Source organism: Larus michahellis, chromosome 21 (genome assembly GCF_964199755.1).
Source record: "Larus michahellis chromosome 21, bLarMic1.1, whole genome shotgun sequence".
In the NCBI taxonomy this organism is placed as follows: domain Eukaryota; kingdom Metazoa; phylum Chordata; class Aves; order Charadriiformes; family Laridae; genus Larus; species Larus michahellis.
Window position 1 is genome coordinate 978,685 of NC_133916.1, and position 278,794 is coordinate 1,257,478.

The following is a 278,794-nucleotide window of genomic DNA, read 5'->3' on the forward strand; positions in this document are numbered from 1 at the left end:
GCTGCTGCTGCAGTTGCATTACTGGTGTGATGAGTGCTCAGCCTGACCCACCACCAGCAAAGACACTGCGTGTGGAACAAAGCGGAGAAAAGAGCTTGACCAGGATTTGGTTCCAACAGTAAAATAATCCTGTCCTTCCCTTCCCCAGCGCCTTCTGGGGGATGGTCTATGCTGACACCTCTTCTTTCGGGCGTGAAGACAAAGGTAAACTGTTTGGGGGCCAAAATGAGTTCCTGACACAGAAAAGAGTGTAATTTCTTAGGGACAACGCATCAGTCGCTGATATTTTATGTACAGTTGGAATTTGGGTAGACAAACAGAACTGATCCGGGCAGGGGAAATACTCCCTTTAGAGCTCTGGAGTCGCGCATTTAAAAGGCACCGAGAGGGGGGGAAAAACAGAACTGAAATGTCGTCTTTGTGCGTTGTGGGACTTCAGCCATTGTTTGTCAGGCTGACCCAAGGATGGGGATGAGGGAGTGTCTAATATTGACTAAATACATATATATTCAAGTAAACAATGCAATAACAAACAGTGAATTTTACAGTGCGACACAGAAGCTGTTTTGTGTTACGGCTGATGGCTGTGTGGAGGATTGTTTAAGCATTAGTGCACTTGAGGGACACGGGAGTTACAGCGAAGGACTTCAGCTGCAGGGCAGACAAATGCTCCGGCTGCTGTATCTGCAGCAGGAGATGTGTTTGTAGGACAGGACTAGTGTCACACAGGATTTAGGAAGGGAAGGTCTCCAGAATACGCACACGGGCAGCAGCTACCTGGGAGCAACGTTAAGGAGCTGAGATGACTCTTCTGTGAGTCTAGAAATCAGTGTGCTTTTCCAAGAGAAGGGCTGAGGTACAGCCTTGAAAAATAGCTCTATCCTTTCTTCAGAAGTGAACATGCCGCATGTTGAGAGTTCTCCTCTAGGACGTAAATGTGTCAGTCTCTGGAGGCAACAGCCTCGCACCAAGAGGAGCATCAATAAAAATAAAAGCTATGTCTGGAGGAGGAGATAAAGCAGTCGCACTAGATTAATAGTACTGCAGGTTCAACACCGCTTCTATTCGAGATGGACAAAAACAGTATCAGTGTGTCCCAGTTAAAAGATCTTGGGTAGAAGGAACAAATATTTTATTTAAAAAATGCAGCCACGTGTGATGATGTGATTCGCTCGCTGCTGGCTCCAAAATTCCAAGTGCTGAGAGGAAGTTTGCTGAAAGGTGGTTGAAAAGAAATAGTGACATACCCTAAATCAAAAGAGGTGTGTCTTTAATTACAGCAGCCATGTTTTTAAAGGTACTTGGCTGATCAGTCACAATGCTGGACCAGATTTTACACGTGAGTGTTTGCTTCCTGGAATCTGTGTGGACATATAAAAATGTATAATTATTTTATAAAAAGCAGTAAAAACAGTAGCTCCCTGTCTACAGAACACGCAGTTTGCTCAAAGAGCATCTCCGTCACCCAGGGTTTGTTAAGGACAAACCAATATTTGTTGGGTGTTTGAGCTGCTTCAGTGTCTGTTGGGCTTTTGGCGTTTCATGTCCTTGTTGCTGTCTGGAGTTAAATTTTTAACCAGGTGGGAGATGGGTCAGGCAGGTACCATGTAATGCCCCCGGATAATTCGGGCTGATGCTGCATCTGTTCCTTGTGCTGTCCCTTACTTCCCTTGGAGGAGTTTTGCCGGTTACAGCAGTCCCGTGTCAGCTGCACATGGTTCTGTGGGGTCTTCTTTGGGACAGGTCCGCAGGGGAGCTCAAGGGCTGGTGTGTTGTGCGTGTGAGCTGAAACATCGCAGGAGGAAACCAGGAGTTCATCATAAAATATCTTTTCACGCGAAGAATACGATCTTTTTGTGGTGAGTGAGCTTTCTTCCCTAAAGCATGTCTAAAGAAAAGATGAATGTCAGAGACCTTTCGGCTTTGAGGCAAAATGTACAGCGCTCGAAAGGCGAGCTCTGGGCTTGCTGGCTTTGCAGAAAGCACCTATGCACAAGATGCGTGAAGAGACCATGCAATGTACCAACCAGATGGGAATTCAAACCTGAAAAAGCCTGGAAGATACAATAAATGTAATTTCTACAAATACAGAAGGACGAGTTGGAGCATTCAGAGCAGTTTTACAGTCACTTGAGCAAAAGAAAGGATCAGGGGCTGGACAAGCATGGCTCTGGGCTACCCCTCCTGTCCCTAAACTGCGTCTGCAGTTTCTGCAAAATGTTTGTAAGTGCAGAGGAAACAGCTGCGATTATTAAGAAGGGACAAAAATGATCACAAATACTTGCACAGACTTGTCTGTTCTGGTGTTAGCCAGGCAGCACAGGCGGCCAGCAGAAAGTCTGGTGTGATAGTCTGGGGCTGGTCTTGCTCGTTTTGGTGCCGTAGGAATTCACTTGTGTTTTCCACTAAACCAAAATATTAGGACAGCGCAAAGATGAGCGGATGACCCCCAGGTAGCATAAGTTACACCCTCTGTAAATTTGTATTTGTTCCTCCAGCAGAAGCAGCATTTTGGATTGGGAAGAACAAGAGAGAAAAATAATCTTTATTTACCATGTAGAGAACTGTCTCTGGCGCCAGCACTGACCGGGGCAGCCCGGAGGGGCCGGGGCTGTGCACACGCCGGCCATGCTGTTAGTGCCACGGCCCAGTCTCTGCCTCTGGGCGGGAGCAGCGTGGCTGGTCTGCTCTTCTCCCCCCAAAAACACCAGCCTGAATTGGTTGTGCCTGCGCTGCGGATTGGGAATGAGCTCTGCTGGCCCCAGCCCGCCGGCCACCCCCATGGCTTGGCAGAGGATGCAGGGAGTGCTGGGCGCGTTGCCTGAGCCCATGCCCTGGTCCTGTGCGGTTTAGGAGAAAAGACGGGGTCCATCAGTCAGACTTGCCCAACTTCTACGGAAGAAAACCTTAACTTCATGGTGGGGGGATGTTTTTATAACCGAGTGTTGTGGTGGATGGATTTCACCTGACCGCAGCTGTCTGGACAGCATCTAGCGTCAGCACAGAGGAGCTTCTGCAGAGCAGCTTGTGGCACCTCCACTGACCTTCAGAGTCTCCCTCCAAAGAGCTGTCTCTGCCCAGGCAGGGCTGGGGTGGCCACAGGAAGGGCCCCAGCCAAAGGAAGGAGCTCGCTCTCTTGCCGGGGCTGTGGATTGGTGCTGACCAAACCCGAGTTCCTCTCCGGTGAGCGGTTTGGCTATGGGAAGGGCTGGAGGGAGGCAGGCCGGCTGGAAGCGCTGGTGTGCAGCAGGACACTCGCCTCCGAGCTGTAAGGAGCTGAACCCGGTCTTGTGTTTCGGTAGTATCTCAAGTTGCTCTTCCTACTTGTGGAGAAAATCATGAGGTCGGGTTGCAAAAGTTACATGCATGATTTATAGGAGCATTTTCTTGTACTGGTCTTGACAAGAACATTTAAAAATATATTGGTGGGAGAGAATGTGACCGGACACGTTATCCCAGAGGAATGGACTCCAGCTCAGAAGAGGTTGGCAAACTGGCGTGGAATATAACAAAACACACAAAAGGAGCAATGGGTGGGTGTCTCTAGGAGGGGAACAAGACTTGTGCACAAGCGATGAGGTATGATTAATTATTAAATAGCACCAGAACAAGACTAAAAACTAAATACTCCTAGCGATAGCATGTCTATTAACAGGTAATCGCTTGATAACCTTCAAGTAGATTTCAAGCAGAAAGTGATGTGAGCAAGGAAAACAATCCCTCATGGTGACAAGAATAACAACAGGCTTTCTCTGGAAAGAGAAGTTCCCCCATGTTGGCAGGATCCCAAGTTATAAGAGACCTGTAAGGAAGGAGTTAAAGACACATAATGCAGCCAGAGGCAGCACGGGGATTCGTTAATGTGACTGCTGGCTCACCCGTGGCACGGGACTGTCTGTACGTAGGGATTGCTGTCCCGCTGCCAGGGGTGTAACTGCAGAGTAATGACCGTAGAGACGCTTGGTCCAGAAAAATCCCCGGGAGCACTACACTCCAAAGCGCCTGGGACCTACTTACTCGCACCTGCTAGTACTGCCCCTCATGTAAGAAGCTCATTTTGTATGTGTTAATACTGCTTTTTGGTACCTGTAATGATTTGTAAAATTTCTTATACTTCATAAATAAACAGTTGTAGAAAACAGCTGGAAACAGAGCAGTACTTCGCTCCCCTGCTTTGTGTTTTGTGTGGCTTTTGTTTTGCTCGCAGCTCAAGACCATCTACAGCTGCCTTGTTCCTGACTCAGAGTGACAGGAGACCACTTTCTTTCGTTTCCCCTGAGCACAGTGTACAGCACTGTTCAAACCTGAACAAGAACCTGGGGCTTAATTTACCTTCCAGCTCCGTCCTGGAGCAGAACCCCTGTAGCCTGAGCCGCCGCCTCTGCTGTCGCAGACACAGTGGCCGCCTCAGGGATGAGATCCAAGCTGCCCGCAGCCGCAGGGCCACCATGGTGCCCTGCAGAAATGCTGCCTTGAAGCAGTGCCACCACCCGTCCCCTCACCACGGCCCCACAGAAATGATGTGCAGGAAGGACTCAGAGCTCTTTGTGTGCCCCTGTCCCAATGCCTTTGCAGGGAAACCTCGCTGCAAGGGTGAACTTCCACACCATTTAAAAGCTTAATTAAGCTGGTTCAGCCCAGCTAGCTGCATGTTTCCCTTTCCCCATGCAAGTGATGAGATCTTCCAGTTCATCACCACTGTAAGGTAGATATACGCCCTGTTGTTTATTCTTAGGGTGGTGAGCCCCTGGCCCGGGTTGCCCAGAGAAGCTGTGGCTGCCCCATCCCTGGAGGGGTTCAAGGCCAGGCTGGACGGGGCTTGGAGCAACCTGGGCTGGTGGGAGGTGTCCCTGGACTAGTAGGCTTGGAATGAGATGATCTTTAAGGTCCCTTCCAACCTAAACTATTCTATGATTCTATCTGGCTGTTCAGCGCGGCCCTCCCAGGCCCCCAATGGCCTCACCCAGCTCCTCAAGGCTCCCCACGGTGGGAGCTTGCCACTGACACGGGTGGGAAAAGGCAGATTGAGGGACTTAACGCTTTTCCCGGGCTCTGCCTGTCCCCTCGGCTCCCGCCATGGCAGGAGCTCCCCGGGTCTGAGGAGACGCTCGGCTCTGAAGCCTTTCAGGCTCCTGCTCCTGGGCCCGTCGGCACCCCCCGCGGCCGAGGCCGCGCCGCCATTTTCCCTCCTCACGACGACCACCGGCCGTCCCGCCGCGCCGCGAGGGGGCGCTGTGAGCGGCGCGCGGAGCCCGCCGTTTCCGCGTAGGCGTGGCCCCGCTCGGCGTCCCCCTCTCCCTCCCTCGCGCGTGCGTGCGTGCGTGCCGTGCGTTTGGCGCGCGCGGCGGCAGCAGAGCCCTGAGGGGAAGGGGGGGGGGCGGCAATGGCGGGCGCGGCGGCGGCGGCCGGCGGAGGAGGCGGCGGCGGAGGAGGAGGCGGCGGTGGTGGTGGGCCGGGACCGGGTCCGGTGGCGCAAGGGCTGAAGGAGGCGCTGGTGGAGACGCTGACGGGGATCCTGTGCCCGGTGCAGGCGGTGCGCGCCGCCGCCGAGGAGCAGGTGAAGGTGCTGGAGGTGACGGAGGGTGAGTGAGGGCCGGGCCGCGCTGAGGAAACAGAGCGGGGGGAGGTGGTGGTGTCCGGGTGGGGAAAGGCCGCCACCACCTTCTCCCAGCGTTTCCCAGTACCGGCGCCTCGTGGCCTCGTCCAAAACTTCCATCTTCAGCGCTCGGGCCGGCGGGGAGCGGGCAGCGGCGGCTGTTTTGCTCCCGGCTGTAGGCGGGTCCCCGGTTTCCCTTGAGCAGCCCCTGCCCCGCCTCGGGAGTTCAGCTGCGGGTTCGGCGGTGGGACTTCTCTAGGGCTGGCCCCGGCCTGCAGCGGAGGTTGCCGGGCGAAGCCTCAAGGCACTGCTCGCCTCTTGAGTGGCAAGAGGGGAACGTCCATGGGGCAGTGTGGGGAGCAGCCTGGAGTTGTGTGAGAGCTGAGTGACCAAGGAGCACTCTAAGCTTGCTACTGGTAGGACGTGTAGGGGGAGGTGGGGTGGCAAAGCAGCAGGCCTGTTGCTTTGGGCACCTCTTTCCACCTGAGCCCAAGTCTCCAGGGTTGCTCCCGTGATGGTCATGGAGAGCCTTCCCTCTGTGTGGTGGTCTGCATGCCCTGTCCCACTCCCACAGTGATCCTTTCCGCATCTGGACATGTGTGCCCCTTGTGCGTGCCCATGTTATCATAGAATGGTTGCAGCTGTAAGGGACCTTGAACATCATCTAGTTCCAACCCCTCTGCCATGGGCAGGGACACCTTCCGCTGGACCAGATTGCCCAAAGCTCCATCCAGCCTGGCCTTGAACACCTCCAGCAATAGGACATCGACATCCTGCATGTCATCATCTGTATGTGGCGTGTTTTAGGTTGAGTGTGGTCAGGATGGAGATATACCCTCTTGTGTGAAGCTCCTGCACTGGGGCTTCGTTGTGTGTTTCTGAGAGCTGAGGACATGGAAGACACTGGAGCTGGACGGCAACGGGCCTATGGCTTTGATAAGGCAGAGCTTAAAAGAGCAAGCACCCCAAATTCAATCAGTGTCTCTAATTATTCCATTACTCATCTGACCTTTTTATGATAGCACTAAGCCAGCTCATGCGCTTGCTGCTTTTCCTGGGTGGAAGCTTAAAAATTTATTGATGGTAATATTTTATTTCACTTCAGCTCAAATTTTATGGCCCATCCCAAAGAACTGCAATTTGTAGGAACCACTGGAAGATTTGCAGACAGTCTGCTGTGACAGGAGCTGGGCGCTGGAGAGCTTGGCACTGCAGCCCTTGGCCCTAAGTTGTGCCTGTGGCCTGGCAGCATGATGGGCTGGTTGTTCGTGGACCCTCCTGGAAATTTTGCCTTACCTTTGCTTGATTTTGCTATTATGAAAGTGTTTTGTGCAGTGTTTTAAAGTCTTTCTGCCCCTGAACTTTAGCGCAGAAATGTTATCAAAGGAAGCTCATGGTAAAGAGAAGGAAGGTGTAAGGGCATGACTGGGTCAAGGATGGTGTTATGATTACGTTACTCTGCAAATGAGACTGGAGTGATGAAAGGAAGGCAAATTATTTGATAAAATGTTTCTTGTTGTACAGTCCCTTAACATGCGGTTGTAACGCTCAGGGTAAGTCTTCCTTGATGCATCTGTGTGTTGGTATCACAGCTATTGGAGGTTTTAAGGAGTGATTCAATGGCATTGTTACAGTGCGAGTCTGGAAGTGCTGTGAGGTTCATTGAGCCATAGAGCCTTTGCCTTGCATGTTACTCCAGTGAAGTGTGCTCTTCAGTGGCAACTTTTTTTCCCCCCAAACAGTCTGAGTCTTACCACAAGAAATGAAATCAAGTTTGTGTAATGGTTTGGTTAACAGATTTCCAGAAAAGAGTATTTTTTAAGGGCTGTAGGTGATGGATGTCCCTAAGGTCCCTTTGAGAGCCCACAAATGCAACAGGATTACATTTGGTGAATAACATTAAGGGCAAGAGGAATGGAGTCATCTGCGCTTCTGTTTTTTTACTGTTTTACAAATAACAGTAAAAGTCACCGAACACTTCTCTGCAGTTGCAGTCCCAGAGCTGCACAGGCCAATTGCAGGACCTGTACTTGTGACCTGGAGAAGGCTACAGAATGCGCTGTCACGCAGCTTGCAGGTGACACCAAACTGGAGGGGAGGCGGTTGATGTCCGTGAGGACAGGGCTGCCACCCAGAGAGCCCTGCGGGAATGGACCAAGAGGAGCCTCTTGAAATTCAGCAAGGACAGATACCAAGGTCTGCACCTGGAACAGGAGGACCCGCCACAGGGATGCAGGTCAGGCACTGCCTGGCTGGCGAGCAACTTTGTGGCAAAGGGCCTGGAAATCCTGGTGGCTGGTGAGCTGGACAGCGTGCCCTGAAGGCCACCTGCATCCCGGGCTGTATGAAGAGGATCAGAGGCAGTGATCAGCCCTCTCTAGTCAGCACTTGTTACACCACATCTAGAATACTTGTCCTGTTTTGCTCCCACCCCACCAATACAAGGAAGACAGTGACAAATGGGAATGAGTTCAGCAGAGGGCCATTGAGTTGTTGGGGGAACTGCAGCACTCACCATGTGAGGAGACGCTGGGGGAGAGGGGTTTTCCAGTATGGAGACAAGAGGGTTTTGGGGGTGGATCTGAGAGCAGGTTCTGGTAAGTTTGAGGAGGTTGTCAAGACACTGGGGGTAGGAGGGGGTGAAGGAAAACAGGCACAAATTGAGACAAGAGGTTCAGACTGGATATAAGGAGAAAGTTTTTCACTGTGAGGAGAGGGAGAGCCAAGCTTTGGAGCAGATTGTCCGTAGAAGCTATGCTGGTTCCATCCTTGAGTATTTCCAAGACCTGCCTAGAAAATGCTTTGAGCAACCTGATCTGATGCTGCTTTGATCACAGGGGTTGGACTGGGGACATCCTGAGGTCTCTTTCAGCTGAATTCTGCGCTTCTGTGATTCCTCCTCGCTTGTCCTAATGAAGCAGCATGAGAGGAATAAGCTATATTCTCCTTTCTGTGCTGTCTTTGATATGGAGAAACTTGTAAAAACCAAGAGGAGGAGCTAAAGGAATACATTGTTTGCCAACACCGTATTATTGAGGTAAAGAAACGTAAATCATGTGTATCACAAGTACTTTAAAGAAGCAAAAAATGTAGTATCATAAAGCAGCGTAAAGAAGGTGCTGAAAGTAAAAGTGACGGCAGTAGACAAGAGCGCAAATACTGGCACTTTTAATGAAAAATAAATGAAGGTAGGCAAACAAAAATTAGGAAAAAACTTGTTAAAGACATCAAAACTTATGATGCTTTCAAATGTTGGAGAAGCAGGAAGTATTTCAAATGTGTTCATAACCGCCAGGTTATGAAGTGTGCAAGGTATATTCAAGGAGTATAAGGCTTGCAGAAAGCTTGCAGAAAAGCGGAATTCCTTGTGCTGATGTTGACTTAACTTGTTGCATTGAGGGGCCTCTGCAGAAGACACGTTAGAGGGTCCACGTCGGGTTGAAGCATGAGCAGGAGCAGTTTCACTTACCAGTTTACTTTAAACAGCAAGTGCTACAGGATGTGTCTCCAAGGGTTTTAAAGGGACTGAAATATTAAATTCCTGTGTTAGGAATTGTGCTGTAAAACTTGCGACTTAAGGTCACTTAGGCACCAGACAAATACAAGTTGGTAAACACAGGACAGCTCTTAGTAAGGGCTCTAAGGTGATGGGTGGAGGGGTGAATGTTGGGTTTGTTACAGCTGAGTCGATGTGGCTTTTGCTCTGCCTGCAATACTAAAATTATGTTTAGAATTGGAACGAGGAGGGGAGGATACATGAGATTGTTGTGGCAGAGTTGATCTATGTTTAATAGAAGACTTGTCTGAAGGTGCCCTGGGACTGCCAAAAAGCTTTTAGAAAATTCCCTTACTGAAACTTTTTGAAGAAGCTAAACTGCTGCAGACAGCACTTGAATTAATAACTGATTAAAAGCTGGAAGACAAGAGACAGAAGTGACTGGTCATGTTTCACATGGCAGGGAGATAATCAGGAGTCCCATGTGAAGCTGGACTGCTCAGCACGTCTGTAAACGATGTGGAAAAGAGTGAATACTGCTGTGGCAAAGTTGCTGATAGTGCTGCTCAGTCTAGCCAGAGTGAGAATCAGTGGCAAAAATTACAGACTGATTTCACAAGTGTGACATGGGTGTGCAAGCAGTAGGTATAGGTCAGTGTTGGTCAGCAAAGTAATGCTGGGGGAGGAGGAGACAGCCCAGATGATACCTTAAAGAGTAACGCTAACTATGCTAACTATTGTCACTGGGAGAAGAGATCCCATGGCAGTGTGGAGAGTTTCCTGAAAACACCCATTCACTGCTCTGTCGTGCTTGGAAAGCCAAATGGACCGTTAAGGAGGGAGCAGAGAACAAAGCGCGACATAAATTCCTCATGGCTCTGCAGCCTGAGTGCCGCATGCATTACTGGCTTGCTGCTCTCAGGAGGGCTAAAGCAGGGCAGTAAAAATGCAGCACAGACATTCACAGAGGTGTGGAAAAGCTTCTGTTCTCAGAAGGAGCGAATACATTGACTTTTCTGACTGAAAAAGGTAGTAGAAAAAAAGGTAGGCTCTAAAAAAGGAAGAAAAAAGAAGAAAAAAGGTAGGCTCTAAAATCGTAAGTGACAGAGAAGGCGAGTGAGGAGTGACTATTTGTGACTTCTTGTAAAGCTAAGATCAGATGAAAATGAACCTTGAAACAAGCAGAAGGAAGTAGGTTGTTTCCTCCAGTGTGCAAACTATGGAACTCATTGCTGTTGGATGTTAGAGGTTAGAAAGAGTTTAAAAAGCTTAACATTCCTGGAGGAAGAAACTCATCAAGAACCATTAAACACACTGGTCGGATACAACACCTGCTTCATGGCATTTCCCAAGGCCAGGATTTCCGAGGAGGTGTGTTGGGGGAAGCATTGCTCTGCCCTCACCTCTTTTCTTAAGCTGCTTGCAGGTTGGGTTGTGTAATATGGTTAAGCCAATACAGCAGTTACCTCTCCTTGTGTGCTGTCCCGTGTTGGCGCCCGTTCTCTTCCGTGCAGGGTTTAGCCAGGTGGAGTTGGTTTGGTTTTTTGTGAGGATGCAGTTGAGTTCCCTGAAGTGGGTTGATAGCGGATCTGGCTGGTGCTTGTGCAAAGGGATGGGTAGAAATACCCAGTCGGAGGTGAGCCTCTGGAACAGGCTGAACTGTCCAAGAGGGTAGTCTCCTGTCTGACTCAGTACAGCTGTTCTGGAGGAATACAGGATGTCAGCTCTGGAGTAAGGGCATGGTGGCAGTTTCCTGCTGTGTCACCCTTTAGCAACTTCCAAACGTGTCCCTAGCAACTCGGTCTCTTCCCTGCTTCTGCATCTTCTGTCTGCTGAGAAAGTGTGGGAATAGGCACCACCTGACAGCTTGGGGATTGGAAATGCATTATTGTTGGTCTCCAGAAAGATGGAAGTTCACCTGGTGACCTTTGTTGTCTTTAGGTTTTAATGGAACATAAATAAAAGCAGTGTCTGAGACCGTTCAGGGGGAAGGCAGGAGAAGGGAGAGCTACGGGTTGTGGGAGCAGTGCTGCTGTGTGTGTGTCTAACCTTGTTCCTGGTGAAGTGGGGATAGTGTTTCCATTCCCCCTTTATCTGGTCCATCCAGGTAACGTCATACACCACCTCCAATAGTATACGTGTGCATGCTATGGCCGGCGTCTTATGAGTTGAGGATAATTCCATAATGGGTAAAAATAATCTCTTCTTCTAGGTCTTACTGTATTGGAGAACATGTATGGAGGCCAAGCCATGTCCAGGAATGTCAGAGCAGGGACAGTGTCTTTTTGAAGGAGGTGCATGTCCACCAGGAGAGATCATACTTCAACCCTACGAAGAGGAGCAGTGTCTGTAACACATTCCTCTAAATTATGCTGATAAAGAGCTTTAATGCCAACTTCTTATATGGTTGAAAAATACCGCTATCCACTTGCATGGTTAGGTAACAAGTTTGATATTTAATGGTTGAAAGTATTAAGTCTCTGAACTCTGGAAGGCTCTTGTGCTCTGGAAATGTGGTGGTGATAGATGGTGGCTCCAGGCTGTTCAATGGCTCTTTTGCCTGTCTACGTTATGGGTTTCTATTTGCCCTTTTTGCGGGTAGAAAAGGCATTTTATAAGGCTGTCTTCAGCGTGGCTTATGTTGTGACATCTTGTGTATGAAGAGGCGCCTTCAGCTCAGTTCTTTGCAAGGTCGTTTGTTGCCAGAAGCTGGGATATGCAGGTGGCTGTGAAGATGGTGCTGACCTTGGCAAATTGACTTGTGTCGCTCTGGGCACGCAGACCCTCTTCAAAGTTTCTTGTTCATCTTGTTTGAGACTAGTCCTGTGCGGGAGACAGCCAGTGCTTTGATTTGAACGTGGTCTCAGATTTGGATATTGGCTTATGGGTGTTGTAACTGTTCTTGCAGTTATCTTCTCTTCCAGAGTAGGTGGCTCAGCACATTTAGTTTGATGCTTTAAAACTCCATTGATTCTGTGATTGTATTTTCATGATAGTTTGCTATCTCGTGATACAGATTTGTATCAGGAGAATAGCTAATAGGTACAATGACAGCACGAAGCTTGTAGTATCACTTGTGCATCACCAGTTCAGCATGTTTTTGCTTATGGTCAGTTCCTTCCTGACATAGCTGTTTTAATGCATATACGGCTTTGAGAGTGATTTCTGTGTTGCATTGGGTACCTTCCTTGAATACGTGATTTTATGCCGTAAAAACTGAGTATTTTGTGGAAGGATTCTGGAGAATTTACAAACATGACCACAATATGTAGTTCAATGGTGGTCTCCTGGCTGTAATGTGAATCATAGTAAAGTCGATGATGGGCAGAAATGAGTAGAAATCCTGTGAATGGATAAATTGAGCTCATTTTTTAACAGGAGTTAACATTTTAACATTGAACTGACTTTTTAACATGAAAATTGAAACAAGAAATGGCCGCATTGGGACACATGATATCTGACTTTCAGGAAGAAAGGTTTTCACAGCAGCAAATGCCATTATGTGAAATGCTGCAGGCATGTTTAGTGTAGTGAGAAGTTGTGAAGAAGTCATTTCAAGTGAGATACCTGAAGCCATCACGGATGCTGGAGAAGACTGGCCTGAATCTTTCTGTCCTTTGCTGAGAAATGAGGAAAACACAGCTGTAGTTTTCAGAGGTGTGCTGAAAAAAAGGAGTGTTTTTGGAGTAGTTGTTGAGCATCAAGATGGATGCTGAAGAAATTCCTCAAAGGAGCACATTTGTAGAGTGTAAAAAAAAAAAAAAAAAAAAAAAAAAAAAAACCCCAAAAAAAAACCAAAAAACAACCCAAAACAACCTATATATAGCCAAGCAAGGTACCTGCTTGCTGTTTCATCCTAGTTTGTCTGCAGATGCCTTCCATGCTCTACACTGGTTTGGCCTCATGGCTCACCGTACTTTGAGCAGGAGGTTGGACAGGGTGACCTCCTGAGGTCCCTTTCAATATGAATTACTTTATGATGTTATTGAAAACCAGTCCCGTGGAAAACGTTGCTTGCGCCTGTGTAGCTGGAGACTGCGGTGCACAAGGGGTGGGTAGATGTTGGGTAAAGAGAACTGGATTTCTGATGCTGCTGTGGTCGTGAGATCTGGTCTCTGCAAATTGATTGTTGATGCCACTGACTGTCAGTGGCCATGAGGCAGTAGATTCACCTGGGTTGGCTGCAGCAGCTACCATGGCTTCTTGCCCCACCACTGCCTATCTTAGACAATTGTCTCCCTGTTCAGACAACTAAAAGGGACCTGTAGCAGCTCCTGAACCATCTCTGTAAGGACATATTGAGCTGGAGTCAGTTGGTGCTGTCCCACTTCAACAAGGCAGGATGTGAAGTGCAGTGATTCAGTACAAAGTCCCACTCGTGTATTCCTCCTTGCTTGCTTATACTATTTTTTAGTTTGGTCTGGCTTAATTTCTCCGAAAAGTTGGGGGTGAAAGAGGTTCCATAAACTGGTTATGTGGTAGATGAACCTTGGTTGTGAGGAGGAGAGTTGGATTTCACCGATATTGAGGTTAATGGAGATGAAAAGCAGAGCTGGGAGGAAATGTGTTTGCTAAATGTTCCCTGTGCCAGGCTCTTCCTTAAAAGTTTCTAATATTTTGGTTTTACCGACGTTATCTCGGGAAGAAGATTTGATGTTTCTGATATCTCAAATCCACAAAATAGAAGTGGAGGAACTACTTATCAAGAGATGCAGTTGACCTGCAGTTACCCATGATAAAGATAGAAAGTTCCTAGCCAATTGGGAAAAAAACAATAATAAACCAATTCTTTGAGAAAAGAGGAGGCAGTGAGCTGTACAATGAAAGTGTAATTTCAGTCCCTGGAAGGATTCTTGGACCAGCTCATTAAAGAGCTTGCCAGTGGTGGTTATATAATAGGATAAATAGATGCTACACATCTAATATTGTTTTGTATGATCTGTTCTCAATAAATCCATGTAATTTTTGTTTGACGGGAGAGCTGGCTAATTGCTTAAACACGGAAGCGCTGGGTATGAATGATCTGAGTTCAGTAGGATTCCTGATATGAATTTGCCACCGTAGTCATCAGTTAAGAAGAACACAGGTTTGTAATATGTTTAAGATGCACAGTGGGCTGAAAACCTGTGCATAGTCAGTGGCTAATAGTCAAACCCAAGGGGCTTTTAAGACAGAGCTTTTGGTTGCTGCAGTAGTGAGTACACCTCTGGTTTACCAACTGCAGTCTGCTTGTAGAGCAGAATTAAAAAGATGTTGAAAAATTGTAGAGATGGCCTAAAGTCATTGAAACAAAATATTGTAAATAAGTGCAGAGTACCATATGAAAAGGGCAGAAAATCAAATGCATAAATGCAAACAGATTTAAAGGTTGCAAAATACTCACAGTAGTGAATTGCAGCTGTGTGAAGCCATTGCATTTATTCTGGCTTCTTAGTTCATTTATACCCTTTAAAAATGTGTCTGAAATGCGATACCATACTCAAGTCTGGAATATTGCAGACAGCTAGGATAATAATTACTACTACAGTTAAGAAGAGTATTACGTTAAGTACTTCTCAGAATGAGGCTCCCTGCTTTTACAGCTTGGATAAGGGTTGTTTTTTTTTCCTTTTTTTAAAAATGCATGATCAGTGAAGAAAGGTTGAAGGAACTGGGCACGTTCAGTGTAAGCATGGGAAAGTGAGAGGCAATTATCTCCCAACCCAGAAAAGCCTCTTACAAGTGAGGTGGATATTAGGAGAAACTCAGATAACCACATCTGTGAAGTGCTCAAATATGCTGCTAAAGAAAGTTGCAGAACTCTTTTTTGAGAAGAATTTTCAAGACTTTTTTGTCAGGGATGCTGTCAGCATGTTTGACCTGTCCAGGGGAGCCAGGCTGTGCTGGCAGGACCTCAGGGCATACCTTCTGCTCCGCAGTTGCTAGATCTGAAACCTCACAAATGCATTTTTTTAGCAGACAAGAGAAATTAAGTGAAGTATTTAGTACAGTTATCAGCTACCTGGAACTTAAAGTTGCAATTTGAAGCAAATTTATTGAGGCATGTGGATTTACCATACAATAACAGCTGCTCTTCCTGGTGTTTATTTCCTGTGCTCAGTCATCAACAGAATTGGTACAAGCATTTTAATTTTGCCTTCGTTACAGAATTTGCTTGGCAACTGAAAGAAGCTCTTGCTTTTTTTGACAATTTTTTTGACGGAGGAGGTCCCACAGCCTGGATGATTGTACAGCAGTTCCTGGTGCCAGTGTGCTCGGGCAGGGTTTGCCTCAGGAAGGCACCTGGTGTGTTCTGAGCGGTCTTAGGGTGTGCTTTGGGACGGCTGAAGTGACATTTCCAAATCACTCTCTGGATGAACCCGAGTTGTCTGAAAAGGAGCTGCTGGCTGACAGTCTTCTGTCTTACTCCATCCTGGATCTTATCCACGCATCCCTCATGTAGGAATTTTGCTAATGATGTTACACTGTAGATAAGATTTATTTTTTTTTCCAAGTTGTAGACCATTTGCTTGTTTTTAACCTGTGTTGCAAAATTTTTTGCCCACGAGAGAAAAATAAGATGCTGAGAAAATAAATGAAGCTTGTGCAGAGAGCATAAGGGAGAATTAATGCTCATGATTCATTTGAGTAACTACGCTTTGGAATTGTCTTCTCCTTCCCACATATGAGTCATTGAATTGGTATGATGTCTTTCTCCAAAAATCTTGATGAGTTTTGCTGTGTGGGAATAAAAGTTATGATACCGACTTTTTTTTCTTGCAGAATTTGGTGTTCATTTAGCAGAACTGACTGTAGATCCCCAGGGAGCTCTGGCCATCCGTCAGGTGAGTATGCCTGGAACTGTAGAAAGAATTTTGATGGTTGTTTCCTTGTTCTTTAAAAGACTCATGTTTCCAGGTGAAAAATTGAAGGTAGCTTTCTATTACTGCTTCTCTGTTTTCTTTTACAGTTCTCTAGAGTCATTATTTTCTCTTTCAACATTATTCAGGTGTTATATACTTACCTTTTTGAAAATAGTGCTTTTTACTCAATGCATTGCATCCATTGCTCAATGGATGGCCCTCCGTTCATCTTTGTACTGCGGTAGCTTTTCTTTGTCCGTTTTGCAGAGATTTTTTGCATTTTTGGCACGCCCTGTTGCCCCTCTAGAAGCAGCATGGTGGGACGGGAGGCTGAGCAAATGGGTCAGGGGTGACACTTGCTGTGGTTGCAAGATTTTTTTACTGATTCTTGACCTCTCTTCTAATGCAGCTAGCGTCTGTCATTTTGAAACAGTATGTGGAAACTCACTGGTGTTCTCAGTCAGAAAAGTTTAGACCTCCAGAGACCACAGAAAGGGTAAGATTTGGTTTCATGTTGTCTACTTTGAGGCACTTTATCCATCAAGAATATTAATTTTGTATGTGGTTTTAAAAGTGCCAGTGCTCGTGTGTATTATGAGGATTAATAGCTTCAGTTAAGGTTTTCTGCTGTTTTCCACTTCGAAAATCTGTTTTCAGTTGCTTAAAACAACACAGGACTTGAGAAGCTTGGGCTAATTTCTGTAGGCTGAAAAGTTCAGCCATAGTAGTTCTGCAGCTCTAAGAGCAAGACTAGAAGAAAGCTGCTGTGTAAGTTTTACAAATACTGATTCTGGCAGTCCTTTTTCAGAGATCTGCTAAATCTTGTGTTTTTCAGCTTTGAACTTAAAGGCTATTTTCCCATGACAAATTTCAGTTTAAAGGTCTGATGGATTTCACTAAAAATCTGTTCAGTAGGAGTATCTAACAGCTAAAAAGGCTGGAGATTCTAGCCCTTTGCCACTTTGACTGTTGACTGGACCATCTTTCACATCTAGGGTATGATTCATCCCATCCAGAGACAGTTGCTTGAAATAGATCTTGTGAATTATGCCCCAGAAGGGCTGGCTGTTTTTTTCCCATCCCTTCGCAGTTGAGTGACTAGTTCTTGTTTACTAAAATCTTCCAAAGCAAACATAGTCCCTGACACTGGTGCTGGGATTTATCTTGTCTAATGCTGGATGTCTTCCATGTAGACATCCGCATCCTATCTAATTGCAGCTGTGAGCTCTTTATTGTATGCTTGGCCGAGTGTTCTGTGTGAGAAGAGTGCTACGTTAAAACACACTGTGCACTTTTCCATAAAAGAATTACGGGGTGTAGTGTGCAAGGTTTGTTTGTCTCATGAGTGTTCATTTTGTAAAACCAATATCGAATCAATAGCAGGATACAGTCATAGCTGTAGAAATTTTATTAAATTCTTTCATGACTGGGAATCTGTTTTGCTAAATAACGTTATTCTCTACAGGCAAAAGTTGCTATTAGGGAGCTCCTACCCAATGGGCTGAGAGAGTCGATCAGCAAAGTGCGCTCGAGCGTGGCTTATGCAGTTTCAGCTATAGCCCACTGGGACTGGCCTGAAGCCTGGCCCGAGCTCTTCAATCTCTTGATGGAGATGCTGGTTAGTGGAGATGTGAATGCAGTGCATGGAGCCATGAGAGTGCTTACAGGTATGTGTATGCGAGAGCTTTGGCAAGGCTGATGTAGGAAGTGGTTTAGGCTTTTCCTTACCTTAGTATCCTATCGCTTTTCACTCTAAATTGAAGAAATTGGAATTTCCTGCTTCTCTTCTCCTAGGCGTGATGCAAGTCGGTTGAATTGCACGATCAGTAGATGTCATGAAAGCTGAGGGGGAAGGTTCTGTGCTACAGGTGTATAGCTCAGAAGGAACTTTAATTGTAACACCCTGTTTTCCAGATACCTGCAGTTTTTAGCATGGTATTTTTCTGCTTGCCTTCAAGGATTGCCATGGCTAGGCCAGATGACAGTGGTCTAGTCAAGTACGAATCAACCTGTTTCCCGTATGCTTAATGTTTCCCAAAGATTCTGTTGTTGCTGTTGCCTACAAATTTGTTTTCTTATAAGAACTTCCCTTCTTTTTCCACTTCCTAGAATTTACCCGGGAAGTGACAGACACACAGATGCCACTTGTTGCTCCTGTTATTCTTCCAGAGATGTACAAAATTTTCACAATGGCGGAGGTATGATCTTCACTGTTAAGTTGATACTGAATGGCATTAGTGGGAATGTTTCTTGGAGCAGAGAAGCTCCAGATTTAATGATTAAGCTGTACTGTAGCATAAGTTAGACTTAAAGAATTTTCTTGATGATGTGGTACTTGATGGCAGCTATGTTTCAACAGAAATGTTGGAGCCAATGATAAAATAAGAGAATCAAGTTAAAGCCAAAAATAAATACAATTAAAAGAAAAGTAAAGGAAATAAGTATCTTGTGTTCCTGATCTATTGTTTAAACTTGTTTTTTAGGTGTATGGTATTCGCACAAGGTCGCGTGCAGTGGAGATATTTACCACGTGTGCCCATATGATCTGTAATATGGAGGAGTTGGAAAAGGCAAGAGTTTAACTTCCTGTACAACGTATATTGAATTCAAACCGAGCAGCGTTCTAAATAATCATTAATATGAAAATGAAACGTTGGAGAATTATATATTCTGTCACCTATAATTCTGGGGAAGAGGGTGTAATTTAAGACATGTAAAGTGGCTAACTCCCTCCTTTACATGCAGGCCTTGATACTGTGATTTGGTTTCCATAATTAAGTTTAACTTGCAACTTACCAACAGATGTGCCTGGAACGGCTCAGAGAAAGGCCAGTCGGCATGGGGAGGAGATAGGGATTTCCAAACAAAGGAATGATACACTGTTGTGGCTTCCAGTGTCCAGGTGAACCGTGTGTCCTGATAAACTGCCAGGCCTTGGCCATCTGGGTTACGGTGGGCATTTTTCTGGCCCTTGGGCGAGGCATTGGTTATAAGCTCCAGGAACTTCGTCGGTTGCTTTAGTGTGCATGTTAGCCTTTTGTTCCTAAAGGGGTGGTGGAAACCAAACCAAATGTTAAAAGAATAGCTGTTAAGAAAGAAACACTATGGAGTTAAGCAGCTTTATACACATGAGTCTCCTGTACAGCACTGCGCACATCTGCATCTTATATGGCCTTTGCCAAGTTGGTTTCCCAGCACTCCCCAGACTATAAATTGTTCCTTTTAACTTTTTTTGGGGTGAAGACAAGAAAGGGTGACTCTCAGTCCAGTGGCTGGTTGTTGCTGAGTGGCTATATCTGCTGTTTCCTCCCTGTTTGCACAGGGAGCAATTCAGCGCAGGCTTTTGGGAAGTCCTGATAATTACACCATATCTACTCTGCACTGACAAGGTTACTTATGCAATAATATTACGCGGCTGGTACCAGTATCCAAAAGATTGTGGTAGCTCCCCACTGCCTTATTCTGGAGGAGGGCTGAAAGTGTCCTTTACGTTGTATACAAAACTTTTTCTATTGAAATTGGCCTAAAAAAAAAACAACAACAACAACAAAAAAAAAAAAAAAAACAAACAAAAAAACCAACCAAACAAAAAGAGGCAATCGTTTTATAAATTGCTAAGGTGTTATTTCATAGTTGATTTAAACATATGACTTTGTTGTCTTAGCTATGGAGTTATGAGAAATATTCGCCACAAAATTATTTTTATCCGGTATTACTTGCTGTGACAAGTACTGCTCATGGAGTGCTTTGACATCTGGAAAAATAATTACTGCATTTTCCTGGGAAGAATAATGATGGTAATCTTCAGGCCAGTTGTTGATACTGGGCTCACAAAGAGCTTGTTTGGTTTGGGGGAGGGTGGCCCAGGAGGGAGATAAATGTCACCCGCAGCGCTCAGTCTAATTGCTGGTGTGGGATGTAGTCACCCCGGGTTTCTTTTATAGCCTGAGGAGGAGGGGGGAGGGTGGTAGGATGCAGGGCATGATTCATCTAATCAAATGAAAGTGCCTCTTTAGGAGGATGTGTGCTACTCCGGAGACTCTCCAGACTGGATCATCTGGATCTCTCTTTACAGGCTGAAGTGATTAGTTGTAGGTGTGTGTTTTGTAGCTGTCTCTGCTGCGCAGTTTTGAAGGGTGGGATTCAGCTGAGTTTAGTTCCCAGCATAAGGAGAGAGCCAAAGTGCTGTCTGAAAGAAGTATTTCATGTGACTTTGCACTGTTTTCTAGTTGCCATGAGTCTTACTTCAGTTTTGTAGCAGGAGAGCACAATTTCTATTGTTTCTAGTGCTTTACTTGTCAGATGTGAGTGTTCTGTACCTAGTATTCACTTCTGCTTGCATCGATTGTAACCAGGGTGCAGCCAAAGTCCTGATTTTTCCTGTGGTGCAGCAGTTCACAGAGGCCTTTGTTCAGGCCCTACAAATACCCGATGGACCCACATCAGACAGTGGCTTTAAGATGGAAGTCTTAAAGGTAAGTCACTTCAGACCGATTAAATAAAGAATCGAATAACAATACACTGTCAGATGTGCTGGAAAACAGAGAAACTTGAGTGCATGTCACCTCTCCTAGTATTGCTCATATTATGAATAGTGAAGGGTTTTGGCTCCCAGCACCATACATGGAAATAAATTGTTCTGCCTGTACTGAAGATACCTATGATGAGATCCATAGGGATCTGTCCATAAAATGATCCACAGGGATCGATTCATAACACCATCTGTCCTTGTCATTCACTGGTTGAAGACATCTTAGATGTATCTTGTTTGAACACCACGCTCAGTAGTTAAATACCTGTCTTTTCTAAAGATGCTGCAGAATTCTGCTGCAATGAAGTTTTAAAAGCTTATTATGTGCAGGTGCTTTTCTAGAGTTTGCCTGCTCTTTAATGCTAAATGATATCTGCAGAAGAGAGGTGGAAAGTCTTTGTATTCTCCTGGTTTCCTGGAGAAAAAAGATTGGATTGCAGAGCTCTATGTGCACGTAGCTCAGTGCGTGGGGACAAGAGTGCCAGTGTAGGTATGGAGATCCTTCAACAGCTGGGAAAGCACTGGAGTTCTGGGATGTGCTGCCTGCAACATGGGAAAGAAAAGAAAGCTCAAAAGCAGAAGTTGCAGAATCAAATCCAGATCTTTCATTTGCTTGCACACGTGCTGGGGTAAGCAAGACTTGGGTCAGAGTGTACAGGTTTCTGAAGATGGACAGCTGAGGCCCATTCAGCTGCGTTCCCTGAAGAAAACAATAAAGAAGAGTTATTGAAGACAAGCATCAAAAGTTTTTCATAATGACCAGCTTTGTACTGGAGCCATGAAAATAAATGCTGGGAGGATGCTGTTGTATTATACAAACTAGCAACTACTGAGTTCTGTGTTGTGGAACTCGTTTGCTTAGTGCTGTTAGAGGCAGCACTACCCTGGTTGTGGCATCCCGTCACTCCTCAGTAAGGGGCTGCAGGTATCGTACACTGGAAACAGCAGGAGCTTGTTTCTTATTGTGCAGCACCAAATGGAAGGGAGTTTGGGGTAGGATGTTGGCAGGTTTTGTTGAGAGAGTGTCTCCTGCTGGTTTTTGCCTTCCATTGGCTGTGCACTGGATTCCTGGGACAGTAATACATAGGAATGCTAACACGGAGGGGATGCTCTGGGATACTCTGCAGGGTGTAATCTCGATTTGCACAGGCTGCAGCTCAAGAATGGCTGAATCTGATTCCAGATACATGCATTGGGATGTTTAATGAGTAGAAGTAGTTTTCAGTCTACACGGAAAGCAGTTGTAATTGATAGTTTCTCTCTAACCATAGACCAGTTCTTCTGTTCTTGTTACATTCCTGCATTCTGTAGCCTTTTTTGTTATTTACGTAACAGCGCTTACTGGAATTGGAGCTGTTTGTACTTGTATGTCCACACTGATATACAGCAGTAGTCTCTTGAAAGATGTGACAGGCTGGGAGAGTATTTGAGGAAATGTCATCATGTTCTTGCTCTGTTCCTTAATTGTGTGTGGGCATCTGCTTTTGGCCACTCTTAGGTGGGTGCAATACAAGAAAGGATTTCGGTCTGAATACACCATTGTATGTTGGGTGGCATTGATGGCAGCAGAAAATCAGTATAGATTTAAACAGTAAATTTAGGAGATCTGCTGCTGGCAAGTGGTTTGTAGGAGGCTTTTTGTGGAGAGATGAGTTTTCTGGTTGTTGACTCAGGGCAATTCATGATTTTGTCACTTAGGGCTTCTGAGCTGATGATACCAATTTTCTAAGGGAAAAGGGATTCGGGTGAAAGACCCGTAAATTGCCTTCCCTTCCAGAAAAGTGGATTTTATAGTCATTGTAATGCAGAAGTAAGAGACCTCAAGGGATTAGTTAAGCCAGCTCTACAGATGAGATCATTACAGGAACCCCTTGAAATGCTGATGCAATGGAGGAGGGAATTGAGACTTTCTTTTGTAGTACGTTTTCAACCAGATGCGAACTCAGTCCTATGTTTTTTTCCTTAATGAAGTGCTGTGCAGCAAATGACAGGAAGATTTTTTTTTTTCCTTCCCTGTCTCTTGAGAGCTTTGCACTCCAAGGTTTGTGGAGTTCTTGGTGGAAACCAGAGGCAGCCCTGACCTAAAATGTCTTGCTTTCCATATAAGAACTTTATGCAGGACAGCGTCAAAAGCTTTAACAAATAATACTGAAGCATACGCGTCTGCCTGATCCTCTAGGACAGTTATCCTGTTTAAGAAAGTAAGTAGGTTGGATCACATCATGGCAAACCACTGATTGTTAATTTGTCCCCAATCTTTCCGAGTGTAGTTAGGAGTTCAGAAGCAATTATCAGCAGGAAAGTCAGTGCCTACAACCCGTGGAGGAGATGGCAGGTTTGGCCACAACAAAAAAACCCCATGAGGACTAGAACAAAATACCAGTAGTGCAATTCATTGTTTTGTTGTTTGATAGTTTAGCATGAATTAAATTGATATCTCTGAACGAGCTGCAACAAATGATTCTTGAATCCCAATTCCAACATTGTTGTTGAACATGCCACTATCGATTGTTTTGAGAGAAACAGAATGATTAAACATGACAGGTAACAGGGTTAAGGCAAACTTCATAACAAGGGAATACAAATACGATGTACTTAGTATGCAGTAGCTATATAAGAGCACCAATTAACCAACAGCCTAAAGCATCTTATAACCTTGCTGTAGAGCTTCTTCACTTACGCTTAAAATCTGCTCTTTTGACACCTGTATATTAGGTGGGTCAGAAAAGTTATGCTTATATTTTTTTGGTTTGGGAACAAATAATTAGTTACTAAATAATTACTCCTACTCTTTGTACTTCAATGAAAAACAAGGTGGTAACTGTGTCTTGGCATCAAATTTCCTAAGTTTATGAGCAAAGTTTATAACCTGCACCTGCTGCACTGTTACTGAACATTTAGCTTTAACATGCTCTCCTGCTGATGGCTAGCATATTTCTTAAGATTTTTATCCACAAATTTGGGGGTTTCTACTTGTGTCTTTAGACAGAGAAGGATGTGAAGCAAGAAAAGGCTTTAATACAGAGTGACTGTATAAGCAGATGCTGAGCAACTAGTGGAGATGTGGTTGGATGTTTGCTTCTGCAATAGCTGGAAGGGACTCAGGAGCTGTTGTGTCACTCCCCCAGTGGTGATTTCGGTGTGTCTGTGCGGTGACTCAGGCTGCAAGTGCGGGTACGGTTGGTTGTCACCTGGCTTGGCCATTAAATGTCCTTCTTGGGGAGCAGCTTGACTTTGCTCTGAAGAGAGATGGATAAGGATTTTCTTGGAGGATTAAATAGGTGGTGGAGCAGTATGTGGGGGTTGGCAGAGGAAGAGATCTGTAAAGCAGTTCTTCTAGCTCAAACAAGCGGTGGGATTTGTCAGAATGAAAGGCCAGGGGTTGAAATACAACACTTGACAGGAGAGAGTGCTCTTTTTTTAATGACTTGCACTGTGGGAAAGTGGTGAACTTGCAAATGCAGCCTTCTGTTGTTAGAACTGCAGAGCTATTCAACTGAAAAACTCTCGTACCGCTCCAGCAGTGCTTCCTGCAAGAGCGTCTTGGTGTGTAGCTTAGAAAAACTTGCATGGTGTTCATAAGTCGTGGCATATGGAACAAGTCCCATTAGATGCTACTGCGGCCATAGTCAGGGCATTGAGTTTGCAGCAGTCCTGCAGATCAGGTTCAGATTCTTTGCCAGCACCTGCATAAACTCTTTTTTTTCCTCCAGAGGCTGTTTTTTGTCAGCAGATTGTTTCTGTAATGCTTCTGTTGCCTCCTAGACTCGTTCTCAAACTTACGTATCTGGATTATTTCTGTCTGTCCACTCTTGACAGACACAGTGGCCACAATACAGATATTAGAATTCTGTTTAATTATTCTTTTTTTATTTCTATTAATGTACCCAATGCTGCAACCAAACAAACCGGACAAACTGTTCAGTTTAGTATTGGATAAGTCGAAGCAAACTCAGACCCGTATGTCTTGCAGAGGCTGCCAGTCGGGCAGTTTGAGGGGCTCTTCTGTACCCAATATAAAATAACTGGAGCTGTGCCCCTGTGGGGGGAGAACAGTGTCTGTTAGGTGGAGTGAGTTCTCTGACTTCTGGAGGATCCCAAAAGCTTCTTGGCAAGCATCAGTGAAAGGACTCCCCTAAATCAGGGTAATTGGCTTCATGAAACCCCAGGCACAGTGTGCTGTAGAGCTGTTGAGCTGCTCCCAAAACAGCCCCTGCGTCGGGCTGGCACAACTGCCTGTGTCTGCAGCTGAAATGGATGAGAGAATTGATCTGGGTGGGTGTTTCCATCTGCAACTATTCCCTGCATGCGCAAACAGATTGTTTGCATGTGTAGGAGTGTGGGAAATAGGCTGTGATCTGGTTTTACTTGATATTAGAGTTCATTGTCTGGGACAAGATAGCTTCCAGGTGGTAATTGTATCCAGACAGTGCTGCGCAGTGATGTGCTTCTGATCAGAGTCTATACCTTTCCATCAAATTATTGCATTGTCTTCGTTTCCAGAGTTGTACACCTCATGTTATCCCTTTGTTTCCCTGCAAAAGAGCAAATATGAAGAGGGGCCTGTTTGTCAGAGTTCATGCAAGTGAGGGGACTGCCTGGTCAGGAGGGAGAGGAGGAGACCTTAGTGGCAAGAAAACATTGGATTATCTCAATTTGTAATGAAACAGCAGACCATGATTTGAGTGTTTGATGATGGTTTTCTTGGTTTTCCTTCTGATTGATATTCTTTTTTGTTCCAGGCTGTGACAGCACTTGTGAAAAACTATCCAAAGCACATGGTTTCGTCAATGCAGCAGATCCTGCCCATTGTCTGGAATACCCTTACAGAAAGTGCCGCCTTATATCCTTTGTAGTGAATGGTTTTAACCAGAATAGAACAAGACAAACTCTGTCTCGTACACAGTAGTGACCTGAACACAGCTGAAGAGCACGGGACATGGAGTAGTCCGCCATTAACAGACAGAATATAGGCATCTATGGTGTAGGTGTGAAGACTTCAGGTAAAGGAAAATCTACAGTATCCCTTGCTACAGCAGTACTAATGGCTGGTTACACTTGCTGCTGGAGTTGATTTGCCTTTTGAATTTTATAACAGTCATTACTTCACGATCAGCCACATTAGAGGTGTTCTGTTGGTAGTTTTCCCAGTACTTGCAAACTGACAAGTCAAATATTTCCATATTGTTAACCTGAAACTTGCTTTTTTAGCCTTTTATAATAAGACAGTAATTGTAGAATACTGAGCCTTCTTGTTGCTTTTTCTGAATTTTGAGTATAAACACCAGAATTGCACACTGTGGTGTGATAATAGCATAAGGGTTGACTGAGCTTTTCCTCCCTAATTTAATAAGAATGACTGTTTTCCTAGAGATCTTAGATCTAGACCTTTTTATATCAAAGCTGCTTGCATAGTCTCGTGTTTCAGAATCCCGCTGTATATTGGGTGATAGGCTCTTGTAGAGTGAAAATGGTCAGGGAGTCCATAGAAGTAGAAGCACAGAATCATAGCCTTAGTCCTGGAGCAAGTAGAGGCTGTCTAGTTTCAAGGTCAGCTGGTTCTTTTTGCATTTTTTTAGACACCTGTTAAAATACAAGGAGCTGTTTGTTAAATTTTTGATGGTGTATTTCTCCCTCTCCTGGCCTGACTCCTGCTGCAGTCCTGCTGGCAGCTGAGCTGACAAAATAGGTTTTTGTTTGCAAAAGGAGAGAGTCTTGTCCTTCCTTCTCTTGTGTTTGCTCTGGTGTTTGTTGGACCTTCAATTAGCCATCCCCAAGCAAAGCTCCTTCCTTCCCACCCCCGGGTTAGTTTTCTGCCACTTCCCAGGGTGTGGGGCAGTGGAGAGGTCTGGCGAGGCGCAGGGCCAACCTAAGGTAGCACATGGGGTCATGGGGTGGCTCCTCACCCTTTGGCAGCAGTGAAGTATTGAATTGGCTCATTGTTCCCTGGAAGGAGTTGAGCCTGAGTGATTCCGTTCTTGTAATGTTTTAATGTAAATGAAGCTTTGGTTTACCTTGGAGGATTTGGTTTAAATGAATCAAATGACCTATATGATGTACTAAAGTGGTGTGGAAGTGGTCTGTGGAAGTGATGTTTGAAATGGGGCAATGGACAAAACCAGGAGCTCTGGGGCTTGTCTTCTCCCTGAAATACAGGACTGTGCATAAAGTCAAAGATTTTTTTTTAAGAAAGAAGACTTTCGTAGTTATCATGAAATTTAAGATAGGTACAGATTAATTCCTAAATAGATGTAGTTCTTTAGAAACATGCTTATTTACTTAACTCCATCCACTTATGTGAGAACAGAAGTAAATTACACAGAAGAGGTGGAGGACCCTGTGGATTCTGATGGTAAGAACTTGTTAAGCTGCACTTTTGCCTTCCCTTTTGAGGAGGAATGGACTTCCCTAGTATTATTGTTGTGAAGAGACTGAAACACCGTAGGAGATCGTGCTTAAAGGTACAGTTATGGTGTTAGAACAGTGTCCATCACTTCTTTGCAAGTTACGTGTGATGTTGATCAATGAAGCTGCATAATTTGAGTTTTCTAATGACTCAAGGACTGCAACAATTTTGCAGTAAAAATAATAGGACAAAAGAAAACCAAACAGGTTTTAGGTTGAGCTTGATCACTTTTAATGAGGCATGAGCGGTGAGGTGGGAAGAGAGCAGAAAGTGATGAAGTCAGACATCCTCCAGGGGTGGCTGCTGCCCTTCCTAGTCCAAGAGTAAGAATAAACATTATCTCGTCAGACAAGCTATCCGTTTGTAATTATATTTGACACCCATTTATACCTTTCTGTATGTTAGCATATTCAGTCATGTACTTTTGTTTTTTCCCCACTTCTTTGTTCAGGTGAAGTATTGGGCTTTGAAAACCTAGTGTTCAGCATATTTGAATTTGTTCATGCCTTGTTGGAAAACAATAAATTTAAAAGCACCGTGAAGAAGGCTTTGCCAGAGCTGATCTATTACATCCTCCTTTATATGCAGATCACAGAGGAGCAGGTGAGCACGTTTGTTTTGTGGAGGAAGCAAATGAGATGAGAGATTAAAACAACAAATGTCCTAGGAAGAGTTGCAGTGCATGGAAGCTGCTGTAATCTAGTAGGCTGTTCTGTCACTTTGCTGTGCCAGGAGTTAGGGCAATAGCATCCAAATGTTCCTAAATGGTGTAACGTGGGCAGCAAATCACAGAATCATAGGATAGTTTGGGTTGGAAGGGACCTTCAAAGATCATCTAGTCCAACCCCCTGCCATGAGCAGGGACATCTTTCACTAGATCAGGTTGCTCAAAGCCTCATCCAGCTTGACCTTGAACACTTTCAATGATGGGGCAGACACAGCTTGTCTGGGCAACATATTCCAGTGTCTCACCAACCTCATAGTGAAGAGTTTCTTCCATACATCTAACCTAAATCTGCCTTCTTTCAGATTAAAACCATTGCCCCTTGTTCTGTCACAACAGGGCCTGGTAAAAAGTTTCTCTCCATCTTTCTTGTAAGCTCCCTTTATACATTGAAAGGCTGCAGTAAGGTCTCCCCGGAGCCTCCTCCTCTCCAGGCTGAACAGCCCCAACACTCTGAAGCTTTCTTCCTTTGTTCCTTCATGAAGGCTTATGCTGTGAATGTGAGGATTATCATGCTGAAGGGGATAGCCAGTAGTAGTGTGAAATAATTTGTACTGAAATTCTACATGGCTTCTGGCCTCCCAAGCCTGACAGACACGATCTTTTTCTCTTGTTTAGGTAGGCATGCATAAAAACAGGCACTGTGTTAAAGATTCATCTGCTTCTCCCATTCCTCATCTGTAAATAACATTGTGTAGCATTGATTCCAGGCCAGTCATTAGTTCTGTCAAATTCTGCTCTCAAATGAGGAGCAGAAGAGCAAGATGAGCTAGAACAGAGAAGGTTGCTTCTTTTCAAAGGTTTCTCCAGTAAAATATAAGAAAAGTCAGTCGAAAACAGCAACTTCTTACGGCAGAGAAAAATTCTGCGTTTTGCAAAACTGACATTACCGGCAATAGAAAAGCTCCCTTTTAGCCTTGGTGTTCTGAATTCTTCATCCACCCTATCCTTCTCGTCTGCTTTCTGTTTCAGATAAAAGTTTGGACTGCGAATCCACAACAGTTTGTGGAGGATGAAGATGATGATACTTTTTCCTATACAGTGAGGATTGCTGCACAGGATCTGTTGCTGGTATGAAATGTGTTCCACATTAAGATGCAACCAAAATAGTAATAACAGATAATAAACCTAGCTTCTCGAAGGGCATTTGGAGAAAAGACCAGCTTTGAAAAGTCTATACAAATAAGCGTTACCGTTTCCTTCTGCACAGGCTGTGGCTGCTGATTTCCAGAACGAGAGTGCAACTGCTTTGGCTGCAGCAGCTACAAGGCATTTACAAGAAGCTGAGCAGGCTAAAAACAATGGCGCTGAACACTGGTAAGGAGATGGGGCACCAGGGAATGACGCTGATACAAATGGCAAGTTCTTTTGCAGCGTTGGGTACAGGACAATTTAATTACTTTTTTTTGTGTGACATTGCCGCTGGTGGACAAGGATGAAATTTGAGAAAGAGGAAAAAGTAGTACAGCAGTTCTGGAGCCAGATTGCAATTTTTAATGTTACTTGGGGGTAGGAGGAGAGAGCTCAACTGCAAGAGTACCTGGTTGCTGTTCCGTAACTCTTCTCTCTTGGTTTTACAGTTCATTAGTTTAGTGTTTGTGCTTATTTTGAATATTAGTGTCAGAGTAGCCACCCTCTATAGCGAGAAGCAACTGACCGTCAGAGGAATCAGACATGGAGTCCTTGTCTGCCTTAATTGTGTAAGTTTTAAAGTAGGTTATTTGCTTCACAAATAAAACCAAGGAAAAGTGGTGTTTGCCCGTAACCCTATTTTATCATAATTAACATGCGTTAATGCAAAAAAAGACATATTTAGACTTTTAATGGGCTGGGTATCACAGTGCTTCTGCACATAGAGTAATCAAGCAAGGGACAGCTGGAGATGGAAGCCTTCATAGAAAAGTCTCATTTCTTTTTTTTATTATGGGAACAAAATTGGTTCATGAAGCAACAATTATTCAACAGGTATTTTAGAAAGTAATGGAGAATGCTGCTATCCTGGGTGAGTTTCCAAGCCCCCAGCTTGCAGAGTTTTGCGAATGTTCATTTATTGCAGAGCCTTTTTCAATTCTCTGCTTTGGGATCAAGAAAATAGATAGACCAAAAAATTGTAATGGTTTCACTTCAGAGTTTTTATTTATTTATTGAGGTAATGGTGGTGGAAAAATCTAAAGGCATCTGAATTCTTTTGCAGGTGGAAAATACACGAAGCTTGTATGCTGGCCCTGGGCTCTGTGAAGTCTATTATTACAGACAGTGTGAAGAATGGTAGAATCCATTTTGATATGCATGGCTTCCTCACAAATGTTGTTCTTGCAGACCTCAACCTTTCAGGTACGTTGGGCCTTGGCATTACTCAGAGTTACTGCTGAGTGCCAGGCCTTGGAAATCTCTTACAAACAAAAGTGTCTGATGTGTCAGGTTGCTGTATGCGTGTGGTGGTGTGAAATGCAGTTGTGCCACATTGTGCATGTGAAAGGGTGTAAATCTTATCTTGTGAGTTCACGCGTGCTACCAGGTCTAATACAAGGCTTTTAAAGGTGGGACACTATGCTTTCAGTTGAAACTTAGTGTTGGCTGGGTGCTTGAGCCTGTAGGGCTTGGAGAGGGAAGGACCATTGCTTGGGGAACTTGGTGGAAAAGAGCTGCTCTGTTGTCTTGTATCTGCTTCTGGGAAAGGCACCAGCAGTGTTTAACAGGCTTCAGAATTCCTGCAGCACCGTACCATCCCGGCTTTTTTTTGCACTAAGGCTGATGCTAGTTGTAGCACGTGAGTTCAAATAATACTCTTAGCTGAGTGGAATCCTGTTATTGGGAACTCTGCAGGCTTCTGCTTACTGTGTTATCGTGCATCCCCCCTGTGCTCGGCACTGGTGAGGTCCAACCGCGAATACCGTGTTCAGTTTTGGGCCCCTCGCTACAGGAAAGACATTAAGATTCTGGAGTGAGTCCAGAGAAGGGCAGTGGAGCTGGTGAGGGTCTGGAGCACAAGTCTTACGAGGAGCATCTGAGGGAGCTGGGGTTGTTCAGTCTGGAGAAAAGAAGGCTGAGGGGAGACCTTCTCGCTCTCCACAGCTCCCTGAAAGGAGGGGATAGCCAGGTGGGAGTCTGTCTCTTCTCCCAAGGAACAGGCGATAGGACAAGAGGAAGTGGCCTCAAGTTGTTCCAGGGGAGGTTTAGACCGGATATTAGGAGGATTTTCTACACCGAAAGGGTTGTCAAGCATTGAACAGGCTGCCCACGGAAGTGGTGGAATTGCCATCCCTGGAGGTATTTAAAAGACGGGTAGACGTGGTGCTGAGGGACACGGTTTAGTGGTGGGTTTGGCAGTGTTAGGTTAACGGTTGGACTCAATGATCTGAAAGGTCCCTTCCAACCTAAACAATTCTATGATTCTATCAGTGTGCAAGAAAGTCAAAGAGTTAGTAAAAGTCAAACCTCAAAAGCTCTTGGAAATAATTAAAATTTGAGATGTTTAAGCCAATATGAGCATTGTTGATGAGTCCACATTAAGTTGTGTCAGTGCAGAAAAAAACCTGCTGGATGCTTTCGTCAAAGAAACATTTCTATTGCCTATTACAAAGAAGGGGTTTTTTTTGAGTTAATTTTGAATGAAGTAGTAGTGTGCAAAGTGCATAGTGTGCAATGCGTGTTTAAAAAAAAAAAAAAAAAAACACAAAAAGACCCCACACAAAATGAACACGCCCAACCTCAGCTATTTACATATATTTACATGCATTTACATATGTGGTATTGGGCTGTAAATGCTAATGTGCTCTAGAAAGAGCTCCTGGAGTCATTATATAGATAGTTCTCAAAGGATGTCCATTTAATGCTCAGTAATGGTAATAAGACAAAGGTATCTTGCTTTTTATGATACTTGCTAAAACACAAAGCTTGTTCTCTTGCTATACATCTTGCATGGAGTTTTTTATGTCCTCATCTTAAAATTAATACTTGCAGGAGTATAAATAATGGCAGTAAAGGTGCTGAGAGATAAAGAGCATTATCTGTTTGAGGATAGCCTAAATAGATAAGGATACTTTTAGCCTGAAAAGGCAGAAGGGTTAAGTGCCATAAAGATACCTCATACCTTGAGAAGTGTAAACAGGTGAGTAGATAACGAGTAGTCACTGTCTGTCTGGTGCGGTTGAACCTTATCTTCTGTAATTACAAGGTGATGGCTGGAAAGCAGAAAAGTAATCTGTAGAAGATCCCTGTATAGGTGCTGTTTCTCTAATTCTTCCCCCTAAGCTTCTGCTATTTGCTGCTGTTGGGGACAGACATTGAGTTAGAAGAATAGGAATTACTGAAAAAGGCTTCATTCTGTTCCTTTCCTTTTGTTCTGATGATCACTAAAGCATGTATTGCTGTATTGATGAACAAATTCAAGTGTAACTAGTTGAGGGAAGAAGTTTGTTTTAAAGGAATGAGAAAATATTTTTTGAAATACCTAAGAAAATAAACTAGATTCTGCCCATCGGTAAAAATTCCTTGTATGCCTGCATACCGATCTTACCGTTTTACTACAAGGATGACAAAATTTTGGAATAATGGATGGAAGCAGCTGTAATTTCAAACTCATAAGGCGCACTCTAAAACCCCTGGGGTTTTTTGTTTTGTTTCAGTGTCTCCTTTTCTCCTGGGTCGTGCTCTGTGGGCCGCCAGCCGTTTTACAGTGGCTATGTCTCCAGAACTAATCCAGCAGTTCTTGCAGGCTACTGTCAGTGGTCTGCATGAAACCCAACCTCCTTCTGTCCGAATCTCTGCAGTCAGAGCTATCTGGGGGTAAGTAAACCCTAAGATACTCCAAAGCTCCAGGGATGGGTGGTATAAATTACACTTATAAAACTGTCTGTATAGACTGTATAGTATTTGCTTTGAATAAAATAGATGTCAAGTTAAAAACTGTAAGCAAACAGGTTCAAAATAGATTAACTCTAATGAGGAATATGAAATTGAGGTTCAAGGTTGGCTACAATAAAGTGTTATAATTGATACAGTCCCAAAGAGAAGCAGAACTAGGTAGTGATGGAAAGCGTAAAAATGAAACCAGGATTACTCCTATTAAGTCACAAAGGTGGCTGAAGGACATAATTCCGGCTTGTGGAACAAATCACAGCAATAAGGAATGTTTTGGGGTGGGGTGGGTGGGTGTTGGCATCGTGTTTTTGTAAATAAGTTGCAAGAAGATCCTGCTGTATTGATCCTAATGTGAAATAAACACACCCACAAAAAACATGCAAAACAACTACTCTTCTCCACCCCCCGGAATCACCTTGGTCTTATGTTTGTTCTGAAATGATAATAAAGGCAGAGACTTAAACTTAGCTTTTCCTGAAATTGTTTTTTTCTTCCCTAGCTCACTTTTAGAACATGGTGATTAAAGACATTGTAAGCAGCAAGTCTCTCTCTCAGACTATTTTTTCCCTCAAGGATTATTTTATCCATCGATGGGCAGTTCTTAAGAGAGAATTCTGTCTAAAATGTGGTGGAAGCTTTTAACATCACTTGGATCAACTCTGCTTCTGCGAACCATTGTGGGTGAAATGAGGAGGAATGATAGCTGCCATCAAGGAATAATAGTAGACTGGTGGGGAGAAGTCCTAGAGGAGTGAAATTAAGGAAGAAGAATAGGTGGGGTGAAATAACCCCTTATATGTCGTCTAGTGTTAAACTTATAAATCACTTTCATATATTCGATATGTATTTTTATGTCACAAATTTCTTGTCTAGCTACTGTGACCAGCTGAAGATCTCCGAGAGCACCCACGTGTTGCAGCCTTTCCTTCCTAGCATCCTTGATGGACTGATCCACTTGGCAACTCAGTTCAGTTCGGAGGTCCTAAACCTTGTGATGGAGACGCTGTGCATTGTCTGTACGGTGGACCCAGCATTTACAGCAAGTGTGGAGAACAAAATCTGCCCCTTCACGATTGCGATATTTCTGAAGTACAGTAATGGTATGCATTCGAGTTACATTCTCAAAGTACGGTTGGTTTCGCTACTGAATGCTGCTGCTGAAAACTTAATAAATGATAACTTGAACGAACATCGATTCATTAAATGGTAAAGCTAGAAGGGAAACTTGCTGCTTTGCCTATTCAAAATCGTGGTAGCAAAAATTGAGATGTGTTTGTTAGTATGTTTTAGTAAATGGTGCTTTCTCTCTCCAGATCCAGTTGTTGCTTCTCTTGCCCAAGATATCTTTAAGGAGCTAGCTCAGATAGAAGCCTGCCAGGGTCCAATGCAGATGAGGCTAATACCAACTCTTGTCAGCATCATGCAGGCCCCTGCTGACAAGATCCCAGCAGGGCTTTGTGCAGTAAGTGCTACAGTGGTACATGGTCGTAGCTGGAGATGATTCCGTGTTCTTTAATGTATAGGACGGCTGGTCTGCAAAGAATAGAACGTTGTTTTTAAACAATGGAACAATGACTTCGATCATTGGTAGAAGTTCCTCTGTGGAGAGGAGGCAAACTGCGTGTGGGGGGCACATGCTTCCAAAGTTAAATTTAACTGCCCCTCTGGCCTTCTTCAGGCTCTGCAGTGTATCCTTAGTTGTTTTGCTTTGACATAGCAATCTTTCACCAGTAAGAGTCTCCTCTTTTTGGTGGAATATTCTCCAGCAGGGTATGTGACTAGTCCTTGCACTTTTCTCTAAGGCTTTTTCTGCTTTGTATGTCACATATGTATAAATTGCTGGAGATAAATTATACAGGTTTATCCTTTCTATAAAAAGTCAGCTTACAGAAGATTAAGCATTGACTATGTAGAATGATTGTATGGATTTAAGTCTATAAACATCTTTATCAATATGCTTATAATCTGCCTATTGATTGGTCTGACTGTAACAATCATTCATGGGTAATTAGAGTAAATTTAAATCGATATAAACAAAATGGAACAAGTCAATTAGAACAGTTCTCTGGCTGTACCGATTAGCATGCATCAGGGTATCATGAAACTGTTTGCTGTATTTAAGTGGTTGCGCTGCTTTTAATGTTTGAACTGCCCTGGGAACTTTTGCAGCACGCACCGTATGTCCGTGTCAAATACAATGATGCTGTGAGTGCGTGACTCCAGGGTTCTCCGTTTTAAAAAAATATTCTAGACTGTAAAATCAGGATGTGATCATAGTGCTGGCTCACATCCCTCCGGTTTATGCCTTTGGTGCTTGCAGTGGTGGTGGGTAATGCTGACTTAGTGTACTATGGCTGCTGCTGTAACAGTGCTGCTTTTTGTGTCCCTTTCAGACCTCTATTGATATATTGACCACAGTTGTGAGGAATACAAAACCTCCTCTGTCCCAGCTCCTGGTCTGCCAAGCATTCCCTGCAGTGGCTCAGTGCAGCCTGAACACAGATGACAATGCCACTATGCAGGTAACGCTGTGGGGAGTGGTGAGGATTGCAGGGCTACGCAAGTCCAAGAGAGGTGACCAAGTAAGATAGGTCACACAGTCTTTAAGGGAGCCCAGGCACCTCCTCAGGAGTCTCTGCCACCTCCAGTTTATCATGAAAGTACTGCTCTTCAAGGGCCTGCAATGACTTTTACTAATCATTCCTGAATTTGGAGGACTAAAGTGAGTAAAGCAGCAGGCTTGACCTTTTTTCTATTTTTGGGGCTCTGGAGCACATGAAAAAAACAACCAACCAAAACCCAAATGAAAAAACTTTTCTTCCCCCTAATAACTTTTATCACACCTAGGAATGGCAGAGACTCCTCAGGCACATTGCGCGGCCATAGGGGAGCAATAGATGTCCTGTGTAGAAGACCTCCTAGACCTCCTCCTCCTCCTAGCAGTTTTCTCCTGTACTCATTTAGGTGGGAAGGGCAAACTTTGCTGTTTTCATCTCTTGCTTGTTAGAATCTCTTGGAATTTCTCTGGGTAACAAGACTGGTACAAAACTGCAGCTACTTCGGGTTTTCTTTGTATTTAGTAGACGATCCTCTTGAGAGCTGCCTGGGCAGTGAAGAGTTTTGTACTTGATAATGAGCGGAAGTCCAAAGAAGTTATTTTTAAATTTAGGCACTCATTTTACTTCACATTAGACAGCTTGGATCTTTTCCAGATGCCACCAGTTTGCTCATTGCTTTCATCTTGGTTAAGGGTCTCTCTTGAGTGCTGACAGGAGATGTCTTCCCATGCCTCCTTCGTCCCTTACCTAGAAAGGGAAATTCTAACGTGATAATTTTCTCATTTAGAATGGTGGTGAGTGTCTGCGTGCATATGTCTCAGTGGCGCTGGAGCAAATCGCACAATGGCATGATGAGCAAGGCCACAATGGACTGTGGTATGTGATGCAGGTGGTGAGCCAGCTTCTAGATCCAAGGACCTCAGAATTCACCGCTGCCTTTGTGGGCAGGCTCGTCTCCACTTTAATTTCGAAAGCAGGAAGTGAGCTGGGAGAGAATCTGGACCAGATCCTGAGAGCTATCCTGAGCAAAATGCAACAAGCGGAGACGCTCAGTGTAATGCAGGTGAGCAGGCTGGGCACCCAGGAGAATAAGTAGAAGTGTAAGGAAAAGAAATTATTGTGTGGGTTTTGTTTTTTTTTAATTGTGTGCCTGATTATTTATGGCTAGTGCAATTGGAGGTTCTGCATATCCTCCTGAAGTAGTCAGGAGAATGCCTGCTCTGTTCATACGGAGTTGTCCGGATTACAGAGTAAGCCAGATTCTTGTGAGTAGGCTTTAATGCATCTTAAATAGTCCCTCATGACCTTATGGTGCAAGCAGTGAACCTTTAGGAGGGGACAAGAACTGCCCAAGTATGAATGTTGTGGCAAAGGCAGCACATGGTTTTGAGTGTTTTTGTGCAGTATTCGAAGGATAAATGCCTGGGAGTTGAGACAAAGTGAACTTTTGGTGGATGGGAGGTGCAGTTGGCCTGCATCAGATGAGAGGCCAGACAGGAGCATCACCATCTGTTTTAGTCTTGACCTACTTCTGGTGGCACGCTTTTATGGAACGATTTTATCCCAGTGGTCTTCGTTCTCTCTCCCGTCTGTCTTGTCACTGTCGCACTTGGCTGAGGCTCTCGCTGCTGTATCCCTTTTATCCTGTGTACTTCTCTGGTTTTTGTATGTGCATTTTTCAAGCCAGCACATGGTGAATCAAGAAGGCTGTTAGATGTCAGCATAGATTTCATCTTAAAGCCTTGATTCTGCCCCATTCCCCACGTCCCCCCCGCCCCACTGTTGATTAACTGTTCAGAATGGCTCTCACTTTGCTCACTTTTTGGATTTAAAAGATTCAGAAGGTTAAATCTCAAGCAGTCACATGAAGCCCCTCCAGCCAGGGGAAGAGAAACAAGCTTTTCACAATGCTGAATCTCTTCCCTGCGTTAGCCTGAACTATGGACTTCTGGAGATGGGCAGCTTTTCCCCAAGGAAGCCTATGGGGATGCCCTCAGACTTGGAAACTGACATTTAGACGTACACAGTGTATGAATTCTGCTCCTGGTCTTTAAAACTCAGACTGTAAAACTGCATCTTGTTAAAAAACCCAACAACCCACAACCCAAAGACAAACAAAAATCCCATACAAACACCCAGAAACAACCCTTTCTAGAACTTGCAGTTCTTTCCCTAAAAGTTGTGTTCAAAGTGCACTCGGAATTAGAAAAGTGCTGCTGAATGTGATGATGTTGGAGAAGGGCGGTCCTGTGGTGGAGGTGATGATGGGAAATTCCTGGGGTGAAAGGGGAAGAGAATATGGGTTCTGGCTCTGGACCAATGACTTCTGTTCCTGAGCTTGATAATGAGACCCGTTTCTGCTGGGTAGGCGTAGAGGTAGAGCTCGGTGTCTAGAACCATGTGTACAGCTTCTGGTCTGTCGAGGAAGCTGGGGCAGTTGCAGCATCTGAGTGTTACCATATGATATTTTTGCTAATCAAAAGTCAACTGCAACCTCTGATATTTTTTAAGTAGGTTTTTAATCTTTGCTTTAGGGAGATTTGTTAGTTTAGGGCATGGGTGTGAGTAAACTTCCTCCTCCTCTGTTTTTTTGCTGCTGTTGACTGTAGTAGTTTATTGCCTGCTTTTGTAGCACAGAGCATCTTGCAGAGGGTTATACTTTCTCTTCCTCTTGGGGTTGGTAAGCACAGTCTCAGCTCTTGCAGAAAACTCAGTTACTTGAATATTTGATAAAACATTTTCAGCTATTAAATTATGTACAGCTAACATTTCCTTTCTCCTCCTGCAGTCTTTGATTATGGTGTTTGCCCACTTGGTTCACTCACAACTGGAACCGCTCCTAGAGTTCCTGTGTAGTCTCCCCGGACCAACTGGCAAGCCTGCCTTGGAATTTGTAATGGCTGAATGGATGAGCCGGCAGCACTTGTTCTATGGGCAATATGAAGGCAAAGTCAGGTAAGGTGTTTTCATAAGCAGGATCCATGCATTAACGCTACCTGACTGATCATCCCTTTGCAATTAAATGCACTGGGTGTGAGGGAAAGGGGAGCTGGTTCAGACTTGGATTAGTGTGTGCCAGCACTGGACAGTTAACTTTTCCTGCACTGTCAGTTTGGCTCAGGAGAGCCGTGGTAATTGGAGCAATCTCTCATCTTCCTCTAAGTGCTTCTCTTGCTGCCTGGTGTTTCTGTGCTGGAACAGCGTGACCCAAGGGGGAAAGGGTGTCTCTTGCAAGCATGGGAGTGCTTTGAGATTGAACTTCTGTGAACGGGATAAGAATAGCTTCCCCATGTGAAATTGCCTTTATTACTGTAGATTTTCAGGGCATTGTAGAGGGTTTACTAAGAGAATCTGGTGATTTCTCATTGATTTAATGATCTCTTAAAAGTCAATAAAGACATCATCTGAAACAGTTTTCTCTCCCTTTTGCTGTAGGAGCACATTTGTGTTCTGGTGGAGGCTGAGTACTATTTTCCAAAGCATGAAATGCTCTGTATTAATTTAAATTTTGCCACAGCTGCTGTCTTTGATTTTTCTGGAAACGTGAAGCCTAACAGACTACTTTTGGGGGTCTCACCAGCTGTTAACTCACTTCTTAATATGTGTTGGTATGTTATTGTTATAAGGTAGTCAAATAGACTGTGAAATAAATAATAAGAAAAAGCGTGTTTAAAATGGAAGTCTGTGAATGATCATGCAGAACAAGAGGCAGTCTGATGTGGGGACCTGGTGCTGTTTTCGGTCACACTTGCTCCATTTCATCCCTAAGAGCAGAGGTTTGTCCCCATTTTGACAGGGCAGGGTTGTCTGCAGGATCCCCTGAGACTGCTTATGGCACGGGGAAAAGCCAAGGCTGATGCTGAGAGGGAGAACAAGGTTAAACTTCATTGTTCAGTGCTGTCTCCATATTGTCCAAGATGAGAGCGATTTGTGTACGGATGACTTGGCAGAGCTCCACACTATATTAAACACTTTGATTTGGGTTATTTAAGGTGATGCTTATTGTGCATTGGAAAATGCTAGGTGTTTTCTGCATGCTGAAGAAAAACAGTGCCTGCTGAGAGGACCCTCTTGTTTAGAGTTAGTAAAAGGAGGGTGAAGATAGCTGACACCTTCTGTGTTCATCAGTCCCCATCCCTGTGAGTGGCAGGTTGAAGAAATGGCTATTTGCTCGTGACTTGTGTGATGAAAGGATGGGAAAACTTTGGGTAACTCGGGGGTGGCATGTAAGATCTGGGCCCAAACCAGCAGTATGGGAACTCAGAGCCATAGTGTGGGAGAGAAAAGAGGGTTTGAAGCGAAAGCACGCAAACAGCAAGTTCCATGGAGCTTCAGTTTGTGAAGCCAGGAGAGAGGTTTAAGAGTGCCGAGTGTAAATTGTTGGCCTTAACCTGTAGTAAAAGTCATCGTCAGTGTGGCTTGAAAACAGCCTGGAACTGGAGAAGGTTTGGAAGTGTGATGTAGAAATCTGAGCAGCAGAGATGGGAAGAACACATGAAGATACTGAGGGAGCAAGCTAGAAGGTCTGAGTGTAGCTGAGCTGTGAAGGACCAGAAATGGAAAAGGAGCTCTGAGACTGGAGAACAGTAGAAGAGATATTCATAGCTGCAGATCAAACAAATCACTACTTTCTTGTCATTGCTTTCTTCTTAATTCCATCTTCATCTGCACGTGGTGCTTCAAGAGCGCGTTTAACCTCGTGGCCCTTCTGAACTGGGAAAAACCTTTAGTGTACGTATGCACTGTTTGGTATTGCTTAATCCAAAGCTTTGGCAGTTTTTGACTTGCTGTGCAGGTCAGGAGATGAGTCCAGTTTTGGGTGCTGACATAAAACAGGAGAAATAGGAAAATTCTGTAATGCTTGTTCTTGCAAAAGTGTAGAAAAAAGGGCATCTGAATGTCTGCTCTGGACAGGTGTTCCCTATGAATAGCTCACTGTGAAAGCCAGGCAGTTTGGAGACATTCTTATCTCTAGCTTTCCTGTTCCCTGCTCCCCAGCTCTGTGGCCTTGTGTAAACTCCTTCAGTATGGCATCAACACAGATGACAAGCGACTTCAGGACATCAGAGTAAAGGGAGAAGAAATATTTAATATGGATGAGGGAATACGGACACGATCAAAGTCGGCCAAAAGTAAGTAATCATTTTGCTGTTTTTAACAATTTTCTTCCCTGTTTGTAGGTGCTATGAAAGGCCATAAAATCGATCTTGCGGATCGCACAAAGCTGTGGGAGATACTTCCTACAGAAGGTGCATGTTGTTTTTTAGAGCTAATCCATACATCATGTACTTAATGTATCTGTTATTTGCTTTAATTCTGTCAAAGACTGGTTTGGAAAACTCCTGGTGTCTCTGATTTGAAGTGGTTATGGGATAGGGAGTTATTCACGGCTGGTTTGTATCACCCCGTTCCATCTAATGAGATAGAATTGATAATTTCATGATGCCTAGTAGCTTCTCTGAGAGGAAAGTGTGTTTATTGAATGCAGAGATTTTTAAAAAGTAAAAGTGGTAGTTTTTTCGATGAGACAGACTTTCAAAAATATCAGCAATGATTTCAACAAATTAGAGACCACTTAAAAAGGAAAGCTGGGCCGGTCTCCTGCATAGGAGTTCTCTTAATTGGCTTAACCCCAAATCCTTGACTGGAGGTTACTGTATAGAGATTTGTATATTAAATCAGAGCGAGCACTGGGCAGGTTTTTTTTCTGGGGACTGAGCCCCGGCGGGGAAGACACCGGGGAGCCCCTGTCCTTGGGGGGTCAGCCAAAAACAGCACAAACCAAACAAACTCGGGTATTGTCTAGTCAGACAGAAGAACAGCACTCGCTAGCATTTGAGCAGCTAAAGAGTTAAAACTAGTGCTCCCAGTTTCTTTATTCTTTCTTTATATTAAAATTAAAAACAATCACCACAAAAAAAAGGCCTACTTTTAACAACTTTTAATAAAAAGCAGTATGAATATATGTATTTTCTCTCTTACAGATCCTGAACGCTGGACAAACATTCCTTTGTTAGTAAAAATCTTAAAATTAATAATAAATGAACTCTCTAATGCGATGGAAGCAAATGCATCTAGACAGACAACAGCAGATTGGAGCCAAGGTAGAATACTGGGTTTGCTTTTCCTTTGTGTGGCTTAAAACCTACTTTGTTATCTCCTCAGAAGCATTTCTAGTAATAAGAAACTCGCAATAGTACCTAGTGTGCCTGTAATTACAGAGGCTTAAATAGTGATCCAAAGGGTAAAATCAGCCTATGTATTCTTAAACCTGAAAACTATTTTGGGCCAGTTTGAAAGATGGGATCTGACCATATGCCAGTAAAATTATCCTTTCTTGGTGTATCTGGTTTGCCTTTCTTCCTCCCCTACTTCAGGCATCCGTTCTTGGGGCTGGTTTTTGCTTAGCTCCGGTTCTTGAGTTACTCATTCCAAAGGGATGGTAGAGGCTGCGGGTGTTTCCCTTCACACACCCGCGAGAGCGGGGACATTTGCCGAAGAACTGCGCAGTCCCCTGTAGAGTGGTCGACAGACTGGACCTCTTAGATTTTATTGATTTCTAGCAATTTTTGTTTTGTAAACAGATGATTCAAATGATATGTGGGAGGATCAGGAAGAGGATGAGGACGAAGATGAAAGCTTAGCAGGACAGTTCTTATCAGATATTCTTTCCACAAACAAGTATGGTGAGTAACAGCTTTAAAGCGCTTACTCGAAGTGAAAATAGAGTAGATGACATCCCAGCCAAAGTTTTGTTTCCTTGACAGCAGCTCAGCAGAGACTGCAGGCAAGGGGAAGGAAATACTACACTGGGATTTTGAATAAGGACTTTTTTTTCCTGTAAGAGGGGGTCATGTCTTTGAGTAACACTATGGTTAAATAACTGCATTTTTCACCTGAGAGTTCAGATGCTACGTAGGCTTCACGTTGCTGTGAGGTTCATGCAGATATTTCTCCTAAAGAGAAAATTGATGCTTCAGGATGTAGCCATGACCTTGGAATGACAGTGTCGTAGCAGTGGATGAGCTTGTTTATGGAGTGACCCTGAGAAATAATAGCTGCGTAAAGATGGAGTGGGTGTAATGTCTCCTTTCCTCTGCTCTCCAGTTTGCATATAGTCTTAGAGGAGAGAACCTTACAGGCAAATACTTACATTAGCACAGAATTGGAAATGTCTCACGCCGACATAAGGTTAAGGCATAAGATAATAGCACACGTAACTAACAAACCTGTTTGTCTAGTGTCCCGTGTGTGCTCGTCTCACCTGCGTGTTCCTTGAGACTCCCACTATGACCCTTCTTGTTCTGGGTGTTGTGTTTTCTAATCATCTGAACTCAAGGAGCAAATATTCTGGATGCAATTTTTTTTTCCTAGCAGTGCTGAAACTGTTTCTTTTTGGATCCTTGGATTTAAACAATAGTCTATAGAACACTTCCTGAGGTATTTTGCTTGGTTTGATGTTAAAACCTGCTGGTTTGCCTCTGACAGATGAGGATTACTATGAAGATGATGAAGAGGATGATCCAGATGCATTAAAGGACCCTCTTTACCAAATAGATCTCCAGGTGATGCTCTAGAATGAGTTTTTTAAATCAGATTCCTGTAATTCTTTATTAACTTAATTTTTCTATGTTGTACTTTAACAAAACTGTAAACACCAGTTAATTGGTTGTTGTCCCGAAGGTATCAGTTCATTGAAATTACTTTGGAAAGCGCTGAGTATTCCAAGAGTGCCTGGAGCTATTTTTCCTTATTGGATCAATATCTGTAACTTGGAAATGTGAATGAGCAAAACTTCCTGAACAGAGGGAGATGAGGCTTTTCTACCCATGAGCTTCACAGCTATATGCTGAAGTCAGAAGTAGATTGGAGACTGAACATGACAGAATTTCATACTCCACGGGGGGATGCTCCCGTCCAGTCTCAGCCCCTGTATGACACTTTGCTCCTGCTTTTTACCTCCACTGGGCAGCCGTTTGTCAGCCCTTCCTTCTGCATCGCTTTTCTCTTCCCTGCAATCCCTGTGTCTTATTTGCTGCATGTTGAGATTTATCTTTTGCTACGTGAAAGAAAGAGAATTTCCAAAGTGAGGTGATGCTAACTGGGTCTTTCTGTCTTCCTTTCAGGCCTATCTCACTGACTTCCTCTGTCAGTTTGCACAGCAGCCCTGCTATGCAATGTTTTCAGACCATCTCAATGAGAATGAAAAGCGAGTGTTACAGGCCATTGGTATATAAACCCACTCGAGAGATCATCCCGATCATATCTGAACAATATTTTTCTGGCTTATTCCACGTTTTATGATTAAACATAAAACATTTTCCAGTGTCTACCTGCTTGTTACAGGTGGATGATGGCTTCATTGCGATGTATTGAGCCTCATCTTAACACGAATCTGCTAAGGGAAGGAATACTAAGAAAGCAGCAAGGACAGAAGTCTGTAGAGCTTTGCACATTGGTTTCACCATGGGAGCACTTTCATTTTTCACAGTACTTTACAGGAAGTTCTTAAAGAAAAAAAAAACAACTGTGTCCTTAATATTTTTTAAAGCAAACTGTCTCTACCTGTGAAGAGACACTTAACTGAGTTTCCCACAGCACAGTTGGACAGAGAAAGGAATTGGGTCACTTACAGATTGCTTGGATGTGTCTTGAGAAATTGGAAGGTTGTTCCTCCTCGCGCTCGCGTAACACGTACAGGGTAAATATCTTGATCTTACAGCGTGACTTCTTTTTATAGAACTATAGACTCTTTTATCAGTGATGCCTGAATGGTATGGAACCTGTTTACGGGAGTTTGGATGGGAAGCCGAGACAATAAAACTGAATGCATATCCTCTTTCCTGTTGTGGATGGGGCTTTGTTGCACACATCTGCTGTCTAGTCCCATGAGAGCAGTTCTTTACTAACGCTTCTGTGTGCACATGCTCAAAGGAAGCTACCACTTAAATTTCTGTTCCTGTGGCATGTGGCTACTAAAGACTTTGGTTTTATGGAACACAAAGAGCCACAGTTTTTAGGGGGGAAAAAAACCTGATTGTATTTAACATATTTGTTCCATGACAGCCACTCTGAACTACTTTGCTTCCTTCACCCTCCTGTGTGTATTTTTATAGAGTGGTAAAATAATATTTGCAATTGATTTACCCATAAGAAGAGCGCGATGTATCTCGCAACACCTCTCTGCCTTTGGTTCCCCCTTGGGGAAAATGAAAATAAAACTATTAAAGTGTATATTGGTATCCTTCTCATAAAACAGATTTAAAAGGAACTTGCACTTGTTTCCTGAAGTCACTTTTTAAAGACGTATTTCTCCTTAGGAAACTTTCTATATGTGCCACCCAGAGGACGTAAGGGTGTTTCACAGGAGTCATCTGGACAGAAAGGGGGTCCTGTAATGGACGTGTCTTCTTCTGCTTAAAAGAAAAAGGATGCCCATTATAGAGTTGCCTTTCTTAAGAAAGGTACATGCTGTTCCTTTGTGGAATAATATGCTTCAAAGTTGTATCTAAAAACCGCGAAAAAGCTGGAGTAGTTCTGTATCTTACTGGTCTAACAGAATATAGCTTTTCACTTTTTTACCAGGAGGGGATAATAAATTAACTTTTTAACAGACAAAGATGCCACAATTTGTTTAGCATGTTTGGGGAAAATGGTGGAATAACGCTGAATGCCAAAGCAGACCTCGCTCCCCTCTCCCACCCCAACCCCTCCCTTGTGCCTGAGAAGGGGCAGAACGGGGCAATCCCCACCGTTGGTTGCCGACTGATCGGACCCATCCCGAGTTCTCAGTGGTTTGGTTGAATAGTTCTGTGAGAAGCCGAATTTGAAGCCCGATTTGTGTGTGTGTCTAATAAGGCATAAGCTCTGATCAAAAGTTTCCGTGCAGCTGTGTCATGGTATCTTTCTTCCCTGTGGATTCTCTGGTGTATGAGGATATCTAATTAAACTTTGTGCCATGGCCTCTTCAGTGGGAACGCTGTGGTTCTGTCTTCTGCCTAGACTTTTTTTATTTTTTTTTAAATCTGTTAGGAATTTTGTTTTGAGGCATTTGTGTGTCTCAGCTTTCACTGAAAAGGGCCAACAAGTTAAACTAAACAGTGCGGTCTCTTGAGGAAACAAACTAGAAGTAGAGGGCTGCAGTGGTGCATCCTGATGGCTGTACAGGAAGGGTCAAGTTGAGTGTCCCCAGAGTGACCGGCCCCAGTCCTGGGAAGAGGTAGGACCGTCTGGTTTTGCCCCATGAGTTGGCAGAAAGGCTCAAAACCAGTCATCCATTCTAGAGGTAAGTGAATACCAAACACCTGGAAGCACCTGGGTATGGTTTAGGGTGTCAGTTGTAAATGAAGCATGCTCAGGTCTGCTGAGGCAGGGCTTGCGGAGAGGTGCTGGCGGGGACTGACTGGTGTGTACCTTCGTGGTGCTTTAGTTAAGTTGGATGGTGGCTTTAAACAAAAGCGTGAAAAATGAGAGCAGCCTAGTACTACTGATCCCATTCCTCATCCTGCACCGAGAGATCAAACGATTTCTTTGCATTGCAAGGTCCCAAAAGTAGATGGGCCAGTGTGTTGTAGAGTTGCTGCTCGAGCTCCTCAGCATGTTGGTTAGAAGCTGCTCTTTGCTTTGCAGGCATTGGTGGCTTTTCCAGGAGTGTAGCTGGTGAGATGGGAAGGACTGGGGGATAAGTGGCTTCTGGGGACTCTGCACTCTCCCTCCTGCAGCACCAGCTCATGTGCAGCCCCAGCGGGCCAGGCCCGGTGCTGCTGCAGAGGAGCAGGGATGAGGTGTGGAGTTTGGGACCAGCCCTGGAGACAGTGGGCACAGGAAGAGCGTGGCCGTGTAGCACGCTCTGCTGCAAGCAAACTCCTGGGGTGCAGGAGGATTTTGGGCAAGAAATACTGTGACACAGGCTTCCCCTAGAAGGAGGCCAAATAGGATGTGAGAGCGACAGGGCACAAGGGAGGTGGTTTGAAGGACCTCTGCCTGGTCCTGCTGGTGCTCGCCCTCATGTAACGCCTTTGCCCTTATGCTTTCTCACTCAAGCGTTCCTTGCTGAAACAGCTCTGGCCTGGAACAAGGTGATTGCTCAGGATGAAAAATGCTGGACTCCACGGCGATGCATCCAAAGTCTGGTTTCGAGGTGCGGAGCACTGTTGTCTGCTGTTGGGAGGAAACTAAACTAATAGTCATAAGGTTACTAACACTGTGTTAGTTTAATGGGGAGCTTGTATTTTATAAAGTAAAACTGAAGGGTGGGATGCAGGCTACTGCCCAGCCCTGGGCATGTGCCACTGCCGATGTCGGTGCCTGGCACACACATGTCCAGTGGGGAGGAAGCCATTGTGTTTCTCAGGCTGGGTGTTGTCTTGCTGAATAGCATGAAGTGCCAACAGCCACAGACTGTAATTTATCTAGTTAATAGCTTAGCCATGACTCTGGAATGAGACTTTATGCATATTCATGAGTATTGTTCTTGGTTTGGTTCTTTTTTTTTGTATTAACAAATAAACTCTTTTAACCTCTAAACCCGCCTGGTTCCCGAAGCTTTATGGAGGCAGAGTTACCCAGCTCTGGGACCGCCCCGCGGCGGGGCTCGAACCCGGGACCTTCCGTCCCGCAGCGCCGCCGGGTGCTGCGGTCGCGCCCGCCCTCTCGGAGCGGTGCACGCTGGGGGCTGTAGTCCGGGGGGGGGCTGGGCACGCCGGGAGCCCCGGTCGCGGGGCACGCCGGGAGCTGTAGTCCGGCGGGCGGCCCCGCGGCTGCCGGGCGCCGGCGGGGCGCGCGCGGGCCATGGCGGCGGCCGGGGCTCCGGCGGGCGGCGCGGGGCGCTCGAAGGTGGCGCCGAGTGTGGACTTCGACCACAGCTGCTCGGACAGCGTCGAGTACCTCACCCTCAATTTCGGGCCCTTCGAGACGGTGCACCGGTGGCGCCGCCTCCCGCCCTGCGACGAGTTCGTGGGGGCCCGGTGAGCGGAGGGCCGCGGGCGGGATGGAGTGGGGGGAGTGGGGGGTGAATGTCCCGGCGGCTCCTGACCGCCGGTCTCTGCCGCCCGCAGGCGCAGCAAGCACACCGTGGTGGCCTACCGGGACGCCATCTACGTCTTCGGCGGGGACAACGGGTAAGGCCGCGGCGGGCCTATGGGGAGAGGGGCGGGAACGGGGGGAGCGAGACCGCCCTGAGGGGAGCGGGGTTGAGGGCAGCGGTGCCGCCCTGAAAGGAGCTGGGCCGGAGGGGAGCGGGGCCGCCCTGAAAGGAGCTGGGCCGGAGGGGAGTGGGGCCGCCTCTCGCCGGCTCCGCGGCCCTGCTCAGCCGCCTCTCCCGTTCCTCCCCGCAGGAAGACGATGCTGAACGACCTGCTGCGCTTCGACGTGAAGGACTGCTCGTGGTGCAGGTGGGCTGCGCTGTGCTCCCCTGGCTCGGCCCCCTCCCTGCCTGCAGGGCTGGCAGGTGCCTCATCGTTCCTCAGCACCTGGGTGCCAGGTGTAAAAGTTGGGGGCTCTACCTGAGGGAAGCATCACCCCCCACCCAGCTGCCATCGCAGCTGCGCGCTGTGTGGCCAAGCTGTTGGGGAGGCTGTCAAGTGTCCCCCCACAGCTCCTGCCAGCCAGGGGATGCTGGGCAGCACGGCAATGGGCAGAGTGGTGGGTTGTCACTGTTTGTACAGCCTGTAAGGGTGCTGAAAGGATGTGGGGGCAGAGAAAGGCCGGCTGCTGCAGCCCCTCAGGGCAGGAGAGGTGCCAAGGGGGGCTCACAAATGTCTTTGCTTTGCTCCTTTGCTCTGGACTGTGCAGCCTCTGTTGTCTTACCTGTGCCTCACTTGCTATCTCTGCCAAACAGATTTCAGCAGCATCGCGTTTGTAACCGTTTAAGCTTATAGCACGAAGTCTGTCATAAAATCTTAGTGTGATTGAGAAACCAAAACTAGTGGAAACACCCAGGAGCAGTGAAGTAACTTCTAGTAATTGTTTCTATTTTGAATCTGCACAATAGCTTTCAGTGCCTGAAGCATGACAAGGGTGTTTGATTGTGCTGTTCTAACTGTTGTGCAGGGCTTTTACCACGGGGACCCCACCAGCACCACGGTATCACCACTCAGCTGTGGTCTATGGGAGCAGCATGTTTGTGTTTGGTAAGACAGTGGCAGATAACAGTTGTGCGTGCTTGGAATGATAAATGTGCTGGTATTGTTTTGAAAAAAGAATGAGATGTTTTTAGGAAGTGGCAAAAGATCTAATTCAGTGGCAAATCCAGTATTTTTCATGGCTGACTTCGATTTCAATTTTAGCTTGGAAATACTTTTGCTGTTTTGTCTAAAATAAAGATGACTTGAGACTGGAGAATCTCCCACCTGTGGTAGTAGTTTGTTAGCCAAATATCTTCTCTTTGTGCGATCTAAAGTTAAGTTTGCTTCTAATATAATGCCTAGAAGTGTGTATGCTCTATTGCAATTGAGTCTAACGGAGTTGTTGTTGCCCAGGTGGCTATACTGGAGACATTTATTCCAATTCCAACCTGAAGAATAAAAATGATCTCTTTGAATATAAGTTTGCAACTGGACAGTGGACAGAGTGGAAAACTGAAGGAAGGTAAGGAGCTGACATTGTTCCTCCACGCTTCAAGCAGACGTGAGTGTAGCTCAGCAGACATTTAAAATGACACAGTTAGAATTGATTACAATGCTAATATTAAGGCTGCATGGCTATTTCTGCTATACTTTCTTGCTTAAAGTTTTCTGAAATTTATCTTTTGTTCTGAGGGAGTTTTTTTGCAAGGCCTCCATTCCAGAGTGTGCTTTATTGGAAATCTGACCAAAGTCCATTCTTCATGTTTCATTTCTGTGACAAAAGCAACGGGAGCAAAGGAAATCTTTTCTTCTGAATTGTTTCTTTTTCAAGGATAGCGTGAAATTTGTTGATTCCTCATAGTTTCACTTTAGTTTTATCAGAAACCAATTTAAAGCTTATTTGTAGTTAAATCTACGCATTCTTTTCTGAATAAAGTTGTATGAGTGCTCTGAAATGCACACACCTGCATGAAGAACCTTAAAGTGATGTGTGGTCACACAAATCAATTCAGAAGCAGATGAATGAGTTGATGATGTATATTTGGATCTGTTGAACACGGGTTCCTGAGATTCAGCTTTCCAAGGCAAAATCAAAACCAGTAATACATTGCTTCTTAAAGTCTACTTTGTGCTCATTTCGGGAGGTTATCCGTGACCCAACTACGTAGAATCACAGAATCATTTAGGTTGGAAAAGACCCTTGGGATCATCAAGTCCAACCATCAGCTCCACTCTACAAAGTTCTCCCTTACACCACATCCCTTAACACCGCATCTAAACGAGTCTTAAACACACTCAGGGATGGTGACTCCACCACACGGGTGTCTTTACCACACTCGCCTATGGGACATACTGTCTTTACCCACAGTTCATTACGTATTTGAACTTTCTGAAATGCTGATTTTCGTAGCGAGAGGGAATGGGACATTTATTATTGTGATCTGTAGAACATTTATTTATTTATTATTGTCATCTGTAGAAAGGGATGAGAAGTACCCAGTCCATGCTTGAGTTACTGTTGCTCACCTCTGATGAGCGTATGTTATATGTTAAAACAAGACCACGTTAGTAATTCCTCTTTCTGGTTATTCTAGCAACTCTGAACATTTCAGAGTGTAATTCTTATTCATATTTTACAAACTCGAACGTCCTTCTCTTTCCCCACAGTCACAAGCGTGCAGACTGCACAAATGACCTCAAACAAACTAATATTGCGTCTGCTGGACGTGAGGCATCACAATTTTATTCAACACTTCTTGGCTGATCTCGTAAAAACAACAAAGGGAGGAGAAACTGTAGGATTGATCTTTTATTGTGGACACTGTGTGTCAGGAGCGCCCCACTAAACAATCTCAAATAAGCGCTGTGAGCTCTGTCTCGGGTCTCGTTTATGTGTTCCACTTTCTTAGTGCCTGGAAATATGCATGGGATTTTTATAGCACGAGTGGATTGCCACTTTGTCATAATGGTAGTGCTATTAGTTGTCCCACTAGTTGGCTACTTTCCATAAAATACTTCACAGTATTTGAGGCTTGTCAAGGAATTCATTTTTTTTTCTTTTTTTTTCTTTATATGTTAGTTTTTCTCTAATGAAGGAAGCAGAGTGTAAAGTTCAAAAACATACCCTTCAGAGGATTGCTTTGTGTTTTGACGACGTATGACAGAAGCAATTTCTTGGCTTGAAGCCATTTTGTTTAGGAGACTTTATTCTTCTTGCACGTGTGTTTTAGCTGTCATGCACAGTTCTTACAGCATCTCTGCAGGTGATTTAAGAATATTTTTTCTTAATTTTCTTAACTGCAGATTGCCAGTTGCGAGGTCAGCTCATGGCGCCACAGTGTACAGTGATAAGCTGTGGATCTTTGCAGGATACGATGGCAATGCACGGTATGTGGTGGGGTCTCTCTCTCCTTGGGTGCTTTCGTGAAATCCCAGTCTCTCACTTTTCACCTCTGTAGAGACATTTTCCTAGAATCATAGAATGTGTTGGGTTGGAAGGGACCTCTAAAGGCCATCTAGTCCAACCCCCCTGCAGTAGCAGGGACATCTTCAACTAGATCAGGTTGCTCAGAGCCTCATCCAGCCTGGCCTTGAATGTCTCCAGGGATGGGGCCTCCACCCCCTCTCTGGGCAACCTGGGCCAGTGTCTCACCACCCTCAGTGTAAAGAAGTTCTTCCTAATGTCTCATCTAAACCTGCCCAGCTCTAGTTTAAACCATTGCCCCTCGTCCTATCGCTACATGGCCTTGCAAACAGACCCTCCCCGGCTTTCCTGGAGCCCCTTTAGGGACTGGAAGGGGCTGGAAGGTCTCCCTGGAGCCTTCTCTTCTTCAGGCTGAACCCCCCCAGCTCTCTCAGCCTGTCCTCATGGCAGAGGGGCTCCAGCCCTTGGAGCATCTTTGTGGCCTCCGCTGGACCCGCTCCAACAGGTCCATGTCCTTGTGCTGAGGACTCCAGAGCTGGACACAGCACTCCAGGTGGGGTCTCACCAGAGCAGAGCAGAGGGGCAGAATCACCTCTCTGGATCTGCTGGCCGCACTTCTTTTGATGCAGCCCAGGATGCCATTGGCCGCCTGGGCTGCAAGCGCACATTGTTGGCTCATGTCCAGCCAGCTCATCCACCAGCACCCCCAAGTCCTTTCCCGCAGGGCTGCTCTCCATCACATCATCCCCCAGCCGGTATTGATAATGAGGATTGTCCCGACCCAAGTGTAGGACCTTGCACTTGGCCATGTTGAACTTCATAAGGTTTGCTTGGGCCCACCTCTTTCATATACCAAGCGTTTTAAACACATCGCTGGAGCTTTGCAAGACTCAGCCTGTTGTTGAGCATTACATTTTTGCATCTCACCAGTTCATGTTCAAATAAGTATGTGTTTAAAACCTAGAAATCTGGTGACTCAGAATGGCTATGGATGTATAATTTGACACCCTTCTTGATTGTAAAGATGCTAAATGATCTTTGGCAAATTAGCATTTCTCAAAAGATACCTGCAACATGCCTTCTGATGTCGCTGAAGACTTATGGAACAAAGCATGGATTTTCTCTGAAGTCATATGACAGAACTAAGAACAACATGTCAGTTTTTTATTTGAAAAAACGTGATACTCTTGGTGGGGTATTGCACTGAAATACCAAGATTATTTAGATTGAAGGGAGAGAAGATTTTGGATGGGAAGGGACTGGAAATGAGCAGTACTGAAAAGGTAGGGAGAGTCTGGTGCCTTGTCCCAGATGGTGGCTCTTTGTGTTGCTGTTAGTCTGTCAGGGAAGAATCAATTCTAAACACATATTTTTTTCTCTGTCTTGATGAACTTGAGAAGTATTTTATGTTGATGCACAATATTTGCATTATGAGAGCACGTAGAGATTATCACAAACCAGGAGGTGCCTCAACATGCTGGGGTGCCTCTTCTGAGGAGAATCTGCATAAAAGTTATCCGTTCCTCAAAGTCTCCAGGAGAACTGCTGGTAATTGGAAAAAAAAAGAAGGATCTTTTCTTTATTTCTGGAGGAGGAATTGGAGAAAGATGCATGACTGTGGAATTGCTCAGCTTCAGCTTAGGGAGTTCCCCAGGGACCGCGAGTAGCTGGAAGGAGGGATTGGGTGAGAGGAGCTGTCTAATTTATGTTAAATATGTCTAATCGTGTTAAAAAACGTCTTTCTGTGGAACATGAGCCTCCAGGCAGATTTGAACAAAGGAAGCATCTGTAGCTGTCTGTGAGTAACTGGTACTGGGAAAAGCACAGTCAGATATGTAGCAGTCAGTGATGTGTCAGGTTACCCACTTCATCCGTGCTGTGTTTGAGGGAGGATTCAGCCACATAAATAATTACCGTGGTCAGTCTCGGGGGTTAGCAGGGATGGGTAGAAGAAGGCAGGGTAATAAGGGGTATTTCTGTAAAAATCCTGAGGACTAAATAGCTCAAATCCTTAAGTTCCCGGCAGAGGCGTTGTGTGTAACTGTTAACTGTAGTATACTTGTAACCAGAAAGATGCTAAAGCGACCTTAGGTGGTGGTATAAAATTAGGTATAGCACAAAAAGATTCTAACGTTTTTTTCTGTTAGCGAAAGTAGGAGATTCTTCCTGTGCAGCAGAAGGAATGCTGATAAAATAGGATCTCTGTCCTTCCAAGTCCATGACCTAAAAATTTCCAAAAAAACCCCTGTTTCAAATCAAGCATTTTTTGTGTTACAACCTAGGTTAAATGATATGTGGACAATTGGCCTACAAGATAGAGAGCTAACATGCTGGGAAGAGGTAAGAAGCTTTAATTGGAACTAACACATAGAAATTATTTGGTTTTTTGGTTTTCATACACAATTATTTAAAATTTCCTATGCTGAACTGCACTGCTCTCTCTTCAGAATGTATTTGTCACACAGCTGAAAAAGAAACAGTTCAAATTTAATTTTGTTTGTATATTTGGAAAACCAAGCGTATATAGTGTGATTTTTGCTTGTGAATCTGTGAAATGGACCTAGAGTGCCCATGGTGGCTTTGCTGTGCCTTCTGTAAGAAAGAAGTGGCTGCATTTCACACTTTAACCACTGCCATGGACTGGGAGCTTTGCTGGCTGGCTGTCAAGATCAGAGTCCTGATCCTTGCAGTATCAGGGGCTTTAGAAATGTGGCCTCCCGTCCTTTTTATCCACAGTAAAATTAGTCTGTGCAGACGCGTAAGCACAGCATTAGTTGATTACCTGTAGCCAGATTTATAGGGACTTGGCTGTCTGCAGCCGTTGCCACCATGTGGTCTGTCTGCCTGCTGATGCGTTGCATGGTCCTGCAGCATGCTCAACGTGCGGAGTTGTGCGCTACAATAATAAATTTTTAATTTTGAACTTCATTATCTTTCAGATTGAACAAAGTGGTGAAATTCCTCCTTCATGCTGTAATTTTCCTGTGGCTGTTTGCAAAGACAAGATGTTTGTTTTCTCTGGCCAGAGTGGAGCAAAGATTACCAATAATCTCTTTCAGTTTGAATTCAAGGAAAAGATGTAAGTGTAGACAGTTAAGTCGCACAAAATCCACATAATCCTTGACTACTTGAGCTGAGAAATGCACAGACTTGAGATACTGAGGAAGAATACTGCATCTTATGATGGGTAGATAAGCGTAGATAAGATAAAACGTGGACTGTTTTAATGAGACTTTGTTGTTTGCTGTGTGCATCAGCTAGGTCGAACAGAAAGTTTAGTAGATTCACTTTAAACAGTAAGTATGAATCTTAGTGTATTCAGAGTGGGTTGTCATATGACTACCTGATTAAAACCGGACAGAGGTCCTGTGAAGTGCCGGTTCATAATGAAATCACTGGGGAATGTAAAGTGCATAGTATCTTTTAAAATCTTGAGCATTCAGTTTGAGATGTTCGGTGTGACTCACTCAGAGTGTTGATCATTGCTCTGAAAGCGTGGCCTGTCTGATGTGGGAAAAATGCCAAGAAGTGGGAATATAGACACACTGGGCTGTTCTGATGACCTGGTCTGTCTGGTTACTGGGTGAAATGGAACCACAACTGAAACGACAGCTAACGGCCTCCAGACCTTGACTGAAATCATGATGTTGTAGCGAATAAGCCATGCCTTACCAAAATGGGCTCTGGTATCAGCATGGTGCCCTTTACTTAGAAGGGTTATCTGTCAAAATGTGTGATGAGAGGTCACCTATTCCTTCCCAGGTTGTGGTCTTTGAGCTGCTGGGGTTTACATAAATACATCTGGGCTATAGAACCATGTTGCCTTTATCGCGTTTTCAGTTAGAAGTTTAGCAACACGGCGCTGACGTAGGTGTCTCATATCTGCAGGATTAGTCGTTGCCTGTTCTCACGCAGGTTCGATAAGTACTGTAATAGAGCTCCTCTTCTTTATTCTCACAGTCTGAGAGTTAGAAAACTTACTTTGCAGAAAATGATTGTAAAAAAAAATGTACTGTTTTATGTTTATTGTCTCAGTTGGACACGAATTCCTACCGAGCACTTACTTCGAGGCTCCCCTCCTCCTCCACAGCGAAGATACGGCCACACAATGGTTGCGTTCGACCGGCATCTCTACGTGTTCGGGGGTGCTGCAGATAACACGCTGCCCAATGAGCTTCACTGCTACGACGTGGACTCTCAGACCTGGGAAGTTATCCAGCCCAGCCCAGACAGTGAGGTAAAACGTTCAGCACTTGTTTTTTCCTTTTATACTCTGTCTTTTTTTGACCCATTTTTGCTGTCAGGCTATGGACGTGTTTTTGACAAGTACATTGACTTTTAGTTAAATAGTAATAGCTCCTTCTCACCGATGGTTCAGCAGCTGAAATACTGTGGGCAACAGTCTTTAAAAATTAGTCAGTGTGGACACATTTAAAACTTTGCTTAGTATTGTCTGAAGAAATACCATAAAACACTTGTAATTCAAGTTGTGCGTCACTCCTTACTTGACAAAGCTTTGTAATGAATTCACTGTGTGGACCAGTGGTTGTGTGGTTGGCTGTGTGATGCTGTTGAAGCTGAATTCAAACCTAGACAAGGTTTTATTGTTTCACTGTAATAATGCCTGTGTGCCTAAAATCTTATAAGTTCTGTAATTAGATGGTATAGCATTTCCCTTTCAGGTCAAGTCCAAGGTGTTTGCTACTGTAAAATAATAATAGAGATCCTAGGAGGGCTAAAAAATGGCTTTTCTGAACATATTTGCATTAATAAGATATGTAAATTTAAAAAGTTAAGTTTTTTACTCCATGTAAAAAGGCAGTGGACCACCAAAGGTCAAGTAGACACTCCAAATGAGAAAATAATAAATAAAAAAAAATGGATGGCGAACATGTTAATGTGTTTCTTTGGGGCTACTCATTACAGTGCAGTGATTGTATGATAAAACGTCAAATTTTTTTCATAGCTCACTCGTAGATACCGTGTCTGGGGTAACCTGGTATTTCAAGTTGAAGTGCTGAGGGTTCGCATGGTTTCAGGATGCTTTTCAGTTCACGTTTCAGTGGCCTCTGATCATTTCACTCCCAGAACGCACAAAAAAGTAGGTTTCTGGAAGCCTGTGCTAATATGTGTCTTTCCTGGATTTAGAATGGTTATGTTGACTGTATTTGTTAATTTTAATAGATTTTTTTCCTTAAGCCACGTTAAAATAGTGCAGCTGATGTAATAGTGGGTTTAGAGTGTGTTAGCTGATCTTTGGGGAAGAAATATTTGATGTTTGTGTGCTCTACAGAGCACTACAGAAATTAAAGTTACAGCTTAAAGAGATGAATATTACATGAATTAGGATCAAATGCAGCTTTACTGATTTTGCCGGAATTGGCGTGACAGAGGTGCTCACATCGTTGGCTGTTGCACAGTGTTTTAGTTTGTTTGCGTATAACTCAGCATTTGATGAATAGGAAAATGCCATTTACACACTGCTCTTCAATTAACAATGCACGCCGGCCTCATTTTGAAAAATTATTTGACGACAGTATTTCATGGTAGCCTGTTTTATGCTTTACAAAGCTGATTTCTTTTCCCATAAAATTATTAAAACTGCATCTCCAACTTTTTAAAGATACAGTTGCCTTCAGGAGCGTAGGTTCCGTTCTGTTCCTGCCAGCGTTACCATTTGGAAGGCTTCGCCGGTCACTGGTTTTTCGCGATGTGATTGCTTATTGCTTTTAAGAGCAGAGCTGCTCCTGACAGTGTTGTAGAACAGCATTATTGCCTGACTCATCCCCTGCTAAATTCCATTTCATATTTCAGAGCCCTTCTCTTGGGCTGTCTGTAATTCCAGGCGGGTGTCTGTCTGTCGGTTGCGTGCACTGTACTTTGAAGTTTCAGTTACTGCATCCAGAGACTGATTTTGTAGAAATGGGAAGTGAGACTGAAGCACTGTTGAAACACGTGGTAGTATATTTTCTTAAGAGACTGATTAACTCCAAGATCTGAGAGACTTTGGGTATTTTAAGTAAGTTTTAAATTATTTAGTGTGTTCTGGAGAGATAACTAGATCATTTCTCATAATTGTTTTCCTGAAGTTCCTGTGAGCTTTTGGCAAAGCCTTTTAACAGTGGCAATGAATCTCTAATACCGTACTCTTCCCGGACACTCTGAACTTGACATTTCCTTTCTTATCCATATCTGTGAACAAAATTATTCACATCAAGTTGAAACAAAATAGAAGACGATGAGTGCAATGCTGTCTCAGCACTTGAAGGATTCTGCTTGTGTGTGAAGTGATGGCGACCTCTTTACTGTGCAGCAGAATAATCTGTCTTGGCTTCTGATAGCGTTGGGGTTTTTTTTGTTTTTCTAATGGATGGATGGATTGTACAGCGTATGTCCTTCTTGTATTTTTCTGTATTGTGTTATATGATCTTAGAAATGCTGCATTACAACTTTGCTTAACGGCACAATAGCTAGGTTAACTGTCATACTTACAATCACGTGACAGATTTCCTTAATTCTTTCTTCTTTTGGACGTTTAGCATTGAGTGGGTAAAGCCTCCAGAGTCCAAAATAAGAAGGCTTTGTGCTGGTTTAGCTATTAAATCAGTAGCTTTGCAGAAGAGATTTCTTATGCTGAAGGAGAGAGACTGCTGCCATTCCAGTCTTTTCTTGTTCTCTGAACTAAGACCGAGCCAGCCCTGACACACTTTTCAGAGTGATCCAGGTAGTGATTTGGACTTTTCAGATGTACATACGCCAGTAACAGAAATAGGCTGTCAGGTAGAAATGATACTTGTCCCTGCTACCCTGTTATGGGCAACGTGGAAGGTGACAAGTGACATGAGACTGAAGAATCTCAAGATTTTTACCTGGGGAAGGTGGCACAATTTGAGCATCAGTGGCGCAGGGTGAGTTCCAGGAAGGTTGTAGAAGCAGTTCTTGAGGACAGGCAGCAGTCAAGTATCAGGTGCAAGACTGTCTTAGTCTTGCGTTTTCTGCATTTTGGGTAAACAGAACAAAAACTGGAAAGGATTCTGGCTGTGGCCCTGTTCTAGTTCTCTGCCCGGGTCTCTTGAAATTGTTGACAGTGCTTTGCTGTGGCACGGAGGGTGGGAAAATGGCTTAGTAAGTAGAAGAGGAGAAGCTAAAGTGGAACAGGTCAGTGCTTCAAAAATAAACCAGGGACTCCTATTTTATGCTTTTAGGATGTCTCCAAAATGAATATCAAGACATGCTTTCTGAACTGCACAATTGCAATCCATAGCTCTTCGTGCCTTCGTCTTCATGCTATAATATATGTACATATATATTTTATAGAGCATACAGAGCTATTCTCCATCCCTTGTGTTAGATGATCCTCACAGTTGGGGGTTCTGCTTTTCTAAGGCAGTTGGAGGAATATCACATCTGAGTCCATGCCTGCCTGCGTAACACTGCCAAAGCTTCCTGAGGCGCTGGGTTTCCTTTATACAGGGCTATCAGAGGATTGAAAAATAATTTAAATGTATTTTCCTGTTTCTTTACTGGCCTTGAGTTTTTTTCCTGTTGAACTCAAAATATCTGGCTTTCTGAAAAGGATTGGAACAGCATAAAAAATCAGCAGGCAATAAGAGGGAAAATGCCCTATCTCGCACAGTTGGTTCCCAGCAGGCAGACGGTCACATGCGGGCACCCAGCAGTCACGGCTTGTGCTGCAGCAGAGCAGTGTATTGCAGGGACCAGCAGAGGAGCTCGAGGTCCAGGAGGGACGCACGTCCGTTTGTAGACACAGTCCTGCAGAATCAAAAACGATGTGTGGAACCAGGCGGTGCCTCATAGAGGATGAGATGTCATAGGAAGAGGAAGCAAATTCTCCTTCCTCGCAATTCTTGAAGAAGGTCAGTGCGTGGGATAGTTGAACTGTCTGTAGGTCGCTCCCCTCTTACCGGGTAGGTGAATTACCATCATCTCCCAGTGACTGCAGGCACCGGCGAGCAATCTCTCTCTCCTGAAGTTACAAGAGAAATCTCTAAAACTTGGCCTGCGAAACATTTTAGTCTCACAAGTAGGCCTTTTAAAGTCAAGAGCAATAAAAATTTCTGACTTTCAAAGCTCTAAATTTTTGTTTTAATAAGCAAAACGGGAGGTTAATGTGTTAGTAACCTTCTTTGGCTTACTTTGAGGCACAGTTCTGGATTTCTTCAGATGATGTGGTTTGTGGGCAGCTAAGAAGGATTAAAAGGATTTAGTCATCCCACTGTGGATGAGTCTGCCATAGTCTCCCTGTGCAGAGATCAGTTACGCTCGTTGAGGTATCTCCAGGCAAAAGAAACACGTTATTATGAGAACAAACCCCTGAATTCCTGCAGTGAGGCCCCTGACAAGATCTGCCTTCAGATGTGGTGAGTGTAGTTGTCAGGGTATGTGTTCTGCTAGGAGAGATAAAACTTAGCATTTCACACTCTAGACAGGAGACCGATTGATTTATGTTTATAAATCATACGTAGTGTTCAGACTTGCATCCCTTTTAGAAAATATTTTTTAAAACTTTAGGATCTTCGTACCAGTGACCTTTTTAAGTTTGTGCTCCGTAAGCTGGAGAGAGACATCTTGAAAATGTTAATATTTATAAAAACCTGGTTATCAGAGTAACTGTAGTTAAGATTGTTGCACAGCTCGATTTCTGTGTGTCAGGTCTACGTTCATATCCTTTTTGAGGGATGTTTTTTACACGTTTCTACAGAATTCTCCCAGAGAAAGCGGGATGCAGGTGTATGTGGGTGATAAGCAGAAGAAATATATTTCTGTAGCTCACTTACTGGTGAGAAATTAGAGCAATACAGCGTTAACATGACTCCCATTAAATGGGTATAAAGTTGGATAACTGAAAGATAGGAAATATGGTTTCGAATGAGGAGTAGTTACTCGGCTTAGGTCCTTTAGGGACTGGTTCTTGTTGTTGCATTGCTATAAACTTTTGTCAATGACCTTGAAAGAAAACAGAAGATCACAGCTTTCCCCTAATAGTTACTAATTATCCCGAGTTTTGCCAATTGATGATTAAAATAACAGTCCACTCAGAGTGATTTGGATTTCTCCTTACGGTGGGCACAAACAATACGTATTTCAGTATGCGCGTAAGGCAGTACGTCTAAGAACAGGGCGTGTGGTCTATGCTGAATAGTTTCCCTTACAGCATCCCTGGAAACAATGACTTAAAAACTTTAGTCATTGTGGGTAGCTGAGACAAGCTCCCTGCAGTGTAAAATGGCTGGAAGTGCTGATGGTGTTCTTGGCTCCAGAAGCCGACGTAGGGTAGTATCATTTAGTCACATAAATACATTACACCCCTGTTTATTAGATAGATCTTCCAGTATGATATCTCACCACCTTGTGTTCACAAATCAAGGAGGTTGTTCAGAGAAGAAATCTGAAAATTATTAAAGGTTGGGAAACACAGTGACCAGCTGGGAAGTGTAGTCTTTTTTAGGGAAGGTTTAGAAAATTAATTCTTCACTGGCCCACCTGGGGAAGAGAGGCTTTTTAATCTGTTGATAAAAGATAAAGCACAATCCAGTGGCTTAAAGTTGAAACTAGAAATATTCAGACTAAAAAAGAAGGGAAATAAAAGTTTACAAATTGTAAAGAGTGAGGGTAATAATTCATTCAAAACATTTTATCAGAGCTTTTTGGTAGATTATTCACTACCTCTACACGAGAGTTTGGTGTTTTCCTAAAAGAAAGGCTCCATTTCAGTACTACTTCCAGGAAGTCTTGTAGGTTGTTTTATGCAGGAAGTCGGATTAAAATCCCAAAAGTACTGTTATAGTAATTCGATTTTTGAATACGCACCACGGTGCCCAAAAGAAGCGAATGGTTGGCCACTTGATTTTTGTCATCCGTTGTTAGATTTCGGTATGTGATCTTCTGAGACACATTCATTGGATTTCGCAATACTTGCACTTTAAACTGTGCCTCATCCTCTCTGATGAATTATACATTAACAGTACTTTCTAAATTTGCAACCGAAATACTAAAATTATTTTAAAGAAGAGAGAGTTTACTTTTATTACAGCTGTAAATAAGTTAAAGATTGTCTCATATTCTTACCTTTGCAGTGATAATGGCACTTACTTGAATGTCATTGTTGAAGAACTAACCTCCCTGTTTCCAGGCAGCATTCTCCAGTGAATGCCAGATGGAAAAATCTTATCTTCAGTGTGGACTGGATTATCAAATGATGTCCACTGTCCCATCCCCTATTACTTACCATAATCAGAACTGCAAAATCTCTAGAAGAGCTGATTTTGCAACAAGCTTTTGTTATTTATGACTTTGTTTTGTATCTAGTGATTTATCCTGTGTTGTAGGTTTCGTCATCGTGGTCTCCAACTTTCTATCCTCTGCCACAATCCATGACAATCCCTCTTCTGTATTAACTGCTTCCTATGAGGAAGTGGTACATGCTGAGGTGATCCTCTGCTTTACACCATTGTTAAGCTTTGATAGATGAATTTATGTTGGCAATGTAGATATGATGATCTCAATAAATACATTGCAGACAAAATATTTTTGACTTGCTAACAGTAGTGCGGTGTTGCAGATTTCATGACAAGTTTTGAGAAGTCTCTACCACTGGAAGACTTTAAGAACAGGCTACATGAACCTCTCTCAGGAATGAAATAGGTATTGTTGACCCTGGTTGGGGCAGAGGAACGGAAATAGCCTTTGATGAGGTCCTTTCCAAGTATCTGTGATAGATTTTTAATTCCCTGTTTTCTTGTATGGTACAACCAGCAAATAAGAGGGGAAAAGGAAAGGCTGAATTTCCATCTTAGACGTAACTAAATTTCCATTGTAACAAGAGCTAAGCTGGGCTTCCAGATCTAAAGTATGTTGAAGAACAGGAGGAAATCTTAGAATCACAAAGGCAGGTAGGTTGGAAGGGACCTCCAGAGGTTTCAAGTCTAACCTTGGGCTCAGAGCAGGTCTGGTTAGGACAGGTTGCTCAGCACCTTGTCCAGTCCATTTCTGTATATCTCTAAGGACAGAGATCCAACAGCCTCTCCTGGCTTTTGTTCCAGTGTTTGTCCACTACCATGATAAAAGACATCTTCCTCTCATATTGAGGGCTCTAACTTGAGTCTGTTGCCTGCTGTTTTTCCACCGGGCACCTCTCAGAAGAGTGGCACTGTCTTCTCTGCACTCCTCCTGCAAGTAGTTGCAGACAATAAGGTATTTCCTTTGCCTTTCCTTCTCTTGTGCATCATGTACTCCAACCCCTGACCATCTTGGTAGCCCTCCACTGGACTCCTTTATGTGGGTCAATGCCTTTCTTCTGCTGGGGAGCCCAAAATTGGGCAGAGTACTTCAGATGTGGTCTTAGAAATACTAAATAGAGGAGGAAAAATCCCTTCCCTCAACCTGCTGGCTGCATACCTGCTGATACAGCTGAGGATGCTGTTGACCTTATTGCAGGAGAACACTGCTGAATCCTCTTCAGCTTGTTGTCCACCAGGACTCCCAGGGTTTTTTTCTACAGAGCTGTTTTCTAGACAGCCAGTCCCCAGCCAGTATCATTGCAAGGAATTACTTTGTCCCAGGGACAGGACTTGGCAGAACTTAATGAGGTGCCCATCAGCCCATTTTTCCAATGTAGGTAAGTCCGTTTGGATAGCAGCCTCCAGCATTCCAGCCGCTCCAGACAATTTGGTATCAACCGCAGACTTGCTGAGAACACAGTGCCCTCCTCTAATCTGTGAAGCCATTCAGCATTTTGTAGGAGACTATCAGGTTAGTCAGAAAAAATTCACCCTTGGTAGGTCCTTGCTGACCATCGATGGAAGTAGCTTCCAGGAGGATTTGCTCCATAACCTTCTCAGGACGAAGGCGCAGTGGACCCAGCCGTAAGCGAGGGGAGATGAGTCCGTTGCCATAATCAGAAAGGAATAACTGTCTAAGCAGAGGCATGGTAATGCCCTTCCACATTTGCCGTCTGCTCTTTGTTAATTTGCAGAGCTGTATGTCTCGAAGTTTGCTCTGAAACGAGTCTGTTCCAATTGTGTCTGAAAAGCATATAGCTTTTCTGCATCCAGCATGTGAAAACATTTTAAATCCTTAAACCTCCTTGAACTTAACGAATATCCAAAGCTCTGTCTGCCCATCTGTTTGAGTTTTATGCTGTTGTCTGGCATGATAGTGTAGAAGTATCTCTGGACTATAAACAGCTACCAGTAGTGACATCTCCTTTGGGCTTAAGGTTTTCTTCCACTTTCAGAGGAAAAATAGGTATTTTTTTTTACCTTTTAGTTTATGTTGTTTCACCAGGTTTGTTTGTTGGTGGCTTTAGGTCTCATTATTTTCATTTGAGAGGCCCATCGTTCCTAGATTGTGAAAGAGATCTGAGCGCATCTGCACTGGCTTTGGCGTTCAGTGCAATAATCAGCTCCCTTAACACCTGCTCGCTCACAGACGAAGGTGAGGAGGGTTGAAATTTTTTCTGTAAATATAAGAAGCTTTCTGAGAAACTGAGAAAATGGGAAAGAAGAGCCTTGAAACAACTGCGGTGGGTTTGATTTTAGCTATTTCCTACTATTGCACAACACTATAGTGTTGAAATTTCAATCTGAAAAAGCGCTGAAAACATGTTAGAAATGCTTTGGAAAATGAATGAGAGAGACGAGGTAAGGACTGAAAAGAACACCAGTAGTCACAGCCCGCAATAATAGTATAGCTAATATATTCTTCACAGCGAAGAGAATGAATCTCACTACAAGAAAGTACATTTTTGTAACTGACCCAGATCTCTTGACAGAGGCACAGAAGAGTTGCATCTGGACCGTGAGCAGGGCCAGCGAAGGCCTGGCCCTTGAGGAGCCCATGGCTCTCCGGCGGAGCAGCGGTGGCTGCGTGACCTCTCTGCATGTTGCCTGTCGTCACACCACAGCGTAACCTGTCAGCCATAGAAAAGGTTTCACTGTGTCGTCTTCCAAATGTTTTAGTCAGCTTTGACATAAAGTACAGGTTGTCACTTTGTGATGATCCATCTGCACCGTTTTTATATCAAGCCAAAATGTGGGAAATCTGTCAGACTGTGGGAATAGCTGACAGCTATTGCCTCTTCGCCATCTTTGGTCCTGATCTGCATTCTTCCTGCTTGCAGTAAACAAAACCCTCAGCTTCTCATGAAGAACCATGGGAGGAAGAAGGCAGACAAAAGCAATTAATGATTAAGATTTTAATTGCTGTGTACCTCTGTCACTGCAAAAAAAAAACACAAGAAAACTACACAACTAAATTGTTAAATCGTTCCGTCACAGTGGTAGGCTCCAAACGAGACAGCGGTGCTTTTGCTGGACTGATCCTGAGTGGTTTGGATACACGGACACAATCTTTTGGAGCTCCAGCCACAGGGGGACTCCTGCTCCGTGTCCAGTCTCTCGTGCCTCCCATCTATACTTCTACGCACTGTTGTTTTTAAATCTTGTACCCAGGTGTCCCATCCAGAAGTGGCTGAGAGAGTGTCTGCCCCAGACGAAGCTCCCTCCTTGCCCTTGGAGGAATGTGGTTTAAAAAAATCTCGGGATGTATTTGGTTTAGATTTCGGCATAACAACAATTAAACAACCTCCCACAGCAGACTCAGAGGTAAATAAATAAAAACTTGGAAGTGAAAAAGACTTCAAAAATGCAAATTAAATTTATTCCAGGAGAGAGAAATAAACTCCAGCCTTGTATATGCTTTTTCTCCTCCACTCCTTTTTTCTCTCCTTGAAATTTATCTTGAGCTATTTCATCTTAAACTGTAAACTAAGAACCATTTAAGCCTTGACTCTGCACATACGAGTTCTAAATTGCTTGTAGAAAACTGGTATTGACCCCTGAGTGGAAACTGTTCATTTGATTTGATTTTACTTTTACATTGATTCAACTTAATTTATTCGGGACTTCAAGTGAAGCTGAATGTATTCCTGATGAGGTTAGAATTTAAATCAATGAGTTTATGTAGGGGTTTGCATAGGTTTAACTAAGTTTATTTTAGAGTGTGTGGAATCAGCCCCAGCGATGGTGCTCAGGGCTGTTATCTCAACTATTTGAATGATTGCTAGGTGCTCTACCACAAGGAGAAGCAACGCTAATGCACAGATTTGTAAGTCAAACCAGAACCCTGATGAGCATCCCAGGACAAACTCAATTTGTGCTGTCTAGACAGGGTACGGAATGAGTTTTGAGCACAAGAAACGCAAAAAGAAAAGTCTTCGGATATACTCGAATTTTGAAAATCATGGCTTGAATCATGCCAGCAGTGTGCAAAGGTATACTGAAAGGGAAGCAAAGGTGACTGATGAGATCTGCTTTTGAAAGCAGAGGTTCCAGCTTGAAAAGAGCCTCAGATTGTAAATCTCATTAACTTAAATAGAGAAAACACTTCAACAGATGAAACGGGGCAGTGTGTCTCAGAGAGGGGTGCCAGCCTGCATCATCAGAGGTGTCAGGAATGAACCTAAAATTCTTTTTGTCAGGCACTGCTGATAAAGTAAGGAGATCAAGTCGGCTGAGAGATAAGCATAGGATCTAGAGCTGACAAATACGTTCAGACTGGCAGCGCATCTTAGTCTGTGATTTTTAGCGTTGGATTCACACGCAACCATCTGGAGTTGCACCAGCAGAAACCTTTACTGAAACTACAGTTACTGCAAATCGAAAGTATAGTTTTTCACAGATTATCTCACCTGCCAGCCTCAAGTTACGTTTGCACAGTGCTGGTTTTAGGTAGCAGTTGTTATTCTCCCAGGAGGACTTTACCAGTAGGTGTACTGGTACACCTTTATCATGAAGCATACCTAACACAGGTCTGGCTCTTCGGTGTAATGACTCCGTTTATCACTATAATCCTGAGTGCAATTCTCACCCTGTTACCTGGAATATTTACACTAAGGTACACCGGGGAACGTTTGCCATCATCGGAAGAGGAGTTGAAGGTGTGGGCAGAAGCGTCTGGCGCACAACAGGATTGGGAAAGCTCTTGCAAAACACACGTAGCATGGGAGACAGGAGGAATTAGAAGGTCGTGCACAGTTGCAGGCTCTGCCCCTGTTGGAGACAGTGAGATTGCTCACTTGACCAGACAGACAGGCTGGGAAGGTGAGGAGAAGGAGTTGTGCTTCATGGCGAAGGAGCGCCTGGAGCTTTGCCTTGGGGTGGGTGGTGAGCCAGTTGGGAGCTAATGGGCAAGGACCAAAGGATAGACCAACATGGGTGACGCTGGGAAGATTTTAGCTTCAAGTGAAACAATAAGCAGCAGAAACTGCTGTAGAGGTCTTACTACTGGCAGGATTTTGGGCCTTGACAAGGTGAAACACTGGGAGAAAAGAGGGCAAGAGGAAATCGGAAGAAAACTGTCCAAAAATCCCTGACGGATTCATCACATAAACTGTATGTTCATTGCTTGGCAGCTCTTAAGCAGAAATCTGCACTTCTCCACATCAGATTCAGAGCCCTAACAGCTGGAATTAGGATGCAGAAAGTACCAGAATAACCTTAAAATTTTACCCAGAGCAGGCAGCTGAAAGACATCCTGCAGGCTGTGCACATGCTTTTAGTCTACTGCTGTCTTCCCTTGTGATCTCAGAAAATTAATACAATTTCTTTGAGCCTTTTTGCCAGCTGTAAGATGAGGATGACCAGCACATTCCTGTGTCACAAGCAGGATATGGGACAGCTGATTAGACTGTGCTTGTAAAAGACAGAAATTAGGATCCATGTGTTATATTGCAAAAGAAAGGCTTAGTTTCGTGTTCACCCTGTGCTGACTTTGTTTCTCCGAATGCAGGAGTTCCCAACTGTAACCTTGGCTTATAGTGTGAGCAGGGAGTCACTCACTCTATGTTTGAGTGCCGGATTCGTTGTCTGAGGCAGCTCTAATAAACTGCAACTTGTGCGGACGGATGAAGTACAAATGAGTGGACCCTGGGGAGAATCCATAGGAAAGCTGTAAGAGCAACGAGCAAACATGACCCCACTGAAGAGCTGAAAGAGCTGGAGGTGCCCAGTGAAGGGAAGATGAGAGGCAAAGCATACGTTTTGAAATGCAGGAACGGTTACTGTGGAAAGGAAGGAGAGAAGCTTTTTTTTCTGTGTTAATGTGATTAATGCTTAAACTGTAGCAAGGAAGGAATAGCTTGAACCGGGAGAAATATGGTGTGCCATTTTCTACCTACACAATTATTTATAGTGGAGTGATTATGTGTTGAAAATCGGGGTAGCTGTACTCTCTTTCAGGCTCTTACAGGGGATTATGATCCAGTGGCTGCAGCCCTGTGGTTCTTGATACTGGCCTTTCAGGTCTTGGACAGGTTTGCTCTATTACGGACAGTGATTCTTGTCCCACTTTTGCATGAACTGACCTTCTTGGGGTTTTATGAAATCAGATTTGGCTGTGCGCATTGGTACAAGGGATGAGACTCGGCCCAGTAGTGAGGAAGACACAGATATATAAACATCTGCATAGAAGAAATCCAGATTCAGTTCGTCTGGTAGGCTCTAAGCCACCTGAATTATCTCAGCCTTAGGCAGGACAAACCGCATGGTGTCACCAGCGTGTGTTCTGGTGTACAGGTCCATGGACAGTGAGCAGAGCAACGGCTGTTCTCTCTGGTGTTTAAGATGAGGCCATGTAACTCCAACCCTCCGGTGCTGGACTGCTGAATTTGGCATACAGGGCATAGTTTTGTCTCTCCGTTTTTGTGAATTCCCTCATGGACTCTTTTCCTCTGCAGAATCACATTCTGTGAGGATTTCTGACCATCCCAGCTAGCAAAATAGATACTATTTTGTATCTGTTCCATATAAACTCTACCAGGTTTGAGTATATTCAGCAACTGGATTTGGCAGCTTGGAAGTCTCCCGACAAAAAATTCAAGATAGGGCAGAGTTTTGGCGTCCGGCGTTGGTGGATGAGGAACGTGGAGCCCAGCATGTCTCTGCAGCTGTTTATGTCTCTCCGGCTGTTTACGCTCCTGAGCTCTACTGACCTTTTTGCCCTGAATATTTTCTTCTTGAGGACCCAGCTCCCCTGGTTTGCACTGGGCCAAAGTTTTTCTCTGGCCAAAGCTTTAGTCCTAGGAGGGCAGAGCATTGTTCTCCTCGAAGGTGGCATCGGCGTCATGCCACTCGGCAGGGGGGTTGTCACCGTGTGAGGGCTTGTTCTGGCTTGAATTCTGCTATTCTGGTTCAGCAAAACAAATACCCTGAAACCCTCAGCTGCACAATGTTTTGATGAACTGTATTTGGCCTTCCTTTTTCTGGGCTGTCCTTTCATATTTTACATTTCTTTACATGTATTTAAAAACTAGGGTGGTTTGATCACTTAAGTTACTAGTAAGTGACAAAGCTCTGGTTTCTTTACCACTCCGGTACCAACCATTACAAATCAGAAATCATCGTTGTAACGTTCCTTACAGATTGAGTTAAATATGATGTGACTAGCAAGTACAGTGTTACTCGGTTAAATATTCAGATGATTCACATTTCCTTTCTGGCACCAATTAGGAAAACGCTGTAAGTTTTTTTGATTGAAAAAAGCACGGTTTGTTAAATACAATGGCTGCTTTATAAAAGCAACTATGAGAGAATGTTGGGAATTATTTCAATTCAGTGCAAAGCTAAAGTATTATTTATTTTTTAAAAATGGCAGGGAAAATGACCTGAGTAAGTATAAACTGGGTGGCCTGCATTTGATCTCTGACAGAATAGTTCTTTTTTTTTTCAGTTTGTGGGTGGAACAATACGGCTGATGTCAGCCCATCTAGTTGTGTGGAAATAGGTCTCAGCAAGCAAACCTCGTATTTTGGGGCGAGCTTGGAGGTCCAGTTGATAAAGGTCACTGAGGTATCTTTAACTACCGAAATATGTTTGATTTTTTCAGTCAGTACATCTTATTTAATTAATGAGATTACTACTAAAAATGAACAGAGGCCATATAAAATAAATTCTATTTGGCAGTAATCTCATCTTCTTTTGGAGAGGTATCGAGCAGGGGCCCAGCAGGAAGGTGCTAAGAGATCGATATTATTCCATAATCTTCCCATCACGGTACTTATTAGCACAAACTTTAAAGTATCTTTGATAAAGTATCCATGGACTGTGCCGGAGACAGAAGGTGTCTTGTTTATCCAGAGGAATCTAGGTGGCTTGTTAAACTGGCGCAGGCAAACGTGCATTTTAAGGTGACTAAATCTGTGGTTTGTACATCTGAGAAAAAAACCCCAACAGGTCTACTCGCTGCAAGGGGGGTTGCGTCCGTAAAGCTGTAGTTTCAAGAAAAGAAAAAGTCATGGCAAGTCTGGTGAGTAACAAGGTAAATGAGACCGTTGTGTGCTGCTGTGGTAAAAGGGATAACTCGGTGGGAATGAAAAATGCCAGTCAGCATGATTTCCTGGAAAATATGTCTCTCCAGATAAACATAATCTTGTTTCGTGTCTGAGTTTACTTGAGTGGTGTCTATAAATATGTACGAGAAGAGAAGATCGCTTGTATCAGAGGGATTTTTATTTCGTAGGCCAAGATTTAATGAGATTTGTGCCTGGAAGACAAAACAAGCCTGATCAAACTAGGAAAAAAATAAAGAAGTTACTGTCACCACTTGAAGACTTTATGTGAGATATCTCAGTGAGATGTGCTGATCTGATCAGCTACCTCTTGTGTAACCTCAGAAGAGATGTGTAAAAATGATGTGGTCTGTCCCATGCAGGAGGGTTGCAGTGGCTTTGACTCCTTCCCACTTCAAAAATCATCCGACTTCGCAATTCCAAGGTGAACTGTGTGTCACATGGGACGGTGCGATCCCTCACTCCTATAAATAGCTGGGGCTTCGTGCCGTGTGGGGTGGCTTTACTTTCTGTGGGCCTGGCACGATGGAGAAAGGAGAGTTGACTCCGTGGCGCCAGCTCTGTAAAATCTCCAACTTTGGGCTTCTGTGCAGGATCTGCCGTTGCTGGAGGGGCGCGTTAGCCAGATGGTTCAGCCCCGGCAAGCTGTGGGGAAGGCATGCGTTTACAAGCCTGGAGTTCAGTATCCTGCTGGGATAGATGATCGTCTGCCTTTCGAGTTCCCGACAATATTCGGAATAAGCGCTGAGTTTGCATAGTGATCATGTTTGCAGAATCTGTTTGTTTCTAGAGATGCATTTTATTTTTCTGCGTTGAGTCTGAGTTTGGTAGATGATACGTTTTGTAACTCTCATGATGCGTAGAGCCCTGTGTACGTACCACTCTGATTAGAAGGTGCAATAAATAGGTGGTTTTTAACGTGACTGGAAAGTATGTTCTAAATACACTAGGAAACAAATGTAAAATATAATAAATGTCAATCTTAGGATGCAGTTCACTTCAGAATACATTCATTTTCCCTTCTCACTGTTGATCTGTTGCAGGTGCTTTTTCTTGGGAGAAAAAAAAAGGCTTTTATTTATTCCCTCACCTATTTTGTCCTTTTCTTTCCCTAGTTACCCAGTGGGAGGCTCTTCCACGCCGCAGCTGTTATCTCAGATGCTATGTACATCTTTGGCGGCACAGTGGACAATAACATCAGAAGTGGAGAAATGTACCGGTTCCAGGTAATTCACTGATAAATGTACTCGAGCATCGACACCGATTCTGCGTGAATCCTTCTGGCTCTGTCTCCGGACGTGGCAGAGTTTCTGGTTTGGCTCGCCGTCAGTTTGATGGCTTTCATTTCGCAGCCTTCCTGCAGGCAGCCCTTGTATTTCAGATTCAGCTGACAAGGATTAGTGTATATCTTTAAAATCTTTTGAGAAATGTTATCTGGACAGATGTTTTGGTGAGGCCAAGCTCTCCAGTGCCCCAAAGTCCTAACAGAGATCATGGCAAGTTATTTTGACAAATTATTGGTAAGTGTGTTAGACAGTATTTGCCGGCATGTTTAACTGAAAATTGACGGTTCCTCCTCATGTACCGTCAGGTTGAGGGTTCCTGAGTCAGAGCATTTTGTGTTGAAGTTTTATCGTCGTGCAGCACTCCCGCTCCTGCCCCCTCCAGTCCCTGTGGGGATTTGAAATTTTAAATTTCAAGGTACTCACACCAGGTCAAATCCCCCCTACACTCAACTTCATTTTTATTGCGTGGGACCCTCAGACAAGTCTTGTGAGCGGGTGAGCTCCTGGCTACCGAATCCTGCCATCTGCAAGTTGTGATGAGACACAGTTCTTCCATGTTACCCTGTGTTATCTTTCATTGCCCTCACCATAGAGGAAGCCCTTGCGCGTGTTTGGTTTGTTTCTGCTTTATATATTGCATTGAGGTCAAGTTAACAAGGAAATCCAGTGATAGTATATGTAACTACGGTGCTTTGGGATACAGCCATTTGAAATGAATTCTGTCTTCTGTGGGTTTTTAATTTTTTCTAGTTTTCTTGTTACCCTAAATGCACTCTGCATGAAGATTATGGAAGGCTGTGGGAAAACAGGCAGTTCAGTGACTTGGAGTTTGTTTTGGGAGAGGTGAGTAGAATTTATTGAAAAGGTGCCAACGGGGGTGTTACTGCCTGTGGAGCATGTTTGCTGGGAAAAAGCAAATGGTACAAAGGTTGTGCCAAAAACCCTGGGAATGAAGTTTTAAGGGCAGTGTCCCTGGTGAAAATGATGTCTGTCTGGTTCAGTAAGTTACGCTAATCCAGACAAATTTCTAAAGCTGCAAAGGAGAGGAAACTTTTAAAATGGGAAGATCTGTGGGTGACTGAGACATAACCCAAATTCATCAGAGCACATTATATATAGTTGCAATATGAAACTGATACTAACGACCTCTGTACTCCGAGGTCCCGACTGTCCTCTGGAAGGAGCAGGTCAGTGTTTGCAGATCCATGCAGATCCGTTTTTAATTACTGAAATAAAATAGAATGAGAAAAAGCAGCACAGGGAAATGATTCTCTAGGAATGAAAAAAAAATATAACATTTAAAAAAGAACACGTTTTCTGAAGAAAAACATGAAAAAATTGAACTTACCTGCATTTCTTTTGCAAAAGTAAAAAGTTATAAAACACTTCGCAGAGGTCACTTAACAGATCCTCAACAGCAGATGAAGCAGCTTATGAAGAACAATAGCAAAAAAACAAATACTGTTGTTTTGAAAAGAGAAAATTAAACCAAAAATCAGATGCAACACTAAGAAGCAATATTGTGATGCTGAACCTACGCAACAGCTTCCACTCGGTGAATGGAACAAAGGCTCTTTCCAAATGGTGTTTGCTATTAACCTCTGGGAGAAATAGGTCTAGAATTTCATCTGGATGTGCAGAGCAGATGCAAGGTTGCCTTTGATTCTAACTTAAACTAAATGTATAGTAACCTGGAGTTCAGCCCAGGTTTCTATGACTTCTGCCATCTGCCGTCACCATGTGGTTTGGGAATAAAAGTGTAATATGTGTCACTCCTTCGCCTTTGATAGAAGGAAGAACGAGTCCGAGGGCACACCGCGATTGTTACAGCTCGCTGCAAGTGGCTGAAAAAGAAAATCATACAGGCAAGGGAGAGGTTGAAGCAGGTGGGTGTTTTAGAAAAGTAATCCTGTGGCAAAGTAATGCTTATTCTGCCCAATTCTGGAATAAGGTTGCCGGGAAGAAATTAGTATCTGCTGAGACAGATGTAGGACCGGAGCAGCATCTGATGCTAAGGTGCTCTTGAGCACGTAAAATAAAGAGGATAATTAGTATAAACATAGGCTGCTGGATGTGTATCAGGGCAGGCGAGGAGTGTAACATGGAGGAGCCGAAGTTAATCCAGTGACCTGGATTTGGCGGTATGGCTCCTGGGAGCTCTCGTAGCTGTCTAAGTTTTAATCTCGTGGAATACCCCTGGGGAGGAGCGCGCACCCTTCACTCTGGGGAGGGAAGAAGCTGCATGACATCGGGGATGGCCTGCAAGATTAGACAGATTAGGGAGAAGGCAGTGTTAAGGTTTTGAGGCTGGCTCTGGTCCCTTTACCTTAGTATTTCCTGATTATTTCCCAGAGTTGAGGGTCTAGTGCCTCTGGTTCATTGTCTTTTAATTTTAACTACTTACAGCTTTTCGGCAGCAAACATTTTATTGTTCTTGAGGAAGTGGTAGCACACAACCTGCAGTAAGACTTACAGATGCCTCATTGTACCTTGGTTAATTGCTTTGCCACTGCACAATCCGCCATCTTCACTGGGAAAAGCTGTAGAGAAAGGCTGTCAAAGTGAAATTTGAAAGAAACAGAGTGGGCTTAAAATACTTCTGCGCAGCTCTTTGAGCTCTGACTTTGCAAGGCAGGGGTCTGTGGAACCTGCTCCTACATCTTCCTTCTCCAAGGAGAAATGCCGCTCCTGCTGAGGGCAGAAACGTGAGCTCAGTGGAATTCATTCCTCCCTTTTTCTGAAGTGCTGCTTTTGAGCCTTGTCCAGGAGCTCACGTTTGTTCTGATCCAGGTTTGTCACAGGATATGGAACAGTAAGTCTAAGACATATGAATTCCTTGGTATCTTCAAGATAATCTTGAAGGTAAAGAGATCTTGGATCTTGCAGAGTGCGCAGTCATGAGAAGGATCTTTCCTCTGGTTTGATAGTCCTGTGTCTGAGCTGATGCAGCCTTGTTTCCATGTATGTTTTTTCTGTTTCGTTAGAAATCGAAGCAAGATATTGAAGACGAGGGACATGCAACGTGTCAGAAGGATGGGATTGGTGGGAATGTCAAGTTGTGCCGCCTGCAGCCGCTGCTGGAAGTGCCCATCAGAGAGGCTGAGGCGCAACCCTTCGAGGTGCTCATGCAGTTTCTGTATACAGATAAAATAAAATACCCTCGCAAAGGTAGGACAGCAGGGTAAAAAACATACTAGGAACTGGGGAGCAAACATTTATTTTTATACAGAGCAGGATTGAGCATTTGCAGGTGATCAGTCCTGTTCTAAGTACTTAATTACTTACCTGAAATAAAAAAATCAGCAGATTTCTATCAAAGTGTACTAACAGTGCTTTGTTTTTACCTAATTCTTTTCAAACATCAAGGAAAAGCAGGTTCTTGATCTTTCCCAAAGATGTAAAAAAAAACCCCAACCAACCAACAAAAAATTTCATAGTATTTTGAACATTACAGCAGCCTGCCTGGAAGGACCATTTTCCCCAGTTGGCTTATTTCCTTTTTCTGGTATTGTTTTGATCCGTTACAAACTGAGCCCACACAGAAAGGGAGAGCAAGCCAGTAGTTATCATCTCTTCAAAATGCCAATCCAAAGGAATGCCTCAAGAAAGGAAAAATCCATTTCATGCATTCATTGAAGATCCCCGAGTTAAAACCACTTGCAGGCTGGGAGGTAATAGCCAGAGATCTCTCAGCTCCCCCACAGCAAATCTAACTCACGGCCGTGTTTGAGGGATGAGGTCTGTCGGGCTGCGGGAGTCAGACTGGATTCCCAAGGGGAACTCCAGCTGGTGGGGCTGGGGAAGCCGCAGCCATGTGGCGCAGTCCAGTTAAGTGAGGTTCATCGATCCTAACGCTGGAAGCTTCACTTCACTTTCAGTCCAGGATCTTTTCTTTCTGTAGAAGGTAACTCTCAGGAAAAGAACGATTTGTATGCAGTCCCGAGGCTTTCCCTGTGAGTTGGCCTGTTTGAGAGCAAGTCTAATTAATGGGGATGAGGGAACTTTCTCATTAGTGTCTGCTGACATTGCCAGGTCCTGCTGTCAGCCGGTTCACTGATCCTCAGCACGTTCGCTGCAGGACAGGATCACACCAAGGGAAGGGTTATCACGCTGAGCTCTTCCCTTTGTTCCAGGCTTCCCAGGCAGCCTGCTGCCCTCCCCCAGCCCGTCAAAAGGTCTCCTTGTGCTTACCTTTCTGCTGGGATCCTCCAGTGGCCCTGTCCCGACCATTTGTATTCCTAGCTGTTCCTCTCAGTTCAGAGAGCAGCACCCTGGGGATCCATCCGGAGGCTGAGCTAATGGAATTGGGCATGCTTATCAAATGGGATTTTCCAATTAGACACAGGGAAGGCATGTGACATGCAAGAAGGCTTTTCTCTATCAAAAAGTAGTTACAGCAGATGGCCAGAGATCTCCTGTGAGGAAAGCAAAGGCTATGGAGGATTATTCCTTGAGTTGGTGTCCCAGTAGCCCCAGTAGCAATGGCCTCTGAGGGTCCCTGCTGCCCTTCAGCCCTCTCTTCTAGGCCAGCCTGAGACCTGGACACGCACGAGCACAGAGCGCCTTCATTCGGGTCCGTCAGAATCAGGGAGCTGATTGCTAATGCTGCATAAAACCCGAGGACTTCAGCTGAGCACTTTGGGAAACTGGGCTGCCGGCTTCGGAGCTTGTCGGTGTTTTTAGAGACTTCGCTTTCTTTTGAGGATTTTAAAAAATTGTGATCTAGATTTGTCAAAAATCTTTGTCCAAAAATATTTTGGGGTGTCTCTCTCATGCCACAATTTTGAAACTCCTTTTTTTAGTATCAATTCGTATTTTGTCTAACCATCAATGGAGGGTTTTTTCTCCATAAAAATACTCCAGTCGGTGCCCATTCTACCATTCCGAATGCTCAGGTTGATGTAGAAAGAAATACTTCGAGAAGCGTTCCTCTTTTTGTTCTGTGACCTCAGCAGCATTTTTATCTCTTGTCATTTCAGGTCATGTGCAGGATGTGTTGCTCATTATGGATGTATACAAACTGGCCTTAAACTTCAAGCTCTCTCGACTGGAACAGCTCTGCCTTCAATATATTGAAGCATCCGTAGATCTGCAGAACGTGCTCATTGTGTGTGAAAATGCTAACAAGCTTCAGCTGGATCAGCTAAAGGTAATCACATTTTGCATACAAAGTAACTGATAAGAAATTTAAAAAAAAAAAATTATGTAATTAATGTTTTGCAAAAGCTGCCAGCTTTTGAAAATTCAGTTCTTTCCTATAGTTATAGTTGCTTGAGTACACGTTAGTGTGGATTGTCCTGCAGTTGCTTGTGAATATTATGTAGGTTTTTATTACGAAGCGTTTGATGTTTTTGCATATCTGTAGGATGTGAAGGGCAGCGTGACTTTGGCTCTTCATCAATTCACTCTCACTGCAGCAAGATAGAAACTGTGCATTTTCTGGTCCCACTGTTTTATACATAGACTGCAAACAGGTTCTTTCACCTGGTCTGATGAAAAAACAAAGTTCTGTTCTCGTGCCTTTGATCTGAAAAACACTCTGTTGAAAAATGAAATGTGTCTGCGATTCTCTGTCTCTGTGGAGTGGGTCAAGGGCTTTTAGGCATTTGCTGAAAGTCAGGACAGAGTCGATACCCCCCAGCCTTCAGGCCATGATTTGCTGTGATGGTCTGGTTCCCACCAACAGTGGCCAGAGCCCATTCTGCTTAAAGCTGCAGAGAAGGAGCTCCTCCACCCCAGTCCAAGAATCAGCGCAGGATCATGCAATGCCTCTTTGAGCAGCCTGTGCACCTCAGTTGGCCGTATCGCTGGTGGTTGCAAGCAGAGTGAGTCTACAGGAACCAGTATGCACCAGCGCTTCCTCAGGCATACTTTGTGCCCTGGGTTTGGGCAAAGGAAAGCCATCCAGGAGGACAGCAGCGCAGTCAGCAGCAAGTATGTAAATGCTGGCACAGCCTTTAGCGCACAGGACCACGATGCCATTAGCTGCCCAGAAGCTCAAGCCAGTATCTCAGTGCTGGTGGATCTAGTGCCAATAATTTCAGATGAGCCAGCTCCCTCCGCCTGCCTTAGCTGCCAGCAGGGTGACAGGGGCTCTTCCACACAACTCCGTGTGCTCAGGATCACCTTGAGTTGGCACCCTGTCTTCTCAAGCGTGGGTTAGTCCTCATGGGTCGGTGCCATCTGCAGAAGGCTGCTCTTTCTGGCATCCTAGTCGTTGTTTAAAACATTTTACAGAAGGGTCCTGGACAGATCCCTTTGGATCCCAGGTGAAGTAACTTGGCAGAAGATGGACAGTAGTAATTATTCTTTGGGTGAATTTTCTACTCCCCTTATGGGGAGATGCTATAGATAATATTTTTTGCTTATTAAATTGTCCTGAGGGAAAGCCTTGGTTTGCACTGGGAAAGGAAGTGCCGTTTTTTGTCCCTTCAACTGTTCAGTGTTAGATCTGGTCCGTTTGTCACCTTTCCACCGCCCTAATTTGCCTAGCAGGTTTGTCATACGAGAACCTACAAGAGCTCTTTCAGACTGTTCGCAGCCTTTACAGAAAAGGTTACGGCAAAGTCCACACGAGGAAATCCTGGAAACTATTTGTACCCTTAATGGATAGTGTTTAAGAGTTAAGAGCTCTTCACCCTTCTAATTTTTGGCATCTAATTGTATAAAGAATTATTATGAGATAGCAACCGACCTTAGTTAGCTTCGTGAGGTTTTTGGCATGTCCTGAGATTGCTGTTTTAGAAAGCTTCAGAGCAGCTGGATGGGAGACTGTTAATATTTTCCTTGTTATTATTTCTTAGCCAGGTTTTTCTAGATGCTTAGAACTGTCCTGAATTTCCTGTTCAAGCAGGAGCCTAAATGGTCACTTAGGTCATTGTTGGATAGTTCCAGCTGCAGGATCCACATGGAGGGTTGTAAGAAAAGGGTGACTGTTTACATGTGTAACACGGTAACATCTGTGTAATGCTGTAGGATGACTTCATACAGTACGCTGTAATTTTTCCATTAATACTGTTTTTTATTTAAGGAACATTGCCTGAACTTTGTGGTGAAGGAGTCACATTTTAATCAGGTAATAATGATGAAGGAGTTTGAGCATCTTTCTTCATCGCTCATCGTGGAGATTGTACGGAGAAAACAGCAACCTCCTGTTCGAACGCATTCCGATCAGCCGCTTGACATTGGTAACTTTTATGTTTTATGAAGTAATTAGTTGTGTTGTTTTTGCATTGCTAATGGTTTGTTTAGTCTAGCAGACAGCCTAGGAAATAGAGCACTGCAGATCAGCGATTCTCCAGTTGGTGTAACTGTACTTAGGCTGTTTCCCAGACTAACACAGAGCATGCCGGTTCTTTTTCTAGTGAGCTGCAACCGGAAGGGTATCCCCATCAAAATACATGAAAGGTCAGGTTAAACACGGTCATGTTCTTCTTGCAGTAAAACATCCTCATTCTGTTCAGAGAGAGACAAGGCAGAAGGACAGAGGGCTATACGGAATGATTCAAGGAGAAGGCAGTGGACGTTCAGTTTAAGTGGACTAGAAGGTAACAAAGCGGGGGGGGGTTGCCTGCTCATAGCTTTTTGCTGAAGAAGGAGCGAGAGTGAGGAAAAAAAAGTTAATGGAAGAAAGGAAGAGAAGACAGGGAGAAGACTTTGAGAAGACAAATAACCTGCGCTAATGGTCATGCCTTTAGTTTTCATTTTGTGGTTCTTCTGGAAGAAGAAGATTTGATTTACAATTCTTTTACGGAATTCATCAAGGACTGATTTGGAACTAGTCTTATTCAAGATTTTGTCACCCTAACACACAAAAAAAGGAATGTAATAATGAACGTTGCTGAGGCCCCAAAGTTCAGAGGCATTGCCAGTATTGATTTGGAATACTCCAAAAAAGAATGGGGACTGGTGAGAAAGGTGGAGCAGCCAGCCCTGGAAGGTGAAGAAGAAGCCTTTGGCTGGCGTTTGTCCCAGGGAGAAGAGGTGTGCCGGCTGGGAAGATGGCATAGCCAGCTTCTGTAGCCAGAGCTGGAACGGTGTGAGAGGCCCAAACATCGAAAAAAATCGAAAGGTCAACTTTGAAAATATGAGTGAATTTGACTCAGGTTTGAATGTGCTCTATTTCTCAGTTGTGTATTTTCAAAGGTTGATTAAAATGTTGGATAAAAGAAGCCTTTATTGGGGATTTGGGAAAGCTTTTCCATTAAGAGACAAAATTTTATATTCCTTGTGTTTGGAAATAATGAATAGAAAAGGGTGGGGGAAAATCAGATTTCTTTATTTACAGAGAACACCTTTCAGTGCGGCCACTGGCAGCGTTGGCTGTCAGCAGTTCGAAAGCAGAGCTGCCAGGTTTGTTCCTGGGATGGGCAGGGAGGGACTGGAACGGGGAAGGATGAAGCTCATTTTGCTCCAAGATGCTGAGGAAGGGCCTGCCTCCCGCTCACCCAAAGGAAAGAGGAGCAGGAGCTATTCCTCTGCCATGTATCCGTTTGATAGCACCTGGTCACCTGGACTATCACGTCTGTAACTGTTTCGCTGTTAACTTCCAGGAACATCTTTAATTCAGGACATGAAGGCTTACCTAGAAGGAGCTGGCACTGAATTCTGTGATATCATCCTTCTCTTAGACGGCCACCCCCGGCCAGCCCATAAAGCAATCCTGGCAGCCCGCTCCAGGTGAGTCGATGTTCACTAAAACTATAACCGAGATTGTGTGTGTAGAGTGTCGTGCTGCGCAGTCTGTGGGTCAGCTGGCTTTTTTTAGAAGACAGGGAGGAACTTCGTAAAGTGTGAGATGCAGCTTTGCTCAACGAGCCTTTAAGCAACAGAGTGATTAAATATTTTTTTCCAATTTGATACCCACCAGGGAAAGACAGGAGGAAATTAAAACTGTAGAGATTCTCTAGAGGATGTGTAAGAAGCTGCGCTGCAAGAGAAAGAATCTGTAAAATCACAGGAAGGGAAAAAGGGTGTAAAACATAAGGCGGTTTCAGTGAAGTGGAAAGCAAGAGATGTCCGTGGAGGTCAGAAAGAGTCTTCTGACAGTGAACATCCATTTTGGATCATGTGAAGTTGAATCTCTTCCTCACCTGCTGATATTTAAGACTGGATATGAATAAGCATAACAAAAAATGGTGCATAACAGAGACTAGATTGTTCCGTACTTTGTTGCAGAGGCAGGTACTCACCCTTCTGAAGAGGGGTTCTGCTCTTCCTCCTCGCTGCGTGGGTGGAGTGGGTTTGTCCTTCGCTTGTGTGTTCTCTGTATCTGTGCCTTTATGTTCTGCCAAACATTAGGTGCTCGCATAAAATCTCTGTTTCAAATACTGTCACAGTTTTTTTCCAGTCCCAGTAATAACATTCAGTATTAGTTACTGTGGTATTTTACCAGAAGCATTTCACAGCTCTTAAAACAACCCTGCGTGATTGGCAGCCTGCAGATACCGAGGAAATTCATAATGCTTTAAGCTCTCTGCTGGGTCTTATGCAAATCAGATGAAAATCAAAGCACCATGTGTCCTATTTTTCAAGAAGCAGAGATAAATTTCAGGTAATGCTGATGGAAATTAGGGGGATTATATTTGGAGTTCTCTCACAGGCAGACATATGTGAAACACCAATTTAGCGGTATTTTTGCCCAGATTGTCACCTGAATCCACTTCTTTGGGCTGCAGTGCTTCATAGCAGCCTTTGAGCAACACTGGGTTAAACCGTCTGTCTGCAGAATGTGTTACATCGGTTTTATTTCCTTTTCCAGTTATTTTGAAGCCATGTTCCGTTCCTTCATGCCAGAAGATGGGCAAGTGAATATTTCTATAGGTGAAATGGTTCCCAGCAAGCAAGCGTTTGAGTCTATGCTTCGATACATTTATTATGGAGAAGTAAACATGCCTCCTGAAGACTCCCTGTATCCTTAAATCTAAAGCGATTGGAGTATCTGTCTGAAGCGCACGTACGGCAGCTCACCTTCCCTTTGCCCTGGGTTGCCGGGCTCAGCCTGGGGGGGTTATTTGTCAGGATGGCATTGACAGGCACCGCATTTTAACTTCTGTCATTGATTTGTATTTACAATCAGCGCTGCTACCTTTGCTTTACGTTTCTTTTTCCTTAATGAGATTAACAGCTACCTCTTCGCTGCACCTTACTATTACGGCTTCTCCAACAACAGGCTGCAAGCCTATTGTAAGCAGAATCTAGAAATGAACGTCACAGTGGAGAACGTACTCCAGGTAATTGTCCCCAAGCAGCTTTAATTAGTCGCTTGACTTAGATACGGGAAAGCCAAAGAGTCTAGTCAAGTGGGTACCCCCAGTGCCAGGCTCACGGAGTCGCTTCCAAATGGACCTCGCTGAGGCTGCACAAACCCTTCTGATGACGGTGGCCCTGCGTGGGGAACACGTATGCGGGAGCGTGGCCTTCAGCAGCTTTGTTTCCGTACCTGCTTCTCGTGTCACTAGCGCTGCTGTGCGCAAGTGTTTAGAAGATACCGTTCAGCTGGCCAAGAGGATGTTACTACTCTTGAGCCCCTCGTTCCCCACTGCAGACCAGTGTTTCTAAAGGGCTTTTTAAGATGCACCACATCCTCAGCACTCAACTCGTTTGTACCAGGGCAAACAGTGATGTGCAGGTGCCGTTAATCTTGCTTTATCAGTAATGCTGACAGGATCTGGCAGTGAAGTAAACTGAGCTGACAAAGATATTCTGTGATAAGAAGGCCTACAAAGCCATCTACTGGGTAGGCAGACCGAACCCACCGCAGCACGAGCAGAGTCAGTTCCAGCATTAAGTGCTTTTGGCTCTTGCCCGTGCCAGTCTCACTGGGGCACTTCAGGGAACCTGGCTCTGAAACAGATCTGCAGTTTCCTCCCGATTATCTCCTGAGGACTCCATACGTGTTAAATCCAAAGCTTATTTTTGAACAGTTTAGAAAAGGTTCGCGTTTGTAGTGAAAAATGGAGCCGTTTCCCTAGCTCAGAGGAGTTACCTCCCCTGAGCCAGAACGGTGTTTGTGCCCTGTACCTCCAAGCCGCGCAGAAGGAAGATGACATCCTTGCCTTTGCCCTAGATTTTAGAGGCGGCTGACAAGACCCAGGCCCTGGACATGAAGAGGCACTGCCTGCACATCATCGTTCACCAGTTCACCAAGGTTGGTTGCGTCTTTTCTGGGGCTTTTGAGAGCTGCTGTCCTCTGTCGCTGCCTTGGTTAAAGACACATTAATATAAGAACCCATTTCACTCTTTCTCACGTGAGACAGCCGAGAGCCGGCTGCGTGTCACTGACGGCCCGTGAGTCTAAGTCTGCTAAGGCACACTTTTCACACTAAAAGTAAACGAAAGACTAGAACAGCCTGGTCTGGAAATGCGAAGACCTTCCAAAACAGAAGTTACACAGAATTGCCTCCATTTCCGCTTGGTCCAGCTGTTAATTGTGTGCCATTGTTGGGTTCTCACGTGTATTGCAAGATAAGTTCGTTATGTGTTGCGAGCACAGATATCTCCCGCTGGCCATTACGAGTCTGCTGTCCATATTTCTCCTGAAGCATTCTCTGTCGTAGATGTTACATTGTCATGTGCTCAAAAGGCAAATCACCGTGTCCTGGCTGGGCTTCCCGTAGTTCCCATGTTTTGGTACATGGGCTGATGCATTAGTGATAGGGAGGGTCAGAGCCTGGTGTGCTGATATTCCTGTCCTCACTCGAGACAATAAGGGTATTGTCATGGAGTCGTTCCTGTGAGATACGATCCCTCCGTGAGAGTTTCCCAGCGTGTCACCAGTCCAACACACAACTTATTCGCATTGTTGAAATGGGTAGATAAATCATAGGAATTGGGATTTCTGGATGCTACGCACTTACTGATAATAATTCCCTAGTTTGCGTTCGAGTAGCTCGCTCTCTCTTGTGTATTTAAACTCGCAGTGCTGCCGCCGCTGCCCGTGGGGAAGGAAAGCCCTGCTAGGGCCAGCTCGTGCCTAGGGCTGAGACAGAGGGAGGCACTCGGGCGCTTCATTAAATGCCTAAGTTGCCCAAGCGTAGTGCCTTCTGCCTTCAGAAATATCTGAAAATGCATAAAAAGCTTTGAGAGCGGGGCCAGCATCCAGGAATCGCACTCCCAATGGAGAGTCGTCAGCGGGAGGTTACAGCCCCTGCCTTCATCTTCCCGGCTTTCTGCTGGCCTCGTGAACGCTGCGGAGTGGCCCAACTTCAGCAGGGGATGGGGAACGGCCCCACTGCGGGTCACAGGATGGCCTGCTGGTTGGGACATCTCCTGGGGCTTGGGGTCAACGCGTTACGGTCCCGGAGAGCTGAAATCTCACGGTCTCAACTTCCCAGTGGAGGCTGCGGGAAGACAAACAGGTTGGCGCGATTCTCACCAGAACGTACTGGGGGGAAATGAGCATTGCGACATTTCCGAGAGAGAGATTTGCACTGAAGGGCGTTACTCGATCGTACTCCACTAACCAGGATATGTGGCAATGTTTTATATTTAAACTGTTGACTGTTAGAACGTTTTTGATGAAAATGTGGCTGGAAGACTGTCAAGCAGATGTGCACGAAGAAATCTTAATTATGCAATGTTTCTCTTTGGCCTGAGAGCCTGCAGTGTGTGATTTTTGGCCCGGCACTGGGCCGCTCGATGTGTGGCTGGGCACGAATGCTTGCCGCTCTGCTCCCTGGCGAGCCGCGGGCTCTGAAGGGTGATTTGTTGTAGCTGCGCAAGCCCGGTGGGTCGTGGAGGCTTAGGCAGGCCGGGTGCGTGGCCGTGGGGATCTCCTGGACTGTTACGGAGTTTCCCCCACAGTCGTGACGTTAATTGAAGAGCTGTTCCCAGAGGTTTGCTAGTTTGGGCAATGTGTTTTTAGGCTCTTGTGTGTCAGTATTGTGCAAAAACCCTAATAAAAGCACTGTTCTGAAGTGGTTTGTACTGACACCCCGATCTGTTCCTCCGCAGCGCGTGCCTCGGTGCCGGGGCAGGATTCCCACCGGCACTGGGGGGGTCTCGTTCCATCCCACTCCTCACCCACCCGTATTTGGGGGATATTACTTCAAGCACGCGTCCTGAGCTCTTTTTGAAAGCGTACTCAGCCGTTTCCTTCCTAGGTTTCAAAAGATGCTTGGGATGTCTTTATCTTATCAGTCGAGCTTCTTGGAGTGAGGTGCTAGGTTTTATTAGATGAGTTAATCGCGGCTGGGTGAGTGGACAGGCGTTTAGGCAGAGTTCCGCCTCCCAGGCTGGGATTGTACGTTACTAACTCCAGAACGAGGGGTACGGGCTCGTTCCTGCGAGGCTGTGGAGAAGGAAGGAATGTGCAGAGCTCCTTTTTGATAACAGTTGAGCTTCTGAAGAGCCTCAGAGCATAAAGTTTGGTGTAGATTCTCATCTCTCTGACGTGGCGGAGGTTTTTGTTGGCTAACGCTCCAGTGACGTGCATTGCCTGCGGGAAGCACACCAGCAGAACCAGCATGGGCACTGAGCACGACCGACTGCTCCTTGGGAGCACGCAGGAGCGAAGAGATCCGGGCCTGAGTCACATCCTCAGTAGGAACACACAGACTGCAGAGTTCAGGGCTGTGCTGGTGCCCGGCGTTGCATTCAGGCGAGCGCTGAGTTGGCATCCATCAGCAGTAGAGTCGTCAATACAAGCAGTAATTACACGCCGTTCTCAGAGAGGCAGTGCTGGGGTCAGCATTTCTGCCGTCCTCCATTCCCATCCCCTGCACGCAGCAGTCCGAGATCGGGTTGTAAGCGCAGGAAGTCGTGACTGGAGCCCCTGCGGCCCGTCCCCTGCAGCCCGGCTCCGCCACTGAGGTTTCGCGCCGTTCGTGCCCGGCCTTTGACTTGCGTGACCTGCCTGTTCCCCGTGGGTGGCAGGGGTGAAGCGGTGCTACATGGGCTATGATTTGGGGAGGGGTTTAATTTATTTCTGTTTTTTTCTGTTCTGTTTTTCTTTTCCTTGAAGGTCTCCAAGTTGCCAAATCTCCGCTCCCTAAGTCAGCTGCTCCTTCTTGACATCATCGAGTCGTTAGCTAACCACATATCAGACAAGCAGTGCGCGGAGCTGGGCTCAGACATATGACATGCTTTGGTAACGGAACTTGTCATTTGTTCCTCAAAAAGCCTAGCACTTTACGGCTGACTTTCTTTTTTACCATTCCACACTGAGCCGCTCGGTGTCTGGGCAGTACAGCAGGCGGCCCAGAGCAGCGCGGGCGGCTGACGTGCTCTCCCGGGGGTTTCCTTGCTTTGTACCGTTGTGGAGAAGGGCTTGGTCTCTGTTACACAAATGTAAAATTGAAACCGTTGCAGGAGGGAATTAATTCCACGTGGTTTTGGGAGTAGCTAAGTTCGGAATCAAGCCCATTATTACTTTTATACTGTAAAATAAAGCAGTCATGAGTAAGAGAGTCATTAATCCTTTGAAACACACTATTTAAAGAATACTATTTAAAGAACTCCAGCTGACACAGCCAGGGGCCGTAAGGGGAAGTCAGATGTAACAAAACTGGAAGCGGAGAGCTGGTGTTGGCACCAAGGCTCACCGTTGGACCAGGATGGAGTGACTTTTCGGAGAATCTCCGGGGTGTGGATTAAGATAAACCCTTTTGCCACTGCCTGGATTGGTGGGCTGCAGGAAGTCCAGACCTGTGCTCTGCGGCAGGTCAGACGAGAAGATTACAGCGTCCTTTCTGACCATCGAATCCATTAATCCTTTCTCACTAAGGCTTTCTAAAGCAATTTATTAATAAAGAGTTAACATCTCCTGGCATTTTGTGATTGACTTTGCTTTCATTTTGGAAAAAATTAAGCAAAAAGAGCTGCGAGCTTGATGAAGGTCATTTTGTTAAAAATAAGTGTGCTACATCTTGTTACTAATTTTATGCTGAAGTGTCTTCGTTAGTGGTTGCCTTTGCAGGAAGGTGAATGAAGGCAGAGCGCCCTTCAGAAGCAGCTCCTGCTCCCTCCCGCTCGCAGCTCCCCAGCTCCAGGCCGTGCCGGACACTTCCCGTGCTGCAGCGGGGAGAGGAGCTTTACGTCCCCCGGCTGCTGAACGGCGCAGCTTGGCTGGGCAGCGCCGGAGATCAGCTGGTCTTGGTGAACCATCTACAGACAAAACCGCTCCCCAGCCCGAGAGCCTCCAGCGCAGCCCCGAGGAGGGAGAGACACGGAAGCTGAGAATCCAACTCTCGTCCTGCAGCAGTTGGCAGAGGGGAAGGGGACAGCGCTGAGGTGGTGCTGCTCCCCGCTTGGCTGTTCGGAAGGGCAACAGTTGGCTTGAGCTGGAGCAGTGGGAGGTCCCTCCTGGGACACGCAGCTGCCCAGACCCAGTGTTTCCACCCCGTAATTTTTAATTCAGGTGAGTGAAGTGTTCCTGGTGCAGTACGAGGTGTGAGCTCCCGCCTCAGTGTGCTGAGGGCGTCGCGGTCTGTGCCGTGAATGTGTCCTTTCAGTTTTAATCCAAGGGAAGGGCTTTAGGAGCCCTCGAGCTGTCTGCCGGCGGCTCAGGTGAGTCAGACCAGAGGTGGCAGATCCATCTGAGAGCCAAGGGCTCGTTTTCAACTGGAGGGATTGTCTCCAGATGCCTCATAGGTAACGAAGTCTCTTATCAGAGGGCGTGTTAATTGTACCAACAGTCGGCACATTCCCTGGGAAGTGAGAAGAGCTGCAAATACAGAAAGGTTTTACGCTGCAACTTGTAAGAATACTACAAGTTGTTATTTTCAGCAATGCTGAATCCACTAGAGGACACCCATTTCCCAAACATGTGCGGCCCCATTCCCTCAGTAAGGAAGAACGGGCTGATTTCAACCATCCCGATTTCAACCGTGCCATAACCAGCCCCTTTGACTCCGTTTTTCTCAAACGATTTGGGGTTTGGGGCTTTCTCCTGAGCCCATCTGTGAGGAACCGCGCAGCCTCTGCACCCTCTGAGCCGGAGCACTGCGGGCATCTGTGCTTTGGGGGCAGTTTTGACTTAGTCCCATCTCTGGTGCCCGCAGGGCTTGCTGAGAGCTGCGCTGCATGGCTGGGGTGTATTGTCTGAAAAAATCACTGGTGCTGTTACATCGTCAGGATTTGCCCCTGGGCTGCTGTTGTGCCGGCAGCGTGCACCCCTGCGCGGGGGAGGCTGGGGACCTGCCCCTGGACAAGGCTGACCCCCTTCAGCCTGAGCTGCCCCCGTCCCTGCGGCGCATCCCCCCGCAGGGGGCAGGGGACGGGCCGGGGGAATGGGCCAACCTTCCCGTAGGATCCAGCGCATGCACAGCCCAAAGGCCGTGGTCCCTCCAGCCCCCCAGGGCACCCCTGCGTTTCCTGAGGGATGGCGGGACAGGAGGTCTGGCAGGAGCAGCGGGTGGTGGACGAGCTGCCGCAGGCCTGGGGCTTCCTGAGGCCACTGGGTGTTGCTGTTGCCACCTCAGAGCATCCTTTTGAGCCGCTGGCCGCAGGGGCCTTTACAGCCAGCAGGTTCCCAGGGTTAGTGGTGTTAGTGCAGCCTTGGGGCAGTTTCATACTGGAATTTTGGGGAGTGTGCCATATTCCTGCATTTGAGAAGGCATAAGAGTGTGGCTGTCTGGCTTTGTCTTATTCCTACAGCCTCCACCCGACGTAGGCCACATCACCGGCTCCCTAAAGCCCTCATGTCCTGCTTTACTGGGAGCATTGGCCACACTCCGGCGTTGATCCCAGCAAACTGCAATGAGCCCCCTGCAGAGGACCAGCTCCCCTGGCCCCGCTGTGACAGTGTGGCAGGAGCTTGGCATGGACCGGCGCAGATCAGGCCCACGGTCACCTTCAGCTGCTCCAGCCCTGAAGCCACCAGGAGAAGGCACCAGCTTCCTAGAGCAACCGGCACATCCTGGACCAGGGCTGGCAGGGTCCCTCCTGGAAGACCAGCCTGGTTCAGGGCAGGAGGAGCAGAGTCACACTAAGGCTGCCCTTGGGTCACTGGGAACGGGAAAAGCTCAGAAAGAGAAAAAAATTAGAAATTTTAATTCAGAAACATGTGCAGTGAGGAGAGAGGGCTGAGGTCCTGCCAGAGGGAAAGCCTGTGGAGGGCGCGGAGCCCAGGCTGCACTAGTCCTCTGCCACCTCCAAGCCCAGGATCTTCTTGACGTAGTTATGGACGTTGACGTGGAGTTGCGGAGCTGTAGCCGAGAAGGTCTCCATGGCCAGGGCCCGGGCTGCCTCCGACCCACCCCACATGGCACGATAGAGGGGCAGGGTGTACTTCTGCTTCCCCTGCAGAGAGAGCGACAGGGTTACACCCCAGCCTCTGCCCCAGCTCCAGGGAGGTGAAGCCCCAGGAGCCCCACATCTCCCCAGGGCACACCACCTCCAGCAGCGCCCTGATCTTGGCCAGGGAGAGAGGCACAGGGCAGGGTGGAAAATGCCACTGTGGGCAACCCTTGGCTCTGCGGCACATGGAAAGGGGAGAAGCCTTTGACCTTGGAGAAGGAGTGGGCTTGTGCAAAGCTCTTGAAATTCAACAAAGGTCCTGCACATCCATCAGGGCAATCACCACTATCAGAACAGACTGGGGGATGAAGAGATGGAGAGAAGCCCTGCTGAGGACTTGGGGATACTGGTGGGTGACAAATTGGACATGAGTTGACAATGTGCACTCACAGCCCAGAAAGCCAGCCACATCCCAGGCTGCACAACAAGAACCGTGGCCATCGGGTGGAGGGAGGAGATTCTGCCCCTCTCCTCTGCTCTGGTGAGACCCCACCTGGAGTACTGTGTCCAGCTCTGGGGTCCTCAGTGCAAAACAGACATGGACCTGTTGGAGCAGAGCCAGAGGAGGCCACAGAAGTGGTTAGAGGGCTGGAACCCCTCTGCTGTGAGGACAGGCTGAGAGAGTTGGGGGGGGTCAGCCTGGAGAAGGCTCCAGGGAGACCTTACTGTGGCCTTTCCATGTATAAAGGGGGCTCGTGAGAAAGATGGAGAGAGACTTTACCAAGGCCTGCAGTGGCAGGACAAGGGGCAATGGTTTTAAACTGGAGGAGGGTAGGGGGAGACTGGACATAAGGAAGAAATGTTGTATGACAAGGGTGGTGAGCCCCTGGCCCAGGCTGCCCAGAGAAGCTGTGGCTGCCCCATCCCTGGAGGGGTTCAAGGCCAGGTTGGATGGGGCTTGGAGCAACCTGGGCTGGTGGGAGGTGTCCCTGGCCCAGGGCAGGGGTGGGACTAGATCTTTGAAGGTCCCTTCCAAAGCAAACCATTCTCTGGGTCTATCAAGAGCAAGAGCCATCCCCTGGCCCTCTGGCACAGAACTTCAGGTGCCCATCTCTCACCCAATGGCTTGCCACCAAGCACAGCCACCGCCACTGAGGGACGAACCTGGCTGTGAAGGAAGTCCTTGACCTTGCCATACTCAGCCTCGAGGTTGTTCTTGAGGATGATCTGGCACCAGCGGAGTCGCAGCTCAGCGTTCTGGGCCTTGGAGATCTTCGGGTACATCTTGCTCAGCCTCTCCACATTGCCTGCGAGAGGGGGATCATCACCACCCCCATGGGGCCTGTGCTCCGAGGGGACCCTGTGAGCCCATCCTGGCTGTGCTGGAAATCCTCTGGGATCCTCCCGGACACAGACCAGCCCTGGGCCCCACAAGCATCCCAGCACCCCCAGCTCTGGGAGCAGCCCAGGCACTCGCTGGCTCTGGGCAGGAGGGTGCCCGTGTTGGGCTCCTGGGGCCAGGCAGCCCTGCAGGATGGGATGCCAGCACGAAGGTGGGGAGGTCCCTCAGCGCAAGGAGAAGTGAACACAGGGAGGCAACAGCCCAGCTGAGCCAGGCTGGGGACAGCAGGACTCCTCCCTGCTGCTGCATGTGTCCCATACATCTAGGGACATGCTTCCCCTGGCTCTCCATCCCCCACCACACTAATCAAGGCTTCCCAGACACCAGGAACCACCCCGCTGGACCATAGCGGGGATGGGCTGATGGCCATGCACCCACATGTCCCGCTGACATGTCCTTGTGTCTCTGGGTCAACTGACTGGACCGGAGCGCATCACCCTGTGTCTCCCCTGGGCACTGGAGCTCCGAGAGGTGACCTGGACCTCACCTTCGGGCAGCGGGGATTTCTGCAGGATCTTGTCCAAGAAGTAGACCAGCTGGTACGTCCTCCAGGCTGTGATGTCCACAGCTTCAATCACCTCCACATTCAAGCTGTCAGCTGCCCAGAGCTCTGCCAGCTCCTCTGCCGGCTTCATCAGCTGCTCCCCCGGCGAGAGGTCGGGCAGGTAGGGGGGCCAGCCCGGCGTGTTCAGCCAGCGGTCAAACTCAAAGCCTGCGGCAAGGAAGGGAGGGAGAGCTGGGACCAGTATTCTGAACCCTGCGCTGCTGCCCAGACATTACATCAGCCTTCTCCGAGGGCATCCCCAGCACCAGCAAACCTGCTCAGGAATGGCGACGAGCAGAGACTAACAGGGTGAGGCTGTTAAGCCACCCTGGGCTTGGCTTCTGCTTGTGTGGTAATAGCCCGGCTGCTGCCAGCGAGATGAGCCGGCTCCAGCATGGAATCTCTGCAGCAAGGCTGAGCTCAGCCTGGGGCACCATCTGAGCCCGATCCCAGCGCTCACTGGTGGCTGTCAGCAAACACTCATATCCTGATGCTAGAGACTCACCGGGCTCAGCTGGGAGGGGAAACCCCATGAAACAGCACCCGAGCAGAGCACGGACTGTATCCATATGGAAAAATTAGGCTGAGCAGACGCGCATCCGAGCCCAGGTTAGTGCCTGATCCTGGGCTGGCCAGTGCTGCGCTGCCTCCGTCAGAGCCAAAGCCGGTAGCAGCAGCAGCATCTCCAGAAAAAAACTGCAACCCAACATGCAGGAAGGTGCCGTGCTGACCTGGGATGGAGTCCACGCCTTTCTCCTTCAGCTCCGGGAAGTACTCCAGGAAGAAACCAAGGGTGTCGTCTGCTGTGATGCTCTGGAACTTGAACTGGTTCACGTAGGCCTGCGGGGACGGCCGGGGCGTGATGCTGCACACACTCACCATCACCCCCAGCAGTGCTGCCAAGTCCTCCCCACGCTGCAGCTCGTGAGACACCAGTGCTGCCCAGCCCACACGGGCCCGTTTCCCCTCGACGGGCTGGCATCCCCCCTGGGACGCCTTTGACCACCACCGCTGCCTGCAGCCAGCGTGAGGCCAAGCTCCACCTTCATCTCATTCCCCCACTTCCTACCTCCTCTTCCTCTCCCCAGCCACCCTCTCCAGCCTGTCCTTCCCAGGAATCCCACTGCGCTCTGGCCTCCCGCCATGCGGTTTTGTATGACTTGGCACCTCCACCTGGTACCTCCCTGTACCAACCTGGAGGAAGGCATCGAACTTGCTCTGGTCCCCCACGAGATGGGCCAGGTAGCTCACAAAGCAGTACCCCTTCTCGTAGGGCGTTTCGTTGTAGGTGTCATCCGGATTGACACCTAGAAAAAAGGAAAACCCTCAGGAATCATCTGCCCATCTGCAAAACAAAATGCCCCTCGCGTGTGCTGAGATTTCCGCTTTCTGTGCTGGGTGCAAGTCTGCCACAGAATCATAGGGTTGGAAGGGACCTCTGGAGATCATCTAGTCCAACCCCCCCCGTCATGTCCCTCCTGGAGCCATCACCTCACTCGGGTCCCACCACCAGCGCTGGTTTTACTGCAAGCCATGAAACACCCCAGCAGTAAGGCTTCCCCCGCCACACCACACCTCGCTTGCCCCCACTCCCCCCGACCGCCTGCAGGAGGACACGGACACCCCACAGACCTGGCTCGATGACCACCCGCAGCTTGTTGAGCGGGTGGTCCTCCCCCGTGTTGTCCATGTGCTGGCGCAGGAGGGCCCTTCCCGTCGCAGCCTCCAGGCAAGTGTACGCCAAACCTGGGCAGAGACAAGCGGGAGGAATTCAGAGACCCCGACCAGACCCCTGTGCGCTTCAAGCACAATAGGCGCTGCTACTGGAGGAAGACAATGTTAGCTTACGAGCTGAGAGAGGAGGAAACCAATAAATACAATGTTAGGATGGTAGAGCTGTGGAGATGCATGGCAACCCAGCTCTCAGCAAGAGGATTTAGAGCCATTAAAATTTAACTGGATGCAGCAAATGGCGCTGTGAGCGCCTGAGCTGTTGGATGTGACTGTGTGCCCAGGGGAAGCTCCAGACTTCTGGTATTGGCTCCCCCCAGGGAGCTGCAGGAGCAAGAGGAAGGTGAGGCTGGACAAGATCGCTGCGCCCACGTCCCTGGCATGTGGCTGCGAGGGCTCCGTCCATCTCTCAGAGCAAAGGCCATTTTGCTGCTAACACGAAACCCCGGAGTGTTGCAGGCTGCTGTTCTTCACCTCTTCTGAGACGCAGCGCAGGCTCCGGTGCAGCACGCAGCGCTCAGAGGGATGCGCTGAGCTGCAGCACACGGATCCCGAGACCCGCAGGGGTCCTGCCTGAAACAGCACAGCTGCACACAGGGACTCGGCACCCCACGGCTGGGCAAGGCCACGCACCATAGACCTCGGTGGAAATGCGCCTCTGGGCGTACATGGTGAAGCCCTCGTTCAGCCAAAACTCGCCCCAGGTGGCGTTGGTGACCAGGTTGCCAAACCAGCTGTGGGAGATCTCGTGGATGATGACGTCTGCCAGGGAGCGGTCCCCGGCCAGCAGGCAGGGCGTCACAAAGGTGAGGCAGGGATTCTCCATCCCGCCGAAGGGGAAGGAGGGCGGCATGAACAGGATGTCGTACCTGCCGGGAAGAGCAGGTGGCCGGGGTCAGACACACCTCCTCCTGTGACGTGGCTGGGGACAGAGGGATGCTCCCTCCCCGGCCCCAGGAAACAAAGCCCTTCGGGAAAAGGAGGGCCTCTGGTACCTGCCCCAGACATAAGGTCCAAAGAGCTTCTCTCCAACAGCCAGGAACTCCTCAATCACCCCATCGTACTCCTTCTTCGCAGCCTCGATCAGGCAGGGCTCGGCCCAGACACGGCTCCTGGCCGAGTGTGTAGAAGAGGAAGTTTTAACCATTAATGGACTTTTACCCTATTGCTTCATCAGAGAAAAACTGCACGTGTTTATTCCACAGCAAAATACAAGCCTGCTGATAAAGAAAGCTAATGAGACTGATATTGCAAACTGCAGTAATTTCTTTCCTTGTCTGAATGTCAAAGGGCTTTTATATGGCTACTGTGACAGCCAGGAACCCGAAAAAAAAACACCGGCCTTGGGACCCTCCATGAACAGGGACCTGCTGTTCTCATTCATGTGCACGGGGGAGAAATGAGCAGAGCCAGGGACACCCTCGAAGGCGAGGGGACCCAGCACCAAGGCTCCTCCTCACTCAAGAGCAGGAAGCAGCCTCACTCGGCAGAGCCTGTGGTCGGATGATGCAGCACCACGTGCACAGCAGATGAGGAACTGACTGGGTCATGCTTATGGTTGGCGTCTCCGCGCCTGCCCGCTCTCCAGAGCCCAGCGATGCAGGCAGAGGCTGCAGGCAGCTGCCACGGGACAGCACAGCACGGAAGCTTCACCACGTAGCTCCCACAGCCAGGGCTTAACGCTTGGGTCTCCTCCAGAGCCACTTACCTTGGACCAACGTCAGCAGACACAATGTCCCCAACAGCCAGAGCAATCAGGTAGGAGGGGATCGGTTGGGACATCTTGAAGACGAAGGTGTTATCCTTCTGCTTCTCCCAGCTGGTGGCACTCATCACAGCCGTGAAACCCTCGGGGACCTGGACATGTAGATAAAAACACCTACTATATCTGTAATGTACAGAGCAGGACTTCAGCTAACCCAGCTGGGGATGCCATGATGTCTGATGGCAAACACATCCCAGCATGATGAAGGTGGCTGGGTCCATGGGCACAGCAGGTTTTAGGGCGCAGAGCAGAACAGTAACGCCCTGAGGTCCAGCTCAGGATCGCAGCTGCACCCCTGCGACAGCATCGCTCGGCACTCAGGTTCAAACACTGATCGGGTGCAACACCAGCACACCCAGAGCAGCACTGCGAGGTGCCAGCGAGATAAAGAAATGCTGGAGTTGCAGGTGCTGAAAGGGCAGAGAATGCAGATCCTTCAGATGCTGGCTCTCCTCCCATTTCTTACACAACAACTCATTTTTCCTGTTCTCAAGCCGCAATAGAACCCATGGCCGATCCACCAGCCTGGGCTGAGCCCTGGGAGACTGATCCAGCCTCTCCTCTTCCAAACACGGGGCGAGCCCCTGCAGGGCTGTGGAGAATATGGTTTTCTCGGTACAGAGCATCGCACCATGGCTCTACAACAGCCGAGCCCTGCACTCACTCATCCAAGAGAACTCTGCTAAAGCTTTAAGGGCAGAAATTAGAGCAAGAGGCAAAATATTTAAATAAGTTTCAGCATCACCAGCTGATGCCACCACATGCCATTGGCATTGGCTTGGTGTCACAACAATAAGTGGCTTCCCTTGCCCGCAGCAGGCCGGCATGCTGGGGCAGCCCAGTGCCAGTGCCACTGCCTGACCACCTGCATGCAAGGAAGGAATTTAGTCTTATTATTGTACTAAAATCTGTGGACCAGCAGCTGCTCCTTCCATCCTGGAAGCCCAGCAGCCCCAGCACCATAACCAGGAGCAGGTGTGGCCCGGTGTGGCCCCGGCCTCCTGCTGTGTCCCCAAAAACTTGGCTTGTCCCGATCGCCCTCCTGCTGCTACACACACCAAGAGAAGGCATCCTGCTGCCCTCAGACTGCTACGGGGAAAAAACAGGGTTTTCTGTGATCATTAGAGGAGTTACTTAAGACAAATGCAGCGGCACAAGGAGAGCAGAGAGGTTTAACACCAAGTTGGTCCCAACAGCCAATATTCTGGCATCAAGCAGCGAGTATCTCGGCCACCTCCCACTAGGAGAAAAGAGCTTTCAGCACGTGCACCTGCTCGCAAGTGGTGTCACCGAGCTCTTGCGGCTGGGGAGAAGCAAGAGGACTACTGGGGTCTGCTTGTATTCATCTAAAGATAAACATAAGAGAAAACTAGGAGTATAAATGAAGTATTTCTCACTCTCTTCTCTGCTGGGGCCTGCAGTGTGGCAAGCATCGCCTCCAACGTGCCAGTGCTGCACAGAGGGCTGGGCAGTGCTGATGATGCCCATGCCCCAGTGTTTTGGTGCATCCTGCAAGGGAGCCGGCAGTTTCCCTGCCAGCAAACTTTGCAAACTCACCCCCATGTGCTCCTGGGGGCACCGCTTACCTGCACTGTGGCCGAGTACGTGCATTTGACCGAGGGGGTATCGAAGCAGGGGAAGAAGGACCTGTTGAGGACGGCCTGCCCTTGTGTGTACATGTAGGGCTTCTGCTTCCCCGCCGTCTGCTCAGGAGCGAGCCAGCACACCTGGGGAGGGAGGGGACAGACCCCGGGGTGAGGGGTGTCCCCAGCTCCTCACCCGTGGGTGCTCTCTGCTGACGGAGTGGGGATTTCTCCCCTGGAGGGGTCTAGGCCCGCTCCTGTGTCACCCCTCAGCTGCCCCTATCCCTTCAGCTCCCCTCCCCATCCCCTCAGCTCCACCCCCGTTCCCTCAGCTCCCCGTCCCTTCAGCGCCCCGTCCCTTCAGCTCCACACACCCCCTCATCCCTTCAGCTCACCATCCCCTCAGTCCCCCCCCTGTCCCCACAGCTCCCTGCCCATTCCCTCAGCTCCCCCTGTCTCCTCAGCTCCCTCCCTGGCCCTCCAGCTCCCTGTTCCCTCAGCTCCCCCACGGCCCTTCAGCTCCGCGGCCCTTCAGCTCCCCCCGTCCCCGGCTCACCCCAGGCCCCTCGCCCGCCTCATAGTCGATCTCCAGGCTGAGGAGCTGCCCGGCGCGCAGGGGCTGGGGCAGGTGGACGTGCAGGGCGCTGCCGTAGGTGGCGAAGGGCCGGCTCTCGACGCGCAGCGGCTGCGGGTCCCCGCCGTCCCCGGGCGTCCCGCGCAGCGCCGCGCGCCGCACGCGCAGGGTGGGGTGCGCGTCCAACCGCAGCGCGGCCTCCCCCTCGCGCGCGCAGCGCAGCTCGAGCCGCGCCGTCCCGCGCAGCCGCCCCGCGCCCGCCGCCGCGAAGGTCACGCGCAGCTCCAGGTGCAGGTGCCGCAGCGACCAGGCGCGCGCGCTGCTGGCCGAGGCCACGTCCAGCCCCGCCGCCGCCATCGCCGCTGCCGGGGGGCGGGGCCGGCGCCGGGGACAGGCGGGACCGGGCACCGGGAGGGCGGGGCCAGACCGGGGGCGGGGCCAGGGAGGGGGGCGGGGCCGGGCCGGGGCCGGAGGCGAGCCCAGGGCGGGGCGGGGCCGCGGGAGCCCGCCCGGAGGGGGCGGGGCCGGCAGGCGGGGCGGGGCCGGGAGGCGGAGCGGGGCGAGGGGCGGGGGATCCGCGGGGGGGCATCCATGGGTGGGAAAAACTGGGGCGGGGGGGGGGGATCCGGCGGGATCCGGAGGCGGAGATCCATGGGGGGGGATCCGGGGGGAGGGGGATCCGGGAAGGAAGGAACATGGGGGGTTGATCCGGGCGATCCATGGGGGGGCGGGAAACACGGGGGAGGGGGAGATCCGGGGGGGGGAGATCGATGGGGGACATCCCGGGGGATCCCGGGCGGAGGGGATCCATGGGGGGGTATGCATGGGGGGAGGATCCATGGGGGGGTCCGAGAGGAGCCATGGGGGGAGATCCGAGGCGGGGGGGAGGGGGGAATCCTTGGGGGGGATCCGAGAGGATCCATAGGGGGACATCCGGGGGGGTAAACATGGGAGGGGGTGTCCCGGGGAATACGGCGTGGGGGGGGGAAACCTACGGGAAGGAGATCCTTGGGGGGGCCACAGGGGGGGACCAATCGGGGGGGATCCAGGGGGAAGGTCGTGGACGGATATAGGGAGGGATCCATGGGGAGATCCATGGGTCAGAGGGGTCCATGGGAGGGGATCCATTAGGGGAGGATCTGGGAGGGGAAGTGATTGGGGGGGCTCTATGGGAGGAATGCCTAGAGGGGGGTCCATCCAGGGGGGTGTCAATGGGGGAGTCCCTGTCGGGATCCATGGGGAGGGAGGGGATCCGGAGGAGAGTTCGGGGGGGGGGGGGGGGGATTTAGGGTCTATGAGGGGATCTAGTGGGGAAGCCATGGGTCAGGGGGGATCCATGCGGAACCGGTGGGGGGGATCCGGGGGTGGGGGGTGTCCATGGGGCAGGAGGATCCCTGGGGGACCCGGGGGGGGGTGTCCGTGGGGGATCCCCGGCTCAAGCTTCACCGCCGGCTCCAGGCGCCGCGTCCCGGCACCCGAGAGCGGCACCGGGGGCGGGGGGGGCCGAGGCCGGGCGGGGCCGCCCCGGAGGGACCGAGCGGGGCAGGGGCGGCCCCGCACCCGCCTTTCCGTGCCGGGGGACGGGGGACCGGGGGACCGGGAGCCGGGGGCGGGCACCCCCGGGCGGCCGGAGCGGCGGGGCCGGGCACGGGCCTGCGCGACTCCTCCCCCGGCCCGGCGCGGGGTCCCTCGGTCGCTCCGTCAGTCCGCGACCGGCGGCGGCACCGGGCGCTGCCCGGGGCGGGACGGGGCGCAGCGAGCGGTGAGTGCGGCGGCGGCCGCCGGGCTCTGCCCCGCGGGGGCTCCGGGGCGGGGGGGACATCCCGGGGGGACCGGGGGCGGGCGGCGGGACGGGGACACACGGGGACACACGGCCGGGGACCGGGGGTGATGGGGGACATCCTGCGGGGACCGGCGGTGACAGAGGGGACATGCTGGTGGGGATCGCTGGTGCCGGGTTTCCCCGTCGGGGACCGGGGAGACACGGGGGACAGCCCGCTGGGGACGGCAGATGATGGGGGGCACCCCGCTGGGCACCGAGGTGCTGTGGTCATGCTGCGGAGACCAGCGGTGACACGGGGGACACCCTGGCGGGGACTGGGGGTGACAGGCAGCGGCTGTGGGGGCTGGTGCCACCTGACGCTTGGGGCAGCCCCTCCGTGTCGCCTCCCCTGTGCCCCCCAATGTCCCCAACTCTCCGCGGGGACCCCGTTTCAGCAGTGGGAGCCGCAGCGGGGGTGGCCCCAGGAGCAGTGTGTCCGGGCTGGCAACGCTGTCCCACCGTGTCCCAGTGCCCCCCAGTGTCCCCCAGACACCCCCGTCCCCATGGGGGGGCTGCGGGAAGCCTCTGCGGTGCTGGAGGCCGGTGCCGGTGCTGGCAGCTCCTGCCTTGTGTCCCCAAACCAGCCCCAGGGAGGGCAGCAGTGCCCACAAAGGGTGACCGGGGGCAGGGTGGGGGGAAACTGAGGCACAGAGGCTGCTGAAATGGGTGGTGGTTCTCCAGAGAGCTGGCCTGGGGTGGGACAACGCGCGTCATGCGGCCCCACAGCCCCTTTCCGCAGGCAGAGCAGGTCGGTGCCAGCAGCCTGTGGTGTCTGCCCTCATTTCGGGCACAGGAAGGTGCTGGGGGGGCCACAGGCACCCATGGGTGGTCCCTGGATGGGTGCCCAGGGCCGTGCAGCTCCAGATGCTCCAGCGTGGGGACAGCAGGGAGGGCAGGGGGGACTTCGGCTTTCTTTAAAATGCTGGTTTCACTGACAGCAAAGGGGCCAGGGACCTGGTGGCTTCTCCCTGCTGGGTGCTCGGCCACGCCAGGGATGCTCCCCCACCCCGGGGATACTCGGCCACCGTGACTGGGGTGTCTGGGGTGGCCGAGCATCCCCGGGGTGGTGGAGCATCCTCAGGCCCTGTGCGGGATGGCTCCCGTGAAGCCGGTGGTGTTGCAGCCCAGCTTCACCCGGCACTGCAGCCAAACTGGGTTGGCACGGCACAGGGGGAAAAATTAAAGGTGACTTTGGCACAGGCCGTGTTCCCCATGGGACATTAATGTGCCGTCACCCCGTGGTGAAGTGTGCGTGCACCAGGGCTCCTGTTTTCCCGGATTTCACCTAGGAAAAAAACAACTGGGAGAAGAGCCAGGGAGCCTGGGTGTGCTGGGCTGCCGATCCCGCAGCCGTCCTTGCCGGATGCCCCTGCCCAGCCTGAAGTGGGCAAGTGCATGCCCCCGCGCAGGCAGGGTTTGCCCACGGCTGCCAGGGCGCTGCCCGCGCTCCCCAGGGCTTTGCCGTAGCTGCTCGCTCCATCATCCCCGATGCCAGAGAGTGTCCGGGTGCTCCCAAGGGGGTCACAGGGATGGGGGGAGCCCCCCATTCCCCCCCCCCCGCAGGGTGTGTTTGTGTCCGTGTTGTTGTAAGGTGGGGTTGGACCCCCCCAGTTTTGCAGCTGGGGAAGCTGAGTCAGGAAATCCCGGCTGGCCCGGCCGGATCCTGGCTGAGTCATTTTGCAGCGCTGAGTAACTGCCCAAGCCGTGCCGTGGGGGTGCAGGGCTGCCCGCCGCCCCCACGGGTGGGCAAGGGCTGCCTGCTCTGCCCGCACACGCCCCCGTCAGCTCCCCGTGGCCCTGGCATCATCGCGCGAGCGCACCGCCTCCTCGCCCTGCCAGCCCCCTGCCTCAGTTTCCCCCCATGTTTTCCTGTGGGTTTCCCTCCTGCCAGGGACTGGATGGGGCAAAAAGCCGGTGGGATGTTGGGTATGGGCTGGATCCGGCCCATCCCCAGCACAGCTCCTGAGGGGCCAGGGTGGGTCTGAACTGGGGGAGACGGGGTGGGATGGGGACCGTGGGGCGGAGTGGTCCGGTGTTGGTTGGGAGGGGAATGACGTCCCCAAGGCAGGATTTGGGCCTCCTCCTTCTGCTAAGGGGGTCCCCAGGCTGAGTCTTGGGGTGTGGGGAAGGGGTCGAGGTCAGGGAAAGGGATGGGATGGGGATGAGGACTGGGATGGGATGGGAATGGGGACGAGGACTGGGATGGGATGGGAATGGGGACAGGGATGGGGGTAGGATAGGGATGGGGACGGAGACGGGGATGGGGACAGGGAGGGGGATGGGGATGGGAACAGGGATGGGGATGGGGCTGGATCAGGGCTTGGGGTGCAAGTGGGGACGCTGTGGGCGATCCGGCCGGTCTCGCTGGCAGCAGGTTATAAATAACCCGCCGAGACACGAGGTTTTTTCCTGCCGCCCCCCCACGCTGCAGCCCCACGGACAGGAAAAAGGTGTTTCCGGCTGCGGACGGGAGCGGGGCCCCGGCCCGGAGCGGGGGATGCAGGGCCTGGGCCAGGGGCAGACGGGCCGGGGGGGCAGGTGACCCCCCCAGGCTGGTACTTGGGGTGCAGCCGCTGAGCCTGGGGCTGTCCAGAGCCCTGACACCCGCTGGGCCACCGCAGCCCCCGGGGCCCCTGGCTGGGCTGGCTGCTGGAGCCCCCGGCCGAGCCACCGACCCGCCGTTGGGCCTGACCGGAGCCGTCGTGGGGATGGGACGTGATGCCACCAGGCTTGGGCTCCCCGTCCGGTCCCCAGCGCCACCAGGCTCAGGCACCCGGCAGGCGCGTACCCTGGGTCCATGTTCCTCCTTCCTGGCTGGACCAGGATCCATGTGGAGCTGGGAGAGCTGGAGCTGGTGCTGTGGGGACCCTAGCCATGGCCGTGACCCTCGCAGAGCAATTTGTGCTCACTGACCCAGTGGGACATGTCCCCTCAACTGCACTCGCTCCCTGGGGGTTCTGACGAGCTCCAGTGCCAGCAAAGTGAGAGGGGGACATCAGCCTGGGCTGGAGACATTGGCCTGGGCTGGGGATACCAGCGCAGGATGGGGACACCAGCATGGGATGGGGACATCAGCCTGGGATGGGGACACCAGTATGGGATGGGAGCCCTCAGCATCTGTTCTCATGACCCCCCTCCACCATACTGCTGGCAAATGGGTGACAGTCCCCATCACCTGGCTGGGGTGACACTGGGGACAGCACCCTCTGGGCTCTCACAGCCCTTTGTGCCCCATGCAGGGAGAAATCAGGCGGTGACGGTGTTGGGTCCCCAGGGACGGGGCAGCTGGGACTACGCTGCCTCTGCCTGCCACCCCGCGTGTCCCCAGGGAAACCTCAGCTCACGTCACCAGCCTGTCCCCTCTGGGCAGGGTCAGTCCCCAAGCCCTAACCAAACCCAGAGGAGTGCCAGCCCCCAGGAACACACTCTGGGGAGACGGGACCTGCCAGGGCAGTCGGTGGCTGCAGGCGGTGACGAGGCCAGTGGCAGCACCTGGGGAAACTGAGGCACGGGCTGCAGGCAGATGGCAGTTTGCCAACACCCGTGGGTCCTGCTCGAACGCTTCCAGGTGACAGATCAGCCACCAACCTGTCCCAGCGGGCTCCGACAGCTTCCCCGGTGCATTTGCTGGCATGGCCTGAACCCTGCTCGTTAGCAAGAAACTTCTAACGAGCTTTGTGCCCGGCCATGCCGTGGGGTCTGGGCGGTGATATGGACATGGGGCACTGCTGCAGGATTAACTGGTTGGGAGGGGAATGGCCAGAGTGGGGGATGCTGGAGGGGAGAGGGGCTGGAGGAGCCCCCAGCACTTGGCACCCACCGCCACGAGAAGTGACAGTAAGTGGAGAAGGCAGGATTTTTGTTCACTGGGGGCAGATGTCCCGGCTGAGTGACACGAGGAGGGGGTTGGAGATTTGCTCTGTCCCGGGGGGACAGGAGAGATGTGGGGGGCAAGAGCTGGGATGAAGCCACCTCTGGCTGTGGGATTGGTCTCCCCCGCGCTGCTCTGAGCTTGCCTGGTCAATGCCCATCCTAGCGCAGCCCCCGAACCACCTGCAGCATCATCGCTGTCCCCTGGGGCTGTTATGGGGGACTCTGGGTTGCCCCATCTCAGTGCTGGGTTCCCGTGAGCACCCGCAGTGGCTGCATGTCACTTCATTGCAGGGTCGCATCCTGCAAACCCCTTTCCCTGAAAGGTTTCGCAGCACGTCCCGATGCCACCCACCCTGGCTCCTGCCACCATGTAAACGTGGTGACACCATCCTCCGGCACCCACCAGTGCTTTGACCTGCTGTGATTTACACCGCGGCTCCCTCGTTTGGGGCCGGCCACAGCCATGCCCCTGCTGCAGGAGCTGCCTTTCATGCCAGCTGTGCGCCGGGGCAGGATTTGGCCACAGAGGGGATGAAGCCACAAGCCCGGGTGCTACCCTGCAGGCACCAGGGGTTGGGGTGCTCCAGGTTGTCCCATGGGAAGGGGACAGGTGGGGGCAAGCCACCCATCCCCAGAGCTGGCTGGGGCAGTGGGACTGGTGGCCTGGCATCCTCTCACCACCAGGATGTGGGAATTGGGCTCCGAAGGTCTTGGCTGTGCTGTGGGGAGCAGGTTTGGGGTGGGAGCCGGCACTTGAGTTAACACTTCCCAGCAGTTTCCCAGATTCCCTGGGTTCCCCCACTCCCACGGAGGAGCGGAGGTGGGAGCTGGAGGAGCCGGGTTTGTGCTTGTCCCCCATCCTCATCCTCGGCTCCCACCGGACACGGCCGCGGGGCCCGTGCGGATGTGGCCGGGTGGCGTCACCTCCGGCAGCGGAAACTCCCCCTGCTCAGGGCCCGGCGATAAGTCCCGGCTTCTCCTCCACCCCTTCCCCATCTCCTCCCCTGCCCCTCGCCCCGCTGGGCTCTGCGCCCGCCCGCGCTGCTGGCCCCCGGGAACTCGGCTTCCCGCCGGGGTGTCCATCCCAGGGGATATGCACCACGGGTGGGCGAGGGGGAGGGCAGGAGTGCTGCCAACCCTCGCGTGGGCCACTCGCTGCAGGCAGGCGGGATGCTGGAGGGGTGCTGGAGGGGTGCTCAATGGGTGCTGGAGGGGTGCTCAATGGGTGCTGGAGGGATGCTCGGGCTCCCCTCTGGGAAAGCCAGGCACGCTCCGGGTGTGATGGACCCATGGCGGCTGCATTAGCTGCATCCCTTGGTGGTGGGAGGTTTAATTCCAGGTGTAAGAGGGTGGTGGGACCAGAGCTCTGGGGCTGCTGTGGAGGTACTGGGCGGGGGGCGGGGGGCACTGCCAGCCCCTGCCCGTGTCTTCCAGCCACACGCCTACATGTCAGTCCTCGGCTCTTTGGGGACATCGGCATCAGGGACACGCTTAGCGTTGTTCTGATAAACCCCAGGGATGGGGGGTTGAGGCTGGCAGCGGTGGCAGGGGGGGCAGCCTGCCTGCTCAAGCTCAGAGCAGGGACTGCTGCAACCCCCCCCCTCCCTCCCGCCCTGCAAGACCGGAGCAGGACGGTGTTTGCCAGCAGCCACCGCGGATTTGCAGCTCACTGGAAAATCCACTCATCCCATTAAGGGCTCCCCTGCGGCTTTTGCTTTCCATTGCAAACACCCGGTTGTCCCAAGGGAAACCCCTCGGGGTGCCACCGGGGCTCTCGGGGTGAACGCTGCCGGGAAGAGTCCTGGCTGCAAGGCCAGGGTCTGTTTATTGTGTGAGGGATTGTCAGGCTGAGGGGAGATCTCGTCCCGCTTGCCCAGGTAAGACCAGACAGGGTAGGTTTGCTTGTGGCGGGAATGGTCTGTACTGGTGGGACTGGGGGGCTCAGTTGGGAATTGGAGCCGTGAGCTGACTTTTCCTCATTACTTTCATCACCCGAAGCAGTTTTGGCATCTAAAAATGAGCTTGGAGCTCAGCAGCGATGGCACATCAGCCCAAGCTCTGAGTCTCAGCTCTGGGGGTTCAAGCTCCCACTTTGGGCCGTGTTGTGCCCAACCCTTTGCTGTGTCCCCACCCACGCCACGCTCCCTGCAGTGTTTTTTAAATCCTTACCCTGCTTTGGGGGGAAAAAAAGACTTTTTTTGGGTAGCCCAAAGACCCTACTGTGGGCTTGGAGAGCTGATTGTTGGATGGAGCCAGACAGGCAGTGAGCGTGTGTCAGCGAGCGCTGGGGATGCCGGGGATGCACCGCCTGGGAGGGGGGAAGACAAGCCCAGCTCCCCCCGACCATCCCACCGCACACGTACGTGTGCGAACGCGACGGCATCTGCTGAGTTAATGCATTTCGCAGCCCTGCCGCGCAGCTGCCTCTCCCGTCAGCGAAGCCAAAACGCATCGGGGGCTTCCAGGTTTCAAGGGCTGAGGGCTGGGGGGGGTCGTTTCCGCACGGCGGCGGCGGCGGAGGCGGACGCAGACGCTGCGACATCTGCTCTTGCTCAAAAATCCCGGGAGCAAAGGGCCAGGCCCATGATGCGGCAGGAACTTGGGGCTAAATAAATGATGCAATTGGCTTCAGGGAGTTTTGGCCCAGACAGAAGTTTATCCGAATGTCACCCATCCGAGTGCCTGCACCTGGGCTGCGGGACGGTTCCTGGCCAAGGGCTTGATCCAGCCAGGATGTGGCGGGGGGGATCCTCAGCCCCGTGGCAGCACTGAAGTTTTGGGGAGGTTTTGGGGAGGTTTTGGGGAGGTTTGGGGGAGGTTTTCAATCCCTTAGGAGGTGCAATAGGAGATGTTGCTTTTTGGCCACGGTGCTGGATGCTGAAGGAACCCTGGGCTCTGCTGATGGCTTCATGCCTTTTCTTGTTGGGTGGCACGGGGGTAGCAGGGGAGCCACAGGGAGCGGGAGACCCCCAAGCACAACCCAAACCCTCCACCCGGGTGGATCTTTGCCGCAGGACATTCAGCAGGGTGTCACCCCATGGCAGGGCAGCCCCACCTTGGTCCCCAAGGGTGCTGGAGACAGTGGGGGATGACAGGCAGCGCTGCTGGGGGGACAGATGGCACCAGGCTCTGGACAGATGGGACCGGCCCCAGACAGGCAGCCGCAGGACGGAGGGGCCGAGTGACCCCGGAGGAGCTGAGCTGGCCCCCGGGGGACTTGCTCTGCTGGCCCCGGGCAGGCAGTGGTGGCCCAACGGGGACAGGCACCGCAGGTCAGGGACAGGCACCACGGGATGGAGGGGTAACACGGGCCGGGGGGTGACATCGGCTGGGGGGGGTGACACTGGCCAGGGGGGAGATGACACCGTCCGGGAAATGGATGACAGTGGCCCGGGGCGGGGGGGAGGGGGGCGAATACCGGCTCGGGGGGCTGGTATCGGCTGGAAAGGGCAGACATGGACTGGTGGATCGGTACCGGGTGGGGGGGTGACACCGGGCGGGGGGGCGGTACGGGGCGGAGGGGTGTGAGTGACACTGACCCAGGGGGGTGGCACAGGCTGGGAGGAGGGTACTGGGTCGGGGTCGGGGGTGACACAGCCCCGGGGGGCTGATACCGGCTGGGGGGGGGGGTGACACGGGGCGGAGGGGGGGTGTGTGACACTGACGCGGGGCGGGGGGTGGGTGACACGGGCCAGGGGGCTAGTACCGGTGGGGGGATGACAGCGGCCCGGGGGGGGGTGACACGGCCCGGGGGGGGTGACACGGGCCGGGGGGGGTGACACGGGCCGGGGGGGGTGACAGGGCCCGGGGGGGGTGACACGGGCCGGGGGGGGTGACAGGGCCCGGGGGGGGGTGACACGGCCCGGGGGGCCGGGGCCGCGGGCGGCGGGGCGGAGCTGTCCAGCACCGGCGCCTCCTGAACGTCCCCGGCGCGGCGGGGCCGCTGCGGCCCCCGCGGCCCCCGCCGTCCCCCGGCCCTGGCGGCTGCCCCGGCGGCTCGGGGCCGGGGGTCGGGGCGGGTTCCTCCGCCCCGAGCCGGCACCGGGCAGCCCCGATGTTCCCCCACGGGGGATCCAGCCCGGCGGGGGGACACCTCTGCCCCCAGCCCCCCGCGGGGTCCCCGGTTGCCCCGGCTGAGGGGGCGTCATGCCCGCCGCGCTCAGGCTGCCTCAGTGACAGACCTGCGAGGTGGGGACGGGATGGTGGGACGCGGAAGGGCCATGGGGAAACCAGACATGTGGCCTGTGCCACAGGGAGCCGGGACAGCCCCAGACGCCACGGCCAGGAGAGAGACCTTGCACAGGTCCCGGGGTCTGTCCCAGCCCCGGTGTGTCCATCCTCGTCCCCGCAGCAGGATTTGTGCCAGGCAGAGCCCAGCCTGGGCAGACTCCAGGCTCGACTTCACTGCTGCATACGGGGCTTTTGGTGGCAGAGGCTGCTGCAGTCAGCCCAGCTGAGTCCTAAACTTTGCTCAGAGCAAGGTTTTATTCAAGTGGGTTAAATGCCTAATGGGATTGGCGTGGAGTGGCTAAAGCAGAGATTAGTGCTGTGGCTACGGGGCTGGGCATCTCTGCTCTGACAACAGGCAGTTTCTGCCCTTCTCCTCCCGCCCCAGCCCACAGATCGTCTCTCAGCAGCTCCCAGAGCCCGCAGCATCGTGCTGGGGGGAAACAGCCAGCCAGGGCAGGCAGAGCTGGGGCTACTGGGGCTCCCCTTTGCCCCTCTGCCACCTGTACCCAGGAGATCCAACTGACTGTGCCCAGCCTGGGCCATCGCCCGCCAGCATTGGCCACCACTGGCAATGCCACCACCGGCATTGGCCCTTTGGAGGGGCTGGGAGAGGGGACCAGTGGGACCTCCCTGGGGAAGGACCCAGCCCAGGGCCCCGGCATTGCGGGTGGTGGCAATGTCCCAAGCAGTGACACGGGTTGGTGGGCAGGCTGGGTCCTGGCTGGGGCACAGGGGCTGGAGGGATGGGGCTGGCGGCTGAATCGGCAGCTTGTTCTCCTCTGAAGGCTCCTTTCTGCCCCCGCCCCCTCTGTTTCTCTTAGGAAAGTTTTATGTCCCTTGTGTCACAAGGAGCCTTTTCTTTGTCATCCTTCCCGAGCGTGCCGGAGAGGAGGCCGCGCTGGAGCACAGCCATCCCTGAAGGCCGCCCAGGGCCGGATCCTGCGCAGGGCTGCGAGGGGCACGCGGCAGCTTCGAGGGGCAGCCGTGTCACGGCGCCAGGATCCGTCCCTTAGCACAGGCTCAGCTCCTCGGGCCGTTCACACCCTGGGGTTTGCCCCTGGGCTGCCCCCTCCCTCCTCCCCCTTAAAAATGGAGGATACTTTAGAGCCCTGAGCATCTCTGCAGGGACATCTGGCACAGCCGGCTCTGCGGCAGCCCCCGGCGCTCTGTGCTGCCAGTCCCACAGGTGTCTCAAGAACGGTTCCCAATTTACAGAGCTGCTGTGCAGCCTGGCACACCCCGGGAAGGATCTGTCCTCCTTAATTCCTAATTATCAGCCTAGTTTCAGCTCTCTCACCCCTAGCAGAGGCTGTGTCAGGATGGGGAAACTGAGGCACGGAGCGGCAGCAAGACGCCAGCAGAGGCTGAAGGGTTTAATACCTTTTTGCATCACTAAGTGTTCACGCTCAGACTCCTGCCACAATTATCCCAGGGGTGTTGGCAGAGTTTCATCCCCAGCAGGGATCCCTCAACTGCAAGTGATAAGAAAGAAGTTAATTTAATCTGCTTCGTAAAAGTCACCCCAAAATGCTTCGGGAGCCAAGTGAAACCCTTGCAGAGCTGTTAGCCATTCTCGTGAGACCACAGGAGAGCTGGAGGTTGGATCCTTCTGGGGCATCATGGAGGAGCCAGGGGTTTGGCCCTGTGGTGTAGCCCCAGGGCAGGGTCGGGAGCAGCGCAGCCCCCGTGGGGCCGGGAGGGCCAAGAGCCAGGGGGAGTGTCTGTTTCCAGCTCTCTTGGGGGATGGAGGGCTCCAGCACGGATCTGCTGCGCTGCTGGGGGTGCTCCAGTGACCCTTCACATGGGAAACGGGGACATGAAATGAGACTTGGGCTCCAGATCGCCGTATTAATTTCTGGCTGCTGAAATCGCACATGTGAGATGCATTTGGACACCAGGCAGAGGAATTAGCTCAAGCTCCGAGCACAACAGATGCCTCTTTGAAAGAGATGCCCTCAGGGATGTGCTGGGTTGTGTTTGTCCTGGGATGAAGGACGCGGCTTGGCCAAGGCTGTTTCATTTCCCTTCAATACAAACACCCGTGTTTCTATGGATGGCATCATCTAAAGGGATCAGAAACCACCTCGTCTCTGGGCTTAAAAGTCTTTAATTCAGGGAAAACTTGAGTTTAGTGCTGGGGCAGTACATACTGGCCCGGCGCTCCAGACCTGAGCTCTGGAGGTAGCGGGGACGAGCATCCTCCCCCCGGCCGGGAGACGAGCATCTCCGGCTGCCCGGGGAGGCTCAGCCCCGGCGCCCAGGCAGGGCTCTGCCGCCCCAGCACTGCTGCGGCTTCTCCAGAGTATCCCCTGGTGCTATAATACCTCGTGCGTATTTGCTGCTTTCTACCACCACGGGACGCAACGATCCCAAGCTGGGTACCGGGGGTGGGGACGGGGCCCAACACCCACCTGGCGGCTGGAAGTTCCAAAATTAAATCATTGGGTGCAAATTTCTGGTGCTCACGTTACCTGCAGGGCAAGTGACAGCCGGTTCCCGAGTGCTGCTCCGGGGACATGGAGGCCCTGCAGCCGGGTTGCATTAAAGGAGAAAGTCGTTTCCCTTTCAAGCTAATTGCAAAGGAGCCGCCCATGTCTATCTAGGTCAAGCCGTAACCTGCTTTAGCCGGGTGAAGCGGTGGCGGGACACCAACGTGACGCAGTGTGACACGGCGCTCGCCCGCTCCCCTGCCACCGCGGCACGTGGGGCACATGCTGGGAGGGACCCGGTCCCCAGGGCAGAGTTTGGGTGGGGTGTAAATCAAACTGGAGGCAAAGGAAGAATTTGTTTGGAAGAAGAATGGGTTGAATCTCTCCCGGGAACGGTTTTAGTTTGTGCTCGCTAATAAAATAATGGGATGAGCAGAGGGCTGCTGGGCGCTGGGGCGGCTCCCCCTGGGGCTGAGGCGGGGAAATAGGAACTCGGTGGGAGTTGCTTTGGTTTATCCCTTTGGTGGCATCCCTGGGTGCGGGTCCCCAGCCCGAGGGTCTGGCTGGTGCTACAGCCCCAGGGAGTGGGGCCACATCCACATCTGCCCTTGCCCAGCCCCGGGGAAGCCCCCAGCGTCTCCAAAGCAGGGTGAAGCCTGAGGAGGGGCCACCCACGTCCAGCGGGGTGTAGCGAAGCGATGGGCACCCTCGGACCCCCCGGGGCGTGTGCTGTGGGGAGGAGATGGTTCCCGGCAGGCATTGGCATCTCCTGGGAAACCTCAAGCCTGCGAGCACAAGAGGAGGATTGATTTTTTTGTGGCCAACGTGGCAGCTTTGGCATCTGCTGCAGCCGTGGCATCGCAGCCAAGTGGCCGCTGCTGGGCTCCGAGGGGAGAAATGGAAGTTGTGTCCACGAGAGGGAAATCCAAAGTGAATAGACTGGAAAAAAAAATATCTATAAAACCCGGTTACAGCCCCAATGCCACATGCCCAGTGGGCAGGCAGGGCTGGAGGGGTGTTGCACGCTGATGATGCTCAGAGGGTGCTGGTGAAGTGTAAAGCTAGACGAATTCTTTTTGCCTCCGAGTTGGTGGACGAGGAGCTGGGGACCGGCTTTATGGAGGCAGCGGCAGATGACGTGCCTCTGTGTTAGGACAAAACCCACCGGCGGCAGTCCCCGGGGCTGGAGATGTTTGTGCCAGGGACTTCAAGGGTGAAATAGGTGAGTTGGGGAGGGTGGTTTAACCACTCGTGTCGGTGAGGCTGGACCTTCACTGGCTCTCGGCCCCATCCCGGGCATCCTCACGCTTTGTGGGGGAGGAAGATTGACCCCGTTGGCATTTGCAGAAGGTATTTTGCTGCTCAAGGCTGGGAACCGCTCTGCCGCCAGGCACAGTGCTCCTGGGGCAAGGGGCTGGGTTAAAGAGAGGGAAAAAAAGTGCAGAACTGGGATTTGTAAGGGTGGGTTGTGGGGCACAACCTGGGAAAGGGCTGAAGGGTCGGGGGGAGCCAATTGCTGCTGGGATTTGCTGCTGGGTGGGCTGCAAAAAGGGGGTTGGGAGTGTTGTGGTCCTGGGGATGTGCTGGCCTCCAGCTCCTGGCTGGTGCTGGCTGCTGGGTGCTGGCTGCTGGGTGCTGAGCCCTGGCCATCGTGCTCCCAGGATTGACTGTTGTAGGCGCAAGGAAACCTCACGGGTGCAGGGAAAGCCCTGCACGGCCCCCACCTGGCTCCTGCTGCCCGCCCCACAGCACCCTTGGGTGCTGGCTGGTGCCAGCACGGGCCTCCTGGGGCAGGTCCTGCCCTTGCTCAGCACCGGCGAGACCCCAGCTCCGTCACCCTGCGCCATCCCTCGCTGGGGGCCACGGTTGCCCACGGGGGCCGGATCTGAACCTATTTGCCAGCGCGGGGGTGGCAGAGCCCTAGTGCCCAGCTCCATGTCACCCCACACAGCGGCTTGGGGATGGATTGGTCCCAGAGACCCACCCCGAGCGCCTTGTCCCGGGGCTTCCTCCATCCACCGGTGCCACGACTCGGGGCCATGGTCACAGTGAGAAGAGGCAGAGACGTCTCAGCCGGGATGTGGGGAGAGAGGAAACCTCCCCGGCCATTTCAAAGGCTTCAGCAAGAGCAAGCCCAGAGCTGTGTGTGTCAGTTCCCTCTTCCCCTTAATTAAAATTGCCTTGAAAAGACCTTTGTAGCTCCCGGCTGGCGCTGGAGTCGGCGCTGTGACGCTCAGATCTTGTGCGCTGCATCAGCCCTTCTCCCCGTGCCCCATGGCTCTGTCGGTCAAGTGATCCAGCTCGTGTGGGGCCGGCGAAAGGGAATTTGGGTGCATTCACCCCAGCGCTGCCTGTGGCAGGGACATGGACACGCCGGGGGGGTGTCATTGTGGGGGATGTGGGGCAAGGCTCGGTCTTCGCAGCCCCCCAAAAGCCTAGGGGGAGCAGGGCTTGGGGCAGCTGTGGGTTGGGGAAGAAGCAGAATGGGGTGTTTTGGGACACTTGCTCATGCAACACCCTCTGCTGGGAGACGCAAGGGGTGCAGGGCTGAGGCTGGGTGCTGTTCCCATCAGGGTGACGGGAGCCGTCCCCCTGCACCCCACGGCTTGCCAAGAAACCTTCTCCAGCTCCGGAGAAGCTCTGTCTTGGCCGGATGGTTTGAAAGGCGGCCAAGCTGCCGGCCCCGGGCTGCAAACAGAGCGGCTTGTGTGCGGCCCCGTACGTACCTGGGCGGCAGCGTCGCCCCCAGCCCGCCGGGAACGGCTTCGCTCGGCTCCAGCGCGGCCCCGAACACGCTCGCTGGAGCGGCCGCACAAAGACCCGCTTGTGCTCGCTGCACCCACCCGGCCCGAAGCCAGCGCCGGGGGAGAGGAACCCCCCCGGGGGTGACGGGGACTGCCGGCGGCTGACCCGGAGCTGGTGGTGTCCCCCAGGATGCTTGGGGACCCCAAAAAGCTTCTGCTCCCCTCCCTAGAGGTTTTCCTTCAAGGCGGCTGAGCGAAACCACGCTGGAGCAACCACGAATTCTGTGTCCTGGGAGATTTGTGGCACCCAGTGCCCGTTTGAATTTCGGTTCGCTGCAGCTCTACCAGGGCACGGGGGCAGAGGCTGGCACAGGCGCCCGTGGAGACACTGTCTTTCTAGCCAGCACTCCAACCCCTGGAGAAAACCTTTTTTTTTTTGAGTTTTGTTTTTTTTTTTCCCTGGAGAGCTGCAGGGTGGTTGGAAATGGAGCTTTGCTCCACAGCTGATTTTCTTGCTGAGCTCTGCTCTGCCTGCCCAGGCAAAGCCTGCAGGAGGGATGAACTTCTCCAGTCACTGCGGCTGTGCAGATGTCCCTGTCACCAGTGGTGGCAAAACTGGCCCTGTCTGCCTGCCTTGGGTTGGATGGGGTGGTGGACCGAGTCCCCATCCTCATCCGCATGGAGCGAAACACCAAGGCAAGGGGATGTGGGGCACCGTCTGGGTGATGGTGCCAGGAAGAGTCACTATGGAGCAAGATGAGAGCGAGAGCATGGAGAGATGGGGCAGTTGGCACCACATGGGGGGACACTGGGGGTGGGGAGGGCAGAGATGGGGCTCAGACACCTAACATGGCCTGAGGAATAGTCACAGAGCTGGTCCTTGTGCCAGTGGAAGGTGGTCTTATGTGATCAGATGGTCTCTGGTGGCCAGGAAATGGTCTCAGATGACCAGGAGTTGGTCTTGGATGACCAGGAGGTGGGTTTGGGGGTGAGGATGAGGTTTTGGGTGGCCAAGACAGGTCCATCCTGCCTGTGGTGCAGCCCTACCTGGTCTGTGCCCATGCGGCCTTGCTGCAGGACCTGCTGTAGGGACCTGGGGACACGGGGATGGTGCTGCACAGGGTCCCTGGGGGACGATGTCACATGTGCCCTGGCCCCAGGAATCCCTGTGGGGGACATCATGTATGTCCTCACCCTGGGGTGTGGGATGCCATGGCTTCCTTCCAAGATGGGGACATCGAGCACCCATGGTTGGTGGGGGCCAAGACCAGGGTCCAGCATGGCTGAAGGGAGGTGGGTGCCTCCCCACGCCCACCCCCTTGCTGTGCTGGGCCCCACTCACCCCTCCTCTCCCCCCACAGCCTCGCCGGCAGCCGCCTCACCAGGATGAACGGGATGGCCAACATCAACCCCGCCAGCCGCAGCCACTACACCTCCGCCATCCCGGTGCCCCGTGCCGTGGCCCATGGCAAGCCACACGCTGCGGCCACCCTGAGCACACCAGGGCCCCCCGTCCCCCATGAAGCTCCATCCCCCCGACCGGGGAAGGCGCCGATCTCTGGCCCCAAGACCCTCAAGCCCAAAGGCGCTGGCAGAGCTGCCGGCCGCGAGCCAGCCATAAGCAGGGAGGGCAGCCCTGGCGTGTCCCCCCGTGGTGGGCAGAAAGCCCCGGCGAAACCGCTGGTGTCCCCTGGGAGGTGGCCAGAAGCAGTTGGCAGCGGGAAGAGAGGGGCAGGCAGGGTGGGGGAGCCCACCGAGCTGCCCAAAACTCCCCTAGCACAGGGCAGGGGTGGGGGGCGGCCAGGGGGGTCCACTGGGAAGGGCAGTGGGGTGGCCACAGCAGGGACGGGGGATGAGCCCCATGGTGGCTTGCAGAGCAGGGGCCCTGTGTTCGGGTCGGGGGCCATCACCTTCTCCTCGGGCCCCCTGCAGAGCCACCCAGTCACTGCCACCGTGGCACCCTTCCAGTACCGGTGAGTCCCTGGGAATGGGGGGCATGGGGCTGGGGGGGGGGCATGGGGAGAGTGGGACATGGTGACAGAGGGACAGGGGGAGGCAGGTGGGCATGGTGGGAGTGGCCATGGGGAATGAGGGGGGTGGATCTGGGGGCTCTGCCCCAGAAGGAGGGTTCCCACTGGGTTTGAGGTGCTGGGGGCTCCTGGGGCACCCATGGGAGGTGACGTGGGGCAGGGGATGGGCTCAGTGGGGAGTGGGGTGCCCTGGGACCAACCCTGCCATGGGACCACTGTCCCCAAACCCTGGCAGAGCGCAAGGAACCGTGTCTCCATCTCCTGGGGGTCCTCAGCTGGCTGCACCCTACAATGCACCCCCACCCTCACCCCTCCTCTGCCCCCAGGCTCCAGGACGCGGAGGAGGAGAGGGTCCCGTACCCGGGTGACAAGTGCCCCAGTCCTGCAGAGCGCCCTGACCCCAAAGCTGGACGCCTGAGTGAGTCTGGGGGGTTTGCTGGGGACGAGGGGGTCCTGCCGGGGGCTGCCAGGACCGTGCCGGGGGGCAGAGGCTATGCCGGAGCTCAGACCCCCGCAGACCCATGCTGGAACGGGAGCCAGGGCTGGAGGTCAGCGGGGCAGGGGAGGGAACCCCCAGGCAGGAGGTGCCCAACTCCTCATGGAGCGACGCAGCTGCCGCTGCCGCGTCCAGTGATCCCTGCGGCCAAAAAACTGCTCCCGTCGGCGTGGCCTCACCCGGGCGCAGGAGCCACGTCGGTGTCCCCCGCAGTGGTTCCGCCACTGGGGGGGACGACGACTGTCCCCTCTGGTGACGCCGCCAGGACATCGTCCCACTTGGCTCCCTTCCCTCCTCTTCCCAGTTTTCTGGCGAGCTTCAGGAATGACCCATTTCCAAGGAGCTGGTAGAGAGCCGGTGCGGAGGCGGGGGCTGTGGAACCACTGGCTCCCCGCACCCATCGTGGGGACACCCCCTTTCTTGGGGGGGTGAATGAACCCCAATACCAGCTCCCGCTGCCATGTCAGGGACACCCCCGTCCCCTCTTTGGGGGGAGATTCTGGGGGGGGGCGGCTGCTGGAGGGGCTGCTGGGGCGGTGGTTGCCAGGGCAGCGGCAGCGGAGGATGGCGGGATGCTCCAGGGATGTGCAGGGAAGGGGGAAAAAAAAGAGCCGGGAGCATCGCCGGGTGATTCGAAGGGACAGAAGTCGGTCAGAGCCGTCATGGCTCCTGGCACAGCCCGGCTTTGCCGAGGGATCCCGGCACCACTGCTGCGCAGCCGGAGGGTAACGGGGTTCAGGGCTGAGCCCCGATTTGGGAAGCACTGAAGGCAGCAGTGAGTGGGAGGATTTTGCGGGAGGAGGCAGGAGGGGAGCGAGCCTGGCCTGTGCCCAGCGCCGCTGCCGAGGGCAGGTTTCGGGATGAGGCAGGGCAGGTTCGGTGCTGGGGAAAGGGACGGATCCTTTCCCTCGTTCCCTGGCACCTTCTGGGGCTCTGTTGGGCCTGGCTGGAGGGGACAGGGGCCACTGGGAGGCCCCGGGTCACCCCGCCATCCCCAAAATGACATGACACCCCTAAATTTGCCCCCCGCAGCAGGCCCTGCACCCACAGCACGTAGCTCAGAGAGGGGTTGTAACAGCCCCCCCCGAACCTCCGAGCAGCTTTGGGGTGCAGCAGGGCGGCTCGGGCACCCATCCCGCCCCAGCAGCACCTTTTGGTGCAAAACACCCTTTTTTTTGTGGGGGGAGGGGGGCACTCTTTGGTGGCCCATCCAGGCCGGGTGATGTCGGGGCTCCGCAGCATCACCCGGGGTGCCCGTGCCACTGTGCGGGGGGCCGGGCTATGGGGGGGGGCTCATGCCATCCCCAGCCCTCCCGGCTCCTTATCTCGGCAGCATAGTGATGGGCTCTAATGCAATATTTTCCGGCGGTTGCCATGGCAGCCCGCGTGAGGTCACCAAATAGACTTAATTCACCCCTCCCGAGGGACGGGTAATTAATGAAAAATGATGATAACCAGATCCCGCTCCCCCCCTTCTTCCCCCCCCGCCCCCCCAACCTTAATTTCCCCGGATCACTGGAGAGGCCCCGCTGGGTTTGGGGGGGGGGCCACAGTGTCCCTCGGGGGGCTCATCCGGCCCCTTCCCGCACCGTTTGGGGTAAAACGGGGCAGTTTTGGCCGTCCTAGGGCTGGGTGCGGGACGGCGGCAGGCGGGACGGGGGCGGGGGGGGCCGTGCCCCCCCCCCCCCCGGCTTCGCCCACCTCCACGGCCCTGCCTGCAAGGGGGGCCTGCGGGACGGGGCGGGGGGCAGGCTCTGACCGCGGGGGGGGGCCATGCGGGGTGAAGCTCCCCCCCCCCGGCACCCCCGGGGGTCCCGCATCGCCTCGGGGTCCCGCACCCGGGGGGGGGGGAGCGGGGCGCGGCGCGCGCCCGCGGAGGGGAGGGAGGGGAGGGGGCTCGCGCGGCGGGGCGGGGCGAGGCGGGGGCTTCGCCCCGCCCCGCCGCGCGCGCCCCCTCCCCTCCCTCCCGGCCGCGGGCGCGCGCCCCGCCCCTTGCCCGCGCCAAGCCGGGCGCGGAGGAGGGCGGGCCCTTTTTGTTTGCCCCTGACATTCCGCTGGTTCGCAGTGTCCCGCCGGCGGCGGAGCAGCGAGGTGGGGCCGCGCCGCTCAATTCCCTCCCCACCACCCCGTCCCGCTCCGCCCCGGTGGGGCGGGCGCTGACGGCGCTTCTCTCTCTTGTCTCGCCCGGTGTGTCTTCGGTGCCGCAGCAGCAGCAGCAGCAGCAGCAGCAGCAGCAGCAGCAGCGCCGGCGGGTTAAATGGTCGCAGCGCGGGGATGCTGGGGAGCAACCTCAAGAGCCTTCCCGACGTGGAGCTGGGCGAGGAGGAGCGCGGCTACCGGCGGGGCCCCGACGGCGGCGCGGTGATGCCGAAGCGGGCGAAGTCGGCGGCGGCGGCGGCGGGGCCGCGGAGCGCGGAGCTGCGCGTCTTCAAGGCGAGCAGCGCAGAGGGGCGGCTGCCGGCCGGCTCCAACCTGCGCAAGCAGAAGTCGCTCACCAACCTGGCCTTCCTCACCGACGCCGAGAAGAAGCGGCAGCTCTACGAGCCCCGCTGGAGCGACGACATGGCCAAGGCGGCGGCACCGGGGGCGGCGGCGGGGGGGGGCGGCCGGGGCGGCGGCGGCCCCCGCGGGCGGGAGGCGCCCGCCATGTCGCGGAGCCTGTCCCGCTCCGAACACTCGCTGCTGCCGCCGCGCCCCGCCGGCCCCGCCAAGCCACCGCCCGCCGGCAAGCCCAGCCGCATCCCCCGCGGGCCCTACGCCGAGGTGAAGCCCCTCAGCAAGGCCCCCGAGGCGGGCGGGGGCGGCAAGTGCGACGACGAGCTGCTGGGCGGGAAGGGGCCGGCGGTGGCGGCGGGCGCTGAGGAGAAACCCTACCTGAAGGTGGACCCCGAGCTGGTGGTGACGGTGCTGGGCGACCTGGAGCAGCTCCTCTTCAGCCAGATGCTGGGTGAGTGCGGCCGTCGCGCCCCGCCGGCCTCGTTGGCAGGCGATGGGGAAATGGCGGGGGTCCGGCTGCCTGAGGCAGCAGGGGCTCCCACAACTTCTGGGAGGGACCCGCCGGAGGCCACCTCGGCGTCCCTGGCGCTGGGGAGAAGGCGAAGGGATGCTGAGGGGGAACGTGCCATCGGCCACCCCAAGGGCCGGCACACAGCCTCCTCTTGCCTTGGCTCCAGCCTCCTCAGGAGGAGGAATGGCAGATGGCAGTTGAGTTCATCCCCAACGTGTCTTTTCATTCCCCTTGTCTCTACACGCCACCAAAGTGATGGAGGTTGCCCGGTGAGGTGCCACAGCTGCTCCCTGCCATCGAGGTGGCTTGCCCCAGGGGTTGACCTTGGCCGCTCTCGCCATGAGGCTGCCGGTGGAGGTGCCATGTGTACAGTCCGTGCTGCTGCCTGCGTTTTGGGCAGGAGGCTTCAAATCCAGGGCTCCTCCAAGCTCTTGGGCTCTGGTCAAGGAGGGTCCTCCAAGGATGCTGCCACAGGGTTTGCGTGAGCTTGTTTCAGCCTGTGGCCGACTGCATCTTGCTGTCCCAGTGTGTTTGATGCCTGAGCCTGTATGGTGGGTGTTCATCAGAGCCCCAGTGCTGGCCATGCCTCTGATCGGGGGACCCGCTGCCCCCCACATGGGCTGAGGCGCCGGGTCTCGGTACAGGCTTGCCCAGCCCTTGCGTTTCCCTCGTGGCCGCGTGCTGACCTCTAGGAAACGGTGTCAGCCTGGGGAGCCCTCTGCTCCGTGCTGGAGACCGCTTTCCCCTGCGTCCCAACCGTGGGCTCGGCTGGGTAAAGACTGTGTGGGGCTTGTGGCTCCAAAGAGTTCTGTTTGGTTTGGCAAATTGGTGTGAGAAGGTGGCGAATGATTTCTGCACAGCTCTCAACGATGCTCCCGGTGCCCAGGCTAGCTGGGTTTAAAGCCCTGGTGATTGGTGGCGGGGGGGAGCAGCAGAATAGGCAGGGCTGGGAGCTCTGGTGTGTCCAGCACTTCAAGTTCCCTGCCTGGGACCCCCTTTTGGAGGGCCAGGAGCTTCTCCGGTGCTTGGAGAGCTGGCTTGAGATGCCTTCTCCTAGCTGCATGGTGAGCAGAGCTCTGCCATGAGGAGAAAGGGGAGAGATTCGTCCTGGCTGGGGGAGAGGTGGAGTGAGCTGGAGGACGTGCCGGAGTCAGGCACCTGTAAAGCCGTGCTCGCTGGGTCCAGCTCCCCACTGCACACCCTGCTGCTCCAGGAGCCTTCGGGCTATCACAGCCCCTGCTCTGGTGCAGGGCTCTGGCACAACGTGCACTGGTGCGTGCTGGCACGCAGGCATGGAGCCTCCCAACCGTCATCCTCAGCCCCCTGGCCATTCACAGCCACGGGAGCAGTGGCCATGGGGGGCACACTGCCCGATCCTCTCCCAGGCAGGGGTCTGCCCCAGGTGCTGGAGCATCCCGGGGCTCGCTGGGGCTGCACAAGCAGCTCGTGGAAAGCCATGGGGTGAGCTCCAGGCCTGGGCACGCAGACCGTGAAGATGAGTAGGCTGGGCAGGTCAGCTTGGCCTCGCCATGGGGGCTCAGGCTGCCTTGGCGGTCCCGCAGCTGGGCTCATGGACGTCCATCCTCAGCCCTAGCACCAGGGTAACACCAGATGCTGTGGGAGCAGGGCAGGATTGTGGGAGGATTTGTCACTTGTGGGACTAACAGATCTCCACCTGTGTTGGCATACCTGGGGGGATCTCAGTGTCCCCTGTGACGCTCTGTTCTTAGATAGGGGTTTCCTCAGCACCCTCAAGAGGAATTCTTGCAGCTTCCCTGAGGGTGCAGGACTGACCCATGCGGTTGTGTGGCAGTTGCTGGAGTACCAGAGATCCTGCCTGGAGGACAGGGACTTGTGCACACGCTGAGGAAGACCATGGGTTGTGGAAATGCCCCCAACACCTGCTTTGGTTTCTGAGGTGGTTGCCTAGCCCCTGCCTGCATCAGGTCTGCTTCAGGGCCGTAGGACTGACCTTGACCTTGAGAGCTGTTGAGCATCCCTTTGGACTGCACTTACCATCTGAAGGCTTCATCAGCTGGCCTGTGAGGGCCAAACTTTGCTGAATCTGTCCTCTGAACCCCTCTGCTCTGTGTATTTGCTGAAATAGATAATTTTCCAAGACATACGGACTGCCGGGCGGTGGAGATTGAGGGCTGGTTGTCCAGTGTCAGGTGGGGACAATGCCAAGAGTGGACAGGGAAGAAGCTTAACCCTGCTGAAACGTCACTTTCCTTCCATGGGGCTGTACTTCTCACATTCATGGGAGTTGTGCTGTTGAGTCACACCTGCTTAACCAAGCCAACCATGACCTGGCGTCTCCTTGACAGCCCACGTGGTGGGGATGCCGACAGGAGCTTGGGGATGTGCAGAGGAGGGCGCAGTGTGACAATGGTGGTGGCTGCTCCGTCACTTCAAATGTGCCAGTGGCAGAACTGTGGCTGAGGGTGCACGAACCTGGACACATGCTGAGCTTCTAGTCCAGACCCCTTTGGTTGTCACCTGGTGCGATCCAGGCAGATGAAACCTTCTCCAGGGGTGACAGCATCTTCCACAACCTGTCTCCTCAAGGGAGAGGTTGTTCCTGCGGTGGGGATGGACCCAGAAGGGACAGGATCCCGCTTGCTCAGGAGAGTGGGCCTCACACCCTGGTAGGGCTGGTGAGTAGGGCCAGGAGAGGGGTTTTGTCTCGGTGCTACAGGAGGTGCTTGGGAGGGAGGGAAGGTTTCTCTGCTGTTTTCATGGATCCCTTTGGCAAGAGAAACATCAGCCTGAGCTGTTTTGCCATGTTTGCTGGAGGACAGTCTATCCAGAGTGGCATGAGAAGACCCGCAAGCTTGGTTTGTGCTGGGAAGAGAGAGACGGGAGTTGCAGGGATTTTCAGGCTCTGCAGATCTTGTTGTCCTTGAACTGTTGACCTATGTGAGAAGCCTGTGCTGCCTGTGCTCTGCCAGACACGATGGCTTGTGGAGACCTTGTGTGTCTTTGGTCTCCACACCTGAGTTCTCATCTCCACCTTATGCTCCTCCTGCCAGAAGCACTCCCAAGCCTCTGCTGGCCAAAAATACAGTTTATTTAGTAGTGGCCAAATGGTACCTCTCATTTGGTTGCTGCCGCTGTGTCATCTGTTTGTGGCACCGAAGCCTTTGTAGAGCTGCTGGAGATGTAACCACGTTTAAAGCAGAGCAGCCTGCGCAAGATGGGAGAGGTCACTGGGACACAGCAACCACATGTGCTTTGTAGAGGCTATTTCCATCATCCAAATTATACATTTCACATCAACCAAAGACTGAGGCTTCTCATCAAAGCTGGCTGGCAGCTGGGGTTGCTAATTACACCAGCGCCTGGCCGGTGGATGAAGGGTATGGAGGGCGCGTGGCCAGTGTCATGGAAGAGCTCACTGTACAAAGCTCGTCCTGCCCATCTCCTTGTGCAGTGGACAAGAGTGTGCAGGTGCAGAGGCACATACGGGCTGCGTGCGGGTTCGTTAGTGCTGGGGTGCGGTGCCCAGCGTGGTTGCTGCGCTTACCTAGAGATCCCCAGAGCACCTCCAGGATCCTGCAGTTACTTTCTGCAGCCGTTTCCTTGGCCATCTCTTGCTGTACATGGTGCCTCTTAAGTGGCTGCTAATGGGCATAAGCGAGTAAGTGGCGGGTGTTGCATGCGCCAGAGCCCAGATGAACACATGTGTGGTCCCAGGGGACACGGTGTTCCCCGAAATGCTCGCTGCAGGAGTCTTTGCAGCCCTGCCAAACTCTGCAGGTGCAGCTATAACCTGTCTCAGTCTTGCAGCCCTCAGCTGGCAGTGGGTGGGCAATGCCACCTTTCCCAGAGTGGCCCAGCGGGGATGTCCTTGCTGGGCAGCATGTGCCCACGGAGACCCAGTACCTCCAGAGTGCCAATCCACAGGCAGGGCAGACCCCAGCTGTGCCGGGGCTGGCGTCTGGCTGGGCGGGGGGCGACAGCAGCCCGTCGGTGGTGGGGAGGAGAGCCAAGGGACTGGTACGGGCAGATGGGCTCCTTGAAGAGCAGGAGCTTCACGTCGCATCTGACTGTGGTCGGTTTAAGAAAGAAACCACAGCGCACGGAAGACGCTTGGCTGGTGTCTGACACATCCCGTACGAGCATGTTCCTGCCTGTGGTGGAGATAGTTGTCACCAAGGTATCCCTTCCCAAGGAGATCCCCGCCTGGTAATTGTCCTTGCTGGCCAGGCACATGGTATGGGATTAAAAGGAGCACCTCTGCCCCACGGCGTTCCTGGCTGTTTAATTAAGCACTAACGGTCCCTTTACAGCACTGTGCAGCAATAGCCAGGCTCTCTGGCAGGAGACTGTAAGGAGGTCAGAGACCAAGTAGCTCTTCACAGTGATGGGAGCAGGTTATTGCGTCGTAAAGCGGTGCGGCTGTCCTGATATCGCTGTCACGCTAACGTTATTCCTCTCTTAAAGCCCCTGTTGTGACGGCACCCGTGTGACGAGGTCATTGGGGTGGGGATTTATTTCCTTCTGGCCACAGAGCTGGACTCCCGCGTTTGGTGTAGGGGTGAGGACAAAGGAGAGAGTTACCCGGTCATGTTGCTGCTTCCAGTCAGCTCCCGGGGGCTGACAGTGAGGAGTAGATGTCTCCTCTCTCTGGCTGAGAGGGCTGCAGTGACTGGGGAGAAGGTCTGGAAATGAGACCTGAGGGTCCCAGAGCTTTGTGCTGAAGCTGTTTGGGATGTGCCACGTTCCCAGTGGTAATGGCAGTGCAGAAAAAGTGCTAAAAAAAAATAATCCAGATTTGTCTTTCAAAATTTCCCCTGGAAAAGTAGCAAAGCAAACATTTGAAGACAAAAATATTTGAGGATGCACTGCTGAAACAAATTCCTCCCTCAAAGAGCCTGAAAATTGCTGTTCCAATGGGGCTTTCCCAGTGACTGCCTGTATCTTGCCCCCAAATCCAACATTTGTCCACTGAGAAGATATGTAAATGAATGCAAAATTGTATGCAATTCTGGATATGCTGTTTGGGATCTGCTGGTGGGATGTGGCCACAGTGGGGCCTGGTGTCCCTTCAGGACCTTGCCATCCCCTGAGAGCAACTTGCTGAGGGCTCCTGGGATGGTTTGCTCTTGCAGAAGCACACCCATGGGTCCTACCTGGTCCAGGTGCCTCCTGAGCAATGTCCAGCTTGGGTGGCACTCAGGGAACTGGTGGCACCTCTGGGTCCTTCTGGAGAGTCCCCTCCTGGTGCCTCCTGTCCCCAGCTTTGTGTCTTTGGCTTCTCATGTTGTGGCACGTGTGCCTTCTGCCATCGCCCTATTATGTCCGTTTGGGTTACTCACTCGTTGGCTTCCTATGCAGCTTCTTGTGGTGCCAGACAGCAGTTTCTCTGATCCTCCCTGCCCGCAGTCCTCCCTGCCCGCTCTCACTTGAGCATCCGAGGACAGCACTTGGCTGATGCTTGTACCCTCTGCGCGGGGGAGCATTCGTTCCAGCTCAGTGCGGAGCCAGAGCATGCACCCTCTGAGGTGTGTAACCTGTGAGTGACGCCAATCTCTAGTGCCAGCCCGTCTGCCGTGGCCAGTGTGTGCGTCCTGGCTTGCCTGACTGAGCTGCAGCCGTGCCTGGTTTTCAGTAGGGCTGCTTTTCTGTAGGGCTGCGGTCTCAGGATCAGCCTGCGACGCTCGCCTGGCTCTGCAGCGTTGGGCGGCCCTGCTGACACGTCCTCGAATTGGTCACTTGTTTGGTCCAGAGCATCCTCTGTGCCACCGTGCATGTGGCATTTGGTGCCCTGCGTGCGCGGTGGCAGCAGTGTCCTGGGGCCGTGCGTGTGTGAATGTTTCTGGTGCTGGTGGCAGCTGCGGTTAGAGCCCGGCAGTGAAGCTGCTCAGTCTGGATCCACTCGCTGGGTGGAGCGGGGATGGCTCCATCCTTTGGGGGTAGCTTAGTCCTTGCCCTCTCCAGGCTTCGTGTTTTGAGGGTGTCTCGTAAGGAGCTGTGGGGACAGAGTGTGGGAGATCAGATACAGTGTGCTTCTGCCATATCTCCTACCCTGCAAAGTCATGTCCTCCTCCGGGCGCATGAAGCAGCTCTCCCGGGGGAGCCAGGGGAGGGGTTGCCGGTTCTCTGGCTGGGAAGTGGTGAGCTCGGGAAGGCAGAGGACGTGCGAGGTGGGAAGCCCGGCTGGGGAGGCTTGGCACAGCCTCGTGGAGGGGCGCGGGGCGAAGGGGGAGCAGGGTTTTCCCACGCTGCTGCATTGCAGCTCGGAACCGGGGAGCCGAGCGCGGAGGGGAGCTGGGAAGGCAGGGGATGCTGCATTGCAGGGCTGAGATTAGAAGCTGTGCAAATGGAGATGTGCCTGTGTCAAGGCGGGTGTGACACTGAAGAGCAGTGCCCAGCGCACCCGCTGATCTGCTTGTCTTTCCTCTAATCCATTTCTTCCACGTTTTGTTTCGCTCGAGCGTTTCTTTCTTTCCTTACGCTGTTATTGCTCTTGTCCAATTGAGGCAGTAATGTATTTTTTATTAATTCAGAAGAAGGGCTGAGATTCATTTCCCGCTGGAAGGAGCTGCTGGAATCCGTGTCGGGGAGCTTAGTACAAGCACAGCGTGGCTGGGCAGGACGTTTTCCTCGCCCCTGGGAGCAGCATTGCAGCGGGGAGGTGGCTTGAGAGCCTCGTGGCCCCGGCACAGGGCCCAGTGTGGCATCTGAGCTCCCTGGAGGTGCTGCCCGGGCTGACCATGGGCAGGCATGTCCTCCTGTGCTGCCCGGAGAAATGCAGGCACGTCCTGCAGCAGGGACGTGTGCCTCCACCTTTGTGAACATGTGAGCGCGTCAGTGCTATAGGGAGAACAGGGTTTTCCACAACTTCCTGGTGTAGGCATTGGTGATGCTTACTCACTCCGCGTCCCTCTTGGGTTTTGTGTCAGCCTTATTATCTCTGTCCTAGAGCCCTCCTGCTCATCAAGAGGTGAGCGCTTTGCAGCCCCAGCCAACGTACCTGCAAGGGTCTGGCCTGAAGTATCTCCCTCAAATTTTGGAAGGAATTTATGGCAAATCCAGGAATTAGTTTCTGAAGGTGTAAAGGCAGGGCTGCTCTGTCCTCGCATTTCCTACAGGCTGGATCTCACCCAGTGTCAGTGTGGGTAAGGAGGGATGCTGAGCTGGCCAGGAGGGACCTTCTAAAGGGGACCCGGGAGGTGACTTTCACTCGGGAACTGGAATTGGGGGTTTTCTGCCATGCTCATGAAGCTGCGGTTCCATCGACAGGTTACGAGCCTGATTCCCAGCCGCAGGTGACGCGGCGGGAGGGCTGGGCTCCATGCCAGCTCCGTTGGCTCACCAGCCGGTTGGCTGGGTTCGGCTGTGGGATGGGAGCCTCTCCTGCTCGGTGAGCTGGAAGGGTGGCTCATGGCTGAGGTCCTCTGCAGGTCGGTGAAGCTGCCGGAGGTTGTGGTCATTCTCATGTGAGCCAGGAAAATGGGAAGAGCCGTGCTGTGGGCGCTGAAGCCTGTGGTGTGTGAGCTGGAGGGGGAAATGTCATAACTGCAGCGCAGCATGGCAGAGGGGTGGCACCACGTCTTTAGCACCAGGGAAAATCTGAACCGCTTTTATTTCTAGTGCCAGCCTTGTAATTGGGATCTGGGGTTGCTCCGTGTCCCCCCCTCTGGCACGTTTTGTCACAAGGTGTGACAAAGCTGGCAATGAGACCCTGCAACCGGACAAGCTTCTTCAATAGTGCCCTTATGAAGCACACGTTCTTGGCAGAACCCAGTCCTTACTGGCTCTGCTGGGAGCCCAGACTGGCTAAAGCTGAGTTTTGTGAAGCTTACACCTCTGTCCTTTTTCAGTGGGACTGAAATGTCCCCAGTGCCGGCACTGCCCAGCCCCCGTGCTGAGCAGCCTGGCCCTCCCGATGCGGCGAGCAGCCGTGAAGCACGTTCAAAGCTGCAACTCAGGTACAGCTCTGTTGGTGGCTATTTATAGCCCTGCGAGCTTTGAGCATAGCCGTGGGCTGAGAATAACTCTCTGATGAGACACTTCTCAAAATCACGCGTCCGTTGCCCATGCGCAGCATCGTCGTCTCAGGCTTCCCGCATGTCGGCGTAGGGTACATCTTGGTCCAGTGCCAGTCCCGATCGACACAAAAAGGAGTTTACCCCGGCATTTTTTCTAGCCTGGGGGGACAGCTGGTTTGTCGTGACACAGCTGCGCAGCCCCATCCTTGGCAGGACACTATCAGCCTTTTGCAGGGATCACGGTGGGGGCTCCTTCATGTGTGGGCACAGTTTGGGCTCCATAAAACCCACCCCGTGGAGAGCAGCCCTTCCCTTTCGTAGTCTGGTGTGTGGGGAGATGGGGGTGCTGCAGGGAGGGATGTGCTTGGAGAGCAAGGCAAAGGAACCTGCTATTCGGGCTGGGACCTGCGATGTTGAAACTCATCTCTGTAACGAACCCCTCGGGCTGGAAGCATTAGATGCTGTCAGGGTATTTCCAGTTCACTTTATCTCTGACTTGGCATTATATTTCCAAGCTGATGCAAACAAGTGGAAGAATAGATAGTGGCTAATTCGCATCTATTGCTGTGGTGCGTGAGCTCCCTGAGGTGAGCTGGGGCTGGCAGAAAACACGCTGCGGGCCATTTGCTGGGGTGAACACATCCCTCCCCGGTGGGTTCCCGGTGTGGTGCCGCAGGGAACATGCTGTCGGCCTCGCAGGCGCCTGCTCCCACATCCTGAGGCTTTTCCCAGCCTTGGTGGCTCAGAAGCTGGAGAAGGCTTTGCCAGGACGAGTACAGCATCATGAACAAGCCCAACAGCAGTGGAGCCGGGCAAGGCAGGGGCGTTTTGGCAGGCTCCGAGGTGGGAGTGCCGCTTTGCAGGAGCAGGGACAACTGAGTCTGTCCCATGTTAAAACCAGGAGGAAAGGCATTTGGCAGGTTGTGGCTGGGACCTGGGACAGTCTGGCTTTGCCAGGGCAGGACTGATGTGGGGCCATGGGGATTGTGGCCACCACAAGCGCAGGACCCACGGCTATCCAGCCTTGGCCTTGTGCAGCCACCCTGCTTTTAACCTCCTGACTTGCACTGCACCAAGGGAGTGATGAGGAGACAGCTACAAACTCCCAGTGCGTGGAGCAAAAGCAAGGGAAATAATGCAGTTCAGCTTCCTCCCTATCCCAGCAGGGAAGATGTACAGACAGCGTCCCAGAAACATCGCTGCTGTGAGCTCGGGGAGGCGTGTGCCGATTCCCAAGGAGTCGGCCTTGTGCTGCAGCTGGGCTTCGCTGGGCTTGATACGGCTACAGACCGAAAGGTGGTAGTGAATTGAGTCTCGTTGTGTTGGTGCTTGGCGTGTTGCTGTCCTGTCCCGCTGGGTCAGGTCAGGACAAGGCTACTGACGTCAAGCAGCGGTGGGGAGTCAATGGGGACAGCCCGTGGGCTACTCTCTGGTGCTGCTCCAGCCAGTGGGTGCGGTGGAAGATGGCTGCCCTGCACAATAGGGCAAGGGGTAATGGTTTTAAATTAAAAGAGGGGAGATTTAGACTAGATATAAGGAAGAAATTTTTTCATGATGATGGTGGTGAGACGCTGTCCCAGGTTGCCCAGGGAGGTAGGAGATGCCCCATCCCTGGAAACATTCAAGGTCAAGTTGGACAGGGCTCTGAGGAACCTGCTCTAGTTGAAGATGTCCCTGCTCATGGCAGGAGGCTTGGACTAAGTGGTCTTTAGAGGTCCCTTCCCACCCAAACCATTCTGTGATTCTATGGGCAAAGGGTCTTGGGAGCAGAGGTGCCGGTGTACAAGGGATCCGTTGGCTCCTGGTAGTGGTGGTTTCTCTCCCAAATAACATGCATGTAGACTTGGCATGGGGTTAAAATCCTGCTCGGCCTGGAGAACATGTTGTGTGATCGCTGGCCAAGGGGAAGCACCGGCATTTGCCTGGCTCCCCGCCGCAGACCTGAGTCTTTTGTGCCTCGGGCTGTACATAGCTGGGGGCTCACAGATCATCAGCGCGTTGCCTTTTGGCAAATTCCGTTTTGATGGCTCAGCCCGGCTTGATTTAAGGCTGGATATATCACTGTCTGGACCTTCTGTCTCCTACTGTCGAGTGGCTAAACGCACCCAAAAGCTGTCTGCATCCTGACCCCGCGGGGAGCAGCAGGACCCAGAACAAACTGCAGACATCCCGCTCCTCGGTCCTGCGCCGGTGGTGCTGCGAGCACAGCTGTGTCGGGGCAGCAAGGGTTCCTGCCCTGCGTGGTGTCTCAGCCTTTCTCCCCAGGATTTTGCCCTGTGTTGGAGCACAAAAGACACGTCCCATCAAGCCGCCGTCCCCAGCCAGCACAGCTGCTAGGGAGCCGTTACAGCCTGACAGAGCTACAGCAGCCTGCTCGGTTTTACCTTGGAGACTAGAATGTCCCCCAGCGGTTTCAGGGATGTGGGAGGGACAGACCTGGTGTCCTTCAATGCTCCAGGCTGAGCACAGCAGCTGTCTGGGGACTGTTTTACCAGCAGACCGAGACCCTCCTTCCTTACAGGCAAGAACTTCTGGAAGAGGGCAGATGCTCAGGCATCAGCACCTTCAGCCATCTCCTTTTCATTTCCCTAAACCATTTTAGCTGTGCTTTTGCTGCACTGTGCTAAACGGTGTCCCGGCGCTGCTGGAGCGTTAATATCCATCATCCGGCCGTGGTCTGTAGAGCACTCAGAAATTTTGTGCTATTTTCAGTTAGTTTTCCAAGTTGAGCTTATTGGCTCATGGGCATCTGCTCCCAGATGGAGAACATGTGGCCGGTTCCTGCAAGGGGAGGGGAACGGCCCCGCTCATAAAGCAGCATGGGGGATGAGCGAGGGAATCTCTTCCTGGAGCCTGCAAGATGCTTTCGGGGCTGTGCATAGTGGGGCCTGGAGGCTGGGATTTTAAAGCTGCTCCGAAAACCCTCTGCAAGCAGAATTTGCGTGGCAGCGTTGCTTGCGGTGGGAGGTCGCCTCCCGTCAGATAGCTTATTAGTCGTGGGGAAAGTACAGTAACCTGGGGGCAGGATTAAATCTTAGCCTAGCTGCTGTTTGCTCTGCTGTGTGCTTCCCAGCCCCGCTTACTTCTGAAAGCGAATAGCAAGTAATAAATTTTCCGGGGTGATTTCCTTGGCAAATAGTCGTTGTGCTAAAACTGGTGAAACTCTTGGGGTTCCTGAAAATCTTCCTGCCTTGAACAGGCTGTGTGAGCACTTGCAAAGTGTAACAGCATGCAAGGAGGAGAGAAACCCACGTCTTGGATTCAAAAGTAAATTTGCAAAGCAGCTTTTCCAGCCTCGCATTCCCAAGTGGAGCGTGTTAACGTGTACTATGCTGCTGTGCAGCTTTCCAAAACCAGCCGCTCCGCAGCGGTGACCAGCGGGGCGAAGCCGGGCTCCCTTTCCTCTGCTCTGGGTTTGCTCATCGCTGTGTTCAGGGGGCAGAGGTGCTGATTTGTTTTGTTGCTAAGATTCTCGTTGCCTTTCTGGGAATAAAGCAAATTTTGTTTGGTTGAGGTTCTCTATAGCTTCAAAGACAAATCAAATCTGGGTTGCCAGCTTCTTTTTGTATTGCAAGAAATGCCTGTTTTCCATCCCAAACCATCCATGTGCTCAATAGCACATCCTAGACAATGGCTTTAGAAATCAGACGCCTGCATTTTGGACCCACAGTGCTGAGGCAGCGCCAAGCAACGTACGGGGTGCCAGAATTCATGCACATGGGGAGAGAGAAGAGGGAGGAAGAAAAACTTGCTCCGATGGGATGTTTCCAAGGAGATCGTGGTAATGATCTTCCATTTCCATATAGCTTTTCCTCCCCTGCGGAGCATTCTCGCTCGTAAGCAGACGTTACACACACGTCCTGCGCAGAGAGTGCAGAAGCTGTCCTTAAAATGCACATCGTGGTGGGGAAGCTCTCACGCTGCGGAGTGGGGTCAGCCTGGTGTGGGAGCGACTCCTGAAACTGCGGGGATGCTCAGGGACACAGGATGTCCCTGTCCTTTCGGCAGCACCCCGCGTTCTGCATCTGTAGCCACTGGGCACGGCATGCTGGTGTAGGGAGAGACCTTGCTGCTGAGTAGTGGTGTCTGGGTACGTCTCAGTCCTTCCCCAAATCAGTGTTGCATGTGGGACATGCCTCACATCAACAGCGTCCAGCTCAGAGACGCACCGTGGCCGGACACGCTCTGGCACTCGGCTCGTTGGAGCAAGAGCCCTGTTACGAGCTGTTCAGGTCTCTGTGAGCTCAGCTGGGAGCAGCAGCTGGGGTTTACGGTCAGTGCCAGAGCGGGCTGTGTCCCACGCCGACATGCAGGGTGGTTTTCCTGGCTCACCCATCCCTTTTTCCCCAGTTGAGGCTGGCTGCCGTGCTGGGGGAGCTGCGTTAGCCCAGGGAGGATCGCAGGGCCCTGCAGAGGGTCAGCGAGGCTGCATCCACTGCCGGGGGTGTGCGGGAGGTTCGCTAATATACGATATTCCCTCATCCTTCTGAGTGCCTCTCACTTTCCAAGAGGAGGAAGGCAAGTCTGGAGCACTGCTTCTCCCCTGCGTGGAGATGGGTTTGCAAAAGCCACAGTTTCTTCCGCTTTTTTTTTTTTCTTCCCTCTTTTCCTGCCCCGGAATTTTTCCCTGGCCTGATGAATTTTTAAACAGAAACATGGTGAGGAGAGAACAGGAGAGAGAGGGAAAACCCAGGAGAGGACGTAGGGGAAAAAAGTCTGTTTTCAAAACCAGAGTGATTTCAAGTGGAAGTGAAAGTTCAGGGTGTGTTTTTAATTTTAAAATTCCAACTAATTTTAAGTCACTTTATTGACAGGAGGAAATACATTTCCTAATGCTCTTTGTAATAAACACCAGTTTTACAAGTAGAAGCTGTTTGTTGAAAAATGCCATGGAGATATGGAAGTAAAAGGCAACTGCTGTGCCCTTCAATTCCTCCCTCGCCATGGCGGGGGTCGGTGCTCCCCTGAGGTGGGGGGCTGAGGCTGGGTGGGGGGACAGACTCCCCCACGGATGTCACCATGCCCCCCGGTGGTTGCCTGCCCGTGGGGGACAGCAGGGTTGGTCACCTGTGTGCAGTAGCTTTGCACGAGGGCAGATGTGGACAGAGGTGGTTCCTTGCCCCTGTGCATGGGGAGGCGGTTGCATGTCAGCGTGGCACCAAGCAAAGGCAGGGCTTTGGGTGAAACAGGCAGAATTCAGCCCAAATCGGAGCCGTCCGGCTCTTTGCCCTCCAGCTGGAGGACTGGCTGCTTAACGCTGAAGAAGGTGAAGGAGGCAAGAGGAGCATGGGGATGGAGAGGGGAGGTGGAAGCAGGCGAGGGGGCTGGCTCGCACAGCTGGGCATCACCAGGGAGCTCAAAATCTCATCACCGGGAGGGCTTGTCCTGCGCCATAAAATCGGGTTTATGCCTGGTGCTGCTGCGGCACCTCCTGTGCTTCTGACCTGCAAAAGTCACCCAGAGACTTTGAGTTGGTGACGTAGCTGTGAGATACCGTGCACACCTCTCTGTGCCGAGCTTTGTCCCCTGCAGAGATCTTCCCACGCCATGTCCCACCGATGCTGAGGCAAGAGCTGAGCACCCGTGTTGGAGACGGGCTGCTCTTGCTGCTCTCGCTGGGGTTGGGCTGGTTTCTCACAGCTGTCAGCTTGGCAGGTAGATTGAGCGTTGTTAGAAAAACAGCTTAAATCCATCTCCTTTAAATTTTGCAGAGCAGAGAGATCTTCTAGCACATCTCATTGTATTTCATGCTGGAGCAGAAAAAGAAACATTTTATGGTAATTTTTTCAATGACTTTCCAATTATTTTTTTTCTTGGTGAACTGTCTGCAATCACTTACAGTGTTCCTGAAGGGATTAATTACTCGCTGGAGCTCATTGTGTGTATTTCATATTCAGAACTGTTGGATGCGATGCCTGGCTTGGATCGAGCGAGGGGTCACATGGCATTTCTTTTTTCATCCTTTTTCCCCTGTTCTGTTTTATCTGTCAGGCTCCTGGTGTGAGCGCTCCCAGTCGCCGATTCGGTGGTCGCTCGGTCAGTACACCGCACGTGATCACAACCGACTTCCCTGCCCTGCGCTCCTTTGTCAGGGGGAAGCTCAGCCAGAAGAAGACAAATCGCTTCCTTGTTTGAGTGACTTTTGGCTGATGCTTTCCCCCAAGCTGTAGTATTGGCTCAGATTTTTCCTGCAGCGGTCATGGCTCTGGGCTGTGCATCAGCAGTGCTTGGACAGGCCCCCGGAGCAAATGTGGGGAGAAGAGCTCAAAGCACATTGCAGCACCTCTTCCCACGGTGGAGCGGGCTTGTCCAGTGCAGGCAGCCATTGTGTGGAGATCTTAGAGAGGATAAATCCTAGCGGCAGTGCTGCCGGAGAGCCCACTGCGCCGTCCTCGGAGGGTTGCACTCCCAGGAGGGCACTGCCTGTGGGACAGCCGTGTGCTTGGCACTTTGGTGGCGCGGGGAGCAGCATTGTCTCCAGTTCAGCGGGAGGGATCCCAAACCAACCGAGCCAGGATGTGTAACTCGACGTGCTCTCGGCAGGCTTAAATGGTTCCTGCAGCACACGGGGGATGGGACTCGCCTTCGAACCCCCTCACAGCGACGAGCAGCCGCTCTCCTGTTTAATATCCAAGTGAGTCGATGTGCCTGGGGGCTTGTGGCCGCTGTCACCACGCGTCACTCAGCCCTTGCTGTCGGTGGGTGTGTGGCGAGGGCGGTGGCGGGAGCTGGCACACAGTGGAGAGCCGGGATCTCCGCTGAAATCCCTCCTGTCAGTGCTGATGCCTTTTTCAGAGTGTTTTCTGCCCTGCCTGGCACTGTCAAGCCCACAATAAAATTAGGACTTGTGCAGTGGAACAGCAGTTCTTTGCGTTGAGTCCTAAAGCGTGTCAGAGTGCCCTTGCCGCAAGTCAGGTGATGGATTTGAGGTGAAGAGCACCCTTCCTCTGTGCTATCCCCCAGCCCCACTGGCCCAGTGGGTGCCTGGGCAGGGGTGCTGTGGGCTTTGGGGTCCCGGGGAGGAGAGCGGGGACCAAGTGGCAGCTCCCATGACAGTGGCACAGAGCTTTCTGGTCCCAAGCATCCCCTTCCCTCCTGCGGCACACCCAGATTTCCTGAAGGAGACAGGATCTTCCTTCTCTGCAAATCGCCTTTGGTGGGAAAAACACAACTGCTGCTCAAGAAAACCTTTTCCTGGTGGTGAGGACCCACTGAGGGCACTGGGAGAGGTGGGGCAGGTTGGGAAGCAGCCGGAGGGTGGCGTGGATCTTGCCACCAAGCACATTGAGCCCTCGCCCCTGCGCTCCCAACAGGGAACCGTCAGGGCTAAGAATAGACAATTTATTCATATGCATCCCTCTCCCTGTGAAGGGTGCTCGAGGCACTGCGCAGCAATTAAAACAAGTTCGTAATAATAGCGCCGGCAGATCAGCAGCGTGGATTCTGGAGAGCTGGTGGAGGATTTGGTGGTGCTGAGGATGGATGGCAGGAGACCGGTGCTGCTGACCTCCCCGGCGGAGACGCAGCATCTCCCCGGCAAGGGGACGTGGGGCAGCAGTGCAAGGCGGCAGGATGAAAGCCTGGGTGTCATAGCAGCTGCTGCGGTGGGTGTGGGGCTGCAGGAGGAGCAGGGTGGAGGGGGCTGCGAGGTGGGGAGAGAGGTGCATGGGGCTGGCTGGCAGTGCTCCCGGCTCTGGTGAGGGGAAGGCACCTTCCTGGTGCAGGTCCGGAGGAGGAGATAGTGGTGCTGGCAGAGATAATGGCAGCGTTCATGGGGTGCACAGTGTGCTGCTGGTGCCATGCTTTACCCTCCCTTATGGCGGCGGGGGGTGGCCCTGGGGGAGCAGGCGCAGGGGGCAGGAGAGCGGGGTTCACCTGTGCTAATGTGGGTGAGCCCCAGCTCTTCCCTGAGTTACCGGATGCCTTATCCCACCTCGGGGCAGGGACACGGAGCTGCTGGTTCCAAATGGTTGCGTGGAGGGTCAGGGGGATGAATGCAGAATTTTGGTGGGTTGCTGTCAGAGCCACGGTGTCCTCTTCCCACAGACCTGCCACTCGCTGTGGGCCGGTTTGTCTTTGGGAGAGCGGAGTGGGTTTGCTCGGGGATGAACATGACCTGGACAGTGTGCTGCTGATGGGGCCGACCAGAGGGATCCTGAAACATGCAATGTGCATGTCAGTCCTCAGCCCCGCCTGGGTTGCTGCTGCAGACGCGGCTACAATTTTTGGGGCATGAATCTTGCCCTGGTGCCTGGTAGGACAAGCAGCCCCGGGCACCCTGCCAGCCGGCAGTGCTCACCCACCCCACTGCTGGGGGACCGCAGGTGGAGGGAGACCCTAAGCCTTGCGGGATCCCGGTGATCGTATGTGCAGGGCACTTGTTTCCGGCTCTCTGCAGGCTGCTGCGTCGGGTGCCAGAGTGAATTTGGCACCTGGCCCTCCTGCAAGGCTGGGGCGGGGGGAGAAGAAAGGCTGAGCCCTCCCCGCTGCCCGCGCCGCAGGCAGGAGATTCAATTACCCCCGCGCTCGCACAATGGCCGTTTATCTCCGGGAGCAAAACCCTGGTAACCGTCAGGGCAGAGCGTGAAGGGCTGATTAGAGGGTGTGCGGGGAAGGGCGCTGGGGTCGCGTGCAGCCACTTCCCTTCCCATTTCCAGGGCTTTCCATGGTAATGGCTCCTATTTTCCTCTGTTGTTAGGACGTCATTCACGTGTGGCTCAAACGACATCTGTCAAAACATGTCCCCCCCGTCCTTGGGGCTCCTGGGGAAGAGGGATCTGTTGGCCCCATAATGAGCCTGACATCAATTAATCATCAGACTTAAAAATTAGCATCGTGGCAGTACATGTTGGAGGGAAACGATTCCCCAGATGGAAGCAAAAATAACCTCGGTTATCTCCCTCTTCCCGCGGGAGGTGGCAACAATAGATCCTAATGAGCCTGGAACTCGTTTAAGCTGGGTTCGCCCCCCAGGGCTGGGGGAACCTGAGGTGTGCTGCCTCCTGCCCTGGCTTGAGGTGCTCTTGGGGGACCCCCTTGTGCAATGGTTGATGACCTTCCCTGGGGTCTGGTCTTGCCCACAGCTGGACCCTCATGGGCTGGTGTCCCCCGGGCTTTGCAGAGAGCTGACAAGCCCCTTCCTGAGGCTGGAGGTTTGGAGGAGGGCAGCACCACAGGGGTCTCATTCTTCTGGAGCTCATCCCCAGGCAGCACAGGTGGGCCAGGATGTGGGTTCAGGGTGCCTCAAGGACATGTCCTGCTCCAAGCTGTCCCTTGCACCTCTCCAGGGTGGCAGCTCTGAGCCGCGCCGATGCCTGCGGCAGCTTGGTGAGTGCCTTGCCGGCTCTGATATTCAGGAGCTTGGCAATGGGCCGGAGGTCTCCAGAAATCCCTGTTCTGGGAGGTGACTTGGGTACCTTCTCTGGAGGTTCACAGTGACCTGGTCTTTGTGCCTGTGCCATGATGGGATTTTCCATGTTCAGAACTGCTCTCTCTCGTTCCCGTGTGAGCTGTAACCTGAGTGAACAGCTCTGCTGCCCGTAGCCCTCTGCAACTTTGGTTTCCCAGCCCTGCTACTCGGCGAGATGAAGAGCCACTGCCTTCCTCCAGCACTGGCTGCCTTTTTGGTCCATCTTGGTGGCTCTGATAAGCAGCTCAGCACAGAGCAGCTCTGCAGGCTGCAGCTGGTGGCGGAGCCGGGGAGGACATTTTGCATTCTTGCTGGAGACGCATGAGGGCTCTTTGGCTGATCTGGTGATGGACAGACAGACCAAGTGTCTACCAGAGCCCAGCTGAGGCCGGGGAGAATTGTGTTTGCAACGCATTGCTCTGCACAAAGCTCGCAGTCACAAGGCGAGGGGGACAAAAGGCTCCCTGTTCGCTCCGTCCCAGTGGGTGCAATTCCAACAGTTAAAAAGCAAATGTGAGTTGTTTGTCTCTGTGAATATAAAGCTTCTCCAAGCATGGCCGTATTCTGGCTGGGAATGGGGAGTTTGGCTCCGCTAATGACTCTGTTCTCTCTGCAAAACGGAGCCAACTCGAGCCAAGAGCTACAAGCCGGGCCCTTCCCCAGCGGCCCTGGTCCGGGGACGTGGGCTGAGGAGGGGATGGGCTCCCGGGGCTGAGAAACCTGGCCTGGGTGCCCAGCAGAGAGCAGCGGGGAGGGATGAGCATGGGCACCTCTGCCTGTTGAACCCAGGGGTGACTGCCACCTGTGAGTGTCGTGGCAGCACCTGGAATCTTCTCCTGTGCCCCAGGGGTTCGATGCCCTCAGCAAAAGGGAGCCCCAGGCATGGCAGGCTGGCTCCCTCCAGTCATCAGATCTGCAGATTTGGGGCATCTGACTGCGAGTCCAAGGGCTGCTGTCGCAGATCGGGGAGCTTTTGAGTCGTGTCTCTCCAGACCTGAGCTTGAGTGGCTGCCCTGCTCCTGGGAAGCCTGTGAATCCCCACAGCGCTGGGTTTTTATTCCCAGACCAACCGGAGAAGGAAGGGGATGGGTGCATGTGGCTGGAGGTGGAATGGTGCAGGGTGCCATGCTGGCGATGTGCCCGATCCTGGGCAGCCCAGTTGTGCTGGGGAGGGGGGCAGGCAGTTGTGAAGCCGCTGTGGGACCTTGGGGAACAACTGTAAACCACGTGCTGCAGCCGGGCTTGGGGCACGGACACATCCACACCATCGACATGGAGGATCCTCAGCAGTAACGGGACCATTGAGGCGGTGCCAGTGCCTAAAGTGGAACAAATGCTGTTTGTGGCCGTCTGTGTGTGGCTCCCCTGGAGGTGTGTGGTGCTTAACCCCCACGTTCCTGGCAGCTGAGCTGCGCTGAGCACAGCCCACGGGCATCTCCACCTTCGCCCAAGGGTCTCCCTCCTCCCTGGGTGCTTCTGCATTCACCCCATCCTCCCCATGGCTTGCTTGCCCTCTGGGCTACGGGGGCTTTGGAGAAGGGTTGTGCACAGCGAGGGAGGGTACTCATGGGAGAAAGGACGTGGTTGTGACTGGCCATTGGCCCTGTGCCCTCTGTCATGCTATGGGATCCCTGCAGGGAACCCAGTTTAGTCTTCAAGATGCAGTCAGAAGTGGGTGCAGGATTCCCCCTGCGCTCACGTCCCCTCCTCCACCAGGCAAAGCCTGGAGTGGGGGCTGGCGACATCCCCAGATGTAGGGCACATCTGGAGGGCATCGAAGCAGTTAAGTGAAGGGCTGATTTGTGCTATAGAAACCCACAGTTCCTTCCTTTGATCCTCTGAATCAGCCCATTGCCTCCGTCTCATAAAGCCCCATTTATCTCCGCTCTTCCCAGTAAGTTTGAAGGCGGTCGCGGCTCGTGGCTCCTCGGCAGCAGTGAGCTTGCCTGGCTTTCTCTTCCGCTGAAGCAGAATCAGGTGAAATCTCTATGGCAACTAGCAGATGACAGCGAGTCTTGTTGCCTTGGAAATGAGGCAAGGCAAAAAAAAACCCACCCGAAAAGAGCCATCTGGAATTTTGAATTTCCACAATGTCCGACCCGCGTCTGGTGACGCGTGGGGAGTGTGAACCCGCTGCTGCCGGCTGCTCCGGGGCCTCCGAGCCGGGGCCCGTCTGCACCTTCTGCCTTGCCATGGGTTGGATTTTTTTTTTTTTCTCCCCCCCTCCCTTTCTGGCTTTTTTGTTTGTAGCGCAGGGTCAGCAGCATCGCCTTGAACATCTGCTGGTGGCTGCGTTAAAGGTGTCATGTGCGGAGCATTTGGGGCGCCTGAAGTCCCCGGGCTGGGTGCAGCTGTGCCACCTTGCTGGCCAGGGCACCTCTGGCACCCCAATAATGCTAACCCCCAGGACCAGCCTGATCCCACTCTGCAAGGGCCCCAGCTTAGGGCAGACCCCAGGTGTGGTGACAGCTAGTGACGTCGTCTCCATGTGCCTGAGGCCACGGGGCTGTTAATGGGGGAGTTTGTGTCACCCTGCATTTCTGCTGCCATGTGTGCGCCAGTCTCCAGAGGCTTGGGACACCCCTTGGTGCACGGATCCGGCCCATCCACCCTCCATCCGCAACCCCACTCCTTCCCAAACTGCAGAGATATTTCTTCTGGTTTATTTTGGAGACCTGTGTTGCTGGGGATGGAGTTGTTGGGATGCTCCCAGCTCCTCCCATGCTTTTCGGGAGCAGCTTTGGAGGCAGCTGTGTTGCGGGGGCATGCGGTGCTGTGCGCAGGAGCAGGGTCTGCCCTGACATGGGGGATTTGGGGCTCTCCTGGCTCGTCAGCGTGGGGGAGCGGAGGGCGGCGCAGAGGTGGGATGCACGGAGCGTAGAGCAGCTAGAGGCTCTCACTACTGAAAAAGGAGCTGTAATTTGGATGCACAGGTGGGATGGTTTGGGGCCAAGAGCAGCATCCATTGAAAGAATAACGTGCAAATGGGCTGGAGGCCCGGTCTGGATCTCTCCAGCGGGTTCACTTGGAAACTTGTGTATGGGAGAGACCAAATTAAGTAGATTTATGGCTGCTCTAGCCTGAGAAAGTCTGAATCCCTTTTAAAAGCTTGGCTCGCTGGAGCCAGACGGGGTCCAGGCTCCAGGTCTCTCAGCCCTGCCCTTGTTACGAGCAGTGATTCGCAAGGCTTAGCAGCAGCGATCGCCCCAGAAGTGCTGATTCGGCTGAAATCCCGGCCTGTCACTGCTGCGCTGCTGCTAATTTTCTGCTCTCACCTGCCAGTGGGGAGCTGATGTCCTCCACACAGTGTGGGGCTGCCCCAGCCTGCGCTGCCTGTGCTGGATGAGGACGGCTGCAGTGATGGGGACAGCTGCGGTGATGGGGACGGCGGGTGCAGGCAGGGGAAGGGGCTTCCTTCGCTGTTGCAGCACCTTTGGAGCCTCCCCCAGAGCTGTGTTATTTTGCAGAAGGGTCCAGCGAGGTGTGAGACATGGGGTAGCCATGCCAAAGCGGGGCTCTGCCACCTCTTCTCCTCCCGCTGTGTACCTGTAGGGCTCCTCAGGAGGCTTGGGCCACGTGTGGCGCACACTCTCCCCGCCGGCGCTGCCCACTGTAACCCCGTTGCCTCCCCCAACTTTTCCTGCTTGGCCTTTCCTTCCTCTGCCAAGGGCGAGTGCAGGACGCGCTGGGCTGCGTCCAGTCTCCTCCCCGCACAGAGCTACGTGCAGGGCGGCAGCAAGCAGGGAGCCCAGCCTGCCCTGGCTGGATCAGGGATGGGGTCCTGTCCTCAGGTATCTGCAGCATCCCCTGCGCATCCCCTGTCCCTGTTTGCAGGAGGCTATGCCTCCGTGTCCCCGGGGAACGGTGCCTCCCGCTCCACCAGCCCCAGGGCTGCTGCCTTCACCTGGTGGATGGTGGCCACGCTCCTCCCCATCGGTCTGCCCAGGGTGTTTCAGAGGCGCCGGTCAACCATCCGGATACCCAGGTACCACGTTACCAGGGTGCTGGATGGCACAGGGCTTCCAACCCTGTCCCTGCCCCTTGGGAAGCAGGACCCCGCCTTGACACTGCTGCAGGAGACACAGAGTTGGCAGCTAGCCCTCGGCTCACACCAACAAGCTCCTGGCAATTAAAGAAATTAAACTACGGCGAGTGCTAACGAACCTGCTGCCTTCTGATGGGGTGGGGCAACAGGTTTGCAGGAAAGGGCGAGATGTTCTCCTGGGGCACCGGACGTGCTCTGCCCAGCCGGGCTGCCCTGGGACATCTCCTGAGAGAGAGGAGGGGTGTTGGGGGAGTCCCAGTACATTCCTGGGGTCAGCACGCAGGGATTGCAGGGATAGGTCTGGGCCAGAAAATGAGGCCGATGATGGAAGCAAACACTGTGGACCTGGCAGTCACCCCACAGAGTCCTGTTAGCCATCCCTGCTGCTCATTTAGCCTGTTTGGTAGCTGTTGGCGGGGGGAGGAAGAGAATTAATAAGCCACAGGGAGAAGGATTGCGGGTTGTGACCATCCCCCTGCCCAGCCGTCCAGGAGCGTGAATCAGAGCTGGATGTAAGAAATGCAAGATAAAGCCATTTTACTCCATATGGAAAGACTCCGCTGTCAGTGCGCCAAGACGCTGGTAACCGAATCGCACACTGCGGGGTGCAAGCTGGGAACCCGCCGGACTCAGCGAGGTTTGCACTGGGCTCGGGGTCTCGGGTCTCCCCTCAGGCCGGCAGCCTGCCTGTGGCAGGCTCTAGGTGCCAGAGTGGAGGATTTGCAAGGAAAATACCAGCAAAAAAACTGATGCCTGGGCTGATTCATTCATAAACGCAGCTGGGAGCATGGGCTGAGGCAGTGCGGTGGGAGAAGAATGTATCTGTGCAAGGGTTTGTGAAGCCGGGGAGCTCGGCTGGGCTGGAGGAATCTCACGGCCCCGGGAGAATGGTTTTTATTGCAGAGTTTATTAGTGTATTTTTCAATGTGCTGGAAGGAATTGAGCAACCAGTTAAAAATGTTTCAGAGCCTGGGGAAATTCGTTGCAGCTACTGTGTACTAGGAGCCCACCTTAATGACTCAGAAACACCGCGAGGTCTTTTATAGCAAATTCCTGCTTGCCATTAAAATCTTTACTGGGTCACCAAGAGTCCTTCCCGAGTCTGATCTTCTGAAACAAGACCGGTTGGGTCATGGTGGGGCAAGGAAATGTGTGTGTGAGTGTCACGCTCATGCCGAGCATATGGACACAGTCGCAGATGGCGCATCCGTGCAAGCCCAGCATGCTCCTGCCGGTGTTGGTGTCGGCTGCTGCCATCCTCGTGCCTGCACACGTACACGTGGGCAAGCGTGCACGGTCGCAGGCACAGGCCTGCACATGCACACACGCACCTTTCTGCAGGCAGAGAGGGTTTTGCTGCCATGTGGCCCGCACATGAGCGTACGCATGATGCAAGCAAGCGCTCGGGCGGCACACACACACACGCGGGTTTCTGTGCCAGGGCACATGGGGCACACGTGTCCCATGGACGCGGCTCTGCCTGGCTTCAGCGGGAGCTGTTGGCCACATGCTCCTTTGAAATGAGCTGTCACGAGCCGTTTGGAGTTGATGATTTCCTCATTCCTTGACGTACTTGGCCACGTCGGCAGCGCCCCGTCGTGCAGGCGGAGGAGCTGCCACTGCTCACTCTTGGAAGTGATGGGAAGGGCTGGACGTGAGCACAACCTGGAGCTGCCCGGTCTCCTCTGGCCCTGGCTCTGTGGTGCCTGGCACAGCCAGACCCACAGCACCTTGCCCTGAGCACAGCTCTCTCCTTCCTCCTCCTCCTCTTCCTCCTCTTTGGCTGCCTCCAGTCCTGCATCCCGCCTCACTGATGCTCCTTCTCTCGGCAATGGTACCTGCTGCTTCCCTGGTTGTGCAGGGCAGGAGGCGGGTGCAACGGGCAGCGCGTGAGCCGGGCACCCACAGTGCTAGGTGGCTGCGCCTGATCCTCCGTGGTGTAGCAGGCAGTGCTGCCCCATGTCTGACACAGACGCAGGCGATGGAGGCTGTGCGGGAGAGCGCTTGCAGACGATGGGGTGGTCAGGGGTGGGCTAGGGCTTCAGTGCCTCAGTTTCCCCCTGTGTGAAGTGGAGCCATATTGTGCTCAGTTAAGAAAGGAGCAGCAGTGCGGATAGGGGGGAGGAGAGCTGTGCAAGCATGACTGCAGGCAAGGACAGGACAGAGTCTGGCAAGGGCATGTTAGACCCAGCCTGGAAAAGAGGAGAGCGACTCAGGCGGTGGGGCCTGGTGGCCTCCCTGCACAGGGCTTGGGGACAGTGGCAGCATCTCGGGGCTGCCTTCCTCTGCGTGGCAGGGACAGGGGAGCACATGGCCAGAGCCAGCGTCCCCTTCCCTCTGTGACGGCAGGACAGAGCCTGTGAGAGCAGCGGGGAGCTGTGGACAGGGCTGCGGGCCAGCCTGGAGCTGGGGCGGAGGGGACGGATGGACCCCGAGCCTGCAGCCTAGTCAGAGTGGGGAACACTGGGGGACACGTCCCAGCCGTTGCTGCCGGGGCAATGAGCCTGGCTGAGGCAGGGTGTCTCAGTGACCCTGCCACGGCACGGGCTGAGCCGTCCCTGCTGCTCCCCGCTCCAGCAGCTGGAAACATCTGCTGCGGGAAGCTTGCTAAATCGATGCGGGGAGGAATCCAGCGCACTCCTGCTGTTCCCACACTCCAGCCTCTCCCAGCGGCTCCAGTTTCGGCTCAGCTCTGGCATGCTGTGGCTCAGTCAGCCCCCGGCCCCTCGCTGCACCTGGAGAACAGGCTGCGGGGGGCCCGTTGTCACTGCCCCGGCCCAGCACAGCGGGGACAGGCAGTGGCACTTCAGTGCTGGCAGCAATGCAGCCAGCGGGACGTGTGCCGGAGGTGGGCAAGCAGCTCCTCGAGTCCCAGTTTGGCCCTTTCCCAGGTGAGAGCTGCTGTTTTTCCTGGGGCATCTCCAGTGGTTAGAGCGACCTGGACTGTCACCTAAATACTGGGGGCTAGGGGAGCAACTGTGCCAGGCACGGATGGCCGACGGTGCCACAGGTGAAGCTGGGGATGGGGGTCAGTGCCATCGCCTTGAAACGCCAGGGCTGAAGCACCCTCCTGCCCTCCGCTGGGCACCCAAGCCCTGGATGCTGCTTCTTACCTTGGGTGCCCTGGGGGTCCTTGCTGTGTGGGGTGCCCCAGCAGCAGCAGCAGTGCAGGGGAGGTGGCACCTGTTTGCCAGCCCCTCTGTCAGGGTGACTGGGGACACAGCAAGTGCTCACCCCAGCCCTGGGGGGGCTGGGGGTGGCTGTAGCAGCCCCGCTGGCAGCGGCGCCCAGGGAGGAGGCAGTGCCAGGCCCAAGTGATGGCTTCGTGCCCAGGGGATGGCTGCGGGTGGCCGTGGGGGAGGCAGATGGGGTGTTTCTGGGAGGGAGCCGTGCCCGGGAAGAGCACGCTGATGGGCTGGCAGGGGGGTGGGAGCCGCTGGTGGCACCAGGGAACAATGGTGGCTCTTCCATCCCATCCTGCTCCGTCCTGCCCCAGCCTACAGGGACGTGGTGCTGCCGGGTGTGTGTGTGTGTGCTGCCTTCTCCGGCGGCGGGAGCTGGGCTCAGGGTGGACGGCACCCACTGGACATGGCCAGGGTGAAGGAGCTGAGGGTGCCAAGTCCTTCCCTGCATGGACCCACCTGGGGACACTGATGTGTGTTTTATTGCTCTTCCCTAAGGCTTGGATGTGCCTCCCCTCCAAAATCTTCCATTGCCCTACAGACTGCACGGGTGGCAGCAATGGGCTTGGCCTCACGTTTCTGCCCTGCCATTTCAAGCCTGAAAATTCATCTTTCCTGGCAGCCCAAGGGCAGGACCCGGCAGCTTTGAGGTGCCCCTTGATCTGCCAACACGGCTCTTTCTGCCTGCCCCACCACAGGGACACAGAGTCCCCTTGGCCCCAGCCACAGGGCAGGATTGGTGCCGGCCTCCTGCACGAAGGGCTCCTTGAGACTCCTCTGCACCCCAGCTCTGTGTGTGCAGCCCCCTCTGCTCCATCCCTCCATCCCTCTGCCCTTCTGCCTGCACATCCCTATCCTCATCCCCGCTCCTGATCCCACTGCAGCTCTGGAGGCCCTGGGGCAGACCCTCTTTGATGGCATGATGCCTTTGATTAACTCTTTCAACGTGCACAGGCCACAGCAAAGATTTACTACCGAGTTCATGATGTGCCTCCTGCTAAGCCTTGTTCTGGGAGCTGGACCAGGGCAGTTGGACACACGCAGGGCTGGGCATCCTCCTTACGTGATGGCGTGTGCTGGCCGTGTTGGGTGCCCTGTGGGCTCACCAGCCCCCTTACCCTCATCTACAATCAGCTTTAACCTGCTTGATTTCACCTGTCTCATTGGGGCTGTTACTGCTCGTCACCACCTTCCAGGGTCATGCGTAAATTAGAGCCGCTTCACCGGTTTGAGGTGCTCCTGCCCAGGCCGGTGAGTGAGCAGAGCCCGGGGATAGCGCAGCATCACCCTTGGGTGCTGCCTGCGGCGTGTCCGGTGGCGCGGTTGGTGTGTGATGGGGACGATGGGACACGAGCCCTGCTCGTGCGCCAGGCTCTTGGCTGTGCCATTGTGGGGAGTCTGCTGGGGTGCGTGCTGGCGGTGTCCCCCCGGTCCCCGCCACCCGTCCAGCTTACACGGTGCTGTTGCAAATCCCAAAGTGCTAGTTGCCACGTTACATTAGGAGGAGCCACATCCAGCATCCTTGGCACCCACTGTCACTGCAGTTCAATGGCAAGCTGCAGCTGAAAAGCTTGAAATCGGGGATCAAAGCCGCAGTGGCACGGCTGTTAGCCGCCGGGGAGGCACACGAGCGGGTCAGGGGCGCGGGGGCTGGAGCTGTGGCCCCGAGCCCAGCAGCGCTGCCAGGGCTGTGCCAGGAGTGACCCCCCTCCTCTGTGTGTGTGTGTCCATACATGTGTGTGTGCGCACGTGTGTGGGTGTCTCCGGGGCTGTGTGGCTGTGTGTGTGTTTGCAGGTGTGCACGCACACGTGGATGTACATGCATGTGTGTGCACAAGTGGTTGTGGGGTGGGTATACGCGTGTGCACACGTGCAGGTTGGGGGTTGCACATCTGTGCGTGTGCGTGCACGCCCGTGCCGTGGGTGTGCACACCCGGAGAAGCCCCAGGGCAACCTGAGCTCGGGAGTTTCCAGCCCTGAGCCATGCCCGTGGGAGAAGGTCAGTCCCACTGACTGCTCCAGCCCCCAGCAGAAGCAGCCACCTCTCCTCGGGCAGGGGTGGGAGCCTCGGCTTGCACCACTCCCTGACATCTCCTTGGCTCCTGCCGGCTCCACGCTGAGTGGTGCTGCTGCGGAGCACCCCCGGGGCCTTGGGGACGCGGGGCCAGGTTTGGGGATGTTCTTCCAGGACAGCTGCACCTGCACAGCCCCATGGAGAAGGGTAACAGTGCTTTGGGATTGCCTGACTGTAGCTGGCCTCCTGTCACCTGTGTGGGTCTTGTGGCCCCACTTGCCGCTGCCCAGCTCATCCTTTCTGGAGCAGACATCCCCATCCCAGCTGCAGCACCCTTGGGGGTGGCATTTTGTGGTGGTGCAGCTCCAGCCCAGTGCCAGCCCTGCCCTGTCCCCTCCCAGCGGGCAGAGCGAGAGCTGGGGGCCACAGCCGTGGGCAGAGGGGTGTGGGAAGGGGCTGGGGGGCACAGCTGTCGGCAGAGAGGTGCCGGAGACATTCGTCCCTTTAAAGCTGCCGCCTTGTCTCTCCACAGACCCCGAGTCCCAGAGGAAGAGGACAGTGCAGAATGTGCTGGACCTTCGGCAGAACCTGGAGGAGACGATGTCCAGCCTGAGGGGCTCTCAGGTGTCTCACAGGTGAGGACCCGACACCGGACCCCCACCACTCCTTCCCCACAACCAGTGTCCTTCCTGGGGTGGCAAGGGAGGCCAGGGTGGCCGGCAGGTAGCTCTGCTCCGAGTGAGGGCCTTGTGGGTGGGAGGGAGGCGGCTGTGAGGACCTGGGGACCCTGTGTACAGTGGCTTGGAGAGATGCCCCCAGTTCCATGGGGTGTTGTGCGTGGGGCTGTGGCAGAGTCCTGTCCCTGGCAGTGCTCTGGGCCCAACACTGCCTCGCGTGCCCTGGAACAGTGGGGATGGGTGGTGGTGGCACAAGGGGGAGCTGGTTGCCCCGAGACTCCAGGCAGGGGGTAAGGTCTGTTCCCAGTGATCGGGTTGTCCCCATATGGGCAACCAGAGGTGAAAGTGTCCCCTGTGCCTGCCCAGGTTTGGACCACAGGCTCCATCTCCATCCGTGAATCAGTTTCTCTCTGTATAGAGGTGATGATGGAGGAACCCTCAGAGAGACCTGACCGAATGCCTGGCAGCCCATGGGCAGAGGTGGGGTGCCCTGCCCAGACCGGGGCTGGCAGCACCCCAGGGTTGCAGCTGGGGCTGGGGCGATGGCGGGGCTGGGGCCAGGGGGACCGCCTGGGTAGTGAACCAGAGCAGAGTGTCTACCCGTGTTCAGAGGTCTCTCTGACACCTGCCTGGGACTGCCTGTGCCCCCCGCCCCGGGTCTCTCATTTGAGACCACTGCAGGGTTACTGCTCTGCTCTGGGTGTGCTCAGGGACTGTGCGGCAGCTCCAGCCTCCTGCCTGGGTCCCTGCTGGGGCCGGGGGCAGTGGGTGGGGAGGGGGCTTCTCCCCAGGGCACCCTCCGAGCTCCCACCCTGCTGGTGCAGCCGCCTTAAGAAGCCTGGGCTTTGCAGAAAGGCTGTGTTGGGTGTGAGCCAGTCGGGAAAGCCGAGGATGCAGCGAACATCCTTCTCCTGGTGTTTGTTGCCACCTCGCGGTCTCCCTCTATCCTCCTTTTTATGTTGGAAGGGACAAAAAGCAGCAGCTTCTTCCTCCCTCCCCTTCACCCCCCACTCATCGTTCCAGACCTTCCCCCTGTCGCCTGTCGATCAGCTTTGTCCAGGACGAAGCAGCACGCTCGATTCAGCTTTTCTTAACCCAGAAGTTCTTCTAGACCTTGCTTGTCCTTGCTGCACTTTCTGAATCTTTTCCAAGCCGGAGGTTAGCAGAGCACTGGGGCAGTGGGATTTGCACGGGGTCACAGCAATATTCCTGGAGCTGATGATCTCCTGGAATTATCCATTACAGCTCTGCCATCCCTTTGCTCAGCACAGGAGCTGGTTTGCAGCCTCGTGCTGTTCACTTGGCGTTTGCTTTATGTTTGCTCGGCATTTGCTTTGCTTTCATCTGTGTCAAACTTCACCCGCCGCCTTCTCGCCCCAGCGCTCAGCTCACATCCTCTGTGAGCCCCGGTCTTAGGGAAATAGGACAAGGATATTAAGGGTGATTAAATTAGCATTGCAAGTGGGTTTTGACTCTTCTCTATCACTGCCTTTTCTTGAGTTATGAGTACACCGTGTGGCAGAGGCCTCAGCCAGATCCCTGCCACGGAAAAAAAGGACTATTGATAGCCCAGGGATGCAAACCCCTGCGTTCTGTCCCGTAAGCAGTTCTTAAATACCTGAGGATCTTCCCTCTTATCCCATGGCAGCTGAGTTTATTTGGAAGCTTAGTCTGCCTCCGAGGTGAGGGCACTCATCCACCACCTTATGGCAGCCTGCAGCAGCCTCACAGCCCTGCATCCCTCCAGGAGCACCACCCCAGTTGTGAGCTGGATTTTCCTTTACCAAAGCTGTGTCAGCTCTTCCCCGGTATGTTGTAATTACACATGTACCCACTAATTCTGCTCTTGGGAAAGCTTCCTACAAGCCTGTCCAATACGGATGTCATCCATGGTCCTCTGGATGTGCCCCGTATCACCAGTGTCCCTGAAGCTGCTTCGGACTCTCTCTTTATTCCTTCCACAAATTATTCCTCAAACTTCTCTTGTTCTCCTCACTGTGATCTTCCATCCAGCAGCCGGGGGCTCAGCCTTTGCTGTTTCCTCCCGAGGACACAACTTCATTCCTGAAAGACGTCACCGTACTTCTGGCAGCCTTTGCACCCGGCTGCAGGGTCAGACGAGCTTCCTTGGGGTCTTGCTTTAGTCCCACTTGGAGACGTGGTTTGCATCTGCTCCGAGCTGCCGGCAGAACATCCTTAAATACCCTTTGTGCTGCCGACAAAAACTAAACCCTTTTAGCTGCCCCTTTTAGTTCCGCTTTAACAAACTTCCTAGTTTTTTATGTAGTTCCCTGTTTTAAATTCAATACTGCAGACAGGGTTTGGCTTTTGGTGCTCCTGCAGGAACGTTTAATCCAAGCTAGGGAATAGCTCACTGATAGTAATGTTTGGAGCCAAGTTGAGGGCTGTGGGTTCCCAAATAGCTGCTCCAAGAAGTAATCATTTTTGGTGTCTAAATTTAGTCTCAGCATCACTCCCTGACATGCCGTTTGCCCAAAATACACCCCAGGGGTGAGGGGAGTAACTGAACTCCCCGTTCCTGATGCACTGGCAGGCTCTGGGCTGGCTGGAGAGCAGTGCACTTGCAGGCAGCCCCATGGGGACAGGCAGCCCTGGGTCGGGGTGTCCCCTCCTGCCCAGACATGGAGGTTCTCTCTGCAGGGGTTTGGCCTGAGATGCTGATGCAGGGACCTGGTCCGTGGTTTGCCCCTTGACATCCAGCCTCTGCTCCCCGGCATGGCCTGCTGCCATGCCCCCTGGGATCGGTGTGCCGCCACCACCCCAATTTGTCATATCCCAGATCTGGGGCAATATCGGGGTGCAGGCGTTGAAATGCTGGTGGGAAGGTGGCTGAGGGAGAGCAGTCCAGGCACAGGGGAGCGTGTCTGGGCTTTCCGCTAAAGGCTCCCTATTAAGTGGGGTTCAGCACGGCTCAGACTGGGGCCGGGACCAGTCTCCAGAGAGGTATGGACGTCTCTCCTGTGGTGTGTTTGCAGCCAGCCCGGGTGGCATCCCCAGCTCCTGCACTGAGGTGGCCGTGCAGGGAGCATTGCCTTTGTGGGGCGGTTGGGGCTGTAGGGAGGCACAGACCCCCCATTGCACCCCACGTCCTGCTCCACAGTCCCTGGGGAGAAACAGGCACCACCAGACACCGGTGGGTGCAGGTGGTGTGGATGTCCCAGTGGGTCCTGGAGTGTGGGATGCTGTGATGGCACCAGGCAGGGCAGGAGGGGACCGTCCCCTATCATCTGAGACACAGGGGGTCCAGGACAGACAGCGTCCCTCTGCCCACACTCCTGGGGGCCTCTCACCTTACCTGGGTGTCTCAAAATGGGCAGGTTTGTTTTCTGAGAACTTGCAGCCCTGGTTCTGTCTGGGTGAGGCACAGCACAGACCTCCGCTTCCAACCCTGCCCTGCCCTAACCCTGCCCTGCACCCCGTCCTCGCAGCTCCCTGGAGATGACCTGCTACGACAGCGATGAAGCCAATGCCCGGAGCGTCTCCAGCCTGTCCAACCGCTCCTCCCCGCTGTCCTGGCGCTACGGCCAGTCCAGCCCGCGCCTGCAGGCAGGGGACGCGCCTTCAGTTGGGGGGACCTGCCGCTCCGAGGGTACCCCCAGCTGGTACATGCACGGCGAGCGGGCACACTACTCGCACACCATGCCCATGCGCAGCCCCAGCAAGCTGAGCCACATCTCCCGCCTGGAGCTGGTGGAGGCACTGGACACTGATGACGTGGAGCTGAAGTCAGGCTACATGAGCGACAGCGATCTGATGGGGAAAACGCTGACAGAGGATGATGACATCACCACGGGGTAAGTGCCCGCGCCGGGGCTTGTGCCCAAACCAGGGGCCTCCTGGAGGTTTCACCACCTCCTGTTCGGCTGGGAGCAGAGGAGCACTGGGCGCAGCAGGGGTGGATGGAGGAGCACATAGATGATGGCCAGTCTGGCTGGGTGGATTGTGTCCCTGCATCCCAGGAGATGTTTTCCCTGTGGTGAGGCAGTGTAGCCCTTGCGGTGCTGGTGACATTGGGCCAGTGGGCGTTGCTTGGGGCCAGTGAGCCCCCGAGCTGGGGTGTGCTGCTCTCCTGGCATGTGGGAAGTGTCCGGCTTGATGTGGGTGTTCCCAGAGCAAGGGGCTGAGAGGCGCGTGGTGTGTGGCTGCAGGAGCCCTGGGCCAGAGCCCTGCTGGGGTGAATACTGCTGCTTTCAGAAGCGCTCTCCCAGTCTACACCAGTGGGTCTGAGCTGCTGTCTCTGACCCTGACACTGTGGGGGTGTCCTGTGTCCTGCCAGGACTGCTGGTGGCCCGTGGTGGGACAGGCTGGGTCAGATCTCAGCCCCCCAGCAAGAACGGGGCTCCGAGGTGTCATTGCTGATGGGTGGCACCGTGATGGAGAAGGGTGCACTGCTGAGTGGGGTCCCCTCCTGTCGGCCTCTGTTCTCCACCTGCAGGGCCAGGGGCATCTCCTGCCGAGTGGGCACAGCGCAGCACGCCCAGGGCTTGCATTTTCTTTCCAGATGTGTCCAGCTCCTGCTGCGCTGTTGAGGTGCCCCTGGCTCTGGCGAGGGTCCAGGATTTCAGCATGTTGGAGGTTTCCTGTTTCAGCACAGGAGAAAATAAATAACTCCGGCATATGAGTTGTCCCAGAGCAGGAGGAGGTATTTGGCCTCCTGACAGTGCTGCTTGGGCCCTCCTGGGGCGACCATAGTCACGTCAGCTCGTTGCAGAGCAGAACACAGCCTGTGGCTTCACACCCATCCTGGGGGCCAGCGCTCCTGAGGTGTGTCCTGGAGGTGCCTTTGACAGCTAGAGGGACACACACTGAGGGGTGCCTGTGCTGGCCTCTGCCCCTGTGATGCTCCAGCGTGCTCCCCGCGGGCAGGCGGGATGGCCATGGGGGGCTGCCCAGTGCTTGGAAACAGGGTGCCTTGTGCTGGCTCAGCGTGGACCTGTCCTGGGGACTGTAACCCATCACTTGGTAGCCAGAGGTGGCATGTCATCACCTTCTGCCACCAGTGACCAGACTGTGGAGCCTCATGGTTGACAGGGTGGCTTTGGGGTGCCCTGGATGGCTGGGGCCACAGTGGGTCTGGCTATAGGGGGTGAAGGGCTCCACTGCTCCCTCTCTTCTTCCTCGTCTTGTCTCAGAGCTGCTCGTGCAGATGGATAACCTTGGGGAGCCCTTGGCTGTGGAGGCAGTGCTGGGAAGGGTGAGCCGGAGCATCGCTTTGTCTCCATCAGCCACTGAGTGGGGCAGAGTGCGGGCAGGGGGAGCCCTGGGGGGACCTTCCCCGGGCTCAGCCTGCTGCCCTGGCAGCGTCCGCTTCTCCCCCTGGGAAGGGCCAAGCCTTGGGGATGGAGCCCGGCATGGCTGAGCCTCCCGCGAGGCCCTCACAGCCCTGCAGTCCCCTGGTGTGGGTGAAGCTTTCAGTGCCATGGCACTGCCACAGCCGGTTGCTGCAGTCCCTGTTCTTGCGCAGGGTTCCCAGCGTGATACCCTGGATGTGCCCCGAGAGAAGTGCCCCGTGTCCTGCCAGTGGGTGCAGAGAGGGGCTGGTGCCCTGTACGAGGTACCCCTCCCCAGGGATGGGGGACGCTGGGGTGCCCTGCCCAGGAGCCTGAGCCAGGGCAGGGGAGCAGGGGCATCCCCTCCTTCCCCGAGCTGGCCAGGGCGAGGAGCCACCTTGCTGTCCAGGAACACTCATCCCGCACAGCCCCTCAACCAGCACAGCCCCTCATCCACGCAGCCCCTCATCCCGCACACAGCCCCTCATCCACGCAGCCCCTCATCCCTCACACAGCCCCTCATCCATGCAGCCCCTCATCCACGCAGCCCCTCATCCCACACACAGCCCCTCATCCACGCAGCCCCTCATCCCGCACGCAGCGCCTTGTCCACGCAGCCCCTCATCCACGCAGCCCCTCGTCCCGCACACAGCCCCTCATCCACGCAGCCCCTCATCCACGCAGCCCCTCATCCCGCACGCAGCCCCTCATCCCGCACGCAGCCCCTTAACCAGCACAGCCCCTCCTCCACGCAGCCCCTCATCCACGCAGCCCCTCATCCAGCCTCCTCGGTTGGCTCTGACCTAGAAAGCAAATACCGCCCCAGGCCCCATCTCCCCGTGCTGCTAATGCACCGGGCAGGAGCCGAGTGCTGCAGATGGGGCCATCAGCCCCCGAGCCCGGGCCAGCGGGCCAGCGCCTCCCTGCACCGCACCGGCGCACAGCCAGGCTTGTAGGGCAGTAGGTCAGAGCCAGCTCGGAGGATGCAGCGGCACTTCCCCCTCGCAGACGTGCGGTGCCGTGGGATAGGACCCGGCATCCCCATGGCTTGCTGAGGAAGCAGCCTAGAAGGAGAGAGGACCAAGGTAGGTGAGGCACGGCCAGGGCGTGGGGACTGTCCGTGGGGGTCTCGGGGTGAATCCGGGGGGGTGGTGGTTGGGGTTGAACCTAGCCGAGAGGGCAGTGGGGGTCCTGGGGCCAGCTCAGAGTGGGGTTGGTATGATGAGGTCTGATGGTGAGAGCAGGGATCGGCTGGGGACACCTCAGCCCCCAGAAGTGTTTCTGTATCAGCCAAACGTGCCAGCATCCTGGCTCCTTGCCCGGCTGTGCCCACCTGCTTGCAGCCACTGGGCCGGCACTTGCGGCTCCCATCCACCAGTATGACCTGCTGCCGGTATTGGGGGGTGGAAAGTGCCCTCCCTGTTTGGCAGCGAGGCCTTTCTTTTGTTCCCGGTGTCACTGTATCCTCCCATGCTCCACAGCAGGGCAGCCCTCGGCTGGTGCGGACCCGGCACAACCAGGGCAGCCCCACCGAGATGTCCCCCTGCTGCTGCCGGCACCGTGGTGTTTGAAGTGCCTGGGGCAGGTTAACACAGCAGCATTCACTGGGATGGTGCTGCTCTCCTGCCCTGTCCTGCCTGTCCTTGGGGTCTGGGCAGGGCGCAGGCAGGGGCAGCACGAACCCCTCGGCTGTTTCCACTGGGAAATCTTCGCTCCCTTCCTTGGCCGCTGTCGAGTCGAGACCACTGGCACCACTCAGCATGCTGCTCGCTGTTCCCTGCCCCTGATGCCAGTTGCCAGAGGGGTGAGGTGCTGCCGGTGATATTTTCCCACCCTGGCCAGGCTGGGGATATTTCCCAGACCCTGGAGGTCACCCCAATGAGGTCACCCCACTGGAAGGTCTACCAATATGCGGCCACCCACTGCCGAGGGACCTCCACGCCTGTACGGCCACAGCACGGTGCTGGGGCCATGATGCAGCAGCGCGGGCGCCTTCGTGTGCAGACCTGCGCGTGAATCAGGCAGCAGTGGAGGAGGCAGAGAGCGGGGATGTTCAAGCCAGGTTTTGCCCAGTTTTGTCTCAGCCACGTCCTGCATGTCCAAGCGGTGCCATCTCCTCCACGTGGAGCTGCCGTTCCCTGGCAGCGCAGTGCGGCTGCGTGTTGGTGCTTCCCCCCGTGCAGTGTGTGCTCGGGGACCTGATGTGAGCGGCTCTGGCGGGCGCTGGGTGCTGGCGCAGGAGCGGGTGAGTGTGCATTACCCCCGGGTGTTCCCTGGGGCCATCCGGGACGTGGTGAGGAGCGAGTGGGGTGCTGAGAGGCTTGGTGAGGAGCGAGTGGGGTGCTGAGAGGCTTCGCTGCGGTCAGGAGCTGGTGGGGTGCGCTGGCTCCCACACCCCAGCCCTGCCTGCCTGGGGCCATGGGGCTTCGCCCCTCCCACACAGGACAGGATCCTGGGCTGAGGGCATGACAAGAGTGTCAGCTCATCCCTGCTTTGCACCACTCTGCCCCGTCTCCTGGGCTCGGAGAGCGCCCTGCATGGTGTCCTTTCTGCCACTGTTCTTTTGTCAGGCCCTTTGTCAGCTGGTCCGTTCCCCAGTCGCTTCCCCGCAAACAGTGATGCTGCCATGAGGGCACTGGGGTGCTCTGGGTGTCCCTGGAGGGGTCCGTCGGGCCACCGCACCCATTGCTGAGGGCTCAGCAGGGTCTGAGCATCCTCCCGTGGTGCTCCTCATGCTGCGGGGCAGCGCAGGGCACTGGGTAGGGGTTGAAGGGACATTGCTGTGTAGCCTTGGCTGTGCCTCAGTTTCCCTCAGTCCATCCTGCTGGCTGCGAGTGGGTCAGGGCAGGGTGTACCTGGGTTGTGGCAGGGGACAGCTGCTCTCGGTGGGGTTTGCGGGGTGCGGGGGAGGAGGAGCACCTCTCCCTGGCTCTGGTATGTGAGGTGACGTATGGGGACACACAACCTCAGCTCAGCTGTGTGCCCCAGGATGGTGTTTGTGGGATGGGCCGCTCCTCAGATAAGGTCCCCAAGGACAAATTGGGACAACCTGGCTCCATCCTTGGAGCTGTCTAAATACCCTGAGGTGGCAGAGCCCCGCGGCTGGATTTGACCTTGGCAGAGTACACAGGGGGATGCTCAGGCTGGACTCATCCTGCCCCTCTGGCAGAGCATGGGTGCTGCTGGGCCCGATCCCGCCATCCCCATGCACCGGGCTGGGAGAGTGGGGAGGGGGCGAGCGGGGCTGGCTGCTGACTCGGCACCTTCTCACTGCGGTGGCTGCAGGAGCGCTGGGGGTCTGGGGGCGGCGTGGAGCCCAGGGCGTGCGGGCATCGCTTCGTAGCTGATTCCTGAGGCTGTGCTTGTGCCATGGGGCTTTCAATGTCCCAGGGAGGTGCTCGTGTGACTTCAGGACCGCTGTGATTTGGCGGTGTCGTTTTGGGCCTCGTTTTTTATTGGAGGTGGAAAGGGAGGTGGCGTTGCATCCCACTGCAGTGGTGGCAGCATCCGCACCCCCGACAGCCAGGTACTGCCCTGGCTCCATCGAGGCCATGAAATGGAGCCGTGGCAACAGCCTTTGGCATCGGGACCATGAGGCGGCATGCGCCTTGGGCATCGGCACATGTGTCCGGCTCAGGGATTGACATGTGTGTCCAGCTCACGGCACAGCCCGGGCACCGTCCCGTACCACCACGATGGTGCTGCTGGCGGCCGGGCGCTGCAGAGCCTGTGGTCCCCTCCGACAGGGCTGGGGGCTGCCAGCAGCATCTCCCCCAGGAGGGATGTTCTTGAGCTCGCACCCACCACACTCCGGCTGACCTGGCTCTGGCTTCCTCGCAGCTTCTTGAGCTTGCCGAAGCCCGGAGGCGGGAGCAGATGTTTGGCTCGGCTCCCCGAGAGCGACGGGGGAGCGGCCGCCCTCCTCTCATGCTCCGAGCAGGATTGGTGCTGGCTCTCCGATCCCTTCCCTCGAACGCCCCTCACTTGGTGTTGGCTGGTCTGGCCTGACCCGTCGCCGCCGTCCCGGCGAGCCCATGAAGTCATTTCTCAGCGGGGATGTCCCACAGGGCATGGCCGTGGCCCCGCACGTGGCCCGGCGTGTGTGCGGGGCCCCAGCCCAGCCGGCCGGGGGGAGCAGCTGGGGAAATGGTGTTGGATAAATATTTGCTGCGCTGTGCCACGTGCCAGGGCTCGGCGGGGTTCCTCCCTCCAGCTGGGGACGGGGGACGGTCCCAGAAAGGGGCCCCAGAGCCCCTCTGGGCACCGCCACCATGGAAGTGCCCTTCCCCTGCACCGTGTTCCGACTGGCTCCGTATTCTGGGGTTTGGCTCGAGGCACCCGGTGCTGACCCCCGGCCCCTGGGGGTGCTTGGGCCAGGCAGCTGCGGCAGCGGGGAAGAGGATCCCGGCGTTGTGGGGCTCAAGGGGTGCAGGGCACTGGGGGGCCAGCACACGCCCAGGATTTGGGAAGCTGCTGGCCTCTGTGGCTTGTTGGTGGGGCTGGATGCGGACACAGAGCAGAGCTGAGCCCAGGGCTGGACCTCACACACCCACGCACCCCGGTGAGAGCTGCTCGGGGGGATCTGCCCCCCAGACCCGGCCGCCCATCCACTTGCCACCTGGGAAGCTCAAGACCTGGCTTTGCTGCTTGCCACGTGCCACCTTGCTGCCTGCGAAGGGGCTCAGTCGCTGCGGGTGGAGGTGTCTGAGGCCACAGGCTTGTCCGGGACATGGGGAAAATAGGAATTTCGCAAGCAGGCTGAGTCACGCCGCTCCCCCACCCCGGCACTGCCCTGGGACTCTCTGACCTTCGCGCGCAGCCGCTGCAGCCTGCCGTGCCACCGCGGTGGCCCCGAGCAAGGCTTCATGTGGCACCGTTCCCAATACAGCTGGAGATCCCCGCACAGGGACACGTTTCCTCTGGGGTTTCCACTGCTCAGGGGTGTCAGAGGGGTGACTGTGTTGTCCCTCCGCATGGTGGGGCCGGCTGAGCTCAGCGGCCCTGCTGGCATGGTGGCCAGGCGTGTGGTTGGGGTCGGTGGCTGATCTCACTGCTGCGGGCGGGCGAGTGCTGGCTGACACCCCCACAGCATCGGCCTCGCTGCCTCGGGGAAATCAGACCCTGCTATTACTGCAGTCGGCAGCGCAGAGCTGGAGCGGAGGCGCAACCTGGCCACGGGCCCCCCCTCGCAGGGGCCACGCGCACTCTGGGTTCCTGTGAGGGAAGTCCCCTGCCCCCCCTTCAGGGACCTGGGGGGCCGGGGACCAGGGGCAGTGCTGCCTGGAGAACAGGGAACTAGACCAACTGCTGGGATGTGATGCTGATCCTCTTCTCCTGCTGGGTGAGCTCGGCCAAGTCAGACCCCCTTCCCTGCCTCAGTTTCCCCATCTGCAAGGTCTCTGCAGGCCCCTGTTCCTCTGAGCGTGGCATTGGTGAAGGGTGTCAGATCCTGGTCCCCAAAATGTGAGTGGGAAGCACCTGGGGTCAGGGCAGCCTGGGGGCTGGGGGTTCGGGGGTGTACCTGGGGTTTTTGGGGGGGTCATGGAGGGTATACAGGGGTTTAGGGGGGGTCTGTGGAGAATTTAGAGGAATCTGGGGGGTCCTAAGTGAGTCTGTGGGGTTCTCAAGGAGTATTGGGAGGCCAGGGGCTCTGGGGATCCTAAGGGAGTCTGGGAGAGGGTTATGGGTGTCGTGATGCCCTGAGGTGGTTCCTGAGGCGGATGTGAGGGGGAAGCGGAGCCAACCCTGCCCATGCCCGCGGGGAGTCCCCAACCCCCCCATCGTGATTTTTGAAGCTAATTGGTTTTTCTGCCCCATTAAGTGGGGGAGAAAGGGAGGGAGGGAAGAGCCCTGGCTGTGCCCGTGCTTTCCTCACTGGTCCTGCCAGAGCAGCACGAGGCTGTGATGGGCGATGCCAGTGGCACATCCCCAGAGCCCCCTCAGTGCCAGTGACCCACTGATGTGGGGCATGGAGACCCCCTGGTACAAGCTCCGTATTTCCTCCCCTGCAGACACCACGGCAGAGCAGGAGAAAAGAGCCAGGGCAGACTGAGAGGGGCTCGCTTCAATCCAGGGTGGACTTCAGGCAGGTCGTGGGGATTCGGCAGCATCAGCTTGGCAGGGACACGAGTGCCGGGAGCCCCGGCTCATGCCAGTGGGTCCGTCTGGCACACGGGTGTCTGTGCCGGGGCGAGATGGGTGAAGCAGGGAGACTTCGAACCCTCCGGCTCCAACAGGAACCGCTGCTGGGAACCGGGCTGGAGGTGCTCCTCTGCGGAGGGGTCTGTGCCAGTGCTGGTGCCGGTGGCTGCTGTGGCCGACAGCGATTCTCTGCCCGTCGTCTCACGCCAGTTCTGGTGAGGTTGAAGCTGCCTTTGCCGGGGGCCGCGGTGCTGGGCTGGCTTCCCCCACCACCCTGGGTGCCCTGAGTCCCCACATTTGGCACCCAGCGAAAGCCAGAGCTGCTCCTCCGATCACTGCCCCGGCCGGCCATGGTGGGGATGAGGCAGCTGGCCAGGAGAAGGGGAGGGAGGGGACGGCGTCCGGCATTGTGCCAGGTCTGAGGGACCGCAGGGATGTGATGCTGGACAGGCTGTGCCGCCGCACCCATTGGCACGCACCGACGTGGGGCCATCACCCCACAGCAGGGCTGGCTGCCTGCGGGAGGTACGGGGGCGGTGTCACCGCCGCCCTCCTCGCCGTTGGCTCCGGTCAAGAGCTGAGAGCTGCTGCGGGGATGGTGGGTGCAGGCAGGGTCTGATGTGTGGGGACGGGGACACCGGCACTGAAGTCATGCGTCCCTGGCCTTCCCTGCTGTGCCACACCGTGCCGCAGCACCTCGCCTTGCCGGGGCAAGCACCACGCAGCCGAGTGATGGGGCTGCGCATGGAGGAGGAAGCCAAGAGGCGTTGCCGTTGCCGACAAGGAAGGCTTGAGGAAGGAATTACTTATTTCCCAGCCCGAAGGGACTGGATCTCTTTTGCCAAGGCTGCAGTTAACCCTCTCTGCCCGTCGCAGCCGAACTGGCAAAGGTGTTCCCCGTGTCACCAGCAGCCTGGGATGCAGCTCCTGCTCTGATACAAGAGAGAGAAAAAAAAAGACAGAAATAGGCTTTTTGGTTGATAAAGTGCAGGGCGGTTTCGGCGCAGGTGCCCTCGCAGGAGCTGGGGCCCCTGGAAGCAGCCACCCCGGCACCCCGTGGGGCTGGGCAGGGGCAGAGCCCCCCATGGGACACACAGTGGGAGGTGGTGCCTTCGGGGGAGCTTGGGGGATGCTGGAGCCATTTTGCAGTCTGGAGCGGGGGGCATTGGTGCTGTCTGTGGGGACATGAATCGGGGTTTGGGGACTCTGGGGGGGGCCTTGAGCTGAGACTGGGGTGATGCTGGGCTGAGGGACACCAGGGACAGGGGTGGGGGTTCATGGGCTGGACTGGGGGGCACTGGAGCTGGATGTGGGGACGTGGCCGCGGGGCTCTGGGCTGGCGGGGGGGGAACACTGGGCACTGGCTGAGGCTGGGGGGATGGAGCTGAGGCTGGGTGACCCCGGGGACGGAGGTTGGCGCATCATGGGCTGGGCTGGGCTGGGGGGCACCGGAGCTGCCTATGGGGACATGGCTGGGGGGGGCACTGGGACCGGCGGGGCTGGCAACCGGGACCCCAGGCCCATCCCGGCGGGGGTCGGGGGCAGCGGCGGGGGGTGTCCGGGCCTTGCGGGGCCGCTGCCGCTTTAAGGCGCGGGCAGCGCGGGGCGGTCCCGCCGCCGCCGCCCCTCCCGCCCGCGCCCGGCGGGGCCGCGCTGCCGCGGGCAGCACCATGCTGCGGGCGGGGAGGCCGCGCCGCGCCCCGCGCCTGGCCAGCAGGTACCGAGCGGGGCGGCATCGGGCACGGGCACCGAACCGGTACCGGCACCGGGCGGGGCGGGCGGCCGGAGCCCGGCCCCGGCAGACAAAGCCCCGCGCCCCGGGGCCGCACCGCGGGCGATGCTTTGTCTCGGCCGCGTCGCGGGGGGGAAGGGGGGACCCGGGCAGCGCGGCCCCGCCCGGCACCGCAGCATCGGGGCGGCTCCTCCGGGCCGGCAGCGGGACGAGCCCCCTCCGCCCCGGCCCCCGCCCCGCACCTGCAGCGCGGGCGGGCCGAGCCTCCGCGGGGCTCTCGGGGCTCCGGTGCCCCCCGTCGGCGGAGCTGACCCCGCCGGGACGGGCTGTGGGGCGGCCGGGCGGCGTGCGCGAACGGGAGGGTCCGGAGCGGGGCGCGGCTGGGCCGGGAGCGGAGCATCCCCGCGCCGCCGCCATGGGTCGGGTCCATCCCCCGCTCCCCGCGGGCTGCAGCCGCCTCATCGAGTCGGGGTCGGGCTGTGCATCACCGGGACCTTTCCGGCTGGGGGGTGGGGGGGGCGGTCCGCACGCCCGGCCCGTGCCGGGGAGGACGGTCACGCTGCCGCAGCCCCCGCCTCGCCGCCGTCCTTGAGCATCCCTTCGCCGGGAGGCGTCGGGGACGGAGAGGCGAGGGGCTTGCGGGTGTCCCGGCGCATCGCTGCCTTCAGGGTGGGTTTGGTGCGGTGCCGGCTGAAGGGAGGTGGGGAATCGCTCTGTGTAAGATGGAGGGGCTGGAGCACAAAGCAGGGATTGAGTTTTGCCCCCAGCGTGACGCTGCAGCATGGCTGCCCCCTGTCTGGGGTCTGCGGGGGGCACTCAGGTGACTTTGGCCGGCCTAGACGGGGGTGCTTGTGTTCGGCTGTGCGCCGGGGGTCATTGCTGCCACGGTGCAGCCCGAGTTGAGGCTTTCCTTGATGTGCTCGGTACAGCATACCCATGCTGGCTTTGGGGACCCTTCTCGGGTGCGTGTGCCAGCCATGAGTTCCACAGGAGAGCCGGAGCCACCCCACAGTGGCCGTCTGGCTCCCAGGGCTTCAGTGCTTTTGGGACGTTACCTGCGACCTCTGTGCTGCCCTTCCTTGGCGTGGGGCTGCTAAGGAGGATCTGGGGTCAGCCCCTGGCCCTGTGCCTGTTTACTGGGACTCTCCATACGCCTGGGGCTGGGGCAGTGGAGATTCCAGCGTGGGACTGGGAGAGCGTTGAGAGTCCACGCTGCCAGGCCACTAAAGCCAAGCTGGAGGGAGCCAGTGTCACGTTTGGTCATGGCCATGTGCCCATGGGACACAGCTCCCCAAAGCCCTGCCTGGCTCCCGGTGATGCCAATGTGGGAGGAGAGCTTTGCTTCGTCCTCTGGGGTGGGGATTTCTGTCCTAGTGAGCAGGGGGTGGTGGTGGGAGATGCTTGGAGCCGGGCAGCCCAGCGGCACATCCCAGGTATGTGGTTGTAATTAATCCCTTCCTGGGCAGCAGTGCCTGCAGGGCTCTGTTCCAAAAATTGTCATGGGGATAAAAGGGACTGTGTCCGTCCTGGCGCTGTCCTGGCCCTGGGCAGACCCCGATGTCTGGGAAGAGCGGAGTACACGGGGCTGATTGGAGGGTGCTGGAGCTGCCTGCATTGCTCTGTCCCAGGGTTTGGGCATCCCAGAGGGGATCATGGTGGCTGTTACTTACGCCCTGGCACCCCGGTTAGTGGAGGTGCCCAGTGGGTTTCCTCTCCAATGCCAGGCCCACCCAGTCCTGTCCCCAGCTCAGCTAGGGTCCCAGTGCCACTTGGGTGACAGTAAGCAGCTTCACCAGCTGCTCAGGCTCCAGTGCTCGCTGAACTCCTCCTGCACCTCTGTGGCCCCAGCGTCAGGGAATGGACATCTCCAGGAAGGACCAGGTCTGGCCACAGCCCCTCAGCTCTGCTTCCCTCTCCTACGCCACTGCTTGTCCCCCCAGTTCCTTCCAGCCCCTTTGCAGCCTGTGGGGCCTCAATGACCTACTCAGCTGCTGACCTGAAAGGGGCCGTGCTCATCCTGCTGGAAAATGCTCCGTGCCCGTCTGTGCCGGATCACCGCAGGCAAAGCCCCGTGCTGCAGAGCCGGCCAGGCTCGTGGGGTGCGTAGACAGCTGCTGCCCCGGCACAGCAGTGACTGACGGCCCTGGAGATGGGCTTGTGCACGGTCTGCTGAGCCCCCGGCATGGAGCAGCGGCCCTGGCACAGCGGCGGTGCCCAGACCTGCTGCCTGTGCCCACCGCGGGTGCTGGAGAGGGTGGAGCAGGGTGCAGCTGGGCAGTGGGTAGGAACCGTCCGAGGAAGGGTGGATGCCGTGGGGTGGCTGTTTTGTTTGCTCCAGCCGGTCCTTGCCCTTTCCGGCAATCCTCCTGACCCTCTCAGCGGGGCAGGTTGCAGGGGGCTCAGTGCCAACCGCGGTGCTGCCAGCCCTGCCGGCATGGGTGCTGGCCTCCCCGTGCTGCACAGGTACCCTCCATCCTCAAAAAACCCCTGCGGGGGCCTTAACAGGGAGATGTATCACTGGGGCTCATGTGCCAGTGGGGCACCAAGCCTCTGCTGGGCTGGGCTACAGCCAGCCATGGCCACCGAGTGCTCGCTCCCTGCCACAGCCCCACAGTGGGTGCTACAGGGAGCTGAGGTTTGTGCCCCAGCAGCCCCCGGAGCAGGGAAATCCCACGGGTGGCAGGACGCGCTGGGCTGAGCAGGGGGGTCTGACGCTGGCTCTGCCTTTGCAGCTGGGATGAGAGCAGCTCCATCAGCAGCGGCCTCAGCGATGCCTCTGACAACCTCAGCTCGGAGGAGTTCAACGCCAGCTCCTCGCTCAACTCTCTGCCCTCCACCCCCAATGCTTCGCGCAGGAACTCGGCCATAGCGGTAGGTGCCCGTGGTGCCCGGACCCTTCCTGGCACCCATCCCGGCTCGGTGCCGCAGCCCCTGCAGGAGGGAGGGGTTGGAGGGTGCTGGCATGGGAAAACTGAAGCGTGGCCCAGGGTGTCTGGTGCATCCCTTTCCCCGCTGGCTGGTGCTCCCTGGGGATGGGTTTGGTGGCGTGCCAGGAGCACCCCTGACCCTGCTTTGCCTGCAGCTGCGCACAGACTCGGAGAAGCGCTCGCTGGCAGAGAGCGGGCTGAGCTGGTACGGTGAGGGTGAGGACAAGGCGCCCAAGAAGCTGGACTACGACAGCAGCAGCCTCAAGATGGAGCATGGCTCCTCCAAGTGGCGGCGGGAGCCCTCGGAGGGCGGCGAGGAGGGGCCCAAGGGTGGCGAGCTGAAGAAGCCCGTCAGCCTGGGCACCCCGGGCTCCCTCAAGAAGGGCAAGACGCCTCCAGTGGCTGTGACCTCCCCCATCACCCACACGGCCCAGAGCACCCTCAAAGTGGCAGGTGAGACGACTTGGGCAGGGTCCGGCTTCTCTGATGGGGAAAGGGTTGGGTGCATCTTCGTGGGCCTTCCCGAGCACATTGGCCATGGGACACCCTGTGGCTGCGCTTGGACCTGGCAGCTGGACATGGGCTGGAAGGGGTGGCAGGGCCGTGCATCCCTGCAGGCAGGTTGTGGGTCTGGCCCCACACTAAGCCCTGTTTGGCCAGGGCCGTGGCTGCCCCATGGCCTTGTGGCCACGCACTAGACTCAGGGCTGGCTGTGGCGGTGGCATGTCACCTTTGTCTCCATCGCATCCCTCCATCTCCGACACCATGTCTGATCTGGGCTATTTTGCACCCAAATGTCCCCAGAGCCTCCCAGGACACTAACCTGTCCTTCCCTGCCCACTAGGCAAGCCCGAGACCAAAGCCACTGACAAGAGCAAGCTGTCTGTGAAGGGCACAGGCCTGCAGCGCTCCTCCTCCGATGCCGGCCGGGACCGCATCGCCGATGCCAAGAAGCCACCCTCGGGTCTCACGCGCCCCTCGGGCTCCAGCTCCTTTGGCTATAAGAAACCGGCTCCTGCCACTGGCACAGCCACTGTCATGCAGGCTGGGGGCTCGGCCACGCTCGGCAAGATCCAGAAGAGCTCTGGCATCCCTGTCAAGCCCGTCAGCGGGAGGAAAACGAGCTTGGACGTCTCCAATGCAGCCGAGCCAGGCTTCCTGGCCCCGGGGGCTCGTTCGAACATCCAGTACCGCAGCCTGCCCCGGCCAGCCAAGTCCAGCTCCATGAGCGTGACCGGAGGCCGCGGCACAAACCGGCCGGTCAGCAGCAGCATCGATCCCAGCCTGCTGAGCACCAAGCAGGGCAGCATCTCAGTGTCGCGGCTCAAGGAGCCGTCCAAGATTGGCGCTGGCCGCGGCACGCCAGCCCCTGTGAACCAGACGGACCGCGAGAAGGAGAAGGCCAAGGCCAAGGCCGTGGCTCTTGACTCTGAGTGTGGGACACTGAAGAGTGTCAGCTCGCCTGAGAGCACCCCAAAAGCCCAGGCCAACCTCCCGCCAGCAGCCAAGGTGGCTGAGCTGCCCCCCACGCCTCTCAGGTATGATCCTTCCACCTCCAAGGGCAGCAGGTGCGCAGCACGGCTGTGCTCAGCACCCAGCCATGCCCAGCACTCGAGTCTCACCTGCTTCCTTACCTGTTTTCCCCCCTTCCAGAGCCGCTGCCAAGACCTACGTGAAGCCTCCCTCGCTGGCCAACTTGGACAAGGTCAACTCCAACAGCCTGGACCTGCCCTCCTCCAGCGAGCTGCAGCCCCCACACACTGCCAAGCTCCAGGACCTGCACCCGACCGGCGGGCACCTCGCGCCCTGCTTCAGCCCCAGTCCTGCCCCCATCCTCAACATCAACTCGGCCAGCTTCTCCCAGGGCCTGGAGCTCATGGGTGGCTTCAGCGTCCCCAAGGAGGGCAGGATGTACCCCAAGCTCTCAGGCCTGCACCGCAGCATGGAGTCCCTGCAGATGCCCATGAGCCTGCCCAGTGCCTTTTCTGGGGGCAGCACCACCACCCCCGCCCCTGCTCCCGCACCCCCGGCCAGCACAGAGGAGGAGGAAGAGGCAGGGGAGCTGGGCTGGAGTGGGAGCCCTCGGCTCTCACATCTGGACAGGTATGGCTGGAGGGAGGGCTTGGGGCTGCCGGGGCATCTCTGCAGGCTCAGGTCCCTTCCTGCCATCCTACCATGACCTTTGCCTGTTTCAGAGGCTCTTCCTGCTACGTTTCTGGGGAAAAGCTCCCCATCCCCACAGCTCAGCCCCCATGGCCTCTTCCCTTGTCTGTGCAGGGATGTCACTGATCTTTCCTTCCTTTCCAGTGCCAACCGCGACAGGAACACGCTGCCCAAGAAAGGGCTGAGGTAAAAGAGCCTGCATCACTTTTGGATGGCGCTGGGGAGGGAGGATGGGCATGTGGAGCTTTTGTGGGGCACTGCGGGGGACTCTCCATGGTGAGAGGCTGGGCTGCGGTGCAGTGGGCAGGAGCTGGGTTGGTGCCAGTCCACCTCACCGTCCTGGTCGCTGCTCCGCTGCTCAGGTACCAGCTCCACTCCCAGGAGGAGGCCAAGGAGCGGCGCCATTCACACGCCATCAGCAGTGGGCTACCCGAGTCGGACGACCAGCAGGACCTGCCCTCGCCTCCTGCTCTCCCTATGGCGCTGGTCGGGAAGGGTCCACTCACCAGCATCGGTCAGTGCCCTCCACCACCAGCCCCCTTCCGCTTGCGGCAAGCCCTGTCCCTCCTGCCCCCCGTGCTCCCCCTGTGACTCGCTGATGCTGCCCTGGGTGCTGCTTTTCTCCTCGATGCCACCAGCAGCCCTAACACCCAGCGCCTGGTGCCACTGAGGTGTTGGGTTGTGCCCAGGGGCCAGGGATGTCCATCACCTTGGTTTCAGGGTGTCTCATCCACCCTCAGGGCTCTCTGCCTGCGGCTCCCTGCCCCTCTGGGGGTGCCCAGCAGGGCAAGGGGTGAGCCCTGCCCTGCTCTTGCCAGGACCTACATGTTCCTGGAGGGTTTGGGCTGTCCAGGCGGATGGGTTGGGTCTGCCGGTGGAGGGCAGAGTGTGATAAGGTGCTCCCCTCCTGCACCCACAGGTGATGGGCTCTGGCATCGTGGTCCCCCCCTTGGTCCTGGAGTGATTAATTTGTTTCTCAGCCCTTGGTTACCTTGGCGCTGATGTCCAGGGCTTCCCAGTGTAAATCTGCGGTTTAGCTCTCCCCTCGTCTCCCCCTGCTTTGGGACCGTGATCCCTGCTTTCACTCCGCATCCCAGCTCTCGTGGATTGCTCCCAGCCCTGCTTCCCCGTCCTGATCCCAGGTCCCTGGCGTGACTCTGACCCTGCCTCTCCCCTGCCTTCTCCTTGCAGTGAGCCCCACTACTGCCGCAACCCCGCGGATCACCCGCTCCAACAGCATCCCCACCCACGACTCCACCTTCGAGCTGTACAGCACATCGCAGATGGGCAGCACCCTCTCCCTGGCCGACAAGCCCAAGGGCATGATCCGCTCGGGCTCCTTCCGGGACCCTGTGGACGATGGTGAGAGTGTGCTGCGCTCCTGCCCAGGCGAAGGAGGCTCCCTGGGGGGGACAGTGGGGCTCCCCACACAGTTGTCCCTTCCTCCTGGCGCTGCTGTCGTGCTGTTGAATGGGTTGGTGCATCAGCATCAGAGCAGGGCACAGCAGCCCCTAGGGCCTGGTGGAGCCTTCTGCGCTGGCATCTGCTCTGGGCCACAGCCCGCCCTGACCCTGGTGGGTGCCCAGTTATCCCTGTGTTGGCCCCAGCAGATTGTGGCACTGGGGAGGGGGGGAAACCAAGAAGCCAGAGAGGGTGGCAGAGCCCCCGGGCTCAGCCAGAGAGGAGGGTGCAGGTGGAGGGTGCTCCCCGCGCCTTGCTGCACTCCATGTGCCTGGGGAGGTCACCAGCCACATGCTGAGAACTGAGCAGTGCTGAGCAGCCACCGTCCCACCCTGTGACTCCCCTGGCTCCGCACAGAGCTCCCCGCACTGGGACCTCCGTCCCCTGCACCCTGCTATGCCCTGCACCTGCAGCCCCTGAGGATGCCGCTGGCTGGGGGCGCGCTGACACGCTGGGTTTTATTCTGTTGCAGTTCATGGATCGGTGCTGTCCCTGGCCTCCAGCGCGTCCTCCACCTACTCCTCCGTAAGAGCCGCCTTCGTGCTGTGCTGCTTTGTGCATGGCTGGGGGGGCCTGGGTGGGAACTGGGGGGGGGCTCTGTGCATGCCTCTGCCTTGTGCTGAGCCTGTCCGTGCCTCGCTGCCTTCCTGACTGCCCACCTCTGTCTGTCTGTCTCTCTCTGCTCTCGCGCCACCAGGCTGAGGAGAAGATGCAGTCTGAGGTGAGCCCGCACCTTCTGCTCGTCGCCCACCCCTGCCACCATGGCAAGGTGAGCACCTGGCCCCTCTCACTTCCTCTGCTCTCTCCCCACAGCAAATCCGCAAGCTGCGCCGCGAGCTGGAGTCCTCACAGGAGAAGGTGGCCACCCTGACGTCCCAGCTGTCTGCTAATGTGAGTCCCTGCAGGAGCCACTGCTTGCTGCAGGACACGCTGCTCTGTGTCCCCGCTGTGCGTTGGGCTGGCCTGTGCCCACGAGAGCCTTGATTTTTTTTTTCCCCTCTCCAGCCTCTCGCACCCCACACCTGGCAGTGGGTGCTCACCCAGCCATGGGTGCTTGTCCAGGCGTGGGTGCTCACCTGTTTCTCCACCTCTCCCAGGCCAACCTGGTGGCAGCTTTTGAGCAGAGCCTCGTGAGCATGACGTCCCGCCTGCGGCACTTGGCTGAGACCGCTGAGGAGAAGGTGGGTGCTGTTGGGGTGCTGAGCAGATATTGGGGGCACTGGTGGTGCAGGAGGGTGCTCGGACTGGGGGGTGCTGGACTTGGGTGAACCTGCTGTGGCACTGCCTGTCCCAGGGGTGCTCTTGGGGTGGTCTCTGCACCGTCAGAACACGCTCTGTGGCTCCCCCAGGACACGGAGCTGCTGGACCTGCGAGAGACCATTGACTTCCTGAAGAAGAAGAACTCGGAGGCCCAAGCTGTGATCCAGGGTGCCCTGAACGGTACGGATGTCACCCCCAAAGGTAAGGAAGGCATGGTGCTGCACCCCCCCAACCACAGGGATGCAACCCTTCCTGAGCTACTCGCCCAAACCCAGCTGGTCTGCTCCTGCCCGGGACTGGCACAGGGCCCCAGGGCACACCTCACTCACATCAGGTGCTCACCCGGGCAGCGGGGTCCCCCAGGCAGCAGCTCTTCCCCACCTGGGACCCCTGAGCATCTGAAGCCAGGGTCAGACAGCCAGGGCTGTCACTGCAGGAGGTCTTGGGGCTGGTGCCTCGGGGTGATGGGATGGTTGTCCTCCCGGGGACACCTCCTCACCGGGCCCTTTGCTGACAGCCGAGTTTTGGCTGCTGAGCTTGGCTTTGTTCCCATGAGTGCTGTTTCTAGCCCCCAAACCCCAATGTGAGTGCAAGGTGCTGGCAGGGAGGTGGCCTGGGACAGAAGCAGAACAGTGTGTGCTCTGGGCATCTCCCTGGGGTTTGAGGTCGCTGTCCCAAATAGCAGCACCTGTGCGGTCTCTGAGCCCCACGTCATCTTAACGGGGTGGCTCTGAGAGCTCAGAAGGTGTTTGGGTGGGAGAAGGGAAGGGGCGCAGGGAGGAGAGTGTGGGTGGCTCTGGCATTCAGGCAGATGCAGTTTGCTGATACCTCCTTTCCCAATCTCTCCCGCTTCTCTCGCTGGTCCCAGAGCTGCGCATCAAGCGGCAGAACTCCTCTGACAGCATCTCCAGCCTCAACAGCATCACCAGCCACTCCAGCATCGGCAGCAGCAAGGATGCTGACGCCAAGAAGAAGAAGAAGAAGAGCTGGGTGTGTTGGATGGGGCACTGACAGGAGGAGTGGGGCTTGGGGAGCCACTGGCAGGGTCCGGCTGGGGTCAGCCTCATGAGCCAGCGGTTCTTGGCGTACCTTGGCATTGTGGTGCTGGTCCCCTCTGTCCCTGGGGGACAGCACTGTTGAGGAGCATGTGGCCACCATGGATTTATGTTGTGACATGTTGGCTGGGACTTCTCCAGCCCCTCTGAGAGTTTTCCAGCCCTGGTCCTGCACGTCTGCTCCCTTTGTTTCTTACCCACACGTCTCCCTTCTGCCCACTCAGGTTCTGGCAGCTTGGGGGGCCAGACAGCTTGGCCAGGCAGCCCCTTCCCTGTGCCAGGCAGCTCTGAGCTGGACGCGTGATTAAGTCTTGCTTTGTTTTGTTTCTCTCCCCCTATGCTGACCTCAACTTTTTTTTTCCAGGTGTACGAGGTAAGTCCTACGCTGTCCCCTCCACCCCATGCTGTGCCCGGCCAGGGCCCTCGCTCCATTTTGTGGGACAGTGCTCATAACACTACCCATCCCATCCATCCCACCGGCACTAACTCCCAGCACGGGCCATCCCGGGGCCCCCAGCCGGGCTGCACGCACCGTGGCTACTTCTTTGACGTTAAGGCCAAAATATGCACCCACGTGGAGGGGCTGAAGTGCCCCTGGTGGCCCTGAGGCAGCAGGAAGGGCTTGGATGGGGACCTGTCCCACAGATGGGGACAATCCCCTTCTTGCCTGGGGAAGGCAGGCATTCTCCTGACTCCCGGTAGCCAGACCTTTTGGGATGGGGACCTCACTGCAGCCATGCCTGTGGCATCAGGGCGTGGTGCTGCCATCTCTGCATGGCCAGCGCTGGCCTGATATGGCCTCAAGTGGCTCTGTCCCTGTTGGGACCCATGTGGGTCCCAGTGCTCCTCTGTTCTCCTGCCATCAGCAGAGCCTGACACCTACCTGTTTGGTTTTTCTATGCTGAAATGCAATGGTTTTGGTTTTGTGGACATCCTAGCCCAGCCTGCCTGGCATCTGTGGGAGTTGGGCTGGATCCTGCCCATTCTCCATCCCCTCTTCCCCCCACCTCCCCTTGGAGCAGGCTCTGGCCCTCCAGGGGACACGGTGTGAGCCTGGGGTGCCCGTCCTGCTGGTCTCCCGCAGGCTGGTGGTGCATAAGTGGGACCCAGGCCCGGTTTGGCCCCTGCAGTGTCCATCTGTCTTCCCTGGCCTCGGCACGCCGCTCACCTGCCCGCTGCTCTCTGTGTGCTGTGTGCATGCTGCATGCCCGGCTGGGACCCCGGTGACACCTCGCGGGGGGCTGGCTGGCCCTCTGCGCCTCCAGGAGGAACCCCACAGGGCAGAGGAGGGTTTGGGGCTGAAATTGTCCCCTTGCACCAGGACCCCAGCTCTGTGGTGGCTGGAGGGAGGGGATGTCCCCCTGAATGCCACTTGCTGGGGTGGCTGTGGTGGGGTGAGTGTGCAGATGGAGTCGGCCCTTCCCGATGCACCAGGGACCTGGTGCGGTGCCTGAACACCCCAGGGTGGGTGCTGGGGAAGGAGGACTGGGGGGATCCTGACTGGTATGAGGATTCTTTGGCCTCATCCAGGCTGGGGCTGGAGCGTTGCACAAAGGGCCGTGCACCCCCATCCGCCAGCTGTGCCAGCAGAGCTGGGTCAAGCCGGAGCCTTCCCCGGGGCAGTGTTGGGGCACAGTCCTGCCTCGGTGATGGAGATGGTGTTACTGGTCCCAACTCAGACTGCGGATCCTGGGCAGCTGGGGGCCCTGGGGCAGGACTGGGTCTGGTCTCTGCTTGCAAGGCTGCACTGTTGGGCTGTCCCTAACAAGAGCATTTCTGTCTTCTGTAGCTACGCAGCTCCTTCAACAAGGCCTTCAGCATCAAGAAGGGACCCAAATCAGCCTCCTCCTACTCGGATATTGAGGAGATCGCCACGCCGGACTCTTCGGCCCCCTCCTCCCCCAAGCTGCAGCATGGCTCCACAGAGACTGCCTCTCCTTCCATCAAATCCTCCACGTCCTCCTCCGTCGGCATCGACACAGCTGAGTACGTGGGGCCTGGGTGGGTGGCATGGAGTGGGGAGGGCTGGTCATGGGGGCTGCAGGCTTCTGCCCTGGATGTGTGCGAGACTTGATCTGTCCTTTGGCCCAGGCTCTTCCAGGCCCACAGCGAGGGCGAGCCGGAGAAGAAGGAGGTGTCAGAGCTGCGGTCAGAGCTGTGGGAGAAGGAGATGAAGCTGACGGATATCCGCCTGGAGGCCCTCAACTCAGCCCACCAGCTGGAGCAGCTGCGGGAGACCATGCACAATATGCAGGTGAGGACCACTGCCAGAAGCCCATCCGGCTCTGAACACCAGGGTGGCCACAGTCCCTGTGCCCCCACAGCCGTGCTGGCGCCCTGGGATGCTGCCGGCATCCAGCTCCTCACCCCGTTCTCCCCCAGCTGGAGGTGGATCTCCTGAAGGCCGAGAACGACCGGCTCAAAGTGGCTCCAGGGCCCTCGGCAGTGCCAGGTTCCGTTCCCGGCCACATCACAAGCACATCCGCCTCCTCTTCACCGCGGCGTTCCCTGGGTCTCACCCTTGGCCATGCCTTCAGCCCCAGCCTGGGGGACACAGGTAGGGGTGATGGAGCTGCTGGCAGATGGGGAAGGGTTGGGACAGAGACGTGTGTGTGGTGGGAACGTGCTGCTGCTCACGTGGGGGCAGCTGTGCACGGGGATCTGTTGTGCTGCTGGAGCCGTGATCTGCCACGGCAGGATTTGGCTCAGGCTGGGCATGGTCAGGCCTGGTGGCTCGGCTCTCCCAGCTGACACAGCCTCACTGCTCTGTCCCTAGATGTGTCCCCCATGGACGCCGTCAGCGCTGGCACCCAGAAGGATGAGCTGATGCTGCGGATTGTGGTGCGCATGCCACCCCAGCACATCATCAAGGGGGTAAGTGTGGACTGTATGGGGAGCCTGACCTGCCCCAGTGCCATGGCCCTGGATGAGGGGCAGAGGACACCTGTCCAGGGCTGGGTATGGTGTTCCAACCTGCACACCTCTGCCATGGCTCCTAGGACCTCAAGCAGCAGGAGTTTTTCCTGGGCTGGACCAAGGTGAGCGGGAAGGTGGACTGGAAGATGCTGGATGAGGCTGTCTGCCAGGTCTTCAAGGTAGGAACAGGAGGATCTCGCTTTTGAGAGCCATCCTTTTACAGTGCTCCGCCACGCCTGATGCGCTTTGGCCCACGTCCTTACCGGGGTCTCCTGGAGCTGCTGAGCACCACTTGCTCCTTGCCAGCCCTCAAGGGGACTGACAGCCCTGTCCTCGTCCTCGTAGGATTACATCACCAAGATGGATCCTGCTTCCACGCTGGGGCTCAGCACCGAGTCTGTCTATGGCTACAGCATCAGCCACATCAAGCGGATCCTGGACACAGAGCCACCAGAGCTGCCACTGTGCCGCCGGGGCCTGACCAGCATCGTTGTGACACTCAAAGGTCAGTGTGGCAGAGAGGCTCCGTCGCTGTCCCATCTTCCCTCTGTTGTGGGGCATGAGCGGGACCCTTAGCCCTCCTCTGCGTGCAGGCTTGAAGGAGAAATGCGTGGACAGCCTGGTGTTCGAGACACTCATCCCCAAGCCCATGATGCAGCATTACATCAGCCTCCTGCTGAAGCACCGGCGGCTCATCCTCTCGGGACCCAGCGGCACGGGCAAAACCTACCTGACCAACCGCCTGGCCGAGTACCTGGTGGAGCGCTCAGGTCGGGATGTCACCGAGGGCATCGTCAGCACCTTCAACATGCACCAGCAGTCCTGCAAGGTGAGGGCACGCAGCAGCCCAGGACACTGTCCCTGTGGGCACTGGTGCTGTGGTCCCTGTTGGCAGCCATGCCACAGCCCCACACATAACACCCGGCCTGTTTGTTGCAGGACCTGCAGCTGTATCTCTCCAACCTGGCCAACCAGATCGACCGGGAGACGGGCACAGCGGACGTGCCGCTGGTGATCCTCCTGGATGACCTCAGCGAGGCGGGTTCCATCAGTGAGCTCGTCAACGGTGCACTCACCTGCAAGTACCACAAATGGTGAGAGTCCCACTGCACCCTCCTCCGGCGCAGTCTCCCGGGCACACGCGTGCTCTCCGCTGCTCTCACCAAGACCCCTGGGCTTGTGGAGATGAGCCTGCACGGCTGTGCATGTCTGCTGTGCTCAGATCAGCTCTGCCGTGGGCAGGGGTGATACAGCGTGCTTTTTCTCATGGATATTGTCTCTCTCTGTTGCTCACTCAGCCCCTACATCATTGGGACCACCAACCAGCCTGTGAAGATGACCCCAAACCATGGCCTCCATCTCAGCTTCAGGTGAGAACCATACATCCCTGGGGACCATCCCGTGGGCTTTGGCGGGGATAGAGGCCATCACTCCTGCCCCTGGGCAATTCTGTGGACACATCCTGTGATAGGGGACCCTGATGAGGACCAAGCCCCAGGCCTGTCTCTGCCATCCCAGAAGGACCTGATACCCCAGCCTTGGGCACATGCAGTGTGGGGGTGCTAGGAGGCTCCGCTGAGGGTGCTGGGGAACAAGGCAGCTTGTGTGGAGACCCAGCCCTGAACACCTGAGTCTTTCCCCCAGGATGCTGACCTTCTCGAACAACGTGGAGCCGGCCAACGGCTTCCTGGTGCGCTACCTGCGGCGGAAGCTGCTGGAGTCGGACACGGACATCAACGCCAACAAGGAGGAGCTGCTGCGTGTGCTGGACTGGGTCCCCAAGCTTTGGTACCACTTGCACACCTTCCTGGAGAAACACAGCACCTCCGACTTCCTCATAGGTACGGCCTTGCCTTGCCCTCCTCTACCTCGCACTGCCAGGAGCTGCGGGAGCCCCTGGGGACCTACGCAACCCTGTCACCCAGCCCTACACAACCAAAACGCACAGGCGATGCACACAAGTATTGCCCTTCCCTGGGTGGCACTTGTTCCTGTGCCGGGTGGGAGCTGTCACCATGGCGTCAGGCAAGGCTGCCCGTCTTACTGGCACCCTTCCTTGGGCACGGAGGAGCCGTGTTTTCCCAGGCAGGTCTCAGTTTGCCTCACCGTGCTTTTGGGGGATAGATCGAACATAGCAGCCTTGTTCCTTGCCCGGGAGCTTGCTTGTCAGGCAGGTGCTGCCCGGGCACTGCTCCCAGAAGGTGGTCGAGCCCAGGGCACCCTGCACAGCCAGGCTTGGTGGCCGTGGTGCTGGTGCTGCCACAGGGCTAGTGACTGGAGTAGGGGGACCCAGCTCCCATTTTTGCTCTCTGCCTTTCCCCTGCAGGTCCCTGCTTCTTCCTGTCCTGCCCCGTTGGAATTGAGGATTTCCGAACCTGGTTCATTGACCTGTGGAACAACTCCATCATCCCTTACCTGCAGGAGGGGGCAAAAGATGGGCTCAAGGTACACAGAGCTGCCTGGCACATGGGGACGCAAGCCAGTGGTGCTTGGGGACATGCTGATGCAGCAGTCTAACGGGGCAGGGAAAGGGCAGGTGCTGGGATTTTGGGCACAGGTGGCATCTCTGTCAGTCCCTGCCCTGCATCTGCAGTGGGTCAAAGCACTGTCCTGGGGGGTTCGGGGTGCCATGTCACCGCCTCTGGCATGTGCTGAGGAGGCGGCTGCCACTCGCTCCCTGCCTGCAGGTCCACGGGCAGAAGGCAGCCTGGGAGGACCCCGTGGAGTGGGTGCGGGACACCCTGCCCTGGCCATCAGCGCAGCAGGACCAGTCCAAGCTGTACCACCTGCCTCCACCCACCATCGGGCCCCACAGCACCGTTTCCCCTCCCGAGGAACGCACCGTCAAAGACACGACGCCCAGCTCCCTGGACTCGGACCCTCTGGTACGGCCTTGCTGTGCCGGGCACTGGGAGGTGGGCTGGATGGCGCTGGTGGAGCAGGGAGGGCAGGGTGGAGCTGTGCTTTGCTTTCCCAGTCACTTTCCAGCGTAAAAATAACCCTGACTTGGGGATGCAGAAACATTTTGCGCTCCTGGGAGGAGCGTTGGATGCAGGACGGCAGCACTGGCAGGCAGGCCAGTGGCATCTTGTGATGTGCCAGCGAATGGGCATGGTGTGGTGCTCCACGAGGCGTCATGTCACATTCACAGCCGCAGGCAGGCACACGCAAACGGAAGCTTGCACATACATGTCCCGGTGCGTCACCCGGAGTGGCTGCTAGCAGACAGCAGGCTGCTACAGATGATGCCAGCTGATGCGCCAGGGCCTGTCCCCCTGCACTGCTTTGGCATGCTCAGCCTTGAGCGTCCCCGCTGTGCCCAAGGCCAGGTCCTGGTGACAGGGAGGGATTTTGCAGGATCTCTGGGCTGAGGAGCTTCTTAGGGTGGCTTGTTGGTACGGGAGGGCAAGGAGGGCCAAGTGCCCTTGGCTTCCCCGGGGCGTCTGTGGACTCTCATCCCCCTCGGGCTTGATGCCTCACTCCTCTCCCTGTAGATGGCCATGCTGCTGAAGCTCCAGGAAGCTGCCAACTACATCGAGTCTCCGGACCGCGAGACCATGGTGGATCCCGACCTGCAGTCGACTCTGTGAGGCCTGGACATGCCGGCCCAGGTGGAGGGGAGCCGCCGCCAGCCACCGCTCCTGCCGGGCTGCTCTCCCTTTCCTTTGGTATCCCGGAGTGCGGGGCTGGCGAGCGAGCGGAGACGAGCGGGGCTCCGGCGCGTCCCAGCGGAGCGTGGGGAAGCTCGGCTCATCTGTGGGAGAGCGCGAGGTGTCGTCTCCCCTCCTGACCTTGGGGGTAGGAGAATCCTGGTTTCTTTCTTCGTTTTTTCTGTCTCTATTGCAAACTCTCGGGCTCTGGGGCCAGGGCAACTGATGCGGCTGAGCCCCCGCTCCCGGGAGCTGCAGGAAGGCCCCTGCGCGGGGCAGGGACCCCGCGGGAGCCACCTGTGCCGAAGCTGGGGGTCACGGGAGGAGCATGTGGCCGCAGGACGAGAGCGCGGGCGCGAGGGTCTGCAGCTCCCTCTCCACCCAGCCAGGCAGCGCTGAGGGCAGGTGACGAGGGACCTGCTGCTGCGGGACGTGCCTGCCTTGCGCTGGCCCAGGGGAGTGCGGCTCTCGCCGCTGTCTTTGTACGTTCCCCGTTTCACCTGCATGGCAGCCACTGCGACCAGGACAGCCCAATAAACACTCCTTCGGTTATTTTATGTTGTTTTCCCCTTCCCATTTTCCTTTGGCTGAGTCCAGACTTTGCTTTGGTCCCTTTCTTGTTCAGGTTCTTTGCTCGCCTGGCCTGGAGCCTGTGGCCCGGTGCCCATGGCTTCCCTGTAAGCAGCTCCCTTTCCCTTTGGTTTCTTTTGCAGCTGTTGGTTCCACCACTCAGACCACCTCTGTCACAAAACTGGTGCTCACTGGACAATCTCCAGTCCCTGAACCCACCTCCCAGGGCCTCACAGCTTGGCTGAGAGGGGACTTGGCAGCCAGGGGCAGCGGGGTGCTCCCAGAGCAGCCCCTTGCCTGGTGGCACCCCCTCCCCAAAACCCCAAGGCAGAATCTGGCCCTGGGGCTGGGGTCTCCTACCAGGCCAGGCTGCCATGGCTCATCTCCCCAGGGTACCCGGCACTGGCCGAGGCCGGGGCAGGTCGCTGGTGCCCCAGGCAGCCGGACGCCTGCCCTGCCCCCTTAGTGCTGGGGGGCCTGCCCTAGCCCCTGCCCCCTCACTGCTGTGGGGTGGTGAGTGGTGCCTGGGGGTACCCCCCCTACCGCTGGCTCCCCAAGGCCCTGTGCCTTCCTGCGCCCCTGGGGCCTGGCAGGGTCTGGCTGTGCCCCGTGTCGGTGTTCTGGGGACACCTGGGGCGGCCGTGTGTCCTCTTGGCCCTACTGTGCAGTGTCACAGGCAATGCTCCTGGCATGGAGGGCATCAGCCCTGGTGCTGCCACGGTGCCTTAGTCCCTGCCGTGTGGGAAGGGGGCACGCGGGGCTTGGGCTGGCACTGTCGCAGCCTGCTGTAGCTGCAGCATCCCACGACTGTCCCCAAAGTGGGCTCGGCTGGGAGGGGAGGGGGGTGCTGGCACTGGCCTGAGCATGGCCGGGCTGGGGCAGCCGCCTGCACCACCTCTCACTTGCCTGTCCCCTGGCACAACGGTGGGGGAGCTCGGCCGGGCCAGCACCTCCCTCCCCGTACCCAGCTCGGCTCTGAGCCCCGCTGCTGCCTTCTGCCATGGTCCAGCTCAGCTCCCGCCCTCGGCCGGGGCCCTGGAGAGCCTTGCGGGGAGAGGTGACCCCAGAGCCGGCTCTGCCGAGCCTGTCCTTTCCCCAGCCCCACCAGGCTGGGGCCTGGGCAGCCTCAGCGCCCTGTGCTGTGGCTGGTGGGGCCTTCAGGGACACCTCGCAACCCCCCAAAACGGGCATCTCCTCCAAGGCCCGGCCTTGCCGCCGGTGCCCCTCGGAGGCGACCGCCACCTCTGCCCTTGGTGCTCTCTCAGCCGGTGCGTCGCGTCTCGCCTCGCCGGCCGGCGCGTCCCAGTGCACATGGTGCTCACTTCGTCTGTCCGACAGCTTCCCTGCCGTCTCCCCGCTGCCACCTGGGGCCAGCCAGCCCGGCCCCTTTGCACAGGGATGTCCCTCCCCACACTGGCTTGGACGCTAGGGCTTTCTGTTCACCTTCTCTTGTGTTGCCGCCGTCGGCCAAGAGCTCTCTGTAAATAGATCTGTAGTGGAATGCCCTGCGTGAGTTGGTGGGGCCCAGCCCTCCGCCCCCTTCCCTTCCCTTTTTTTTTTTTTTTTTTTTTTTTTTTTTTTTGGTACTCTGTGATAACTGTGCCGTGCTGACTTCTTTTCTGATTGTACGAGACACCGGCTCAGCAGCTGCTCGAGGCTGGCGGTGGGGGACCCAACTGTCCCCTCCAGCCCCTCTCGCCCCCCCTCGGGGTTCCGGCGCCCAGGGCAAGACGGGGCACGATGCACCTTTGGGGGCTGCCCCGTGCCCGGGTGCTCTGAGCAGTCCCGTGGGTGGGGAGGGCTTGCGCCCCCCTCTCGCTTCACGCGGCCTGCAGGCAGCCTGGCCTGGGCCTGGCTTTCTTTTCTGACACCCCTCCCCAAGAGCCACCACAATGTCGACCAAATTGTCCCTGTCACGGGCTTGCTTAGGACTGGGTGTCCCCCAGCCTGTTTCCCGGGGGTTTGCCCCATCTTTTCCCGGGGGCTTGTCCCATCCTTCCCATCCTTTCCCGGTGTGGGGCTGCCCCTTGCCTATAACCTCAGCCGAGACGTGCTGGCAGCAAGCGGCACGCTGTGGTGTAAATCAGGAGGAATCCCCGAGGGGAAGGGTGAGAGCGATGGCCTTGAGATGACACGTGGTGGTGGTGGCTTTCCCACCTGGAGGGGACAGGCCCTGATGGGTTCCTCCTGGCTTACACCAAGCACCCCGTGTCCCCAGGAGGGGCAGCTGGGTGGCCTGGGGACCGGGCGTCCCCCCTGTGCCAGTGTCTGTGGGCTCAGCCCCTCTGTCCCCAGCGGGACGGGTCCAAGGGTTGCACTAACTCATCCTCCTGCCACCCCCACCAAGGGTGCCGGTGACGCCCAAAGGCTCCTGTCACCCCCCCAGGGTGCCTGTCACCCCCAAAGGTGCCTGTTGCCCCTACGGGTACCCGTCACCCCCAAAGGTGCCTGTTACTCCGTAGGAGCTGGTTGCCCCCAAAGGTGCCTGTGACTCCCAAAGGAACCTGTCACCCCCCAAGGGTGCCTGTCACCTCCAAAGGTATCTGCTGCCCCCCCAGGGTGCCTGTCACCCCCCAAGGGTGTCTGTGACCCCCAAAGGAGTCTGTCACCCCCCAAGGGTGCCTGTCACCTCCAAAGGTGCTGGTTGCCCCCAAAGGTGCCCGTGGCCCCCGGGAGCCCTCCCGAGGGGCTGGAGCTGGGCCATGCCAGCGCCTCACCCTCCTGCCCCTCGAGCTGCTGCCACCCGGTGGCCTGAACCTTACAATTTTAGCTTTTTTCTATTAAAAACAAACAACCTTTTTTTAATTAAATAAAAGACGAAATGGACAAATTCCTGTTTTAGATGATCTGTGTAATTGACTGGGTTTTGTGTTTCTTAACTGCATGGTATTCCTGCCGAGGGGTTTTATAGCACTTTTTAAATTTCTCTTTAAGATTTTGGTCCAGATTTCTACTGCTCTCGCCTGTCTGTCTTTGCTTTTTCCTTGCCTCCTCCAACTTTGTAAACTCGCTCCATTTTATACCTGATGTTGAGACCCAACCCCACGTTGTACATAGCTGCGGGAACAATCATAGGGAACAAACACCATCTGGACTCTTTCCACGATTCGTTGTTTTTACTTAAAAGAAATTTTAAAAGAAGTATAAAAGGAAGCCAGGAAAAGGCTTGAGGATATTACGAAAGACAGAAACAAATCCAGCCCTGCGCCAAGTCAGCTCCTGCTGCCCGCACCAACCGGCATGTCTCTTCTCGGTCGTCTGTCTAACACCATTGGATTCAATAAAGTTATCTCCTGTACCGCCTGGCTGCTGGTCCTGTGTCCGGGCGACCGCGGGCCCGTCCCTGCGCGGGCAGGGGTGGGACAGTTGAGCTGTGACAGCCGCGCATCTGCCCCTGTCCTCAGGGGTCTCCCTCCTGCACAACCCGGGGAGGGGGGCTTTGGGGGAACGCTCCCGGTTTGAAATCTTGGCTGTTCCGCAAGATGCTGGGAATGGTTTTATCGGCTGGGGACGCCTCTCCCAAGATCATGCTCCTGTTAAGTCTGGAGCGAGCAGAAACGCTGCTGGGTTGGAATCCTGGCAGTTCTGCAAGACGCTGGGAGCGGGAGCTGCCTCCCCGGGGGCAGGAGGGCCGGATCCGAGCTGGAGCGCGCAGGGAGCAGTGGGGGGGCTTGGGGCCGGTGGGCCCCTTTCGCCTCGCCAGGGCTGGTCCCCGTGCCCCCTTTGAAGGGGCCACAGTGGTGACAGATGCCACCCCACATCTCCAGGACAGGGGGACAGATGTGGGACAGTGTCCTTCAAGCAGCGGTGGGGTCGGCAGGGCGCGGGGGTGAGGACGGGGCTGCAGATACCAGCTGAGGGGAAGGGAGATCCCGGTCCTCCCCGGGGCGGCTTGGAAGCTATTTTCCACTCCAGAGAGCGATGCTGGAGCAGGGACAGATGCTCCAGGAGCCATTAATTAATCACAGGATGGTGACGAGTTGTAACAGGCTGCAGTGGCAAAGGCAAGGCCAGGAGAGGGCACTTCCCGTCTCCTATCCAGAGAGTGAGTTCAAGTAAGTTCATTATCGGGTGGGTGCAATCCTGAACGTGGAGATGGGACTGGTTTTGGGGAGCCACAGCCCTTCATCTGCAGAGATGTGACAAGTGGATGCTCCGAAGCCTCTGCTCGCTCTGTGACCCTGTGTGGGCAGGACAAGCAGGCAGGAGGGCAGGAGAGCAGGCAGCAGAAGGGTCCCATCCTGGCCCCGACGGATGGTGGCCCCACGGGGTTTTCCAGCCTGAGAGCCACGGCGCAGAGCCAGCAGGGCCACAGGAACCTGTCCCCAGGCACAGGGGGACGCAGAAGGACCCCACCGTGCAGCAGAGACGATGCTGACGTTTCCATTTCAGCCGGACACCTGCGTTTGGGAAAACTCATCTGTGTGTTTCAGGGGTGACAGGCAGGGGAGGCTCCCCTCGGTTTGGGCTCGGCGCCGTGGTGGGGACGTGGCCCCTGTGCAGGGTCCCTTCCCCTGCCCTCAGCAGCTGCTGGGAGCTCGTGGGTGTCTCTGAGGTGCGGGGTGGCTGGCGGAGGGCTGGAGCGGGGGTGAGCAGCTCCTGGGTTCTCTGGGGGCCCGTCTGTCCTGGCTGCTGCCCCCATGTGCCCCAAGTGGCCGGGGGACACGGGGATCCCCCAGCAGAGAAAGGGAACTGCAGAGCACCCTGCCCTCACGCAGGGCACAGGGACCCCAGTAGCACCGGGACACGTTGGGTACAGCCACCGTGTGCGTAACCCCGTGTGTAACCCCAGCCGTCGGGCACAGCACCCCTCGGGCACCGCTCCTGCCCGCGGCAGCAGCACCCAGTCGTGGGGCAGCAGCACCCAGCGGCTCCTCCCAGGGTGACCCCCAGCCTTTGTGCCAGCAGCACCTCCCTCCCCGGGGAAACGCAGCCCTTCCTCAGAGACCTACAGAATGGCCTGGGTTGGAAGGGACCTTCAAAGACCACCCAGTTCACTCCCTGCCCCCCACCATGGGCAAGGACATCTTCTGCCAGGCCAGGCTGGCCAAAGCCCCGTCCAACCTGGCCTTGAACCCTCCAGGGATGGGGCAGCCACAGCTTCTCTGGGCACCCTGTTCAGCACCTCACCGCCCTCAGCGTACATTTCTTCCTTATGCACAATCTCCCCCTACCCTCCTCCAGTTTAAAACTGTTGCCCCTTGTCCTGTCACTGCAGGCCTTGGTGAAAAGTCTCTCTCTTGTCTTTCTTACAAGCCCCCTTTAGATACGGAAAGGCCACAGTGAGGTCTCCTCGGAGCCTTCTCTTCTCCAGGCTGAACCCCCGCAGCTCTCTCAGCCTGTCCCCACAGCAGAGGGGCTCCAGCCCTCCCAGCATCTCCAGGGCCTCCTCTGGCCCCGCTCCAACAGCTCCGTGTCCTTCTGCTGTTGGTGCCCCAGTGCTGGAGGCAGCGCTGCAGGGGGGTCTCACGGAGCGGAGCAGAGGGGCAGAATCCCCCCCTCGCCCTGCTGCCCACGCTGCTGGGGATGCAGCCCAGGCTGCGGGGGGTTTCTGGGCTGCCAGCGCACGTTGCTGGGGCGTGTGGAGCTTCTCACCCACCAACAGCCCCAAGTCCTTTTCCTCAGGGCTGCTCTCCATCCATCCATCCATCCATCCATCCATGCATCCATCCATGCATGCATCCATCCATCCATGCATCCATCCATCCATCCATCCATCTATCCATCCCTCCCTCCCTCCCTCCCTCCCCCAGTCTGTTCTGATACTGGGGTTGTCCCGACTCACGTGCAGGACCTTGCACTTGGCCTTGCTGAACTTCATGAGCTTTGCATGATCCCACTCCTCCAGTCTGTCCGGGTCCCTCTGGATGGCATCCTGTCCCTCAAGTGTATCAACTGCACCCCTCAGCTTGGTGTCATCTCAGACTTGCTCAGGGTGCCCTCAGTCCCGTTGTCTTTGTCACTGATGAAGATATTAAACACTACTGATCCCTGTATGGACCCCTGAGGGACACCACTCAGTCCTGGTTTCCATTTGGACATTGTGACATATTGACTGTAACTCTCTGGACGCAGCCGTCCAGCCAGATCCTTATCCATTGAATGGTCCATCCATCAAACTCACGTCTCCAGTTTGGAGGAAATCCAGTCTCTGGGGGTGTCGAGGGAGCTGCCAACAGCCACGTCGCAGCCAGGGGTGCACCCAGAGGGTGCATGGGGGGTCTGGGGGGTGTGGTGGCTTTGGGTGACGCCGCTCCCAGCCAGGCGGAGACCCCGGGGACCCCCTCCCTGCTTCAGGCACCGTCTGTCCTGGCAGTGGCACATGTGCCCCCCCCGGGCCCAACCTTCCCTTCCCTCTGTCGTGACGGGGCTGGCCCCTGCCCACCACCCTTGGGCTGGAACAGCCACTGCGTCTGCTGCCGAGCACGAATGCTGACGAACCTCTGTTTCAATTTAACTAATGGGCAGTGCCTGCTCATTAAAGCCAGTCTGCTGTGGCTCTGGGCCACTGCGGGGGACAGGGACACCGGTCCCATCCGACGGTGGCTCTGTCTGGAGCAGCCTGTCACGTCCTGGGGTGGCTCGGGTATCCCGTCTGCGACACCGGGGCTGGGCACTACTGGGGTGGAGGTGGGGGACCCCTCCTGGGGTAGGTTTGGGTGGTCACAGGGGTCCCTGTCCCCTGCTCAGCTGCAGGGAGCAACGGGTGCCCCAGGGTCCCCAGCTAATGGGGACAGGGACCCCACAGCAAGGGCAAACCAGCCGCCGCCTCTGCGCCCCACCAGGGCTCCTCTCTTGACTCCCATTGGCTTTTTCTTGCTGTTTTGGCCCAAAATTGAAGGCCGGGTTCCCAGGAGCCCTCTGGATCTGGGGGTGGCATGGTGGGGGTGGCACTGCTCACCCACCACCACCCCACTCTCCTGTGGCAGTGGTGGGGACACGGTCATGGCTCCGGGTCTCCATGGCGGGTGTGGGGTGACAGGTGCGAGGTGACCTGTGCAAGGTCACTGGCGAGAGGTGAGTGGTGTGACCAGCACAGGGTGAGGTGACCAACAAGAGATGACCAGTGGGAGGTGACAGGAGTGACACTACTGACGGGGGCTGACCGGCGTTGAGGTGACTGGTGCGAGGTGACAGGTGTGAGGTGACCGAGGGGTGACCAGTGCGAGGTGATGGGTGGGAGGGGACCGATGGGAGGTGACCAGTTGAAGGTGACTGCTGAGGGGTGAGCAGTGTGAGGTGACCAGCAGGAGGTGACGGGTGCGAGATGATCGATGAGGGGCAACCAGTGTGAGGTGACCAGTGTGAAGCGATGGGTGGGAGGTCACTGGCGCAGGGTAACCGATAAGGTGTGACCTGTGTGAGGTGACTGGTCTGAGGTAACCCCCGTGAGGGGTGACCGGTGCGAGGTGACCGGTGCGAGGTGACTGCGGGGGGACGACGGGTGCGGGGTGACGAATGGCAGCTTTGAGGGGTGACCAGTGCGCGGTGAGGGGTGGTGAGGAGCCTGGTGTGAGGCGCGGGACGAGGTGCGGTCGGTGGCGCGGGGGCCCCGCCGAGGTGCGGGGTGATGCTGCGGGGGGACCCCCGTGGAGTCCCCGCGGGGGGCGGGGCCGGGGGCGGGGCCGTGGGGGGGGGGCGGGGCGGAGCTGCGCGGAGCCGCCGCACGCGAGCCCGGAGGGGCCGGGGCTGCCGCAGCGCCCGCCCCGCACCGACCGCCCCGACCGCCCCGGCGGCACCGCACCGACCGCTCCGCTCCGGCAGCACCGCCCGCACCGCCCCGGCCGCCGCCCCGCACCCACCGCTCCGCTCCCACCGCCGGTCCCGCACCGCCCGCCGGTCCCGCCGCCCCGCCCGGTAAGTGCCCGCCCGCACTCCCGCCGAAGTTTCTCCGCGCTGCCGCAGCGGTGCGGGCTCTGCGGGACGCGGTCGCCCTCCCGTCCCGGAGCCCTTGCCGGCGCCGCCGCTGCCCCGAGGTGCGTCCGTCCCCGGGTGCGGAGGGGGGTGGGAGTGGCGGGGCGCTGCTGGCTCGGCCGGGGGCGACCTCCCCGCCGTGTCCCGGTGCCGGGAGCGGGGCGGGGGCCGGCGCTGCCCGCGGAGGCCACCGCCGGGGCGCGGTGCCCGGGGCTGCCCGTGGGGGGCTGCGCCCCGGAGGCAGCTGGGGACAGAGCCTGGGGGGCCGCAGGTGGGTGCAGCCGCGGGTGCGGGGGGCTGCGGAGCTGGCAGGGACCCCCCCCGGGGGCGTGGGACTCCTCCCCGCCCCCCGCGGCGCAGAGCCGAGCCGCCGGGTCAAAGGTGCCCTCTGGGCGCCGAGGGATGCTCCAGCTCCGCATCCCTGCCTGCGCCCGCCCGCGGGTGCCCTTGGGGTTTTGGCCCTGGGGGGTGGCCGGGGGCGCGGGGCTGTCCCCGGTGCAGTGCGGGGAACGCGCCCCGGTGCTGGAAACCGGTGGAAGCGGCATGGCTCCAGCCGTGGGCGGCCGCAGGCCCCGCTGCACCGGCGGCTTCTCCGTAGCGGCCTGGCTGGGAGCCAGCTCCAGCCAGTCCCTTCCCCGGACTGCAGCAAGCCCCGGGATCCTCCTTCACTTCTGGCGCTTGCTGCGTGCTGTCGGGGTGCAGGGGCGAGGAGGGGCTCACTCCGGAGCCGGGGGCATCGGTGTTGGGGTGCCGCAGCCTCTGCACCCGCCGCTGCATCGGAGCCGTGCCCAGCACCTCGCTGCTCCCCTGCAGCCTACTTTTAAAGAAGGGCGGGAGTGATCCCGACAGCTCTGCAAATTGGGCAGGGGACAGGCAATATTGCAAGGTGACTGTGGCACGGGGAGGGGGGGAACACATGAGCCTGTGTCATGCATCACTTCGTGGTCCCCAACTATGGTGGTACCTCTGTGTGTCCCTCTGCACCGGGCGCTCCTCGGTGCAGCGCTCGCCTGTCCCCCAGGTGAGGGTGGCCAGGGCAGTGGGTGTTGCGGGGTGACATCCGCTGCAGGGTGTCACCAGCTGCGGGACGTCGCCCGCTGCAGGGTGTCTGGCAGCAGAGTCCCCCTGCGCCGTGGCGGCTGCAGGGCGCTGAAGGACTCCCCGCCTGCTCCTCTGCAGCAGCGAAAACTTCAGTCCTGGAGCGAAGGTTCTCATTTATTGTGCGCCGAGGTGCTGCTGCAGCGATGTCACTCCTGTGCACGCTGTACGGGAGCGCAGCCACCGGCAGGAGTCGTCTCCTGCCTGCTGCATTATTCCTCACTAGCGCAGCGCCTTGGCCGCAAGCTGCCGGGGGCTGCCGGAGCCCCGGGGCAACCTTGGGTTGCTCTGCGCCTTCGCTGCACTTGGGTGCTTTTGGACAGAGTATCGTGGTGGGAAGAAGCGTGGCTTGTGGTGGTCTGTGTGCTGGGGGAGCGTGGGGCACGGGGGAAGTGATGCACCCAAGGTCATTGAGGCCGCCAGTGGCAGTGGGACGTCACCTGTGCTGCTTGGGAAAAGCACCATCCAGTCAAACACCCCCCGCCCCCGAAACTCAAAGCCCTCTCGGAGCGATGCCCTGTCCCCCTTCGTGCAGCTGGGGAAGCGCCGACGTGGGTCTGACCTTGCCCGATCACCCGTCACTGAGCCCGGCTCTCCCAACCCCCTGTGGCGAGTGCTAGTGCCCCGTTTGCCGGGAGCTGGCCCGAAGCCCCAGTGCCCTCGATTCTGCAGGGCAAGGACGTGTCCCTCGCCGCCCGTGAGCCCGACGGTAGCAGCAGCAGTGAGCCAGCATTGGCTGCGCTGCATCGCCGCCGGCACCCCTCTGCCGCGCAGCACCCGGCACCGCAGAGCCACGGTAGGAGGGAGGACACGTGAATATATGTGTGTCTATCCTTATATATACGTGTCTATCCTTATATATACGTGTATCTCCTTCTCTCTGTGGTTGGGGAGGGGGGGGTTGTGGATCAGCTGCCTTTCTGCCGGCGAGTTGCCCGCGTGGAGCCATGCCTGATGGGATGGTGCAGCGGTAACATTTGCTGCCGGCTGCTCCCGGGGGAGTCGCGTCCTGTTCCCTGAGCCCTGGGGACAGTCACTGGGTTTGAGCTAAAGGCCACCGAAGCGTGCCGGGACTCCTGCTACCCGCCGACGGGTGGGAACGGGGCCCTTCCTCCGGCTCACGCTGGTTTTGGCCAAGGCCCAGCTCCGGGAGCCGGGTGACTGCGGCTCCTAATTATGACTTGAGTTTCTCCTGCCCGGGGCTGCGCAGGAGAGCTGCGAGCCGGCGGCCGTGGTGTCCTCCAGCAGGATCGATGCCCAAAGCAAATAGACGGGACCCAGCGCCCGCTGGTTTTCAACCCTTCTATTTTTTTTTTCCCCTTTCCCTCTTCCCTGCCCCTGGCAGCGGAGCTTGGCGCTGTGCCTGCCTGTGCTCCTCTCAGCCCGGCGGCCGCCGACGCTCTGCCTGTGCCAATATCTGGAGCCGCCGGTAAGTGCAGTCTGGCAAAGTGCTTTTGCCCTTGGCTGCAGTCGGCCTTTTCCTCCCGGGTGAAAGCCCGGCTCTTCCCCAGCTCGTCCCCGCGCCCGCTGCGGCTGCCCTCGGCTCAGCTCCCGCCGGAGCCCACCTTTTCCCCAAAGTGCTCTTTGATTATTAGCCCTAATAATTGTGTTATCGCATCGACTGAAGCGTTTCAGATGCCAAAGCTAATTTTGCTCTTCATGCCTTCCTTCGTCAGTAATGGGATTTTGATAACATCGTGTGTCCAAAAAGTATTGGATAAACTCAGCATAATTCCCCATTTATTAATTAAACCATAAATTAGGCAGCGTGTGGCTGGAATCCGAGATGCCCTGTACCTGTGTGATCTTACAGCCGGGGATGGTGCTGGCCCCTCCCTGCCAGCCCTGGGTGCGGGGTGCCAGCCCCCGCCGAGCTCAGGGACTGCCACGTCCTGGTCCCGCGTGCTGGAAGTCGAGCGATGCTTCACTTGCTCCGGTGCCTGGAGGAGGGATCACAGTGCCCCTGGATACGATGCCGGTCTGACGGCGGGGTCGGAGGCTGGCAGAGCTCCGGTGGCTCTGCCGGTGCTGCAACCTCCGTGCTTTGGGAGGGGGGAACCGCGGCTCCGGCAGTGCATGCAGCCATGCCGGGCTCTGCCAAATCGCTGCTGCCTGGCAGCACCCTGCTCTCCTGGCGCAGGCAATTGTCCAACTGCACCAGATCCATCCCCGCTGAGCGCCGGCAGTTGGGCATCTGCGGCCCCACCTGCCTGGAAGGGGCTCCTGGTGCCGTTGGGGGGGTCCTTCACCTCGTGCATCTTAAGGAAAGCTGGTGTGTTTTAATTAATTTGGGGTGTTTCTTGCTCCCTGGCTCTTCCCAACCCTGCAAAGGTGCAGCAGATGTGGGCTCTGGGCCGCTGCATCCCCAAGGGATACAGGGAAGCCGGGAGCAAAGCGGATGCTTGTGGCACGAGGTGGAGGTGGGGGCTGGGGGCAGACGTGGTGCTGCACTTGGGCACGTCCAGCCCCTGAGCTGGGGGGGGCCTGGGGGATCATCCCGCTGCTGGGGGGCCCGGCGAGCTGCTCTGGGGCCGGACTGAAGCCACGGGGATGGGTGAGTGTCTGCGGGCAGCGGGGATGCCCGAGATGCTGGTTTGGGGTCGGCAGAGCTGATCCGGCAGCCGGTGCTCCGGCAGCGCTGGCGTGGGTCGAGGCGTCCCTCACTGCCCGTGACCCCGCTGTGATGCCTCACGCTGAACCCCTTCTGCCAAAGCCTCCCGGGAGCTGGGACCAGCCTCCCAACTGCTTGGCAGCGTCACCGTGTGCCGGAGGAGACGGTTCCCACCTCCTCCTGCGGGACATGGGATGTCCCCGGGGATGTGACTGGGACCGGAGATCCCTAAGGCAGCACCGCTGCTCCCATCGGCCTGGAGCAGAGGATTCAAGGTGGAAAACGCCCCCAGATTTCCATGCCGTGCGGGGATTTACAAGCACGTGGATGCCCTGTGGGGCTCTGACGCTGTCTCGATCTGCTCCCAGGGGAGTTACGGGGTCGGGGAGAGCGGGGTGGGTGTGGGGCGAAGGCGCCGGCGTGTGCCCGCTGCCGCCCACGCGCGAGCCCGGCGTCGCTGCCAGCAGCCTGGCGCAGCCACTGCCTCGTGCCGCAATGAACCGCGGTGCCAGGCTCAGCGCGGGTTTGTGCTGCCTGAGGGCATCATGGACGCCCTCTGGTCTGGGGGCCCCGGCCATGGGGGAGCCTTGGCGGGGGGGCAACAGCTGCCAGAGCCGGTGCGGCAGTGGGTGCTGGACAGGGTGTTTTGTAGCTCCCCAGGCAGGGGGGCTCTGCGGGTTATTCTGGGTGGAATAGCCGGGATGCACTGGCAGAGCAGCTCCTCTGTGCAGTCCCAAAAACATGCGCCGTTGTGCTTGTGCCCCCGAAACGCCTGGAGCAACGCAGGGAGAGAGCTGGGAGGGGCCGGGGAGGAGCAGACCCCACTGTGGTGCCCGGGGGGCTGTGCCCACCGCCGGGGCTGGGCTCCCCCCTCTCGCGGTGGCTTTTCTCCGGCTGCACAAGGTTTATCCGTGGGAGTCAGTTCCTGGTGTCCTGGCCTTGGTGGTGCTTCCTGCCATGATTAAACCCCCCTGGACTGGTGCGGTGCTGCATCCCCACTGATGGCATCATCATCGTGCCTCCACCGTCCCCTTTCTCACTCCAAATGCCACCAGGGGCCCTGGGGACGCAGAGCTGTACTCTGCCTCTGGGGCTCTCTGCGCCTTGGAGCTGGGCAAGCAGCCGCCAACATCGCTCCCGGAGGCAGCTGGTCCCTGGGGACTGAGCCCCAGCTGGTGGGGGAGAGGGAGACGCTGAAGGTCGGGCATCACTGGAGCCAGTTTTCTGGATTTCTGACACTGGCCCGTCACCGCCTTGGGCTTGGCTGGGTGCCCTGGGGATCTTGGGGGGGGCTGTAGCCCAACATGGAGCCTCACCCCTGGAAATGGCACCTCGTGGCTCACGTTTGCTCGTTTAGCCCGCGTTCGTTTAGCTCGGGAGTAGCGCAGGGGCATGCGCTCCCCTGTCTCCCGTCTCAAATCGATCCTCCTCATCTCAGCTCTCTCCTGGAGCAGCTTCTGGCTCTGCCCCAGGGGCTTGTCTGGCTTCTTTTTTCTCCCCCCCATATTGATCAGGAACCATCGCCGTTGCACGGGGCCATCGCCGGGGAGTGCCGGCCGCAGGGCAGCGTTGCTGGCAGAGCGGTGCCAACCCGGCCGAGCAGGATGCGGACCCTCTCAGCCATGTGGTGCCTTCGAAGTGCCAGGATAACTCAGCCCATCACCGTCTGTTGCCCTATTTAGCTGCGCTGGTCTCCCTGGCGGAGCGAGGCACGGCCACCATGGCATCGTCGGCGCTGGGGAGCAGGCTGGGCACCGGCCGGCGCCTGTCCCCTTTTTTTTGGGAGGCTTTTTGGCCATTTGCAGCTCTGCGTGCCAAGGGTGGGCTGCCGGCGCTGGCTGTGCTTGGGGTGAGCCCGGCGCTTCGCCGTGACTCGGCTGCGGCGGCCGGCACCATACGGGATGCTCTGGTGTCCTCGGGGACGGCTGCGTCCCCACGGCTCAAGGGACCGTGCTCTCCAGTGTCTCCAGATGCCTTGGCCATGGGTGCTGTGGCAGCACGTGGCACGTGCCGAAAGCCCCTGGATGAAGTGCCGATGGCGAGCGGTGCCTGCAGCCCCGTGCCCGGCGGAGCTGCTGCAGCCTCCCCACGGGTAGGAAGGACATGGGTGGCCTGTCCCCTCCTCGGCTCTGCGCTCGTGCCGCCACACCACGGCTGGAGAGGCCACAGGCTGCTCCCCGCACGCCCAAGGCAAGGGGGACCTTGGCCTCCTCTGGTGCCAAGCTCTGCGGCTGTATAAGCAGATACCTTGGCGCGATCTCTCGTTTGCTTCCCAGCTAATTATCAGGGCGGCTGCCTTCTGTGGGGTCTCGGCAGCATTGCAGCAGCACCAGACGAAAGTGGGAAGCCGAGAGCCGTACTGGGGAGGGAAGAGAAGGCGCTCGCTGTCCCCTTCGCTGCTGGCACCGAAACGCCAGTTGGGTGGTCGGGGAGCGGCTGCCGCAGCGCCTGCCCCGGCTCCCGCGGGAACCCTGGCACCAGCCCCACTTCCAGCCTCCTCGTGTCCTTCCTTCACTGCTGGGGCAGCAGCGACGCTGGCGGCGAGGGACAGTCGGGGCCTGACCCCCTGGGGAAGGCGGGGAGCAGCACCCGTGGGTGCCAGGCAAGGCTCGGACCGCCCGGCCGCGGGCCCCCCCTCCCCGCTGGAGCAGGCGCGGGCATCGCGTGCCGTCACTCGCCTCTTCCCCCGTCTCGCCTGGGTGCTGTCCTGGTTTTACAGAGGCACAGAAAACCCCGAGCTGTCTGGCCCAGCACCCTGACGCTGGTGGGTGCCAGCGGCGGTCCCCGTGCGGGGAGGCGTCCCTGGGGAGGGGTAAACCCGGTGGCTCCGCCAGCAGCCCCAGGTGGGCACGACGCTTTTGGGGGGCACCCACCAGCACCGAGGGGGGACCCCGGAACATGGCAGGGTGCCTGGCTGCCGGGCAGGCGCCGCGCTGGGGTGATGCTGCTGCGGGGGGGAGATGCTGGGAGCCAGGTGGGGGGGCGGGGTGGGATCACCCCCTCCCCAGCTCATTGCACGCCCAGCCCCGGGGGGTCCATTGGCCTTTAGCCGTCCAGCCGGCGCAGCCGGGCCGGTGGGAGCCGCGGCAGTGCTCGGCACAGCCTTCTGGCAGCGGGAGCCAGGGGTTTTGAGTTGGGAGCACGAGAAACCATTAATCTGGTACCGGAATGATGGATGAAGTCTACCTTTAAGACTGCGTTTAACTGTTAGATGTCTCTTGGTTTTGCTGTAAATAACGCAGCTGCTGTGACACAAGAGCAAGTCCTCTGTCAAAGGCAAGCACCAGCCTCTAAAACAGCCAGTCCTTGCATTTATTATTTGATTTTTCATTTTACAAGCCAGCCCCCCTGAGCTTGGGGCTGGGTCCCCTTCCTTGAGGCCGGGGGCAGGAGCTCATCATGGGGTCCCTGGCCCTGCCCGTTTGCAGGGAGCCCAGTGCCTCCAGCCCGGGGCGACGGTGGGGACCCGGAGGTGGCCCCGTGGCAGAGCGGGGCTGCGGGGGCGTGCAGGAGATGTGCTCTCCATTGGCCGGGCAGCTCATCAAATTTTTACAGGATTCAAGTAATACTCCAGTGTGGTGCTCTGTCCCCCAGCCCCGAATTGCTCATCTCCCAGGGAAGGGCCTGCGGTCGGGGCTGCCGAGCCCCAGCACATCATTATTTTTAATTAGACGAGCTGGGTGCTGGCTGGTGCTGAGAGGCAGCGAGCAGAGCTCGCGGGTGTGTGTCGGCGGGGAGGGAGGGTGCAGGCCGGCTCTGATCCCCACCCGGAGATGCCGTCGGAGCCCGACGGGCAGGACGGTGAGCAGCACTGTGGGTGCCGGTGGCGCTGGCGGCTGTGTCATCAGCCCAGGCAGCGGCAGAGTGGCAGGGTCCCGGCACAGCTCTGGGCTGGGAGGGACGGTGCGGTTCACCCCGTGCCTCAGTTTCCCTCGGCGGGCCGGCAGCGATGCGTCGTTCGGGCTGCGAGGGCTGGGGGGGGGATATCTGGCCAACGGCGCCTGCTCGTATTCGGGTGGGGGGAGAGGGGAGTGTGGGTCTGTGTGGGCCATGTCTCGGCAGCTCCCGTCTCGTGATCCCACTTGCCGCTACTGGAGCATCCTCACTCCATCACATGCCCTCCCCGTGCTGCTGCCGGCCCCCCTTTCCCAGCCCGGTGCCAATATCCTTCCCGGAAAAGTGCAAGGCTGGAGGAGCAGAAACTCCCCTCGCCCTCAGCAGCGTAAATCAGGAGGGGGGTGTCAGCAGCGGGGGGCTCCGGGGGGAAAGCGCTGCAGGTGCTGCTGCTGGAGGATCTGATCCGTCGCCGCCAACGTGGTGATTGCGGGTTTGTGCCGGGCGGAGGAAGGGGAACGGGCTGGGGTTCGCTGGGCTGGGTGGTGTCAGAGCCCCTTGGCACTGGGGTCCTGCAGCGTCCCCCTCCCCGGCTCCCCTCCTCTCCCTCCACCCGATCCCTCCGTCTCCCTGAGCCTCCCCACATCCCTGCCCAGAAACTCTCTGGTAATCAAATGACCTTTAGAAGCCAAGTCATATTTTCGCCGTAATTAGTCTCCTATCTCATTGCTGTGAGCTGAAACCCATGTCCCCTCCGTGTCTGACGCCGGACATGCCGGTCCCAAAAGCAGGGGGGTGTCGGGGGGGTCTTGAGTTGTGCAAAAGGACGCGCAGGCATTGGGTCCGGCAGAGATGGCATCTCCCTCCTCAGCCCTCGTGTCGCCGTTCCTGGGCACCAAAAGAGCTGCCGGCATCGAGATCTGGCTGGGGCACTGCCAAACATCGCAGCTGTACCCCGAAATCCCTGCTTGCCCCCGGGATGTATTACGGGAGCGTGCCGGCTCTGTAGTGCCCAGGCTTTCTGCCGACACTGGGGTGGGAAGGGGCTTCCCTTTGGGACCAGTTTGGGATTTTTATTACTGGTTATCCGAGCCCGAGCACTGGCGGGGGACGGGGGGTGCGGGTTTTGGCATCAGCTCCCAAAGCTGACGTTCGCGGGGGGCTGGGGGTCCCCACGTCTCCGTCCCGGTAGGATGACTCACAGCAGAGCCCCGGCTTTGCCATCCCATAAAGGACTGATAACTCGTTGCTCCGGGCCCACGATGGCAGCACCCCTTCGTTAACTAACGAGCTTCCCCCCCAGATCGGGATCTCCCCTGGACAAGCCAGCACGCAGCGCCCTGGGCTGGGAGAGCCGGGGGTCGGGCCCCCCCGGGTCGGGCCCCCCCTTACCCGCCTGCCCACGGCCCTGCCTGGTGCTCTGCCAGCGGCTGCTGCCGCTAATTGCTGCCTCAGCCTCATTAATCTTGATTTGTTGCCGCTTTCTGCCCTCCGTCATCACAGCGGGCTTCGCCTCCCCGACGGGGAGAGCTTTCGGCTGCCAAAGCCGCCCCCGCGGAGGAGGGGGGGGCGGGGGGGGGTTTCCAGCAGCTGGTTCCCTGAAATCCCGCGCCGGGGAGCGCTGGGCTAGCCCGGGTGCTGCGGTGGCCAGGGACATCCCAGTCCTGCCCTGTGTCCCCAGAGTCCCCTCCTGGGTCTGGTCCTTCACCAAACGTCCTAGCCGATGAAGGCAGGAGCGCAAGGGGGGGCTGGGGGAGTGGGGTCCCGAGGACTCCGGGGGGAAATCCGGGTGCTCGAATGCTTTTATATTTCTTTTTAAGACAGTGCAAACCTTGGTGTTTTCCCCATTTGATCCGGCTGGTTTGCGTACCCCAGCAGGGGTGATTTGCTGGTGGCGGGGGTGGGGGGAGAGACCCACCCCCATGGCTCTTCTGCACACCCCGCTTCTCCCTGCCTGGTGCCCCGAAACGCCCCCCGATGACAACAAATAAAGCCTAAAAACCCTCTGAGCTCCCGCCGTCTCCCGGCCTGTCCCGTCGGTGGGCGCCGAGGCGGAGGAACCCGGTACCCGCCATGCTCAGCCAAACGGGGAAAACCCAAAGTTTTTTGGCTTACGGGACGTGCCGGGTGCCGCGGCAGCCTGGGGTGGGGGTGTTCTCTGGGACAGAGCCTTTTGCAGGAGGAGGAGGAGGAGGAGGAGGGATGAAGGGCTCGTGAAAGGGATTTTTACGGGGTCAAAACCGCTTTTCCCGATACGGGGATGGATGGAGATGGGATCACCGGCTCCAGCCTGGGATCGCCATCCCGCCAGACCTCGGGGTGCTGCCGGCAAACGAACCCCAGCCCGGCTGTTCATTATGTGTAACCAGGGGAGTGGGTTCATCCCTTTGGAGCACGGTTGAGTGGGAGCCAGCTCCCCCCCCGCCCCCCCCCCGCCCAGGTGTAAATCAGCAGAACCCCTGCAAGGGTGATGGAGCCAGAGGGGTTTACACCAGCAAGGGCCAAAGCGATGGGGCTCGTTTTGAGCTCAGTGCAGCTCATAAGGGCTCTAATAGCAAGGGGGGGGGTCAGGGTAGGATTTCGGTGGTGATGGGGAGGTGAGCCTGGGCGGGGGGGGTGGGGCTGGCTCCTTCCAGGCCAGATGTTCACAGCTGGGGGGGCCACCAGCTGGGGGGCAATGCATCACGGGGTGCACGGGGGATGTATCAGGGGGCCTGGGGGGCGATGGCTCATGCAGGAGTGTGCGCTGGGGGGGGGGGGGTCTGGGTGGTGTGTTAGGGGGTCTGGGAAGCTGCGGATGGGGCAGGATAGTGTCCTGTGGGATGTGGGGGGGGGGCTGCAGCGGTGGATTTGGGGTACTGCACTGCAGGGTGCAGGGTGAGGCGGGGGGTGCAGGGGGAGATGCGTTAGGGGCTCTGGGGGGAAATGCACCGGGGGGGTGATGGGTTGGGGGGGGGTGCAGGGGTCACGAGCAAGGCGGTGCGGGGTGCAGGATAATGCCCAGGGGTCTGCGGGTGGCACCCGGGGGGCTGTGGGGACACCACATAGCAGGGGCAGTGTAATTTGGGTGCATGGGTGATGCTCCGCTGGGGTGGGGGTGGGGGGGTCCTCCCCCCCCGCTGGGGTCTCGGCAGCGGCTGCACGGGTGAAGCCCACCCTGTGCTGCTCCGTGGGGAGCTCCCGGCTGTTTTGGAGGGTGCGGGGTGGGTCCTGCCGTGCCCTGATGGGTGCTGCTGCCCGGGGAGGAGCTGGGGGGTCCCCGGGGGTCGGCAGGGCAGGAGGGGGTGGTGAGACCCCCCTCCCCAGCCAGCACACTCCCCTTCCCAGCCGGTGTTTATTGCTGATGCCTTTACCCACGCTTGTTCTTGGGCCAAGGCCTGATAGAAATGGTTATCTATATCAGTCTTTATTTCTTTCTGTCCTTAAAACACTGGGGTCTTGGTGGAGGGATGTCGGGGGGGGGGTGGGGGCAGCTCCAAACCAGTGGAGGGATAAAGGGGAAACTTCAAGCACCGGAGGAAACGCAGTGAATGGCCTCGGCGGGGGCGGCCGAGCAGGGTTTGGGGGGTCGACGGGGACAACGGGGAGCCCAGCTCCCGTCCCGCCTCCAGCCAGGCTCCGGCAGCCTCCCCAGCCCCGCCAGCGGCTGCCACGGCTTCCAAAACGGAGGGGAGGAAAAAAAAAAAAAAAAAGAAAAAAAAAAAAAGAAAAATTGCAGAAGAAGGAAAAAAAAAAAAAAAAAGGCAAGTGGAGCCCGAGCAGGACTGCATTGCAGTGCCGCCAGCCCAGGGCCCCGCAGCGCTCGGCCACCCCAACGCCCTCCCGGCTCCACCGGGGTGACCTGGCTGGGTGTCGGGCACGGTCAGGGCGCCCAGACGGGGACAGGGTGCTGGGACGCCTGGGAATCTGCTCCGTGGGGCTGGAAGTGGCTTTGCACCCACAGCCGAGGGCCTGGGCTTCCCCTCCCCTTGTATCTGCAGTGTGTGGCAGGGGACGGGGGATGTGACCAAGGACACCCAGTGGGGCGGTGACACAGTAGGGATGGGGGACCGGGGGGTGAGGGGGCCCAAGGACCCACTGCCTGCCCCCCTGTCCCATCTGCTGCACCCTGGCTGCTCCCCAGGGCCCTGCCCCACGGCACCCCCCACCCTGCCCCACACTGCACAGCCCTGGGCCCTCATGTGGGCAGCAGGATCGGACCCCCCCCGCCCCATCCCCATGGTGGGGGCTGCAGCATCCCATGGGGCTCCAGGGGACTCAGGCAGGGGGGCAGCAACAAGATCCCCATGAGCCTGTGCCCCGCCCCCCCATCCCCTCCCGTGCCTCAGTTTCCCCCCCCCCCAGTCCCCAGCTCCACCAGCACCTGGTGAGCATGCGGGCTGCTGGGGCAGGTGACAGAACAATTAATGCTGCTAATTAGCTTGCCTTGTTCAAAAATAGCCACCGTATCAATTTCTGACACTGCTGAGCCCCCCCCCCACTTCCCCCCACCCGCCCTGGGCAGCACCCTAAAGCCCCCCAGATACCCCCCAAATCCCCGTTTCCCCCTGCCGAGTGCCTGCACCGCCGCCATCCCCTCCACAGCTCGTCCCCTCCACGGCTCGTCCCCCCGCATCCCCCCTGCCGCCCGGGGCTCCCGCGCCTGCTGGGAGGGTTTTTCCTTATTGTGCTATAAATTATTTCAAGAAATCAATCAGCAGCTGCTCGCGGCGGCACTGAGAGCGGGGACACGCTGTCTCAGTGCCCACCCCCTCCCCGGCCCCAGCCTGCAGGGGTTTGCGTGGCAAACGTGCACGTGCAGGCGCACGAACGCGCGGGTGCTCCATGGAAACCTCACGTGGGACAAAGGCTCCGAGACGTGGCACCAGCGCCCGCGTCTCTGCGTCGGGTTTGTCCTGCCTGAGCTCCTGAGCAGGTCAAACACAGGGCTCAAGGCCAGGCCGGGAGACAGGCCCGAGCCCCACGGCGGTTCAGACCTTAAGCATTCAACGTCTAAGGTTGGGGGTGACCTGCTGTGGAAAGAGTCCTGGGAGTCCTGGGGGACAACAGGGTGCCCATGAGCCAGCGATGTGCTCTGGTGGCCAAGAAGGCCAATGGCATCCTGGGCGCATCAAGAAGAGTGTGGCCAGCAGGTGGAGGGAGCTTCATCCTCCCCCTCGGCTCTGCCCTGGGGAGGCCACAGCTGGAGCACTGGGGCCAGTTCTGGGCTCCGCGGTTGCAGAAGGCCAGGGAACTGCTGGAGAGGGGACAGCAAAGGGCCACCAAGATGCTGAGGGGACTGGAACATCTCATCTCTGATGAAGAAAGGCTGAGGGATTTGGGTCTCTTCAGTCTGGAAAAAAGACGGCTGATAAATACTGACAGGGGGGGTGTCAGGAGGATGGGGCCAGGCTCTTCTCAGTGGTGCCCGGGGACAGGACAAGGGGCAACGGGCACAAACTTGACCATGGGAAGTTCCATCTCAACATGAGGAGGAACTTCTTTGCTGTGAGGGTGGCAGAGCCCTGGCACAGGCTGCCCAGAGAGGTGGGGGAGTCTCCGTCTCTGGAGACATCCCAAACCCGCCTGGACGCGTTCCTGTGCCACCTGCTCTGGGTGACCCTGCTCTGGCAGGGGGTGGGACTGGGTGATCCCCGGAGGTCCCTTCCCACCCCGGCCAGTCTGGGATTCTGTGTGATTCTGTGACTTGCAGATGCACCCCCCCCCCCCCGCCCCAAGGCGGGTGTTGAGGTGGGGGGGCCTGGCCTGGCCGGGTGCCCTGCGCTTGGCGCTGCCCACCCTGTACCGCACGTTTGGGTGCAAAGCGGGTGCCATGGGCTGCGCCGCGGCAGGGTGCTCCCCTGGGGTCCCCGCTAGCATCTTTGCTTTGCAGCCCTGCTCCTTGGTGCCCACCCAGGGGAGCTGCAGGGTGTCAGTAGCCTGGACCCCCCCCCCCAACCCTGTGTCTGTGGGCGCAGGGCAGAGCCAGGACTCAACCTGCCCCCAATATGAGGTGCAGGATCTCGCACCTGGGGGGCTGGAGGGGGCATTGCCCTGTGCCCGGGGGCCCTGCAAAACCGCTGCCCTGCAGCTCTTGGGTGCAGGTGCGTGGGGCTGGGGGCTTGGGACAGGCGGCATCACCCCCCCTCCCCGAGGGTGCTCAGACCTGCCCGGCCACCTTCTTCCCAAGCCCAGCCGCCTGCGGAGCTCGCCGCCATCCCGCTTTGGCAAAGCTTGCCTTTTGCACAGAAATACAGGTCAGGTCAGGGAGCGAGCGTTGCAAAAACGCTGCTTTGCCTGCAGCGAGCTGGAAAGTGTCCAGGCTGCCCCAGGCAGCATCTGCCGCCTGCCTGCGGCTCCTCCCGGCAGCTTTGCCTTCCTCCTAGCAAACCTCAGCGCCCGGACGGGGAAAAACCCCCTCGCGTTGCTCTTCTCGTAGCAAGGCCCCAGCTTGGAAATGCTCTGGCTGCCCCACAAGGGGAAAAACCCCGTCCAAGGGGTGGTTTTATGGGTCGAAGGCGGCTGTGGGGAGCTGCTGTCCATGTGGCAAGCAAGGGACAGCATCCCGTCCCTGTCCCTGTCCCTGTCACCCCATAAAAAGGGGCCCCATGCCAACCCCGTCTTCCCAACAGGCCATCTTGGAAGGATGCCTGCAGCTCCCAGTACCTCCCAGTACCGGTTGGCCCTTAGGCGTCGACAGTGGCTCCAGGAGACAGGTGAAAAATGAAAGAAGGTCGGGTGTCCTTGGCTGCTGGGAAGCTTTGGGGAGCCCTTGTAGCCCTCTGGATTAAATAACTCTCCATGGGGCAAGGGGTTAAATCAGCAGCTCCTGATTCACCCAGAGCAGGACGTGGTGGCTGTGGGGCACCTCCAGCATCTTGCTCCAGCTCCCCAGTGCCATCCACCACTGAGTTACGGGGAGCTGGCTGCTGCATCGTGTGATGCTGATTCTGGTGTTTGCAGCGGCCGCAGCCGCTCCATGGGGCGTGAAGGTGGCCACATCCGAGGTCCAAGGGCAGGAGAAGGAGTTGATGGAGCGTGGAGAGCCTCTTAGATGCTCAGCGTGTTTGGGAGTGCTCCATGGGAAGCAGGTCCAAGCAGGTTGACTTGCACAGATGTCCAAGATGGATAAATCCACAGTGGGGGCTGGTGACTGTGGTCTGTGCTGGTCTCAGAGCTGTAGGCTGGGGAAGAGGGATGCTCCTGAGGTCCAGGACCTCAGCGTGTGCATCCTCTGAATTACCGTGTCCTGCACGTGAGGCCTGAGGTCAGGCAGGGATCTGGCATTGCCTTGGGTGGAGGAACCCTGCAGTGGCCTCTGGGGACCCAGCCCATACCACAGCGAAAGCCCTGGGCATCCTCTTTGGCTGGGCTACGGGAGGTACCCAGTCGAGATGAGTCACTCCTGAATGAATCCCTTCTGCTGCCATCAAAGTCCTTCATCCACCATGGGCCCAGAGCAGGACCAGACCCCACCGCCCGCCCGAAACCTTTGTGGCTGTGACATGGAGGTGACTGCCAGAAAAACCTGGTAGGCTTGAAAGAACCTCCAGGAAGATACTGAGATGGTCTCCTCCAACCATCTTCACGTCCTGTGTGACAAGGTCACGTCTCCGTCCCCTCCCTGCTGCGCTGTGTGAGTGTGAGCACTGATCCTCTGCCGCCCTCCTGCCCCGACGCGGGGGGACGGGGCTGTGGGACTCACCCGGGGATGGCATTTTCTGGACCGTTCTCTCTTCTGTGCCCCAGCCAAGCTGCCAGTTGATAACCTCAGGCAACCAAAATTCCTGGCCCAGGTCCCCTAAAGCATGACAGCTTGACCAAAATCACGTCTTTGGGGTTTGCTTGTTTTGCCTCCTGCCTTGCACAAAGCTTTTGTGGCATCAGGAAGGTGCCAGGCTCGTTAAAGACATGGGGAAAGGGAGTAATCGGTGCATCCCGTAGCTGCCTGATGCCAGGGTCTGGCTCCTGGGGAGGCTCGGGGGTGGTGTGGGCTCGCGGGGCAGCGTCTTCAGAACCTCCGTTGACGGGCATCGGGAATGTTTTCCAGCTGAGTGTTGCCTTTGCTGTTGCAATTTGGGCTCCGATTTACAGGAATTGGTGCATTTACAATAAATAGGTGTTTTGTGCCCGTTGCAGACAAAACGCACAACCCGGGGTCACTCCTCGCGCTTTTAAAGTGAGTTTCTCATCCGCGTGGCCATGGAAAACACACGCAGGGTTTCAAAACCCAGGAAGAACCCCCCCAAAAAGGGCCCCAAATCAGATAAAGACTAGCCCCAAGCTACCCCCCGCTGAAGGGTTATTTACTGCGTCTCTTCCCTCTGCCTGGCTGGGATGGATCCCAGCAGCCCTGCCTCCAGGACGTTAATCCTAAAGGAGATCACGCCAGGTTTTACTCCCAGTTTGGGATGTCTCCCAGCTTGATGAACCCCTCCATGAGCCAGCAAAGGGGGTTCTCCAGCCACCCTGGCCCCTGCGCAGCTGCTGGGGGGTCCTGCTGCTCCCAGCCGCGCCGGGGACGGATGCTTCTCTGTTTGCTGTAACTTTGTGTATTCCCAGTGCAAATGCTGCGGGTGGAAGGGATGGAGGATGAAAGGAGGGGTGATGCTCCCGGCTAGCCCGTGGTGCTGGGATGCTGTGGGTCACGCCACAGCCCAGCTCCTGGGGCTGGAGTGTTGGGGGTCCGGTGTGGGGCCGGGGACCTTTCCCCCAGGGAGCAGGATCTGCCACCAGCCTGGTTTTTAAGTCAACCAGATGCCACCAGCAGCTGGAAACTTCGCCGTGACATTGTTATCTGCAGCTCTTTGTAAGCGGAGACATTGGGGTGGTGAAGCCTGCACTGGTGGCAAGGACCTTGGTGGGGTGGGAGTCACGTAATTAGCCCGTTCTGGTGTGAGAAGGGCGGCCTCTGCCTCGCATGGGGTCCCCCCAGCCCCCCACCGCTCTCCTCCCCCCTCACGTCCCCCCGCCAGCAGCAGCACAGGAGGAAGGTGTGTGGGCGCGGAGCTGAGCACTGGGTAACTCAGTGCACGATTCACCCCAGAGGCAGCTGGAGACGGCACAGCAGAGACACTTCGGGGCAGGAAACCCCCAGGTCTCACTGGCCGACTTTTTGAGGCGAGAACACTCCTTTTCCGCTGCTGTGGGAAGGTTGGAGGAGCAGCCGGTGCCGGGGAACAATGCTCCAGGCGAGGAGGCTTCACCAAGAGGGGAGAAGAGCTGCAGGAAAGGGGGTTCCTCCCGTGCTGGGGCTCACGTGTCCCCAGAAACTCCTTCCTTGGTTACCTGCACTCCTGCTCAGCTGTTTGCTTCTCCCTCTGGGTAGCCTTTTATCTTCTTTAATCCCACCAACACCATTAATTACCTTGGCTTCTTGCCTACTCTGATCTTCCCTTTGCAATCTTGCCTTCTGCTGGGTTAGAGACGCACTTTGAGAGGTCCAGAGCTGGGTCATGGAAGTACTTTGGGTCCAGAGCTTGGTCGAGGTAGCACTTTGGTGTTGGAGCTGGGTTGTGGAGGCATTTTGGGGCTGGAGCAGGGTCGTCGAGGCACTCTGGGGCTGGAGCTGGGTTGTGGAGGCACTTTGCACCAGTTTTGTTTGCAGGAGCAAACGCCACATCTGCTGGACTGTGGGGTGGGTGTCCCTGTCCTTGAGGGGGTGCTTCAGACCCTGCTGACCCTTCAGACCCTGTAGAGCTGGCCCTTACCTGCTTTCATCCATCCTCAAAATGTGCCCTGCAAGAGCTCCCTGGGGCTGGAGGAAGAGCAGTGTGCTGCTCCTCTCCCGTTCCCATCCTTGGAAGTTCTCCCAGGTCTGGGAGCAAGTCCTGAGGGTCCCACCCTGGCGCTGGGTCCCTGCATAGAGCAAGGTCTGGCTGCTGCCATGTGTTGGGTCTTCTGGTGTCTGATGGGTCCCTGCTTGAGAAAAGGGGGAGGCGAGGGGGTGGGGTGGGTTGGTGCTGGCTTTGTCCAAACAAACCTTGCTCATCTCTCCTGGGGATGCAAACACCCCTTCCCTCATCCCATGGGCCCTCGCCAGGCAAACCTGCCCCTACGAACGTGCTCAATGTCCGCAGGAGGCTCTGAGCTGGCACCAGCGTTGACATGATGCTGGGTGATGCTCCCAGTGCCTTTGGAGGTCTCAAGGGTCAGGCAACGTGGGGGTCAACTGCACTCCCCATCACCCGTGAGGGAATCTAGGTGTCTGATCCCTCACGTCCTTCATGACCACTGGGCTCTACGCCCCTCTAGCAGATCAAGCGCCCTGCTGTAGCCCTGCTTGCGGGGCAGATGTTGCCCTCGGTGCAGACATCCCCGCTCAGGGATGCAGCCTGGGCATGGGGAGGGGTGGGGGCAGCAGGGACCTGGGTAACCACCAAGGTGTCGTGTTTCAGGGAGCCCCTGACCCATCATGACGTTCAAGCAAGCGTCCATGATGGCCCCGGAGGCCACGGCCACCACGATGCCTGTGGCCACGATGGAGAACTCCACCGAGGCTGCGGGGCCAGGCGAGAGCAAGGAGGACATGTTCACCAAGCTGAGGGACAAGTTCATGAATGAGCTCAACAAGATCCCCCGTGAGTAGCTGCCTCCTTGTCCAGGTATTACTCTCCTCATGACCCCACCACTGCTCCAGTCCCAGTGCAGCTTGTGGGACAAGGCGGTGGGGTGGCTGGGGCTGGGAGGGAGCTGTGGGGCTAATGATGATACCGGCTTTTGCCCGCAGTGCCACCCTGGGCCCTCATCGCTATCGCGGTGGTAGCTGGACTCCTCATCCTCACCTGCTGCTTCTGCATCTGCAAGAAGTGCTGCTGCAAGAAGAAGAAGAACAAGAAAGAGAAGGGCAAAGGCATGAAGAACGCCATGAACATGAAGGACATGAAGTCAGGCAATCAGGTGACGTCCTTCTGGACTGCTTGGCCTTGTGGTGTAGGACGATCCCTCCGGTTGAGTTACAAACCATGTCAGGGCACTCGTAGCTCAGGCAGCAGAGGGGGATGGAGCCACCAGGATCCTGCGATGGGGCAGTGCAGATGGGAGCCTGGAGCTGAGAGAGCAGCACTGTCCTCTCCCAGCGCTTGGTGGTCTGGGTGGGACCTGGCTCAGGCTGCCCTGGATCGACTGATGCTTCACCTGGGTGTTGTGTCTCCTTGCCTTCCTCTGAGTTCCCCTCTCATTTCTCTGTGCCTTCAGCAGAGAGGGGAGGACCCCCAGGCCAAAACCCCCACCGGTTTGGGGGGAGGTCCCCAAAAAGCCAGTGCTCAAGTGTCAGGTTCTAGTGCATGGAGCGTCCTGGGGGGCCAGGAGGGGACAGCAGGAAGGAGGCCCCAGCGAGTTTGGGGTGATCCCGGCCATTTCAGTTCATCAGCCCAACCCAGGGCCGTTTGGAGGGGGCAGGAGATTTTGAGTGTCCGTTCCTGCTCTTCAGAGCAGCGTGGGCACCACGGGCATGCAGGCAGGGCTGGAGCGGTGGGGGCTGAGCGGCGATGCTCCGTCCTACCTGCCTGTCTGCACGCCCCCGTGGTGGTGGGAGATGTGGGGTGGGATTCCCTGTGGAGGGCGAGGGCTGCCATCCCCTGGGGCTCGACGGGGCCATACAAACCCCGATTCCCCACCTCACCATGGGTCCTTGTCAGTGCTCTCTGTAACGTGACTCTCTTCCCTCCCGCTGCTCCTGCCATCTTCTCTCCCTGCTGCCTTGTCTGCGTGTTCCCTCCCCGTCCCGGGACGCCCTCCACGGTAGGTGCCACCATGAACCTACTTCTCCATTGACTGCTTCCAGGGTGGGACAGGGGACCTGGGGACACGTCAGAGAGGTGATGAGGAGATGGGGCTCCCACGCCATGGACCATGGCTTGGAGAGGCATGGAGAGGGGTGGATTTGCCTTCGGCATAGGAGAATTAGGTTGGATCTCTATTACAGTGTTAATAAAATGGCCCTGCTAAGGCCTTAGCACCGGCTGCAGCGCTCCCCCAAGCGCGGACTGTGGGGGGTAGCGTATCTCTGCACCCTTTGCAGTAGGTTGCTTCCATGCAGCCCCCCCATAGAAACACTAAACCTCTCCCCACTGGGGCTGACCCTGCGTCCCAGCGCCCCGAGGCAGCTTCCACGCCATCTCGGCCAGACCAGCACGGAGCAGCCGGGGGCCACCCGGCTTCCCAGCAGCTGCGTGGTTGTGGGCAGAGCTGGGGCCACCCCAGGGCCACCCCAGGGCTGCCCTACTGATGCTTTGTGTCCCCAGTGCAGGTTGTCTCCTTGCCCCTCATGGGGAGAACCCAGGGCTTGAGATACTAGTAGGGTTGGGGTGCCAGAGGTCCCCATCAGTGCGAGGACGCAGACGCTGGGCTGTCACCCTGCTGCTGATCTGGGCACCTCTGCTGCTGTTGCAGGATCAACAGGATGACGATGATGCAGAGACGGGTCTGACGGAGGGGGAAGGTGAGGAGGAGGAGAAGGAGCCGGAGAACCTGGGCAAGCTGCAGTTCTCACTGGACTATGATTTCCAGGCGAACCAGGTGATGGAGGCGCTGGGGCTCGGCTGAGGAGACGGGGGAGTGGGGTTTGCCCACGGAGGGTATTTGAGAAGAGGAGTCTCCCTGTTGGACCTGGGTGGCGTGGGAGGGAGGGGGGAGCTGGGTGCTGCGCCATGGGGAGTCCTGCTCCATGTTGGGCTGGAGACAAGCCCTTGGCAACTACAGCACATAGCTGGGCCATCTCACTGAAGACACCCCTCTCCCCCCTCCAGCTGACAGTGGGGATCCTCCAGGCTGCTGAACTGCCAGCTTTGGACATGGGTGGCACCTCAGACCCATACGTCAAGGTGTTCCTGCTTCCTGACAAGAAGAAAAAGTATGAGACCAAAGTGCAGAAGAAGACACTCAACCCTGCCTTCAACGAGACCTTCACCTTCAAGGTGAGCCCCCTACCAACAACGTGGGACCTTGTCTCCCACTCCCGTCTTTCCCCTTGACTGTGTCCTGGTCCCGTACTTTGACCCTTGCTGCTGGGAGTGGGTGGTTGTGGCTTGGGCTCCTCTGAGCCCGTTGCCAGCCCAGTGGCCCTTTTTGTGCAGGTCCCCTACCAGGAACTGGGTGGGAAGACGCTGGTGATGGCCATCTACGACTTCGATCGCTTCTCCAAGCACGACATCATCGGTGAGGTGAAGGTGCCCATGAACACGGTGGACCTGGGCCAGCCCATTGAGGAGTGGCGGGACCTGCAGAGTGGTGAGAAGGAGGAGGTGAGAGCGGGACCTGCAGAGTGGTGAGAAGGAGGAGGTGAGAGCGGGGCTGGCGCGGGGCCCTTGGCCAGCTGAAACCCTTGGCCATGGGGGTTGAGATGTGGGGTGACCATGGAGCGGCCATCCCCCAGTGCATGGCTATTGCTGTGGGGTCCCACCTGAATCCCACGGGTGTCCTGAGCCTGACCGCGGGGCAGGATCTGCCCCTGTTGTTCCCCCGTGCAAAAGCCTTTCAGTAACAAAACCAAAGAGTATAAAAGCCTGGGTGCTGCGCTGGGACTGGCCCGCCCCAGCCCCAGGTGATCAGATCAGCTGGTGCACAGGGTGCCAGCTCGTGCCTGCATCGAAGGATGAGCAGGGTTTGGGGGGACCTGCCTGTGGGATCATGTACCGACGCTGTGGTATGAGGCATTGGCAAGGCTCTGATATCTGCTCCCTGCTCTGCCTGGCAGCCAGAGAAGCTAGGAGATATCTGCATCTCCCTCCGCTACGTGCCCACGGCCGGGAAACTCACTGTCTGCATCCTGGAGGCCAAGAACCTGAAGAAGATGGATGTTGGGGGTCTCTCAGGTGGGTGTTGGCTCGTGGACATTCTCCTGCTGCCCCAGTTTGTGTCTCTCAGCATCCTTTGTTGGGGAAGGACACTGGGGCCTTCAGTCTGGCAGAGCTCGAGAAAGCCCCCTCCAGTGTCTGGGACCTCCCGCACTGGAGGCAGCCCAAGGTCTGGCTGGGGGTGAGGGGGGATGGGGATGGGATGAGCCCCCTGACCTTTAGGAGGGACATATTTAATTTGGTCTGCTACTGTGTCCGGGGCCAGAATGCTGCAGGACCTGGGTGGTGAAAATGCTCCTCTGCCATTTGCTCCTGGTCTTGCTCCTTCTCAACATGGGGCCAAGGACCGTGGTCGATGGCGTGTTTTATTCCAGAAGTGTCTTCCCAACTCCATCCCAGGGATGAAGGCTCTGCCCAAGGACCCTCAACTCTCTCCAGACCTGCCTTAACCAGGAGAAGAGTAGCACCTGCATGGCTGGAAGGGTTCAGCTTTATTGCTGGGGTGTCCTGCTCCAGAAAACGGGGTGACAGGCCAGCACCAACTGGTATCACTCCACTGTCCCCAGCCCTCCAACAAGGGGACCCAGCGGATGCAGAGGAGCTCCATCCCTTGGCCAGTTGCTCCCACAAATCCTCTGCAGCCCAAATATTTTTGCTTTGGCCTCCATCCACAAAACTTGGAGCACCTTTACTCTTTACAACATGGTGCACCTCATCCTAGGCTGAGACTTCTCCTGAGACCAGGCTGATGGTGTCCCCTGGGCATGTCAGCCCTGGCTGATGCACCCTCCTGTCCCCCCTAGATCCCTACGTGAAGATCCACCTGCTGCAGAATGGCAAGAGGTTGAAGAAGAAGAAGACCACAGTCAAGAAGAAGACCCTGAACCCCTACTTCAATGAGTCCTTCAGCTTTGAGATCCCCTTTGAGCAGATACAGGTTTGTCCGATGACTCCCCTGAGAGGCAGGCAGGGTGGGGGCGATGGGAGAAGTCCTACAGACGCCCGAGCCCATGTCCCAGCCTTCCCAGCAGCCTGAGCGTCTCCTGCCAAGCTCCTGGTCTGGTCACCCGTGATATATGTCCAGCCCTAACCTGGGCCTGGGCTGATGCTGAGGGCGGCTGGTGCAGGGGCAGAGGTGGGAGGCTGGTTAGCACCCATGGGAGATACAACCCCAACCAGGATCACAGCTGGAATGGGGCTTTCCTCTGCTCCTGGTCCTACAGTGTTCACCCGAGTCAGAGCAGGGAGCCCCCGTAGTCCTTGGGGCATTTTGGACCATTGGTAGGTGCCTTCTGCCCCTCCATGTCCTCTCCTATCCCTAGCATCTGCCCCTTGCCCCAGCCCAGCCCCATCAAGTCCTGCAGCTCACAGCTCTTGCCCAGCCCCACACCACCCTGTGGTGACCATTCCCAGGTGGCCACGTCAGGATGAGCTGGGCCCTCACCGTGGCTCTGCAGGCCTGGGCGTCCTTGGGGAAGGAAGTGGAGGAAGTTATGGGCATGGAGGGGACCCTTCCCCAAAATTGGCCATGGTAGGGCTCAGCCTTGGGGGATCCCTGGGGTGCCCTGCTGAGCCACCCCACAGCTGGGGACAGCATGGAGGCTGTGGAGCAGTCCTGGCCTCTGCGCCTTTTCACCCCTCTAAAGAAGGTTTCCTCCTTTAGAAAGTGCAAGTGGTCATCACAGTGCTGGACTATGACAAGCTGGGGAAGAACGAAGCCATCGGCAAGATCTTCACAGGCTGCAACTCCACTGGCACGGAGCTGCGGCACTGGTCCGACATGCTGGCCAACCCCCGGCGGCCCATTGCCCAGTGGCACTCGCTGAAGCCAGAGGAAGAAGTAGACGCAGCTCTCGGGAAAAACAAATAGGAAGAGTTGCCGGCCAACGCGGCACGGCACTGCGGACAGTCGAAGTGACCCAGAGCTACTGATACCTCAGTTACGCAACCTTTGGTTTTGTTTTTTATGTTCTGTTTTAAGCTGAAATACCCTTTGATGGCTGTGGAAGGGTTTCCAGACAGTCCCAATAGCTTCCGGGGAAGAGGTTAAAGACACAGATGGTTCTTTTCGTTCTTCAGCATCGCTCCCTTCTGCTGCATGTCCCATCGCCTCCGCCCACCATCCCTTCCAGGTGGACCCTTCCATCCTGGACCCTTCCAGGTCCCACCTGGGACCTTCCCCAGTGGCTGCGTCACCAGCCCACAGCATCGCTGCCACCGTCCTTCCCTTGGGTTCATGTGGGGAACTGTCGAATGTTGCATGGAGATGATACCGGAGCCTGATAGTGCAAGATGACCAGACCCACTGTGCTTGCCTGGGGCGTGAACAGCTGCGTGGACATCAAACTGGTGGAGAAGACCCTCTGTGGGAGACCCAGGTGCCTCCCGGTCCTGCTCTGCCTCCCTCTGTCCGGGAAAGGTGAGAGCCGTGGTTTTGGACTGAGGATGGCCAAGTGTCCTCGGCCAGCTCCAGGTTTGGCTTCTTCTGGGGAGAGGTTTGCAGGGACCTCGGGGTGGTGGGCTGCCGAGCCCTTGGTGTTGCAACCGGGGCCATGGGGGCCTGTCTGAGCGCAGGGAGCTCCAGGGGGGTTCTACTCTGGGGAGACACATGGTGGGATGTGTACGCCACGGCAGCGCAGTGTGGGCCACTGCCACCTCTGCCAAGTGGCCGTCATGTCCCCAAAGGCTGGGCGAGGACAGCTCTGGGTGATTTGCCTGGGTGTCCCACCACGCTTGGTTGAAACCTGTAGCTCCAGCTGCTTCCACAAAGCAGGTTTCTGCTGAGAGGTCTCCAAATGGGAGGGGGGCAGCCCCCCATGGCAGTGCCAGGTGCCTCCCCGAAGGCCATCATGTGTCCCCAGGGATCAGCCCTGCTGTGGACACCCCAGCACAGCCCTGGGGCAGCCAGGGATCTATGGGGACCTCCAGCCCCACCGCTGTGATGCAGGTGGGAAGGGTGAGAGAGAGCCCATGGCCAACGAGGGACCAAAGCCCCTGACCCCCACAAGCTGCTGCTTCCCACCGGGCTGTTGGCTGCTGGACCCACCTCATCCCACTCCCCGTGGGGGTATAAGCCATATCTGTGTCCCTGACAGCGGGCAAGAGCTTCTCGGGGCCACCTCTGCCACTGCGGGACCAAGCACCTGAGCTGGAAAGCGAGCATCGGGAGAGGGTCCAGCAGCCCTGCCCAGTTCGGCCCAGTCTGTACTGGAGCACTGACAGCCAGAGCTGGTGTCACTGTCCCAGCCCTGTGCCCCCCGGCAGCCTCGTGCTCCTGGCTCCGCTTTGCTTTCCTGGAATCGGTTGCAGGAGGTTTCGGCAGGGTTAAGCAGCGAAGGGCGATGCATCTTCAGCGAGGGCGCCTTGCAGCGAAGCAGCAGAGCTCTGGGGGCAGCCGGGGATGCCCCGTGCATCGGGGACACCGCTCTGGGGACCCAACGCCCGGGCTGGGACTTCAGTGAAGGGCATCCCGAGCCCGGGGATAAAGGGCCGAAACTGAGCTCACCCCGGCAGCCCCGTAGCCCCCAAAGGGCATCTCAGCCCCGGCTGGAGGTGGGGAGATGATGGGAAACAGCTCAAGGCGTTCAGGTTGGACACGGGGACAAGCCCCTTCCCCTGGAGGGACGTGCAGCTCTGGGACAGGTCCCCAGGGAGGGACGTCTCTGTCCTTGGGGGAGGTCTGGGGTTCGTTTTGCTAAGCCGTGGTCTGGTGGTGGGGGTGGTTGGACCAGAGACCTCCAAAGACCACGTCCACCACCACCTGGGTGGCATTTAGCTTATGCCCCAGGGCCCGGCCCGGCTGCTGGAGCTGCAGGATTGAAGGTGGCACCGGGGCCACGCTGGGCCACAGGGCCTTCGTGGGTCATCAAACGAGTGGCCCTGCAGGGCCTTCTCCAACTTTAATTAGTCCCTTTTCCTACTGGATGCGTCAGTGTCAGCAAACGAGGTCCTGCCCTCATCGTTTAGCTGAAGGGGAAGAAGTCTTGGGGTGCTTTTAATTAACGGGGAACTGGGGGAGGCTGATGCCCCTCGTCCAGGGGACGCTGGCAGGATTCAGGGTCTCGAATCAGTCCCATTTCGGTGTCTGTCCGGGCACCTGGGGGGGCGTTGGCCTCATGTGGGAATGGGTTAAAACCAAAGGGATCGGAAAGAGCACTGAAATCCTCCTGCTGGCTCTCATGGAGCGTGCGCGGCCCCGCGGCTCTCCCAGGGCAGCAGGCGGAGGTGGGCACCACAACTGTCCACGTGCACACGCACCCCCATGCACTCCTCATGCACCCCCCCATGCACTCCCTACGCACCCCCCCATGCACCCCCCATGCACCCCCCCATGCATGCACTGTGTAACCCTCCATGCACCCCCCCATGCACCTCCCCATGCACCTCCCCATGCATGCCCCCCTGCACCCCCCATGCACCCCCCCATGTACCCCACCACGCATCTCCCCATGCACCTCCCCTGCATGCCCCATGCACCCCCCCATGTACCTCCCCCATGTACCCCCTCATGCACCCCCCCATGTACCTCCCCCATGCACCCCCCCCCCCATGCACCCCCATACCCCCACACCCGCCGCACCGCCCGGGGTCTCACCAGGAGCGAGGGTCCCACCCGGCTGGTTCCATTCGGACTCTTTAAGCCTCGGGGGTGGAGAAACTGTGACTTTAGCACATAATTAATTTTTTCCTTTTTTTTTTTTTTTTTTTTTAAATAAAAAAGGGAAAAATAACCAACATACTAAAGCCATCTGCGCTGCCTCTGACCCCCCTCCCCCCCCACCCCCCCCCGCCGCTCCGTCCCGCCCTTAGTTGTGTGTAGTGAACAATAGACGGAGACGTAGCTGTACGCGCCATGAGCAGTGCATGAGCCGCAGCCCCGTAGCAGTAGCAGCATGGCTCCAGCCCAGCGCGGCCCCGCTCGCTCAGCCCCTCCGTCCCGGCCGCGTTTCTCCAGCGAGGCAGAGACGGCGACGAACAAAACTCATCGCCCGCGTGCTCTCCGCCGCCCTGAGTATTTTCCCCAAAATAAATAAAAAAAAAATAAAAAAAAAAAATCCTGTAAAAGAAAATAACGCCAAGAAGCAAAGCATGCCAAGCTAGTCCCACCAGCGGAGGGTGAGCTGTCACCGACGCAGCCGTGACTTCCATGTGTGTCTTGTTCCTGTATCTTGTTGCGTTTATACCATGGCCGGGTAGCGGCAACATCGTGGCTTCAGCGTCCTGTGTCGCGTTGGTGCATTTCACCGTCAGAGCAACTTTAGAAGCCATATTAGACCACGGTGTGCCGGGACCCCACGGGGACGGGCCCACAGGTGAGCCGTGACCCCCTTCCCCCGTGTGTCCGTCCCCTGGTTTCGTGGGGCTCAGCGGCGGAGCCCAGCTGCCAGGACGAGCCACAGCGGCCACTGCCTCGGTGGCCACTGTTGCCGCCGTCCCGCCGGGCGAGGGGACGGGGCAGAGCTGGGCACAGATGCTGGGGGCCGACCTGCTGGTGACATTTCTGCAATGGAAAGGCTGGGAGGCGGCGAAGATCTGGTGGTGAAAAGGCTTTTTGGAGTGATTTGGGTGATTTCTGCCGTGTCCAGTCTGGTGGATTCCGTTTCGGGGAGAAGAAAATTCCCCTCTTGGGCATTCCCCTCTCCCGGCTGCACTGAGGTGCAAACCCAGCCATGCCCCAGGGACGCTCGGCTTTGGTCTCCTGGGTTAAAAGGAAGCGAATCCACCGGGCTTGGCAACAAGCTCGGCTTTCTTTTCCTTTTTCCCCCCAAACCTGGGCGGGAGGAGCAGCTCCCGGGGGAGTCCCAGGCCCAGGACCCCCATCCCGGCCCCGCTCTGCCCGTCCCGGCCCCGCAGCGCTCGGCTCCGGCGGGAAGCTGCTTTTAAAGCCCCTTCCTCTCGTGTGGAATGTTGTTTCCGTCTCTTATCGTTAAATGGTTATTTTGTAATGATATCTGTCTCCTTATTAAAGAAACGAGCTGAAAGGAGCCCCGGTTCCCTCCTGGTCTTGCTGCTGGGGCTCGGGGCGGGGTGGTGGGGGTGGTGTCTGTGGCGGGGGGCAGGTCCCAGGGACGACGGAGGGACGGGGGTGCAGGGGGGAACCCCGTGACGGCCCAGGTCCCCCCGAGACACGAGTGTGCTCACACGCGTGGTGGGGACGTCTCTGGGCAGCCCTGGTGGCCCGGCTGAGCGTGGCGGGCCCAGACGTGGGGTGCAGGTGGGACAACATCAATGGTCCCCACCAATTCTTCACCCCCCCACTTCCACAGCTGGGTCCGTGTATTCACGCTGGGGTCCTGCCCTGCTTTGCAGAGGTGCTGGACGCCCCTAAGCCCTAAGGGGGAGAGCTCAAGCTGCAGTAACTGCCCCCAAAGACCGAAATACACGGAGGACTCTGGAAACCCCACGTGGGACAAAGGCTCCGAGACGTGGCACCAGCGCCCGCGTCTCTGCGTCGGGTTTGTCCTGCCTGAGCTCCTGAGCAGGGCAAACACAGGGCTCAAGGCCAGGGCGGGAGACGGGCCCGAGCCCCACGGCGGTTCAGACCTTAAGCATTCAACGTCTAAGGTTAGACGAGCAGGACAGGTTGGGGGTGACCTGCTGGAGAGCAGCGCTGTGGAAAGAGTCCTGGGAGTCCTGGGGGACAACAGGGTGCCCATGAGCCAGCGATGTGCCCTGGTGGCCAAGAAGGCCAATGGCATCCTGGGTGCATCAAGAAGAGTGTGGCCAGCAGGTGGAGGGAGGTTCATCCTCCCCCTCTGCTCTGCCCTGGGGAGGCCACAGCTGGAGCACTGGGGCCAGTTCTGGGCTCCCCGGTTGCAGAAGGCCAGGGAACTGCGGGAGAGGGGACAGCAAAGGGCCACCAAGATGCTGAGGGGACTGGAACATCTCTCTGATGAAGAAAGGCTGAGGGATTTGGGTCTCTTCAGTCTGGAAAAAAGACGGCTGAGGGGGGACCTTATCAACGCTGATAAATACTGAAAGGGGGGGTGTCAGGAGGATGGGGCCAGGCTCTTCTCAGTGGTGCCCGGGGACAGGACAAGGGGCAATGGGCACAAACTTGCCCATGGGAAGTTCCATCTCAACAGCGACCACCTGCTGAGCATTTCTGCTTGTAGAGACGATTGGTACTGTTGTGCTACGGAAGTTTTGGGAGAAACAGGGCATTTTAGGCTAAAGAACTTAGAGCAGCCTCCCAAGCTCCAGAACAACGGAAGCAAAGTCAAAGCTTCTATTTTATCAACTCTTATTTTATTCATTTATAAATACTGTTGTGTTTACAAGCATCATAGATGTGAATATTATTCCCAAACTTTCAAACACATAATACTTATAATACTATATAACAACAACCAGTAAAACAAATCATTCATCTCAGGGTTTGAAAGGCCACTCAAAAGTTGCATAAAAATACATTCTCTCCTCATCTCGTAAGCTAGTCCTGCTTCTCCAAGGAGTTTATTTACAAAGAGCCATCATCAAACTCGCAGCCACGATAGGCGGGTTCACCCCAAGCAATAAAAATGAATTCACCCCAAGCAATCGCTCAGAAAAAAAGCTTGTGCTCTCCAAGGGAGACCACGTCTGGCAAATGCTCTGGTTCAAATAGGGATCCGTTGTAAAAACTGCTCGCTTGGCTCTCCGTCCCAAGCGCCGAGCGCGAGGTGTCCTACTCGTCACCTCCTCCGTGCACTGGTTACGTCAGGCGTTAAGTGAGACCAAAAAAAAAAAAAAAAATTAAAAAAAATTCCTTCTCAAGAATTTGGTTTGCAATTGCATCGTCGTCACGGAATCCTCACAGCTTTGGCTAGTCGTCGGCGAAGACTAAACGTGGTGGGTCCTCTACCCCTGCCAGAGGTCAGGGGACAATCCAGTGCTAAGCAGACACTTCATCTAAAGTGGTTTGGCTTCGCAAGGTGCTGCGCGGAGGAATTAAACCTTCCGCACCCTTTGCATACTGTTCCTTAGGCTAAAACGCAATGAGTGTCCCGGTAGGAAGGGGCAAAACGTCAGTGCAGGGTGGATTCGTCAGATTGGGCTGAACCCTCTGCCTAAACCAGATACCAGGCGTCTTCCCGCTGCCCGGAACCTGCCCCGAGAGAACAACAGGAGCTTTCGGTCTGAAATCTCCCCCCTCATCCCGCTGGACCCGGGCACAGGCGTTGGGACGGCAGCAGCCCTAACGGGGGGGGGGGGGGGGAACGTGCTTCTCCTCCGCGCGGCGCGGGAGGGACCGGGCTCCTGCCTGGGGCTGAGAGCCCAAGTCTGAAGCGAGGAGTGGGTCACCAAGAGAAAAAACATCAAGAACCGCAGAAGTACTCACATAAAGAGTGCACCAAGTGGGACCGGCGTGCAGAGAAAGCATGGACTGGATCTCAAGACTTAAAGCTGTTAAATAGAGCAGGGTTAAAATAAAGTAATATAAAAAGGATGCCCGGCTCAGGCAGTGCGCTGCAGAAACCCTGCTGCTGTTACCAGCTTTGGTCTCTTCCTCCCCAAAGCGCAGCAGCAGAGGAAGGGCCTCAGCGTACCAGGAGAAAGAGCGTCTCGTGCCGAGCAGGAGCAACTCCGCCGGCCGGAGAGCGGTGGAAGAGGAACCTCTGTCTAGAGCTGCCTGGGGACAAACCGGCAGCTCTAAGAAGAGCTAGAGAGGTGGGAAGAGGCAGGATGGGGAGGGGAAGGGGGAAAAAAATGGAGAATTAGGGGAAAAAAAAAACCCAACAAAGAAAAAAATCCAAGGGAGAGGAAAATAAACACACTTTCTGAAGCACTAACCAGTAAAAGGTTCCAAAAAGCCCCAGGATTGGCTGATAAGAGATAAATTTTACCCTGTTGAGCAAGCCCAAGAATTCCGCTCACGTTCAAGTATCTCATTATCCCTCTCATAGCGGAAAGAGTCCGACCAGCCCAGCAGGAGCCGCCAGCCCACGGTCAACGGAGGTGCCGGGAATGAAGGTAGAACTTCATGGCAACCACCACGTCCAGCGCCTGAGACTGCAACGCTCGGCTGGCCGGAACAGGGAAGCCAAAGGACAAGGGAAACGAAAGGCCAGACGTGGAAGGATGTAGATAGGAAAGGGGTCTGGACACAGCAAGAAGTCTCCGAGGGAAGGTATCGTTCGAGAGGAGCCTGTTAAGGGGGAGCTCAGTGGATCTGACGACAGGTTGCTGCTGCTGTCATCAAAACCACGCAGCACGAAGAGGAGCCCCTGTCTAAATGCCCACAGAGAGAACAATTTCAAACTGTTCTGAGTACGTATAACATTAAAGAAGGGTTTTTTTTTTTTTGAGGTTTCCTTCAAGGTCAAGGCTTATTGCAAGCTTTTGACAGATGAAAGGACTTTCATCCCAGCGACACAGGTACCAGCGTGCCCAGGGGTAGCTCCTCGTGTCCCTGGTGGACCCACACCTTTCCAAGGCATGTGGGAGGACAAGCCATCACCGCTTCACGCTCCGCTGCCCTGGAACCGGCTGCGGGGAGCTTCTTCCCCAGCAGCCGGCTGGGTGGGACCGAACTCGGGCATTCCCTCTCTCCATAAACAAACCCGTGCTGCCTTTCCCTTGGGCATCCTCCTGCTGCAAATCAAAGCCCGGTACCTAAAATACCTGACCAGACTCCTCTGCAAGGCTCTGCCTTCGTGAAGCGAGCAGGAAGGCGTCCCAGAGGGCTGTCAGGACGGGGAGGCTGGTTCCTGGTGTGGGCACAGCTCCCCGCGGGGGTGATTCAGGCTCATCTGCAGCGAAAGCAGCAGAGCGTCTCCGGGGGTTCGAGCTTGTCCTTCAGAAAGCCTGGCAAGTACCTGTGATACAGCCTGTCCCAAGGAGCAAGAGTCCAGATGCAATTAGCAGGTGCTACTAACGGAGACAGGAGCCCTGGAAGGACACGAGGTGACACCGAATCCCCCAGGCTGCGGAGGAAAAGGCAGGGTGAGGGACACGGGGTCTGACGCCGAGAGTCAGCGCTGATGTTACCGAACAGGTTCGAAATCTTGTATTAAATAAAAGACTCGGTCTACGGGGGCAAAAGGAGAAGGAGGTCTCTGTGCAAAGCAGCTGTCGTCAGCCTGTTACAGAAATCAGCCCTGGTGGCTCTCAGCGTCACATTGGAACCCGAGCCCCACGTTGCGGGTGGGTTGATGTGCATCCTCAGAGTCCCAGCCCATCCTCACATTCCCGCCTGTTGAAGGGCTTGGATGTGCTAGACGAGTTCCTTAAGCGTCACTTTTTAAAGTAGGCACTACCTACTCCAGGTGGGAGTCCAACTCCAAACACTGGGCTTCTGGAAGAAGTAGTTTTGGCAGCTCAAACCCAGTCCTCACGTTTCTCTTCTCCCTTGAACAAAACGTCCGAGACACCACGCGTGCTTAAATTAAAAATAATAAAATGGCAGGGGGGTGTGTTGTGGGGGAAATAGGGGCAGAAAGGGAATGTACAGCAAAGGGCAGGGCAAGGCAGGTGTGACGTTGATCCCATGGCTGAAACGCTTGCTGTACGTGACGGGAGGAAAAGCGGGGGTAGGGCTTGGTGGCGGGGTCGGCAGCTTGTGGAGGGCACCCCTCTCCGTCCTGCCTTTGCTCCGGCTTCCTATTTGGAGAGCTTGCTGATGACACGAATGAGGGCTCCGTTCTCGTCCTTCAGCCTTTGGTTGTCCGACTTCAGCTCTGTCAAAATCTGCGGAGAGACAAAGACAAGGTGGGATCACGGCTCGGCGCTGCCGGCTGGACGAGCCCTGCGGCTCGGAGGGAGCAGCAGGGACGCCGCATCCCCTCCGCCCAGCGCATTCTCAATGTCAGTAATTTCTCTGTCATTGTCTCCAGGATTTTTACAAACCGGGCATCAGGGGCGGAGGGGCCGAGAGGCGACACGAGCACTGCAAAGAGCCAGGGAGCCCCCGGAGCCGGGAAAGGCCGTGGTGAGAAGCGTTGCCACGGCCCCAGCACCAGGTCAGGACCAGGCTGGGAGGGCAAGACCCTTTTCTGAGCTCTTTCATCCCAAACCTGTTCCCAGCGGCTAATTAGGGCTCCGCAGAAAAGCGTAAAGCTGTTTTGTCTCATTTGTTTTTTTCCATTTTGCCAGGACTAGAGGGGAAAACAAAGGTCTGGAATTCTCGCTCAGGACTGGACCAAGCCTGGCTTGCAAAATCTTGTTAGAACAAACCCAAATCTCTTTGGGACCTGACAGATGTTTAACGAACACGCGCATGCCACGGCCAGGGGACTGGCAGAACATCCTGAGCTACCTCCTTGGTGCCCAGTGGTTAATGCTGGAGCTCAACCAGGGACTGCAGCACAGACAAAAGCCTTTTAATTAGAAATAGAGGAAGAAACAGCTTCAACAAGACCTTTCCAGCATTTCTCATCGGCACAAAAACCCTCCCGACTCCCCTTGCTTCCCACCGTGCAGGCGGGTGACCTTCAGGGGAGCGTTCCCCGCCGTTTGGGGACGGGAAGGAGACCCCGTGCTCCCGTCCCGGGTGTCAGAGGGTGTAACTCACCCCACGGGTGCCAGCACCCCCGAGGGCGACCAGCCCCGGAGCCGGCTGAACACGCCAGGGCGGAGCGGGGACACGCAGGCACGAACGGCACCGGTATGAGCTCAGCGATGACATCTCTCCGCCAAGGCAGATCTCAGAGGAATTCCCCCCCAAAATTCAAAATCCCCACGAAACCTTCTCCCTCCTCCTAAGCTGGAGTTTCGGCTCTGACCACCACCTCCTGCCCGGTCCTCGCATCTGCAGCCCCTCCACGGCCGCCGCCGCTGCCAAACGCGGGCCGGTCCCGGGGGGGACACCAGCTCCCACCGCTCCGTGGGAGCAATTCCCTCCTCCCAACACGCCCGTCCCCGCTGGCGCTGGTGGGGGATGCTCCATGGGAGGTTTTGCAAGACAGAGGAGGAGGAGGAGAAGTGCAGCATGGCGAGATATTGGGGAATGAGTAAAACTGTGTGATGGGCTGGCCAGAGCTTCGGCTGATGATGCTTACAAGTGTCTCACTGGACCCTGCGGTGGCGCGACAGCGACACCTCCACGACAGGGCTGTCACCAGAAGAGCAGTCATGCCTCTTTATGCAATTTCTCACGGCCAAACGAGAGGCATCGCCCACCACCAAAGTGCTCAGGAGCCCAGAGAAACGGGGCGAGCACTCGCCGTCTCACTCCGCGCTCCTCCGCTGCCTCCTGAGCTTCATCTGACACCCACAACACGCACGGTGCCTCCCGGTCCGGCACACTGCGGCAGGTCGACCACCTACTGGGGTCTGCGACGGACAGTCCCCGTCCTCTCTACGTCACCGCTTGGGGTGGCCTTGCCGTCTGGAGCGTGTCCATCCCTGCAATGAGGCGCTGGTAGGAAGTTCTGCCACTTGCTTTGGTAGAGACAATCTGTCACAGGTTCCCAGAGGCCACAGCAGGGAGCAACCAGCCCGGTTCTACAGCAAACTGGGAGCTCTGACGGTGGCAACGCCTTGCACGCATGCAATTTTGGGGATTTATTCAAAAAGGAAGAAATACGTGTAAAGCAAGCGCTTCTCGAAAAGTTTCCCGGCTGTGACCCTACTCCATCCATTCCCAGTGAAGCTTCCTGAAAACTAAAAATCCATCTGACAACACTCCATTCCTCCCAGGCCAAGGGCATTCCCCACTTCGGAGCAAAGAAGCCTTGAGTCGGGTAAAACGAACTGCAGGTGAAGCGGGCTGGTCACGCGGGGCCTGAACCCTGAAGGTTCGTCAGTGCCTAATTGGGAAGGGTAAGGAGGGATGTGGCACGGCCACGGGGGACGGTGACACCGACCACGACGCAGCGTTGGCGTAAAGTGAGTTTTGGGCTAGAGGCTGGCCCGAGCAGCGGTGCTGGGTGTTACCTGTGACACCGGAGAAGGGGAGACTTCAGAAATTACGTGGATTTTGGAAAATGAGATTCTTTGAAAAGCACCACTGCTGCAAGAGCACGGTAAATCTGTCCAACAGTGACATTACTGTATCGCTGTGATATCTACAGACACCGGTGAGACAAGGTTTGCAGGTACCAGCAACATCCTCCGTTAGACCTACTAAAGGAGCTGAAAAACCCTCAGCAGAGCTCGCGGAGCTGCGGCTCCTCCAGCCCGGCCACCAGCAGCCAACCGCAGACCTACAGGCGAGCCGGGAAGCGGCAGAGCAGAGCGGGGCCAGCGGGCGGAAAGCGATAACGTGGGTATTTCCTAGGAGCAGAAGAAACACCGGTGACTTACAGTTTGTGAAACATTATTTCCCCGAGTCTGGAAATAGTTTTACTCAATTTTCCCTCTCAGATGTCAAAGCACGTCGGGAAGGAGAATGACTTCAACTCACCGCTTGTGAGAAGGAATGAGTCAGTGACAGGGCCGAGAATACTTTTCGCAGATTTAAACCAGAAAGACGGTGAGATCATTTAATCTGACCATCTGCACAATTCCGGCCAGATAACACCAACCATCCCCCTGCGATCCGCACGTGGGCTTGAACTGAGACTCCCGGAAAGGGGAAGCCACAATTCCCCTGGTTAGTTTGTTACTACGGTTAATCAGCCTTGGTATAATTTGTGTGCTAAGAATAGATTTTTTTATGCCTTAGTGCCACTTCCAGCCCACGAGAGCATACTGCTTCTTCCTTTTTTAAAAAAAAAAATAGCTATGTCTGAAGGGACCCGAATATCCCTACTAACCTGCAAAAGACAAGTAGGGCCCTAAGAAAGAAGCATTTACAGCTTTATTTTAGCGCCGAACCAATGAAGTAGCAAGGAATGATGTAATTTAACTGTGTGATGTGTGAGGGCACAGCCTTTGGAAGGCTTGTCCTTGGATTTCAAACACTAATTGCGCTGCACTGAATTTAAAACAGAAGACGAAAAAAGGATGCGCGTGTGGTGGGTCCCCGCGGCTGCGCTGGAGCTGAGGGCAGGAGGCAGAGGGGGTGCTGCAGCCCGCGAACTCAGGCTCCAAAACTGAACTCAGGCGCTTTAAAATGCGGGAAGGAGCTTGTTCTCTTTCCTCAAGCGACCAAGAAAACCTGCTGAGGGCTGCCCAGTTGTAGGTTTTCTAAAAATCACCTTCCTGTCCAAAATGTGCGCTTTTCATAACACCCCTAGAAATGCATCACATTGTTCATTCTGCCTTCGGATGATCTTCTTTGCTGGGTGCCGGCTTCTTACTGAACCAAGCCCAATTAAAAAAGAATTACATTATGAACAGACACATCGCACAAACCACCTGTTTCGAGGTAAGGCGATGGGGAGGGGGCTGCTGGCTGACCCCCGGCACTGACGAGCCACCCTCCAAGCCACTGGCCAGCGTTAAGCCACGGAGAAGCAGCTGGTCCATCAGTAGCCACCCTGGTGCCATCCACCCAACTCTACACCTTCCCAGCACAGCAGGGAGCCCGTCCTCTTAGTTCCCTCCTGGCTGACTCCTAGTTCTCTCCAGGATGACGGGAGACACGGACTCCATCCGCAAGGAGAAGGCAAGCCCCCGACGCGGTCGTTAGAATGGCGAGGGCGGCGTCGCCTGCCAAGCACAGCAAAAGTCAGCAGGACCGAACAGAGCCTCCAGCCGGGCAGTAACACCATGCTTTTTGGCTTTTCCTTTGCCACATGCTGCTTTTGAGCCACAAGCTGCATCAGGCGCCCTCGGGAGCAAGGAGGCGAGGTGGGGGGGACAGCCCGGCCAAGGGAGCGGAGACCTGCCTGGAAGAGTGGAAGAGGGAGGCGAGATGAGCCGGAGGGAAAGCAGCTACAGCTCCTCTGATTCGGAGGGCTTGGCAGGCAGAGAAAGTCTGGCTACGACCCGGGTCAGAGCCCTGTTTTCAGCCAGCAGTTGCTCATTCATCTGCCTCAGAGTGTGAATCTGTTTGAGCTGGTGGAGATTCTGCAGAGAGTGAGAGGAGCGGACAAAAGAAAAAAAAAATAAAAAAAAATACAGAGAGAACACACCACGAAGACAAAAAGGGCACAGAAACGTGAATTTAGTCCCCAAGCAGTAAAAAGAAAAAAGAGAATAAAAGAAAAATTAGTAGCAGTGAGCGCTGGATGGGCAGCAGCTCAGACGCATATGGAGAAAGCCTTAAACACGCTGAGGATGTTTTGGGAACCATCCCTTTCTCTAGGCAGCCCCGAAGCCTTTTGAAGATCAAATTTCCCACCACAAAGCAGGACAGCCTCTCGCAGGTTATATTTTAGCTTACCGAGACGGTGAGCTGCCCAAGCACACAGCCCCTGGACTTCGGAACTACCGTGAGAACCACCACCATTGACTTACCGCCCGCACGGGCTTTGAAAACACTGCTGGCGACTCAGAATTTCTTTAAAACTCCTTTTCTTCACGTATCTCTAACAGCTACCGTGGTCCTGTGTAGCAAACAGTGACTGGAGCTTCACGGCAGATTTTAAAGGCAAAGGCTGAAGCACCTGCAAAGCGTCACTGTCCCACAGCAGCCCACGGAGACGCGCACCGTGTCTGCTGGCATCCCTCCTCCCTGCGGCGCCTGGACGGTGGCCCTTGGCTCTGCTCAGGCTTCAGTCCTGCCAAAAGGTCTGGGGCGTGTGGGGCTTTTTCATCCCTGCCCAGATTTCTCTTTTCTCCGTCACGGGGCTCAATTTCTCTCTGATCTCCAGAGGCGGAGAAGTCAGAACCTTAAACCGCTCCCTTTAACGAAAGGAGTTTGAGTGACAGCGTCTTACGCGGGAGGCGCGTGAGAACACACGGCATTCTTGGTTACGACAGAAACAAGCGGGCAAAGGACGGTGCAGACATCGAGCCCCAAAGCGGGGCGAGCACAGGTACAGCAGCAACCGGGAGGTACGGAACATAAAAGCAACGAGGACGGCAAAATAGGAAAATGGTAAAAGCCATGCGGACATCACCATTCCTTGTATAAGGATGACATTTTTCCGGGTGATGCCAAAGCAAAACCGTATATGCCGGGCGTTTATGCCAAGCGCGGGGGCCCGGAGATGCCGAGAGCTGCGGAGCTGCTTTCCGAGCCGCGTCCCGTCCTCCTGCCTCCCGACAGCTCCTCCAGCAGCGGGGAGACGGGAACGGGAAACCCCGCTCCGGGGTGGAGGGAGCACAGACACCGGGCAGGGCAAGGCAGGAAGGGAAACAGCTGCAAGAAGAGCAGTTTTAAGTTCAAGTGAAAAAATCCCAGCCCAGAACCAAAGCAACGCCCGTCCTGTCCGCAAACCAACCAAAGCTCTTCCCTGTGTCCTCCTACTCGTGAGGGCAGGGAGGAGACGGAGGGAAGGGTCTACCGGGGAGGGGATTCCTTCTGCCATTTAATCAGCAGAAAGTGCTCAAAGGGATGTCACCGTCTGTCCTTAACCAGAAGCTGCACGGGCAAATCTACCGTGACACAAGGAACTTGCGTGAACTTCCACCCAGCTTGCATGACACGGAGCTGGCTCCAGTTGGCAAGGAACCTGCTGCGTCCCAGGACATTTTGTCCAAGGGCTCATTCCTGTATAAAAAGAAGTATTTTGTGTAGCCCCCCGTCCATCAGCTTGACTCTAATTACCCAAAAGCTCCACCTCTGCTCCCTGTTAAGGAATCAAGATACCAACAGTCCAAAAGCTTTGCAAAACCAGTGGAATCCAGGCAGGTGAGTGCAGGGAGCCAGCAAAGGACAGGGTTTGGACCCCCCCCCCCAGCACCAAACTGACAAAGCAGCTCCAGCTACTTGGACTACACCAATTCTGACACCAGGTAAGTCAACAGGTCCTGAGACAGAGCCCGCAGGAGAGCTCCAGGGACATCTCGGCAGCGAGGTCCCCTCTCACCAAATCTCACCCATCACCTAACCCCCCCGAGCTGTGCCGGCTCATCCTCGGTGAGGCCACAGAGGGACATCACACGTCTGTCCTGTGACAAATCACAGCTGGGAGCCGCCAGAGGATGGATCATACCGTAATTTCTTTTGGTGGTACCACAGATAATAAACGTCCTCTGTTTCATCACAGGGAACACAGCTGGGCACCCGCCCGGCAGAAAATGTCAAACCGACGCGGCAGGGGGTGCCGTGCTACGCAAGATGGAAACGTTTGTGATCGTTTTAGAGACCACCTTTATGTTTCCACACCAATATAGCACGAAACCTCAGCTTGGCACGGTAAGACGCAGCTCAGCCTCAGGACGCTGCCACAGCCGATAAAAAGGATCACTCGGGTGAAAAACGTGCGTGTGCTGCAGGTAGGACAGCCTTCCATTTACCCACGAAACCTAGCAAAGGCCGGGAAGCTGGGACTGAAGCCAAGGGCGAAGACCAGAATCTGGACGATCCCGCTGCGATTGCTTATCACTCTGCTTGATACTTGGCTGACCGACAGCAGGTCTCTCAGTTCAGCTCTACCTGCCTTCAGTTAAAGGATTTTGTGCCTGCAACGCTAGGGGAAATAAAAATGCCCACAGCATGCACAAGGTACAAAGCCAGGAGGTGCAGTGCTGCTACAGAAGAAAGAAGCTTCTGTGACCTTCAAGAAAAATTGCTGTGTTAAGTTGGGACCTCAGGCACTTGGCATCGAATCCAGTTCAGCACAAATGCTAATTTTCTTTCTCCTTCCTCGGCCAAGTTGCTGTATCTCCAGTCAGATTCCGCAGGCACTCAGGAAAACGCTGCTCCGCTCCGTCACCTTCGCGAGAGCAGCTCTGCAGGAGCAGCTGGGGCACCACAGCGTTCTTGAGATTACTGACTTTGTCCTGCTCCTCTCCATTGAAAGAGTGACCACTGAAAGACCACTCCTGACCACTGAAAGAGTGGCCAGGTACTGGAACAGCCTGCCCAGGGAGGGGGTTGAGTCACCATCCCTAGAGGTGTTTAAGAAACATCTAGATATGGCACTTCAGGGCATGCTCTAGTGGCAGAGACTGTAGGTTGTTTGGTTGGACTTGATGATCTCAAAGGTCCTTTCCAACCATGAAGATTCTATGATCCTATGATTTCTTGATTGCTTCGTTAGCAGGGGTTAAACTCATGAAAGAACAAAGCTCGTTCCCTCAAGCACAGCCTCACAGAAACCCGGGACCGTCCTGCGACCGCTGCGGTGTCTCCTCTTCCTAAGAATTCAGCTGGACGAAGAGGAGAGCCCTGGCCGGGATGTCTGATGTGCAGAACTGGACACAGACACCCCAGGATCAAAAAGCTGGAGGTGAGCCACGCTGGACCGGTTCAGCTCAAATCCCAGTGGGAAGAATCCCAAACCAGCAGTGTTACCCGAGACCCAGTAACCCGGCACCTCTGGTTGTTTCCCCTTGCTGCTCTCCACGTTAAAGGAAACCGGTGGATTCGCTGAAGTCGTTTATTCCTTCTGATTCTGCTCGACAACTAGCGCAAGCAGCAGGAACGAAAGTCTAACCAGAATGACTGGATTGCTTTTCCTGGCTCGACTTCCACGCTTCGGGATTAACTCAGCCGCTCCGCGGAGGTTATCGCATTTAGGCAAACACCGCCGGGCTGACTCTCCCGCTTTAAGGCACCACGAGAGTGGCCACGGGAAGTGCTCCTCCAGTTCAACCGTTTTATCTTCAGAGGTTTTATACTCCTTTTTATCGAGTGGCTGTCAAAAAAGCCACGTCACTGCACTCCGGTACTCACCACATGATTGAGTTTTGGCAAAAACTAGTGGAAACGTAATAGCACCTTAGAAGAGATACTTTCAAATTTCATGTCTATTTATTCTACCCACAAAAGGCCACTTTGGTTGATCAGTGCAGCCAGACGGCAGCAGAGAGCAAAGAGTAAGTACCGTCTCGAGGACCCAACAGCTCATCCTCGGTTAGACCACAGGCTCCTTTAGCTCCCGTCTCTCGGGGCAATGTAAGAACATGTCAAACTTCCAGCGGCGCTTCTCCGTTTGCACCACCTTGGCCTCTGCAGCTCCGGACCACCCCAACCAGAGGCGCTCTGGGGGTGTCCAACAGTTCCTACAGGCACTTTCTTTCATTAATTGTTTTCCGAACCAATACACAAGTTTCGAAACCGACAGGCCACTAGAGGCCACCAATTTGTCTTTTCACTCCAGGGACTGAGCTGGTTTGCAGAGTGAGCTGCAGAGGCAGAAGAAACGACACAAACCACTCCTGTCTGCATCTTCTTGAGGGTCATATTTCTGTCATTACAGGAAGGTGTCTCTGGAGTTAAAGGCTGCTCCCCGTTCAGTGAATAGACTTTGGAATTTAGGCATATGCACTCCTTTCTCCTTCCCCTTCTGGCTAGCGCATCCACACTTATTTTCTCCTCTGCGCGAGAACAAGAGAGCCTTTTCAGCATGACTCCACCAAATTGTTCTGCTACTTATTGCAGTAGAAGACGCAGCACGAACCAACGGGTCCCTTCAAAGATGCGCGCCCGGTAAATACATGAAGCTTCAAATAGAAACATAAAGTTGGAACCTCCTCCAGGGTGGGAGAAAATCGTTTCCATCAGTGCAGAGCGCCGGGAGAGCTCACGGCTCTCAGATCGGCTCCTTCCTTCTTAAAGCAGCTTGGTCCCACCTGGGTCATGCTCAAAGGGAGTGAAAGCGCGGGGCACAGAGCAAAGGGGGGCATTCTGTGAATACGAGCATTAAAATAGAGCGTAAAATGATGCACCGCCGCAAAAGGAGTGTGAAGTTTTAGGTGTACTTCTTGCTCTGCGGTGCTCCCCGCCAGCCCCGTGCTCGCAGGGCGTCCAAGCCACGGCAGGAGGAGAACCATCCTTCGAAGCCGCGCCACGAGAGAGAGAAGGCGAAGGAGCGGTCGGTGGCGGAGGTCGGGTGACAGTAAGCCATGCTGCACATTTCATCGGGAAGCAAATTCCACTTGGCTGAAATCTATTCCGGGCTGCCCCAGCCTTCCAGTAACATGCTTTAGGAAGGGAGTACAGAAACACAATCACTCTGTGGTTTTTTTTCCTGGGCCAGTGTGCGTGATCTCAAAAAGCCAGCTCTGTCTTCTTACCCATCCGGAGAGAACCGCTGCGGCTTAGCTCGGGCTGCAGACTATTCAGAGCACAGAGGATCAGCACACTGAAACTCACGGATGCCACAAAAGGTTAGTTTGGGAAAGCATTTAAGGAGAACAGCTTTCACCGTTCTCGGATCGAACAGCATAACAAATTACGCATACGGTGCAGTCAGGTGAATGATAATTGGGCAGTTTTTATTAGTATTTCATGTTTGGAGAACGTGGCCGTTAAAGTTCTGACTGCTTAAAGGAACACGCTCAGAGGTAACACGAGTCCCTTCCCGTGCACACCTTTAATATCCTACTCCTGGGTGGCAGTCCCCAAAAAGACGTTAATACAAAGCATGAAAACCGGGATAGACAGAGTGAACGGATTATTTCCTACCTTCATCTCCTCTTCCATTTCCGAGAGTTTCCGCTCCAGGGCTCGCTTCTCCTGTTTGCAAGGATTCATAACAAAGATGGTCACAAGGATTTAAAAGAAAAACTTACAGTACGCTTTCTTTGAAAGAAAAATAAGAGTCTTGTATTTCTGCAGGAGCATTCACTGAAAATAATCCCAAAGCAACGCACAGGTTACAACCGGGAGTGGATCAGAGGGGACAGGGCAGCCGGGAAACCAGCAGGCGCTTTGTGCTGGGCCCGTTGTGGCAGATCCTGAGCCTTCTCACACCCCTTCAGTGAAACCATCAACCATCCCCCCACCTTCAGCGGTCCCAGTTTTCAGGAATTCCTGACGCGACGTGACCTCGAGCTCTGCAGGCGAAGCCATGGATTTAACCACACTCCGCTAAAGGAGGCAACGAGAAGACTCACCGAGCCCGCCAAATACGAAACAGTGAACAGGGAAAGGTGCCTGGAAATTCTGCTTCTGAACGTCACCTTCTCCAGACTACAGTTGGCAAATCCCGGGAAGTGTTTACACATAAATAATTAAGGTCTTTCATAGTAGGAATTGAATTGAAACACTTGGTTTGACCACCCAGCAAAGCTCCTGAAAATTCAGGAGATGAAACACTTTCAGAGGAACCTCCACTTTAGGTGACCCTCCAACATGTAAGTAGATGTTACTGAGAAACTGGAGCCAGGTTCCAGCTTTAATTAACCACTGGTGGTTACTGGGGGCAGAATGGGTGGTAACGGCCATCAGCTGAAGGAGGGGAGGTTCTGAGCAGATGTAAGGAAAAAAAAAAATCACGATGAGGATAGTTAAGAACTGGAAGAAGGGGCTGCAGCTGTGGAAACCCAACGCTCAAGAGTTCTTCATGAAACCATGGGATGAAGCCCTGACTAACCCAGTTGACTCTGCTGGGATGCGCTACTCATCTCCTCGGGTCCCTTCTGATCTGACCGAAGCTACGGTCACTTACGGCAGAGATTTAGCCAGCCACTGCCCGGGCAGCTTAGCTTACTGCATGAATCCGACTCTTCCGTTAAGAGGAAGGAGCACTCAAACAGTCAGATTTCAAGGATAATCACAACCCAATTAGTGTTTTGCCTCGTTTCCCCCCACCATCCTCAAACAGTCTTTATTTATAAGGATGGAGATTATTTTAAAGCATGAAGTCTCTTAGCATGATGCAATACAATTTGTTGGTCTGCAGCTTCCCGTAACAAAGAAATCAGAACTAAGATGATTTGCAGAGAGAGCAGAGTGAAAAGGTCAAAACACAATTATCACTGCGCACTGCTCCACGAGGCAAAAATATAACTTATCTTTTAATTAACACTTTCCGTCAAGAAATTACTATGCCCTGCGGAGCAACACGAGGCAAAGACCGCGACTCAGAAGAGGGCAGAGACACGTACCCTTTTCTCCATCTCCAGCATGCTGGACCGGTCAGAAGTTTTCTCCTGTTTCTGCTATGGAAATTAAAAATAGAAAGCTATTAAAACCGAGAGGCATTCACAGGGGGCTGCACAAAGGCCTGGACAGCCTACAGATCACAGCGCGGAGAAGCAGCAGTCTTTACAGAATCACCCACTTATTCCTGTGAAAAATAACCGTCTCCTCCGTAGCACCCTCCCTCCCAAGAGCTAAATCCTTCCCCGTGCTGGAACACGCACCGGTTTGTCATGCGTCAGGGCTCACTTTCTCCCGTTTGCGCCTTACCTGGGCAGCTTTTTCCAACTTTGATTTGATGTCGGCCAACTCAAGCTGGGCTTCCTGCAGTTTTGACTTCAGCTTTTGATTTTCAGACAGGGCGCTTTCATATAACTGAAATAGGAACCCAAAGATGGCAATTCACCAGGCGGCTCTTCGTTCTGACCCCGTCCTGCCGCAGCCGCGCGTCCTCGGCACCGGGCGGAGGCAGCCGCGGGGATTGCTTCGCTCCCCCGTCTCAGGATATTAAAGAAGGGCGAACAGAAGTAGTTTGGAAGCTTTACTTGCCTTTTCATAATTCACATGGAGTAAGAAAACAGCTGTTTAATTTTGTAGGGTGTTTAAACACAGCCAAGAGGCAGAGCAAAGGGATGTTTTTAATTTAGGTAAACCACCAAGCGTAATAAAGCACCGCGTTGTGCGCGCTGTATCTGCGATTCTGCCGAGCTCCCCCCACCCCAGCTGCTCTTGTGTGCGCTGAGTTTGAAGAGGAGGAGACAAAAGGACAATTTCAGGCCGCTCCAAAAGGGGCTTTTTGCCTTCACTTCCTTCAAACCAGCAGAATTTCCACCCCTCTAGGAGGACGCAGCGGGCATGCTGCCTGCCTCTTCAGGGTGCTGCTGGCCATGCCAGGCCTTCCAGCAGCACGGGCGCGTCGGAACTAAGGGCGTCTCACCCCGTTGAACTTTTCATACGGTCTTCGCGCTGACCGTAGCCGTGCGCGGCAGGCCGCCTTACTGCCTTTCAAGGATTACATCGAAAGCTTCAGAGATGATAGAAAAAATAATTCTGGAATGTTATAGCACCAAAATTGATCCCGTGGGGCTATGCATGCCGGAGCCATGGCGGCACGCTCAGCAGTATCTTCTCTTGCTCCTTTCAAGATTCCCCCAGCGCTTCTCCAGCCTGACTCCTCTGCCCCCTGCCCCCGATACCTGATTTTGCACGGTCTCCTTTCACCCCTGGTCCTTTTCCGACCCTCTGAAGGGCGGATGCGTTGGAAAAAGGGCTGGTGTGACTTCCAAAACCAATGGCAACAGAGAAAATGAAACTAAACCTTTTCTCTTGCTTTCCAAAGACCCCCCGTGCAGGTTTCTGCACCAACAGGCAACTCGTGAGGTGCACGCGGTGGCAATAATACATGGAAAAAATCCTACTTTTTTATAGTCCCTGTTAGTCTCCTCTTCTGCCCTGCTGCTGAGGGCGGCTAACCGGTTCTCCCTGCGGGTGTAGGCACTGGAGCGGCTGGAGGCACGGTCGCTGTAGGAGGAGTCGCTGGTGGTGGGGTTCGTAGCGGCTTCCAACCTAAACGGCAGTGAAGACCCAGCACGGTGGAGCCGCTGGTGCTTTGGGACAGCCAGCATCAGCCCGACCCGTCGGGACGCGAGGCCGTGGTTTGGGACGGCTGAGACCACCCCCGGCTCCCACCCCGCAGCGGGGCATCGCCGCGACGGCCAGGCAGCCCCCACCGCTTTTAAACTGGGAAAGACCCAGTTGGTATCAGCCCAACCCCCAACCGGGGAGTAACGTCCCATGGAGCTCTCGTGGGCTCCAGTTCTCACAGGGCACAGAGGGGTTGTCCTCTTGGCAGAGCGGCTGTTAGACAATTTGGGGAGCGAGGTCTGAAAGCAGAGGGGCCCAGCAGCCCGGCCAAGGTGAGAAGCAAAGGGCCAGCGCCAGCTTCAGCTGACGCTGTTGGGTTGAAGCACAGGGAATCCCCAAAGCCATAGAAAAATACGCTGTCAATACATATTAAACAGAAAAAAACCTCTAAAAAACCAGAATTCTTACCTGGACAGTCTTTCATGCTGAAGGGGGGAAAAAAAAAAAAAAGAAAGAAAAAAGGAATTAATAACGAGGCAATTAAAGGCTCAATCCAAGAACTGCAGAGCTACCACACAGCAGTCACTTCCTACCTCCGACACCAGCACCGGGCTCACAAGCAGCTCACCACCATGACTCCCCACGCCCAAACTGGGAATCACCAACCCTCGTCTGAATCTCTTCAACTACTTCAGCTTCTCTGAAGCATTTCAGATTTCCTTTCTTTTGCTAACCTAAAAACGGCTGAACCTTGTTCTTCAAATCCTGCTTTCCAGAACTGAAATCCATTCCTTTGAACCGAACCTCATCTATTGTTTCCCTTTTCAAATCGAATCATTCTTCCCGACTTCGTTCACTGTCCTATGCACGATGTGGGCGAGAGGGATTAACGGGCCATGATACGCAGGGCTCGCTGCGCATTTGTGTTGGACTTCGGGAAATCCCAGACGGTACTTTTTCTCCACGGGCAAGTACCTCCCCCACGAAGAAAAGCTCCACCGCGGCAAGATGATACACAGCAGGAGCCGCACGAGGAAAGGAGAGGGGCCTTACACCACCCAGACAGGTGGACGTGTTGGTTGCAGCCCGTGTTAGGTTCTTCTTTCCCCATCAATAGCCAAACCCCCCTGTACCCCTCCAGCGCTGCCTCTGCTGCAGCCCACAAGGGCCGAATCGGTGGTAACGGCAGAGGCGTCCTGCAGGACGCACCGCCCCGACTGCCACCGCCTCCTCCTGCGAGGTTTCTCTCTGTCTGGCCGACACTCACCCAAATTCCGGGTGCGGTGGAACTCTTTTTCAAGACCTGGAAGTTGACCCCGATATTCCCCTGCTAGGTTCATTAGCGGCGGCGTTTCTCCGAGTGAGCACAAACCACCTGCAGGCGCTACCAGCTATTTCCCGAGGCCCTTTCTAATAAGTGCGAGAGCGAACACAAGGAGGAGGACACCACAGAGAAGACGAGGGGTCAGGCTTTTAGTGCCCAGCCATGGCCGTGTTGGAGTTTGCTCCGCAGAGATCCACCACTAAAGCTAGAGCAGGACGCCTGGCTGGCTGCAGATCTGCTGCCTGGTGGGAGGGGAGACTTCACCCCCCTGCTCCCGCCCGGCACCCAGGCGATGCCCACCATTACTGGGCCGGTGTCTGGGAGCACACGCACCACAGACGGTGGAATTAAGTCGCCCCGTTCCATGGAGAACCATGGAGGGCAGAGGAGCGAACCTGCAGTCTCCGCTCAAAGCCGGAGCACCCCAGGGGTCAGTCCCCGGCCGGCATCGCCGCCCTCCGCTCGGCAGGACGCAGGGACTCGGCCACTTATTGTGTATTATTACATTTTTAATTCAGCCGGCCCTAATGTAACCCTCATCCCCAATCCCGATCCAAGACAGGAGCCTCCCTGAGGAAGCGGCAATCCCCGCTCTGCAGCGCAGCCCTCCGGTGTGGGACACAGGGATTTGAGCAGTACAAAAGAAACAAACTGAAGGATCCCGGCACATTTGAAGCCTCGCAGATGGACAACACGCTCAGCCAGAGCTGCTACATGCCAAGCTCAAAAGAACGAGCAAACCCTGCTATTAATTAGGATGTTCTTCCTAGAGCTGCGCCCGCAGGGCCACCCCCGGCTCCCGGGACAGCTCTGGGTGCCAGCCCCCTGCTGCAGGGACGGTCACCAAAGCTCCAGGAGCCCGTCCCGGTGCTGGCATGGGTCCTGGGCCACTTGCTCTTACCCGCTCTCCATGCACCAAAAGCCTTCTTTGCATCCCACGGGTGGGGAACCACCCGAGGGAGGCAGCGGACGGTTCCCACCATGGCTGCACCTCCGCGAGCGATGCTGGACGCTGTCGGTGAAGCTTCTCCTGGGGCAAACACCCGGCACCTGCCGGCCGCTGTGGCAACAGGGACATCAGGGACACCTGCAAACAGCCGGGGCTCGGGCCGCTCTCCGTGGGAAGCTCAAAGGCAGTAAGTCGGGAAGCAGTTTCCATACGGCACGGGGCTGTCATTAGAGAGATTTCCCCTTTCAGCCGCAAACACACTGGCTGATGTCTCCACGCTCCTTTGTTCACCGAACTTCCGACATTTACCCCTTAAAGCCCTCAGCTGCCTGACGGCTCCCTTTTAATTTTGGCCCAATGGCCCACCCTCCCCCGTCGAGCGGGAGCGGGGAATTAGGAAGTGATTAACAAGCCTCTCGGTGGAAGTTATTCGTGCACTTTATGCTAATCCCCTTCGGTGACCACTTTTCTTACGATGACAAACGGCGGGGCCAGTAATCCACTTAATGTCACGCTTGCGTTTATTTCAACAATGGCACCTGCTAAAGTGTTTGAAGAGCGCCGAGGAAGCCCGCGGGCGGCCGGGCACAGCAATGTGGAAACCGAGCCATAAAACCCGAGCGGGTCCCCACGCCAGCCGGCGGGCTTGCAGCAGCAGGGGAAAATCATTTTTGTCTTTTTTTCTCCTCCGAAGAAACAAATAATTTCCCCAGGCAGGGAGAGCAGGGGGCGGGCCTCTGCAAAGGAAGGGATGCCATAAGAAAGGAACCACAAAGGGGGGAAAAACCCAACAGGTTTATTGTATTTAAAACCTTCCCGTGACAGATAGCGAGAGGAATTGTTTCAGGCTGACGTTGTCGCTGGGTCTCTGAAGAGGAAGGGAGATACCCGAAGAGATGGGAGGACCCGGGAGCATCGCTCCTGCCGCCGCTGCCGGCGTTAGAGCCGAGACGGCGCAGCGACCCATCCCCACGCCCGCACCCCGCGGCCGCTCCAGCCAGGGGCCGCTGCTCCGTCATTTCTCCTCCTGCCGCTTTATCTCCCTTTGGGCTCATTCAAAGCACATCCCTGCCACAAAAACGACCCCAGTGTCCTGCAGAAACAGCACGGAGCTATGGGAAGTCCGTTGGCGCTGTCGGGAAAGCTGGCATCTTTCCCTCACCCTTCAATTTTCGGGTGCCTCTCTCCATGCTGTTTCAGTTAAAAGTGGTATTTTTGAGACAAAGATGATTAAGCTGGAGAGGAACTGGATAAAGGCTGAGGGCTGGAAAGCAGCGCCCGAATGAGATGTTACAGCAGCTGTTGAAGTGTCCCCGCCGCAATGGAAGCTGCAGAACAGTTTTCACCAGCGGATCAGTCTTCTACTCCCTGCCACCTTCCCAGAAGGGGGGAAGATTTATTTATTTTGCTTTAAATCAATTTCTGGCTCAATATTTTCCTGGGTTTTGCACAAAGGCCAGTGTTCACACTGATATCTGAAGGAGCAGCTTGTTCAGGTGTTGGTTTCCTTTGTTTTTTAAATAAAGATGGAGGAGTGGAGAAAAATCCTGGGGGAAAAAAGCCGTTCCACTTTGCACCTTCAAAAAAAGGCTCCAACTAAAAAAGGCGGCACGGAAAGCCGTTCTTAGCACAAGGAGAGGCTTTGATGCCCGAGGAAGTGAGTTAAATGAAACGAGGACTAAAATCCCATACTCCTGGGAGGCGGCTGTGCCGTGCCGGAGGGACCGGAGCGGGGAAGCGTGCGGCCTCCGTGCGAACATCGGACCAGGCGCTTAACGGAGGCCGCCCCGCTGTTTGCTCACGGACAGACAATCGTTGCCAGAGGCCACTGGGACATCCACTTGGAGACATATTTTGAATAGAAAACAGCATCTTTCCGGCTGGGTTCTGCCCTGCGTTTGGCCAGAGCCCCCTTGGAAACCTTTGCCAGGTGCCTCCAGCCGCACCTGCACCCTCCGCCCAGCACCCGCCTCCCCTCGCCCGCGGCCCCATCGTTTAACACCACCACAAAAATACTCATGGGAACTCCTGCAGCATTAGCTGGCTCACCGCGCTGCGTACGTAAGCGGCGAAGAAGGTTGTACCTGCCCGGAGATGGGAACTCCGAGGTCAGAGTCAGAAAGTGAAGGAGAAAACTCACCCCTCCTTCATTTCTGGAAAGAGAAATTGGGGGTAAACAGAAGGAAAGAAGAGCCGAGGCACCAAATGTGCGCTTATCGATTAAGCTGGGGCAAGAAAGGGCTTTCCCCTCCTGATTTTTCCTTGAATGAACACTGCGCAATGTGTTCAGGTTACGAAGGGGATGCTGAGAAACTGCTCCATCAACTCTACGCATGCAGCGGGGTGTTTTTTTTTCTTCCCCTGGCAAATTTGGAACAGCGCTGTCGGTTTTGCCCAGACTCCTTCATTTCCCCTGGGATGAAAAGTTTGCCTGGAAACATTAACAGCCAGGGAAGCGTGGGGTTGTGAAATTATCCTTCCTGCGATCTAAACAGGGTCACGTCGCTGCAGGGCCCGGGGCTGGGGGAGGAGGCCCCCAGGGAGAAGCCAGGCGCTGGTGGCGGCTGCCCTGATTCGGAAAGCGGCACTGAACCCCGGCACCGCTGACGGAGAGCAGCGAGACACCAAGGGGACGGCTCGGAAAGGAAAACTTTAAAGCCCAGAGCACTTGCAGGCGTGCTTGGGAGTTCTGGTAACCCCCAGCTCTTGGACCTGAGAGAGCTGCCTCCAGCTCTGGGGCACCAACAGCAGAAGGACACGGAGCTGTTGGAGCGGGGCCAGAGGAGGCCCCGGAGATGCTGGGAGGGCTGGAGCCCCTCTGCTGTGGGGACAGGCTGAGAGAGCTGGGGGGGTTCAGCCTGGAGAAGAGAAGGCTCCGGGGAGACCTTCCAGCCCCTTCCAGTCCCTAAAGGGGCTCCAGGAAAGCTGGGGAGGGACTCTGGATCAGGGAGGGGAGCCATGGGACGAGGGGGAACGGGTTTAAACTGGAAGAGGGGAGATTTAGATGAGATCTGGGGAAGAAATTCTTTGCTGTTAGGGTGGTGAGTCCCTGGCCCAGGTTGCCCAGAGAAGCTGTGGCTGCCCCATCCCTGGAGGGGTTCAAGGCCAGGTTGGACAGGGCTTGGAGCAACCTGGGCTGGCGGGAGGTGTCCCTGCCCAGGGCAGGGGAGTGGAACGAGATGGTCTCTAAGGTGTCTCCCAACTCTAACCATTCTATGATTCTACGATCTTTCCTCCCGCCCATCTCTCGGTGGGCAGCACGCCCAGGTAGCGCTGGGGCTGGTGGAGCACAGCAAAGGGGATCAGTCGTCTCTGACCCCATCCGGGAGGGCTGGCAAAACACAGGACACCCGAGATGGGAACTGTGAAAAACTGCAAAGGGCATCGTACCAGACTGGTCTTCCAGGCCCCGCGGTTCTCACTGTGCTGACGTTGGTCAGTCCCAGAGCTGGGTCCCGGCCGTGGCTCTCCTCGCCCGCGACGCTGCACAGCACCGGGAATGCCGTACGGTTTTGATTTTACAAACGTGTTTGGACTGTGGAAGGCAGGAGCCTTCTCTTAAAAACTCAGAAACTTTTACAGCTGCTAGGAGTTTAGCAAAGTATAATTAAAACCAAATTTCTCGTGGAAGGTTTAGATAAAACACAGCCCCGAAATGCGGTGCCAAAAGGGGGATCGGCCGCTCGCTGCTCTCGCCAAGTCAGAAATTGGCCTAATTGCTTCCAATTGCATTCTTCTGCGGCTGGGATCTGACCCAGCAAAAGCAGAAAAAGTCTACTATTTACATTGTTTCCCCCCTCAAAAAAAAAAAAAGTAGAAAAAAAAATAGATGCTTTGGGAACATTTTATGCTTCTTTATCTCCAACTGGCCAAACTCAGGAAAACGTGCACTATTTTAAGATAGTTCTCAAGGAATTTATTTCGGTGTGTTTTGTTTCAGCCATCCTGATGAACGCTGACGATTAAATAACCACCTTCTAACAAGATCTTGGAGCACGGCTCTGGCCCTGCCGCCCTCCCTTTTCTCCATCAAGAGGGGAAGTTTTAAGAACGTCTCGAATTTTATTCTTGTGCTGGCAAATATCCTCCTGGTGAGTCCTGTTTGTTTTAGAAATTAAATGTAAAATAAAGCCAGCTGCTTTTGGGGCCTGTTCTTTCCCTCTTATACGCAAAATCCTGCAGTTACGTAGCTCTGCCGCTCCTACACCTCGGTTTACGTGCCCGGCTGGGCTGACGCAGGGCAGCTGTGACAAGGACAACTTCTCCGGTGCGGGGTGTTGCTGCAAGTACAACCCTTCCCGGAGCCGGCAGAGCAAGAGCTGAGCTGGAAGGAGGAAAAGCAATGCGGAAGGCCGCCTCCTACTCCTCAGCCCCATCAGATCGGCGTTCCCCTCAACCCACGTTTGCCTTTCGTGGTCTCCCAGACTGGCCGGGGTGGGAAGGGACCTCCAGGGATCACCCAGTCCCACCCCCTGCCAGAGCAGGGTCACCCAGAGCAGGTGGCACAGGAATGCGTCCAGGCGGGTTTGGGATGTCTCCAGAGACGGAGACTCCCCCACCTCTCTGGGCAGCCTGTGCCAGGGCTCTGCCACCCTCAGGGTAAAGAAGTTCCTCCTCATGTTGAGGTGGAACTTCCTATGGTCAAGTTTGTGCCCGTTGCCCCTTGTCCTGTCCCTGGGCACCACTGAGAAGAGCCTGGCCCCATCCTCTTGCCCCCGGCCCGTTGGCTATTGCTGAGATCCCCTCTTGGTCTGCTCTTCTCCAGTGAACAGCCCCAGGGCTCTCAGCCGTTCAAGTCCGGTATGGTGGGGGTCAAGTTTGGTTTTCCAGTGGGTGCAGAATAATTAGAAGCTCCAGTTGAACTCTGCTTTTGATACCGTTTTTTGAGGTCGTTGCCTCCCTTGAGAAGCTGCTCTGCTGACCCCAGCGCCGCGGTTTGCTCCGGTTCCCTGTTCGCGGCAGCCGAGGTGATGGATGGTGCTGCCCCAACTCCAGTCTGCATTCGTGCAAATGCAAGGATTACGAAAATCCCATTGATATGATTAATAATCCAGCGCAGCCAAACCACCTCCATCTAACCTCCAACTCCCCAAAGCCTGATGCAAAATATGTTTTCGCAAACTATAAATCAATAAACTTTGCTTAATAAAAATTGCTGTTACTGAAGCATAATATTAAAAGGTCCTCCAAGATGGAATAGTGGCTTTGGCAGCTGGCTGCAGCCGAGCACATCATTTTCAGTACGGCTAGCACGTATTCAATGAGAAATGAATACATACGGCTTTAATGGACCCGCAACCGCGTCCCCTGCCACCCCAACACGTGGGCACGTTGGGCAGTTGTGCACCGGGTCGTGCCACCGCCAGGCTGTGCCATCGCCGGGCTGTGCCCCCGCTCCCCCCGTCTCCCGCGCGGCCCCTCGGCTTTGCAGCAGCTGGAGTTTATTACCCCCGTCTCGCGGGGATAGAACTCGCCGTGTAAAACGTCAAGCCGGATTGTATTTTAATTTTAGTAAAGGCCACAATTCAGAAACCCCCGGTTTGTTGCTCTTATATTTTTGCTTCTTTTCTAAGGGATCAAGTTTCATTGGTGAAAAATTTCATTTTGCAAAGAGACGTGATCTTAGACAAAGCTCTCCAGACATGAGGAAATAAGAGCCGAATGGCCAAGTGACACGAGAAGAGAAGATTTCTGCTACTAAATTTCTTCAGTATGAGAACACCACAGCTCTGCAGGCAATGATGTCTTCCTTGCCCCTGCGAACGTTCTAGCGGGATGATTTCAGGTGTTGTCCTCAGGTATTTAAATACCTATTTGCCCACTAGCCAGGATTCAAGCTGCGTAAAGCCAACCTGCCAACTCTTTGGCGCGAAGGATGCTCCAAAGTCTGGGGAACACCTCCTCCAGCCTGCGGGCACAGAGCATCCCCCGGGACGGCCGCTACGGCCACCGTCAGCGCTCGCATGGAGATGTGGTGAACGCTAAAATAGCTCCACACCAGCTGGCAGGCAGTGACCTGAACCTGGAGCTCCTCTCATCTACTTGAAGACCCCTGCTCCAAAGGTCTTCTACTGAACTGCAGTAGTAACCTCACCAATTTGGGGTTGTTAAAAAGAATTTACAATTCACCGCAAAAAAAAAAAACCCAAAAAGCAAAAAAAAACCCCAAGCCAACAACCACCTATTCAGTTGCCCAAGGTCCATATGTTTTTCTTTGACCACCAGTTGCAGCCCCAGTGCCAGAGGCACCATCTCCGCTGGTGGAAGTCTGCAAGCGCGAGCCACACCTGCCAGGAATCATAGAATCATGGAATCATAGAATCATAGGGTTGGAAGGGACCTCTGGAGATCACCCAATCCCACCCCCTGCCAGAGCAGGGTCACCCAGAGCAGGTGGCACAGGAACGCGTCCAGGGGGGGTTTGGGATGTCTCCAGAGACGGGGACTCCCCCACCTCTCTGGGCAGCCTGTGCCAGGGCTCTGCCACCCTCACAGCAAAGAAGTTCCTCCTCATGTTGAGGTGGAACTTCCCATGGTCAAGTTTGTGCCCGTTGCCCCTTGTCCTGTCCCGGGGCACCGCTGAGAAGAGCCTGGCCCCGTCCTCCTGACACCCCCCCTTTAAGGAATGGCCAAGGTCGAGCTGCCGGTGGCCTGGGGAAACGGATGGACCGGGCTCTGTGTCTCTTCCAGCCCTGGTTTCTAGGGGTTTGTATTCATTTTATGAAAAACAAAACTATAACAGGCAATGGAAGTAAACACTGGTTTCCAGTTCAGCGGTTTGAAGTGGTTTGCTGCCTACAGAGTTTCTCCCCGCTCTCCCCCATCACTTCCCGCGGCCGCTCGTTCCCATCCCACGGCACCTCCCCGTCTGCTGTGCCAACGCGCTGGGTTTTGTGGCTGTGCCATGAGCTGACCCAAATTAAAGGTGTCCTCTTTCTCCTTCTCCCTTCACCCCGTTTACAGTCCAGGCTGATGCTCTGCTCTGGTGCAACCTCAAGCTGTCCTCTGACCTTCTGGCCCCCCTGCCCCGCGCCAGGCAGTGGTTTCCGAAGCTGAGCCATCCCAAGGGATTGCTCCCTGGCTGCTTCACCAGCTCCTGCAAAGACACCATCACCGACCAGGCGGCGGAGGGTCGAAATGGGAGTTTTAAATGAGGCTGTAGCGTGACATCGTGTGCTCCTTTCTGCATCGTCCACGACCATTCAGACCCTTCAGCAGTTAACAGACTCCCTGCTACGGTTTCGGCTCGGATCAATTCGCTCTGTCCCTGGGAAGGGAGGAGAGCTGAAGAAGAAAAGTTTAGCCATGGGGACACAAGCCACCTACCCCACGGTCACAGCATGTGCCTGACCCGCATATTTACACACCCAGATGTAGCCAGCGGCAGGAGCATCGTCTGGCTACTGAGGCACAGCAGGGAACATCTAACCTCTGCCGCCCTAAGAATGCCTAGAAGTTCCCGATGTGCTTCCAGATACGGACATTTACAGGGGAAAACTCAAAAAGCAGAGAACAAACAGAACTCCGGCGGATTTCTTGCCAAATCCCCATCTAAGGAACATGACGCTTGAGAAACAACCAGTGATAAACAAGCCAGGGTGCTGCGGAACACACGCTGAGGTCAATTGCCTTAAAGTTCACGTTTCAGTGTCCCATGTTTTTTGTTGGCTACCGGGAGAGGAGGTAATCGTTTCCGCAAATACTGCGGAACTAGTCAGCAATCCAGAAATTAGATAGAAAATGTCCTGAGACGAGTTATTTGACCCCATTTCAATTTATGCAGCATCATTTTGATCACAACTAGAACGAGTCCAAGGCACTCAATGGAAACCCGGGAAGATAAAGTTTCCTGGAGAAACGTTTTCATGGCGCTCGTCATTCTCGAACGCGTTTGCAGCGGCAGCGCAGCGAGGCACATCATTCACACAGGCCTCCCTAACCCGGGAATAAACCCGCCACCCTGAATACCTGAAACGGGATTAAACCTGTTCCAAAAGCACTCGCGGAGGGAAAACTGAGCGTCAGACCCATTTAGATTCGAAACCCCACAAGGCTGTGATCTGAGCGGGCGTTTCTACCAACCTCTCAGCACTGCTGGACATCTCTCACCGATTAAAAGAAGTCTGCTTTGGCCTTATTACCAGACCTCTACGATTTTATACCATTATTTATGCATTAATGTCCAAACTGCACTGGTTGTATCTGCATGCCAAGCATCTGCAGCTCAGGCGGCTAACATTTTTGTGCGTTAGCTTTTTTTTTTCCCCTTTAAGATTCGCTTTTCATTCCAGACATACGTGTCCACGTCAAGAGTCGCACCCAGATGAGCTGCGCTGGCTGCGGTGGCAATCGCTGCTCGAGCGGCCGCGGGCTCCATGTGGATGCTCGCTACCAGAGACGGCAATTTGGAAACCGTTGTTTTTTACGCTCGAGTATCACTACGGAGTGACTCAGTGAAAACATATGGCCCATAAAAGGTGATGCTCCTGCCTCCCGTGTTCCACTTAGCGTGGCTCCTTCGGACACTCCAACAAAAGGCAGAATAAAATCAATCAGTGCGGACCACTGTGTACCCTTAAAACTTTATTGCTGAGCCCTTACTGACAAAAATTCCGCTGGAAAGCTCAAGTAGTAAGCGCTGAAGGTGGCTTAACGAGGGAAAAAGCCTTGTAGTGAAACCGTGAACGTGGCCAGAACAAGAATTATGTAGAGTCCCTGGAGGAGCGAGTTACAACCTCCAAGTGACGGCAGCCAGAGGGACGCAGGCGCTGCTGAAGGAACAGCACGCACGCTCGCTGGCGAGGGCTTTCAGTTGCGATGGTCTGTTTTACAGTAAAAAACATCGGATGGCAAGACAAGAAGGAGCAGTCTGTAAAAGAAAGGAAGGTCGACTGACAAAGAGGTGGGAAACAACCGAAAAGCTGCAACCACAACGTGAGCAGGAGGCCGGGAGCGCGCATCCTCCTCGGCCTTCCTCCTCCTGCCTAACCCACACGCCATGGAGGAACACCAGGGTTACGAAGTACCATCGCCACCAGACGGATGAGCCTAAACACAGACTACGGGGTATTTCATATGAAAAAAAACACCAAACAACTGGCCCAGCGTAAATAGAATTTAAAAAAAAAAGAAAAAAAAAAAAGAAAAAAGAAAATTCAGTCCTTGCTTTCAGCCTCATCCTTCCAATCCTGCCCTTTCGTTGCTGACCCAGGCACACCAGGTCCCACCCCACGGGCTGCCTGCTACACCCTTGGAACTGACTACAAATAGCGTTTTTGTGAGGAAGAGAAACCATAAGCTAAAACAAAGTATGGTGCAAAACTTGTGATAAAAAGGTAGCCACAAAACCAGAAGCTTTTGCCAGTTAACGGGATGATCTGAATTGATTTCCAAGGGAATTTCAGTTTCCACTTTCCAGCAATCCCCTCCTCAAAGCAACTGAAACAGTGGAGCTAGAAACCCTTACCCTGCGCAACTTAACAGGAGTTACTTGGCTATTTCTGTGCTGGTGACTGTAATTCTGGGCTCCTCTGTTGTGACACAAGAAATTGCGATCACAATGTTGTGACCCAGAGCTGCGTCCAGCTCCGGAGTCCTCAGCGCAGGAGAGACACGGAGCTGTTGGAGCGGGGCCAGAGGAGGCCCCGGAGATGCTGGGAGGGCTGGAGCCCCTCTGCTGTGGGGACAGGCTGAGAGAGCTGGGGGGGTTCAGCCTGGAGAAGAGAAGGCTCCGGGGAGACCTTCCAGCCCCTTCCAGTCCCTCAAGGGGCTCCAGGAAAGCTGGGGAGGGACTCTGGAGCAGGGAGGGGAGCCACGGGACGAGGGGGAAGGGTTTTAAACTGAAAAAGAGGGGAGCTTTAGATGAGATATTGGGAAGAAATTCTTTGCTGTGAGGGTGGTGAGCCCCTGGCCCAGGTTGCCCAGAGAAGCTGTGGCTGCCCCATCCCTGGAGGGGTTCAAGGCCAGGTTGGACGGGGCTTGGAGCGACCTGGGCTGGTGGGAGGTGTCCCTGCCCAGGGCAGGGGGTGGCACTGTGTGGGCTTTAAGGTCCCTTCCAACCCAAACCATTCTATGATTCTATGAAATTAAGTATTTTAGCTTGCGGAGGCTGAGGGGCAATAGGACAGTGCCAGCCTTGCCCACGGAGGTGGGGACACCCCAATGCCCCGCTCCCACCAGAAGCTCCTCTCCTGCCTCCTGCTCCCACGCCCTCTTCGAGGGTATCGCCTTCCTTCTGACGGGTATGAGCTCACTTCTCGGCTGTGCGTTTGGGGACATCCCATCGATTAAAGGTGGAAAAATCCCCATGCGACACCACTGCAACACCCAAGGAGGGATGGCAGCAGCAGCAGGACGAGCGCAGCAGGGAATGCCATAGGAAACCGCTTTGCAACCGGCATCTGAATGCAGCTGTTTGGCACCGGTACCTTAATAAGTAAAACCTTCTTTGCTTTGTCTGGTTCTCTAAGAGGTTTTTTTCCAGCTCCTGCCTGCTCATGTGTTTTCGCACCCCTGCTCAGCTGGGAACATTTAGAGTCCCCAGGTCTGCTGGTCTCAATCCCGACTGGATGGGCAGATGAAAGACTCCAGGATATCGCATTCCGACCTGGTTTATGAAGGCTGGTGGCACCCTGCGGCCAGGGCTGCTCTTACTGCGGGCACGGGGGGGAATCCACGCATGGGACAAATCCACAGAAAACCGCACTGCATTATTGCTCTTGCTCATGGCAGAATGACTTTGTCTTGGAGAAAGAGTTAACCCAGATACTTTGGTTTAGCCTGAAGTAAATCCTTCCCTAATTAGCCTTTTAGGGCACGGGCTATTTCCATAACCCAGGCAGCACAGGACGGTTTCCCACACTGACTCCGGAGTCGCTGCTGCTGCACTCCCGGCCTGGCTTCTCCCACTCCCATGCTCGGGAGCCACGGCTGGTACCACCGTCACTACTGCAAGAACCACCAAGATTTCCGTGCTCCCATTTGTTTGCTTTCACCAAAATCCCACTGCCACCAGCGGCTCTCCTCCAGGTCCTCCTGTTCCCACCCGGCACCTTTCTGTACCCACCCCAGAGCTCCCACCACCCCCTCCAACGCCCACGGGGACACCCAAGTGCCCACAGTCCCATCTCCGCTACCGACAGAGAAAACCAGCATCTCCCGGGAGCATGCACCAGCGCAGACGGGCACACACCGTGCAAGCGAAGGCAGCAGCCACAGCCCCGGTGAGACGTTTGTCACTGGTTTATACGCCTAGATGCGTTAGTGGGGGAAAATGAGTCAGTCTGTGTACGCCGAACGTGACTGATTGTAAAAAACTTGGATTTTGAAAGAAATGGAAACCTTTTCAGCTTTCCTCTATGACCAGGAACACTTTGGAAAGGTTCCCCACCTGCTGTCGAGCTGGCTGTCAATACTGTGGCCGTGCACTGAGGAGCCGTAAGCCCAGCTGCACGACCTGATGAAGAAAGTCCATGGAAGCACACAGGGGGTGGTTTCAGATTATCTAAACCCTCCCCAGAGACACCCCGATTGCAGGTGGGAAGAAAGAAGACTCGTGCTCCTGGGTTAAATGGCCCAGGGGCAACCAGCAGCCACGAAAGCCATCGAGGCTGACATTCCCGAGGCCAGGGACTGCTTCCATTAATCCACGGCAGCGGGTTAAAACCCTTTTTCCATATTCCGGGCAATGCTTTTTCCAGTCCAAGATCTGACACTTCAAAAGGAGCAGACAATGCATATCTGATTTGAGCAAACACCAGCGCTCAGATTAATTTAATGCTTACATCTAAAATTAGCCTGCCTTTTTAAAACTAATTCCTCCAGGCTTTGACTCCGGCATGATAATATTTCCTGACGGCGAAGAGACTGCCCATCCAACGACACGGACCGGGGAGTTCGGCGATAGCTTTCCACACGCCTGCGGAGCTGGGGGCAATACCGTTAGGAAATGTTCCCAGCTTCCAAACCCCTCGGGAGCTGGGGACACCAGCTCCGGCGTGGGGAGGAGGAACTACGCTTGCCTCCTGCTACAGGTGGTTTTCTTCGTTTTTTTCTTGTTGTTGACATTATTACGCCATACCACAGGTCAGCACAGGGTGAATGCTGGCTACAGCAAACCTCCAGCGTCAAAGCGCTCATGGAAAGAGTGCAGTTTAACAAGCTGGTCAGGTTTTGCTTCATTTTCACTGGGGAGGTTTTCTTCCAGCAAGAGCCCACCGGGAGAGCGACGTTTCCGTGAAATAGGGGGGAAACTGCCCTCCCAGCATCTCCCTGCCGCCGTCACTGCAAAGAACCCCGCCGCAGGGCTCCCGCGGCTCGCTTAAAAACCTGTTGCCGCAGAGGCACCTTCCCGAGTTTCATTTAAACCATCCTCCTTCCCAAAGCGAACCACAGACACGGGCTGTGCGGTGCAGATGACAACCCACCACCACCACCGGCCCCTGCCGGCGGCACGTGCCCGGCAGGTCTCCGTGCGATACAGAAAGGAAAAGGCTGCTTACTCTGAGTGTCTTTGCGAGCGGGGAAGGAGAGGACGGGGGAGAATCTGACTGAGCCTTCCTGCTGCGAGTGTATTCTTTACTCCTGCTGTACAAGGACGACATGGCCTCGCGGGCTGGGCGGCTTTGAGAAGCAACACAAGTCTTGCTCTCCCGTCGCTGGGCAGGTCCTTCTTCCAAGGTCAGAACAAACTAATTAAACTATTCACAGCTCTGGTAATTAAACCCTGCTGTTTAGGGTGTATAATTTTAGGCATTAATCTGCTGCAGGGAGAGCTGAGGTTCCACAACGCTTCTTGTCCGAGGAGAAGAGGAGAAAGCGCGAAGGTCTGGCCGTGCTCCGGCGCCGGGCGCTGCTCCGTGCCAGCCTCACCGCCCCGGCCCCGGCCCCGCTCCTCCCAAAAAGGACATTTCCAGAGCGATCTGCCCCCAAAACTGCAGCAGGCAAAAACTGCCAGCTCAAGAGAGCAAGCTGGAAAACCGGCTGGGTTTATCTAGAGATGGAGCTTTTGCCAAAAAAAAAAAGAAAAAAAAGAAAAAAAAGAAAAAAAAAAAGAAAACCAAAACCTGTTTTACTCCGGAGCGCTGCCGCGAGCTCTCTGCCGTCACTGCGCGGAGCTGCACGCTTTAAGTGAAACGCGAAAGCATAAATCAGGAACAAGCGCTGGTTTGGAAAGGGGCAGTCCAGATGAAGTTGTGTTTTGTTCGTCCTCCTCCTCCTCCTCCTCCTCCTCCTCCTCCCGTTACCCCAGCGCAGCTTCTCCCCGCCGCTGCCTTCTGACATTCCAGATCCTGACTCGCTCCGCCAGGAATGCTGGAGGGCGGCCAGCAGCAGCGATTCACTTTCAGCTTGGGATTTGGGCTGCCACTTGTAGGGAAAAAAAGGGGGGAAAAAGGGGAAAAAAAAAAAGAAGAAAAGGGGCGGGGGGAAGAAAAGAAAATAACTCCCAAGGTCCCAAGGCCCGTCGGGCTGCGAGCGGGAGGTCAGAGGCGAATCGACAGCACTTTGCGAAGCTTAAATTCCAGCACGCGCTTTGCGGCTGCGACAAAAGGGGATATTTTAAAGGACACGGAGCGGTTTGTACCATGAATGGGAGGCCACACTCGTGCAGCACAACAGGATTTTTGTTGTTTGCTCAGAAGCCTGTTTGGAGCCGCGAGAAGGCGACGCGGAGCTTGTGTAATGCACACTCACTCTAACGAGGGTTTGGGCGTGAGGAGGAGGAGGGGAGAGGAGCCGGGAGGGAAGGAGGAAGGGTGGGGAGAGCGTGTGCCTCTCACCAAACCTCCAGCCAGCTCTCTGCCGGGCTGTGCTGCTGCCGCGCAGCCGAGCTCCCGGGAAAGTCGCTCCGCAGGGTCTCGGGGACGGCAATGTTGTCCACTGCAAAGGCAAGCGGGTGTCCCTCACGCCCCGTCTAAGCGAGCCCACGGGATGGTTGTTTGAAAAACGCCCTCAAACACCCAGCGGCTGCTCTGATCTCATACACTACATACAACCGTAAGGTTGCAAGTCCACGTTATTCTTTGCCGGAAAGGCAGCAGCCCGGGTACCTGCGCTGGACCCGTTCCAGCGAGGCAGCGTTCACAGAGCAGCACCACCCCGCAGGCCGTGTCCTCGGTCAGAGTCACCCACACCCGCCCCAACCCGCGGCTGACCGACTCGCTGGGTGCCTGGAGTTAAGCTACCTGCTCCACTCCACAGGCTGCCTTACCACAAAACATTGTCTACAAGAAAATCTATACAAAAACATTTTAAAAGTATTACTACCCTTGGATATAGAATCACAGAATCATAGGGTTGGAAGGGACCTCTGGAGATCATCTAGTCCAACCCCCATAGACTGATGTGGGTGGGATGGGACCTTAAAGATCATCTTACTCCACCCCCTGCCCTGGGCAGGGACACCTCCCACCAGCCCAGGTTGCTCCAAGCCCCGTCCAACCTGGCCTTGAACCCCTCCAGGGATGGGGCAGCCACAGCTGCTCTGGGCGACCTGGGCCAGTCCCTCACCACCCTCACAGCAAAGAATTTCTTCCTCACATCTCATCTCAATCTCCCCTCTTTCGGTTTGAAGCCATTCCCCCTTGTCCTATTCACTACACCCCCCTCTCCAGCTTTCTTGTAGGCACCATTCCCATACTGGGAAGCTGCTCCAAGCCTTCTCTTCTCCAGGCTGAACACTCCCAGCCCCCTCGGTCTGAGAGATCTCTCTCTGTTGGGCTGAAATGTTGCCCCTTTTGTGCACATCGTTTGGCAGCCATGTAATTTTACTGACACACCTAGCTGGGGAAGGGTGCTCGGCACAGTGGCTGCATTGGTATCTCCTGCCATCCAGCATCTCCCTGGTCCAGGGGCGATGCGGCATCGCTGTGTGCCCACGGCAGGAGGGAAACGGGGCGGCCGGATTGTCCTTCTCTAGGAAAGTCACTTCGAGATTAGGTTTCTGCTTGATGCCTCATCACGAGGCAGGAGGGGGTTCATTATTCACTGAGTGCAGGAGCCGGGGGGGGGGTGGGTGGGGGGGTGGGACGAAGTTTGGCGAGGTCTAATTCTGCCTGGCGGTATTTCTGCATTCCCTTTTAAAGGTATGGAGACGAAGTGCAGACACGCGCGGCAGGGACAGGCACCCCGCTGCGCAAGGCGGCTGTGGCAGGACCCGGATCTTTCAAGCCTCCATCTGTTGCGCTCATCACCCCGCTCCTCACCCCTCGGGCCGGAGCCCGACCCCGCCGTGCAGCGACGAGGAGGCAATTCAGGCATTTTAAAGGCATATTTATAGAACTCGCGCGCACGGCTCACCCTTTCGCACTAGGCTCAGTTTCTGGGGTTTCAAAACAGTAAGTGAAACCGGATTAACCCGTGTGGCCACCGGCTGCAGTGTCTCAATCGCAATTCCAAGGCGGACAAAGCCCGGCTTAGTCACCAAGGTGGAGTTAAACAGCTCGAAATTGCAGGGTTTTTGCTTCCCCTCCCATCCAGTCCCCAACGAACCATTGCCGCATCCCTCCACCGTCACGTCTCTGCCGAGGAGGGGCAGGAACGCTCCAAAATCAACATCTCGGTACAGAACTCGCAGCCCGAGCCTCGAACCAAAACAAAACCTGAGCTTTCTATTCCCGACTAATTAAAAGTTAATTAGTCATCCAGTGCAGATGCCTCACAGATTGACAAAACGCATCTTGGTGGACAATAACTCATTTTAAAGAGAAGGGGTGGCACAAGAACTAGTATCCTTATTAGCCAGGAGACAGACAGCAGAATGAGATGCAATATGGCAAAACACGCCGGGATTCGTCATTAGTTCAACAAAGGTGCCTAATTTACGGTTCCTTCCTGCTGTTTTGTATGGTTTACTTCCAAGTATTCCCCCGTGTAAGCATGAAACCCGACTCTTTGCAGCGCTTTTGTCCCCCCATCCCGATGTTCCTAACACTGGAGGTCGTGGGTTGGATCTGACCGTTCGTGTCCGTGAGGGATGCTCCCTCAGGAAGGACCCGCACCGGCTGGTGCTGGAGCTGTGGTGCCGGGCGCTTTGCTGAGGAATATTTATTTATAGGGCTGCCAGGGAAGACACACAAAACCCCCCCGTCTTCCACGAGCATTTGCACAACCCCTGGGCACAAACCCCTGCGACTGCCCAGACTGGAAACCTCACGCTGCAGCGTATTTCCGGGCAAAATCACCCGAAAGCTTCTTCTCATCTTTGAGCACGGCAGCCCAATGGTACTGTAGTACCGTGTATTTCTTTATAAGAAATAGTACATTTTCTGTACTTAGAGCTATGGTCTTGACTATGATCACTCTTTTCGGACACCTTTCCTTTTCCTTTCAGATGACTGTCTTCTCCATCCCTTTGGTAATGACTCCTGCGTTTGTACCCAGTTTTTTTAATTAGAGGGGAGGATCCGTACCCAAGAAAATGATGAAGCCCTGAGCTAAATACCTGCGGGGAAAAATACAAACACTCCTTTTATCTGCGTTGAAAATCTTCACCTACAGAATGTGACATGGAAGCATGTAAATGGAAGCAGTGCCGTAACTTTCCAACCTGCAGTAGCCAAAAACGGGAAGCAAAGCCGGGAGCGAAAGCCAGGGGTGCAGAGTGACGCTCACGGGTGATGCGAGCCCACGGCACGTTCTCCGGGAGCGCAGAGGAGAAGGAAAGGAGAAGCCCTCTCGGGAGACCAGAATTCTAATAAAACTTGAAGGATGAGGGAGAGGAGTTGGTATTTTTGGAACAAATTATCCCCAAACTATCTCCTCAAAGTCATAGCTGTCGTTTCCCACATCAGGTTTACCACATGCCCTTCTACACCACCGCATTCCTTCCCGTCCAGCTGACTCCTGCTATTCCCAGCCAAACCTCCCTATCTCCAGGCGCAGGCACACACTGAAGAGCCCGTTGGCATCTCCAGCTCCACAAGGCTCAGCTGATGGAGGGGCTGAGCTGAGGACACGAACTGGGGCCACACCGCACTGGGATGCTCTCCACACCGCAGACCTTCTCGCAGGGCCTCCTTGGCTACAACTGTGAAACTACACACAGCCAGGGACCACCCCTGCCCACCAGCACCCAACCCCACACACCACCCAGCTGCTGGAAGGTCTCTGGCATTGTCTCGTCCTTGGCCAACCAACGCTCTTCCACACACAACGTGGGTGCTCGCGGGGACCGTTCCCAACAGGCGCCTTGGGCACTGCCACAGCGAGTGCCCTGGCTTTCGCTCCCGGCTTTGCTTCCCGTTTTTGGCTACTGCAGGTTGGAAAGTTACGGCACTGCTTCCATTTACATGCTTCCATGTCACATTCTGTAGGTGAAGATTTTCAACAGGAGGGTGAGAGGGCTCGGTAACATGGAGGAGCCTCCCCTGCCAGCCAGCCCCGGTGCCAGAGACCAGTGAGGGAGGGACGCTGGGACCACCATGGTTGGGATGCCTTTGAGGATGGGATCTCACCGGGGACACGGCCCTTACTGCGACCAAGTCGTGCCAGAACAGCGGGGCTGTACTGAGGGGACACACCATGCAAATTATAACCCAACGGGAGGAGCACGAGGAGTGAGAGGCAGGGGCTCGGAGAAGCCTGGTCTGGTGGGAGGTGTCCCTGCCCAGGGCAGGGGGGTGGAACGAGATGACCTTTAAGGTCCCTTCCGACCAAACCATTCGATGATCCTATGTTTTCCTTTGAACCTATCGCTGAGACCATTTTGCTCACTTGTCTTTGAGAAGCATTTCTTTGGGAACCTCCCCCAATCGCCTAACGCAACCCCAGACACCGCTGGTGCCTCCTTCCACGCAGCTCAGCTGTTCGCAATTCAATTCAAACACAAGCGCACAGCCCTCGCTGGGGATTCCCCACCCGCAGGAGGAGAGCGTGCTGTTTATGTGTCCTGGAGAGGGGACAGCAAAGGGCCACCAAGATGCTGAGGGGACTGGAACATCTCTCTGATGAAGAAAGGCTGAGGGATTTGGGTCTCTTCAGTCTGGAAAAAAGGCAGCTGAGGGGGGATCTTATCAATGCTGATAAATACTGAAAGGGGGGGTGTCAGGAGGATGGGGCCAGGCTCTTCTCAGCGGTGCCCAGGGACAGGACAAGGGGTAACGGGCACAAACTTGACCATGGGAAGTTCCACCTCAACATGAGGAGGAACTTCTTTACCCTGAAGGTGGCAGAGCCCTGGCACAGGCTGCCCAGAGAGGTGGGGGAGTCTCCGTCTCTGGAGACATCCCAAACCCGCCTGGACGCGTTCCTGTGCCACCTGCTCTGGGTGACCCTGCTCTGGCAGGGGGTTGGATGGGATGATCTCCAGAGGTCCCTTCCAACCCTGGCCAGTCTGGGATTCTGTGTGATTCTGTGAGTCATGGTCCAGTGCAGGGAAACACCGAAATATGTAATTCATATTTTATGCCATACTTAAATCAAATCTAAAGCCACATTTGTTCGCATGACACTTCTCTGGAGAAACAGAGCGAAATAAACTACCCTGGTAGTTGTTTCCAAGAGCCAGGCTACAAAGCCATTATATGCCCACAAAACAATTGTTCTGGGCCTAGGGTAGTTCTGTGTCAAATCCAGAGAAACTTAATTTAAACACCAAAAATCCATTAATTATTGAACTATTGATGTGGGCTATAGAGAGCAGAGGCAGGATTAGATTTCCTATGGCTTTTATGTTACTGGATTGGCATACAAAACTGAAACCCACAGTGTAAGAGCACTGTACCTCCCCTTTGTAATGACATTTATACCGGGGGCAAAGTTTACTAAACCCTGTGGTTCCCTTCACCGCAGAATGTCCTATATTTGTGATTATTTAAGCCCTAAATAACGCACAGTCTTTGCGCACACTATATGATACCACCGCGTTGTACCTGGAAGAGTTTCTTACTTGCCTTGCCCTTGTCTTCCGATACGTCCGAGTCAGACACGAGTGTCGTTATTTGCAAAGAAAAAGCCCTTGATGAGTCTGAGGTTAGGTCTGACAAGCCAGAAATCCTGTTTCGTCTGAGCCCGCAGGGCTGCACGGCCGCAGGAAAGGCTGCGGTACCGGGATCCCCGCACCTCCGGTACCTGCGCACCTTCCTCTGGGTGGGATCCCGCAGTAAAAAGTCTGCAGAGTATTACCAAACAATTTGGAAAGGAATTCACCCGCGAAGACAAGGCTGAGTCTTGTTAACCCTCCCGCTCTCGCGCCTTGACTCGCTGCGCCCATTGCTTTTTGGGCAAAGAAATTCCGCCGGTTCTGCAGAGCCCTGTTGAGTCCCGCGCACGGGGAGCTGCTCTGGGGTTAGCGGCACTGCCACTTAACCCAGCAGGCGTGAGGAAAAGCCGGTCTTTAACAGCTGTAATAACAAATCTGCTTTTTTTTGGGTACAGGTGATTCTCCGTTACCGGTGACGTGTGATCCCATGCGCAGGCGCACGGTGAGAAGGCAGAGGGCTGAGGCGCCGCTGCCGCCGCTACGTGGGACAGCTCAGGGCCAAACCTGCAGCAGCTGCACTCGCCGTCACGCTCAGCCCGCTGTTATTTCGGATAATGAAAAGTCGACTGAAAATACACGCCGTACAAAACCCGCTTTAAAACGCTAAATAAATCACCTTAAAATTATATGCAAGCTTTAACAGGTTCAATTATAGCTTCGCAGGGTTTATTTAGAAGTGGCAAAGGCAGTAACGGTTACGTTCGGCACCAGAAGGCTCGAAGGGCTGTAGAAAAGAAATTATTGGTCAGGCAATAAGCCGTGTTGTAAACGTGATGGGCAGGCACTGCAGCAGTTTGCCATAAATGGAATACAAACAGTAGAAGTGAAGAGGTTTTTCATCCGCAGCGCCCTGCCGAGGATTCCCAGGAGCAGACCCGGCGCTGTGTCTCGCGGATGGGAAGCCGAAGGAAGGGATCTTCCCCCCTCCGAACACACAGGCAGCAGCCAACAGTCTGCACCTGCGCCCACAGCATCACACCCCCACCGCGTTTTACTCCCAGCGCTATCATCCCTCCACCGCCTTTTATTCCCATCACTAAATTTATCAGAAAAAGGCCGGGAGCTCCCCCCGCCAGGCAGACCCAGGTTAGTGTTACGCAGCAGAAGCAGATAATTGTAGTGTGGGCTGAGAACAGCACATTTTAAACGTAAAACCTCAGAATTCTTTTCTTTTCGCTTTCTTATAAACATAGGAAATAAAAAGCAGGAGTGCAGAGAGTTTACAAAGCGCCAATCTCGGCACAGAAACACCATTTTAGCACCTGTCAGTGTCAAATCATGCAGGCGGGAGAAAAGTCTTCCAGCAGTTCTGCGGAGCAGAACTGAGTTTTTGGGAGAACAGGTAAGGCACCTCCAACGCTCAAATGCAGCATTTATAACCGGAGGAGAAGTGGGGTGTTCACTGACTCCTCTGGGGACCCCACTGACTGCAGGGGCTGAGAACTCAATTTAAAGAGGGGACTGGAGCAGAGGGGCACGGATTTCGTTACCTCGAGCGCATCATCTCCAGAAGGGACGGGAGCGAGAGGGTGCGGAGATGGATGGCAGTGGCAGCAATAACCAGCAACGATAAACCGATGCTGCAGCGGCAGACTCCCGTTGGAGGGAGACAGATGTGGCCGTGACGGCTTTGCCAAAAATAAACCTCTCCGGGACCACAGATTTGATTCCATTCAAGGCTGTAACTGCAGCCACGGTTACAAACGCGGAGGCCTGGGGCGACGCCGGCACGGCACGTTTTCAAGCCATAATCCTCCTGATGTCCGCACACCAGCGGGAAGACGCACGTCTACAGACAGTTTGCTTCACGTCCCCCCAAAGCCTGGCTCTGTCCTTTTCCACTCAGGCTTTTTGCCAAACTCACCACTGTGTCCCCTTCAAAAAAAGCAGCTTCAAAACAATCCGGAGAGATGCACTGCACTGTCCTCTCGGTCGAGTTCAGAGCATTGCTCATGCCAGAAATCAAGTGATTTCATCCAGTTACGACCATTAAGGATACAGTCGTGTTGGAACACAATATTTTCCAGCAGTTGCACTCTGCGAGCGCTCACCCACAGGCTCCCTCTCCCCCGACCCAGCTTCCTTAGCAAGGACGAAGAAGCCGAAACACGCGGAGTTACAAAGGAGGAATGCAGCAAAAATTTGCAAAGATATTAACGGGCCAATGTCAGGGAAACTGAGAAAGCAAACACTAATATAAGAACCAGATGTAAACACAGCTATGTCGAGCCAAGGGACTTTCCAAAATACGACACAGAGAAAGAGAAAGCTCGGGGCACTCGCAACAGAGTCATGATCCGTTTTGCTCTTGATCTAAACTCATCAGACTCTGCATGGTCCCACCTGCCCCAGCCGCTCCACGGCCACCAAACCCTTTCCATCAGCTCGTCTGTGGAAGCAACTGGCTTGCCACAAACCAATATTCTGGTGCCACCGGCCAAACAGACGTGTAACTGCAGCCTATCGCTCTCTAACTAGGTTTCAAGCCTATTTCTGGTCTTCCTTCGGCGGCAGCAGATTGTGGGGCAGAAGGTTACGTTCACTCCCAAGGATGAAATCTAGGAGCAAGGAAAAAAGGCCTATGTGTATATATATATATATATTAAAAAATCCCAAACAACAACCACAACAGCGCCCAGCATTAGCTACGTGCTTGATACCTGCTATAATGAGAAACCAAAACGCGCCGAGGTGTGAATTAAACCAAAGCTGGTGGGAAATTTCTGCCAGGAAGGAGTTTTACAACTTCAAAGATTCTCCATCTTGAGCCACCGAACAATGAAATGGCTTCTGCCAGATAACGTTACTTCTAGCAGGGAAACTCCATGTCCAACAGCACAAAACTAACGACGACTTTCCAAATGTGAGGCTTTTTCTGAAGAAAAGCATGTGGGAGGATAAAAACCCAGAACAAAAAGTGACCTTTTAAAGACAAGGGGGACAGACACCGTCACCGCACTTGAATCACTGGAGCGCAGTTTTTCCTACAGTGGTAGTTTCCAAAGGATATTTTATCGCCAGGGAATTTGACTTCAGTTTTCCAAACAACTTTAGATTACTCTTCAATTCCTTTTTAGCCGTCTGGCAATACAGCTTCTGCTTTTCACTCCTTCTGGCCGAATCTGGGAGATAAATCGTTTACTACCTAAACACGGGACTGCACCGTTCTGCGCGGTACGTCCGGGCGCCGGGGACTGCGGGCGTCGCGGGGGCTGCGCATCTGCTGAAGCCATCTCCTACCGCCCGTGCACCATCCTCCCAGTCCCGAATGCTGACAGCCGCGTCAAGACGCTGCTGCCATCAGGGGCTCTCCCCAGACACCTCCTGCTGGATGCAGGAATTTCAATCCAGCAGATCAGGTTTTTTTTGGAGGATGTCTTCAGCCACACCAGGAGAGCCAGCCTGCCCGCAGCCCGCTGGATGACTGACAACGACGTCCCATCGCCAGCTCCCAGAGGGGCAGAGAACCTGCTATAAGGAGTTCAGCAGTTGGAGATATTTTCCCTTTTCGTAATTTTGAGCGTGTCACGATGAGATAGAGTTTCACAGTTTCAAACAAAAATTGACACGATGCTCCCTTACATGGATGCACAAAGATATGCTGTTAACCTTTTAGAAGTCAAGAATTATAAACACAATTAGACAGAAAACAATAGTTAAGAGTTGTTCTGTCTTTGGGATGTGATCCAGGGAGTGACGCTGCTCCTCAGGCTCGCAGCCCCGCTGACCGCGACCAGTCCCGTCCCTGTCCCCTGGAGCAGCTGCGCTGGAGGTGGAGAGATGCACACGCACGGCACCCATCCTGCTGCCACCCTGTCCATCACCCTGCTCCCAGTTCCTTCTGGGAAGAAAGCATGTAGGCAAAGGGACAGGACCCTGGGATGAAATGGGATAACTCGAACCCTCCCAGCAATGCCAGCAGAAGCCAAGGTATCTGCTGGGTATGGGACGCATTGCGAAGCTCAGCTCCAGCGCCGCAACAGAGATTACTCCTGACAACTGAGAAAGATCAGTCACCTCGGACCAGACCGAAATTCCGAGAGCAATTTCCTGAACAAGAAGTTAAAGCATAAAGTTACCTTAAATAGTTACGAGTCTATGACCTTGTAAATCATTCCTGGAGGACTCGCCATTTCGCTTCATCTTCCGGGGACTCGCAGATGGGATTTTAGCTGGTTTTGTGTTACTCATCTCCATCGTGGACGCTGCTTCACATTACACCTTCCCAATTCAGCAGCTCGCTGAATTAGAGGAATTAACCTGAACGCATGTAACCCTGTAGCCCTCGGAGCCAACGTGCATTGCTTGGCTTTAAGCACAAACAATGTGTTTTCCCAGAGCTGTAAATAGGAACCGGGCAGCCAGGCCGATGGCTTAAATGCTGGATCAACAGGGATGGCAGACAGCAAGTCTGCTGCCCTTCTCAAAACGCTACGGTTAAGAAAAGCCAGCGGGAGCGTCTAAGGCTGGAGAACTCATGAGACAAATCATCTGTGCAGATGCGAAAATTTTTCGGAGAAATATTTGCAGAACGAATTTACATTTCTATAGTGTCTTCCCCCTCCACCTCCCGAAGAAGCCAGGGCACTACGCACACAATAAAACCGTTCTTCGCAATATTTAAAGTTCTCTGGCAAAGCCTTAGCTCATGCTCTTGCAGCAATTTTCTGCTATTTTAGACTCAATTTTATATTGCTTGTTGTACACATATTAAAGATCTCCCTTCCTCGCAGCAGACACAGCCCATTATAGCATTTTGTTTATAAACAGGACTAAATGGAGCCAATCTCTCACAGCCCCACTTTACATATAATTAAACGCTCTATAATTTAACTCCAGTCACGCAAGTGACGCACAGAACCACCTACGTTACCCTGGCCATGGGCCAGGCGGCTTCCCTCCCGCGTCAGGCTGCATCCCTGCTAAAGTCAATATTCCAGGGTAAAACCAGGGAAAAATACTTGCATCCTCGGTCCCCCAAAGGGACCCCGGGCTTGAAGCAATACGGCACAGGAGGAACAGCACCACACAGCGCTATTTCCGTGAAAAGATTTTACTTTCTTATCAGCCAGCAAGAAGTTCACCTATTTCGTTCCCTTTTATAAGTCAACTTTCCCTTGTATCTCAGCAAACAGCGCTGCCCGGGAAGACATACCTTACCATATTAGGCAATCTGCGTCCCGAAAGTGGAGGGCTCGGAGCCTTCCTCAGCTGGAATGGAGAGGCCACGGCACGGCTGCAGCCTGCGCAGCACCGCGCTCCACCGGGACACGGGGCCATAAACCAGTGGGATCGAGGGGGTTGCTAGGACTCCTGTGGCTCTCAGTGGAATCACAGAATGGTTTGGGTGGGAAGAGACCTTAAAGATCATCCAGTGGCACCCCCTGCCCTGGGCAGGGACACCTCCCACCAGCCCAGGTTGCTCCAAGCCCCGTCCAACCTGGCCTTGAACCCCTCCAGGGATGGGGCAGCCACAGCTTCTCTGGGCAACCTGGGCCAGGGGCTCACCACCCTCACAGCAAAGAATTTCTTCCCCATCTCTCATCTAAATCTCCCCTCTTTCAGTTTAAAACCATTCCCCCTTGTCCCATGGCTCCCCTCCCTGCTCCAGAGTCCCTCCCCAGCTTTCCTGGAGCCCCTTTAGGGACTGGAAGGGGCTGGAAGGTCTCCCCGGAGCCTTCTCTTCTCCAGGCTGAACCCCCCCAGCTCTCTCAGCCTGTCCCCACAGCAGAGGGGCTCCAGCCCTCCCAGCATCTCCGGGGCCTCCTCTGGCCCCGCTCCAACAGCTCCGTGTCCTTCTGCTGTTGGTGCCCCAGCGCTGGAGGCAGCACTGCAGGGGGGTCTCACAGAGCGGAGCAGAGGGGCAGAATCCCCCCCTCGCCCTGCTGCCCACGCTGCTGGGGATGCAGCCCAGGCTGCGGGGGGTTTCTGGGCTGCCAGTGCACGTTGCTGGGGTGTGTGGAGCTTCTCCTCCACCAGCACTCCCAAGTTCTTCTCCTCAGGGCTGCTCTCCAGCCATTTTCTGCCCAGCCTGGATTTGTGTCCGGGACTGCCATGAGCCAGGTGCAGGACTTTGCACTTGGCCAATACGCACGGTCTGGCTACGAAAGGCAAGTCACAAAACACTAATTAAAAATACTTTGGATCTTTTAGCTGTTTATCAAATCCATCTTTTAAAAAAAGGCAAACCGCGTGATTACAAAAGCTAAACTGGCAGTCTCTGGGGAAGATAAAATGCCACTAAAAGCAACAGTAGAGGTGAGCAATAGAACATACCAAAATCAGGACTCCTAAGTTATAACTCTACAACAGCTATAACATTAAGACATTTAGTTTGCATAAGGAATTTTCCAGTTCATTGGTCTTCCCTTAGAATTCATGGAATCAAGCTTAAAAATTCAGCCCTTCTAAGGCAGAGATTTAGTTTTTATTAGTATCCAGTTGCATCTGGTGATTTCATGTGAACAGTACAATTAGGCAGAACACGTAATATTTACAGAACAGAGTGGGCTTGAACGGTGTTTTGCAGAATTTAAAATACTATTTAAATTTAAAATACTTGGGTTTCGTAAATCAAAGCACAGGGAGACAAGAATGGAGCCTACTTAATACAGTTACTGTGACTGCAATCCATAATCACACGTTTCGGTGTTATTCCTGCCTATATTCCTGTTATTCCTAACTCCTATAGGAGTTAATTCCATTAATGTGTCTGGGTTTTATACTGTGCTATACAGACTATCCTAGAGGAAGTTCATGAGAACAGATGTTTTCTTTGACGCTTTTACTGCCCAGAAATTGTGACTTTACCCAGACGACACTCAGAGCGTTCCCCTGTATTTCAAGCTTTCCCTTGATGAACCATCTAACACTCGGGTGAGGCGCATTTGTAATGCCACTAAAGAGAAATGCAAGGAGATAAAATTCTTTAAATGATTACAAACATTTTTCTACTTCTGTTACTATGATATGTCATTTAAAATACTCTTCTAAATATGTTCCCAGTTTCTCCTGCTGTGCAATAGCAACGGCAGAAGTCAGGTGTAAGTCAATGGCAGAAGAGCCAGGGATGAGGGAAACCCTCTCCAAAACGTAACATCATAGACCCACAGAATGATTTGGGTGGGAAGGGACCTTAAAGGCCACCCAGTGCCACCCCCTGCCCTGGGCAGGGACACCTCCCACCAGCCCAGGTTGCTCCAAGCCCCGTCCAACCTGGCCTTGAACCCCTCCAGGGATGGGGCAGCCACAGCTTCTCTGGGCAACCTGGGCCAGTCCCTCACCACCCTCACAGCCAAGAATTTCTGCCTCACATCTGATCTAAATCTCCCCTCTTTCAGTGTAAAACCATTCCCCCTTGTCCCATGGCTCCCCTCCCTGCTCCAGAGTCCCTCCCCAGCTTTCCTGGAGCCCCTTTAGGGACTGGAAGGGGCTGGAAGGTCTCCCCGGAGCCTTCTCTTCTCCAGGCTGAACCCCCCCAGCTCTCTCAGCCTGTCCCCACAGCAGAGGGGCTCCAGCCCTCCCAGCATCTCCAGGGCCTCCTCCGGCCCCGCTCCAACAGCTCCATGTCCTTCTGCTGTTGGTGCCCCAGCGCTGGAGGCAGCGCTGCAGGGGGGGTCTCGGACCATTCTAACACTGGATTATTCTCTTCAGTCTTCAGCGTTATCTTTCAATCGCCGCATCCCAAACCAGACCCACTGACTGGCGTCTGCACTGGCTGCGCTGTACCCACACTGCGTGGCCCCACCACAGCTCAATTCCTGCTGATGTTTCATGGTCCGTGACTTGCAGGGGCTCCCAATGGCAGCCTACCCACCCTGCTCAGCCTGGGCCTGACACGGTCCTTCGGACTCTTGCTATTTTTACTTTCTGAGAAACAGAGACTAGACTGTGGCCAAGCTTTTTTCCCCAGCTCTGGTTTGAGCTCAGGACTCCCCAGACCGAACAAATCCTTCCCAGCGGAACCAGGCAACGCGCTCTCCTAAAGCTGCTTCCCTGGAGGCTTTTTCCAGCTGAAGTCCTTGTGCCCTTAAACATTTATTCCACAATAAAACTTTGTCTGCTCTTCCAACTTTCCACAACGCATCCAAGCAGGCTGCATCCCAAGGAGAGCGGGGGGGTCGGTAGCAGAGCACATGAAGGGTCCTGACACATCCCGTTACGAGACTGCTCGCAGTTGCCCAAAACTCCGCCAAAGCCTCTGGGCTGGTTTCCCACGCTGGTGCTCATAAGCTTCAGCCAGAAGAATTCATCCACTTCTGAGGCTTAGAACAACATGTATTCGCTCCTTTTTTTTTTTTTTTTCCAAAAACTGCATTTACCTTTCCTTCGCTAAACTCCAGCGTTGCGGAGTTTGGAGGGAATTGGAGTAGGGCTTGGAAATGAAAATCTGCCTAATATCAGCCAAGATATAAACACTGCAGGCAAAAAAGAACCGCTCGCCTAAAATCCGGAGAGTCTTTGGGGGTCTGCAACTAAAACGGGACACTTCAGAGCGTTCAAATTCACATGTCTGATGGTGGCACCTGCCATGCTAGAATTATTATTGATGAATTAATGATTATTAATTGTACCAGGAGCTGCTCTGTGATTCTTGCCAAACTGACGGTCAGTCCGCAGGGCAGAAACCTCTCTGATTTGGATGTAAAATAAACCAGGGAAAACTGATCAAAGCGACATGATGCTGGAGGCACGTAGTAAAGAAAACGAACTGGAAACTGGATGAAAACAAGAGGACTGGGAGAATGGGAAAAACAGCGCCAGAGTGGAAGGAGAGTCCAAAGCAGGGTCTAACGTACATCAGGTGCGTAAGAAAAACGGGGGACTGTTCCCACAAAGCACGTGCGCAAAGGGACCAAGGGGCCTGAAGGGAAGGTGCTCTGCTGTTAGATGGGAACCCTCAAGGAAGTTACAGGAAGTATAAGACAAAAGAATTGCTTGCCAATTATTTGTGGAAAACCAGAATCGCTAATTGTAAGAGACTGGGTGACCCCGAATTTTTGGTCAGGAACGTCTGGTGGGTTCTTACGCAGTGCAGCTCGCCCTTAGCGAGAGCGGTGAGGACTGCGCTCAACAGTTTTCAGCAGTTTCAGGACTGGACTCCAGGAGGCCTCCAAACCTGCAGCCTCAGATACTCTTTTGTCTTAATTTAGCTAATGTGGGACAGCTTCCCAGAACAAGACATTCCCAGCAAGTCCAAAACACGACTGCTGGAAACAAGGTGTCCCTATTATTATTGTTATTAGCAAAGTCGTGGCAGTCTGGTGAAGTTCCCGCTGACTGGAAAAGGGGAAACAGAACCCACATTTTCAAAAAGGGAAACAAGGAAGACCCGGGGAACTGCAGGCCGGTCAGTCTCACCTCTGTGCCCGGCAAGATCATGGAGCAGATCCTCGTGGAAACTCTGCTAAGGCACATGGAAAAGAAGGAGGTGACTGGTGACAGCCAACATGGCTTCATTAAAGGCAAATCGTGCCTGGCAAATTTGGTAACCTTCTATGAGTGCGTTACAGCATCGGTGGATAAGGGGAGAGCAACCGACGTTGCTACCTGGACTTGTGCAAAGCGTTTGACACTGTCCTGCACAACATCCTGGTCTCTAAATTGGAAAGGCGTGGATTTGATGGATGGACCACTCGGTGGATAAGGAACTGGCTGGATGGCCGCACGCAAAGGGTTGTGGTCAATGGCTCAATGTCCAAGTGGAAACCGGTGATGAGTGGTGTTCTTCAGAGGTCAGTACTGGGACCAGTGCTGTTTAACATCTTTGTCGGTGACATGGACAGCACGGCTGAGTGGGCACTATGCAAGTTTGCCGACGCCACCAAGCTGTATAGCGCAGTCGACACACTGGAGGGAGGGGATGCCATCCAGAGGGACCTGGACAGGCTGGAGAGGTGGGCTCATGCCAACCTCATGAAGTTCAAGCAGGCCGAGTGCAAGGACCTGCATGTGGGTTGGGGCAATCCCAAGCCCAAATCCAGGCTGGGGGATGAAGGAAGGAGAGCAGCCCTGAGGAGAAGAACTTGGGGGTGTTGGTGGGTGAGAAGCTCCACACGCCCTGGCAACGTGCGCTGGCAGCCCAGAAACCCCCCGCAGCCTGGGCTGCATCCCCAGCAGCGTGGGCAGCAGGGCGAGGGGGGGATTCTGCCCCTCTGCTCCGCTCCGTGAGACCCCCCTGCAGTGCTGCCTCCAGCTCTGGGGCACCAACAGCAGAAGGACACGGAGCTGTTGGAGCGGGGCCAGAGGAGGCCCCGGAGATGCTGGGAGGGCTGGAGCCCCTCTGCTGTGGGGACAGGCTGAGAGAGCTGGGGGGGTTCAGCCTGGAGAAGAGAAGGCTCCGGGGAGACCTTCCAGCCCCTTCCAGTCCCTAAAGGGGCCCTACAAGAGAGCTCGAGAGGGACTTTTTACAAGTGCATGTAGTGATAGGACAAGGGGTAACAGTTTTAAACTGGAAAAGTGTAGATTTAGACTGGATATCAGGAAGAAATATTTCACTATAAGGGTGGTGAGGGACTGGCCCAGGTTGCCCAGAGAAGCTGTGGCTGCCCCATCCCTGGAGGGGTTCAAGGCCAGGTTGGACGGGGCTTGGAGCAACCTGGGCTGGTGGGAGGTGTCCCTGCCCAGGGCAGGGGGTGCCACTGGATGATCTTTAAGGTCTCTTCCCACCCAAACCATTCTGTGATTCCACTGGGAGCCACAGGAGTCCTAGCAACCCCCTCGATCCCACTGGTTTATGGCCCCGTGTCCCGGTGGAGCGCGGTGCTGCGCAGGCTGCAGCCGTGCCGTGGCCTCTCCATTCCAGCTGAGGAAGGCTCCGAGCCCTCCACTTTCGGGACATTACTTTTTACACATTACAAAATATCCCTCCTTCACTCTTACTGTGAGATGGCAGACATGTCAAATCGATTTTGAGGACAATAATGGCTGAATCCTTCCTGCAGGGTTAAGTGGAAGATTTAACGAAGCTACGTACCGCTATGAACAGAAACTGCTGTGGGAAGAGCTGGGCTACTCGAAGCAGGTGGTGCTTCCCCGGGAAGGAATATCCTGCTTTTCACATTCCAAAGTAAGCACTGGGAAAGCAAAACCTGGCACCGACAGATAAGCACATGCTAAAAGCCATCCCAGCACCGCATGAGTCTCTGCTCCTCACAAGGCTCACCATGACTTTGCCCCATTTTGACCGTGTATGGCAGAAAGAAAAACAAAATATACTCTGAAGAGCGTTACTGAAGATTTTCAGGAAAAAAACAGTCAACTTTTCAATAAAATGATGCTTCAATCGCTCTGTTGAATTGCAAAGTATGTGGAAAGCCTACCGTAAGTTCAACGTTTGCTGGCAAAGATTAAACGTCACACGAGCCGGCTGACCCCTATGCAACTTTAAATTTGCTATTTTTCCCGGCTCTCGCACATCATGCTTTAATAGTTTGGAAATGTATCTGGCTTTCGCATTGTCTGAGTAAGTCACGGCGTCAGGCTCAAATGTGTTTTAGCCAAAGACAGACAAAACCAAAAGAAACCAAGGCAATTTGGAAGGACTCAATAATTATTACAAAGGAAAGAAAGGGCCTCGAAGGATAATGAGACTATTGCAAGAACAGGGCAACAACGAACAATCTCTGATGTGGTGCTTGCCAAGACCATTTCCCACACGAAAACAAATCCAGGAGGCGACAAAAGCGCAGATTTTAGACGTACAAAACATACTGTCCACAACAACAGCGTCAGGACGATTCTGAGACAGAAGGTCATGCACCTTCCTGGAGACACCTGACAGCCGCGGTCCCCCGCCAGCGCAGCTCCTGACAGCGCTCTCGGCAAGGCCCTCACCCCTGCTCCCGCTCCCGTCCCTCCAGGTTTGAGAACTACCCAGGCAGCTCCCGAAGAGCCAGCTTGTGAACTCAGGCCACTCTGTGGCTATTCTTTCTCTTTCAGACGAGAAATCAGTAAGCAATTTGCCACTCACAACCACCGCCCAGCTCGTATCAGCTCCGGAACAGAGCCTGAACCTCTTGTATCAACAAAAGCAAAGGCATAGAAGACTTCTTGCCAGCATCGCTCAAGAGTGAAGCACCAACTATTCAGACTGATGTTTTCACTTACCCGAGTTTCCTTCACCTCCTCATTTCCATCAACTTCATCATCATCCTAGGATGAAAAGCAAACAATATAATCAGGCAGCCTTGGAGACAACAGAATTTTATCACAGGAAGACAATGTATCGCTTAGGATTTGATGCTAAAGCTAAGACCAAGCCTTTCCAAAGAAATGCCAGTCTGGGTGCTTTGGGCTGAGAATCAGGTAAGGTTTGGTAACCTAATGGCCATTTAGAAGATCTTGGTACTGGGGACAGAATTACTCTCCTGAGATGGCCACTGCAATTCAGGATGCTCCTGAAGAGTCAAGTAGGAGGAGCAACACTCCTTCATAGACTTAGGGAACAAACACGACATGTGGGAAGGCTGCATATCTGAAATGTTGACATCATATTGACTTTCAAAGAATATTACACAGAATCGCAGAATGGTGGGGGTGGGAAGGGACCTCTGGGGATCACCCAGTCCCATCCCCTGCCAGAGCAGGGTCACTCAGAGCAGGTGGCACAGGAATGCGTCCAGGCGGGTTTGGGATGTCTCCAGAGACGGAGACTCCACCATCTCTCTGGGCAGCCTGTGCCAGGGCTCTGCCACCCTCACAGCAAAGAAGTTCCTCTTCATGTTGAGATGGAACTTCCCATGGTCAAGTTTGTGCCCGTTGCCCCTTGTCCTGTCCCCGGGCACCACTGAGAAGAGCCTGGCCCCATCCTCCTGATACCCCCCCTTTCAGTATTTATCAGCATTGATAAGATCCCCCCTCAGCTGCCTTTTTTCCAGACTGAAGAGACCCAAATCCCTCAGCCTTTCTTCATCAGAGAGATGTTCCAGTCCCCTCAGCATCTTGGTGGCCCTTTGCTGTCCCCTCTCCAGCAGTTCCCTGGCCTTCTGCAACCGGGGAGCCCAGAACTGGGCTCCACTTCAACTAGACTCCAGGAGGAAAGACTCGTCATCCTGGACAGCTTGCACTTTCGCAGCCTCTCTGCAACCCACTGCCTCTCTGCGACAGCCCCAGGGTTTTGACGGAGCAGTGGTAAACCCTTGGCATCACATCTGCCTCCGTACTGAACCCGAGGTGTTTCAGAAGGTGTGGCTGCACTTTCGTATCGAGACAACGGGGAAATGAACCATAACTCTGAGAAGTGCTTTGCTTTCTGTTCCGAAGCTGGTAATATTGCTACAACGATCCAGCAGGCGACTGGGAAAGCTGTAAAGCATTTAACTAAAAAAACAATAAGGGAAAAAAAAAAATCGGATTTGGCATGCAAGTGAAGAAAAATGTAAGAATCATTTGAAAATAATAAAAAGGGGGTGTTTGTGGCAAGTTTTTCAATAGAAATTCTGAGGTTTCCAGCAGGGCCATTCAACTAGTCTGTAATGCCAAATATTCAACGTATCTACTGTCACCGCGGGAAGGACCGCTGGGGTCTTCTTGCACTGTGGTGTGCAGGAGGTCTGTACCCCCGAGGTGTGTGAGGAAGGCTTCTATGTCCGTAGCTGGGCTACAATTGTTGCAGGCTTCTTAACCGTGATTTCATAACGCCGCCTCCTGAAAAAGGTGATCTATTTTCCTGCCTGAGTCTCCACCCAAGGTCCGGGGGGCTGGGTTGCCTCCCTCAGGCTGAAGAAACCCTTTTGAAACGAGGACTAAGTGAAACGACACAGACAGCTCTCCTGCGCTTATGCTGTGTGTGTTCTCGGGCGCTGGGCAGGGGATCCAGACACAGGTTTTACTCCTCATTGTCTTCCTTTTAGGGGGCCTAAAGCACAGCCAAATTTGGGCTCCGAGGAATTTGAAAACAATTCCAGTGGCTCGTGACCTCCTTCTTCCAAAGAAACTAAACTTCTAATCTCTCTTCTCCCCTGTGAGCTCTTTCACAATTCTGCAAGGATCACACTGATTTATGGCTTCCCAGAGCTGCTGCCCGGGTTTTACATGGCCCAGACAGGGATGCGATCCCTTTGGAAGTGCCAGTCTGAAATTGGAGAGGGAAGGACTAACGGGAAATCAACTGACGTGGAAAAAAAATCTGAAGCTTGGAACTGGAAGAAAATTCACCCTGAATATGACATAATGAGTTTCTCTGCTCTAAAGAACTCAAACTTACATCTTTTGTCGAGAAAATGATGCCGGTGCCTCTTCGTCTCTCTTTTGGCCGCCGCCTCTCTCGGATTGACTGTTTGTTCAGAGATCTGTCGTCTAAATCCTGATCTTCACACTCTGACCAAGTAAAGAAAGACTGCTTTGGTTTCAGTGATTTCCATCTGTGCTCTTGCTAAGATACTGGGGTTCTTTTTGAGCCAATCAAGGTGATCTTGGCTTGTGTTGTATTACAAAGGACTTATTAAACCAAAAGAAATGGCATCTCAGTGCCCTACTACATCTGGTTACTCCCACTCCTTCCTTTATCAGAGCCCACAGAGGTTACCCTGGCTGTCAGCTCTCCCCAGATCATCCCAACTTACTCCTAGTCTGAGGACAAACCGTGCCAGCGGAATCGCTCCCCCCCAGCTCTAAGATCTAAAGGCTCCATGGATTACTATCTCATTTACTTATCCAAAATGGAAAACATCCTTTTATCCCTTTCCGTTGGAAGCAATAGGCTGTATCCTACATTAGGATTTCCATTTAAACAACGAACATTTGGTTGGTGAGATGGCAGCTCCCCATACCGCTCCCCTCAGAATAACAAGTAAAACTTATTGTCTGTCTGGACACGCTGAAAGCTCTAAAAGCCACGAAAACCCCCGAGCTTCGACTGTTCTCCACTCTCCCAGGTACACACCATTCTTCTCCATCTCTGTGGCTGCACCTCTGAAGTCAGATGGATTCACCGAGTCAAGACCTAGATACTTATTTGTTCGAGACAGGTATGAACTTGTATAAAGGAGAGGTGTTGACGTCGAAGGAGATACAGGTGTCGTAGGTTTGTCTGGTTGTACTGGGCACCTTAATCGCCGATAGACAGTCTATAAACAAAGAACCATAACAAAAAGTTATCAGAATGGAAAGGAACTAGCAGCTTTGGGATTTCAGGGAACTGGGTAATCTTTTAGAGCGTAATGTTTCCTTCACTGCCGCTGGAAGCGATCACCTCTACCTGCCAGATCAGCTCCATTCCATCAGACCGGGATGAAGAGCTAAAGGCACTGCACAGCTACAACGTGAGAGCACTTCCCGTTGCTGGGAAGTCGGGGATCAATCTCTTTGTCCCTACTGCCAATGGCAGGATAAACCAGTTATCTGATAGAAACCAATCAGAGTAAAAAGCCAGAAGCGATGGCAGGGGGAGGAGAGCGGTCTCTCTAGCTTTCCATTACACTCGGAACATCTGTGGAAAAAACGTGAACACAAAGCCTTAGTCCAGCCTGCACTGCGGGGATGGATCCAGGCCACACTTCTATCATTAGCCTTCTCATTCCACTTTCTGTCATTTACACGGTTTTATTTTCTGCCAAGAGACAGAAAAGTGAAGCTCCCAGCGGAGAGCAAAGGAACAGGTAACCTCTAAGACGTACACATGGCGTCCCTCGTGCCGACCGCTGAGGTGAGGCACCGCTCCTCAACACTACTGCTCTCCAGCAAGTCTGCCCCCCGCAAAATGAAGAGATCCCCCAAGGAATTTCTCCCGATAACTCAGCTATCCTAAATGGTTTCATTAGCTCTGAAACAATGAGAAGCGAGGCCAGGAGGATCACCTCCTCGTCTGTATTTCTGCTCCACCGGGACCGGGTCTCCTGCCTCTCGCTGCTGTCCCCGGCAGGCTCCGTGCTCTCAGCCTTCTCGCTCTGCTGCTCCTGGGCTTGTCGTTCTGCCCGAGACCGGCTGAAGGTCCGCTCGGCCTCCTGAAGGTCTGTCAGCGTCACACCCTGAGAGAAAACGAGAGAGAGAATTTTTAAACGTACGCAATTCGATCTCAAGTCTTCCGGGTGAGTTTGAAATGCCCAGCAGACTTAGAATCGCAGAACCATAGAATTGCCTGGGTTGGAAGGGACCCTTCAGATCATCTAGTCCAACCGTCAACTGAACTCTGACAAAACCCATCACTAAACCATATCTCTCAGCATTATGTCTGCCTTATACCTGGCCAGGCCAACGTTTTACCTTCACGCTGACAGGAAGAAGAGAGTTCTGTTGCCTTTAACGCATTTCTCAGCGTACCTCCCTGATCACTGACTCAAAGCAACCCAAATACGCGCGATCAAGCTACAAACTAAAAGGCAGAAATGAGAACTTGGAAATCTAACTAACTCGCGTGTGCTCGGGGGAGTATTTTGTAATAACTGTTTGCAGAAACTCTTGCCAGAACCTCCCCACCACAGCGAGGGTAGACATCCCCAAGTCATACGAGGAGAGGCCGAGGGAGCTGGGCATGTTCAGCTTGGAGAAGAGGAGGCTGAGGGGAGACCTCATTGCCCTCTACAGCCTCTACACCTTTCAGAGGGTGCAGAGAGGGGGGTGGTGGCCTCTTCTCCCAGGGGAATAATGACAGGACCAGAGGAAATGGGCTGAAGCTGCGGCAGGGGAGGTTTAGGTTAGATATCAGGAAGAGTTACTCTACTGAAAGAGTGGTCGGGCACTGGAACAGCTGCCCAGGGAGGGGGTTGAGTCACCATCCCTAGAGGTGTTTAAGAAAGGTCTAGATTTGGCACTTCAGGGCATGCTCTAGTGGCAGAGATTGTAGGTTGTTGGGATTTTTTTGGTTGGTTGGTTTGTTTTTTTTTTTTTGTGTGTGTGTGTGTATGGTTGGGCTCGATGATCTCAAAGGTCCTTTCCAACCATGAAGATTCTATGATCCCCTCGTCCGAAGTCGTAATGGAAGAGCAGAAGTAAATCTTGCCTCTTTATACATCGCTTCTCTTCATCCTACAGATGAACGTGAGTATTTCCATTTTTTACCTGTGTAGACCTGCGAGTCTGCCGGGCCTGCCTGGATCGCGCCTTCCTCAGTGATTCTGCTTCCTCATCCCGCACCGGAGTCAGATATGACCTGAAAACAAAAGGGGCAGAAGAGGTTAAAATAAAAAGAGATGCTCTCTGCGAGCTCCAGAGCTGAGATATTATTCTCTTTCATATGGACAAGGATCATTTTAGTTCCATCTACCAAGACTACTGTCATCTTCTGCTTTGGGACAACTTTTCTGTGAGCAGACGATACACAAATGCTCGCATTACGTTCTCCGTAGTCTCTATATAAACTCTTTAGTGTCGGACATACTGTTAAAAAAAGGTGCAACTATTCAGTCTATTATTTGCCCCGTTCTATGTCTTATTGCATCATTAGGAAAAGAAAAACAAACCACCTCTCACTCAGATAAAGATCTCCAGAGCAGAAATCCTGCACTGGCACATTCCTCAGACCCTCCTTCCTGTCATTATAGTCATGATCATATTCCTGCAATCTGCTGTCTTCATCAATATGAAATCCATCATGCCAGAAACCGGCTGAACTGCAGGTGCCTCATAAAGACAAAACACCTTGGAGAAAAGCTACGAAATTAAAGAAACGACCTTCACACAGCGGAGCAGACGCAGTGCTGTAATACTGAAAAGCACGTTGTTAAAATACAGAGCTGGCCACCACTAGATTTCATTAAACCGAGGGGATTTCTAAAGAATTATTCACATGAAAATGCATAAACGGAATTCTCTGCAGCGGCATTCACTGCGGATGCGCTGGAGAGGAACCGGGCAATGCTCCCGCAGTCGGGGAGGGCACCGCAGTAGCGCTGATTTCCATACTGGTGGAGTGGCTCCCGTCTCAGAAACGATCCATTAGATTGGACGCTTCAGCCTGGTTAATGGGGAATGATTATTAACCCTGTCTCGCCGTACAGCCATGAGGGTGCCTGAAGCGCAGCGCTCTTTTGTAGGGCTATCACTGCCACAGGTTAACAGGGTATCAAAGACACGGTCAAGGAATAATTAGCCAAGCGCGGGATGAAGATCTATCAAGGAATACGCTTACTTTGTCCTTAGACTCTTTTCCTGGGTCTCCACTACAGATCACTTTCACGGAAAAGGCAACGGGCTGAACAGATTTTGCGTCTGATCCAGGAAGCGAAGACCGCTTTTAGGAAGATTAGTAACTTCGCTGCGCTATGGCAAAACCTCAAAGAATCGCAAAAACTGGATCGTTCTAAGATGGCTTTTATGCCCCTTCCCGCTCCCGTTTCAGTGCCGATTCAGCTGTGCCCGAGGCAGCCCGACCCCCAGCGCCCCCCTTACGGGGGCTCCTCCAACTACCCCAGGTACGCCCACAGGAGCCGGCCACCTCGCGCCGCAAGTGTTGGTGGGGCACACGTGGGAGCCTCTCACCTAAAACTGGTGTATTTAACCCGATAAATCATGCCCCGAACTCCCCTCATGTCCAAAGAGGACAAGGAGAGCGGGAAAGATGGATCGTCGGTGCGGGAGCTGCCGGCGCCGCAGGAGCTGAATCCTGCCCTGGGAGCCGGCTGCGATGGAGACGTCTCCATCTGAGCTGGCCGGACTCACCGAACCGCACTTCCAGGGCGCCATTTATCACCTTCAGAAAGAGCCTCTGGCACAGATGATGTGAATGCGCTGCAGAGGAGCTCGGCGCTTCCCATCGATTATGCAGACAGACGCGGGAGCTGTGATGGATACGCCAAGGCGGGACGCGCCTCACGTTCAGAGGGATGATTGCCTCCCAAGAATTCGCCGTTTCACGAACAGAAAAAGCTGCTATTTGATGAGCGAAAGCTGTGCAACTCCTAATTTTGCAGCCAAGTAGTTCTCTTCTGCTCTCCTTTACGCCGCGCATATATGTGCTACCCAGGTAATGGCACATTAAGGAAACAATAAGCATTTTCTGCAGCTTTTGACACAAGCAGAATGGCCGCTATTTGCACTGCATCCAGAAGTAATAAGCCACCTACAGGAAGAATACATTTGCAAAATATACTGCAAATTAAGTTCAGAGCAGTAGTGAAAAAAATAAAAATAGTTCCTGAAACAGATAAACCAAATAAATTTGTAGCTAAGTAAGGCAGAGAGTTTACTGCAACGGCTTTGAATCAGTGGAATTTACATCTCATACTCTGCAAGGAGGACAGAGGCGTGTGGGAGCTCCGGACATCCGATGGGAAGTGGAGGAGGGAAGGTGAGACCTGCCTTTGCCCGAGGAGGGACTCGGCCCGTACAAGCCGCACGGAGAGACGCGGTACGCGAGAGCAACGCGCGACCACACAGCTGGAACGCTTTTACCCACAGAAGAACGGAACACTGCACTCCCCGCCGCTGGATGTGGGAGAGGACAAAACAGATTTTCAAAATAGTTTCAAAAACAGGCGAGGGAAATCCAGGCAGAGGTGAGCAGCAGCCACCGAGCAGAGGCCGGGCGCGCCAGTGCCGAGCCGCGGCCGCTTTCGGCAGGGCTTTGCCGGAGCAGCGCTGCCACACGTCCCTCCTCTTGTTACGGCCAGGGACTGAGTCTGGCAAACAGGTAAATGTGACTCCTTGTGAAGAGAAACAGCGACGAACACCACATCCTCGAAGGGACTGGAGGGACCGATAACAAACTTGCAAAATAAATGGGAGAGTTGCAAAAGCTGCTGCATTTATCTTCCCCGACCCACGCAAAGAGATTCCTCTACTCTCAGCTCAAACCAGCCGCCGAACACCACTAGGAACCACCCAAAACCTGCCATGAAGCCCCTAACGCACTAAATGGGCATGTGCCAAGGTGATGTGAATATGGAAATGAGTTCTGGAAATGCAATGAATACGGAAACGAGTTCTGGAAATACGTAATGACCGCGGGTGTTCTGTAGGGATAGAAGTCCCTGTGAATCTCGCATTTGGTGGACGCATCAGGTGGAGAGACCCTCCATTGAAGCGCTGGAGCGTGTCCAGAGGAGAGCGACCAGGCTGGGGAGGGCTCTGGAGACCAGGTCGTATGAGGAGAGGCCGAGGGAGCTGGGCATGTTCAGCTTGGAGAAGAGGAGGCTGAGGGGAGACCTCATTGCCCTCTACAGCTCCCTGAAAGGAGGGTGCAGAGAGGTGGGTGTTGGCCTCTTCTCCCAGGGGAATAATGACAGGACCAGAGGAAATGGGCTGAAGCTGCGGCAGGGGAGGTTTAGATTAGATATTAAGAAGAATTACTTTACTGAAAGATGGTCAGGCACTGGAAGGGGGTTGAGTCACCATCCCTAGAGGTGTTTAAGAAACATGTAGATGTGGCACTTCAGGGCATGCTCTAGCGGCAGAGATTGTAGGGGTTTGGGGTTTTTTTGTGTGTGTTTGGTTGGACTCGACGATCTCAAAGGTCCTTTCCAACCATGAAGATTCTATGATTCCATGATTCTACGTCCCCAGCGCCGAAGAAAAGAATGCCTGCTTTTTAAGACTACACTGGCGCTAAGAAGTTCGTTCCCGATTTCGGCGACGCTCTCGGTGCTCAGCCACCGCTCTCCGGACAGGAGTGCAGGGACACGGCCCGCTGGAACACAGCAGGAGAAAAACCATCGCCTGGCTCTTACCCCGTTGTCCTCCTGGACTTTTTTTTCCTCTGCTCTCCCAGAATTTGTATGAAAATAGCAATACGTTGAAACATCGTTAGCAATTTTGGCTGTCCAACCTGTAGCAGTGACTTCACCTTCAGACAAAGCGCATTTTGCAAGTCAGGGCGGCTCAGTTTGGGCTGCAGCCCTTATCGATTGCTACCTTTGGGTTTCTTTCCATTTACACAATTCCCCGCTGCTTGGAGCGCACCCAAAGCCATTTTACAAACAGGAGATAACTGAATTTCCTGAAACAAGCGACATAGCTGCTTTCTGCAAGTCAGCAGCCACGGCCTTTTCCCGGGGCTGGAAGAAGGTGGCCGTGCTGTAAATATTCCAAAGGCGAAGTGCAGACACCGCACCCGCTGGCAATTCAATCACGGTTTTGCTCTGCTTGGTTTTTTTTTTTTTTATTCTGTGTTTTGTTTTTTTCTTGGGGGGAGGAGGGAGGATAAAGACAGATTTTACAGTTTTAGCCGCTGCTTCGCATTGCTTACAAGCCGCATTTTAAGGGACTCGAGTGTGCTCAGCGGGGTGGAAGAAAGGAAGAAAGGGAAAACAAATTCCCGGCGAGGAGACAGTGAGTCCGCTGCAGCCAGCGCGTGGCTGGGCCGGGCGGCAGAGGGAGAGCCATCCACTGCTCTCCCGCGCCGAGAAACTGCCGATCGCAGCGAGCTGCAGGGGACAGCCAGCAAATGGGGTAGGAGGCGGCCTGTAAACAACCCACAGAGGTTTTAATTACGTTTTCAAGAAAGACATTGCTTGCTAAAATGCAGCGGCTGTGCCACCCCGTTAATTCAAGCCAATATCACGTGATCCAAGCAGAGCTTCAAAGGAACGGTCCTGTGCATTCTGTCTTCTTGCAATAAGCTTTCTCCGAGGAATAAGTGAAACAAAAGCAGCCATCACGGCAACTTCAAGGCACGCATAAAGCGGAACAGATTTTTCCCAGAGTTTTGGTTGCAAGTAAAAGCAGCAGAATATAAATTGTTAGATGCGTACGTGAGAGTCAGCAAAAACACTGCAGAAGTTTATAGTTCCCAGAGACAGAGACAAGGGTCCTGCTGCCACGAGAGCCACAAGCTTCTGATTTGTGTATTAGCTAGAACAAGGCTGGGAACTGAATGACGAACCTGGCTCCCGTTTAATTCTTCCTATTTTCAAGAAAACACTTGTTTTCTCTGTTAACTCTTTTAATCGGGACAGAAAGGTGGATCCTGACTGCTCATCACCATCTCAAGGCAAAAGTAGCTGCAATAAAGTATTAATAGAAGGAGAGATTCAAAACAGGGCAATAGTAAGCCTGGATATACAAGCTGGTAAACCAAGAATCCGAGAGCAAATCTGTGTGTTAGAGAACCTGTGCCAGAGCCAAAGAAAAGAACATACTGTGGAACGAAATCCCTCCCAAGTAAAGGGTAAACGATGCAGAAAAAGAATTTTAAATCCCCTGTTAATTGGTGCACAGATAGCAAAAACAGATGATGAATCCAAGAAACACAGAAGCTTCTGATAATCTTTTTACAACGCTGGTCTCCTTCCTTTCCTCCTGAGCTCCTTCTAGCACTTACAGATTGAAGAGTTTGTGGCCACCGCCGTCTACCACCGCGCCGAGCCCTGTGGCACAAGGACATCACCCGGCCCCAGAGGGAACACCGACAAGCTCGAAAACTTCCTCAAGTTTCACGTTCTCACACTTCGGCGACCCAGCACCGGGAAAACACTTCCCCAAAAGACACTCACCTACGTGCGTCAAAACTCGGCACCAAGTCAGGAAGCGAAACGCTCATTAATTGCTGGAGCTGCCCTTTTGCCAACGCAGATTCAAGGCGTTTCATCTTGCTGTCAGCACACCAAAAACCGGGATGTACTCCCCCCCCCGGAGCCATGACGGGCTCCCCTCGGCTCCGTCGGGTCCTTCTCCAAATGGAGCTACGTTCCCGCAGCAGGAACAGGAGCTGGCAGCCAGGAACCACAGGGCGCGTGGTCTCTGGTGGTCGCGGACTGGGACGACGGATGCTCAATGGCGGCTCTGCCAGAGGAACTGCGCCGCGGGCAGGAGCCGCTCCATTGGCCTCTCCGACTGCTCTCATCTCAGCCCACACTCTCTCCCTAGTTCAGGAGTGACTCTGAACTGCACCCACTCCACTAGAAACTCCAGAGACTGTTTTCTTGGAAGCCAGGACAGACTTTTGGTTCTCCCAGCTCTGGGGAATGCGGGCAGAGGGAGCCAGGCAGAGGTTTGGCCTCCTGCACACGAAAAGGCTCGTTCGGCACATGGGTCGCCATACAGGCGTTCAGGCCCTAAAATGTCTGGAACAGCTTTTCTTAAGAGTACGATAGCGCTATTCCAAACACCGCAGTAATTTCAAAAATCCTTATTGTACATACATGTGTCTCTATCCCTTGTACATACATATATACACACATAAATATATATACACACACTCTGAAAAAAGGAAGACAGGAAAAAAAACCCAGCAAAAGCCTCAGGTACTGATGCCGCTCCCCTGGAAACAACTGGAAAAGTACAGCATCCCAGCGATGCCTTCCCACAAAGCGGGAATGCGCCATTGGCTAAGAAACTATCTATCAGCCGGGGGAGGGAAGAGAAGCAAGCGCAAGTTTTGCAGGCAACAATGTTGACGGCAGTTCCCGAAATACAATTCCTTAAGCTGGATAACAAAGTGTGTGCCCAGCAGCAAGTCAGTCACTGACAATTACGTGGAAACAGCCAGAAAAAGAAACTTCCCTGCTCTCTCGTCCAAGCAAGCAGCAGCTTTCAGTTCTTCACTGCGTTTATCCCCGCGCTAACACGTTCTACGCTCAGCCCACCCCAACTGAAAGCGCTCATTAGAGGAGCTGCCAGGAGAAGTTGGCCAGCCATAACTTGAGGAGACCATTCAACAGGCAGGAGAAGGACAACGTGTCAGACTCCGCCAGTGTTGGAGCTGGGAACGAGGGGAGAGACAGCCAGACAATGCGGAGTTACTGAATACGCGGAGGACAGAGGGATGACAAGATTTCAGGATCACGCTCTTGAAGCATTTCACAGCTGGCTCGAAAAGGCTTGGCTGAGTATTCACCACTTTCAGGCCTTTGCTTTTCTCTCGCGAGTTAGTCCTGGCTGGTGCGAGCTGTCATTGTGTTTCAATCTGGACTGCGAATTCTCAACTCATGAAAGTTTAAATGTCTGAATTTCAGTCATCTATTTACAGCACGATTAGCAGGTTAACAAGCACCAGATGAAATTCTCTATTTGCAACAGCTCTGCTTTGCTCAACGCGTTCAGGTGCTGATCTGAGAGATCAAGAGACTTGTGATCTTTGTCCCTTGTTAATCAAAACAACAGGGACCCTTTATCCCTTCTCAAAACTCAGGCTTTGATGTGATGTTTACAATGGGTTGAGGTTACACGTGTGGCAGCCGATGCTCTACGAATACTTCCCACCACGCGGTTCTTGATGATTTGCCGTGTTCTTTCCCATCTGTGTGTGCGCCCTTCAGAAAGCAGAGCTGCTGCTCGCGTGCCGCGTTCCTACGGCAGCCGGCTCACCGCACGGCCCCTGCAGGCTGGACCGCTGCGATGCGAAGGAGCGATGCTCTAATTGCAGGGCCGGGGGGGGCCGCAGCCCTGCTCGCCCTCGGCCCCGGGGGGCTCTGCATTTCCCTGCCAGGAGAGGCAAACACAGCATTGGTACCTACCCAGAACTCAAAGTTTGGGGTTGGGGGAGACAGCGCACAGATTGGAAGCTTTTAAACGATCACCGATATCCCTTTGCAATAATTAATGCCGCTCAACATCACGGTAAAAAGTGAAAAGGCAACAAACATCACAGCGATCACATTCCTTAAACTGGCTACCCCGTCTGGAGAAGGCTGTTCCTGGGAACCCAGATCAGAAAAAGGGAAAATGTACTTGCTTAAAAACAAACAAACAAACAAAACAATCCAGGAAATTTTTCCGCAAGAGAAAAGCAAGCAGTGCTGCAAACATAATAAAAAGCAAGCCAGCAACACCTTTTCCCTACTGAGCTTCCCCTCAGCTCCTGAATGCATGAGTTGCGACCGTCACAAGCGCAAAGCTTTCCAGGCTGGAATATTCTGAAACCGGTTTGTGTTCAGCATAGGACACCAAGTGTCAATAGACAACAGCGAGCAGTTTGTCACTGCGGCACGGCACAAGGCGCGCTGCTGTCTGCAGTCCCCAGGGGCTCAATCTTTGCATTTAAAAAAATTGCTGCATGAAACGCAGCGGGATGAAGCTCCATCCCCTGCCAGCTGATGAATGAAATGAAGGCAAAGATGAGAGCGTCCTGCCTCTATCGGTGTTCCTCATTTTCAAGTGAGCCAACGCGGTTTGTCATTTTAAACAACCTCAAGGAGACCTATCGCAGCTTTCCCAAAAGCTGGTTTACACTGTCTGAAACAGGGCGGGAAATTCCCGGGGGGAAAAAAAATAAAAATTAAAAAAAAAAAAAAAAATCACTTGGTAAAAATCTGCATATTTGGGAAACTGCCTTTTTCAAGGAAGGAATAAAATGAAGGCAGGAGCTGACGGTGATAACGAAGGTTCAGCTACTGAACTAGGGAGAGCTGAGGTCCCTCCGGGTGCTGGCCTGGGGAGAGCCCGGCGCAGGCTCCCACCGCCCCCTCGTGGAAGTGGCCACCGAGCGGCTGGGGCAGAGGGCCCAGGGAGACGCCGGAGAACCAGCCCGAGCCCAGTTACGGAAAACAGCACCGAGTAGTAATAACCTGTAAAAGATTGCCATTCCCTGCTGAGCTAAGATTGCAGTTTCTTGGCATGCGGACACTTGGTTCGGTTCTGTGATCCTGTCATTTCAAGTGCCCACCGTTCTCAGGGACAGAGGGTTTATGAAGTTTGCTCAAAAACTTTTCCTACGCAAGTTGCAGGGTGGCCACCTGGCTTCCTGGGCTTCTCCACCTGCAACATCCACGGGTCGGTGCTGTGGAGCAAAGAATTTAACGGAATAACTGACTTTATGCTAAATTAGCTCCCAGCTGTACCGTCACACTGTATACCTCCACAAATATTTCATGACCATTCTTTAGTTTAATGGCCATTTTTGGACACAGAAGAATTATTTCAACTGTCAAAGTTAGTAAATGCCCATACCCTGAACATCCAGGTGACGGGACCCAGATGGAACCGGAGCCCTGGCTGTAGAACTTGCCATCAGAGGAAGGTGCTGTTAAGACACCAGGATTAAATACGTGAAACACGTCAGTGGTTACAATTAGTAAATAACGAGGAATCGCACACAAATTTTGCATCTAGACAGGGACGGGGAGAGGCGGTTTTACCTTCTGCTTGCTCCATGCTGTCAAGCTGCCGTTCTTTTACATTGGTCAGCTCAAGTGGTCCCTGCTCCGTTCCCTTGACCATTCCTGGAGGATCCCGCATATATTCCTGCTTGGAGTTAGCAGGCCAACCTACAGCCTGGGCTCCTCCGCCCAAAGCAAATGCCAAAATATCCCCCCCCTCCTTCCCCTGGATAAAGGCAGCGGGCAGCTGAGCACGCAGCAGCCCACCTGCTCGTCTTCTTTACAGGGGACACGGCTCGGCAGCGCTGACCCCCATCCCACACCTCGACCTTTTTTCCAAATAAAAATGCAGCCTGATTTCTGATACAGCGGGAGCAATCTCGCCTCTTCCCAACATGGACAATCCGATGGGCAGCAGAATTCCTGCCCTCCCACGTCATCCGCACCAGCAGCCTTTTAAAAAAAGGCCAACTTTATCTGAAAGAGATTAGCCGCAGAAGCGTGGCAGAGAAATGCTTTCAGCAGCAGGTGCCAGATGATTGTTCGGTTCCTCTTGACGTCCTGCTGTCCGCTGCGTGGTGTGGACGGGAATCCATCCCTCGCCACGCAGCGCCTTGCAGGAGTATCCCACTGCTCCGCTTCCCAGGGACCTTTCCCAGGAGAACCACAGACCACTCAGCTTTACAAGGACTAAAGAGTCAAATACTACTAAAAAACCCCACGGTGGTAGCAGAGAAAGCTGTGAGCGCTGTCTTAGCAGTTCCTCTCAAGCGACATTTAAATACCCCTTGGATGCAAATTCCATACGTTTAGCTCTTACAGAGATCAGGGTTTCTTGTTCTTTTTGTCAGACAATAAGGGTTAACAGGCAGATCGGGCACCCAGGCCCACCCTAGAGGAGTCATGTTCTGGATTTGGACAGGACAAGAATCACGAGGTAAAAGGACTTGCCAAAAATTGTTCATCGAATGGGACTGGTGGAGGAGGATTCAGTTATTTAATATATTATTAATATATGCTACTATAATTAGCAGCTGGATCCTTAGAACGAAGGAATGAAGAACGAAAAATAAATTCCTCTTGGGAACGAAGCAGCAAAGAGAAATGTTTGCTAGACACATTTTACCTTGTACATCAGTGAACTTGCTTCATCCGAAAACATTTTCTAGGGGACGCTTAGGGGCCAAGAAGCCAGGCTGACACAGGCGGCGGCCCCACAGCTGCTGGCAAAACCAGCCCACCTCACTCCTGTTCTTGATCTGTCTGAAAAACTGCTCAGAATGCATTAAAAAATTTGGAAGAGAGAGACGTGTTTCCTGTCTCTAACAGCTTGTCCGATGGCAAGTGCTCCCACCTTGCCGGAACCTTCCCGAGGGACAGGAAGAACAAATACAATTGCAGAATGCGACTGTATAAACAAAGCGGCTGGGGGAGGAAAAAAAAAAAGAGGAAGGACAAATTAAAATCATAATTTTTACAAAACCGGGCCAGATTTCAAATCCAGGAGTGTCCTTTTAAACTGGCTGCACAACTGGGAACATGGACTTAGGATCTGCCTTGCGGAACTTCTGGGGCGAAGCTGGTCTTACCCCACCTGAGAGCCAGCCACCAGCTGGGGGCTGCACGGGGGTCCCGTCTCTCCCGGGACCAAGCCTTCATACGCTACGAATGGCTTCAGAGAGACCCACGTCCTCCAGACCCGCCTTTTGGCAGCAGATGGCTCATGGCCCGAGCCCCGTTCCAGCCTGGCCAGATCTCCTGCAGCCCCCAGCAGCCCGAGACCCGGAGAACCTGCCGAGAAGGGCTGCAGGGCATCTTGTGAGAGGAGGAGGAGACGTGGCCACAGAGCCCTGCGCCCGAACTACACCCACAAGGTCGCAGATGAGCTTTGCAAAGGAGCTTTGGGTGGCACTAGAGGCCGCTGTCATCCCGGAGGAAGGTGGATAATCCAGCAGTGGGCTGTAACCAAAGGGACCCCCTGCACGTCCCCACCACCTGCCTGCACCAAGTGGAGACCAAAAGGATGTTGGTTTTGCACCGGGAAGAAGAGGGTCTATGTGAGATACCGTAGGCACAGCACCCATCGCTTGTAATTCACCCTTAGCAGGGCCAGGGCTGTTCTGAGTTTGACTGGACAAACGCACTTGGAACGGGAGACAATTTGACACTGGCAGGAGATCATCAGAATGGCCAAAACAGCAATGTTCAGCAGGGGCTCCGAAATTCCCATGAAAAAGAAAAAGAAACGGGCTGGCAAAAATACTGCCTGTGGAGGATGGCACGTTTCCAGCCTCTCGGCCCCAGCGCGGCGCTGCGGCGGAGCACAGGGGGGCGGACGAGCCACCGGGTACATGGAAACACGCACGGCAGCAGCTTGGCTGCACATCCCAGACATACGGCTCCAGCACCAGGCAGCCGTTAGCTCTGCTCCGTCCAGGTGAACGGATCCCACCGCATTCCTCCAAACCGCCTTTCTCCTCTCTTTTTTCTTTCCTCCCCTTTGGAAGGACGCAGGATCCGTGCATGATCCGCACTGTTTTCCAGCTCCTGGCGCGTTTGCTGACCGATTTAAGCCAGCAAACAAGCAGCAGGTACGACAGCAGGGATGAAAGGAGGCGGTGGGCCAGGGTAAGGCTCCTTGGCCACCGAAGGATGCCAAGGGCCCTCCAGAGCACTGCGCCAGCGGTTCCTCCCCAGGGCCAGCAGCCTCTTCTGCTTTAACCTTTTGGCTTCACGCAGATAATTTAAGGCCACAAGTTAGGAGACATCCCTGTGATCTAATATTAGATGATAAGCTTGTTTTTGTTTTTGTTGCTAAGAGAAAGCTTTGGAAACACTGAAGCAGACCAAATGCTCCTGCAACAGCTGCCGGAGGGAACTGAAATCCATCTAGTGCTTCCCTGACAACTGCTTGCCATTTTCCTTTTTTATTTTATTTTACTGGAATTGGTCGCCTTCCAAAGGAAGCTCTTCCCATTTAGGTGACCTCTCCTGTTTCTCTAGGTCCATGTTTCCCAGTTCAAAAGGTGCCGGCAGTTCCCCGGTCAGTATATCCCGCTGCTGGAACCCACGTTCCTACAGCAGGTTTCCTCCACCCACAGGCACAATGCATCATTGCTGTGCTTTTTTTCCCCCCCTCTCAGTAGTTTCAAAACATCAATTAAAGGTGGGAGGAATTTTCTGGTGTTTCTCTTTGCATTAGCATAACTCATAGGAGATGGTTCTCTAATAAAAATGCAGAGGGCTTAAACAGATCTTCTGTATTATTTATAGAAACTGATTCGGCAATAAATGCCAATGCAGTAATATTAATAGATGCTCTTTTGGGCGTTTGCAGTCACATCACAAGCAAGTTCCCCGTCTGCAGGCAGTGCCAAAAGTCTGGTGGGTTCTACAGGAGCCCACTGCTCCGGGGAAAAATCTAAAGCTTCTGCAACTTGACTCTGAGCTTGCCCAAATGGAGACAGTGTTGTGAGACCGACCCAGGCGCGAGCTGAAAGCGCGGCGCTCGCTCTGTCCCCTTTTTGCACAATCCCACTTTGCAGCGGGAGTATCTTTTGGCAGCTCAGCTCAATTCAATCGCAAATGACACCGAGCCGAGTGACCCCTAGCAAAACGACAAGGAGCATGCAGAGGCACTCCCGAGATTAAACCTAAGTGTTTTTACAGACAAAGATGCTCTGCAGCAGCTATTTCGAATTCTGTCCCTGCACACAGAGTTGATGGATGTGGCTCACCCAGAACCCTCGCAATACCTTCAAAACTCGGGGGGGGGGAAAAAAAAAAGCAAAAAAGCCCAAACGGCATGAAAAGTTCGACTATTTTCCCAACAGCCCAGCCCACCTTCTTTCTCGGACCAGTGGCAGCTGAAGCAGCGCAGCCCACGCAGGACAGGCCCGGGGCTGGCTGCAGACACAGGGCTCTGCTGGGCTCCACCACCGCCTTTACCTCGGCAAGCTGGTAATTTCAGAGAATCGCAGAATCACAGGATTGCTGAGGTTGGAAGGGACCTTTAAGATCATCAAGTCCAACCTTTAGCCTACCCTGACAAAAACCACTTCTAAACCATGTCCCTGAGTACCACATCTACTCTTTTTTTAAACACCTCCAGAGATGGTGAATCCACCACCTCCCTGGGCAGCCTATTCCAATGTTTAATAACCCTTTCAGTGAAAAAATGTTTCCTAATATCCAATCTAAACCTCCCCTGACATAACTTGAACCTGTTTCCTCTTGTCCTAAATCCAATAATTTCCATTATTGCTTGTCACATCCTTTGGCTTCAAGCCATTTAAAATATGTCAAAGTACTATCTCAGGAAGGTCTGTATTTTAAGAAGTTGTTTTAGTTTGGAAGAATTTAATTACTGAAAACACTCCGTGAACTGGTTGCTAGTTAGAAATACGCAGTTCATCGCTGCGCTTTATTTATTACCGTTTACTTTCATTGATGTCCTCAGAAGAGACAGATTTTACAAAAGTTAACCTGTTTGCAGGAATAAATACGGACCGTTTGATATTCTGTACTTAAACGTACGTGGTAAATTTCCTTTGAAAAGAGCACCAGCTACCCCAGGTTTGTATTTCCCCAGCCTTAAAATAACATCACGCGTTAAGGGAGGGAGACCGCCAGCTCCATTCAGAGTCATTCCAAACGCTGCCGCAGCTGGGACAGCCTCAGCTGCAAATGGCAGCCTCCTGCCTCTGGGCTACGCCTCCTGACAGTCCATCGAAAGAAATGCACGCTGCTGGGGCGCAGCCCGTCTCCTCCGTACCGCCCATCCGCGCTCCAGCAATGTTTGGTTTCCCCCGTTAGCTGCAGAGGGAACCCAGGGGAGCTGCGCAGCAGGGATGTCTCCATCGGGGCGTACGCAAACCCAGCTGAGCAGAACCAGAGGATGGACTGGATCTGAACGTGTCTCAGCCCAACCCTCTTCTTAGGATGGGATTCACGTTACAGAACTACTGCAGGTGGCTATGGGGCTGTCCGTCCCTCTGCACATAGAGGCCTTCGGGACTGAGATCAGTACCTGAGATGGCTACTGAAAAAACAGGCTGAGATGCTGAAAAGACAAGTAGAAAATTATGAAACTAAATTTAACCTACAAGCCAGCCACGACTCAATTCAAAACCTTGAGCTGCAGCAGGGGCGGCAGCCCGCAACTCCACGCAGCATCTCAGAAACAATTCTTACACCCCCACCATCACCACCACGGGAGACCTGGGCACGGCGGAGGGACCGACACACCCCGGCACTCTGCTCACTAACCTTCTGCGCTCCCTGGCTTCCTCAGCTGAGAAGTCCTTTCCTGTAGTTGAGGCGGCACCAGCATTCGCAATACCATTAGCAGAGCCGAGTATAGCACGATTTGTGATTACACCTAGGGGGGTGCTAGCAGAGATGCCCTCTGTATTTTTCTCTATAGCAGAATCAGTTTGTTGCCTGAAAGGGGCTCTGAAATAGAGAAGACATAATGGAAAGCAAAGCAAGTGAACTCAACTGCTGACCGAGACCAGCCACCTCGAGGGAGCACTGACACTTCGTCCTCCTCCTTCTCGACCCGTGTTTTTGTAGAGAACAGCACACATTAAAATGAGCTTTAAAAACTTGTAGAAGAATAAGCAGGAGGAATTCATAGTCTTCACACCCCTGTTTGTAGCAAAAATGATTAGCAAATGCACCTGGTGAATAAGCAGAAGGAATGAACTCCAAGAGCCGCCCGAGCACCACTCTGTGTCTCTAACGGGGCAGCGGGGGCATAACTGACCCCTCCAGGGAGGGAAGACGCCGAGGTCACAGAGGGGCCGTTAACTGCCTGCCGGTGCCCTTGCGCTACCAAGACTGTCCCACGTAACCATGCTGGGATGGTTTATCAGCGCTTCCCACGTGGAAGCACGCTTCCAAACCGCAATCCACTCCAGAATTCAGAACTTTCAACCCAAATGCTGATTTTCTGCAGCGTTATCTCAGCTGTGAGCCGTTACCTGGTATACTGGCGGGCTGATGCAGTAGTGTTCGCACCGAGGGATGTGGGACAGGCAGAGGCAGGGTGCCACGGGGTGCCCAGGGAGGTAGATGAACCCATGGTAGTGGGTGAGGTAGCTAGAGATGTATTGCGACTGGCTGAAATGTAGGGACTGCTGAGGTCACTACTTCTACCAAATGAAGCACTGTAAAACATCACAAAATCACGTCCTTCAGAGCACAGTAAACATTCAACAGAACATCAGCACAGCCGGGCCCTCAGCTGGAAAGGGAGCGAGTTATTACCCCTTAGCAAAACGTATGGAAAGAGATTAGAGCCCACCGGAGCCGTGGCTCGCGCGAGCAGCACCCCTCGGAGCTGAGCCCAGCTGAGTTTCAGCGAGAGAATAACGGCGTGGAGGTGAATCGGTGAAGATCAGAGAAGGGAAAAAACCCTACCGCAGTGAAAGCGGCGCACACAGAGCACCCCTGTGTACCGGGGAGAGGCGGAAACAACGAGCAAGGATGAGGTTGCTTAAAGCGGGGAAGGAGAGTGACATAAGCAGGTCTGGCTGCTTCCCCTCCTAAGGATCATAGAATGGTTTGGGTTGGAAGGGACCTCAAAGACCATCTAGTTCCAACCCCCTGCCCCGGGCAGGGACACCTCCCACCAGCCCAGGTTGCTCCAAGCCCCGTCCAACCTGGCCTTGAACCCCTCCAGGGATGTGGCAGTCACAGCTTCTCTGGGCAACCTGTAACTTCCAGTTTTAAGAACTTGTTTGCAGTGACTTAAAGCTTTGGCAAAGATCATCAGTTCAGGCTTTAATTTTCTTTAAGGCGTGTTTGGTACAAATTCTGTATTTCTGGAAAACAGCCAGCAAAGCTGTCCAAAAAAATATTCAAGAATGAGCAAGGGAAATGCACATTTTGCCAGGTTAAAACAAAACCCTTAAAACCATTATTACTGAAAACCTGTGATTGTTCAAATGCTCCCACTTTGGAGAAGAGAGAG

General features: G+C 54.4%; 6 protein-coding genes across 22 annotated transcripts in view; 4 read left to right on the forward strand and 2 right to left on the reverse strand.

The window, feature by feature from the left end:
* Positions 1–5,366: 5,366 nt before the first annotated feature.
* On the forward strand, positions 5,367–46,533 carry IPO9 (importin 9). The gene is made up of 24 exons (XM_074564103.1): positions 5,367–5,582; positions 15,855–15,916; positions 16,344–16,430; positions 17,400–17,601; positions 18,044–18,132; positions 18,418–18,504; positions 20,290–20,409; positions 25,208–25,308; positions 26,759–26,817; positions 27,323–27,474; positions 28,568–28,666; positions 28,806–28,912; positions 29,790–29,929; positions 32,224–32,383; positions 33,332–33,558; positions 33,772–33,920; positions 34,852–34,980; positions 35,804–36,079; positions 37,805–37,971; positions 40,015–40,148; positions 41,001–41,120; positions 41,601–41,702; positions 42,505–42,581; positions 43,143–46,533. The coding sequence occupies exons 1-24, from the start codon at positions 5,384–5,386 to the stop codon at positions 43,251–43,253; spliced, it is 3,156 nt and encodes a 1,051-aa protein (XP_074420204.1). The 5' UTR covers positions 5,367–5,383; the 3' UTR covers positions 43,254–46,533.
* Positions 46,534–46,757: 224 nt separating this feature from the next.
* Positions 46,758–84,933, forward strand: LZTR1 (leucine zipper like post translational regulator 1). Of its 3 annotated transcripts, XM_074563962.1 has the most exons (20): positions 46,758–46,982; positions 47,073–47,135; positions 47,352–47,408; positions 48,067–48,146; positions 48,495–48,603; positions 50,385–50,468; positions 52,788–52,845; positions 53,445–53,584; positions 54,541–54,742; positions 69,988–70,098; positions 70,909–71,001; positions 71,949–72,044; positions 73,143–73,326; positions 75,138–75,307; positions 77,189–77,345; positions 78,711–78,837; positions 79,919–80,068; positions 80,285–80,390; positions 81,227–81,307; positions 84,122–84,933. In XM_074563962.1, exons 1-20 carry the CDS (start codon positions 46,807–46,809, stop codon positions 84,236–84,238), a joined length of 2,361 nt encoding a protein of 786 aa, XP_074420063.1. In that variant the 5' UTR covers positions 46,758–46,806; the 3' UTR covers positions 84,239–84,933. The 3 variants fall into 3 exon arrangements, with proteins under 3 accessions (XP_074420063.1, XP_074420064.1, XP_074420065.1); XM_074563963.1 differs by lacking the exons at positions 52,788–52,845; positions 53,445–53,584 and having other exon boundaries at positions 84,122–84,927; XM_074563964.1 differs by lacking the exons at positions 79,919–80,068; positions 80,285–80,390; positions 81,227–81,307; positions 84,122–84,933 and adding an exon at positions 79,028–79,188.
* Positions 84,934–87,125: 2,192 nt separating this feature from the next.
* On the reverse strand, positions 87,126–95,331 carry RNPEP (arginyl aminopeptidase). The gene is made up of 11 exons (XM_074563965.1): positions 94,918–95,331; positions 94,365–94,505; positions 92,722–92,870; positions 92,009–92,125; positions 91,647–91,882; positions 90,915–91,028; positions 90,477–90,589; positions 90,014–90,122; positions 89,226–89,450; positions 88,501–88,643; positions 87,126–87,399 (listed from the first exon to the last, which is right to left on the reverse strand). The coding sequence occupies exons 1-11, from the start codon at positions 95,290–95,292 to the stop codon at positions 87,235–87,237; spliced, it is 1,887 nt and encodes a 628-aa protein (XP_074420066.1). The 5' UTR covers positions 95,293–95,331; the 3' UTR covers positions 87,126–87,234.
* A 1,309-nt stretch (positions 95,332–96,640) lies between these two features.
* Positions 96,641–175,353, forward strand: NAV1 (neuron navigator 1). Of its 6 annotated transcripts, XM_074564175.1 has the most exons (32): positions 96,641–96,697; positions 111,395–112,006; positions 112,390–112,485; positions 114,794–115,506; positions 142,746–142,848; positions 146,340–146,705; positions 158,787–158,925; positions 159,137–159,434; positions 159,826–160,519; positions 160,635–161,084; positions 161,289–161,330; positions 161,507–161,658; positions 162,336–162,506; positions 163,078–163,130; positions 163,303–163,326; positions 163,419–163,496; positions 163,703–163,786; positions 163,955–164,066; positions 164,734–164,855; positions 166,710–166,906; positions 167,012–167,174; positions 167,303–167,477; positions 167,697–167,794; positions 167,920–168,015; positions 168,182–168,341; positions 168,430–168,665; positions 168,776–168,930; positions 169,135–169,206; positions 169,481–169,677; positions 170,163–170,281; positions 170,524–170,721; positions 171,331–175,353. In XM_074564175.1, the coding sequence occupies exons 2-32, from the start codon at positions 111,420–111,422 to the stop codon at positions 171,424–171,426; spliced, it is 6,246 nt and encodes a 2,081-aa protein (XP_074420276.1). In that variant the 5' UTR covers positions 96,641–96,697; positions 111,395–111,419; the 3' UTR covers positions 171,427–175,353. The 6 variants fall into 6 exon arrangements, with proteins under 6 accessions (XP_074420276.1, XP_074420270.1, XP_074420271.1 ...); XM_074564169.1 differs by lacking the exons at positions 96,641–96,697; positions 111,395–112,006 and having other exon boundaries at positions 112,354–112,481; positions 114,767–115,506; XM_074564170.1 differs by lacking the exons at positions 96,641–96,697; positions 111,395–112,006 and having other exon boundaries at positions 112,361–112,481; positions 114,776–115,506.
* A 4,427-nt stretch (positions 175,354–179,780) lies between these two features.
* SYT2 (synaptotagmin 2) lies at positions 179,781–205,612 on the forward strand. Its single transcript, XM_074564162.1, has 9 exons — positions 179,781–179,913; positions 197,890–198,072; positions 198,222–198,391; positions 199,895–200,011; positions 200,242–200,409; positions 200,569–200,736; positions 201,189–201,306; positions 202,092–202,225; positions 202,952–205,612. The coding sequence occupies exons 2-9, from the start codon at positions 197,907–197,909 to the stop codon at positions 203,156–203,158; spliced, it is 1,248 nt and encodes a 415-aa protein (XP_074420263.1). The 5' UTR covers positions 179,781–179,913; positions 197,890–197,906; the 3' UTR covers positions 203,159–205,612.
* Positions 205,613–208,514: 2,902 nt separating this feature from the next.
* PPP1R12B (protein phosphatase 1 regulatory subunit 12B) overlaps positions 208,515–278,794 on the reverse strand; it is a 135,265-nt gene continuing 64,985 nt past the window's right edge. For 2 of the 10 annotated variants that reach the window (XM_074564394.1, XM_074564398.1), the window contains exons 13-26: positions 277,803–277,988; positions 277,087–277,272; positions 262,907–262,997; positions 261,706–261,876; positions 260,793–260,976; positions 260,115–260,227; positions 258,017–258,061; positions 225,125–225,141; positions 224,491–224,638; positions 223,343–223,447; positions 223,039–223,092; positions 221,615–221,665; positions 215,982–216,162; positions 208,515–211,956 (exon numbers count right to left, since the gene is read on the reverse strand). In XM_074564394.1, coding sequence (XP_074420495.1) covers positions 216,028–216,162; positions 221,615–221,665; positions 223,039–223,092; positions 223,343–223,447; positions 224,491–224,638; positions 225,125–225,141; positions 258,017–258,061; positions 260,115–260,227; positions 260,793–260,976; positions 261,706–261,876; positions 262,907–262,997; positions 277,087–277,272; positions 277,803–277,988 — 1,486 coding nt within the window. In that variant the 3' untranslated portion in view covers positions 208,515–211,956; positions 215,982–216,027. Of the gene's footprint in view, positions 211,957–215,981; positions 216,163–221,223; positions 221,265–221,614; positions 221,666–223,038; positions 223,093–223,342; positions 223,448–224,490; positions 224,639–225,124; positions 225,142–239,429; positions 239,857–258,016; positions 258,062–260,114; positions 260,228–260,792; positions 260,977–261,705; positions 261,877–262,906; positions 262,998–277,086; positions 277,273–277,802; positions 277,989–278,794 lie in introns of those variants that run through there. The other 8 variants (XM_074564402.1, XM_074564403.1, XM_074564397.1 and 5 more) reach the window with 7 other exon arrangements.

Bases quoted from the DNA above. Each gene is read 5' to 3' on its own strand.
- NAV1 (XM_074564175.1), top strand. From the start codon at position 111,420: ATGAACGGGATGGCCAACATCAACCCCGCCAGCCGCAGCCACTACACC. The intron at 112,007-112,389 runs GTGAGTCCCTGG...CTCTGCCCCCAG, and splicing joins GTGGCACCCTTCCAGTACCG to GCTCCAGGACGCGGAGGAGG. The intron at 168,931-169,134 runs GTGAGAGTCCCA...TTGCTCACTCAG, and splicing joins ACCTGCAAGTACCACAAATG to CCCCTACATCATTGGGACCA.
- IPO9 (XM_074564103.1), top strand. From the start codon at position 5,384: ATGGCGGGCGCGGCGGCGGCGGCCGGCGGAGGAGGCGGCGGCGGAGGA. The intron at 41,121-41,600 runs GTAGAATACTGG...TTTTGTAAACAG, and splicing joins AACAGCAGATTGGAGCCAAG to ATGATTCAAATGATATGTGG. The intron at 41,703-42,504 runs GTGAGTAACAGC...TGCCTCTGACAG, and splicing joins TCTTTCCACAAACAAGTATG to ATGAGGATTACTATGAAGAT.
- RNPEP (XM_074563965.1), bottom strand. From the start codon at position 95,292: ATGGCGGCGGCGGGGCTGGACGTGGCCTCGGCCAGCAGCGCGCGCGCC. The intron at 91,883-92,008 runs GTACCAGAGGCC...TCTTCCCGGCAG, and splicing joins GGACCTTATGTCTGGGGCAG to GTACGACATCCTGTTCATGC. The intron at 90,590-90,914 runs GTCTGTGGGGTG...CCTTTTTTCTAG, and splicing joins GCGGGTGGTCATCGAGCCAG to GTGTCAATCCGGATGACACC.
- LZTR1 (XM_074563962.1), top strand. From the start codon at position 46,807: ATGGCGGCGGCCGGGGCTCCGGCGGGCGGCGCGGGGCGCTCGAAGGTG. The intron at 72,045-73,142 runs GTGGGTGTTTTA...CTGTTTCGTTAG, and splicing joins CAAGGGAGAGGTTGAAGCAG to AAATCGAAGCAAGATATTGA. The intron at 73,327-75,137 runs GTAGGACAGCAG...TTGTCATTTCAG, and splicing joins AATAAAATACCCTCGCAAAG to GTCATGTGCAGGATGTGTTG.
- SYT2 (XM_074564162.1), top strand. From the start codon at position 197,907: ATGACGTTCAAGCAAGCGTCCATGATGGCCCCGGAGGCCACGGCCACC. The intron at 198,073-198,221 runs GTGAGTAGCTGC...TTTTGCCCGCAG, and splicing joins TGAGCTCAACAAGATCCCCC to TGCCACCCTGGGCCCTCATC. The intron at 201,307-202,091 runs GTGGGTGTTGGC...TGTCCCCCCTAG, and splicing joins GGATGTTGGGGGTCTCTCAG to ATCCCTACGTGAAGATCCAC.